The 288,358-nt window shown below is 43.7% G+C and overlaps 2 protein-coding genes, 1 non-coding gene and 1 pseudogene across 7 annotated transcripts; 3 read left to right on the top strand and 1 right to left on the bottom strand.

Annotated features, from left to right (window-relative positions):
* Positions 1-110,016: 110,016 nt before the first annotated feature.
* On the bottom strand, positions 110,017-110,090 carry Trnat-ugu. Its single transcript has one exon. It is a non-coding gene; the product is annotated as a tRNA-Thr (tRNA).
* Positions 110,091-127,927: 17,837 nt separating this feature from the next.
* LOC124782103 (zinc finger MIZ domain-containing protein 1) lies at positions 127,928-277,856 on the top strand. Of its 5 annotated transcripts, XM_047253914.1 has the most exons (18): positions 127,928-128,019; positions 143,885-144,107; positions 145,403-145,621; positions 249,180-249,372; positions 250,374-250,573; positions 250,801-250,947; positions 252,465-252,512; positions 255,582-256,083; positions 257,762-257,842; positions 259,065-259,200; positions 260,824-261,034; positions 263,846-264,040; positions 266,315-266,457; positions 267,904-268,045; positions 268,860-268,995; positions 269,595-269,842; positions 270,652-270,948; positions 275,134-277,856. In XM_047253914.1, the coding sequence occupies exons 5-18, from the start codon at positions 250,466-250,468 to the stop codon at positions 275,296-275,298; spliced, it is 2,559 nt and encodes an 852-aa protein (XP_047109870.1). In that variant the 5' UTR covers positions 127,928-128,019; positions 143,885-144,107; positions 145,403-145,621; positions 249,180-249,372; positions 250,374-250,465; the 3' UTR covers positions 275,299-277,856. The 5 variants fall into 5 exon arrangements, with proteins under 5 accessions (XP_047109870.1, XP_047109871.1, XP_047109873.1 ...); XM_047253915.1 differs by lacking the exon at positions 143,885-144,107; XM_047253917.1 differs by lacking the exon at positions 252,465-252,512.
* Positions 137,982-157,564, top strand: LOC124780203 (uncharacterized protein C11orf96-like). The gene is made up of 4 exons (XM_047253763.1): positions 137,982-138,051; positions 138,110-138,305; positions 145,403-145,621; positions 157,381-157,564. The coding sequence occupies exons 1-4, from the start codon at positions 137,982-137,984 to the stop codon at positions 157,562-157,564; spliced, it is 669 nt and encodes a 222-aa protein (XP_047109719.1).
* LOC124724830 lies at positions 239,731-239,848 on the top strand (annotated as a pseudogene).
* Positions 277,857-288,358: the final 10,502 nt, after the last annotated feature.

Raw genomic sequence — 288,358 nt, 5'->3', positions numbered from 1 at the left:
ACAAAGAAAGAAAATATGTTATGTGGACATGTGTCCGGAAACGCTTACTTTCCATGTTAGAGCTCATTTTATTACTTCTCTTGAAATCACATTAATCATGGATTGGAAACGCACAGCAACAGAACGTACCAGCGTGACTTCAAACACTTTGTTACAGGAAATTTTCAAAATGTCCTCCGTTAGCAAGAATACATGCATCCACCCTCCGTCGCATGGAATCCCTGATGCGCTGATGCAGCCCTGGAGAATGGCGTATTGTATCACAGCCGTCCACAATACGAGCACGAAGAGTCTCTACATTTGGTACCGGGGTTGCGTAGACAAGAGCTTTCAAATGACCCCATAAATGAAAGTCAAGAGAGTTGAGGTCAGGAGAGCGTGGAGGCCATGGAATTGGTCCGCCTCTACCAATCCATCGGTCACCGAATCTGTTGTTGAGAAGCGTACAAACACTTCGACTGAAATGTGCCGGAGCTCCATCGTGCATGAACCACATGTTGTGTCGTACTTGTAAAGGCACATGTTCTAGCAGCACAGGTAGAGTATCCCGTATGAAATCATGATAACGTGCTCCATTGAGGGTAAGTGGAAGAACGTGGGGCCCAATCAAGACATCGCCAACAATGCCTGCTTGATGCTAGTATTGTAGAGCAATGAGTCGCATGTCAACACAAGCACCGAAGTCAACATTACCTTCCTTCAATTGGGCCAACTGGCGGTGAATCGAAGAAGTACAGTACATACTGACGAAACTAAAATGAGCTCTAACATGGAAATTAAGCGTTTCCGGACACATGTCCACATAACATCTTGTCTTTATTTGTGTGTGAGGAATGTTTCCTGAAAGTTTGGCTGTACTTTTTTGTAACACCCTGTATATCTCATGTGATGTGAAATCTGCTGGATTAGTTGCGATGGAGCAGTCTCCCTACTAAGATGGTGTGAAACACTTTTCAATTTCGATTACTAGGTTACAAACAAACGGATTAGAGCGATTTGTATCGTTTCGTACCCAGCCCAGTGCCACGACAATCATTCCCTTTTCGTTTGTGCATCAAATCCAGACGACTGGCAGAAATACCTCAGAAGTTGTGAACTCTGTAAGGTAGTTAATAACTCAAGACACCACGTGCATTTTCTTACTCCGTTCTTATTACTTCTAGAGTGAACGAAATTACATTACAAAGACGTATAGCGATGGACTATTTATTTACAATCTTCCTAATTAGTTACTCAAACCACCCATCTGAGCTTCAGCATTCTCTTGTGGCACAGGATTTCGAAAGTTTATATTCCCTTCTTGTTTGAATTGTTTATCGTCCACGTTTCGCTTCCGTTCAAGATTATATACCAGACAAAAAAAGCAGTAATAGTTAACAACTCTAACAATCTACTGATGACACCCTTTTCACTTAACCCGCTAGTCCATAGTGTACCTTATAGAATTCTATAAAATTAAATCTGCTCCTACATACCCTGCAGTCCCTGTGTAGTCCATTGTGGAGGGTACTTCGTATAAATACTAAAGATTTTCTATCCCGTTCTATTCGCATACTGCGCGAGGGAATATGACTGACTGCCTATACCTCTGTTTGTCCCCTAATTTCTCTTACCTTATTCTCATGGTTCCTGAGTGACAAATATGGCAGTTCCAGCAGAGTGGTCGCATAGAATTTCCCGAATACAGGGTCTCCCAATCCGCCCAACAAGGTTTCGCAGGAACTTCCTAAGTTTGAAAGTTGCTTGTAACATACATTAGTTTCCAGCTTCTGTTTCCCGCGTCTGCCAATTCGCGAACGTTTTGGAGCGTGTTCGATATTCGAAAGGGACACAAAGTTTCGTCTTGTGCTTGAGCTGTGCCTTGAGGGATGTAAGTAGACGGAGAGATTGGATGGCGGTTGCTGCTGGGGTGTGCATCTGAAAACTTGCAATGAGATTTGCCCCCTGCATTGTCTGCTTGCAGGGTACGAGTTAAGAGGTAACACGTTGCATAGCAAAGCTTAGCTGTTATTTCAGTGCAAAGCATTCACGTCCGTACTGGGAGATTACGAGTGACACTGTTCTGCATACTTTTTACTGTTTGTTATCCAGTCTCGATTCACGTGAACCAGAACTGGCTTTCTCTATCCTGCACATCTGAATCAAAGGTGAACCATAAAAATCCCTTCTTCAATCTTCTAATGATTCATTGTATTTTCGTCGGTTTTTTAATATGTTGTGGATAAATTCGCTCTTACGCACTGTTACAGGACGCCACGATGTTCATGTAATAAAGTTAGAATAACGTGTGTGAAATCTTATGGGACTTAACTGCTAAGGTCATCAGTCCCTAACCTTACACACTACTTAACCTAAATTATCCTAAGGACAAACAGACACACCCATGCCCGAGGGAGACTCGAAGCTCCGCCGGAACCAGCCGCACAGTCCATGACTGCAGCGCCCAAGACCGCTCGGCTAATCCCGCGCGGCGGTTCATGTAAAATTAACTATATTCTTCCATGTAATATGAGCTGTGCTTTGAGTCCAACTAATAAGTAAGGCGCACACGATCTCTCTGAGTTTATTTACGCTCTTATCCATAGTTTAAACTGTTGGCATTCATTTAACATTTGTAGTTAATATGGCGTGTGCTCTTGGACGTTATATGTTAAACGGTAGTGGGGATTCAACCATGATCATTTGCCTTTAGTAAATGTATTTATTCACTGAGAGCTGCTTGCACTATTAGCACTCATTTATTGAGCAGTTAAATTACTAGGAGCGTTTCCGTATGTAGCTTCTAGGTTGCAGAAGTTAAGTTTGCAAATCTTCAGGTCACCTAAAGGTATTTTCGAATCCATTTAATGTTTATTCTGCTATTCCTGAAATACAGAAGGATCTGCAACGAATTGACGCATGGTGCAGGGAATGGCAATTGAATCTCAATGTAGACAACTGTAATGTGCTGCGAATACATAGAAAGAAAGATCCCTTATCATTTAGCTACAATATCGCAGGTCAGCAACTGGAAGCAATTAATTCCATAAATTATCTAGGAGAAGTCATTAGGAGTGATTTAAAATGAAATGACCAAATAAAATTAATCGTCGGTAAAGCAGATACCAGACTGAGATTCATTGGAAGAATCCTAAGGAAATGCAATCCGAAAACAAAGGAAGTAGGTTACAGTACGCTTGTTCGCCCACTGCTTGAATACTGCTCAGCAGTGTGGGATCCGTACCAGACAGGGTTGATAGAAGAGATAGAGAATATGCAACGGAGAGCAGCGCGCTTCGTTACAGGATCATTTAGTAATCGCGAAAGCGTTACGGAGATGATAGATAAATTCCAGTGGAAGAGTCTGCAAGAGAGACGCTCAGTAGCTCGATACGGGCTTTTGTTGAAGTTTCGAGAACATACCTTCACTGAGGAGTCAAGCAGTATATTGCTCCCGCCTACGTATAACTCGCGAAGAGACCACGAGAATAAAATCAGAGAGATTAGAGCCCAAACAGAGGCATAGCGACAATCTTTCTTTCCACGAACAATACGAGACTGGAATAGAAGGGAGAACCGATAGAGGTACTCAAAGCACCCTCCGCCACCCACCGTCAGGTAGCTTGCGGAGTATGGATGTAGATGTAGATTTTCACTCTTTGTCTGGGAAAATATTTGCCTCGCATTTCATCCTTAAATACTCATACGATGTGACGTGCTTCTACCGGTTTCTTTCTTTTCGTTATAGGCATTATTTTACATTCAGTCTCTCGTATTCTTCAAGAAATCTTTATTAGTTTTGTTTTATCGTAAAGAAGGTACTAGTTCCCGGACACTACTCGAAAGAAACAGTGTATGTTTCTCATCCCTCTGTATCGAGTGAGTTGGCGGTGATACGACAAAAATGGTTCAAATGGTTCTGAGCACTATGGGACTTAACTTCTGAGGTCATCAGTCCCCTGGAACTCAGACTACTTAAACCTAACGAACCTAAGGACATCACACACATCCATGCCCGAGGCAGGATTTGAACCTGCGACCGTAGCGGTCGCGCGATTCCAGTCTGTAGGGCCTACAACCGCTCGGCCACTTCGGACGGCGGTGATAAGACACTGGAATCGCTTAAGGCAAATAACGAGATGGTTCCTTGGAAAAGGAATCCCAGATTGTGCTCCGCCTGTAATGAGCTCGCTGTCGAGGCTTCTTTAAATGGTGATCTGTCCTGACGCCGAAATTTAAAAACAAATCGGCGAAAAAAATAATCCCGGTCTCTCCATTCAGTTGCTCATATTAACAATGTCGACTAAACGAACTTTGCAATGAACAAAAAAATCAAGTTTCACTTAAAAAATGCGCGCGAGTTTGCTACTACGTAAGTAGCCGGCCGCGGTGGCCGAGCGGTTCTAGGCGCATCAGTCCGGAACCGCGAAACTGCTTCGGTCGCAGGTTCGAATCCTGCCTCGGGCATGGATTTGTGTGATGTCCTTAGGTTAGTTAGGTTTAAGTAGTTCTAAGTTCTAGGGGACTGATGATCTCAGATGTTAAGTCCCATTGTGCTCAGAGCCATTTGAACCTTTTTTTACTACGTAATTTAAGTATTCACGGTCCCTCGCTGCCAGTTGCTGCAAGTCTGTCGCTGCAGTAGAGGCTGAATCTCGCTCGCAAATGCGAACGTCACGGCGCCTCGGACAACTTTTCACATGGCCGAGTCGGCATGACGCAGCGAACGACGCAACCATCAGGCATCTTACATAACAGCACAAAATTATTCGCGAGGTTACGCATAAAGCGAAAATACGTAGAAGTAGGTGCAGGCTGCAGCAAAATTGGTGCGAACGGTTGCCACATTGTCTGAACACAATTTGCGCTTCATATGCTGACTTAGCCGGTACGTTAGACAGAAGTAAGAGGGTACCATTTCTGACGTACGATCTCTGTCTACGGTTCCCGAGCAGGATGAAACGTTTCCTGAAACGGTATACACGGATAGTGGTTGTGTTCACAATGTAAACCGACCGGCGGTTGGAGAGCGTCCGAACAACACCTGCAGCGAACGGCGTCTAGGGGGAGCGGAACCTGTTGCATGGCCACTAAGGCCCCCCAGTGGCCGGATTTCTCTCTCTGAATGAGCGTCGTCCACATCAGCACGGCTGACGCCACAGGGACACGAGTGTCAGCTGTCGCCCCCTTTGAATAAATGCGTCACAAGCTAATACACACTTGTGGGGCGTCATTGCCATGCACTGTGTCATAATCAATGAAATTAGCTCAGCGTCACTCATTTAATACATAAAAACTATCCGAAGCAGGCAAAAACGAATACAAACGTCTCAAAAATGAGATCGACAGGAAGTGCAAAATGGCTAAGCAGGGGTGCCCAGAGGACAAATGTAAGGATGTAGAGGCTTGTCTCACTAGGGGTAAGATAGATACTGCCTACAGGAAAATTAAAGACACCTTTGGAGATAAGAGAACCACTTGTATGAACATCAAGAGCTCAGATGGAAACCCAGTTCTAAGCAATGAAGGGAAGGCAGAAAGGTGGAAGGAGTATATAGAGGGTCTATACAAGGGCGATGTACTTGAGGACAATATTATGCAAATGGAAGAGCATGCAGATCAAGACGAAATGGGAGATACGATACTGCGTGAAGAGTTTGACAGAGCACTGAAAGACCTGAGTCGAAACAAGGCCCCCGGAGTAGACAACATTACATTAGAACTGCTAAGGTCATCAGTCAGCCTTGGGAGAGCCAGTCCTGACAAAACTCTACCATCTGGTGAGCACGATGTATGAGACAGGCGAAATACCCTCAGACTTCAAGAAGAATATAATAATTCCAATCCCAAAGAAAGCAGGTGTTGACAGATGTGAAAATTACCGAACTATCAGTTTAATAAGTCACAGCTGCAAAATACTAACGCGAAATCCTCACAGACGAATGGAAAAACTGGTAGAAGCCGACCTCGGGGAAGATCAGTTTGGATTCCGTAGAAATGTTGGAACACGTGAGGCAATACTGACCTTACGACTTATCTTAGGAGAAAGATTAAGAAAAGGCAAACCTACGTTTTTAGCTTTTATAGACTTAGAGAAAGCTTTTGACAATATTGACTGGAATACTCTCTTTCAAATTCTGAAGGTGGCGGGGGTAAAATACACGGAGAGAAAGGCTATTTACAATTTGTACAGAAACCAGATGGCAGTTATAAGAGTCGAGGGACATGAAAGGGAAGCAGTGGTTGGGAAGGGAGTGAGACAGGGTTGTAGTGTCTCCCCGATGTTATTCAATCTGTATATTGAGCAAGCAGTGAAGGAAACAAAAGAAAAAATCGGAGTAGGTATTAAAATCCATGGAGAAGAAGTAAAAACTTTGAGGTTCGCCGATGACATTGTAATTCTGTCAGAGACAGTAAAGGACTTGGAAGAGCAGTTGAACGGAATGGACAGGGTCTTGAAAGGAGGATGTAAGATGAACATCAACAAAAGCAAAACGAAGATAATGGAATGTTGTCGATTTTAGTCGGGTGACGCTGAGGAAATTAGATTAGGAAATGAGACACTTAAAGTAGTAAAGGAGTTTTGCTATTTGGGGAGCAAAATAACTGATGATGGTCGAAGTAGAGAGGATATCAAATGTAGACTGGCAATGGCAAGGAAAGCGTTTCTGAAGAAGATAAATTTGTTAACATCGAGTATAGATTTAAGTGTCAGGAAGTCGTTTCTGAAACTATTTGTATGGAGCGTAGCTATGTATGGAAGTGAAACGTGGACGATAAATAGTTTAGACAACAAGAGAATAGAAGCTGTCGAAATGTGGTGCTACAGAAGAATGCTGAAGATTAGGTCGGCAGATCACATAACTAATGAGGAGGTATTGAATAGGATTGGGGAGAAGAGAAGTGTGTGGCACAACTTGACCAGAAGAAGGGATCGGTTGGTAGGACATGTTCTGAGGCATCAAGGGATCACAAATTTAGCTTTGGAGGGCAGCGTGGAGGGTAAAAATCGTGGAGGGACACCAAGAGATGAATACACTAAGCAGATTCAGAAGGATGTAGGTTGCAGTAGGTACTGGGAGATGAAGAAGCTTGCACAGGATATAGTAGTATGGAGAGCTGCATCATACCAGTCTCAGTGCTGAAGACCACAACAACAACAACAAACTATCCGCAACTGCACTCTCTCTCTCTCTCTCTTTCTCTCTCACTCACACACAGACACACAACACACACACACACACACACACACACACACACACACACACACACAAACCGCTTGCACACAAGAGAGACAGAGAAATGTTATTTGGAACATGTAGGTCATCGGTCTCATCGGATTAGTGAAGGACGGGTAAGGAAGTCGGCCGTGCCCTTTCAAAGCAACCATCCCGGCATTTGTCTGGAGCGATTTAGAGAAATCACGGGAAACCTAAATCAAGATGGCCGGAAGCGGGATTGAACCGTCGTCCTCCCGAATGCGAGTCCAGTGTGCTAACCACTAGACCACCTCGCTCGGTGCCAAGATGGGCTCAGGTCGGATGTGGAGTAGTTCCGAAATGGATTCAGGTGGCGCAGTGTTAAGGCATCTGTAACACTTTGGTACAGTATCGACTGTACCCATATCATGTAATTTCTTTCTCCTCTTATGCTCAGTGTGACACCTGTGCCACTATATTCTTTGGTTATACGACAATGTAAATGTTTATTCATATTTCCTGTTAATCTGTGCATGTAATTTTCAAATCTATGTTCTATTTAAATGCTCTTATGTTAAACTAGTATTTGTAGGACTGGTTCATGCGTAGGGCACTTAGGTCTGTAATTATGTAAAACCTGGAAGGAAGTCCCTCCGCTACGAAACTCACATGGTGGCAATACAAAAAGTGGGTGTGACAATAGAACCGCAAGGAGTCTTTCTGATAGTCAGTCGGTGGCTAGCGTGCAAACTGGTCACACCATATCTATGTCCGAAAGCATAGGCACCATTTTCAACAAGCAGACATCATGAATTCAGACACAAAGGAATTACAGACATTGGGTGCGAGCGGGCATTAATTGAAATCAATGGGGAAAGTTGCAAATTTGTGCCGGACCGGGATTTGAACCCGAAATGAAATGTGTGTGAAATGTTATGGGACTTAACTGCTGAGGTCATCAGTCCCTTAGCTTACACCCTACTTAACCTAAATTATCGTAAGGACAAACACACACACCCATGGCCGAGGGAGTACTCGAACCTCCGCCGGGACCAGCCGCACATTCCATGACTGGCTGGAACCTGGCTCTCGTACTTGCTAGACAGATGCTCTGACAACTTTTTTTATCTCATTTTGTTCGTGACTGTTTTTTTGTATCTCATTTTGTTTTTGATTGTTGGTTCTATTTGTTCGGGGCAGACTTCCCATGACGCTTGTTCAAGTTCATCGTCGTTCCATTAACCTCTCTCTTTCTCTCTCTCTCTCTTTTTTTTCCAGAGGGCAGCTAACTCTCTGACCGAACACGCTGAGCTACCGCACCGGCTTCCACTGAGCCAACCGGGCACAGCGGTCGTTACAAGTGCACGGACTACCGTGGCACGCCTCTGTCACACCCAAATTCTCATCTTTATTTACAAATTAGTGATGTAGTGCTCCTCGTCCAATATTCTCATGCCTCGCGGCATTTCGCCGATTCCCGTAAGAGTTAGAACCTGGTGTGCATCTGCATTGAAGAGGTCACTGGCCTTGGCTATACAGGGTGAACATTAATAAAACCGAAAAACTGCAGGGACGGATCCCTGACTGGAAATGAACGAAAGAAGGTGCTCTGAACATGTGTCCGGAAATGCATCGCTGCCATGCTGAGGGATGAAAGTTCCTCTTCTGACCACGTACCGCGTGTCCATTGTGTGTCGCAGGCTGTGAGGGTCTAACGCAGCGTACGCCAGATTAGGCGCTTCTTCTTGGGTTCGTCCCAAAATCCTGCACAACCCGGTCCTCCAGATCTGGTGTACGCACATTCCGCCACCGCCCTGTACGTTCGTCTGTCTAAAAGGATCCACGATCACACAAACGCCCAAAAGAGCTTGAAATGTGTCAAGTGGTTAGCGTCGGCGAGGGTACTTGTTTTGGTATAGCTGTGCTGCTTCTCGTATGGTTCCATTTGCTTGGCCGTACACAAACACCATTCTGCAGCTTACCGTACGCTGCCTCAACCACAGAAACTGCAATACACCATAAACACGCGCACACATCGTACGTGTTCATAGCAACTGTCATTAGTCAGCGCCATCTATCGTGGCAACGATACATTTCCAGACACATGTTCGTAGGACCTTTTCTCCTCCATTTCCACTCCAGGTATCCGTCCCTACGGTTTGTCGGTTTTGATAATGTTCGCCCTCTAGTGTGTATGTGTGTGTGTGTGGGGGGGGTCTACTCTTTATGGCATTTCCTTAGCTCTGCCCAAATTTTGCCTGTTTTCTTCGTTTCTTTTACTTCAGATTTCGTTCTCACAATTTTGTTTCTGAATTTGTCTCTTTCATTCATCACTTCAGTACCGATCCGTGCTTGTTTTAGGTCTTCTTCTATTTCTTGCACCCAACTGGATTTTTGATTGAACTGTTTACTACATCAAAAGTTTTCTTTGTGAATCTTCTGTTATTCATTCCATGTTAGTCGGCGTTTTCTGATCATGTCTGTGAGCCTGTCTGCGCTTTCACACGATTCTTTGGTTGGTTAACATCTGTGTATACTGTTCCAAAATTTTTTCTGAGAGTTTTACGTTCTAATTTTTTTGTCTCAGTGATGCCTGATGCTCCGATTGTGGTTGTTTCTGATGCCTAGAGTGCTTCTTGTACTACAACTCTAACGAAGTGCCTGAGTTTGGCCTGTCTTGAAATATTTCTTTCATTATACTGCGTCCAAATTGGTTTGTAGGCTTTCTTAAGTTTTTCTGTTCTTTCTATGTCCTATACCTTATCCGATCTTCCTTTTTGAATGTATGCCCCAAGATATTTCAATTTTTCCGCTGTTGGCTTTTCAGTATTTTGTGCATATGGCTTGGTTGTTGTTCTTTCTTTCCGTGTATTGTCCGCAGTTCGTGGTCGTGCGGTAGCGTTCTCGCTTCCCACGCCCGCGTTCCCGGGTTCGATTCCCGGCGGGGTCAGGTATTTTCTCTGCCTCGTGATGACTGGGTGTTGTGTGATGTCCTTAGGTTAGTTAGGTTTAAGTAGTTCTAAGTTCTAGGGGACTGATGACCATAGATGTTAAGTCCCATAGTGCTCAGAGCCATTTGAACCATTTTTCCGTGTATTGTTTTTTCTCATATATCTCTAGACCTGTTTTGGCAGGGACTTCATGTCAGTATTCCAGTGCTTCTTATCCTTTGTTGCAGAGTATTGCCAGGTCACCTGAAAACGCCAGGCATTTTATGATAGTCTTGTTTGCACACGCTCTTCCTAGTCAAATTCCTTTGACTTTTTCCTCCCATTGAATGGTAATTTTATCCATCTTCTCTGTATGTATCCCAAATGGGTCTGAGATTTCTCCTACAAATTTTATTTTGCATTTCCATGTCTGAAAGTGTTTGATTTTCATTGCATATATATTGTCAATACAATGTGATACGAAAACACTGAAAACTCAACGTTTTCGTACCTCGGTTCTTTAGAAGTATATGCACAATGAAACGCAAACAAGTTGTGAGGGAGTTAAGGCAAACTGCGATCGCAAAGGAATAAAGTCCTCGTTTGCGTTTAAGAGTTCTATCGTAGCTTAGAAACCTGCATTTACAATGCACTTTACAATCATTTGCATCTTTATTGACTACATTCAAAAGGTAGTTTGTTGGTAGCTCTTGGTAAACTTTCTGAGGCTATACATGTGCACAGAGCATTGTAGCGACACGGGTTAAAGCAAGGACCCGATGCCGACACCCACTGGCTCAGCTTTTATCCCACGCCAGCAGCTCCGCAACAACGACCCGGGCGCTGAGCAATAACCGGCGTTTCTACAAGTTTCGGTGGCGATAGGCAGCCTCAGCCGCAACAAGATCTGCCTTGTCTCGTATAAAAGCTGGCCATCGGGCCGTGATAAATCAAATCACTTAATAACAGTAAGTCTTCTGGATCATACTGTATACCAATTAGGTTCCTTTCGGAGTCTGCTGATGCATTAGCTCCATACTTAACAATCACATACAACCGTTCGCTGGACGAAAGATCCGTACGCAAGGACTGGAAAGTTGCACAGGTCACACCAATATTCAAGAAAGGTAGTATGAGTTATCCAATAAATTACAGGCCCATATCGTTAATGTCGATATGTAGCAGAATTTTAGAACATATATTGCGTTCGAACATTATGGATTACCTCGAAGAAAACAGTCTATTGACACACAGTCAGCATGGGTTTAGAAAACATCGTTCCTGCGAAACACAACTAGCTCTTTATTCACATCAAGCGCTGAGTGCTCTTGGCAAGGGATTTCAGATCGATTCCGTATTTCTGGATTTCCGGAAGGCTCTTGACACGGTACCACACAAGCGGCTCGTAGTGTAATTGCGTGCTTGTGGAATATCGTCTCAGTTATGTGACTGGATTTGCGATTTCCTGTCAGAGAGGTCACAGTTCGTAGTAACTGACGGAAAGTCATCGAGTAAAACAGAAGTGATTTCAAGCGTTCCCCAAAGTAGTGTTATAGGCCCTTTGCTGTTCCTTATCTATGTAAACGATTTTGGAGACAATCTGAGCAGCCATCTCCGGGTGTTTGCAGATGACGGTGTCGTTTATCGACTAATAAAGTCATCAGAAGATCAAAACAAACTCAATACGATTTAGAAAATATATGTGAATGGTGGCAGTTGACCCTGAATAACGAAAAGTGTGAGGTCATCCACATGAGTGCTAAAAGGAACCCATTAAACTTCAGTTACATGATAAATCAGTCTAATCTAAAAGCTGTAAATTCAACTAACTACCTGTTGTTGTTGTTGTGGTCTTCAGTCCTGAGACTGGTTTGATGCAGCTCTCCATGCTACTCTATCCTGTGCAAGCTTCTTCATCTCCCAGTACCTACTGCAACCTACATCCTTCTGAATCTGCTTAGTTTGTTCATCTCTTGGTCTCCCTCTACGATTTTTACCCTCCACGGTGCCCTCCAATGCTATATTTGTGATCCCTTGATGCCTCAAAACATGTCCTACCAACCGATCCCTTCTTCTAGTCAAGTTGTGCCACAAACTTCCCTTCTCCCCAATCCTATTCAATACCTCCTCATTAGTAACGTGATCTACCCATCTAATCTTCAGCATTCTTCTGTAGCACCACATTTCGAAACCTTCTATTCTCTTCTTGTCCAAACTAGTTATCGTCCATGTTTCTCTTCCATACATGGCTACACTCCATACAAATACTTTCAGAAATGACTTCCTGACACTTAAATCTATACTCGATGTTAACAAATTTCTCTTCTTCACAAACGCTTTCCTTGCCATTGCCAGTCTACATTTTATATCCTCTCTACTTCGACCATCATCAGTTATTTTACTCCCTAAATAGCAAAGCTCCTTTACTACTTTAAGTGTCTCATTTCCTAATCTAATTCCCTCAGCATCACCCGACTTAATTTGACTACATTCCATTATCCTCGTTTTGCTTTTATTGATGTTCATCTTATATCCTCCTTTCACGACACTGTCCATTCCGTTCAACTGCTCTTCCAAGTCCTTTGCTGTCTCTGACAGAATTACAATGTCATCGGCGAACCTCAAAGTTTTTACTTCTTCTCCATGAATTTTAATACCTACTCCGAATTTTTCTTTTGTTTCCTTTACTGCTTGCTCAATATACAGATTGAGTAACATCGGGGAGAGGCTACAACCCTGTCCCACTCCTTTCCCAACCACTGCTTTCCTTTCATGCCCCTCGACTCTTATAACCGCCATCTGGTTTCTGTACAAATTGGAAATAGCCTTTCGCTCCCTGTATTTTACCCCTGCCACCTTCAGAATTTGAAAGAGAGTATTCCAGTCAACATTGTCAAAAGCTTTCTCTAAGTCTAAAAATGCTAGAAACGTAGGTTTGCCTTTTCTTAATCTTTCTTCTAAGATAAGTCGTAAGGTCAGTATTGCCTCACGTGTTCCAACATTTCTACGGAATCCAAACTGATCTTCCCCGAGGTCGGCTTCTACCAGTTTTTCCATTCGTCTATAAAGAATTCGCGTTAGTATTTTGCAGCTGTGACTTATTAAACTGATAGTTCGGTAATTTTCACATCTGTCAACACCTGCTTTCTTTGGGATTGGAATTATTATATTCTTCTTGAAGTCTGAGGGTATTTCGCCTGTCTCATACATCGTGCTCACCAGATGGTAGAGGTTTGTCAGGACTGGCTCTCCCGAGGCCATCAGTAGTTCTAATGGAATGTTGTCTACTCCCGGGGCCTTGTTTCGACTCAGGTCTTTCAGTGCTCTATCAAACTCTTCACGCAGTATCGTATCTCCCATTTCGTCTTCATCTACATCCTCTTCCATTTCCATAATATTGTCCGCAAGTACATCGCCCTTGTATAAACCCTCTGTATACTCCTTCCACCTTTCTGCCTTCCCTTCTTTGCTTAGAACTGGGTTGCCATCTGAGCTCTTGATATTCATACAAGTGGTTCTCTTCTCTCGAAAGGTCTCTTTAATTTTCCTGTAGGAAGTATCTATCTTACCCCTAGTGAGACAAGCCTCTACATCCTTACATTTGTCCTCTGGCCATCCCTGCTTAGCCATTTTGCACTTCCTGTCGATCTCATTTTTGAGACGTTTGTATTCCTTTTTGCCTGCTTCATTTACTGCATTTTTATATTTTCTCCTTTCATCAATTAAATTCAATATTTCTTCTGTTACCCAAGGATTTCTATTAGCCCTCGTCTTTTTACCTACTTGATCGTCTGCTGCCTTCACTACTTCATCCCTCAGAGCTACCCATTCTTCTTCTACTGTATTTCTTTCCCCCATTCCTGTCAATTGTTCCCTTATGCTATCCCTGAAACTCTCTACAACCTCTGGTTCTTTCAGTTTATCCAGGTCCCATCTCCTTAATTCCCACCTTTTTGCAGTTTCTTCAGTTTCAATCTGCAGTTCATAACCAATAGATTGTGGTCAGAATCCATATCTGCCCCAGGAAATGTCTTACAATTTAAAACCTGGTTCCTAAATCTCTGTCTTACCATTATATAATCTATCTGATACCTTTTAGTATCTCCAGGATTCTTCCAGGTATACAACCTTCTTTTATGATTCTTGAACCAAGTGTTAGCTATGATTAAGTTATGCTCTGTGCAAAATTCTACAAGGCGGCTTCCTCTTTCATTCCTTCCCCCCGATCCATATTCACCTACTATGTTTCCTTCTCTCCCTTTTCCTACTGACGAATGCCAGTCACCCATGACTATTAAATTTTCGTTTCCCTTCACTACCTGAATAATTTCTTTTATTTCATCATACATTTCATCTATTTCTTCATCATCTGCAGAGCTAGTTGGCATATAAACTTGTACTACTGTAGTAGGCGTGGGCTTTGTGTCTATCTTGGCCCACAATAATGCGTTCACTATGCTGTTTATAGTAGCTAACCCGCACTCCTATTTTTTTATTCATTATTAAACCTACTCCTGCATTACCCCTATTTGATTTTATATTTATAACCCTGTAATGACCTGACCAAAAGTCTTGTTCCTCCTGCCACCGAACTTCACTAATTCCCACTATATCTAACTTTAACCTATCCATTTCCCTTTTTAAATTGTCTAACCTACCTGCCCGATTAAGGGATCTGACATTCCACTAATTACCTAGGTATTACAATTATGAACAACTTAAATTGGAAGGAACACATAGAAAATGTTGTGGGGAAGGCTAACGAAAGACTACGTTTTATTGGCAGGACACTTAGATAATGTAACAGAACTACTAAGGAGACTGCCTACACTACGCTTGTCCTTGGTGCAAATGGCTCTGAGCACTATGGGACTTAACATGTGTGATCATCAGTCCCCTAGAACTTAGAATTACTTAAACCTAACTAACGTAAGGACAGCACACACATCCATGCCCGAGGCAGGATTCGAACCTGCGACCGTAGCGGTCGCGCGGTTCCAGACTGAAGCGCCTAGAACCGCTCGGCCACAGCGGCCGGCGCGCTTGTCCTTCCTCTTTTAGAATACTACTGCTCGGTGTGGGATCCTTACCAGGTAGGACTGACGGAGTACATCGAAAAAGTTCACAGAAAGGCAGCACGTTTTGTATTATCGCGAAATATGGAAGAGAGTGTCACAGAAATGATACAGGATTTGGGCTGGAAATCGTTAAAAGAAAGAGGTTTTTCGTTGCGACGGAATCTTCTCACGAAATTCCAATCACCAACTTTCTCCTCCGAATGCGAAAATAGTTTGTTGACACACACTTATATAGGGAGGAACGATAACCAAGATAAAATCATCAGAAATCAGAGATCGTATGGAAAGATATAGGTGTTCATTCTTTCCGCGCGCTATACGAGATTGGAATAATAGAGAATTGTGAAGGTGGTTCGATGAACCCTCTGCCAGGCACTTAAATGTGATTGGCAGAGTATCCATGTAGATGTAGATGTAGATAAGCATGTTTCGACATCTGGGCTTCGAATTGGCGTTCGCTGTGTCCTCGCTGGCGCAGTGTGGTCACCATCGTCCTTCCACCATCCTGACGGGACCGCCACTCAGGGTGACCCGGCTGCAGCTTGTGGACCCGCTCGCGGCAGAGCTGACGTCCTCTCATCTCCGAGGGACCAGAGCTCGATAGCGATAGCCACCAGTCCAGGGTTTGATCCCGGCCTATCACCGTTTCTTTCCGAAGGCAGTTACGTGAGCAGGGACGCTGTCGCCTGGCCCAGGACGGAGGCAGCACGATGCGCTGCTACCAAGATCACTGCCGAACCACGCCGAGGGGAAGCAGACCATCTCCAGGGCATCCCGGGCAGAGGTTCAGCCTGCTGCCACCCGCCTCCTGTGAGCGCACCATCTAGCCTGTCCAGCTCAGAAGTCAATAAATTGTCACCGCTGGGTGCCTTCATCTTCTGCACTTATTCTTCACCTCCACCAGAGAACCACTCACCCACAGCCAATCTACACCCTTTACAAGTGGAACCAGAAGAGCTGTTGTCGAACTCTCTTACGTGTAAAGACAAAGTAGCTACACTGAGCGCGTGTTTATAAAGTGGAGTTATTTTGAGTTTATTAACTGAGTGCTTAATAGCAGTTGTTCATTGAGCACTTATATTAAAGTGCTCAACAAATGGTCCAAATGGCTCTGAGCACTACGGGACTCAACTGCTGTGTTCATCAGTCCCCTAGAACTTAGAACTACTTAAACCTAACTAACCTAAGGACATCACACAACACCCAGTCATCACGAGGCAGAGAAAAAAGTGCTCATCATATGAAGCTATCAGCTTGTAACACTTATATCGATTAGAAGTAGGTTTATATTATGTAACTGTGTAGCTGCAATTATGGAGTGTGTATTCTGTATTAGTTAAGGTCATTGATTTGTGACACGAATTTTAGAGTTTTGTAACGTAAATACGAAAAGAGGAAAATGATTCGTTAAAATAATAAATTTATATAATATTTGTATGTTTATAAGAAAGACCATGTTTATTGAAAGCTCGTTCATGCTTAGGGCACTTGTCTTGTAAACTGTAAAAGATATAGTGAAGTCCCTCCGCAACGGAAGTGGCATGGCGCGATGTAGAAGGTGGTTCTGGCGGTCGAAGTGGGCGGCTCCTTGGTGGGGACGGTGCGCAGTAAGTGGCCAGCTGTAGCACGCTACACTCCGACAGTGCCAAGAGAATCAATTGAAAGCCGCTTTGCAAGGAATTTTGCCTCGGATGTGGATCTGGCTATAATTATTTCGTATTCTCGGCAAAAAGGAATGGCTCTAATATGTTGAAAATCCGACGCCGAGAAGATATTTTATAGAGCATTCGAACCTCAAGAGCCGTGAGTACATGTCGCTTGGCACAAAAACGTCGCCACCGCTTCACTAACTTCATAGATCCAGATATGTATGTTACGATTCTCGTCGTCAGTTGTTATGATGACAGGTGGCCAATGCTAAATAGAAACATATATTGCAGGTTTTGCAGTGAAGTCGGTAAGGAGCTGGCTGCATAGTCTGCATCTGCAACGACTGAAATAATTAGTAGTCGTGGGTAAAAAATAATATTATTGTACTTAAGTTGAGTTACAGTCTTCTTCAACATAGCGAGAGAGGCATTACTTATACCGTACTTGACTAAGCGCCTTGTTAGAGGTTGGGTCCTATCGGCTGACGGCTATGCTACATTCCTAGTTGACGTCCCGAGCAAGAGTGGACGAGAGCTCGCTAGATACTTGTCACAAGCCGCGGAGCGGCGCTAAGGCGCTGGTCGCGACTCGCGGCTCCAGCAATATCTATTATGGACCGCGGTCGATATCTGCAACACCTAACAAGTGTGGTATCGAACGTTGATACGACAACCAATATGGGCATGGACCAGTTAATTTGTGAGAGTGGTGTATAATAATCCAGATGCTATGAATCTGTGTTCGGAACCATATCTTCTATCCTGATCACGAACCTATGCAGGTTAGTCTCCCAAGTGCTACTAAAACCGAGTATCCTGTTTTAAATGAACTATTATTGTTTTCAAGTGTTCTAAAGTGGTATCTTTTTGTTTTTCAAATGTCAAATGAGTAGCAAAAGTTAAAGTTAAAAACGCAAAAGTGAAGTCAAATACAAATGTGTGTGACATCTTATGGGATTTAACTGCTAAGGTCATCAGTCCCTAACCTAAATTATTCTAAGGACAAACACACACACCCATGCCCGAGGGAGGACTCGAACCTCCGCCGGGACCAGCCGCACAGTTTATGACTGCGGTTCAGTAGACCGCTCGGCTAATCCCGCGCGGCAAAGTGAACTCAGATAGGATATTACTAAAGTACCCTCAGTTTACTGCAAAGTATAGTTTTGCAAGAATACAGTGCCAGATTGTGTAAATGTTATTGTCTAAAATACCTGCTTCACAGGTGGTAAAAAGTAGAGAAATAAGTTAAGCTTGTTTTAAAATTAGTGGTGTCTAGATTCCTATCATGAATGATCCCTTTTTTAAAAGTTAATTGAGCTCAGTGTTGAATATTTTGCCTTGCAAAGTAGAATATAAACTATTCTCAGTGAAGTTAAGGAGTAGCTTTGTTTGAGTTAGTCTTTTCTACTGAAATAATCATTATACTAGTTTATGGGTCCCCATCATATTCTTCATATATTAGAAAGACAACTGAACTATAACTGCTGCTAAGGAAATTTGATGTGTATATATAAAGAGGAGTATAAACACTGTAATGATGATAGTAAATATATTTATTTGTGGTTTTACATATCAGTCAAGATAGAAGTCACTCATGTACAAATTTAGTTCGGCACTTCATGCAGCAACATTGCAGAATTGTTTTAAGTAAAGATTTTGAGTGTAGCTGTTATTAGTATGAGTTCAGTGCAAATTTGCTTTCCATAGTTACTGGATTGTGCGTTATTGATAACTGCTGCTACACACAGCTCAGAGTGCCCTAAGTCAGTTTGCATCCTGTGCACTATTCAAAGGAAAACATTAATGAAAGTAACTTTAATAACCATTATACAATTTTCTTAAACATATATTTCCAAATTAATGTGCCTAGTTGGGCTGGCGACCGTTCATTTTTTTCATTCACATATGAATTTTACCACTTTCATTAACTCCCAAGGTTAACGTCTGTTTCGCTTTTCTGTTAATTTCACTATATTCAAAATTATAGTCCGATACCTTTACCCATTAGACACACGCATGGTCAAAATTTCAAAATCCTCTCAGAGGATAACATTAGCTTGTTTTACGGCACCACCACAAGCTCGCACAGTGCCTCGTGGACTGCTCGGTTCCATTGCCTCGTGCGGTATGCGCCACACTCGAACCCTAGCACGAGCTCTTAGCAACTGAAATCGGGACTCCTCTGACCAGGCCACTGTTTTCCAGTCGTCTAGGGTCCAATCAACAGGGCAGGGGCTGCAGGCCATGTCGTGCTGTTAGCAAAGGCACTCGCGTCGATCGTCTGCTACCAAAGCCCATTAATACCAAATTTCGCCGCGCTGTCCTGACGGATACAATCGCCGTACACTCCACGTTGGCCGATCGCAGTGGCCGAGCGGTTCTAGGCGCTTCAGTCCGGAGCCGCGCGACTGCTACGGTCGCAGGTTGGAATCGTGCCTCGGGCATGGATGTGTGTGATGTCCCTAGGTTAGTTAGGTTTAAGTAGTTCTAAGTTCTAGGGGACTGATGACCTCAGACGTTGAGTGCCACATTTGCCCTCCAAATTGAGTTATCTTCCTATTCTCTCCCTTGAAATTCAGAGTTCGACATGAGCAAAATTCTTCTACCACTGTATGCGTTTCATAGTGTTGTCGAAGTTGAGGACAATTAGATTGCGTTTCCCGCCCAGCCGTTCTCCCAGATGTTGCAACGGCAACGTCGCTGCGTGACCTTTCATAAGTTCTGTTCGACCACAGCACGCGCAGCAGATTCTGGATTAGCTAGTTCAGAAACGTTTATCACGACCAAAGGTACTACAGTCACGACATCATGTTAGGTCTGGTCCTCTGTGGGCAGAATATCAAATGTTAGTAGCTTAAAGTGTAACTGACGATAGCACTTAAGTTTCTGAAATGTGTAGCTCAAACATGTTCACACAAACCACAACCACGTTCACAACTTTTACTACCTTCGCAGTTCGAGAGATTTCTCCTAAACGGCGATCAGGTGACATGTTCTTGGCAGTATGTGCGGATGATTCGCCAGATCATGATGAAAATCATAAAGTAAATCTGGAAAGCTTGCCGGTGTAGCGTTCACTCTGAAAGAAGTACCGGAAAGAAATTTAAAACAACGAAAGAAACACAGTTGACGGACTTTTATTCACAACATACATGTGCCCCAAGTTCCTTGTGCTGGCCATTTTAGCAGCTGCTGTAGATACGTGTGTTTTGTGGTTTGTGATGTTATTATTATTTTTAAATGTTTGGAGGTGTGGCCGCCTCTGTAACTAATAAAATATGAAAATTATTAAAATGAACAGCCTCATTAGAAAACTCCTAAGCTACAGTAAAATTTTCAAATGCAGAGAGCCGTTACAACGAACAAGAAGGAATTAAATGACCAATTTAATACAAGTATCAACCCACTGATCATGTTAGCCACAAAAACAATAGCAAACCGTGATGTCTACCATATACTAAATAGTAACATACTCAATCTCCATACTTCTGACTCTTCCATCTATTTTTATATAATCAAAAATAAAAAAGCCTAATATTTGCGAGTCCCTCCTCCCAAGTCCCCCCCCCCCCCCTCCTCTCCTTAGAGAACTCCCCACCGTACACAATAATACACGCAGCTAAGTATCAAACAAATAAATATCTAACTGCGTACAGTTTTCTCAAGGCAAACAAAACACGATTGCAAAACACACAACAGTTGGCAACACTATGAACACACACAACTAACACACGTTAAAAAGAAAATAATAGAAACCAGTGAAAGTGAAGTGTTCAAGCGAAATATGTTCGGAAACGCCGAAAATCGGACATATTGCTATATGCAGCAGAGCGAGTTGCAATTGCAGGGCGACACATATGTGATAGTAAGATATAAAAAAATCGTAAAACAGTAATTCAACATTATAAAATTAGCGTTCCAAAATATTTTTTTCTTACGTTACAGTAAGAGAAAAACTGTAATATAGTAACATATCTGAAATCATTAAATAAAACGTTTTGTATACAGGCAATAAATATCATTAGGAAGGCGAGAAGTACGTGGTACCCCAATAGAATAACTAATTTTCAGGATAAAATTAAAACTATATGGTCAGTCGTGAATGAAGTCAATATGTAGTAAAAATGATTTTGCTACTCATAAGTCGGATATATGTATATTACTGAACAATCATTTTCTTAAAACAGCAGATGAGTGAAAATGGAAATGAAGTCCCATGCTTCTTGACAGAACGTAGGGGAACGATGCGGGAGACCCGCGCCGCCTTACTAGCCAAGGTCCTAGTGGAGGTGGTTTGCCGTCGCCTTCCTCCCACCGTAATGGGGATGAATGATGATGATGAAGACGACACAACAACACCCAGTCATCTCGAGGCAGGTGAAAATCCCAGACTCCGCCGGGAATCGAACCCGGAACCCCGTGTTCGGGGAGCGAGAACGCTACCGCGAGACCACGAGCAGAGGACGCAGGTGAATGAATTAAATAAAAACTTGGTTTCTACGGGGCATGATATACGAGGTGCGACAATAAAGTAATGAGACTGATGTGAAAAAAGATGTTGCTTACCGTTTTAGTCAAGTTTTGTGTTGTCTCCTTCAAAGTAGTACCCTTCTGATTGCACACACGTTTTCCAGTGCTTCTGCCATTGATGGTAACATTTCTGGAACTAATCTTCTGTAATAGCCTCCAAGACCGCTTTTTGGATATCTTGTGTTGTTTGAAAATGGTGTCCCTTGACCGCCGTTTTGACTTTTGGAAATAGAAAAAAGTCGCACAGAGCGATATCTGGTGAATAAGGTGGCTGTGGTAGTACTGAAATTTGCTTTGAAGTTTAAAATTGCCGGCCGGGGTGGCCAAGCGGTTCTAGGCGCTTCAGTCCGGAACCGCGCGACTGCTACGGTCGCAGGTTCGAATCCTGCCTCGGGTATGGATGTGTGTGTTGTCCTTAGGTTCGTTAGGTTTAAGTAGTTCTAAGTTGTAGGGGACTGATGACCTCAGATGTTAAGTCCCATAGTGCTCAGAGCCATTTTTGAAGTTAAAAATTGCTGTACTGACAGAGCAGTATGGGATGGCGCATTATCGTGATTTTTGGACAAATCTTTCTCATACCAAGATCTTCAGTCATTACTAGACGAACCGTTTCTCGATTGATGTTCAGTTCTTCTGCAAGCATTTTCATAGATAATCTTCGATCAGATCATATGAGTTCACGCAACCTGACCAAGTTGACATCCGTCCGTGAGGTTGATGGTCGTCCACTGCGGTCTTCATCTTCAACATTCGTTCTGCCTTCACTAAACATTTTATGCCAACGAAAAACTTGAGCTCTTGACATAACCTCCTCTCCAAAAGCCTTCTGAAGCTTACCTTAAGTTGTCGTCGCATTTTCACCCGCTGTAACGCAAAAAGAAATGGTATACCTATCGTTCTGCAATATTATGCGGTTCCTTTTCCATAACGAGAGACACACACATGTGTTAACGTATTACAGCACAACTAACGACTGAGCAGTTGCATCGACGTGCCACTTGCACTAGAAGCAGCTTATAGACCAAGGTCAAAGATATTGTGCCTACGCAAGCCTGCAAGGTTGCCACATCTTGCAAAGAAAATCAGTCTCATTACCTTACTGTCGCACCTCGTAAATCTCTTTGACTTTCCCTCCGTGACAATGACAAGTGGGAGCCTAAGTCATTGGCTAAAGACTAAGGACTATCTTGAATATGGTGGGGTGTCTAGAAAGATACTAACGCAATGAGCTGCGTATTTAGCCCTGGGCTTAGCCACATCTGTAATCTTCCCTCTAGGAGTGATTAGTTTCTGGAACGATTCAAGTACTCAGTAGTGAAATCACTTTATAAGGTAGAAGAAAGGGCTAATACAGACAACTTCGAACCAATTTCTATACCGTCGATGTTTGAAAAGGCTGCGTATATAAGGGTAATCGATAATTTCACTTCACATAATTCGCTTTAAAACGTACAGTTTGGTTTTAGAAGTGGTATCACAACTGAAAATGTTACGTTTTCTTTTCTCTGTGAGGTACTGGACGGATTAATGAAAAATTGCAGACATTTGTTGTACGATGTAACACATTCGATTGTGCTAATCACAAGGAAGAAGAAAAAGAAGAGGAAGGACCAGTATGTAATGAGACGAGTAGCTAACAACTGGTTCCTTTCATACTTCAAGAACAGCTAGCAAAAGGTTATTCTCCATAGTAATGAGAACGTCTATTTGGTGGCGTGCTGGGACCACTAACCACTACTGAAATATGACAGTTGATTCTGAAGTATTTCTGTTTGCTGGTAACTTTACCTTGGTGGTGAAGGATATTGAGTGCAACATAAGTAATGTATCAAATAGTGGAATTCAAGAGATAGGATGATGGGTTGTAGAAAATAAATTGCTGTTAAATAACAACCAGTTTTTTTTCCAACAACTCACCTAGCACTGACATTCTGACTACGCAGAATGGGAATATGGCTAGTGATTCTGTCGTTGTTGTTGTGGTCTTCAGTCCTTAGACTGGTTTGATGCAGCTCTCCATGCTACCCTATCCTGTGCAAGCTTCTTCATCTCCCATTACCTACTGCAACCTACATCTTTCTGAGTCTGCTTACTGTATTCATCTCTTGGTCCCCCTCTACGATTTTTACCCTCCACGCTGCCCTCCAATACTAAATTGGTGATCCCTTGATGCCTCAGAACATGTCCTACCAACCGATCCCTTCTTCTGGTCAAGTTGTGCCACAAACTTCTCTTCTCCCCAATCCTATTCAATACTTCCTCATTAGTTATGTGATCTTCCCATCTAATCTTCAGCATTCTTCTGTAGCACCACATTTCGAAAGCTTCTATTGTCTTCTTGTCCAAACTATTTATCGTCCATGTTTCACTTCCATACATGGCTACACTCCATACGAATACTTTCAGAAATGACTCCCCGACACTTAAATCAATACTGGATGTTAACAAATTTCTCTTCTTCAGAAACGCTTTCCTTGCTATTGCCAGCCCACATTTTATATCCTCTCTACTTCGACCATCATCAGTTATTTTGCTCCCCAAATAGCAAAACTCCTTTACTACTTTAAGTGCCTCATTTCCTAATCTAATTCCCTCAGCATCACCCGACTTAATTAGACTACATTCCATTATCCTTGTTTTGCTTTTGTTGATGTTCATCTTATATCCTCCTTTCAAGACACTGTCCATTCCATTCAACTGCTCTTCCAAGTCCTTTGCTGTCTCTGACAGAATTACAATGTCATCGGCGAACCTCAAAGTTTTTATTTCTTCTCCATGAATTTTAATACCTACTCCGAATTTTTCTTTTGTTTCCTTTACTGCTTGCTCAATATACAGATTGAACAACATCGGGGAGAGGCTACAACCCTGTCTTACTCCCTTCCCAACCACTGCTTCCCTTTCATGTCCCTCGACTCTTATAACTGCCATCTGGTTTCTGTACAAATTGTAAATAGCTTTTCGCTCCCTGTATTTTACCCCTGCCACCTTTAGAATTTGAAAGAGAGTATTCCAGTCAACATTGTCAAAAGCTTTCTCTAAGTCTACAAATGCTAGAACGTAGGTCTGCCTTTCCTTAATCTTTCTTCTAAGATAAGTCGTAAGGTCAGTATTGCCTCACGTGTTCCAGTGTTTCTACGGAATCCAAACTGATCTTCCCTGAGGTTGGCTTCTACTAGTTTTTCCATTCGTCTGTAAAGAATTCGTGTTAGTATTTTGCAGCTGTGACTTATTAAACTGATAGTTCGGTAATTTTCACATCTGTCAACACCTGCTTTCTTTGGGATTGGAATTATTATATTCTCCTTGAAGTCTGAAGGTATTTCGCCTGTTTCATACATCTTGCTCTAGTGATTCTAACAATCCGAACTGCTAGGCGTTCAGTCAGATGGTAAGCTGTCATGGAGGGTCCATGTTCAGGATCTTGTTCAAATACTGAATGCTGCTATACTTACCACTAGAACAGTATCTGCAAGAACTGATAATCCAACACGAAAATTTGTCTGTTTTGCTTATTTTGATTACCTTGTGGCATACGGCATTATATTCTGGGGTAACTCTCCCCACTCACAACGGGTATTTTTGGTGCAGGAACGGGCAGTCCGAATAATACGTGGTGTAAGTTCACTAAGTCCAGGAACCCCTGTTCAGGAATGTGTGAATTCTGACATTGGCCTCTCAATACATATTTTCTTTAATGTCGTTTGTTGTTAACAATATGACCCCATTCCCAGGAATTGGCAGCTTTCACTCAGATAACACTAGGCGGGAATCCAATCTGCATTTGGATCGCACTTCTTAATTCTTGTGCGAAACCTAGGATATTCTGCTGCATCGATTTTCAATAATCTAACACAAGAATTAAAAAAATATAGGCAGTAATCCTCGCACTCTCGAGACTAAACCGAATTTCTTGACAGGTCATATCCTTCCGTTCTGTCTGGAAGCTCCTGGAAACAAGCTTTTCGTTTGCACAGGATTCGTGTAAGTTTCTAATATAATTTTATGTACCCATTTGTTCCACGACCACCTAGGCACTAGACGTGTAAATAAACACAAAAAAAAAACATGTATTACAGGCTGCTGCTGATGCTTCGTAAACAAAAGAGACCGAAATGGTTCAAATGGCTCTGAGCACTATGTGACTTAACTTCTGAGGTCATCAGTCCCCTAGAACTTATGACTACTTAAACCTAACAACCTAAGGACATCACACACATCCATGCCCGAGGCAGGATTCGAACCTGCGACCGTAGGGGTCAATCGGCTCCTGACTGTAGCGCCTAGAACCGCACGGCAGACCGAAATGCATATAGCATAAAAACAAACAGTATTTTATGTAGCTGCATAGACGGACCGCATCTGCGAGAAGATAATAATTACATTAATGTACAGCAACTAAGGAACGATAGGAAACGTAAAGATGCGTCACACGAGAGTTCTTGTGATACCAAATGAATAATAAAGACATTTCGTGAAGCCAATTTTGACATTTCTCCTGCTTTCCTCACATCTCTAATAGTGCAAAACAAACGAGGCAGACACCGAGCGAGGTGGCGCAGTGGTTAGCCACTGGACTCGCATTCGGGAGGACGACGGTTCAATCCCGTCTCCAGCCATCCTGATTTAGGTTTTCCGTCATTTCCCTAAATCGTTTCAGGCAAATGCCGGGATGGTTCCTTTGAAAGGGCACGGCCGATTTCCTTCCCAATCCTTCCCTAACCCGAGATTGCGCTCCGTCTCAAATGACCTCGTTGTCGACGGGACGTTAAACACTAACCTCCACAAACGAGGCAGCACATGAACGTGCCGTTACTAGAATCGGGAGCGATAGCTGTTGCGTAGTGATGGAAACAACCCAGTGAAATCAATGGATTCAGTCGGTTGATGGAACACAGTCGACTCATTAAGTTGTTGTTTTGCGTATCGTTTGAATTATCCATTTCTCCTTTTCAGCTGAACCAGTCTGTAGGAGCAACTAAATTAAAACAAAGGATTCAGTCGGTTGTAGTTTTACGTATCCGTAGAATTGCTATTAATTCACTTCTTCGAGTGAACGCAGTCTAGCGCATTCTGTTATGCAGGGAAACATTCGATTACTTTTCCACTGTTAAATCATTACTGCTAACTGGACCACGTTATCGCCTGTCGCCACTGTTTTACTGCCGTTCCGAATTTGCGTTTTATTGACTGCCGATAAGCAGCTTTCAGTTCAGTTTTTCGTCCACGTTTATGAAAAGCCATTTTCTTGATAGTGAACTTTATTTCTGGATCAAAATGCGGAATCGTTCAGAGGCGTGAGAATGGGAGCTATCATATGACTGGAAATAAAGTGATCCTCAAGACAAATTTAATGCGAACTACGGTATCTGCAAGAATGCCCCATATTATGAAACTACATCAATTAAAATAATTTACAGAAAATTAACGAACTGCGACAAACATTTCTTGCGAAAAAAAATACTCCCAAAAGTGACAGCATACGCTTAAAGAAACAATTGCTTAAGTCACCAAAAGAATAAAGACATTGTATTTTACATGCTTCCTGTTGACGTCATCTCAGCACTGCCGGAAGGTAAATTTCGGTGACGAGAACAAACCAGCAGGAAGGGATGAATTTAAGTAAAGAAAAATTGTCCATTTATTTTAACACAATTTGTAGGGTTGCACCAGTTATTAACCTTTTAAAATGCCCGAAACTCCATTTTTTTTGCTAGAAGTACGAAAAAGTCGTATTAAAGTAAATAAATACATAAATTTTGAAAGTAGGGAAAACCAGTGCAGGACGGAACCATGAGGCAGAGCGGACGGAGCTAGGCATTTATTTTGGATGCATAGTGGTGCACTCTAGGATCACTTTCAGGAACTGTTATCCAAGCGACAACGTGGTAAGAATGAAGAAGAGTTTCTCTTTGTTGTGCCAGTAACGCGTTTGCGCTTGTTTTTCGCGTTCATGTGCCAGTATTAGTACATCTTTCCTTGTAAAGTATGCGAAAATCCTTTATCTGCGAATTTTTTCATTCTTAAAACCTAAAAGCAAGTGCTGCACTGTTTATTTTAGTATGTTTAGAAGATGTTTGTTTTTCAAAGCGCTTTGTGGGTTCTGAATTGTACCTAATCTCACAGCTCGGGGTGGAACGGATCGAGATCCGTTGTGCCGCAGGTAGCACACCATTCTTACCTAATGTTTACTTTTTAGTTCAAATGGCTCTGAGCACTATGGGGCTTAACTTCTAAGGTCATCAGTACCCTAGAACTTAGAACTACTTAAACCTAACTAACCTAAGGACGTCACACACATCCATGCCCGAGGCAGGATTCGAACCTGCGACAGCAGCGGTCGCGCGGCTCCAGACTGTAGCGCCTAGAACCGCTCGGCCACCCCGACCGGCTACTTTTTAGTACTGATATTTCTTCTAACAGTTCTGCGATACGTTATTATATTTTCAGATTTTTCATATAGTTGCTAATGACAATTCTTCTTTTTTCATAGGTGGTCAGAAGATACGAACGCAAAACCAATCGTCAAAGTTGGCCTGCAGAAAACGTGGAAGAGGCAGAGACAGTTGTCGTGAACAAGGAAATGGGATCTAGGAAAGCCAGTATTCAGTTCGATGTTCCTAAAACAGCTCTTCACGAGCATTTCAGAATAGACTGCAAAATGGGACTTTTCAAACTGACAAGTCAAAGGGAACGTTTCATCTTCTTACCTGCAATGAGCAAGAGTTAGAGCTTTTCGGGTATTTAAAAGACATGGATGACAGATTTTTTGAATTGACAATGAAGGAGTTCAGAGCAATGGCTTTTCATATGGCAGAGAAAAAGAAACTGAAGCACCTGTTTAATAAATAACTGAAAATGGCAGTTGAAGAGTGGATGACGCAGTTTCTTTTGAGACATCTAACATTCTGACACTCATAAACTAACATGCTTATTGTGTTTTTGTGGATTTTATCGAAATATGACTATACTTTAAAGGTAAACAGGTAAAGATTGATTTATTGACAAAATGACATAATTACACCTATCATAGGTTTGATCTGCGGTCTCACAAATTAGAATTTCGACGGTCGTCGGACAATGAAACATCAGACTTCGATATTTAGAAGATAGAAGTTGCTGATCTGAAAGGACACATACTACAATATGAAATGTTTCATAAAATGTTAGTTAAGTGACATAATGCTACATCAATGATCTTGGCTGATTGCTGCGAAATATTAATATACAAGTGCAAGCTCGTCATGACAGAAGCAAATAGAGTCGGGATACTGTCATTTTAAATAAAACTGCGATATTTTTGGTACCTAACTTGATCAACTAAATAGGTGTACAGCTTCTGCTAGATAATGCTAATGCCTTTCTCTCCAGACTGTAAGAGAAGAATAATAATTGGCAAAGTCTTTGTCTTTTGCCTTAGAAACAAAATTATCTGAGACACCATCTCAGTATATTCTCGTAAATTAATTCTTTGCCGCTATTCGGCATATTTATTCCATAAAGATTTTTTAAACGATCTATTATAGTTATAAGAAAATGTAAAATAGTAATAGGTGTTGCACTATATTAGAGTTATGAATGTGGTTCCCTGCTGTCCTAGACCAGGGGAACAACGGACCAATTTTTGGCCTTCTTTAGGTTTTTTATAGTATACCTTTAAATGTGATTTCTTTGTTTCACTGTTTAAAGTGTATATTAAAGTATATATTAAAAACATACAGATATTTAACAGATTTTTCTTTGCCATTTTAATTGAATCGTGCCGCGCGGGTTTAGCCAAGCGGTCTAAGGGGCTGCAGTCATGGACAGTGTGGCTGGTCCCGGCGGAGGTTCGAGTCCTCCCTCGGACATGGGTGTGTGTGTATGTGTCCTTAGGATAATTTAGGTTAAGTTGTGTGTAAGCTTAGGGACTAATAACCTTAGCAGTTAAGTCCCATAAGATGTCACACACATCTGAACATTTTTTTTAATTGAATCGCGGTAATTTTACTGTTAGCGTTACCGTCTTGCCCCGCGTTCCCCTACTTCGTTTTTAAAATATACTTTTTATTCACCTCTCCATCAAACTAAATACCGTAAATCGTCTCTGCAAATATTTGCAAACCTAGTCATAGTTCGCATATAACAGGAAAGACCAAACAGGTACGTACAGGGTGACAATTATTGAACTACATGAAATAAAATTTTCATAACATTTGAACGGTTTGCGTTAGGACGTTCAAACTGCACGGTTAGCTGCAGCTCATGATTGCAATTAGTATGCGCTGTACGGTTCGGTTTAGCGACGAAACCCAATTTCGTTTGGATGGGTTCGTCAATAAGTAAAACTGCCGCATTTGGGTGACTGAGAATCCGCATTTCGCGAACGAGAAGCCTCTTCACCCTCAACGGGTGACTGTGGGGTGTGCAACGTCCAGTCACGGAATAATCGGTGCGACGTTCCTTGATGGCTCGGTGACAACCGAATGGTACGTGAAGGTTTTGAAAGATGATTTCATCCCCATTATCCAGAGTGACCCTGATTTCGACAAGATATGGTTCATGCAAGATGGATCTTCCCGTATCCAAGGAGGAGAGTGTTTGGTGTCCTGCAGGAGCAGTTTGGGGGCGCGTTCTGACTCTAGGGAACCCAGAGGCCACTGGCATGGGCCTCGATTAGCCGCCATATTCTCCGGATCTGAACACATGATACTCCTAATTCTTCATGCTTTCCTGGGGATCTGTTGACATCTTGGATATTCGGGAATCCAGCACTGTTGACATCTTGGATATTCGGGAATCCAGACCTGAAGAAGACAGCGAGGCACGCTGTTGAAATATCGTGCGAGAACGACGCGAACATCCGAGTGGATTCCCGAATATCCAAGATGTCACATGCTACTCCTTTTTGTGGGGCTATGTTAAAGACAATAACGCCAGCAATAACCCCAAAACAATTGCTGAACTGGAAACAACCATTCAGGAGGTCGTCGACAGCGTCGATGTTCCGACACTTCACCGAGTCATGCAGAATCTCGCTATTCGTCTGCGCATCACCATCACCAACGATGGCAGGCATATCGAACATGTCATAAATACATCTGAATGTCTGTAGTGACGTTTACTTGTTGAATAAAGTATGTGCACGCCGTAGTTTGTAACTAATTTACGTTTTTTCATATAGTTCAATAATTGTCACGCTGTAAATGAAATCACTCAAACCGAGACCGAGTGAAAAAAGAAACATAACAGCCGTAACTGATAGAGACTTGTCTCAGTCGGTTGTCTCACATTAAGCGAAGCCCATCAAGACCGCAGAGTGGTTCAAAATGGCTCTGAGCACTATGGGACTTAACATCTATGGTCATCAGTCCCCTAGAACTTAGAACTACTTAAACCTAACTAACCTAAGGACATCACACAACACCCAGCCATCACGAGGCAGAGAAAATCCCTGACCCCGCCGGGAATCGAACCCGGGAACCCGGGCGTGGGAAGCGAGAACGCTACCGCACGACCACGAGCTGCGGGCCCGCAGAGTGGATGAATACATTCACATTGCTGGCATGCCATGACGGAGACTAGTTTCATTCGAGTAAAAAAACCGAATGAACGAGAAAAGCTATCGAGTGGCCAGTCGATTTTCCCATCACTACCGTTAAGTTCACGCTGCAATGGCTGAACGGCCGTGGTATATAGATGGGCGCTCTCAGCCCCATTGCAAACACCCTGCCTGCCTGGGGGGGTGTCAGGAGTCGCAGCTCCGCTGAGAGCCCAAACAGACGCCCCTCACAACACACCTCTACTGTACGGCGGAGGCGGGCTCTGGGGTGGGCTGGTCTAGCTGGCCGCACGGGTTATCGGCGGCAAGATCGCAGAATGGAGCCGGCAATTCCGCGAGCTGTTGGGCTGGTGCTTCCTGTCCAAACACCGAGGGTCGGCCAGCCAGAGCGGATTACCCATGTTTAATCCACGAGCTCTTAACCGTCTAATCTATTTGCAATGGCTCACAGGGCAGACCGGTCAAGGACGGCCCTGCCCAGTACACGTGTTCTCTGCGCGCGGAGTAGTGTCTGCGGTTATGCATTTTTAAGCCACCTTCAGTTTTTTCCTTAAGGCAAATTTAGCTTTCTATAGAAGATCAATCACCTGTGTGTGCCCGCGCGCGCGCGCGCGCGTGTGTGTGTGTGTGTGTGTGTGTGTGTCTGTGCGTGTGTGCGCGTGTGCTTGTGTTTCTCTGGCTACGCTACACTTTTCTTATTTTTACTACCCCCAACGAGGAATTTCGACTGCTTAAGGTAACGTACCTGATGTTGTGTAGGATACGGCATTCTTCGCAGTTGTACCACTGACACGAAAGAGAAAAGAATCAGTTAGCTACAGCAACGACGAAGTTACCTCCAACAGAATAAGGATGGTGTTGTTAAGGGCAATTTATTGAGAAATAAGTCTTGCAATCGAACATACTGAAAGCACAATGTTCATATTTGGCATGGTTACTATTTTGTCCAGAATTCAGTGAATCACAATTCCGTAGTATAGCTACAGTTTGTGGAACAGACTGTCCTTAGTTTTATTGAAAATTGCGAATCCATTAAATTTAATGACCTTTATAAATTACATCTACAATTTGAAGAAACGATTGTCTAATTTTTTTTGATGAACTTAAAAGTTTACGTCATTAAAGGTACATTAAGTAAGTGGTTCGCATTACATTTAACTGTTAGCAAGGTTGTTGTTGTTGTTGTTGTGGTCTTCAGTCCTGAGACTGGTTTGATGCAGCTCTCCACGCCACCCTATCCTGTACAAGCTTCTTCATCTCCCAGTACTTACCGCAACCTACATCCTTCTGAATCTGCTTACTGTATTCATCTCTTGGTCTCCCTCTACGATTTTTATCCTCCACGCTGCCCTCCAATGCTAAATTTGTGATCCCTTGATGCCTCAGAACATGTCCTACCAACCGGTCCCTTCTTCTCGTCAAGTTGTGCCACAAACTCATCTTCTCCCCAATTCTATTCAATACTTCCTCATTAGTTATGTGATCTACCCATCTAATCTTCAGCATTCTTCTGTAGCACCACATTTCGAAAGCTTCTATTCTCCTCCTGTCCAAACTATTTATTGTCTATGTTTCACTTCCATACATGGCTACACTCCATACAAATACTTTCAGAAATGACTTCCTGACACTTAAATCTATACTCGATGTTAACAAATTTCTCTTCTTCAGAAACGATTGCCTTGCCATTCCCATTCTACATTTTATATCTTCTCTACTTCGACCATCATCAGTTATTTTGCTCCCCAAATAGCAAAACTCCTTTACTACTTTAAGTGCCTCATTTCCTAATCTAATTCCTTCAGCATCACCCGACTTAACTCGACTACATTCCATTATCCTCGTTTTGCTTTTGTTGATGTTCATCTTATATCCTCCTTTCAAGACACTGTCCATTCCGTTCAACTGCTCTTCCAAGTCCTTTCCTGTCGCTGACAGAATTACAATGTCATCGGCGAACCCCAAAGTTTTTATTTCTTCTCCATGGATTTTAATACCTACTCCGAATTTTTCTTTTGTTTCCTTTACTGCTTCCTCAATATACAGATTGAATAACATCGGGGAGAGGCTACAACCCTGTCTCACTCCCTTCCCAACCACTGCTTCCCTTTCATGTCCCTCGACTCTTATAACTGCCATCTGGTTTCTGTACAAATTGTAAATAGCCTTTCGCTCCCTGTATTTTACCCCTGCCACCTTTAGAATTTGAAAGAGAGTATTCCGGTCAACATTGTCAAACGCTTTCTCTAAGTCTACAAATGCTAGAACGTAGGTTTGCCTTTCCTTAATCTTTCTTCTAAGATAAGTCGTAAGGTCAGTATTGCCTCACGTGTTCCAATATTTCTACGGAATCCAAACTGATCTTCGCCTAGGTCGGCTTCTAGCAGTTTTTCCATTCGTCTGTAAAGAATTCGTGTTAGTATTTTGCAGCTATGACTTATTAAACTGATGGTTCGGTAATTTTCACATCTGTCAACACCTGCTTTCCTTGGGATTGGAATTACTATATTCCTCTTGAAGTCTGAGGGTATTTCGCCTGTCTCACACATCTTGCTCACCAGATGGTAGAGTTTTGTCAGGACTGGCTCTCCCAAGGCCGTCAGTAGCAAGGTAAGGATCAGTTTACATGACGAATGTTCTTCTTACGACTGGTGTTCCAGAAGGTTCAAAATTCGCACGGCTCCTGTTCTTGTTATATATAAATGAAGTTGCCGTTGCACAGATATAGAAGAAACAGCACCCTTTGTTGGTGGTACAAGTATCATGATCATGTTGAATAAAGGAACATTAAAGGAAATACTCAGAAAACTTACGCACGAGCGCTTAGTTAGTGGTGTACCACATAGGGGAAAAGAAAGACAGTTCAGATCTGTACAAGACAGGAAATATTATCATTAAAAAATGTACATAAGAAAGAAATTGATGAAACTGAAAGATCAAAATGCCTGAGGGTGCATTTTAATGAGAGCTTGAACTACGAGGGCTTGCTCAAAAGCAATGCCTCGGTATTTTTTAAACGTTATTAACATTCTATATCTTTATACTTCATGTCAGCATATTTGCAGCCCAATGCCCTCAGGGCTCCGCGTGCCACATGACACTGTATAACACAACTACGTCGGTGCATGAGAAATAGCGTGCTGTGGTGGTCGAGCTTCGGATTCGAAGGGTTCGTCCACACACGCAGCATGCTCTGCTTCAGCAGGACAATGCCCGATCACAAACTAGTGCTCAACATCTGCAACAGTCCAACGTCTCGGGTTCACTATCATCGAACATCCTCCACAAAGTCCCGACTTGCCTATCCCGTTTTCATCCATTTCCAAACCTCAGTGAACACCTTCCAGGAGTTCACTTTGATAGTGATGGAATTTGGTTCTGGCTCCGTCACAATGTCGGACATTCTATAGAGATGGTGTCAAAAATTGGTCTCTCGTTGGGAGAAATTTGTTCATTGCTAGGGTGACTATGTTGACAAATAAATCCATCGACATGAACAGTAAAAATGTGGAATGCTAATTACGATTGTTTTACTTAAAAAGCTTCAAGAGTTTTCACAACAAAAATTCCGAGGCATTACTTTTCAACACACCCTCGTACAAACAACTATATAGTTCTTCTAAAAACATATGAAAGGAAATACAGCATTTTTGTGCCTATTTCCACATAGCGATTTTTCTTTTCCTGTATCATGAAAGTTTGGTCATACGTTAAAGATCAGGGCCGACCACAGCACTCGAAACCACACGCGAGCTCTTCACGCCGACTATGCGTCCGAGTCGAGATTTCGCCCGTCTCGACTTTGGTTGGTTGGTTGGGGAAGGAGACCAGACAGCGAGGTCATCGGTCTCATCGGATTAGGGAAGGGCGGGGAAGGAAGTCGGCCGTGCCCTTTGAAAGGAACCATCCCGGCATTTGCCTAGAGCGATTTAGGGAAATCACGGAAAACCTAAATCAGGATGGCCGGACGCGGGATTGAACCGTCGTCCTCCCGAATGCGAGTCCAGTGTCTAACCACTGCGCCACCTCGCTCGGTCGTCTCGACTTTGCTCAGTCCTTCTTGCAAGTATAAAATGCAGCACCAGCTGTTTTTCAAAAATGGTTCAAATGGCTCTGAGCACTATGGGACTTAACATCTATGGTCATCAGTCCCCTAGAACTTAGAACTACTTAAACCTAACTAACCTAAGGACATCACACAACACCCAGTCATCACGAGGCAGAGAAAATCAGCTGTTTTTATTTTACACCCAGACATGTATAGGTTTCGGTCTTGGACCATCTGCACGGATGAAGGTTTAAAGTGGTTTAAGCCAACATATTGCATGAATCGTTACTTAAAATGTGTAGTGCTTGCCATGAATGTAAATATATGTACACAGGATTTTAAAAGCAAACATCGAAAAAGTTCAAAGAAAGGCAGCACGTTTTGTATTATCGCGAAATGTGGGAGAGAGTGTCACTGAAATGATACAGGATTTGGGCTAGAAATCCTTAAAACAAAGGCGTTCTTCTCACGAAATTCCAGTCACCAACTTTCTCCTCCGAATGCGAAAATATTTTGCTGACACCGACCTACATAGGGAGAAACTATCACCACTATAAAATAAGCGGAATCAGAGCTCGTACGGAAAGATATAGGTGTTCGTTTTTTCCGCGCGCTCTACGAGATTGGAATAATAGAGAATTGTGAAGGTGGTTCTATGAACCCTCTGCCAGGCACTTAAATGTGATTTGCAGAGTATCCATATAGATGTAGATACGAATACTAAAAAATACAGAGCAGTACTTCTTGGAAGTACTCATTACAGCCAGACATTTCATTTAACACACACACCAAAGAAAGTTTTGCATCACCCCGGTTGTCAGAACTCCTGAAGACGGACGTTAACTGTGGATATTATATCACAGACACAGTCGCTTTGACTGTTCAGAGATGTCACTGAACCTGCCCAAAGTTGTAATCAACCATGTATGAGCAGCGCCTATTAGACGGAAGGGGTCGGACAGCCGATCAGTTAACAATCATTCCACCAGGAAGGAGGTACACGGCTCGTGCTGTCTGCAGTTCAACCATGCCTAGACGTTTAATACCGCGGTTCCATCGCGTCCGCATTGTTACTTTGTGGCAGGAAGGGATATCAACAAGATAAGTGTCAAGACGTCTCGGAGTGAATCAAAGCGATGTTGTTCGGACATGTAGGAGACACGGAGAGACGGGAACTGTCGATGACATCTACATCTACATCTACATCTATACTCCGCGAGCCACCTTACGGTGTGTGGCGGAGGGTACTTATTGTACCACTATCTGATCCCCCCTTCCCTGTTCCATTCACGAATTGTGCGTGGGAAGAACGACTGCTTGTAAGTCTCCGTATTTGCTCTAATTTCTCGGATCTTTTCGTTGTGATCATTACGCGAGATATATGTGGGCGGTAGTAATATGTTGCCCATCTCTTCCCGGAATGTGCTCTCTCGTAATTTCGATAATAAACCTCTCCGTATTGCGTAGCGCCTTTCTTGAAGTGTCCGCCACTGGAGCTTGTTCAGCATCTCCGTAACGCTCTCGCGCTGACTAAATGTCCCCATGACGAATCGCGCTGCTTTTCGCTGGATCATGTCTATCTCTTCTATTAATCCAACCTGGTAAGGGTCCCATACTGATGAGCAATACTCAAGAATCGGACGAACAAGCGTTTTGTAAGCTACTTCTTTCGTCGATGAGTCACATTTTCTTAGAATTCTGCCTATGAATCTCAACCTGGCGCCTGCTTTTCCCACTATTTGTTTTATGTGATCATTCCACTTCAGATCGCTCCGGATAGTAACTCCTAAGTATTTTACGGTCGTTACCGCTTCCAATGATTTACCACCTATGGCATAATCGTACTGGAATGGATTTCTGCCCCTATGTATGCGCATTATATTACATTTATCTATGTTTAGGGAAAGCTGCCAGCTGTCGCACCATGCATTAATCCTCTGCAGGTCTTCCTGGAGTACGTACGAGTCTTCTGATGTTGCTACTTTCTTGTAGACAACCGTGTCATCTGCAAATAGCCTCACGGAGCTACTGATGTTGTCAACTAAGTCATTTATGTATATTGTAAACAATAAAGGTCCCATCACGCTTCCTTGCGACACTCCCGAAATTACCTCTACATCTGCAGATTTTGAACCGTTAAGAATGACATGTTGTGTTCTTTCTTCTAGGAAATCCTGAATCCAATCACAAACCTGGTCCGATATTCCGTAAGCTCGTATTTTTTTCACTAAACGTAAGTGCGGAACCGTATCAAATGCCTTCCTGAAGTCCAGGAATACGGCATCAATCTGCTCGCCAGTGTCTACGGCACTGTGAATTTCTTGGGCAAATAGGGCGAGCTGAGTTTCACATGATCTCTGTTTGCGGAATCCATGTTGGTTATGATGAAGGAGATTTGTATTATCTAAGAACGTCATAATACGAGAACACAAAACATGTTCCATTATTCTACAACAGATTGACGTAAGCGAAATAGGCCTATAATTATTCGCATCTGATTTATGACCCTTCTTGAAAATGGGAACGACCTGCGCTTTCTTCCAGTCGCTAGGTACTTTACGTTCTTCCAGCGATCTACGATAAATTGCTGATAGAAAGGGGGCAAGTTCTTTAGCATAATCACTGTAGAATCTTAAGGGTATCTCGTCTGGTCCGGATGCTTTTCCGCTACTAAGTGATAGCAGTTGTTTTTCAATTCCGATATCGTTTATTTCAATATTTTCCATTTTGGCGTCCGTGCGACGGCTGAAGTCAGGGACCGTGTTACGATTTTCCGCAGTGAAACAGTTTCGGAACACTGAATTCAGTATTTCTGCCTTTCTTCGGTCGTCCTCTGTTTCGGTGCCATCGTGGTCAACGAGTGACTGAATAGGGGATTTAGATCCGCTTACCGATTTTACATATGACCAAAACTTTTTAGGGTTCTTGTTTAGATTGTTTGCCAATGTTTTATGTTCGAATTCGTTGAATGCTTCTCTCATTGCTCTCTTTACGCTCTTTTTCGCTTCGTTCAGCTTTTCCTTATCAGCTATGATTCGACTACTCTTAAACCTATGATGAAGCTTTCTTTGTTTCCGTAGTACCTTTCGTACATGATTGTTATACCACGGTGGATCTTTCCCCTCGCTTTGGACCTTAGTCGGTACGAACTTATCTAAGGCGTACTGGACGATGTTTCTGAATTTTTTCCATTTTTGTTCCACATCCTCTTCCTCAGAAATGAACGTTTGATGGTGGTCACTCAGATATTCTGCGATTTGTGCCCTATCACTCTTGTTAAGCAAATATATTTTCCTTCCTTTCTTGGCATTTCTTATTACACTTGTAGTCATTGATGCAACCACTGACTTATGATCACTGATACCCTCTTCTACATTCACGGAGTCGAAAAGTTCCGGTCTATTTGTTGCTATGAGGTCTAAAACGTTAGCTTCACGAGTTGGTTCTCTAACTATCTGCTCGAAGTAATTCTCGGACAAGGCAGTCAGGATAATGTCACAAGAGTCTCTGTCCCTGGCTCCAGTTCTGATTGTGTGACTATCCCATTCTATACCTGGTAGATTGAAGTCTCCCCCTATTACAATAGTATGATCACGAAACTTCTTCACGACGTTCTGCAGGTTCTCTCTGAGGCGCTCAACTACTACGGTTGCTGATGCAGGTGGTCTATAGAAGCATCCGACTATCATATCTGACCCACCTTTGATACTTAACTTAACCCAGATTATTTCACATTCGCATTCGCTAATAACTTCACTGGATATTATTGAATTCTTTACTGCTATAAATACTCCTCCACCATTGGCGTTTATCCTATCCTTGCGGTATATATTCCATTCTGTGTCTAGGATTTCGTAACTGTTCACTTCCGGTTTTAACCAACTTTCCGTTCCTAATACTATATGCGCACTATTTCCTTCAATAAGAGATACTAATTCAGGAACCTTGCCCTGGATACTCCTGCAGTTTACCAATATTACGTTAACTTTTCCTGTTTTTGGTCTCTGAGGACGGACGTTCTTTATCAACGATGATAATGTCCTCTCTGGTAAGCCGTCAGGTATTTTATCGTTTCGCCCAAGGGGGGGTCCCTCTAACCTAAAAAACCCCCGTGTGCACGCCACACGTACTCTGCTACCCTAGTAGCTGCTTCCGGTGTGTAGTGCACGCCTGACCTGTCTAGGGGGGCCCTACAGTTCTCCAATAACGGAGGTCGATGAATTTGCAACCATTATAGTCGCAGAGTCGTCTGAGCCTCTGGTTTAGACCCTCCACACGGCTCCAAACCAGAGGACCGCACTATGCTGCAGATATTAAGCTCAGCTTGCACTCCGCGTGCGATGCTGGTTGTCTTCACCAAATCAGCCAGCCGCCGGAAGGAACCAAGGATGGCCTCAGAACCCAAGCGGCAGGCGTCATTCGTTCCGACATGTGCTACTATCTGCAGCCGGTCACACCCAGTGCGTTCAATAGCTGCCGGAAGGGCCTCCTCCACATTACGGACGAGACCCCCCGGCAAGCACACCGAGTGCACACTGGCATTCTTCCCCGACCTACCCGCTATTTTCCTGAGGGGCTCCATAACCCGCCTAACGTTGGAGCTCCCTATAACTAATAGGCCCGCCCTCTGTGACTGTCGGGACCTTGCCGGAGAATCGGCCACTGGCCCAACAGGCGAGGCATCCTGTGGTGGCTCGGAAACGATGTCATCACCACTAGGAAGCACCCCGTACCTGTTGGAAAGGGGTAAGGCAGCTGCCACGCGGCCAGATCCCACCTTCGCCTTCCGGCCAGGCACGCGCGAGCCCACCACTGTCCGCCATTCACCCTGGAGTGATGGCTGACCGGTAAGATGCTCACTGCCGGAAGACGCAGCGACATCAGGGGTTCCATGTGATTCCAAGGCCACCGAAGTAGGCATAGGTCTCACCACAGTTGCCCCAACGCCACTACGAGCCGACGCCTGCGCCTCGAGCTCGATGAGCCTAACAGACAAAGCCTCCACCTGCCCCCGAAGAGTGGCCAATTCTCCTTGCGTCCGTTCACAACAACCACAGTCCCTACACATGACTATGTTTACCCTACTCTATACGGTGACAAATTCCCAAGATAATCTTCTGATGAGCTACTCTGATAATCAAGAAACACTCACTGAAATACGAGACGCGAAAACTACGCTAGGTTTTCCCAGAAAAACTATTTAAAAGCTAATGCATCGCTAGGGCCGCCCAAGGGCTACTACTGCAGTGGATGACCGCTACCTATGGCTCGGAGAAACCCTGACAGCAACGCCACCCTGTTGAATAATGCTCTTCATGCAGCCACAGGACGTCGTGTTACAACTCAAACTGTACGCAATAGGCTGCATGATACACGACTTCACTCCCGACATCTACGGCGAGATCCAGCTTTGCAACCACGACACCATGCAGCGCGGAACAGGTGGGCCCAACAGCATGCCAAATGGACCGCTCACGTTCTATTCACCGATGAGTGTCGTATATGCCATCAACCAGACATTCGTCGGAGACGTGTTTCGAGGTAACCCGGTCAGGCTGAAAGCCTTAGACACATCGTCCAGTGAGTGCAGCAAGGTGGAGGTTCCCTGCTGTTTTGGAGCCGTAGCCATAACTTTTCCAGCAGAAGGTGCGGTTTTGAATTTTTTTTTCTTGGGTGAATTTGCATGATGCCACTCCATTGATCGCCTCTTCCTCTCTGGTGAAAAATGATGGAGCCATGTTTCATCACCCGTCACAATTCTTCCAAGAAATTCATCTCCACCATTCTCGTACTTTTCCAAAAGATCGCTGCATACCGTTTTTCTTGTTTCTTTGTGAGCCACTGTCAACGTCCTGGGAACCCATCTGGCACAAACCTTTTTTAACGCCAACACTTTCAGTATTCTGCAAACACTTCCTTCCCCTATCCCAACGTAGCGTGACAATTCGTTCACTGTGATGCGTGTGTCAGCAGTCATCAGTTCGTTAACTCTCTGCACATTGTCTGGAGTGTGTGCAGTACGAGGCCTGCCGCTGCGAGGAGAATCCTCAATATTCCCGTGCCCGCTTTCATCACGTAACCTGCTTGCCCACCGACTAACTGTACAGTGATCGACAGCAGCATCTCCATACACCTTTTTCAACCTCTTGTGGATGTTTCCCACTGTCTCGTTTACACAGCACAGGAATTCTATGACAGCACGTGGCTTCTGACGAACGTCAAGTGTAGCAGCCATCTTAAAGACATGCTGTGACGGCGCCACTCACGGGAACAGGTTGAACTAAGTTTGAAAACAAGCGGGAAGGACGTATCTACACACTGTAAAACTTTCACATACGCAGAATGAAAACTGTATTTTTACAAAAATATAGTGTATTTCTTTTGGAGTGACCCTCATACGTTTTCCTGTTCGTATTGGAAAATTCACCACTATGTTTAGTGACAAGGAAATATGGAATTAAGAGCATTAAAAATCTCAAGTTCTTCGCTTATAATATGCCATTCTTCTGTTACTGCAGTTCCGCCGCTTGGAGTGCTAGCGTCGCTTCAGCTGTCAAAAAGATTGCACACACTGCCTATAGAGCTTCACGACTGTTTATTATAGACTGTGGTTTCACCTCAGGGAAGCAGTTCATAGTAATCCACACCGTCGCTGTTGCACCAGATGCATAACATTATCTTTTGCAGTTGCACAAAGGTCTTTGTACGGGGAGTTACTGCTTTGTTTGGGCTTAACCACTCCTTTCTTTTCCTTATGTCAGCGTAAGGGCATACTTTTCTCGTCACCATTACCGGTACAGGATGGGAATGGTTGGTGTTGTTTACGAGCCAACTGATGATGAGCAATCAGTGATGCAAGTATGGCCACCGACAGATTTTTGTGACGTTGGCTTAGAGCATGCGGTACCTGTACACCTGTACACCTTCCCCACTGCATGCAAATGTCGCACGATGGTGGAATGATCACAGTTCATCACATTTGCCAGTTCTCCAGTACACTCACTTGAATCGCTGTGTATTAATGCGTTTAAACGATCTTACCCCGAGTGTCTTCCTGAACTTGGAGAGTCACTAATGTCATAACGATCCTCCTTAAAACGAGAAGACCTTTTACTTGCCGTACTCTGCCTCCGCTACTGCCACCCTGCTACCAAGCGTAAACAGAAGAATATGTCGGAAATGTTTCGATTTCTCCACTTGGCACTCCGTTTTCTAGCGTACACAGCTCCACTCTCTATCTCCAAATGACAAGCTGACGATATGTAAACTCAAACAGCAACAGTGAACTACAAATGAAAAAATGACAATCGATAAATAAACCCATAGTAACCGAAATACAAAGATACAAAACAAGAATATTACGAACTTACGCACCAACTTAATACTACCTGAAGTCATCTTACATTAATGCATTGTTAAACCCATTGTCTTACACAATGGCACATCGCATAGCTCAGAATGGAGCAAAGTGATATTATGAGATATTAAAAATGACAAAAGTCGGACTATAGGATCTGAATTAAATAATTGATTGTAGAATTTATTAATGACCAAAGCAAAATTCATAACGTAAGTTCTTTGACAGTGATAAATTTTCCACTCTGCTGAGATGTGAGGGAGCAGAAAAGTGTCGTCTAAACATTTCGAAACATCGTCATTTATTTTCTCAAGACATTATATACATATACTCATGTCAAACAATATGTAGCGAAACGGTACAGTAGTTTCCGCTCCATGAGCAGCAGGTTTCGCTGCTCGCTCGCAACGGGCGATACGGAGGCGGCTCCGCCGCCGATGTTACTGCACGACGCGGCCGGCCGCGGGTGCAACAGAACCCATGTGGACGGGTGGAAAGAAATGTGTCAGGCTTCATAATCCTTATTTATATGTGTCATGTACTATGGATTTCTTCTACTGAATGTGAATCTGCACATGAACTTGAATATTTGTACTAATTCCTTTATTTCCAACTTCGGATTGTGTAAGGAAATAAATGTTCTCGTTTAATTTCGGAAATTTGACCCCCTGTGTTAATTTATCTGGTCCCCAGTTTGCCCATTACCCTCTTCACATAGTGGATGTCCCATGTAAAATATTGGCAGACTTTGGTGGTATACATTTGGCCAACGCAGTTCCGTCTTGCCTGTAGAAATGTGCGTGCAGATTAGTATATAATATACCCGAGATATAAGTTGTAAAATTGCAATATCTCTAAACTGGAACAATTGCTGCAATCGCTGTAAAGTCGAGTGATAATGTTTAAAATAAATAGGTAATCAATTGTCATCAATCTTTAACATACCCCAAAAATCACATAGGAATCATTTAAAATAAAAGATGTAGAATGCAGGGACCCACACATCAGCGTGTGAGCCCTCCAGCCCCTTGCCTAGCATCGTACAGAAAGGCCACACTCTCTAGGTAGCGCTCTCAAGCTCCCCTCCCCAGTTATCCGCTGCGCAATTTTCATTCAGGGCTTGACGACATCAACTTTCATCTGGCGCCCCTAGGCAAGGAGGTTTTACGGTAACCTTTCAGTAGAAAGCAATACATAGACCCTTCACATTCTACCCATTATAATTTGTTTTCTAACTTTATTTTTCTCCCTCAGTATGGACAACTTTTTCACTTTAATGAAAATTATTTCATCCATTTCTTATGTACACACAGAGTAGGCTCTTTCACATTCCAGGTATTATAGAACGTAAATTATGTTTCGCTTGCATGTATTCGGCGTATTTTGTGTAAGAGCTGTCATAGGAAAAATGTCGAAGTCCTAGCCTTCACAGTATGTCACTAAAAGAAAACCAGCAATAAGTATAACGAAGATACGAACGTGAGACAGCGTGGCGAGATTGGGTTAGCTTCCCATGTTAACCGACGTCGCTGTCGTCTCCACTAACTTCAGCGTCACAACTTTCTTCCCGAGGTTCCTTGACAGTGACGTTCTCTTGACGGTCTCCGTGATCGCCGCCATTTGAAGTGGATCGTGGAATCTTTTATCGTTCGCGACGTCCGTTGTAAATCGTCCTTAATACACTGCTGGCTATTAAAATTGCTACACTAACAAGGGAACCTCCCTATCGCACCCCCATCAGATTTAGTTATAAGTTGGCACAGTGGAAAGGCCTTGAAAAACTGAACACAGATCAATCGAGAAAACAGGAAGAAGTTGTGTGGAACTATGAAAAAATAATCAAAATATACCAACTGAGTAGTCCATGTGCAAGATATGCAACATCAAGGAAAGTGTGAGCTCAGGAGCGCCGTGGTCCCGTGGTTAGCGTGAGTAGTTGCGGAGCGAGAGGTCCTTGGTTCAAACCTACCGTCGGGTGAAAAGTTTAACTTTTTATTTTCAGTTTATGTAACAAACGCTTATATTTTCATCAATTTTTGGGAGTGATTATCACATCCATAAGAAAATCTAAATCGGGCAAGGTAGAAGAATCTTTTTACCCATTCGCCAAGTGTACAAGTTAGGTGGGTAGACAACATATTCCTGTCATGTGACGCACATGCCGTCACCAGTGTCGTATAGAATATATCAGACGTGTTTTCCTGTGGAGGAATCGGTTGACCTATAACCCTGCGATCAAATGTTTTCGGTTCCCATTGGAGAGGCACGTCCTTTCGTCTACTAATCGCACGGTTTTGCGGTACGGTCGCAAAACACAGACACTAAACTTATTACAGTGAACAGAGACGTCAATGAACGAACGGACAGATCATAACTTTGCGAAAATAAAGATACTAAAATTTTCAGTCAAGGGAAGACTTGAACCTAGGACCTCTCATTTCGCAGCTACTCACTCTAACCACGGGACCACGGCGCTCCTTGAGTCCTATAGTCACTGATGTTGCATATCTTCGCATGGACTACTCAGTTTGTATATTTTACTAATTTTTTTCATAGTTCCACACAACTTCTTCCTGTTTTCTCGATTGATCTGTGTTTAGTTTTTCAAGGCCTATCCACTGTGCCAACTTATAACTAAATCTGAGTGGGGTGCGATGGGGAGGTTCCCTTGTAAGTGGAAATGCAGATGAAAACGAGTATTCATTGGACAAATATATTATACTAGAATTGACATGTGATTACATTTTCACGCAATTTGGGTGCATAGATCCTGAGAAATTAGTACCCACAACAACCACCTCTGGCCGTAATAACGGACTTCATACGCCTGGCCATTGAGTCAAACAGAGCTTGGATGGCGCGTACAGGTACAGCTGCCCATGCAGCTTCAACATGATACCACAGTTCATCAAGAGTAGTGACTGGCGTACTGAGACGAGGCAGTTGCTCGGCCACAATTAACCAGACGTTTTCAATTGGTGAGAGATCTGGAGAATGTGCTGGCCAGGGCAGCAGTCGAACATTCTCTGTATCCAGAAACGCTCGTACAGGACCTGCAACATGCGGTCGTATATTGATCTGCTGAAATGTAGGGTTTCGCAGGGATCGAATGAAGGGTAGAGCCACGGGTCGTAACACATCTGAAATGTAACGTCCACTGTTCAAAGTGCCGTCAACGCGAACAAGAGGTGACCGAGACGTGTAACCACGCCGGGTGATACGCCAGTATGGCGATGACGAATACACGCTTCCAATGTACGTTCACCGCGATTTCGCCAAACACTGATGCGACCATCATGATCGCCGGCGAAGTGGCCGTGCGGTTAAAGGCGCTGCAGTCTGGAACCGCAAGACCGCTACGGTCGCAGGTTCGAATCCTGCCTCGGGCATGGATGTTTGTGATGTCCTTAGGTTAGTTAGGTTTAACTAGTTCTACGTTCTAGGGGACTAATGACCTCAGCAGTTGAGTCCCATAGTGCTCAGAGCCATTTGAACCATCATGATGCTGTAAACAGAACCTGGATTCATCCGAAAAAATGACGTTTTGCCATTGGTGCAACCAGGTTCGTCGTTGAGTACACCATCGCAGGCGCTCCTGTCTGTGATGCAGCGTCAAGGGTAACCGCAGCCATGGTGTCCGAGCTGATAGTCCACGCTGCTGCAAACGTCGTCGAACTGTTCGTGCAGATGGTTTTGGTCCTGCAAACGTCCCCATCTGCTGACTCAGGGATCGAGACGCGGCTGCACGATCCGTTACAGCATGGGGATAAGATGCCTGTCATCTCGACTGCTAGTGATACGAGGCCGTTGGGATCCAGTACGGCGTTCCGCATTACCCTCCTGAACCCACCGATTTCATTTTCTGCTAACAGTCATTGGATCTCGACCAACGCGAGCAGCAATGTCAGGATACGATAAACCGCAATCGCGATAGGCTACAATCCGACCTTTATCAAAGTCGGAAACGTGATGGTACGCACTTCTCCTCCTTACACGAGGCATCACAACAACGTTTCACCAGGCAACGCCGGTATACTGCTGTTTGTGTATGAGAAATCGGTTGGAAACTTTGCACATGTCAGCACGTTGTAGGTGTCGCCACCGGCGCCAATCTTGTGTGAATGCTCTGAAAAGTTAATCATTTGCTTATAACAGCATCTTCTTCCTGTCGGTTAAATTTCGCGTCTGTAGCACGTCATCTTCGTGGTGCAGCAATTTTAATGGCCAATAGTGTAAGTGGTACAGTGGGAAGCACCCTCTGCAACGTGCTTCGCACTATGTCGCACAGTATGGACGTAGATGTGATAACTGATTGGACACGCACGCACTAACATCACAGTGGGGCAGGCCGCAGCTTTCCCGTAATACCGAGGCAGCCTGCCGCATTTTGCAGGAGCCACTGCGGGACGCAGAACGGAGCTTCTGTGCTGACTCCCCAGTGCCTACATTAGGACGCTAGAAGAGGTCTGGCGGAGGGGGCGGGGGTGAGGGGTGGGGGTCAGACACTCGCTTGCCGGGGGGAAGGGGGGGGGGGGGGACCCGCGGTTCGCAGCCTAATGAAACGCGCCGCTCCGTAATTCGCCAATGTTTCGCTAATTTGCAGCTACCGTCAGAGGCGATCCTGGCACGTCGTTCAGTGGAGCACTCTCTTTCCGCGTAACTTCCCCCCCTGCGCGGTGCTGCCGTTCCAGAACTAAAGCCTGCTGTACGGACGAACAACGATTTAACAGGCAGCGTTGCCGGGACAAGACTGACCATCTGCGTCTAAACAAGTGTACAGAAGTTAAACATAGTGTGAGGAAGAAGACAGTGCAAAGAGAAAACGTCACAACCAACAGTAAATGAGCTTGTCGATTCACTCTGCATGCCATCTTATAATGTATGACGGACGCTACATTGTGTTCTGCTGCCACTTTCCCCCACTTCCTGTTCCAGTAGCAAATGGTTAGTGAAAAAGATGATTGTTTGTAGGACTCCGTGTGAGCTAGAATTTTATCTTCTTGGTGTTTTTGCACCGTACAGCGTGGTCCATTGATCGTGACCGGTCCAAATATCTCGCGAAATAAGCGTCAAACGAAAAAACTACAAAGAACGAATCTTGTCTAGCTCGAAGGGGGAAACCATATGGCGCTATGGTTGGCCCACTAGATGGCGCTGTCATAGGTCAAACGGATATCAACTGCGTCTTTTTAAATAGGAACCCCCAATTTTTATTACATATTCGTGTAGTAAGAAAAGAAATATGAATGTTTTTGTTGGACCACTTTTATCGCTTTGTGATAGATTGCGCTGTAATAATCACAAACATATAGCTCACAATTTTAGACGAACAGTTGGTAACAGGTAGGTTTTTTAAATTAAAATACAGAACGTAGGTACGTTTGAACATTTTATTTCGGTTGTTCCAATGTGATACATGTACCTTTGTGAACTTCTCATTTCTGAGAACGCATGCTGTTACAGCGTGATTACCTGTAAATACCACATTAATGCAATAAGTGCTCAAAATGATGTCCGACAACCTCAGTGCATTTGGCAATACGTGTAGCGAAGCCTTCCGTAATGTTCGCACATGCATTGACAATGCCCTGACGCATGTTGCCAGTCGTTGTCGGTGGATCACGATAGCAAATATCCTTCAACTTTCCACAGAGAAAGAAATCCGGGTACATCAGATCCGGTGAACGTGCGGGCCATGGTATGGTGCTTCGACGACCAATCCAACTGTCATGAAATACGCTATTCAATACCGCTTCAACCGCACGCGAGCTATGTGCCGGACATCCATCATATTGGAAGTACATCGCCATTCTGTCATGCAGTGAAACATCTTGTAGTAACATCGGTAGAACATTACGCAAGAAATCAGCACATACTGCGCCATTTAGACTGTCATCGATAAAATGGGGGCCAATTATCCTTCCTCCCATAACGCCGCACCATACATTAACCCGCCAAGGTCGCTGATGTTCCACTTGTCGCAGCCATCGTGGATTTTCCATTGCCCAATAGTGCATATTATGCCGGTTTACGTCACCGCTGTTGGTAAATGACGCTTCGTCCCTAAATAGAACGCGTGCAAAAAAATCTGACATCGTCCCGTAATTTCGCTTGTGCCCAGTGGCAGAACTGTACACGACGTTCAAAGTCGTCGCCATGCAATTCCTGATGCATAGAAATATGGTACGGGTGCAACGACGTTTTTGAGATTCCCAAATCTCGCGCAATTTGTCTGCTACTGATGTCCGGATTAGCCGTAACAGCAGCTAAAACACCTACTTGGGCTTCATCATTTGTTGCAGGTCGTGGTTGACGTTTCACCTGTGGCCGAACACTACCTGTTTCCTTAAATAACGTAACTATCCGGCGAACGGTCCGGACACTTGGATGATGTCGTCCAGGATACCGAGCAGCATACATAGCACTTGCCGGTTGGGCATTTTGATCACAATAGCCATACATCAACACGATATCGACCTTTTCCGCAAATGGTAAACGGTCCATTTTAACACGGATAATGTATCACGAAGCAAATACCGTCCGCACTGGCGGAATGTTACGTGATATCACGTACTTATACGTTTGTGAGTACTACAGCGCCATCTATCAGAAAGCGAATAAAGTGGTCCAACTAAAACATTCATATTTCTTTACGTACTACATGAATATGTTATAAAAATGAGGGTTCCTATTCTAAAAAACGCAGTTGATATCCGTTTGACCTATGGCAGCGCCATCTACCGGGCTAACCATAGCGCCACCTGGTTTCCCCCTTTTAGCTAGACGAGTTTCGTTCTTTGTAGTTTTTTTGTTTGACGCTTATTTCGGGAGATATTTGGCCCGGTCACGATCAATGGACCACCCTGTATACGTAGGAGGAATCAGTGCATTGCTTGACTCTTCTACGAACGCACGATCTCGGAATTCTAACACTAAACCACTCCTTGGTGCAAAATGCCTCTATTGTAACGTCTGTTTCTGGAACCTTCCCGATTGCTAAATGTCATTCATCGACTGGTTTTGTGGTCGTTCTACTTAAAATCGCTCCGTACGCGTACTCCCACATATTTAATGGATTTATCAGCCTCCACCACTGTTTGGCAATCTTGTAATGACACGATAATGGGTCTTTCCGACTGTATAGGCGCGACGCGTTACATTTGTTTATGCTTAGGGTCAAATACTGACCGGTGTATCAAAAGTCGATCCTCTGCATGTCTCCCAGCATTTTCCTGGTGCTGTGACACCACTAAACACAACAGCAACAAATGTTAACAGCCCTATGAGTCTTCCGACGTTATCCACTATGTCATTTATATTATGTCGTCAACAGTAATGATCCTTTAACATTCCCTCGTGGTACAACGGAGCTTAGTTTTACAACTCAAACTTTCTCCCCGTTAAGAATAAATTGCTATTTTAGTTGACGAGTGACGCAACCAGCCACAAATACTTTCTGAATATTTTATTTTACTGCCATAACCGGTTTCGGGCTACCATGCACATCTTCAGATGGCTAACATTTTTCGTCACGTAGATGTTTTGGTTAACGGCATGTCGTTTGCTCCACAATATGTTCCAGTGAATAACGGTTCGTTTTGTTCTCGTCCATGTGGTTTTCTAACTGGATGTATATGTTCTTGAATTCCACCACGACACATATATATTGTAAAAAAGTTGCTGTGACACGCTTCGTAATATTGTTAAAATACGTGTTGAGCATCGCACATGTGTTGCACACTCGACCCAGTTTAGGGGACGTGACGTCACGTAAAAAAAGTATAAATATGTACTTTATGGTAGATGTGAGGTGCCTAAAGTATAGCACTGTTTTGATTTACATTAGTTTTTGGGCGAAATGTTTTTTTTTTCTTTACCACAGTAGCCGTATTAAGGTGGTAACAACAATATTTGAATTGCCTGCTCCTTCCACAAACCGTTCTTCCCTCAAGCGACATAAAACAAAGGAATTTTTCCCGAATTTTAAATTATTTTAAATTAATGTAGAATGATGTGCGAAATGTCTCATCTTTAAGGAAATTTTGTACCGCTTCTAAAACTGATCTTAGATTTTGCGGTTTTGCATTATTTCCAAAGTCATGGAGAATTTAATATTCTGATTAACATTTTCTCATTAATAATCCATCCGATGCGTTACGTTACAGCTGTTTGTGCAAAACACGCCCTTTTGCTGTCTAACATTAGTAGACACTTTTCAAAACGATTGTTTAAATGAATTTTGATATTGCATCACGACTTCTCTCGTTGAGACTTGACACGATTTTGGATTTAGGCAAAGGACTAGATGCCCCATGAAATACATTATTTTAACAGGATCTTTACTCATAATAGATCCTCAATTCATGGTAGCAAAATACGGGGTGCTAAATTTCACTGGTTTCAACATTCAAAATGTGGACTTCTGACATTAAATCTAAAATACAGCTTCAGGATGTTTGTTCGGGATCTATAGAATCAGCAAGCAGTCAGAAAACTTGCATTGCTGTTAAAAACGTGTCTTGTGTATAACAAAAACAGAATTGCAAAGTTGTTAAGGCTTTCGTTGTCTCTTCTTGACAAACTGCCTGTTGCTTTCTGTCTTTGGATCTTCGGTCGACCTTTGTTTGATGGTGTTCCTCACATATCACCAGCACGAGCGGTTGGCATTGTCAAAGCTTCTTCCTCCGGCGCTGGTGGTGGCCTGAAGTCCAGCCCGCGGTCGCAGACTATATGTACATGGCGCGCAAAACGTTCAAGGGCTTTTCCATGATCATTTCCGGTGCGGTTCTCCTCATGCTACCTGCAGCGGTCGTTCGCTGCAGCACTACAATCGAGGATTGGTTCACCTTGAGGCTTCCTTATTTCTTGTTGAACCTATACTCATGTTTTGTATTTCTATAGCTTCTCTAAACAAGCGAACGCTGTTTGAGGTCGACTACATAGTAAAATTCGCGAGACGGAAGTTCTGGCTGTAGAGAAGAGCTATCACACACACTTTTTCAGAGAAGCTGTAGAAATACACAACTACGAGAATAGCTTCAACAAGAAAGAAGGTGAATGGATCCTGGACTCCCGTCACGCAGCGAACGACAATTGCATGTAGCAAGGGGAGAACCGCAGTGGCAATGACTATGTAAAATCCCTCGGACGTTGGAGCGACAGGTACATGTAATCTCCGGCCGCGAGCTCAACTTCCGTCTGTCGCCAGCACCGCAGGGAGACGCTCTGACAATGCCAGCCACTCGTGCTGACGAAACGTTGGAAAAATCATCAAACAAAGGTCGGCCGAAGAACCCGAGACATTAGCAAGAGGCAGTTTGTCAAAAATAGAATTTTCGTAATATCAGTTTAGGTTACCATCAAAGTGTCTGTTGCAAGATGTTGTTATCGACTGTGCTTCAGTAATCTCTTTTTTTTTCATTTCTTTATTGTATTTTAATGCCCCACACGAGGCAGGCTGGCAGCAACATAGGCGCCCCTCTTCAGCCGAGAGACAGACAGTAAGTACAGAACATGGAGACAGTTAAAAAACGACAGAAATGAGGAAATATGGCAAACAGACATATACAAGGGGAAACATAATGGAAGACAATGTAAAAAGAAGGGCTGACTGTAAAATGGTGATAAAAAGCTAAAAACTGTACACAAAAAACCACAAACTGTGACGATTAAAAGAAACACAAGGCGAAGTATGGCTGGCGCATAAAAGTAGCGATGGGCGGTATAGCACATAACAGTCACTGACAGTAACACTACGTACAAGTCCAGCACACTATTAAAATCACAGCTCTTGACGTCACTGTAGAACAGAACCAAACACAATACTGATGTAGCACAGCGATGACAATAAATAAACTGAGAGGATCTGCCAGGGGTTCAAATGGTTCAAATGGCTCTGAGCACTATGGGACTTAACATCTGAGGTCATCAGTCCCCTAGAACTTAGAACTACTTAAACCTAACTAACCTAAGGACATCACACACATCCATGCCCGAGGCAGGATTCGAACCTGCGACCGTAGCGGTCGCGCGGGTCCAGACTGAAGCGCCTAGAACCGCTTGGCCACTCCGGCCGGCTATCTGCCAGGGGGATGGAGACAAGGGAGAAGGGAAGAAAGGGTGGAGAGGGGTGGAGACAGGTGGGGGGCGCCCCAAAGGGGGTCGGGGAGGGAAGGATGTGGGAGGGAAACAGTCGAGGAGGTGATGCAGAGACTCAGGGTGGGGAGAGGGAGGAGGAAAATCTGCTCTGGGAGAAGGATGGGAGAGGAAAAAAGGGTGGCCCTGGGAGTGGGGGGCGGGGGGGGGGGACGACAAAGCCACGCTACAGTTGGTAGGAAGGGTACATGTCATGGCGAAGTTCAACATATGGGAGGTGGAAGTGCTGGAAATTGCCCTGATGAAGAGATGCAGGGTGTGGAGGTGGACAGAGGGAGGGAGACAGCGATAGAGGTGTGGCAATAGGCGGTGGGGGGCGCGAGGGTGCAGAGGGAGGAGGACACCAGGTTGTGGGGGGATCAAGCCTGCAGACAGTGTAAAGGATGTGGATATATGTTGGATGATAAGAAGGAGGAAGGGGAAGGGGATGAGTTCAAAACAGGAGTCGTGTGGGGGAAGGAAGGCGGATACAGAAGGCAAGGTGGAGCGTGTGACGTTCTAGGATTTGGAGGGCCTTATAAAAGTGGGGGGGGGGGGGCGGAGATCCAGGCAATGCTGGCATAACAGAGGATAGGACTGGTGAGGAATTTGTACTGTAGATGTGGAGGATGGTGGAAGGATGCAATCCCCATGTCCGGCCAGACAGGAGTTTCGGGAGGTGGGGGTGGGAATGGGCTTTCTGCTGGATGGTCAGGAGGTGAGGGGTCGAGGGTGAGGCCAAGGTATCTGAGGGGTGGGGGTGAGTTGAATAATCGAGAACGAATTACTTACATTGACTGTCAACTCACATTAGCAGCGGAGGGCAGACTTGCTGAGGAAAACGGTCTGTATGGAAATACAGGGTGACATTTTAAGGACTTTACAACTTTGAAATGATACAGAAATTTATCGACGTAACTTACAGAATCGGCAGAGTGTCATTTTGTAGCAAACAACCTCGAGTTTGGTTGACATGGTGCATCAGTATCCCATTCCGCCACCTAGAGCGTCAGCATAGTTCACAGCTAAAATGGTTGCTTTCACTGATGAAGAGTGTTCTTCCTGTGTGTTTCGGTTTCACGAAACGAACTCTGCCGTCACTGTTCGGCGTAAATTTCGCACCGAAGACGCTAAAGAACCTCCAAGCAAGTCTACAACTTACTCTTCTCACATGAACTTTGTTGAGATGATAAATCACCAGGTCGCCTGCGTGTTGATGATAATGTCGAACAGGTTAGGAACAGCTTTGCCCGCAGTCCACAAAAATCAAAATGACGTGCGTCTCATGAGACGGGCATTCCAAAAAATACTGCTTGGCGAGTACTGCGCAGACGTTTACACTTGAGACGATACAGATTTACAATGGCACAGCACATTAGTGATACAGATAATGTTGCTCGAGAGGAATTCTGTGCGGAAATGTTGCGTAGAATAGAGGACGAGGATATATTCCAGAATTCACAATAATCTTCAGCAGTGAGTCAATATTTCATATCAGTGGCATGGTGAACACCCAAAACTGCAGAATAGGGGACAGTGAAAATCCATATGCTACCCTGGAACACGTTCCTGATGGCCCCAAAGTTAATGTGTTTTGTGCCCTTAGCAAACTGAAAGTTAACGACCCTTTCTTCTTCATGGAGAAAACTGTCGCTGGTGCTGTGTGTCTGGATATGCTTGAAAACTTCTCAATTCCACAGATCGATGAAAACGATCGAGATGGGATGGCTTACTATCAATAAGACAGTCACACCTCAGTGCCTCGCGGAAGTTTGAGATTTCCTCGGTAATCGCTTTCCAGGTTAGTGGATTGGCCGCGAAGGGCCTATCGAATGGCCACCTCGCTCCCCAGACTTGACACTACTGGATTTCTTTCCCTGGGTTTTCATTAAAAACCGTGTGTATGTTGCTCCCCTACCAAACAAACCAGCCGACCTGAAAAGTTGAATCTACGCTGCCGTTGCATAGTTACGCCCGATTTGCAGCAACCAGTGTGTGAAGAAATTGATTACCGGTGGGACGTTTGCCGCGTCACAAACGGTACTCACATCGAACTAAAATGACACTTGCCACTTTTATGTGAAACTTGAGGTTGTTTGCTACACAATGACACATCTGACTATTGTGTATGTTATCTCAATAAATCTGTATATCATTCCAAAGTTGTAAAGTCCTTTTTGATCGACCCTGTACTGGTAGCAACAACTGTGAAATACATAGGAGCAGCCGTCCAGAGGACCTAAGCCAGAATGACCTCACAAATCCAGATATCGGTTACATGGATGTTAGGTTAAAATTCTGAATCTTTAGGGAATACAATTCATCTACGTAAGAAGTGGCTTACGAAACCCTTGCCCGTAGGTTTCGAGTATTTTGCTTAGTGTAGCTTCGCATAGTATGGGATTCGATAAATATTGACGATACGAAACATCATGACCACTGCCCACCCCGAGATCTAATGCCGCCTGGTAGCGTTGCAGACACGTCACGCAGTAGTAAAGAAAGCTGGAATATCGTATTCCGGGCCTCGCCTGTGGGTCCTCCCTTTGCCCTTTGTCCAGCACAGGGCCGCGCTTCGGGGGTAACGAGGTCTGCTTCAGCCTGGAGCTGGTGGGCGGGATTTCCCACTAATTCCCCTAAATGGGTCGGCTGGAGTTTACCTGGAGAGCGTTTTCCCCATGACGGGTGGTATTTCCAACATCCGTTGCAGAAAAGGATCTTGATGTCTTGCCAGGAGGCAACAGGTTCGTTCCAGTAAAGGTATGACAAACGAGTGCAACGGCTTTCAAATTCTCTGCTGCGCATGCGCAGCTTCGCGGTAATTTCAACCGTCAGGAAAATTTGCGTTTACTCGAACGAGTAGTTCGAGTGTTTCATTGTTTGGCCGCTTGTGGCGTTAGTTGGCAACTTTGCTGTTGCTCAAACGTTTATGATTTCAATAATGGAACACTGCATATGTTTTTCATGCTTAGCACTAGGCATTTCGAGAATTTATTCTCATTGTCAAGTGCATATATTAACATAAGTACTGTGTGTGATATTTGTATGCGTGTTGTACCTATCTTGCACTGTACTGTAGAGTCTCTTTGAGGTTATAAGGTACTGTGCCTCCTCCATAGTGCAGAAAACCACACATACAGTGTGAAATTTCACAAACACTATGAGTGGTCGTTTGCGCGTGTGTGGTGGTCTGCATAATGGAGGAGCGACAATACCTAGTAACGTCAAAAAGACTATCACTACAAGAGAGGCAGTACAGCACATAACATAGCCTACTAATGTAACTATTTGAGGATGACAAGTGACAATGAGAAATTGCCGAAACGCGTCGTGCTAAGCACAGAAAATATATAAGTGGCGCAGTTTTTGATTATTTAAACAATGAATGACACAGTTTCGGGCTTTCCAAAAACATCTACTATGATGAGTGAAATTGAATTAAACATTTGCGTTTCCCACCTGTGATTGGCACTTCTTGGAAAAGCAGTGATGCAAAATATTAACCGAACAAGTTCTGAATTATGTCTGATACCGCTTTCCTCATCAACACTGTGTTTCCTTTTACATACTTTGATTGCATGGTTTTGATTACTAATTTGAAAACATTTTCTCATTGATTTTGGTAACACACATTTTGTTGCTGCTTGACAATACATAGCAGATAATTAGACCAATGTTAATAAACTACAATATAATAAATGCCTAAACGTTTCAAATGCTGGAAATTATCTGATTTTTTAAAAAATTGTCATTAATTTAGTTGGTAGGGAGTAGTGTGTCCATTGGTTCTCAATATGGTATACAGTTTAATTTCCATTAATATATATGTTTACATTAATATATTGTAAGTAGGCTGTTTATGTTTTCTCAGGCTGTTTATGTTTTCTCTATGTAAGTAGGCTGTTTATGTTTTCTTATTGGCAACGTTACGTAGCGCTCAATATGAAAATCACTGGCTGTGCTGTGTGCAGTCTGTGGCTAGTTTCCATTGTTGTCTGCCATTGTAGTGTTAGGCAGCTGGCTGTGAACAGCGCGTAGCGTTGCGCAGTTGGAGGTGAGCCGCCAGCAGTGGTGGATGTGGGGAGAGAGATGGCGGAGGTTTGTAATTTGTCATGAACTGATATATATATTATGACTTGTGATGATATTAAGGTAAATACATTGTTTGCTCTCTATTAATATCTTTCATTTGCTAACGACCCCTATCAGTAGTTAGTGCCTTCAGTAGTTTGAATCTTTTATTTAGCTGGCAGTAGTGGCGCTCGCTGTATTGCGGTGGCTTGAGCAGCGAAGATTTTTGTGAGGTAAGTGATTTGTGAAAGGTATAGTTTAATGTTTGTCAGGGCCATTCTTTAGTAGGAAATTTTGAAAGTCAGATTGCGTTGCGCTAAAAATATTGTGTGTCAGGTTAAGGACAGTCGTGTAAGAATTGTTCAAAAGGGGACGTTTCAATATGTGTTTCATTATCATATGTGTATCACCTTGGCAGTACTGACCCTACAGAAGTAATATCCGGCGTTCCCCAAGGAAGTGTTATGGGCCCTCTATTGTTCCTGATCTATATTAACGACACAGGAGACAATCTGAGTAGCCATCTTATATTGTTTGCAGATGATGCTGTCATTTACCGTCTTGTAAAGTCATCAGAGGACCAAAACGACTTGCAAAATGATTTAGATAAAGTGCGACCAGTGGCAATTGACCCTGAATAAAGAAAAGTGTGAAGTTATTCACATGAGTACTAAAGGAAATCAGCTAACATTCGATTACGCGATAACTCTCACAAATCTGAAGGCTGTAAATTCAACTAAATACTTAGACATTACAATTACAAATAACCTAAATTGGAAAGATCACATACATAATGTTGTAGGTAGAGCAAACCAAAGACTGCGATTCATTGGCAGAACACTTAGACGGTGCAACATGTCTACCAAAGAGACTGCTCACACTACGCTGGTCCGCCCTATTCTGGAGTATTGCTGTGCGGTGTGGGATCCGCATCAGGTGGGACCGACGGATGACATCGAAAAAGTACAAAGAAGGGCAACTCGTTTTGTATTATCGCGAAATAGGGGAGATAGTGTCACAGACATGATACGTGAATTGGAGTGGCAATCATTAAAACAAAGGCGTTTTTCGTTGCGGCGGGATCTTCTCATGATATTTCAATCACCAGTTTTCTCCTCCGATTGCGAAAACGTTCTGTTGACACCCACCTACATAGGGAGAAATGATCATCACGATAAAATAAGAGAAATCAGGGCTCGCTTGGAAAAATTTAAGTGCTCGTTTTTCCTGCGTGCCGTTCCAGAGTGGAACGGTAGAGAGACAGCTTGGAGGTGGTTCATTGAACCCTCTGCCAGGCACTTTATTGTGAATAGCAGAGTAATCACGTAGATGTAGATGTAGAAAGAAGTGGCTTACAAGGCTATTATTCGATCGGTTCTTGAGTACTGCGTATCAGTCAGTCTAGGGTCCATATCAGGCAGGACTGACAGAAGAGAGAGAGAAGATCCAACGAAGAGGGACATGTTTCCTCAAGGGACCGTTTAGTCGGTGCAAGAGCATGTTCAACTAACTTCAGTGGCAGACGCTACAGGAGAGGCGTTGTGCAGCATTGAGAGTTTTACTATTGAAATTTCGAGAGAGTACTTTCCGGGAAGAGTCGGTCGGCGTATTACTTCCTCCCACATATCCTACATCTCGCTAAATGACCACGATGACAAAATTCGAGAAATTAGAGCTAATACAGAGGCTTACCGACAATCATTCTTCTCGAGTGGAACATGGAACTGGGGATCAGGTAGTGGTAGCAGAAGTACCGTCAGCCACACTCTGTCAGCTGGCTTTTGTACAGGGTGACATAAATGTCGGAAACATTTGAAAATGTACTAACTCACGGAACGGAATAATGCAGGTAGAAAAGCAAAACTCGACGCACATTCCTGAAATCACGTGAGGTTCTATGGAAACCAAAAAGGAATATAAAAACCGGCCAGCAGATGGCGATGAATAGCAACACATCAGTGATGCTGCATGATGATTGTGTATAAAATGAGTTGCAGTGAGAGGGGTAGCCAGCGGCGCAAGCTATCGCCCGCCTGTTGACTTTACCAGAAAAGGGTACGACTTTTATGCAGGATGGCGTTCCACCCCATATTGCTACACGCGTGAAAGATCTCTTGTGCACATCGTTTGTTGAAGATCGCCACTTCCGTCATGCGTGACCTCTCAAGTCCCTAGATCTCAATCCGTGTGATTGTTGGTTGTGGGCTTACATGTAGTCGCAAGTCTAGCACGATGATTCAGCCTCGTTATGGGTTCTAAAAAACATCATCCGACGTCAACTTTTAGTCGTACGCCCTGATGTGCTGCACGGTGCTGTTCACAACACTGTCCCATTGTTAATGAATGACTGCCAACATGCTGAGCATTTGTTACAAATAAATAACATCGCCTTTGCTAAAAATCAATTATTAAGCTAATTTTTGCTTTCGTATCATATGAAGCACCATTTGTTGACCATTATGTGCACTGTTTTTTTTTTTTTTTGTTTCAACCAAACCCCATGTCATTTCAAGCACGTCTGTCAATTTTTACCTTTCTCTCTACATTATTCCGCAAAGTATTGGGTTTTCAAATCTTTACGGACTTCTGGGTCGCCCTATAGATGTAGATGATGTTACCCTATATTTCGCTGACCAGAAATCCTAGCAAATTGCTCCACTGATTGCCAATAGCTCCGCTGAATAGAGTCTGACTTTGCAGTCATTTTGAAGTCTCCATTAGTCTCCCTGAAGAAGGCGTATGCCACTATCTTGTCTGTATTAAAGCCAATTACACTCACCGAATTATTCTTCGTTTGGTTTTGCAGCTCTTGCTGTTGTAGTGTTTGCGTACAGAACCAGTAATTAGCTTCACTGAATTGTTTTACTTATTGAATGTCGCCCTAAAATTTTTTTAAGACGTTTGGCATAAATGAGAGTGTTGTCCCCCAAGCGATGTACGTCAAAAAGTCAAACTTTCTTTAGGAGCCGGCCGGAGTGGCCGAGAGGTTCTAGGCTTTTCAGTCTGGAACCGCGTGACCGCTACGGTCGCAGGTTCGAATCCTGCCTCGGGCATGGATGTGTGTGATGTCCTTAGCTTAGTTAGGTTTAAGTAGTTCTAGGTTCTAGGGGACTGATGACCTCAAAAGTTAAGTCCCATAGTGCTCAGAGCCATTTGAACCATTCTCTTTAGGACAGCAAATTTGGAGTTTTCAATTCGGTATAAATTCATATTAAATATTTATTGAATTACGGCACGGCAATAACCTGTAGATGTAAACTTTCAGTCACAGTGTATAAATCTATTGTTGAGACGTTTTAACTGAAAATACCCTTTAAGGTGCGTAACATCGCCAATCTAAACGTTTTAGGCAATATGAGTCTATCTGAAGGATCCTTGTATGATTCGCCACTTTTTCGTAACCTTTATGGGACATCACGTTGATGTCCATTACGTTTTCTAATTTTTTTGATCGTGGTACTGCAGCAGTAACATCCATATTTTTACAGCCTTTAACACACAGTCGCGTTATTTTAGTCTTGAATATCAAAAACATAGTAAAATGAATGTTTCGCACACAACATAAGATCGAGCACAGACGTAATCAAAGTTTCGGCGGTTGTAGCAGACCTGACTGCCATGAGCGTTTGGACGTACTCCACTTGACAACATTACATTATATTTATCGTTTTCCATGGATTCCTTGGAGAGGAGTCTCTGGGATGAGGAAAGAGTCAAAGCTTATTTTTTTTTTCGTTCAGTGTAATAACATTCAGGGCCCTCTGTGAGTGAACTATTGAACAATGGCCTTAGACACTTATCAGACGCAAAGGTGTCGCCATCTAGCAATGATAACTGGTCTCAGTGCATTTTTAAGGTTTTGTGACTTACCACACTTGGTAGCCAACCCATACACGTGTCACAGGGGCTTAGTCGATGAAGGTATCATATGGATATGTAATGCATGTTAATATCTTATCCTTCAAGATTAAATTCCGTAATATCTCGTAGCTTTTAACTGTCATACTAGTTCGGATGGAGTTTTCCCCGTACGAACTAGGAATCATTATTGATGTTTCGTAGACTCATGTACAAGCCACACGGAGGGAGATTTCCCAGGATTCCCGCCGTCGGATTTAAGAGCTTCGAACGGATCGAGTGAATGTTTCGCAGCACGCTGTATCCTCAAAATCAGAGACCATCTACAGGTGTATCATCCTTATCATTTGTGTGTCTCAAGCACTTCATCTGAGGTACATATTTAATTTCAGTCACATGTATACTTCGTTCTGTTGCAATTTCAACAAAAGTTACGGTATGTTACAAAAAATACAAATCTAAATGTTGAGAAAATTTGTTCACAATGGGAATCATTTATTGCCTTTGCTACAAGTACTTCCGCCGTCACGTTGATGGTAGCACGTACTGACAAACAAAGAATAATCTTCCGGATTACAGTACACCGGTAGGAAAGCCTAGCACACATGAAAGTATATTCTGGGAGGTTCCGTAATCAGAATTCTATAACGTGTCATTATTGACAAGTTCATTATCGAAAAATAAATGACACTACAAAACGCCACAAAAATAAGAAGGAAAGCGTTGTTTGCTACTGCCATAGAAATACCAATGTTGCATAGGTCTTTAGAATATTTCATCAGGCTGTATTCTCATTATTTCCGCACTATCTATTATTAATAAGTGCGCTAATATTACTGTCACTACTCTATTTCCTTTTCGAAATCACGAGGAACTAACATCGCTGTATCCGTCAAACTCATAAGATAAAGCTGTAATCAACCCGAAGGTTCGTTTCAACCCGTAGTATTCTACTATGCATGGTTGTATTGGACGTGGTATGCCCATGCCTTCCTATGACCACTGAACAGCCTTCAGCAACCAGTTACAGCGGGTCCTAGAGTTAAAGTGTACAACGAACCACTGTGCATCTGTCTATTTTTCAAATTAACATACATTGCCACAGGTGAAAGACGTGCTATGTGCGACATAAAAATCCTAAGACTGACTGGGGATGGAATCCGAGACATCTGAATTTGTAATCTTCCGCAAAAATTATAACTACTTCAATATCGAGGCCTACAATAAACCGGATTCACATAAAGTGGCCTAAGCCTGCAATTTCTTGTGTCAGTCTTGTAGGACAATACGACATTTCATTTTCACATGCAACCGCTGGCACAGAGACCTTATTAGATACAGAGGTTACATAAAAATATGGAAAAACTGCGAGAAATGCACACTTGAACATAAATGCAGATTCTAGCGCAGCTATCGTGAACAGCAGATGTGCAATGTCCTCAAGAAGTTGCAGGTGTCCATCTCCCACCCCCAAATGGAGATTGATGGAAAAAGGACTCAGTCTGCCCTGGAGAGGAAGGATCTCACTATAGGAAATTCAAATCATTGCCAATTACATAGGAAAATGTACACTGTTTATTTAAAAAATTCATTTCGCAGAGGTTGGATCTCTCTTTTATTTGGTGGGAAACGCTGCAGTTTTGGAAGACGCAGGTTCAAATGGTTCAAATGGCTCTGAGCACTATGGGACTTAACATCTGTGGTCATCAGTCCCCTAGAACTTAGAACTACTTAAACCTAACTAACCTAAGGACACCACACACATCCATGCCCGAGGCAGCATTCGAACCTGCGACTGTAACGGTCGCTCGGTTCCAGACTGAAGCGCCTAGAACCGCACGGCCACACCGGCCGGCAAGACGCAGGTCTTGTAAAATACATCGAAAAGAAGTAATTAAAGAGGCCGCTTTTTTTTCTAATCACGCAAGGAATACCATCACGAAATCGACGTCCACATAACTCGCGGCACGATCTCCCGATCGTATCTTCGCACCGACTGCAGGGCAGACGTGACAGCCGCATCGTGTATTCCTGCATGTGCAGATCGGGAGAGAGGCCAGCACACGGGGCCGGCTAATGCGAGACGCAGGCCGCAAGTCGCGCTAATCCGCGAACAGTCAGGTGACGGCAGACCATTGCACGGTCAACGCAATTAAAGGATGATCAAGCTTGCGGGAAGTTGGAATGACAACTGAAATACTAACTAGAAATCACAGGAGCGATTAAACTGTTACTTTTAGTACAAAATAATGCAAGTAGGTGGAGTAGCAGCAATTTGAAGCAAAAGTGGTGGTAAGTGGTACTCAGAACCCTTACTGGTAAAACGTTACCCTGATTGACTCTAACTGAAACCGGTAGAGAATAAACAACTGATGCCAAAATATGCTTTTTTCGAGAAAAAAAGAGGATGATAGCAGCAAAAGCCACTGCGAACCCTGTCAGCACCAAAACAACGCGGAGCTCCAGAATCAAGGGAACCGCAGGGCGAGCCCGAATTCCAAAATCACTTAACAGTGATGCAAATGCCCGTAACAGAAAAACGTGTGCCGAAGCCATAATGCCTGGATTATGAAACAGTGGAAGAAATTCATTTGGTTGGAGCAGTGTTGTTTCACGTCATTTCCAACTTCTGGCCGAGTTTACATCGCAAGAGTGAAACATGGTAGGGGTTCGGTCACAATTTGGGCGGAAATACCGTGGTATTCCATGTGCCGCGTAGTTATTCCGCAAGGTCGTTTTACTGCCAAAGATTGCGTGACCATTTTGGCTGATCCGGTCAATCGCATTTTATAATGTTTATTTCCAGATGGTGACGCCGTGTTCCAAGAAGACAAGGCTGCAGTTCACACGACACACATCGTCCAGGACTGTTTTTGTGAGCACGAACATGAACCTCCGCGTCTCCTCTGGCCACCAAAGTCTTCAGCTCTCAGTATTAATGAGTCTTTTCGATCTACTTTGGAGAGAAAGGTGCATGATCGCTATCCACCTCCACCTGAACTTGGCACTATTTCGCAGGAAGAGGGTTTAAGATACCCTTGAAAATCATACGGTATCTGTATTTATGTACCCCAAGACGACTGGAAGCTGCTTTGAATACCAATGGGTTTCCTACACCGTATTAGGCATGGTAATGGGTTGTGTTTTTGGTGTTCCTGTATTTTTTTCACCCCCTGTATGTCCTACTACTGTAGTGTGAAAGAAACGGGAGCGCTAAGGAACTATTTTGTGCTGGTGTATTTGTGCGTACTGAACAGGGTGGCGCGGTGGTAAGATACTTAGTACTCAACACGTGTTCTGGAGGACGGCGATTCAGATCCGCTCAATGCACACAGATTTAGGTTTTTCGCGATTTCCCTGAAGAGCTTAAGACAAACGGCGTTTGGTTCCTCTCAAACACACGGCCGTTTTCCTTCCCCGCCCTTTGCCGATTCGATCTCGTTCTCGGTGGGAGCTTAACTCCTGACATTCCTTCCTTTCTTCCTTCTACATCTACATATCTACATATATACTCCGCTAGCCACCAAGCTGTGTGTGGTGGAGGGCACAGTTCGCGCCAAAGTCATAATTCCCCCCCTCTGTTCCACTCGCGGATCGCGGGAGGGAAAAACGACTGTCTGAACGCCTCAGTACGAGCTCTTATTTCCCTTATCTTTGAATGATGATCATTACGCGATTTGAAAGTTGGTGGTAATAATATATGCTCTACATCCTCGGCGAAGATTGGGTTTCGGTATTTAGTGAGCAGCCCCTTCTGTTTAGCGCGTCGTCTATCTGCAAGTGTGTCCCACTTCAAACTTTCTATGAGATTTGTAACGCTCTCGCGGTGGCTAAATGTACCAGTCACGAATCTTGCTGCTCTTCTTTGGACCTTCTCAATCTCTTGAATCAGATCCAACTGGTAAGGGTCCCATAGAGACGAACAATACTCTAAGACTGGACGAACTAACGTGTTGTAAGCTATTTCCTTTGTTGAAGGACTGCATCGCTTCAGGATTCTACCAATAAACCGCAATGGAGAGTTCGCCTTACCCGTTACTTGTCTAATCTGATCATTCCATTTGAGATCATTTCGAATAGTCACACCCAGATACTTGACGGATGTTACCGCTTCCAAAGACTGATCATTTATTTTGTACTCGTACATTAATGGGGATTTTCGCCTGGTTATACGCAATAGGTTACACTTACTAATATTGAGAGATAACTGCCAGTCATTACACCACGCGTTTATTTTCTGCAAATCCTCATTGATTTGTTCACAACTTCCGTGTGATACTACTTTACCATAGACTACGGCATCATCGGCAAACAGTGTAAGGCCGCTGTCAATACCATCAAACATACCGTTTATGTAAATCGTAAAAAGCAGAGGACCTATTACGCTGCCCTGGGGCACACCTGAAGTTACTCTTGTTTCTGTTGAAGTTACCCCGTTCAGGACGACATACTGCTCCCCGTCTGTTAGAAAACTTTCTATCCAATCGCATATGTCATTGGATAGACCGTAAGCGCGTACTTTTTGTAGCAAGCGACAGTGCGGAACTGAGTCGAGCGCCTTTCGAAAGGAGAAATATGGGATCAACCTGGGAGCCGGTATCTAGAGCCTGTTGTATATCATGCAGAAAGAGGGCCAGCTGTGTCTCTCATGACCGCTGTTTCCTAAAACCGTGCTGGTTTCTGCAGATGAGCTTCTCTTGGTGTGCCACAGTACAACAGCCTTGAACTGTATACGTATGCTGAGACGAGTTTTGTCAAAATCAATCAACTTGATGGCACCTGATAAGGAGTTTTCACGTGATGCTCCGCCCGAAAATCTATACAAATCTGACACAAAAGGAACTAGTCACCTGTATTATTTGGTACAGGTGCCGTTTGAGCTGGGACACCTTTTCGCCGGTGAAGATATTTCTGAGTTGGCGTTAAGCTGCTCAGGAGCTCTGGGGTAGACACAATTGTCTCAGAAAATTGGGATTCGTGGGAGAGCCCGTCAAGGTAAAGTTACTCCACTAAGTGTGCGAGATACAGAAGACGAGCGAAATACCCTCACACTTCAGGAAAAATATAATAATTCTAATAGCAAGGAGGGCAAATTGTGACAGGTGTGATAGTACCTAACCATCAGTTAATAATTCATGGTTCCAAAATATTGACAGTATTACTTGCAGAAGAATGGAAAAACTGGTGTAGGCCGACCTTGGGGAAACCTAGTTTGTGTTCCAGAGAAACGCTGGAACGCGCGAGGCAATATTAACCCTACTACTTACCTTGGAAGATAGCTTGAAAAAAAGCGAACCAACTTTATAGCATTTGTAGATTTAGAGAAAGCTTTTGACAATGTGGACTGGGCTAGATTCTTTGAAATTTTGGAGGTAGCGCGGATACAATACAAGGATGGAAAGGTTATTTACAACTTGTACAGAAACCAGGCTGCAGTTACAGGAGTTGAAGCACGTGAAAGGGAAGCAGTAGAGTGATACAGCGTTGTAACTTATCTCAGATGTTATTCAGTCAGCACACTGAGCAAGGTGTGAAGGAAACCAAGGAGGAATCGGGTAACAGAACTAACGTTTATGGGGAATAAATACAAACTGTGGGGTTTGCCTATGACACTGTAATTCAGTCAGAGCCGGCTATGGACTTGGAAGAAGAGTTGAACGGAATCGATAATGTCTTTAAAAAGAAGTTAAAAGATGAACATCAATAAAAGCACAACAACGGTAATGGCATGTAGTCGAATTTAGTTAGACGGGGCGGGGCAATTAGATTAGCAAACGAGAAACTGAAAGTAGTACATGAGGTTTGCTACTTGGGCAGGAAAAGAACTGATGATGCTCAAAGTAGAGAAGACCTAAAGGCAGACTGTCAATAGCAAGAAAAGCACCCCTAAAAAGAGGCCTACGTTAACATCTCATATAAATTTAAGTGTTATGAACACTCTCTGAAGGTATCCGTCTGGGGTAACTCCGCCTGGGGTCAGCTGCCTTGTTACTGTCGGCTCCATGGCTAGATAGCGGAAGAGGGCTCGGCACTGAGTCAACAACACAATCCTATGAAAAGCTCTTTGTTACCTGTACGAAACACAAATTTTCTTCGGAGACGGGAGGATATAATGAAAGAAATTTAATTTCGGGTCTTGGAGTGCTGAAAGCCTGTAAAGACCAAGAATCATCCAGACCATGGTCTCAGAAAGAATCAAGCCAGCGCTGGATCGACCACCTGGTGAACGACCTGACAGCCCTGGGGATTGAGGGCACTCGGAGGAACCGAACGCAAGACAGAAAGGAATGGAGGCAGTTTGTGGCAGCACCGCGTGGTGAGCAGGACTTGTGGTCGCAGAATACGTATGCATGTATATATTTATGTATGTATTTGTCTGGAGAGTACTATTATATGGAAGTGGAATGTGGGCGATACGCACTGCAAACAGGAAGAGAATGTGAAATTTGGTGCTACAGAAGAACGCTGAAGATTGTACGGGCACAACATGGCAAAAAGAAGGGATCAGTTGATGGGACACATCCTGAGGCATCAAGGACCTGTCAGTTTGGTAGGAGAAAAAAGTGTGTGTGTGTGAGTGTCTGTGTGTAAAGGGGGGGGGGGGGTGGATTGTAGAGGGAGATCAAGGACTGAATAAAGCGTGCAGACTTAAAGCGATGTAGGTTGCAATAGTTTGAAACGCTCCTCCTCGTTCGTCGCCTCGGAGCTTCTGTAGGTTCTGGTGAAGTCCCCTCGCACCCGCGGCGAGAGTCCACAAACTCTCAGCGCTGTGCAGTGCGCGAGACAGTCCCGCGACACGTCGCTCCGCAGACTTCCTCCCAAACTTTTGTTGTCGGACCTGGATAATTTCTAGGTCCTGCCACACTTAAGTTACAAAGCCAAATAAGGGTCGTCGGCCTCGCTTCGACCAGCGAGACAGGGTTATAGCAGCCACTTCCGCTACACCACTATTCAGTGTCCTAAAGACGTCCGACCACTGGAGTGGACAACAAACACCGCATCAGTCACCACACTGACATCAGCCATTTCTTCCATCTCTTCTGTAAACAACACAGGAGCACAGTCTAAATTCAAAGAAGGTAAGGACATAACAAGAATTCCACATTTCATTCCTATTGGAGGAAAACTCAGTCTATTCTACTTCTCACCGCCGTCACAGAGTCCGTTTAGTTCGATGAACGACTCCAGCAAGCCATTTGCTTGACACTCTGTGAAGCGGCCTCCTACTGTGTACGTGAAATCTGGTTTCGCAGGACAGAGCGGATCAGGTTGTAGAAAGGGGCCAAAGGCAATTACTGTTAGTTATACAAGAACACACACAACTTTATTCCTCAAACCAATTCACAGTTTTCTCTTTAAAATAACAAAGATCAATTCACGGCTGAGGGCCCAAGTGACTTCCCAAAATTAAGTTTAAATAATTCATTTTAAAACACCAGGATTTAGAGTAACGGCTGAACGCATCACTTAAGTAAAATTACAATATCTTCTCGGCTAAAGGCCGAAATATATTTCAGATCAGCTAAGGAAATTCTTTAAAAGCCAAGCATTTACAAATTCCGGCTAAAGGCCATATTAAGGAAAATTCAAGTTAATTCTTCGGCTGAAGGCCCAATAAAAACATTTCTTTACATAATAAAAGAGGGGCTTTGAAGATAAGCTTTTACACAGTACAACAGAAAAACACCTTAAGAAAACTTGAAGTATCTTGTCGGCTGAAGGCCGAAACAATTACTCAAGAATAATTAAAGACTACCTTAATATAAACATGTACAGAACACGGCTGAAGGCCGTTTCAATAATCCAAGATAATCAAAGAGAAACCTTACAGACAAGGATTTACATATTAAAGCCACAGATGCTGAAACAAATGCTGCTTTACGCCTAAATGCAGAGAAAGAAGAATTTTAAATGAAACACGGCTGAAGGCCTATTTTTAAGGTTGTTATGAAGTTATGCTAAACATAAAACAGACAATATTAATACACAGTTGAAGGCCTGGCGACCAAATAAAACGACAATCACAAACAACAAACGGTGGTGCTCAGGAGTGTTCCAAGGGTCGGCCTCGGAAGGAAACTCAAACAACAGTTTAGGTGAGACAGGCAGCCAAGCCTAACACTAATTAATGAGGTGGCAACACGACGTAGGGACGGCTGAAGAACCAACCAACAACCTAATCAATTCCCTCTGTCGCAACCTACCAACTGCCTACTCCAGTACGCATACAGCATTCATCTGCTCAGTGGAAATCACAGAAGCTACACACAGTTCCGTGTAAACTCACTTGCACAAGAACTCGGACAATCGTAAGAGCACTGTGGAACAACAAGGACGAATTAATTGGACACACAGAGCGTTTCCACAAGCGGTCGGCGACCAAATACACACCGTCCGATGAGACGACGGACCGAACGACCAACCCACGTCGTCCCCACTCAAGTCACGTGTGTCTGCAACGGTGGGGCGAGTCTTGGCGGTCCGAAGCTGACTGCAGCTCCAACCCGACTCAACTCCACGTCCGTTCGGAACTCGGGGACACAACGACCCGGGCACACTGGCTCTCGGACCCAACCATGCAGAGGTAACTCTTGCCCATTGGCCACCCGACATCTCTGCACAAGGAAGGAACCGACCCACGTCCGGCAATATGACCAACTGACGAGGCCCAGAAACGGTCAAAAGACCAAATACGAGTCGCCCGATGAGACGACCAACCGAACGACCAACCAACGGTCGTCCCGCTCGAATCTCCTTCCGTCGCACAGATCATGTGTGTCGCCAGCGGTCGGCGAGCACTGGCTGTCCGCACCTCACTGGCGCTCCGTCCCCAACAGAACTCCCGACACAAGACGAGCCGGAAATACTAGCGGTCGCTTCAAAGAGAATACGACAGTGCTCTATCGATACGCGCTGCTGCTGCCACCCACGGGCAAGCAAACCAGAAACTTAGTGACGCCAGTAAATCGAATGAAGGAGAAAACAAGGCGACAGAACCATAAAAACAAGATGACGAGTAATAAACAGCATGAACGCTAGCCGCGCACGGCCCAGTACGCTCGCTAACTCCCCCCCCCCCCCCCTCCAAAACCAGCAGTAGATTAAGATGTTCCCCAAGCGCACGAAAGGGATTTCGAACACTTTCTAAATCTTCTATACAACCTTACTGACCCTTGACCACAAACTTCCAAAATACACCTCCTCCTCAGAGGGCTCAAACTCGCCTCCTGCCGCATATCAGGAGCACCGACCAACGCCTCGATTTTGCGAGCTCCCCACAGCACCACGACAATATTTCCACATGCCAACATTTCGTCCAACCAGCCTCCAGAACAGAACGTAGTCACTGCGATTGGCTATTTCCTTCTAAAGCTCAGAGTACTACTGTAAATAATTGCTGCCTCCTCACAGTTTCAGAAGTTTGTTTCCCAAAGGCTAGCAGGAAACGTCAGCCATTTTGTGTGAAAAACACTCGCCTTTGAAGACTACACGGTCGGGCCAGGCAACGTTCCCTTAGCCAAATTAGTGGAACCTAGGCCGTTTCCTCCAGGTTGGCGAATATCCTACGGATACTGGCAAAACGGCACTGTCACTCGTAACAGTGGTCAACACTTGCCGGTGGAAGCGGCCCGTAAATGATCCGTTACAAGATGAAGAGGCATGCAGAGGATAGACCAGCAAGGAGAGATTCATCAAGCGAGTCCTCGAACTGAAGGCCACAACAACAACACGCAGGAGCTCCGCAGCAGGAGCACGTAAATACCACTGAGTTGGCCAATTGTGAACTTTTCACAACGTAAGAATACAGTTGCCATCGCAGAACACTCACCCCCTAACACACTCCCTCAGTAATACACCACAAAACGAGTTCCTTAGTAATTAGAGCAGTCTACTTTTCTTTATGTCGAGGTGGCAGATCACAACTCATTGTACAGATCTAAGTTTTGACAAAGTAGCTAACGCGATTGTAATTAACCAAACGATATTACTCATCACTGTGAGAGAATGATATCTTCACGTAACGCCAAGAGCTGCTTCTAAACAAATTTTTACTTGCTAATAGCTTCTATCCAATTCAGCATCATTAGGAAAAGTACAATGGCATCACTGTTACTGTGCCATCAGTGGTGAAAAGTATTAAAAATGATTCTGCTTACTGACTTCTTTTTCTCTTCAGTTTTCTAACTGGTTTGACACAACTACGACTTCCTCTCTCTGCAATCCTCTTTACCTCATACTAGCAGTTACACTCAACGACAGATTCTCTCTCTCTTTCCAGGCATTAGTCCCAACTTTGTGGGGTCTGCTGTGATTTGACAAGTTAATTTTAAGGGGTGGCCAGATGCCCTTCGTGTCGCCATCCTATACCCCTCCAGGACAGAATCAGTTTACCACAACAGTCTGCATCTAGTGTAAATCGTGAAAGAGTGCGAACGTGTTACAAATGTCTGCAAGCCATGTAACTGAGGCGGAAGTGGGGACCAGCCCAGTATTCACCTGGTGTGATGTGGAAAACCGCCTAAAAGCCACATCCAGGCTGGCCGCCACACCAGCCCTCGTCGTTAGTCCGCCGGGCGGATTCGATCAGGGGGCCGGCGAGCCTACCCGAGTCCAGGAAGCAGCGCGTTAGCGATCTCGGCTACCCTGGCGGGTACGCAGCGTCTTAGATTATTCTTTGAATATATTGCAAGCTCGGTCTTCCTCCACAGTTTATATGGCTTCTACTAATAATGTGGATGTTATTCCTTGATGTACTAACAAATGTGCTATCATTCTGTTCATTCCTCTAACGAGTGTTTTCCGTACATTCATTTCCAGGCCGATTTCACAAGGGACCCGCTCATTTATTATCAGTTAATTTTCAGCAACTTTCTGAAACACTAACATCCGAAACACCACTCTTCTACTCTCTTTTTTTTCAGTCGTTCAGCATCCCCTGATATTCCTATTTAATATGGGTCCATACGCTTTAGCTGTTTTATAGGACGGGTCACAGGAGTGTTTTTTTAAACAGTCATGTTTCTAGAGTGACTGAATTTTATCAGTACCCTACCAGTGAACCGAAGTATGCAACTTGATTTACTCGCGATTGAGCCTGCAGTATGTCCGTACTCTGTTTCATGTCCCCACAAACTGTTGTACTCAGGTGTTTGTATGAATTGACTACTTCCAATATTGTGATTCACCGGTGTTGTAGTCATAGGATAATACGTTTCTGTGTTCTGTTAAGTGCAAAAAGTTACCAGTCTTTGCACCAATCTGAAATCTTATCACGAGCTACCTGAATAATTGTACAGCCATTTTCTATAACTGCGTCATCTGCAAAAATCGGAGGTTATTACATACAGTCTGCCAGGACATCAATATACAACATGAACAGCAGCCGTCCCAACACACTTCTCTGGAACACAGCTCAAGGTACGTCTACATTTGTCGATTACTATTCATCCAACGCTGCGTCCTCGCTACCAGGAACTCTTCAATGCAGCCACGAATTTCGTATGATATCCCATAGGATCCCACTTTCGTTAGCGTTGGTGTGGTACTGAGTCAAGTGATTATATTTGCCTTCTGCAGTTTAAGGAAACCACGCAAGGCCAAAATGGATGACTGGACGGGGATTTGAACCCCGCTCTTTTCGATTGAAGCAACCCTCTCGCCGTGTTGCAAGTAGACACTAGTTTGCGACCTCCAGGCTTGGTATTATGTTTATTTTTTAAATTTTTCTCACGCACGGAACCCGCCTGCAATTATCGCCATCTTTTCCGCCTTTGATACCGCTTTCTTGTTACTTTGTAAGCAGGTTTAGCAGATAGATTAGGTGGTTTTCTTGGAATATTGGATAGTTATAATTTTTCAGCGTTTCTATGAAATTCTGCTGATATAAAATATAATCAACGGAGGAGATACCAGATTATTTTATAAAATTGATTGCGGTATCGCCTACTGAAAAGTCGTCGGAGGTGAAACGCATACAGAGAAACGAACCTTTTTCTATTGGACAATAGGTAAATTGAAACTAATACTACAAGAAACTTTGTTCAGCTTGGATTATTAACAAATCTCGATCAAAAATAAACCGTAGTGGCAGTTTAAACTGTGTTCCAATCTTTAAGTCGAATCTGGGATCACGCTTTTTTTGACAACGCTTTTCTAATGAAGTCTGCCAATTTAATGCATCACTAAAGTTTTTATCATAATCCACAGCTCTAACAAGTCAAATATTTCATACCGAAATTAAACTCAGATTGCCTTCGTAACTTTATACGCCCTAGCACGTATCTGGGCCAGTAAACCGTCCATCGTTTGCAGCGCGGAGCGAATCTGATTCTGTCAATAACATTAAATCCAATACCCGAACTGTAAGACGACAACAAGGATTCGGTTTGGTATCTTGGGCTTAATTTGTCACTGGAAGGGACATCTTTCTTTCTCCGCTTTTTGAAAAGTCGTTACCCGTGTTTATTCGAGTGCCTCTATAGCTCGCGATGTTCCGTAATTTCTGCAATACTCGCCGGATAGCGAAGCAAGACTACTAACATCTGCGTCGTCTTTTTTTGTATGCGTCCATGATTTGATGTTCACTGCGAGTTCCGACACGATGAGTATCCCATTGTAAGTCCTACAAGCGTCGATTTTGCACTACTTGCAGAAAAACTACAATTTCCAAGCAACATGTGAAGAAACTGAGACGTGCCACGTACTTTAAATATGAATTGACCTATGTGATCGGTTCATTTCCTGCATACGCATTTTGTACCTGAAAGACTGCAGTTGTGAACCTTTCACCATTAAGTCAAAGACCACGACTTGTTTACATTTTCATCTGCTCCCATCTACATTTTTCGTTATATCTATAACCAGACGGACAAGCAAGACTAGACGAAGACGAAACCGCCTTCTGCAGTGATTACGCTATAGGAGCAAAGTCACCCGTTAGTAGGCTTTGTTGTTCGTGAAATGATAAACGAGCTGAAGTGGCTTGCGTTATCAAAGATGATAACGGTCACGACGTGCCAACAGGACTGTGCAGTCACTCTGCTGACGTATTCATACGACTTGCTTAACACAGAACCAGCTGTGCAGGCACCGGAAAGATCTTTGCTTGTACTGATCAAATGTCTGACCAGTCCCTGGATAACGTTAACAGTATGCTTAGTTCTTTAATATATGCAACTCACGGGATTTCACCTTAGTTACTACTGTATGACTGCACAGAATTAAATGTATGGCTAAAATTTCGCAATGGAAACCCCATACACAAGGCTCTTACTCAATGTCGTGAACAGCCCAACGTTCCTACGTCATGTGTGATTGCAGTGAAATTGCTCAATTTCGAAGATCGTGTCTTCTAAAGGTGACGCGTTGAAAGCTTTTTGGTATGATTTGCGCAGTAGGGGACGACAATTGGCATTGTTAACAAAATGACTCACAATGATATTTCGAAGAAACTAGAGTGAATCAATTTAGTTCACAGAAAGGAATTTCAATGACAGTGACTCGTAACTGATCAAAGAACGCGTATGATGATAAGCACACGACTATTAGCGGCGTAAGGAGGAGAATAAAATTAAGGTTTATAATTTACATAAAAAACAGCTACCAGCCACATGTATGGTTTAAAAGGTTTATTCTCTTCAGACCATGACCGGTTTCGGATTTTTCTTTACAAATCCATCTTCAGATGGCAGATTACAAGCATTCTTGGTTGGACCTAGTTTTGTTTGTGTTATTCGTTTGCTGCACTAGGAAAGAAAAGAAATATTTTTGTTGTCATATCGGTAATGGTATTACTACGAAAGATTTACTTCTTTTACAAAATCTAATTGCTCATGCGATGGTTTTTATAAACATTAGTAAACTTGCAGGATTAGTGTACTTACGAGCTGTGTAGTTCTGTCTGACGAAATATTCGTGCGTTTATGTTTTCGATCGCCAGCTTAATACACTTTTCAATATGCACTATGTAAGTGCTATTCCAGTCAATGGACGTCACTTTAAACCTCATCATCTTAATTACACAAGCAGCACACACGAATAACATTTACAAAACGTGGCCCAGCTTCACATTACAAACGAAAACAATATTTGCAAAGAGCTTACAGTCATAACGATGTTAACTTACAGATGCTGTATAGTCGATATGGGTACAGTAAAATATCTCTTTGCTATTATATGAATAGGAGAATAAAATATTTTAAAGGTAACAAAACTGACACTGCAGATCTGCTTCGGAGAGTTCTTCCTCGTCCGCTACCATGGACAGGAAACCGGAATGGATGGTAAAATCGTCACTGCACACGGTAACATCCAAAGGCTGAAAAAATCACATCGTGCATTAAAAGATTAACACGCAGGAACGAATAATATTATTCTTTAAAATGAAAATGTCCAACCCCGTACTGCACTTTATACACAGCATACACAGGAATAATAGGCTTATATGGTTCAGAAATTACGTTCTTTTTTCCCTCCTGTCCATACTTCGATCTTTCTAGACACTATTTGACTTTATCAAGAGCTGGAAGAGAGCGAGGGTCATTGTAGGAATCAGACGAGGTACTTAAGGATCAAAATTGTTAAGGCTTTCGTGGCCACTTGTTGGCAAACTGCCTGTGGACTTCTGTCTCGCGTTCTTAGGCCGACGTTTGTTTGACAGTTTTTCTCACATTTTGCCAGTACGCGTGGCTAGCATCGTTAAACATTCACTCTCCATTGCATGTGGTGGACTGGAGTCGGCCTCGCGGCCGTATACTATGTACATGTACCTGGCGCGCCGATGCCCAAGGGCTTCTCTGTGGTCGTTTCCGGTGCGGTTCTCCTCTTGCTATCTACAACGGTCGTTCGCTGCAGCACGAGAATCCAGGATCCGTTCATCTTCAGGCTTTCTTCTTTCTTGTCCTCATATTTGTGCATTTCTATAGCTTCTCTGAAAAAGCAGGGTGTTGGTAAATTTGGGGCAAATGGATAAGTCGGCAGCCGGCCGAAGTGGCCGTGCGGTTAAAGGCGCTGCAGTCTGGAACCGCGTGACCGCTACGGTCGCAGGTTCGAATCCTGCCTCGGGCATTAAGTCCCATAGTGCTCAGAGCCATTTGAACCATTTGTTAATGATAAAGTATAAAGTAAATATATCTATATCTATAAATATATATATATATATATATACACATGTAATAAATAAATAACCCACCACCACTCACACACATAAAATGAAGCAACACCACAAAAACTAAATGAAAGTACACACAACAGTCGCCTCAAAGCATAAACCGCAAACTATTGTACTGTATTTTAAGCATTTTACGCATTGTACGTTATTGTACTGTATTATTATCGTATGCTACAAACTTTATTGTATTCTAATGTATTCAAATAGGATTTATGGAGTAATCATGATGAAAAAATATTCTATAATCTATAACGCTTATACTGTATTTCAATATGACTTAAAATTTTATTTTCCTTTATATTGTTTTATACTCTATACTGTAAATATGATCAAATGCAGTTTTGCAAAAAAATTGAAATAATAAATAAATGAAATGAACTTGTACAACAAAAAGGTGAAAAGGGTAATGCAAGCCCTCAGACAGCCCGCCCATCCCCTTCAGGGATGGGAATGAAAACTGAAAGAAAAAAAAAGGGGGGGGGGGGGTCTCGACCTAGTCCACCACCAGCAATGGAGGCTGAACATTTAACTTCGCCAGCCACTAGTGTTGGTGAAACGTCACAAAAATCATCAGACAAACGTCGGCCTAACAATCCGAGACAGAATTCAGCAGGCAGTTTACTCAAGGATCATCCGACACTCTGTGCGGCATCAATTGAGTTCGCACAGGCAAGGTATTTTTCGAGCCCTCAGAACCGTGGATCAATTGCATTATACAGGTTGGAAATGTTCTCCAGATGTAACAATGGTAAACGCCGTTACATATATCCACGTCATGGCATTTCCGCTTATAAATATCGATCGCAACCTTTGGAAGGAGCTTCTTACAATGGTAGTAGCTATACTTATTTGTATAGTCAACATTTTCGATGTCACAGCAATTACTGAGCAGATGAAATTCTTCTGTTAATACAAACAGTTTGTACGTGAGACAGGCAACATACTGCTGTCCTTTAATATTTCAACACTAGAATGGACAGCAGATAACGTTCGTATTTAAGGTTAGTACATAAATCTGTCACCTCTGGGGCAGTGACAGTGCCTCTATCTCTCCTGGAGTCAAACTGAGCTTGGATGACAACGTGTACCTCATTCCATACTGCTTCAATTCTGTGCCAAAATTCATCAATAGTAGTCGCTGGCGAGTAGTGACGTCCCAGCCTCTCGGCGGACCGTGATCAGATGTTTTAATAGGTGAGAGACGTAGAGAACATGATGGCGTAGGCAACAGTGGAGAAACCCCCGTATCGGGGTAGGTCGGGACAGCGCAGGCAGCACGCATTAAGATAACGTCACGGAGACCTCGGAGATAGGGCGGAGTCGCTGAAGTTAACATGTCAGAAACACGAGGCCTGCTGTTCAAAGTATCGGCTATGCGGACCAGAGCAGAAGGCGTCAGATACCCAACAGCCCTCGGTAGGCCACGGTCGTGGCTCCGTGGAATACCGACAAGTGCCAGCAGACATTTCTCGTTCTTATACGAGACATAACACGATCTTATGATGAGAAACCAACAGTCAAATGCGATTTCTGAATAAGAAACCCATATTCCTTGTACACATGCACTTTGTGCAGTTGCACAGAAAAGCTAATCATTGGCGTAATCAAGTATGTAGTACATTTCATGCCAACCTGAGTCTGTCGCATGTTGTTTTCATGTTGTTGCAATTCTGATGTCCATCGGTGCATTTTAAATTTAGAGGTGGCCAGAAACTATAGAGTTAACCAGTTATGTTGATTTCTTGTTCTTGTACACTCCCTGACAAACAAAAGCGAAGCACCAAAGATGGGAGGAGGCAACGAAATGAAACTTCAAGGGGTGAAAGGGTACGTAATGTCTATCTGGTGATTACGAAACAGACGCGAATTTCCAAAGAACTTGGCAGTTTGAGCCCCCTTATCAGTATCACGCTGCAGTCCCTCTGACCCAGATGCACGCACGTATTCAGTAGGGACGGATTTCATAAAGCCATAGTATCCTGTCCAGAGACTGACCCCCCCTCAACTGTTTAACTTGTCCTCGATATACTGGATACAGGCACTGGGCTGACTGACGTCCAAAGGTGTTCCACACATTGTAGGCTGTTTAGGTTTTTATATTGGTAACGCCACGTAGCGCTCTGTATGAAAATCACTGGCTGTGCTGTGTGCAGTCTGTGGCTGGATTGCATTGTTGTTGGCTTTTGTAGTGTTGGGCAGTTTGGCTGTTAACAGCGCGTAGCGTTGCGCAGTTGGAGGTGAGCCGCCAGCAGTGGTGGATGTGGGGAAGTGAGATGGCGGATTTTTGAGAACGGATGATCTGGACGTGTGTCCATCAGAAACAGTACATTTGTAAGAATGGATGTCATGAACTGATATATATATTATGACTTTTGAACACTATTAAGGTAAATACGTTGTTTGCTCTCTATCAAAATCTTTCATTTGCTAACTATGCCTATCAGTAGTTAGCGCCTTCAGTAGTTTGAATCTTTTATTTAGCTGGCAGTAGTGGCGCTCGCTGTATTGCAGTAGTTCGAGTAGTAACGAAGATTTTTGTGTGGTAAGTGATTTGTGAAAGGTATAGGTTAATGTTAGTCAGGGCCATTCTTTTGTAGGGATTATTGAAAGTCAGATTGTGTTGCTCTAAAAAATATTGTGTGTCAGTTTAGTGTTGATCAGAATAGGTAAAGAGCGAAATGTCTGAGTACGTTCAGTTTTGCTAAGCTGTTTGAAAATCAAATAATGTAAGAGATTTATCAGCACAGTAATTCAATAATTTTCCTAAGGGGACGTTTCAACATGTTCCATTGGGGACAGTTCTATGGGTCTTTCCGGCCACGGGACTATGTCAACATCACGTGGACAGTTCATAGAGACTCGTGCCATGTGTGGACGAGCATTAACTTGTTGAAAAACGGTACCATCACGATTCTGTCGCATCAGAGGTAACACATGAGGACCCAGGATGTCTGCGCCGTCAGGGTTCCCCCAATCATTTCCATCCGTGACCTGAATTCACACCCGATGGCTCACCACATAATAATGCCACGAGTAACATCGCAGTACCTCTCCAAAATATTGGAAGAATGAGATCTGCCCTCAGGTCGCATCCATATTCGCCGTCGATGGCCATCCAGGGTAGTGCAGAGCCGCGATTCATTCCTCAATACAGTGCTACGCCATTCGTCAGTAGTCCACGCTTCCAGGTCACGCCGTAGTTTGCGTTGTGGTGTTAACGGCTGCCTACACCTGGGACGGTAATGCCCTAGCTCGGCTACTACCAGTCTCCGACCAATGGCGAACGTCGGCACAGAACGTTGCAGGGCGTCCATTGCTTGTTCTCTGATGGCAGGCGCTGATGTGAAGGGCCGACGGTACGCTTGGTGCAGGATGTGGCGGTACTTGCTTGTGATGGTCACACATGGTCGAGCAGAATCTTGACGACAACTATGCCCGACATCACTTCCCCACGCAGTCCAGAATCGGACCCACTGTCGTATCCGAATGCCCCACAAATCCGAATACTGAACGACACGGCCAGCCGGCCAAATGGAGACTCACAATGGGGTCCCTTTCAAACTCTGTCAGGTGCTGATAACACTGCCTCGTACGAGTGTATGTCATCTCCATCTCCTCTACAGTGTGCACCAAAGACCTTGTAAAAAATAACTAGACTCACTGATGGCGCTGCAGTCGCGGGGTAATTTGAACCTTCGGCTGGACGCCATTATAGTGGTTGTAGTCTGACGTGTTGTGTAGTATTGTTGCTTATGAAGACCCTGATTCAACGTTGTATATTTGTTGGGGCGTACATACAGTATTTGTTACTCGTAATTCTACTGTCTGTACGTTCCAATCAAAAGAAGTACAATGGTGAAGAGTTGTGCAGCGATTAATTGTACAAATAAATTCGAGAAAGGAACGAATATTACATTTCACAGGTATGTGAATATTTTAAGTTGTTTTGTATGTCAGTGCGCTTGCTTAATAAATGTTTTTGTAACACGGTATTAGCATAATGTCTGTGCATCTATTTGCAGGTTTCCTTTCTCAAAACCACACCTGTTACAAAAATGGTTACACGCTGTCAGGAAGCAAGATTTCCGACCGACAAAATACCATTTTACATGTTATGATCATTTTGAAGAAAGTTGGCTTATCGGTAGTGTTTTCATGGTCTAGGTTAGGTTGAAACTTGATAATTTGGTCGTGAGTTGCCAAAGCACTATGCCATATATAACGCACTTCTCGTCACAAAATCTAAAGCAAGGTAGAGTCAGAAAATATCTATTAATATAGTGGGCAAATCTTCGAGTATTTTGATGCATTTTGCGTACATCTATCGTAAACGAACTACGAAAAATGCTGGGGGTCCAGTACATAACTTTTAGCTACGGCAGATTCCATGTAGTACGTAAGATAAATTCATAAACAGTGACTAGTTGCTGTTTGTTCATAAATTAAAAAGTATATTGTAGTAACGTATTTAAATGAGGCATTATGCTTGCGACCTAACTCAAGGGAAGGCATTTTATAACCAAAAGCGATGTATAAACATTCGAACTCGGCGCGTCAGTTTACCACTCTAATGGCCGCCGGCCAGCTATTCAGTTTGTCCGCTCTTCACAGTAGACCACTCGTGCGGTTGTGGGGGCCTGGTGCGCACTCAGCATTTGATGCAGTTACGCCCATTACATACCTTACCACCTCTTGGAACAATATTAAAAATAAATAACTCTGAATGTACTTTGGAGGCCGTTCTACCTGCACAGAGCATTGCAACTCTGATCATTTACACACACGCTGCTTACAGATATACAGCTGTACTGCAGACGTTAGGCAGCTACATGGAGAACAATGTGTACGGTTAAGAAAATGAAATTAACCCACTACGGTTCTGAAACTTCACTGAACCTTGTATGGGTCAAAAAGTGTGTTTGCTCAAGGCAAATTCCTTTTCATACACTATTTATTTGAAAGCGAATACGGAGAAAAAGTGAGCTTCAATTATTTGTATTGAAAAGATGTCTGAGCATCCAGAGATAGCAGTGCAGTGTGGCAAGGTATTACTCTGCAACTGTTAGTTGATGATCTTTGGTCGCATTTCCAGTTTCCTGTTTATACCAGTAGTGTCCTGGGGTCTCGGCGTTGCCTTTTAATATGTTGTTACAGTACGGACTGTTTTATTCTTTGTTTTATTACGTGATTTCGTTAATTCATATTTTGTGTTTTTTTGTTCTTTAGATATTTTTTGCACTGTTACTCTTTATTAAGAAGAAAAACAAAGAAACTCTCTCTACATACGGGCCACTCTTATCACTGCTGGCAGCAATCTGCATCTATTTAAAGCTTAGCATTGACCTTTACTTTTACTGTTTGACACACCTAGCTGGGAAACCACCGTGGCGACTGCGTGCCAGGCGTAAGGCATTTTAAGGACGCACTTCATACCAAATGTTTGCTATTAGAGAGAAAATCCCATGCAAATGTCTCTCACACTATTACTTTAACTATGTGCTGCGATTTTTTTTATCTTAGGACGATCTGAGGTAAAATAAAAATAAATTGCGAGTATAGACTAAAACAAACACTTTTTTCTGTATGTGTTGGTCTATGTTCCAACCGGCATTTATTCGGGAATATGTGGCATAAAGTTAGTTGAAATTTAATCAAAAGCTCCCTCAAAATTTATTAACCCCAAGATAAGTGGTAATTCATCCTGCTTGCTCAGATTCATAATTTAGTTCACGACTTCCAAATTATTCAGTTTACTACATCTACTTCTAGAAGACAACTTTTTCCACTGTTTTCCAAGCACTGGATTGTAATTTTATCGAACAAATTTTTATCCGTTAAGTAATCGCTTGGAACAGGTCATTCCTCCCTGTTGCTGTAATTTTGCTTCATGTTATTTTGTTCATTCGATGGCAACATAACAGCGTGGGCATCAGTCCTCGGTATAGTATTTTGTTCGGAATCCCCTTAAGGTTCCTTGTGCTGTACTAATTTCTTTATTATGAATCGCCTTTCCAGACAGACCCACAGCAGGAAGTAGGAATAACGGGAAGCCTTCCCCTGGCAGAATTAGTTAATCCCGCTTATATCATGAAAAATATTATATCAGATGATGGAGTAGTTCTCAATAACGCAACAGATTTCAGAATGGACAAGAAAACAGGTTGGGAGTGAAAGCGTTTACATCTCACTAATGTCGTGCAGTGCGGCTGCACTATGTAGAAGGTCAAGTATTACTTGGTACCACTCTATCTGAAACGATAGTAGTAACTCGAAATTAATTTTCGAAACTCTGTTTGTCGTCATTTCTCGACATATCTTCTTTGTTTTTCAAAAATGAGAAAAGGAGGAGGTATACTCGGAAAAAGACTGGAGACACGGGAAGATAGCAGCTGGATCACATCATGGTCCTACAGAGATTCCGACATTGTAGCCAGGAGCTGAGATAGACTCAGAACACAATTCAGTAATAATGAGAAGTACACTGAAGTGTAAGATAATTGTAGGGCAGACTGGAACGTAGAAAGATTTGTAGAAGTACTAAGGAACGGAGACGTATGTTAGAAGTTATCTAAGGCAGAATGTACTATAATAATGAGTACCACAGTAGGCAGTTCAGTTGAAGAGGAATGGAGATCACTAAAAAGGGCAATCACAGAAATTGGACAGACAAATATTGGTGCAAGGAAGATGACTGAGACAAAACCTTGGGTATCAGTAGAAATACTTTTATTGAGAGATGAAAGAAGAAACTAAAAACGTATGAGAGAGGGTATGAATACAGCAATGTAAATTTTTAGGAATGATGTGAACAGGACATCCAGGGAAGCTAAGCTGCAATGCCTGCAGGAAAAAATGTGGAGCAACAGAAAGACAAATTTTCATCGAAACGACAGATTCAGCATACAGAAAAGTCAAAACAACCTTCAGCGAAATTAAAAGCGAAGTAGTCAACATTAAGACTGCAAGTGAAAATCCAGAAGAGACAACTGATACGTTAAGAGTACACTGAAAACCTCTACGACGGGGAGGAACTGACGTGGTAAAAGTACAAATCGTGGCAGATTCAGTATTACAGTCAAAGTTTACCTGAGTTTTAAAAGACTTGCAATCAAATAAGGCGGAAGGCATAGAGAACATGCCTTCGGAATTCCTGAAATCATTGAGGGAAGTCGCAAACAATGGACTATACAGACTGGTGTTCAGAATATATTAGACTGGAGACATAACATCAGGCTTTCTGATAAAAATAATTCACACAGTTCCGAAGATAGCGAGCGTGGACAAGTGCGAAAATATTCATACAACCTGCTTGGAAGCATGGACAAGAAAAATAATGGTCTTCTAGATGACGATTAGTTTGAAGTTAGAAAAGATACGGTCACCAGAGAAGCAGTTCTGACTTTCCGCGTGATAACGGAAGCAAGGTTTCAGAAAAATCACTTTCAAAGGATTTGTCGACCTAGAAAAATGGTGCAAGATTTTCGAAACTCTCAGAAATATAAGTACAAATTGTAGGAAAATATGGGTAATATACATTATGTATAAGAACCAAGAACGAACAATAAGAATGGAAGACCTAGAAACAAATGCCATAATTGAGAAGGGTGTAAGACAGAGATGCACCCTTTCTTCCCTGCTGTTGTTCAGTGTGTGCAGCCACGAAGCACAGATGGAAATAAAAGGTAGCTTCAGGAGTGGGATTAAAATTCAAGGTGAAAGAATATCGACGATAAGAGCCTCAGTGAAAGCGAGAAAGAATTACAGGACACACCTAATGCAATGAACAGTACACTGAGTACTGAATAAGAGTTAAGAATAAACCGAACAAAGACCAAGGCAATAAAGAGCAGCAAAAATGAGACATCTACATCTACATCTACATGATTACTCTGCAGTTCACATTTAAGTGCTTGGCAGAGGGTTCATCGAACCACAATCATACTATCTCCCTACCATTCCACTCCCGAACAGCGCGCGGGAAAAACGAACACCTAAACCTTTCTGTTCGAGCTCTGATTTCTCTTATTTTATTTTGATGAACATTCCTACCTAAGTAGGTTGGGCTCAACAAAATATTTTCGCATTCGGAAGAGAAAGTTGGTGACTGAAATTTCGTAAATAGATCTCGCCGCGACGAAAAACGTCTTTGCTTTAATGACTTCCATCCCAACTCGCGTATCATATCTGCCACACTCTCTCCCCTATTACGTGATAATACAAAACGAGCTGCCCTTTTTTGCACCCTTTCGATGTCCTCCGTCAATCCCACCTGGTAAGGATCCCACACCGCGCAGCAATATTCTAACAGAGGACGAACGAGTGTAGTGTAAGCTGTCTCTTTAGTGGACTTGTTGCATCTTCGAAGTGCCCTGCCAATGAAACGCAACCTTTGGCTCGCCTTCCCCACAATATTATTTATGTGGTCTTTCCAACTGAAGTTGTTCGTAACTTTTACACCCAGGTACTTAGTTGAATTGAAAGCCTTGAGAATTGTACTATTTATCGAGTAATCGAATTCCAACGGATTTCTTTTGGAACTCATGTGGATCACCTCACACTTTTCGTTATTTAGCGTCAGCTGCCACCTGCCACACCATACAGCAATCTTTTCTAAATCGCTTTGCAACTGATACTGGTCGTCGGATGACCTTACTAGACGGTAAATTACAGCATCATCTGCGAACAACCTAAGAGAACTGCTCAAATTGTCACCCAGGTCATTTATATAGATCAGGAACAGCAGAGGTCCCAGGACGCTTCCCTGGGGAACACCTAATATCACTTCAGTTTTACTCGGTGATTTGCCGTCTATTGCTACGAACTGCGACCTTCCTGACAGGAAATCACGAATCCAGTCGCACAACTGAGACGATACCCCATAGGCCCGCAGCTTGATTAGAAGTCGCTTGTGAGGGTGTCAAAAGCTTTCCGGAAATCTAGAAATACGGAATCAACTTGAGAACCCCTGTCGATAGCGGCCATTACTTCGTGCGAATAAAGAGCTAGCTGCGTTGCACAAGAACGATGTTTTCTGAAACCATGCTGATTACGTATCAATAGATCATACAGTATATGCACCAAAACTCTACTGCAAACCGACGTCAATGATATAGGTCTGCAGTTCGATGGATTACTCCTACTACCCTTCTTAAACACTGGTGCGACCTGCGCAATTTTCCAATCTGTAGGTACAGATATATCGGTGAGCGAGCGGTTGTATATGATTGCTAAGTAGGGAGCTATTGTATCAGCGTAATCTGAAAGGAACCTAATCGGTATACAATCTGGACCTGAAGACTTGCCCGTATCAAGCGATTTGAGTTGCTTCGCAACCCCTAAGGTATCTACTTCTAAGAAACTCATGCTAGCAGCTGTTCGTGTTTCAAATTCTGGTATATTCCATTCATCTTCCCTGGTGAAGGAATTTCGGAAAACTGCGTTCAATAACTCCGCTTTAGCGGCACAGTCGTCGGTAACAGTACCATCGGCACTGCGCAGCGAAGGTATTGACTGCGTCTTGCCGCTTGTGTACTTTACATACGACCAGAATTTCTTCGGATTTTCTACCAAATTTCGAGACAATGTTTCTTTGTGGACCTATTAAAGGCATCTCGCATTGAAGTCCGTGCCAAATTTCGCGCGTCTGTAAATTTTAGCCAATCTTCGGGATTTCGCGTTCTTCTGAACTTCGCATGCTTTTTCCGTTGCCTCTGAACAGCGTTCGAGACTAGTGATAGATAATTTAACATCAAAACTGGAGATCATCAAGTAGACGAAGTGAAGGAATTCAGTTACCCTAGGAGCAAAATAACGTATGACAGAGCAAGGAAGACGAAAAAAAAGCAGACTACCGCAGGCAAAGAGGGAATTCCACGGTAAAAGAAATCTGCTAGTATTTAACTTTGGTCTTAATTTGAGGAAGAAAGTTTTGAGAATATACGTCTGGAGACTGCATTGTGTGGAAGTGGGTTATGCACTGTGGAGAAACCGGAAAAGAACAGGCTCGAATCGTTTGAGACGTGATGCTATACAAGGATGTTGAAAATTAGGCGGACTGATAAGACAGAAGACTGGTCGCATCAAATCTGTCAAATGAACACAAAAAACAAGGAAACCACATCTGTTTGTGGCGTATTTCCAATTGAAAGGCAAATTTTCTAGAGTCTATCCTCTTTAAGAGGAGGAGAGCTGATTATGGACTTATCAGCTGCTTTGTCTAGATATCTCTGGAATATTTAATCTTATCTTCGGCAACTGTGTACATCATCATCAGTAAGTTTCTCTGTTGGTTACCTCCAAAACTGAATCGAGCGTAATCCCTCGCCGCGCAATGGTTTTATCAACCACAGTTGGATCTTCCTTGCCAGTGATGTCATAAGCCTTTCCTTATATATGCAGTACCTCTCTGAAAACTGCCATTAACCCTTTTTATATGCAATCAGATCATCCCCCACCGTGCAGTGTTGTCCCACTGTTGCACACGCCAGCAGCTGTTGTGCGTTTTACCGGTTTTCACGGAAGTGCAAAGCATTTCTTCCTCAAGAGGACTATATAGGATAATTCGACATTTACCAGTACCGTACTTTGAATTTTCATACTTGTGCCAAGTTGTTTCCGAGCTTGTCATCAACGAAACGCATTTGGTCTTTCGGCGAGTGTTACTCCTTTCTTTCAACATTCTTATTATTTATGTATTTATTTATTTATTTATTTAACCTGATCAGATTGGGTCTCCATATCTTTGTTTCCTCCCAAAGGCATTGTCATAGCTAATACGGAGGGGCTTAATTCATGCCGGGCGATCTGGGTAGCCATATCATTCGCTCGAATTGTCCAGAATGTTCTTCAAAGCAATCGCGAACAACTGTGGTCCACTGACATGGAGCATCGTTGTTTGGGGACGTGGAGTCCATGACCATTTCTGTATGTCTATCATCTAAGCCTAGAGTCATCTTCTGTAAGCTTATTCAATGGCGATGTATTTTTCACATTGTACTTGCCTTATAACTGTTTTCACTATATACGCAGTAGATTGGTACAATTACCATACAATGCTTTCTTTTACATTGCTGTAAGAATTGTAACTCCAACTTTTTTTCAGTTTAAAAGCAAAGGAATTTTGTTATTGCAATACATTCTGGTTTGGATTGAGTGATTTATATAATTACATTCAAAATTGTCTACATTACATTGTTTTATGTTCTCCTTGTATGTAACTTCTTCCATACGATTTATAAGTTGCGATTGTATTTCTGTATGTTTTCTACTCCAGTGCCACCTGATGGTATTTCATAACATCTTTGCTTTTGACTTGTGATTCTCTGTCATCTTTCAGCTTTAATGTTAATATGATCTTGTGCTGTCGGTGCAACATGCATGATATTTTATGTAAATCTTGTTGCATTATTGACATGCCGATGTATCGTTTTCTTCAAGTTTCTGGACTTACGTGTTTTGACTTGTCAATATATATCGCACATATGATGGAGATATACTGAGGTGTATTTACATAAGGTATATTACACATGACCTCAGCTCGTGGTCTCGCGGTAGCGTTCTCGGTTCCCGAGCACGTGGTCCCGGATTCGCTTCCAGGCGGGGTCAGGGATTTTCACCTGCCCTGAGATGACTGGGTGTTGTATCGTCTTCATCATCATCATTCACCCCCATTACGGTCGGAGGAAGGCAACGGCAAACCACCTCTATTCGGACCTTGCCCAGTAGGGCGGGCCGGGTCTCCCGCATCGTTCCACTAGCTCTGTCAAAAAGCATGGGACGTCATTTCCATTTCCATCTGATATATATCCATGTTTTGTAAATATGTACCCCACGCTCTTATATCTGGCCTGAAATTTCGATACGGCTCTGATGATGGCAACTTCGATATGCCGAAATAGATCATCATAAATAAAATCATACTTTACGAGTTTAGACGTTGAAGTTCTTACTTCTGTATTTCATATTACTCTAGACCGCCCCCAAACATGAGTGATGTCAAGCATATATAAATTTAATATCAGTGTTTACATGACAATGTTAAGAACCCAGGCCGGCCGGGGTGGCCGAGCGGTTCTATGCGCTACAGTCTGGAACAGCGGGACCGCTACGGTCGCAGGTTCGAATCCTGCCTCGGGCATGGATGTGTGTGATGTCCTTAGGTTAGTTAGGTTTAAGTAGTTCTAAGTTCTAGGGGACTGATGACCTCAGAAGTTAAGTCCCATAGTGCTCAGAGCCATTTGAACCATTTTTTTTTAAGAACCCAGGTGTTCACCTACATCTACATGTATACTCCGCAAGCCACCCAACGATGTGTGGCGGAGGGCACTTTACGTGCCACTGTCATTACCTCCCTTTCCTGTTACAGTCGCGTATGGTTCGCGGGAAGAACGACTGTCTGAAAGCCTCCGTGCGCGCTCTAATCTCTCTAATTTTACATTCGTGATCTCCTCGGGAGGTATAAGTAGGGGGAAGCAATATATTCGATGCCTCATCCAGAAACGCACCCTCTCGAAACCTGGCGAGCAAGCTACACCGCGATGCAGAGCGCCTCTCTTGCAGAGTCTGCCACTTGAGTTTGTTAAACATCTCCGTAACGCTATCACGGTTACCAAATAACCCTGTGACGAAACGCGCCGCTCTTCTTTGGATCTTCTCTATCTCCTCCGTCAACCCGATCAGGTACGGATCCCACACTGATGAGCAATACTCAAGTATAGGTCGAACGAGTGTTTTGTAAGCCACCTCCTTTGTTGGTGGACTACATTTTCTAAGGACTCTCCCAATGAATCTCAACCTGGTACCCGCCTTACCAACAATTAATTTTATATGATCATTCCACTTCAAATCGTTCCGCACGCATACTCCCAGATATTTTACAGAAGTAACTGCTACCAGTGTTTGTTCGGCTATCATATAATCATACAATAAAGGATCCTTCTTTCTATGTATTCGCAATACATTACATTTGTCTATGTTAAGGGTCAGTTGCCACTCCCTGCACCAAGTGCCTATCCGCTGCAGATCTTCCTGCAATTCGCTACAATTTTCTAATGCTGCAACTTCTCTGTATACTACAGCATCATCCGCGAAAAGCTGCATGGGACTTCCGACACTATCTACTAGGTCATTTATATATATTGTGAAAAGCAATGGTCCCATAACACTCCCCTGTGGCACGCCAGAGGTTACTTTAACGCCTGTAGACGTCTCTCCATTGATAACAACATGCTGTGCTCTGTTTGCTAAAAACTCTTCAATCCAGCCACACAGCTGGTCTGATATTCCGTAGGCTCTTACTTTGTTTATCAGGCGACAGTGCGGAACTGTATCGAACGCCTTCCGGAAGTCAAGGAAAATAACATCTACCTGGGAGCCTGTATCTAAAATTTTCTGGGTCTCATGAACAAATAAAGCGAGTTGGGTCTCACACGATCGCTGTTTCCGGAATCCATGTTGATTCCTACATAGTAGATTCTGGGTTTCCAAAAACGACATGATACTCGAGCAAAAAACATGTTCTAAAATTCTACAACAGATCGACGTCAGAGATATAGGTCTATAGTTTTGCGCATCTGCTCAACGACCCTTCTTGAAGACTGGGACTACCTGTGCTCTTTTCCAATCATCTGGAACCTTCCGTTCCTCTAGAGACTTGCGGTACACGGCTGTTAGAAGGGGGGCAAGTTCTTTCGCGTACTCTGTGTAGAATCGAATTGGTATCCCGTCAGGTCCAGTGGACTTTCCTCTGTTGAGTGATTCCAGTTGCTTTTCTATTCCTTGGACACTTATTTCGATGTCAGCCATTTTTTCGTTTGTGCGAGGATTTAGAGAAGGAACTGCAGTGCCGTCTTCCTCTGTGAAACAGCTTTGGAAAAAGGTGTTTAGATTTCAGCTTTACGCGTGTCATCCTCTGTTTCAATGCCATCATCATCCCGGAGTGTCTGGATATGCTGTTTCGAGCCACTTACTGATTTAACGTAAGACCAGAACTTCCTAGGAGTTTCTGTCAAGTCGGTACATAGAATTTTACTTTCGAATTCACTGAACGCTTCACGCATAGCCCTCCTTACGCTAACTTTGACATCGTTTAGGTTCTGTTTGTCTGAGAGGTTTTGGCTGCGTTTAAACTTGGAGTGAAGCTCTCTTTGCTTTCGCAGTAGCTTCCTAACTTTGTTGTTGTACCACGGTGGGTTTTTCCCGTCCCTCACAGTTTTACTCGGCACGTACCTGTCTGAAACGCTACTGTGGGAGTCAGCACCGACACAAACAGGGAAGGAGAGAAGTTGCGATGGCCGATGGCAGGAGTCCAAAATGGTCCGTACATAACAGTTTTAAATTAAGATAACACTTTATTTCTAAAAAGGAAAGAAACATAACTTCTTACGTAGTGGCTTCCTGTGCTTCCTATAAGCAAGTACTTGTTTTACACACTGTTACTACTCACAGGATGCGGATTAAGTATGGTCTTCCTGTTACTCAGTACTGATGCTCCCGAAATCTGTGAAAGATGGTCGGCTGGCTGAGTCAGCGTTGACAGGGGTCGCTGAACTCTGACTTCCTGGAGGTGTGGCGGTGCCCGCTCTTTCCTTTGGCGCGCCGGTCAGTGCCTTCTTGATGGCGTTTGGCGGTGCTGCGCTGGTCGATGTGCAGTCAGTGCTTTAGGACTGTACACCAAGACCTGAAGAGAATATTTGTAAAATGACCTATAAAAATGAGACATTAATTTCAAGATACATATATTTACTTTCATTGCTTTTACTGGCTGCTCTTTCGAAAGGATGTAATTAAAATTGTGCGTACAAGGAATAGTCATAACGACTGAATCATCACTTCGAAAGAATCCAGCTGAGTGTATGAAAGGCGGTGATTGAGCTGCTGTTTCTCTACGTACTCTTTCTTCGTGTGACACAACTCTCCAATGATGGATGACTTTGCGGAAACGTTGACTGTAGAAGTCAGCGTTCAGACCTCGAAAATCACATCGTAGCCATTCTGGAAATGCCTACGAAGCAATGGTTTTTCCGTCCGAAGAAAGAGGTGCGGCAAAATTTAGTAGCCCCGCTAATCAGCATGAGTCACTGTGTCGCAGAAGGAGCTGGAGCGTTGATAGGGAGCAGAAACACCCACAAGTCGGCTTCCAGTTATATAAAAATCGGCAATTTTAGAACTTTTCCCCCTCCTGGAAAAATTTCTGCAGACGCCTGTGTGCGGGGGGTAGTCGCCTAAGTGCGAGGAGTATTTGTAAATTTGTGTTTGAAAACATGTTGTGTCCCAATAACTAAATCACGTACACTTAATTTTTATTACTTCGAACGACTGATGGTTATCCACTAACAAGGGGAGGCCGCCAGTTGTGAAATTCAGATTCGATTCATACCGCGCATAATAAAAGCTCATGGCCAGAGGTGTAATGTGGCAAAGCACCAAGATGCACTTCTCAGCCGTTGTCGAGAAAATCGACAGTTAAAAGAAACCGTTGCGGTGAAATACTCTCTACGATTAATAATTTTCTCTAGCGTCGTGGCGCAGCGGTAAGCGCTCGGGTTCGTAATACAAAGGTCGCCGGATCGAATCTCGCGCCATGCAATTTTTTTTTATAATTAGTTTTTGTAATTCAAATATATATATATATATATATATATATATATATATATATATATATATATACTATTAATAAATTGCTTATGCATGTTGGTGAAGGCGGATCGCTCTCCAATTGTACCGCCTCCATTTTTCCGTTTGTTTAACAGGGTGTACCAAAGCTCTCCCGTCCACACTGATTTTCGACGATGTCATAAGTTGCGCTAGGGACCACATCTACCTTGTTTCGAAGTTATCAGGCAACTACGCTAGTTATGCGGCGGCTCGTTTCGGCCCATTCAGCGTCTGTTCTTCAAGTGTAACGAGCGAGTAACGGAGTTTATATTTCATACCTGCCACAGCAAATTTGTGTTCGTGGGGTCTCTATTCTAATTCGAACGTTTGACTTACGCTATACGTATTCGTTTCGGAATATCGTTTCTACGTCTTCCGTTAACTATACGTGGTTAACATTATGAAGACAATTAACAACATTTGTGAAATACAACTTTGTTTACGGAAAACATAATGATGTTCGAAGTCGCCGGTTTTTCCATCACAAACGACTTTCAACAACTTATTATATGCATAATTGTTGCAACTGATTGCCGGGAATTTACAAAAAACAAACCGAGCGAGGTGGCGCAGTGGTTAGCACACCGGACTCGCATTCGGGAGGACGACGGTTCAATCCCGTCTCCAGCCATCCTGATTTAGGTTTTCCATGATTTCCCTAAATCGTTTCAGGCAAATGCCGGGATGGTTCCTTTGAAAGAACTGCGAGCTCGCATCAACAATGCTTTCGAACTCATTGATGGGGACATGCTGCGCCGAGTGTGGGTGGAACTTGATTATCGGCTTGATGTCTGCCGAATCACTAAAGGAGCACATATCGAACATTTGTGAATGCCTAAAAAAACTTTTTGAGTTTTTGTATGTGTGTGCAAAGCATTGTGAAAATATCTCAAATAATAAAGTTATTGTAGAGCTGTGAAATCGCTTCAATCATTTGTAATAACCCTGTACATCTTCTTATGTTACTAGTATGAGTACAGATCCCATCTTGGTCCACAGATCTAAAATTACAGTGTCATACGATAACATCTCAAGTATCCAACGAGTTATGGACTAAAGCTACAAACTATTCGCAACAGCTTTATTAAAATTCTCACAGAAAATTATAAAATCTGCTGACGTTGGAGCAGTAAGTCGTTGACATTCCAGTTCATGCTATTGATTCCTTTATTCAGCTACTTCATTGAAGAAACTGAAGGCTATATTACAAATGATCGTTGAACGACGGTGTCTGTTGTTTGTTGGAGTTGCCCAGCAGTGACTTGAATGGTGGCAATGATTTTTGGTAAGTTGAATTTAGAAGAGATGATGCCAAAGATGAGTTGGATATCTGGCATGATGTTTGTAGGAGTGTTGACAAAAGTCGGAGTATGAAGCTGGGTATTCACTGGAAGCGCTTGGCGGCTCCACTCATTTGTATGAGAAGCAGTGGCTGGTTGCTGGTTTGCCTGCGTTGTTCACCACTGTACTTTTGGGTCCCGAGGCTGGAAACTGCTTCGGTGGCGCTTGCTTTTCTAATCTGTCTTGAGCCGGTGTTTTTCTCGTCTTGGCTTTCCACCCGTTATAGTCACGGAGTATTTCAACTGAAAAGGACATTTCCTGTAGTAAGCAGTGTGGTTGCCTTGGCAATGTGAGTAGGTTGGCGCCATATTTGGAGCTTTGCTGCATTCCGCTGTTTTGTGGGATTGCCCATACTTTAAACATTTTGCTGGTAAGTTGCAGTTTTTGGCGTCATGAAAGAATTGTTGGCAGTTGTGAAATTGAGTGGGTCCTCGTGGTCGTCCGTATGTTTCCACTGAGACTAAGGTAGAGGAGAGTGTGGATATTGTAAATTAGTAAGCCTTTTTTTTGGGGTTCATTCGTCACACGCCGGCCGCGGTGGTCTCGCGGTTCTAGGCGCGCAGTCCGGAACCGTGCGACTGCTACGGTCGCAGGTTCGAATCCTGCCTCGGGCATGGATGTGTGTGATGTCCTTAGGTTAGTTAGGTTTAAGTAGTTCTAAGTTCTAGGGGACTTATGACCACAGCAGTTGAGTCCCATAGTGCTCAGAGCCATTTTTGAGCCATTCGTCACACGGAAATTAGGTTGCAAATTTTTCCTGATCCATTTTCCCCCGGTTTGGACTTTTTCATAACGCTGTGCACTGGAATATTAAGGGCCAGAAGACATTCTTTAATCAATTCTCGTTCCATGTCAACCAGTAGTTTTTTGATCACGACCTTGAGCTGTTTTTCATGATTTAATTCGTGAGCGTAAAACGGAATATATTTTCATTTTGAAGAAGGGTATGGAGAAGGTGAAAGTCCTATTCCTACCTGAATTGAAAAGAAATGTTTCCCTTGCCGGTTTTTGTTATGAAGGAGCCAACCACTTTTTCTTTGATGGTACTGAGGATCTGCAAGTAAATTTTGGTAATGGAGACAGCAATTGGAGGTATGTATGTGTTTCAGAACTCTGTGTTGATGGAAGTGTGGTGTGATATCGGATATATATATATATATATATATATATATATATATATATATGTGTGTGTGTGTGGGGGGGGGGGGGGGTGGAGACAGCAATTGGAGGTATGTATGTGTTTCAGAACTCTGTGTTGATGGAAGTGTGGTGTGATATCGGATATATATATATATATATATATATATATATATATATATATATGTGGGGGGGGGGGGGGAATTAAGAGGATGCAGAAAGTGAGGCAGGAAAGCATGGTCTTCGAGGATCTGAAGGGAGTTATAGAAGTTGAGTGGGATGGATATCCATGCAACATTCGAATGGCAAAGGATAGGGTGCATCAGGGATTTGAATGTGTGAAGGACTGTGGAACGGTGTAGTCACCATGTTAGACCGGTTAGTAATTTTAGTTGTTCTAGTCTATCGAAAGATTTCTTTTGGATGGTTAGTATGTGAGGTTTCTACGTTAGTTGTGAGTCAAAGGTCAGTCCAAGATATTTTAGTTTATTAGTTAGCTGCATAGGATCTTCGGAAATGGTGAGGCAGAAGTCATGGAGACGGAAGGTGCAGGAGGTGCTTCCTGTAATAACTGCCTGTGTTTTGGAGTTGTTAACATTAAAGAGTCATTGGCTGCACCAGGAAATACATTGACTGAGGTGGATTTGCAGGGATCGTTGGGATTTCTGAAGCGCAGGGTAGAGGGCAAGGAAAGCGACGTCATCAGCATACTGAAGGAGGTGGACGGGAGGGGGTGGTTTGGGCACATCGACTGCGGAGCTGCTGCGCCGCTGGCTTTAAAAGACCGCCGTGGGCGCTGGCTGGCCGGTCCTCGCGGCGGTACTTGCAATGGCGGATCTCGGAGCGCCGTCTAGCGGCCGTCACCGAGTTCCATACTTTCCGATGGGCCTTCAGACTCGCCAGGACAGAATACCATACCCTCTGCAGAGGTTTTTTCGAAACTGTGAAACTTCTTAACAGGTAAAACTGCATGCTGGACTAGGCCCCAAACATACACTACTGGCCATTAAAATTGCTACACCACGAAGTTTATGTGCTACAGACGCGAAATTTAACCGATAGGAAGAAGATGCTGTGATATGCAAATGATTAGCTTTTCAGAGCATTCACACAACGTGCTCGTATGAGAAAAGTTTCCAACCGATTTCTCATACACTAACGGCAGTAGACCGGCGTTGCCTGGTGAAAAGTTGTTGTGATGCATCGTGTAAGGAGGAAAAATACGTACCATCTCGTTTCCGACTTCGATAAAAGTCGGACTGTAGCCTATCGCGATTGCGGTTTATCGTATCGCGACGTTGCTGCTCGCGTTGGTCGAGACCCAATGACTGTTAGCAGAATACGGAATCGGTGGGTTCAGGAGGGTAATACGGAACGCCGAGCTGGATCCCAACGGCCTCGTATCACTAGCAGTCGAGATGACAGGCATCTTATCCACATGGCTGTAACGGATCGTGCAGCCACGTCTCGATCCTTGAGTCAACAGATGGGGACGTTTGCAAGACAACAACCATCTGCACGAACACTTCGACGACGTTTGCAGCAGCATGGACTATCAGCTCGGAGACCGAGGCTGCGGTTACCCTTGACGCTGCATCACAGACAGGAGCGCCTACGATGGTGTACTCAACGACGAACCTGGGTGCACGAATGGCAAACGTCATTTTTTCGGATGAATCTACCTTCTGTTTACAGCATCATAATGGTCGCATCCGTGTTTGGCGACATCGCGATGAACGCACGTTGGAAGCGTGTATTCGTCATCGCCATGATGGCGTATCACCCGGCGTGATGGTATGTGGTGCCATTGGTTACACGTCTTGGTCACCTCTTGTTCGCATTGACGGCACTTTGAACGGTGGACGTTACATATCAGATGTGTTACGACCCGTGGCTCCACCCTTCATTCGATCCCTGCGAAACCCTACATTTCAGCAGGATAATGCACGACCGCATGTTGCATGTCCTGTATGGACCTTTCTGGATACAGAAAATGTTCGACTGCTGCCCTGGCCAGCACGTTATGCAGGTCTTTCACCAACTGAAAACGTCTGGTCAATGGTGGCCGAGCAACTGGCTCGTCACAATACGCCAGTCACTACTCTTGATGAACTGTGGTATCGCGTTGAAGCTGCCTGGGCAGCTGTACCTGTACACGCCATCCTAGCTCTGTTTGACTCAATGCCCAGGCGTATCAAGGCCGTCATTACGGCCAGAGGTGGTTGTTCTGGGTACTGATTTCTCAGGATCTACGCACCCAAATTGCGTGAAAATGTAATCACATGTCAGTTCTAGTATAATATATTTGTCCAATGAATACCCGTTTATCATCTGCATTTCTTCTTGGTGTAGCAATTTTAATGACCAGTAGTGTAGATCTTGCATTTCGTATACCCTCAAAGCTATCCAGATGCGTCGCACCGGTCTTTTATAGATTTTGTCAGAGCTCACTCCTTGTTTCAAATCTCCACAGAGTCTCTCCTAAAGTCTGTGTTGAAACAGGAAAGGAGAAGAGAGGTCTGACCGACACTCAAAAACAGGAGTAGTGCGTCGCGGCTGCGTAGTTCAGACAGTAAGCGCGCGAGCAACACGGAATGTTCTACAAAATCGGAGTACGATTTGATGCGTGCACAAGGATCCCTACCCTTACACATGTTACTCGAGACAGGAACAAAAATGTTCGTTTTTGAGCTGACGAGTTTCATCTCACTGCCAGTACATTATGTTATGGATTCCTGTATCGAGACATCACGATGATCCGAATTAACGAAACGTCATTCCATCAACTACAGTTGATTTCAGCAAAACTACATCTTGTTCGGTAACTGCCATAAAATTCTGATGGAGCCGCTGCCTCTTTGTAACACCATTAGAATGCAGTAGCAGTTGCAGTTTACACTGATTTCTGCAAGGTCCAAAGGAAACCTTCACGCAGTTGAAAGACTGTAGCTCCGTTGTATATCTCCCAGTGCGTTCTTTTCATTGGTGACAAATGTTTTTTCAGCACTAAGTACATAGGAATATACGAAGGTTGGAACTTAAATAGTGGCAACTATTTATTCACAACCGACACAAAAGAGTTACACGTTTGCACCTGTTACTGTCCTTCAAAGTAGTCACCACGGTTGTGTAGAAGCCGTTGCCAGCGATGTGGAAGGCGAAGTATACCGTTATCAGAGCCTGTTCTGTTGATGGTGCGAATGGAGCGGTCTACTGCCTGACGAATCTCTGGAACAGTTCTGAAACGAATGCCACGAAGTGGTTCCTTCATCTTCGGAAGCAAATCAAAGTCACAAGGATTTAACCCCGGGGAGTATGGTGGGTGGTACAGTAGTTCCCAGTCCCATCGACCGAACAGAGTAGCCACAGGTTGCGCTGTATGCGCCCTCACATTGTCGTACAAAATGATTGGTGGGCTGCGCAGAAAGTGTCGCCGCTTCTTTCGCAAAGCTGGTCGCAGACGGTGCTCCAAAAACGGACAGTAATACTGTGCACTGACGGTCCGTGCCCGATGCATGTCTGCCACAGTTTGCCGACCTTCGTTGAAGGCCTTTACCCAACGTGCCACTGTTCTGTACGGCAGTGTCGATCCCCGCCTCTTAAAGACCTTGATGACACCGTCGTGCTATACGACCTCTGGCACATTCAATCTTGATCCAACTCCGTTGTTCCTGTTTCGAAAACATAGTGACACCGTTACGGTAGACCGCTCGCTCACAAGTGATTGTGTTTCCTCAATTGTGCGCACGCCGGTGACGTGGGACGGGCGAGTCCATTTGCACGGAGGTAAGGTAGGTATGTCAACAACGTGTGCTATCAGCGACAATAGTAGATTCCATTGCATAGCGTCTCCACAGCACTGTTGCCACTATTTATGATCCAACCTACGTATATCTGGAATAATTTTCATTTGAACTATCACAAAAGGTTACCTGTGGAGAAGAGAAAAGTCAGAATGTGTTGCATTAGAAGAATCCAAAGAAAATACTATTCATCTACAATCGAAGTATCTGTAAAAGCTTTGCCTCGACCCGTTATTGAGTTTCGATAGTCAATCTGGGATTCTTAACACGTAGGATTAATAGAGGTCAAAAAAAAAAAAAAAAACTCGGAGAAGAGATGCGTATTTCGTCACTAGTTTCACGGATATACCGACGAAATTCGGTGGCAGACGCTATGCATGAGGAAGAGGTTTACCGTAAAAATTTCGAGAACGTTCGTTCCGAGGAGTGTCAGGCAACGTATTGCATCCTGCCACATACATCTCTTGGAATGGTCATCAAGGTGAAGTCACAGGAACATGAGATCATACGGAGACTGAACATTTATAATTTAAAAGTCTTTCTTCTTGCACAATTTTCTGGAATGGAATAATAGCGTGTAACTTTTTTTATTGTCTTTCATTTCCCTGTCGAGTGGAGGGCGGCAACAGCTAAGGACTTGCTCTTCTTCATAATAAACTGGAAAATAAAATCAAAGAACGGAAACTGCAAATTTTATCAATTGAAACTGACGATATTGATTTGATGATGAAAGATTGAGATTGTTATGGAGTTGGTGACATCGTGCTGCAAAAGACTATGGCGTTGGTTATGTGAAGGCAAAACGTTAGTGAGAAACTATACTTCACAAGTAAAAATCTCTTAGCTGGATTTTTGCCGTGACGTTGCTATTCAGAAGCTATTCAGAATCTGCATATCCTTCCTCGTTCCTTTTACAGCCGTGTTACGTTAATTATTACATGTGGCATATCTCGTCTTGTGTTATGTCCGTCCAGTGCCACGTTATGAATGTTCCTCCGTACAAATTTCATCGATAATCACAAAGTGCTCACGGCTGCACCCGAAGCAGTGCCATTACCACGACGAACGGACTGCCCCTAACTCCTACTCTCAGAGTTGTTACGATAGCGAAAGTCGCTGCTTAAATAGTGCAGCTCTAGTAAAATGACAATAAACGTTTTATGTAGTTTGTTTCTTCTTAACACATTCTATTTTTCAGTACAGTTTAACTTTGGAAATAATTGATTACACTAACAACATTATTCGCAAATATTAAAGTGCTACTGGCAGATGGCATTAATGGTTACAGTTTCAGAACAATGGCGCATACTTTGATATATTCTAGATCGTATTATGAATTGAAATTAATAAACTCACAAATAAAAATTATGCTGCGCTTCTATGCTTCGCAAGTGAGTGACTTCAAGTGTATGTGACTTTCTCGACAGAACTGTGTCGTTTCAGGCTGTGCTTGTGGTGGGATTGGTAGCTGTTGGACTGGAAATGGTGCGCAAGGCAGAGTGGGAATGTGGCATTTGTTGGAGGACATGAGGTCGGTGACGGGAGTGCATATTTTGGAGAGCTGTGGCTGCAAAATGGATTACATCTTCGGTGGTGGGGGCAGGCATAAGGAAATACTGGATTGAAGGGGTGAATCGATAGGGCTCGTGGGGCGATTAATTTGTTTGGTGGGAGGAGGGCTGACCGTACATTTATAAGTGTAGTCTGGATGGAACTGGTTAAAGTCCAGGGTAAGGTCGATTTGGGATGGGAGAGGGGGGAGGGGCAGAGATAGTGGTAAACATCCACCACAAACCTTAAGGTGATGTCGATCTAAGTACTGTAACATTTCGGTTAATTTCGAGAGAGAAGCCAATTTGTCCGTCGAAGTTCAGTATAACTGATTCCTTGCAAATCTTTCTGCTTCGATCGGTTGTTAAAGCCGCTTGTCCTCCAACAAGACTATACACGTTTACCGCTAGATGGCAAATATAGTCAAGTTGTGAAACCTAAATCTTTCCTCTTTTCGATGATGAGGAAACACATGATTTACTTCCAGTATACGAAGAAATAAATCTCACGAATCGTCCAATAATCTGCAGTAACGTGACACTTTAATTATTAGAATTTGCAATTGTTTCTGTTATATATATCTCGTCTCGTTATTCAGTGACTGCAACTTGGCACTGTAATAACGTAAAACTCATTTCATTTTGGCTAACTCATTTACGTGCCGCGTGCAGTGTGATAGCAGATACTGCTTTGTTCTTTGTAAACAGAAGAAGCGGTGAGTGACGCCACGCTAGGCGCTATCTGTGCATTCCAGATACGCCGGCGTCACACGATGCTTGATAAGATATCAAACGGGATTTGATTGCAATTAACCTTCACGTCTTTCCGTTCGTTGTATACACATCGGCTTTAGGAGGCGCTGTCACGTATACATTCAGTACTGACAAATTACAATCGGCGTCTCTGAAACATTTATGTTTTCTGTAGTATGATAACAGGGAGTTAATCATTGGATCATACGACGCTTAAGGAATGATATGTAGTCTCCAGTTTAAAATATGTGTCACATTATTCGTGTCAGCGTATATCGCACTGCCTCATACGAGTACCTTGTAGGAAAGGACCATCTTCTGCTAATCAAAACTGGCACCATTTGGTATTTTATGCTCTTCAACGGTGGGAAGCAAGAAGGTGCTTAAAACATCAATGTAGACCTGTGCTGTGATAGTGCCACGCAAAACAACGAGGGGTATAAGCGCTTCCATGTAAAATACGACCACACCATAACACCGCCGCCATACTGTTGGTACTACACGCGCTGGCAGATGGCGTTCACCGGGCTTTCGCCACATCCACCCCCTGCCATCTGCTCGCCACACTGTGTACCGTGATCCGCCGCTCCACACAACGTTGTTCCACTGTTCAATAGTCCAATGTTTACGTTCCTTACGCCAAGCGAGGCGTCGTTTGGCATTTACCGGCGTGATGTGTGGCCTATGAGCAGCCGCTCGACCATGAAATCCAAGTTTTCTCACCTCCTGTCTAACTGTCATAGTACTTGCAGTGGATGCTGAGGCAGTTTGGAATTGTGGGGCCTGACGGTCTGGATAGATGTCTGCCTATTACACATTACGACCCCCTTCAACTGTAGGCGGTCTCTGTCAGTCAACAGACGAGGTCGGCCTGTACTCTTTTGCGCTGTACGTGTCCCTTCACGTTTCCACTTCACTAACACATCGGAAACAGTGGACCTAGAGATGTTTAGGAATGTGGAAACCTCGTGTACAGACATATGACACAAGTGACACCCAATCACTTGACCACATTCGAAGTCTGTGAGTTCGGCGGAGCGCACCATTCTACTCTCTCACGATGTCTAATGACTACTGAGGTCGCTGATATGGAGTATCTGGCATTAGGTGGCGGCACAATGCACCTAATATGAAAAACATATGCTTTTTGGGGGTGTCCGGATACTTTTGAGCACATAGTGTACATCCAACCAGTGCTCATCATCAAACTGCAGCCCGCAGGCCGCATGCGGCTCGAATCAAGTACAAGTGCGGCCCGTGATTCTCAGCCGCATGCTCGGGATACATGTTACAATTAACAGACGTAAAACTCCATGGCAGATTAAAACTGTGTGCCGTACCGAGACTCGAACTCCGGACCTTTGCCTTTCGCAGGCAAGTGCTCTGCCATCTGAGCTACCCAAGCACGACTCACGCCCCGTCCGCACAGCTTTACTTCTGCCAGTATCTCATTCTGGAAACTAACAGACGAATCTGAAACGTCAACTAACGTCAAGAGCTTCTTAAGTGTGTGGTTTCCCTGATCAGTAACTATCAAAAATACTTACAGACACAGTAATATTGTAAATGTACTTAATTTTAATTGACGCTGGCGAATTCAGCCGCGAGCTATGTAAATGGACCGCTCAGCACCTCGGGCAGTGGGGTAGGTAGCGCGGCGACTGTGGGATTAGATGATGTGAGAGTGGGCTTCGGTACACGTGTTCCAAATCGTCGTGCATAAAAAAGGATTCTTCCGCGGCTCATACTTCGTGTTTTTTTGATGATGGAAAGATAGCGCCAAGTGTTGTGGATGGCCCTTGGGCTACGGACCACTTGTGCACCCCACAGATGGATCATCTTAGTGTTCAAATGGTTCAAATGGCTCTGAGCACTATGGGACTTAACATCTGTGGTCATCAGTCCCCTAGAACTTAGAACTACTTAAACCTAACTAACCTAAGGACATCACACACATCCATGCCCGAGGCAGGATTCGAACCTGCGACCGTAGCAGTCCCGTGGTTCCGGACTGCGCGCCTAGAACCACTAGACCACCGCGGCCGGCGATCATCTTAGTGTCACTATCCTGCAGTACAGGGCCAAAGTGTGAATGTTACACACTTCCTCCTGCTCAGGTAGTAACGTTACGAGTATGTGGGTGTGTTATTCGTCCATCTAGGGCTGGTATTGAGGAGAGCTGAATTTGCTTGCTTGGCTGAGTGCGAGTCGGTGTATGGAGGACGTCACATGGCCACCCGAGGCGAGTCAGGTCCAAAGACACGGACCGCGTCGCCGGAAAAGGGTAAATTCCGAATCTTGAAATTTGGACGGTTGTCGCTTGCATGGCCTTTGTGCAAAAAATGCACCAAAAATGGCGGAGTGTCAGACAAGCTGGTCCTTTTGAAACGTTTTGGACTCTCATTTTATGCAGACGACGTAAGTGCCCCTCTACAGTTTGCACCTCAGCATGATTTAGCTTTGAGATACCATATAGACATATCTATATTGTCTTTTTCATAGCTTTGCCTAAATTAACACTCAGAATTTATTGATGCTGTCCTTTTACAAGGGCTCTTTGCACACAGATGTGTATATGTTGTTCACCCTGAAACATTACCTCGGGTTTTGTATATTCTGCTATTGTATGACGGGTTGCGCGGCCCCTCCCAGCGGAGGTTCGGGTCCTCCCTCGGGCATGAGTGTTTGTGTTGTACTTAGCGTAAGTTAGTTTAAGCAGTGTATAAGGCTAAGGACCGATGACCTCAGCAGTTTGGTGCCTTATGAATTCACACCAATTTGAACATTTTTTTGACGTGTTCTTGGACATTTATTTTACGCATATGACATAAATACGCCCATATAACGCTTTTACCTCTTCATTTTATAGCTTTGAAGAGACTTATGCAAATATTTATACTGTCATTGTGGTAACTTTACATGTAGTGATACTTGGCTGTTGTTGATGTTGTCCTTTTGCAAAGACTATTTCTAGATCTACGCATATTTCTTTGGTCTATGTAGTTCTGATGTTGCAGTTTCTTTCATATACTTACCATTTTCTACAGATATTTTTGTGGACTGGAAGGTTACTTCAGGATTTTGCAGTTTAGTATATCACGCTTAGGTTCTTATCATGGAATACTTAATTAATGACTTTCTTAATAAATAACAAATGTATACAACGTATAGAGTGGAAATTCGTTATGGGTTACTATATGTAATCCTGTTTTCAGTGTGTGACAATGTATGTATCTGTTGGTGCTTATCAAATGATTACTGTAAATTCTCTTATAGAGTATTGTCCTTGGTCCCTATTTTGATTTTTATCTGTCTTTGTATCTGCATGCTTTGTAAGGTGATGATGCTGTCACTACTATTTATGCATACAGGTCTGAAGATGGTATACTGAGTCACCGAAACTCGTTGCCATATAATAAAATAATATCAAAACAACCACTACAGGTATTTGATTTTATTACGCAAGTGGACAGCTGACGTCCCATGGAGCATCAATCATAAGAATGGACATACACAATAAAAATGTGAAAGATGGCTTCTCACAGCTCTTTGAGAATCTATAAAAATGCACAGCCTACTATTAAAGTAAATCTGAATACGTCTGCTATCTCTGAAAAATGAAGCGCACACAGTGAAACAACAGTATTTTCAATATCTTTAAAACTACAGACATTAATATTTCACAGTGAATAAACATTTGCACAATGAACCTCTAAATCAACAACTTTTAATTACCTGATGTGATTTCAGTAAACGATGTTTCAGATGACAGCACTGATCATTGCTATCACCCTGAAAGCTACATATCTGTATCTGTTGTATTGATTGATTTGTGACTTTTTTTATATCTTTTCATTACGCAAATGTTTGTCAGAACTCTCTTTCCTCCACAATTACACAGCAAATGAATACACCGTAAATACTTCACATACTGCCGTACTTGTTTAGTTCTTTAATGAACAGTTTACTAATTTACCAGTAACTTTATTTAAATGTTGATTCTAAGTGCTATTAAAAAAACTGTGCTAATTTAGAAGTGGTCAGTCGCATGTGTTAGCAGACACCACAATGCAAAGGAGAACCAAAAGACGCTTGTATCAAGAAGGCATAAATAATTGTTTAAACAATATTTAACGACAATATGTTATCATTTATTGTGTGAACACTTGCGGGAGCGTGCTGGCTTATTTATGAACCAACTATTACTTATATTAATTATAAATGATCTGAATGTAACCCAATACTTATGACTTTTCTTCATTTGAATATTTTTGTAATATATTAGTTCAGTCTGGGAAGTGGTCAGGTTGAGTCAGATCATGCCTGCAGAGCTTAAAAACGATGTATTTTTGGTGGAGATGGCCTTCAGACAATGGAAAAGCAGACAGTAGCGGAACACTATGGGAGTCAACGAGAGACAGACTTTGCGTGTGAAGTGCACAGGAGAGAGATTCCGGACTCTTTTACGCAAGTTCTGGAAGAAGACAGACCTGTCTGCAGTAACGTGCGTGATTCGGTCATCCAGGTGGTCGATTCTGGGTGGTGAAAGGCAGCCATCATATTTTTAACTTCTAAAGAGACTTTACATTTCGAAAGATTTGAATGTGCTCCAGAGTAGGACTCAGAAGTTTTCTGCTTGTATTACGGAACTGAGGATAGACAGAGTATGAGTTACCATTCATTGCATCATGTGTATTAGTTTATGAATCGTCGTGTTGAACTCTGAACTATTTTGAGTTCGTGGAAATTTCGTGCATTGCGATTACGAAATGGACTTAGTTATTGCTTATCTTTGATTACAATTTAGTCTGTGGTTTTTGTTACTATTCTCGTAACGCTCTCAACGTTACTTTACTGCATTTAGTAAGAGTATTTTCTGTTTGTATTTTAACTGAATATTGTAGGACCACTTCCTGTTTATTTGGGTTCAAAATGGTTCAAATGGCTCTGAGCACTATGGGACTTAATTTCTGAGGTCATCAGTCCCCTAGAACTTAGAATTACTTAAGCCTAACTAAGCTAAGGACATCACACACATCCATGCCTGGCCTAGAATCGCTCGGCCACAGCGGCCAGCAGGAACATTTTTCCTCTGATGTTTTACTATTTGTCTTCTGATGCTGACAAGTCAAGAAAGTGTAACACTCGTACCGATCAATTGCTGTAGTATAAATGTGTAACGGAAATAACTCAGATGAATGAATGCGCGTTTCAAACACTGTCACCTTCAAATGCGGTACATATTTGTTATGAAGATTCTGAAAATAATTAAAGCTGCTGTGATAGAACGCAATGAGTAGAAGAAAAAAGGCAATCAAAATATATCGTAAACATTTCTGATCATGGCTCATATTTACTAATGGATTTAAATAGAAATACAATTTTTATTGTTAATCAATCAATCATCCGCCCACACCGACAACACAACAACACATCTTCAGGCAATTACAGTGCCACAACTTCGGAACCGCTGAGGGTGGTTCAAAATGGTTCAAATGGCTCTGAGCACTATGGGACTTAACTTCTAAGGTCGCCAGTCCCCTAGAACTTAGAACTACTTAAACCTAACTAACCTAAAGACATCAGACACATCCATGCCCGAGTCAGGATTCGAACCTGCGACCGTAGCGGTCGCGCGGTTCCAGACTGTAGCGCCTAGAAGCGCTCGGTCACAACGGCCGGCTCGCTGAGGGTGGCAGCAGTTTGAACAGGCAACAGTCGAACACGAAATAATTCGAATGGCACCAACTTGTAACAACCAGTACTTGGGAGTCGGCCGCACACTTATCGCGCCCTCACTATAGCTGATCTATTGGGGGCTCTTAAGGCACTAATTTATTTAGGTTACCAGTTAATAATAAGATCGGTACAGATGCGCCCCGACGTGCTACCCCCGATGTCAATATGGGCTCTCGAGTAAAAAAAGTTTGACAGCTACTGCATTACACTGTCAAATCACGAATGCGAATAGCAGATGAGGGGCGTTCAATAAGCAATACAACACACTTTTCTGGGCAAAGTTCTGGGGAACTTGTTGTGGAACTAGTGGAATATTCGTGCTTCAGCCCATATAGTTTCATGAATTTCCGATAGGTGGCGGCACTATAGGTAGCCTTCAAAATTGCATCTGTAACAGAGATGTGTTACAAGAAGAGAGGTGTCATTGAGTTTGTTTTGGCAGAAAACCAGAGCATCGCATATATTCAGAGGCGCTTGCAGAATGCTTACGGAGGCCTGGCAGTGAACAAAAGCACTGGGCGAGACGTCTGTCATCATCGCTACAAGGTTGCGCAAACCTGTCCGATCTCCAGCGACTCCTGCAATGCTGGAACGTGCGGACACTCTCATTCGAGGTGATTGACGAATCACCTCGCTACTCAACTGGACGTCTCGGTTGGTATTGCTGACACACTCGTCCATACTCTAAGCGATGTGCCCACTGGCTTCCTCACCGCTTAATGGAAAACCATAAAGAGCAGCCAAGGACCATCTGTGCGGAACTGTTTCCGCATTGTGAGACTGATCTCGACAATTTTTTGACGAACATGGTCACAGGCGATTAAAGGTTGGATCATCAATTCGAACCGGAAACAAAACGGCAGTCCAATGGAGTGGCGCCACACCACTTCTCCTCTGAAGAAAAAGTTCAAAGCCGGACCCTCAGTCGTAAAGTCATGGCGACGGTATTCTAGGACTCTAAAGGTATTATTCTGTCTGATGTTCTCCCTCACGGTACAACGATCAATTCTGAAGTGTATTGTGCTCCCTCAGGAAACAGGAAAACTTCAGCTTGTTCATCGCCATAAATATACAAACGAACTTCTCCATGAAAACGCAAGGCCTCAGACAAGTCTGCACACCCGAGAGGAGCTCACGACACTTCACTGGACTGTTCTTCCTCACTCAACCTACAGCCTGGATCTCGTACCTTCCGACTTACATTTGTTTGGTCCTTAAAGGATGTACTCCGCGGGAAACAGCACGTGGACTGTAGCAAGAGGTTGCCTCCGACGTAGAGTGGTACCATGCATGCATACAGGCCGTCCCAGTAAGCTGGCGAAAAGCCGTCTCATTGTACGGAGATTACGTTGAAATAGGGCTTGTAGCCAAAAGACAGAGGAATAAAATGACGCACTGGAATCCCGAATAAAACCAAACTGCTCATCATCATCACCATCATTTAAGACTGATTATGCCTTTCAGCTTTCAGTCTGGATCATAGTCCTCCTTATAAAATTCTTCCATGATCCCCTATTCAGTGCTAACATTGCTGCCTCTTCTGATGCCAAGCCTATTACTTCAAAATAATTCTTAACCTAATCCAGGTACCTTCTCCTTGGTCTACCCCGACTCCTCCTACCCTCTACTGCTGAACCCATGAGTCTCTTGGGTAACCTTGCTTCTCCCATGCGCGTGACTTGACCCCACCATCTAAGTCTGTTCGCCCTGACTGATACATCTGTAGAATTCATTCCCAGTTTTTCTTTGATTTCCTCATTGTGGACACCCTCCTGCCATTGTTCTCATCTACTGGTACCTGCAATCATCCTAGCCACTTTCATATCCTTAACCTCAACCTTATTGATAAGGAAACCTGAATCCACCCAGCTTTCGCTCCCATACAATAAAGTTGGTCGAAAGATTGAACGGTGCACAGATAACTTCCTTCTTGCAGAAGAGAGTAGATCGTAGCTGAGCGCTCACTGCATTAGCTATGCTACACCTCGCTTCCAGTTCTTTCACTATGTTGCCATCCTGTGAGAATATGCATGCTAAGTACTTGAAACAGTCCACCTGTTCTAACTTTGTTCCTCCTATTTGGCACTCAATCCGTTTATATCTCTTTCCCACTGACATTACTTTCGTTTTGGAGACGCTAATCTTCATACCATAGTCCTTACATTTGTGATCTAGCCCTGAAATATTACGTTGCAAACTTTCAATCGAATCTGCCATCACAACTAAGTCATCCGCATATGCGAGACTGCTTATTTTGTGTTCACATATCTTAATCTCAACCAGCCAGTCTATTGTTTTCAACATATGATCTATAAATAATATGAACAACAGTGGAGACAGGTTGCAGCCTTGTCTTACCCCTGAAACTACTCTGAACCATAAACTCAATTTACCGTCAACTCTAACTGCTGCCCGACTATCTATGTAAAGACCTTTAATTGCTTGCAAAAGTTTGTCTCCTATTCCATAATCTTGTGGAACAGACAATAACTTCCTCCTAGGAACCCGGTCATATGCCTTTTCTAGATCTATAAAGCGTAGATACAATTCCCTGTTCCACTCGTAACACTTCTCCATTATTTGCCGTAAGCTAAAGATCTGGTCCTGACAACCTCTAAGAAAAAAAAAGTGTTGCATTACCTATTGAACTTCCCTCGTAGATTATGCCTAACATCGAATTTTCAAAAGTCTCTTTAGTTACATAAATGTCTGTAAGCTATCACTTCTATTGCACTTAGTACATTATAAAATGATCTTGTGATTGTATATGCGTGCAGTAAAGCTTTTATAGTCAACAGCTTCGCGTCATCAGCAAAGAACGGTTGATGGTCTCATTTATTTTGAACCTGACAAGTGACTCATAATGAACACTGTTTTTTCTTCATCCATTTTACCAAATTTATGTCCTCTGATTATTCCATCTCCCATTACTTTCATCTCTTTCACTACCTTCCACTACACCTGTGACTAGTTGGCTAAGGCAGGGATACTATTGTCGATGTGCTTATTTTTTATATTGCAGTATATAAATACCTATTTGAATCAAATTTTATTTTTTTCACGAATGCTTAATTATTGAAATCTTTTTTTTCTTTCTTTTCTACCTCATCCCACACCATATGTCCACAAACTGATTTGAGAAATTGCACTTCTTCTGCCTCAGTACGAGTTCGCTTTTTTCCGCTACCAGTTACTAGCTTCAGTTCAGTTTCTACTTCTGTTTTTTCAAGTGTGCCTATTTTCGTACACTTACCTTCGTACTCTTGTCCCGGTAACAAAAAGGATTCCGGCGCGAACAAGTGAACGAGAAATCAATTACATTCCTCCAACGTCAACATTTTTTTAAAAGTAGGCCCTGCTTACGATTCAGGGCTTTTACTCGTGCGAGGGAGGAAATATCTTCCGGATTTGGTCTCCTATTCGCAATTTCGGCTTTCTGCCTGTTTGTCATTTTGATTGTGGCACGAGGCGTTGGTCTGGCTTGCCTTGGTTTCGTGCTATCTGGAGAGAACTTGGAGAAAGTTTTATATTAGCCCCGAAGACATTTGTGCTGCGTAACACTACTAAGGGAAGGAATTAGGGTACCCCAACTGTCTGCGACTATTGTAATCCATGGAATGGTGCGAAAGTGTTCAGATGTCTGCGAGCCGTGTAACTGGGGCGGGGCGTGGGGACCAGCCCGGTATTCACCTAGGGGGACGTAGAAAACCGCCTAAAAACCACATGCAGGCCCGCGTCGTTAATTCGCCAGACGGATTCGATCCGGGGCCAGCGCGCCTACCCGAGTCCAGGAAGCAGCGCGTTAGCGCGCTCGGCTAACCTGGCGGGTTTGTTTATGTACAGATTGTCTAAGAATAAATCAGAGCTTAAACATACAGCTCTAAAACCGGGAGCATATTTAGAATGTGCAGACGATAATTTTTTTTAGGTCGGTACGTCGATATTTTTCCGTCGAAATATCTATATGCCGACATTTTTTCCGATATATCGAGAGCCAATAATGATATTTTTTAAATATCGATATATTCGATCCCCGATATTTTTAAGAATATCAATAGTCCTAATTTCGGATCCGCGATCAGTAGGTTTATTCTCATTAAACAGTTCAAGCGCAATACCTTCTTTTTGCAGTACTGCAATATTTTAACAGCAAGTCCACGGTTCTTTAATAAATGTATCTAACGGTTCTATCTCCGATAACACTTGCTATCGGACTTCGTTGAACTATAAAACAACACACCACTGTAATGCAGAAAATAAATATTGTGATATTGCATTAAGAACGAAAATGTCACATGCACAAAATTTAGCAAACCTATCACAAACGTATAGCAGACGAAGAAATATTCGAAAAATGACGACAAATGCTCTAAATATTTGCTGACGTGACAGCTATAACCAAAGCATTTCTTATAAACCTCTTGGGTATTTATTTTCTAAGATGCTATCTGTTCTTTCCGACATGTCCGTCAACGGGGACAGATGAAATTGTGTGCCTCGACCGGGACTCGAACCCGGGATCTCCTGCTTACATGGCAGACGCTCTATCCATCTGAGCCACCGAGGACACGGAAAATAGCGCGACCGCAGGGATTTATCTCTGACACGCCTCCCGCGAAACCCACATTCTCATCATTTCATTATAATTTCATTCTAACGAGCTGCTTGGTCACCGATGGTATCTGTTCTTTCGGAACAGATACCATCTTAGTAAATATATAGTTAAGGCTCACCGGCCACTTGACCATCTTCTTCTTCTGTGCGAATGCACAAATGTGCCCGAACTCTTACGGGAATCGGCATCGCGCCGCGAGTAGTGAGTGTAATGGGCAGGGGCACTACGAATGTAGTGCGGGACAGTACGTCGAGAATGTGGGTTTCGCGGGAGGCGTGTCAGAGATAAATCCCTGCAGTCGCGCTATCCTCTGTGTCCTCGGTGGCTCAGATGGCTAGAGCGTCTGCCACGTAAGCAGGAGATCGCGGGTTCGAGTCCCGGTCGGGGCACACATTTTCATCTGCCCTCGTTGACGTATGTCAACGCCTGTAAGCAGCCAATGGTGTTCATTTCATTGTAATTTCACTCTTTGGTATTTGCCATCTCCTGTGAACATATTCTGACAGTCCGTCAAATGTAGTGTTGTAATGTCCCAAGATTTTCAGACGATGCTCATACCAGGCGATGTGTCACTGCATGATTACTCATAGCATAGCACATGCTGCTTCCAGTTAATGAAACGATAATAACGGCTTTCTTTGATGTGTTGATACGACTGCGAAGCACAGCAATGCAAATCTCCACGTTCTGGTCCAGACAGGCCAATCGAGACCGACCGACCACCGTGCCACCCTCTGCCAATGTAGTTATTTTGATGCGCTATGGATGGGCATGGGGTCAGCAGACCACACTCCCATCACTGTCAGCTCTCTTAATTTCGGAGCAGCTGCTTCTCAATCATGTAGCGCCTCAAGATTGAGTGCACCCCCTTCGAGCCATTAGGCAGGCAAGGAAACATTTGTCCCAACAACGGATGCCGCCCCCTATACCGTCATCGACGATGTCATCGATGATACATGGGTTTTCCCCACCCACATCCCCTCTCCCCTCTGACAGAGGCCAATTATCCTATATGTAAATGGCAGGAGATTCAAATTTTGGCGGGAAAATCAAATTTTGATGGGAAGTGCAGAAAAGAGCCCCACTGTGCTAGTGTTTCCTATGAAAGCAGGGCTGTTGTAGTAAATCGGTGAGAAATGCAAGACGGCGCATTGTCATGTTGGCTGTTTGGAATTACGGCCCTGGCTCTGTAACGTCAAGATCCGAGACTTGGAGTACAAGCACCTGCCTAACTATGACAACAGAATCCAAACGGCTGAATTGGAATACAAGATGGTGATCGAACATGGCGACCAGGTCACACTGGTGCAGCTCTGTCATGTCACAATTCAGTGCAGACCTGTCGACTTATTTACTACAGTGTCGAATTCTGCTGTACTGGCCTGTACATGAGATACTGGGACAGGTTGTATGACATCAACAACCAACTTCTGGAAAACTAGCACTGCAGTGTCCAACACCAAAAAGGTATGAGCACGTCCAGACCTGTCTGCTGACCTTGACATGCTTTCCGCACCTACTGTTCACTCTAGAGGTGTACGGTCACTGCTTCTGCTAACTCTAAGTTTGGATCTCTCCACTTGCAAACAGCACCGCACCGCCATCCTGCGCGAACACTTGCCGGACGCCTGCTGGATACTGGAACCGCTTCGCGTCGCCCAGACCGCAGCCGAGCACTAGCACCCCGACTCGGCGAGGGCCTCCCGTTTTGGCGAATAACCCGGGCGTCACTGCATTGTAACCACCACCACCAGGACGCCCGGCAAGAGATCCACATTCTACCTACATGCGCCAACCTCACGACTATTGCCCTCTAAGGCAGTGTACCCACTTTATGGTGTGAAAATCCACTGAAACCAAATTTAAAATGATGGGAACTCTGTTGGCTGTCAAACTTTGAAACTGAACAGCCCCATACTGTTGTACGCAGCTCACATCAACTATGCCCCACCTCGCTGCATGTGCACCATCAGAGGCCGGCAACAGCACTGTCCGGAACTTAGAGGCTACTTCCACCCGCGATAGGTATGTGTGTGGCTGGGCTGCTGTCATACTGGAAGACAAGAGTGCCTACAGCATACTCATCACTGGTGTCCCAAAACTCGGGACCGGCCTAAATATCGCGAAAATAGTAAGAGATAAGTGTGATCGGGAATTAGCAGGATCAGGGAAATGATATGGGAGGTCTAGGCCCCTTTAACTAACATTTATCCTTTTGACAATAAACATTTATTTTTCAAAGTAACGACAGGATCCCTTTAATAAGAACAGGTAGGAAAATTCCAAGTGAATTTGCCATGTTAAATTTTCACACTTGGAAAGCATTCAAAGTGGAGAACAACAAAGTTACCATTTTCATGGCATTAGACAAGATGCAAGAAGAAAAAGCTTTAACAATACTGGCCTTTTAAAAAGTTGTAAATTTAAAAAAAATTAAATAAACCGGCAAACAATTAAAACTGAGCTCTAGATAAATTTCTGCAAGCGAGCTCAAAACCAAGACATTAGGCAGACCCTCAAAAGATCAATATTAATTAGTTAACATGACACAACAGTTCGCATTTACGGCTTACCAAAAGGTTTTTTTTTTAAATTCTTTATTCAATCATTATTATGATACAATTTAACCTACGACCTAAATACATTAGTACGTCCTATTTTTAACTATTACAATGTTCAATCTGCAGCTATTGTTATTTTTAACACTACAGGTTTCTACTGTGATCCTTCACCACTATGGGGATTAATCTACTATAATGCACTATGCTATTGTTTTGGTGTTGCTATGATTTTAGCTACTGTTAGATTAGGATACTACTTGTAACTAGTTACTATGACTACTCTACCTGCAGCGTTACAAGTGTGCCAGAATAAGATACAAACCTAATTGTTGGCCTTTCCCACTGAGCTAATCCCAGTGGGAGTGCCCCTGGCACTGGGCTGGCCGGTGACGTGGTCGCTGCAGTTCTGTACTGTTTCTATTATCCTAATTTGAACCTATAACTAGCCTTATATCTAGTGTCGTAATTGGTGCGTTGTCAAGTCCGGTGGTGATGTACTGCTCCCCCAACCTAATCCGAAAACCTGGCGGGTTCCAGCCGTGAGGCGGCTGGCCAAGTCCAAGTCCCGGCGGAACAGGGAGGGTGTACGTGTCAAGTCTGGTGTTTATTTATTGATTGTTTCTGGGGTACTCTTTGAGGACTTTGCCTGAGATTGCGTCTACTAGGTGATTCAGGACGTTAAAAGTGTTTTCATGCCTGAGCAAGTGGTGCGTATCCTTATTCGGCAGTTGTTCCCTAAATTGTTGTGCAACGTCGTCGAAGAGGGGACACCCGTACACCACATGGTCTGGAGTGCCCAGCGCTGCTCCACAGTCACAGGCTGGTGTAGCCCGCTTCCCGAACCGACGCAGATATGTCGGGTAGGGTCAGTGCCCAGTAAGAAAGTGCAGCAAGCCTCTAGTGGGTTTGATGTATGTGAGTTTTAAGCGTTCCTGTATGTTTGGAAGTAGCTCGTGTCTTCTTCGGCCTGTCTCATCATTATTCCAAAGTTCCTGCCATAATTCAATTCCCCTTCTTTTAATACTTTGTTTATCCCCTACATATACCCCCATGATTTCTTCAATTTTTTCTCTTCTATTCCTCTTTATCCAATACCAGGGGGCCTGTTCCCTAATTTTTATGTCTAATGGACATAACCCCATCAGTACTAAAAGTGCCCCTCCCGGAGTTGTTCTATATGCGCCTACTGAACGTAGGAGCATATTTCGCTGCACTCTTCTTACGGCCACGGCAGGCATGACCCTCGTGAGCCTGTGTGCCCAGACCACTGACCCGTAGCCTACTATGGATGTAAGGATGCTGCTATGATACAATTTGATTAGATCAGGTGGGAGATGGAATCTTTTGTGCCCTATTCCGATTAAATTGTTTAATACTGTTAGTGATCTCTGTGTTACCGTGTCAATGTGTGATGCATAGTTCCACCTCTCGTCGACGATGACACCAAGATACCGGGCTTCTCGACGCCTGAGGACCGGTAGGCCGTTTATTATAACTGTGGGATGTCTTAGTAGTTGACCTTTGAGCAATAGATAGGTTGACTTGTTGGGTGCGATGGTCATTTTTGTTTTGTGACACCACGTGGTCAATATTGCTATGGCTCTTTCTACTTTTGGTTATAACTCTTCGCGGCTATGGCCGCCGACCAGCAGGAGGAGGTCGTCTGCGTAGGCTATGACCTCTAGCACATCTTCACTGCTCTTTAGTTCTTCTAAGAGTGGCTCCATATTTATGTCCCAAAAGAGTGGCCCCAGGACGGATCCCTGAGGACACCCCTCGGTAATTTTCTTGCTGACTTTGCCACTAGGGGCCGATAGCCAGACCTCCCTTTCTTCACAATAGCTCCTGAGACAACCATACAGTGGCCCTGGGCATTCCTTCTCCCGCAAGCAGGAGAAGAGCGAAGGCCACCACAGGTTATCAAAGGCGCCACTGATGTCCACCATGATGCCGACAATGTACTTGTGCGGGGCAGAGCCACTGACATCCGCAGCCAGGGCGATTGCGTCAGACGCCGATCGTCCTGTCCGAAAACCGAATTGTCTATCACTCATCCCGCACAGGACTCGGTGTGCAGCCAGTCTGTTTGCTAGCAACCTCTCAAAAACCTTGCTCAACAAGTCCAGTAGACATATAGGTCTGTGCGACTTGGCTTCTTTGGGGTCTTTGTCTGGGCCTTTTTTGATTATAACTACATTCGCCTTCTTCCATATTGAGGGGAATGTCTCAAGCCGTAAACACTCATTGTACAGCTGGGGGGCGAGATATTGTATCACTTCCGCAGTGATGCCGTCTGGGCCAGGAGCTTTGCCTTTTTTAAGAGCTTTGATTTGGGAGCCTACCTCTTCTTAGGAGAAGGGGTAAACCACTCGGTTGTTTTCGTAGACCCGTTGGTTCTCTCTCCTTATTCTTTGTTGTTCGTCAGAGTCATCAGGTCTCCGTCATCCGGTCCCCGTCCCTGACGGTAGATAACACCATGGGTGATTAGATTTTTTCTCGTATTTTTTTATACGGAATTCCCCAGGGGTCTGTAGCCAGTTGGCTTTGTACGTACTTCTCCCAGCTCCTCATCCTGACAGCCTTAAGCTCCTGTTGGAACTGTTCTCTGGCTTCTCTGTATAACTGCAGCTAGCGCTGCCTTTCGTGCCAGACGGCGCACCGCTGGTAATACTTCCTCGCCCTCCTTACTGCCTGGCGCATCTGCCCCAGTGTTCGGCTGCCCATTGTGGGGGGGGGGGGGGGGGAGGCAGCGACGGCCCTCCCCCTGGTTGGCACAGCTGCCTTCACCGCCCTAGTTATCGCACTTGTTAGATCTTTGGCATATTCTTCTACGTTGACATCACCCTCCAGTAATGCAGGAATGTCACACTCCCTCGCCAAGCGGTCCCAGTCGGTTTTATTGTAATTGAGCTGCTTTTCCCACCCCATGTCCCAGTGGCACTCGCTGTCTCCAATGGTGAGTGTTATTACATTATGGTCACTAGTGGTAATTTGGTCCCATACTGTCCAGTGTGATATTTTTGCTGCAAGGTTTGGCGTTACAAGAGTAACGTCGATGTTTGTGCCCTGTCCTCCACCACCGGTGTAGGTGGGAGGGTTTCCCTGTTTGTTTGCGACCATTAGTTGTAGTGCCACGATTGTGTCGACAGCTTTTTCTCCTCGGTCATCCTGAGTACGACTGAACCACAGGGGGGGATTTTGCGTTGATGTCTGCTGTCACAAGAATCCTGCGTCCCCGCAACGCCGTGGCTATTTGAGCGAGCTTGTCCAGGAATTCATCTATTTGTCTTCCGTACTGGAAGTACATGTTAACCACATAGAGTACTCCCGTTGGTGAATGAAGCTCCACGACGTTGCAGTGGTCATCTGAAAATTGTGCTAGTACTGTGGCTCCCAGTGCTTTGTTTATGATTATGACCGCGGCTCTTGGTTCCGCTCCGCTATAGATCTGTTGCCAGTTGACTGCAGTGAACGGGATCCGTCCAGCCAGGGAGTACGGCTCCTGCAAACAGAGTACGTGTAGATTCTTCTCCTCCACCATTCTCCGGAGTTCCTGCAGAACCAGTTTGCTATCGTGTGTGTTTATCTGTCCCACTTTTAACTGGCTCACGTGGGAAGTATGTGTGAATGTGAGATTCCGGCCAATTTTTGCGCCAGTCGTGTTCTATTTTGCCGTTAGTGATGACAGATTGATTGTACAATTCATTGAGGTCGAACTTTTCATTTCGCCTTTCGAATACCTTCTTAACTAGGTCCCGCAGGGCTCCGAAGTCTGTGGGGAGAAAAAATGGCTCTGAGCACTATGGGACTTAACAGCTGTGGTCATCAGTCCCCTATAACTTAGAACTACGTAAACCTAACTAACCTAAGGACATCATCCACATCCATGCCCGAGGCAGGATTCGAACCTGCGGCCGTAGCAGTCGCGCGGTTCCGGACTGCGCGCCTAGAACCGCGAGACCACCGCGGTCGGCCTGTGGGGAGAGTCATTGTCTTAAGCTGTATTCTATCTACAGCCTCCATCACTGGGAAGGTGATGTCTCTGCCATATTCGTGGCCGACACGCACCACATGCCTTAAGGCTGTTGTGAGGATGGCCGGCTCTTCCAGTCTAGACAGCTGTAAAGCATGCTCCAGGTTGGGATAAATCCTAACAGGATGTATTCCCAGCCCTCGTTCGGTTGGTGAGCTTGTTGGTGTACTTGTGTTTGTTAGTACACCCAACAGGGTTTACACCAAATAATTTAAAATAAAATTGAGAACAAGGTTACAATATGTATTAAATAGAACAACAACAGTAAAGAGAAAACTCCTGGCGCGAAGCCGATTCATCAGATAAAGGCCTATTGACCGACAACCAAAGTTCATTTACAGTGCAAGTCAGATAACACAAGGCACTCAGCTTGAGCACGGACAGTCAGGACACGCTATTGCAAACAAGTAGGAAGCCGTGCTAGGAAATGCTCGAGAGCCGTCCACATGGCCACAAGCGGCAAGAAGCCGTCGACACGGAACACCCTCCCAGTAACATAGTTGGCACTGTTAACAAACACCGAACATATATGTCTCACGAAATTACACTGTAACTGAAAGTTATTGTTTAACAACGATTGCACTTATAGAACCTTTCCAATAAGGTCATACGCCCTAGGAAATAAGCTTCGCTAAAAATGTAAGGTGTAAAAGAGAACTACTCAAAGAGAACTGTAAATTCTTCCAGCAAGAAATATAAATAACAACTCGCTAAGATCTTACCAATAGCTGGAAATCATAGCACACAAAACTTAAAGGTCTGGATAATAAAAGTACCAGAGAGCACAGCTGCTTCTAAAACACAGTGAAAACGAATATTAAAATTCGGAAACAGCTTGTTCTCTCATTTGAGGCAGTTTAAAAACAAACGTGAAATTTGTAAAAAACTGGATAATTCATAGGCCCCTGTTAAAATTATGCGTGTAAGCTGGGCGCCTTACATAGTAACACAAACAGCCATAACAACATTAACCACGGCAAAATTTTAAGGAGATCCCTGCCCAGCAGATCAACACAAGTCACTTCAAAAAGCACAAAGAGAAGACAGGATAAAATATCTGTCCTAGAATGGCATAAAATAAATTAACAAAGGCGTGCATGACGACTCGATGCATACGAGCACGAACATCTGTTCAAAGATTTTGCGGAGCGGGAAATCGGTGCACAGAGGTGAACGACCAGATACGCAGGGCATAGGCGAACCGAACGTTTCGTCTTGTACCCAATCCTGGAGGAGAATAGTGAACGACGACCCGGAAAAGACGTGCTGATCCGCACCGCGTGTCCGTTGTTCCAAGCACCGCCGCTGGCCCCAGCTCCTCCACACTGCGCGAAGACTACACGTATCCGAAGGCCTCTCTCGGCGCCGCTCTAGTGGGCAGCCGGGGCAGCGACAGCCACACAAGGCAGCAGAAAGCGCTACCCTGTGAGACGTCAGCTGGGAGCTGTCGATACTGGGAAGGTTTAACGAGCCGCCACGGCTCAGCAGGGACGGGTTGGATATGGAATAACTAAAAGGTGAGGGGAGAAAACTTTTTTTGTGACCAGCGAGGGCAGTCTACAATCTTGATATCCGCCATATTGGACACAGCTCGTATTCTTTCAATGGGTGGGTGAGGGGGGTCATCTGATACATGTTTTAAGGGTAGAATTTGACGAGAAACACAAAGGTGAAGTCCGCTTCGCGATATCTTTGATAGGTAATAAGCTATGCATCGTTTGTTATAATATGTGTAATTCGTCATGCAGCGTGCTCAAACCTGACCACGTTTTGTTCCTGTCGTTATATGTGTGCCGCTGATGTGAAGGTCATGTCACTGACCAAAGAATAGACGACTGAAATCACCCAGCTATATGATGGCCCGAGTTTGAAGGCAAATACCAGGGACTACAATCAGCGACACCCTGGTAGGGAACCCGTCACGGAAAGTGCCGCCACGAAATTGATACGAAAGTTTCAAGAAACGGGATCGGTGGCAGATAAGCCCCATACCGGCCGTCCCCACACAGCTAGTGATGAAAGCTACGACCGCGGCCATGTAAGCAGGAGAGGCTATGAGTCCCGTCCAAGGTATCAGGAGAGTCTCTCAACGGCATGGCGTGCCTCGGAGCAGTATCGAACAAATCCTTCAGCAGCGACAGAAACAGCATCCATTCGAAACGCAACAAGACGACTCTGATCGGAGGATGCAGTTTCGTGAGTGAATGTTACCACATCACGCCACCGATTACAATATTGCTTATAACATACTCTTTAGTGACGAGCCGAATTTTTACGTCAATGCGAAGATCAACAAGCACAACATGCGATACTGATCACTGGACAACCCAAGGTGGACGTCTCCCTACAGAGCTCAAGGAAGTGGCAAAGACATGGTACGGTGTGGCATCTGAGGAATGCGTACCATTGGCCCTATCTCTCTCAGGGAAATCCTCAATGCTCCAATCTGTCTGCAGTGCTGGATGAGGTGGTCATTCCTATGGTTCTCAACATTCGCATCTTCAGCAGGTTGAGGCTCGACCCCATTATGGTGCCTGTCTATGGGAATGCCTTGACACACAGTTCCACGTTTGTTAGATTGGGCGTCGTGGTCCCGTGGAGTGGCCGCCACATTCGCCTGATCCGACCACACTAGAGCTCTATCTGGGGGGATAACTGAAGTCCGTCGTATTTTCCGTGAGTATTCGTCATGTGCAGCACCTGAAACTGCGGATTACCGAGGCCTGTGATACTATCGCACTTGCTGTGCTGCGTCGAGTCCAAACAAACTTTCCCCGACCGATATCTTGTGGTACGTGGACAGCATGTGAAATACATACTGTCAAGCACACACTGTTCTGCCATGTGTTGCGTACCATCGAGATTCATGATGAATTACACATTTTACAATAAATGAATCATAACTTTTTACCTGTCAGAGATACTGCAAAACGGACTTCACCATTGTGTTTCTCGTCAAACTCTACTCTTAAAACATGTATAGCATGACACCCCTCTCATTGAAGAAATGTGAGCTGAATCGAATTTGGCGGATACCAAGATGGCGAACAGCTCTCGTAGAAGAAAAGTGAACACTTGGTTTCCGAGTTGTTGTAATAAATACCCCGGCTCATGTACACATTCAACTCAATTAATGGGTCCAAGTCATGGTACGAGCGACGCCCCCCCCCCCCCCAAACATCAGAGAACCACTCCTGGCCTGGACTAAACCTTCCACGCGATGCAGGTTAAGCCCCACACTGGGTCGTCAATTCACACTATGCCTTGCATCCTTTTACTGTCATGACTTGGGGCAGCGGTGGAGGGTCACATGGCCGTCTGTTTCCAGAGCTTCAAGGCGTCCAGCGTGTTCTTTTAACAGCGCCACCAACATGTTGTCTGGTGAGCTTATGTACTGGTATTGTTATTGCAAGTATCTTCTAAGGAACGTTCATATCAGGCTAGGTAGGACACTAGTTATTATTATTACCATATATGTCACAAGTGATATTTCTTATATCACTGTTAGGATCCTCCACCACCTGTATAATTTTGAGCCTAAAGGTTTGCGACACACTGTATTCTGCAGTGAATGCCAAATGGCTGATACCGATGAAAAGTTTCATAAAAAGCAACAAGTGTCCTTCGTCATAAAATGAAGTGGTTACATATTCGATCGCAAGAACTCCCTGTCCAACAACTGCATGGAGTACTTAAAGTACATGCTACAAAAGTTTTCAAAGAAGTACTCTTTTACAAAGTGGTTGGTTGTCTACATAGCTCCACAGTTAGGTTGTTCTGTCTAAAATCCAATTTCACACACATCTTGTCCTGTACAGTTCAAATGGACTTCGTTTAATTGTTGTATATCTTCCTCAATTGCTGGTCTTCTTGATTACAGCCTTTTCTATGGCAGGGTCTGAAAGTCTTTCCAAATGGAGAAGCCTTTATTCTTCCTGTATTTCCCTGGTTGTTCAGAAGCTAACTGTTCTTGCAGAGATCTGCTGGGAAAACATCTGATAACGCTAGGAGCCAACAGTGAATAGTTGACTGTTTCTATACCTGCATTTTCGTGCACATCAATCGGGCCAATATCAGCACACCTTAGTCATATCTGTGAACAATTATAACACAGCAACTGGATTTACGTAGCTTATACAATCAAATACCAAGTTTGGCTTATTACGTACTATGCCCCAACAGAACGAAGTAGTCCTGTCACGGAAAAGCCACGTATAACACTCCTGTCCGCTACTGATATACCATAACCTTAAAGTTGGAGGCAGGTTGTGAAATAAAACTATCTTGTTAAAGCAGTTATGGTATAACGCAACAGAGCAGTGTTACCCTCTGAGAGGTGGCTCATCGGAAGTGAAAGTCAGCATTACGTAAATATTCAAACAGTAACAAACAATAATTTACTTATCCACACTGTTCAAAGAATAAAAAAACGGTCGCCAGCCTAATTAGGCATGAGAATGATTAACATTCTAGTTTAACAAAGTACGTATGAGTAACTTTAACGGAAAACACAACCTATATTTTGCCACACGCTAGTGCAATGAACTCTGACACCTGCATATGTTAACGTTAAGTTTGGAGTTGACAGCTAGAGCAAAACAAACTATTTGCATAAATATAACAGATAACGATACACACTACTATCTTCAGGGCTTAGTCAAACTGAGTGGTAACAATAATATTACTATTACTGTGCACCTTAGAATAAAAAATTGGACATAGGTTCAATATTACTTTTCAAACATATTCCTATCTGACATGAAATATAGATATGCTGTACAGCAAAATTAGTTATTATGCATAGGTTAAATCTCTCACTACTAAACACCTTTTCTATTTAGAATTAAAGTTAAATGGAATTCACTAACAGGTTACTTCTCACTGTCTTTTGAATAAAGAAATTATTGTTTTCATAAATAGTGGTCTTTCTATTAATCGTTATCTAACATGACCACAACAGACAAACTGTTGGTCCTGTTACGCCATTAATATGCGCTTTTAATACACAAGAGGAGCACAATATTGTACCGAATTTGACTTGAACAGCAAGAGTAATTAAAACTTTCTATAATTAAGTAACTTTGTGCATTTGAACTACTTTCAATGGAGGGGGCCCCTTAATCTTGACCACTGTAGCAGAGCAAACTAAATACACTTTCAATACACTAGAGAAACAAGTACTTAGCAAGCATGAACATATAACTCTCAACAGTTGCAGTTCAGAAATTTTACTGCAGTGAAACACAAATTTGAGATATTTGTAAGATCGTTTCAACAAACAACATTAATTTTAGCTACACTCTAATGCCATATTAATTTTAATATGCCTTCAGTAAAGGACACTCGGCAAATACTTTAGCGTGGGAGGGACCCTAAGTGGGTATGTGGGTTCACTAAAACATCCTATGAGCAGATCCTTCACTGTACATTACTATAGTGTTCCATTACAGTGAATGCGCAATGTGGTGGCGATTGCATGTTGGTAGGTGGATTTGCAGGTAGAATTGCAGGACTCTGTCAATTCTTGGTGGCGATACCAATTCCAGAATAGTTCCAGCCCTTTATCCATCCATCCGAGGCATTGGAAAGCGTCAGGAAAAGCCTCTCTCGGAACCATCACAATACACAACTTTTACATGAGCAGTTGATAGTTTGGTAGCTCGTCCCCGACTGACTCTCAATTCCACCTTTTCTATCTAGCCCAACCACAATTTGCGCGCGCTACACAGTTCCGTTCCCGAGGGGAACCACAACACCTTTTACATACAAAATAACTAAGAACCCTAAGTGAAGGTCAGCAGTTCACATAACATCAAACAAAAATTTTAAATAAAACATAACATTTGCATATATTGGTAGTTCTACACAAAATTATTTAAATAAAATTATTTAATTTTAAAGATAACCAAAGAGATTATATGAGGATGACAAAAGATCATTACAGAGATTATACTTCATTACAGTATCGAATTAATCGTACACTAATTACAGAAGTTCAACGATGGGATGTTGAACTAAATAGAAAGCTAAATGAATCAACAAAAGGTATGTAGTGTCTAAGCTATGGTGTTACACAATACCCTGCATTCGGAAAAGAAGGGCACGAAAACGTCTGGGATGAAAGAGTTTCAAATCGTTTTATAACGTTTCTTGCATAAGTGGCCGACTAACCTTTTTATTGTTGCGTAGAGTGTGGTGATGTAACTACTTTCGTTCGCGTCACTGCCAACTATTTTAATCGTTATTTTCCACTTGCGTTGCCCTTTGCATCATGTATTACAGACTATTTCTTCGTCACTCTTGTCACTTCTTGATTAAACCGCAACCTATCGCACACTACCTGACCCGCTGCGGGTCGTGTGTTAAAACTTGACTACCAACTACTATTTGTTTTTTAGTGTTTATCATTTCTGGAATATTCTCAAAATATAACTTTTGTAATGTTTGTGTATTCTGAAATATTCCAAGTTTGTATAAATAACAACACCCTCCATCCAGGAGTTAAGTTCCATTCTGGCTGTACATTGGTGTTTGTAATAAAGTGCTTTCAGTACTAAGTGTTGTATTTCATTGACGGCCCTGCTTTCGGACTTGTTACACTTTTATCGGGACATTTCAAGCGTCAATTTTTCGCTTCCTGATACCAAGTCTGGTGCAGCGTGAGTATGTGAACCCACCGAACACAAGCATTATGTATCAGAAAAAATTCTTCCGTATGTTTTATAGTCGTTGAGCAATTTTAAGATCGCGTTCGGTGCTCAATTTCCGGGCCACATTTACTCGTATTTTCTCTACCCAGCAGATCGCCTCCTGCCGCTGAAAGAAACAACACTCCCTTCCAGCTAAGTGCGCTGACATTTAATTATTAGCATAAGTTACAAAATTATACAGAAACGTTACATGGACCATTTAAAGCTTGCTAGCAAAGGATAGACATGCCAATCTTCGTGACACAGCCTTTCGGACCTTAATGCGTTTTGTGGATTCATCTTGATACACACTTTAAAAAAAGTCTTGCATCACCCCGGTTCCCAGAACTCCTGAAGACAGACGTTGACTGCGGATATTGTATCACAGACAGAGTCCCTTCGCCGGCTGCTGTGGCCGAGAGGATCTAGGCGCTTCAGTCTGGAACCGTGCGACCGCTGCGGTCGTAGGTTCGAATCCTGCCTCGGGCATGGATGTGTGTGATGTCCTAGGTTAGTTAGGTTTAAGTAGTTCTAAGTTCTAGGGGACTGATGAACTCAGGTGTTGAGTCCCATAGTGCTCAGAGCCATTTGAACCATTTTGAACAGAATCCCTTTAACTGTTCAGAAATGTAACTAAACCTGCCCAAAGATGCAAAAAACCATGCATGAGCATCGCCTATTAGACGGACGGGATCCGACAGCCGACCAGTTCCAGTCATTCCGCCATGAAGGAGGTACACGGCTCGTGTTGTCTATAGTTCAACCATGCTAGACGGTCAATACCGCGGTTCGAACGCGTCCGCATTGTTACTTTGTACCAGGAAGGCCTCCCAACAAGAGAAGTGTCCAGGCGTCTCGGAGAGAACGAAAGCGATGTTGTTCGGACATGGAGGAGGTACAGAGAGACAGGAACTGTCGATGGCACGGCTCGCTCAGGCCGCCCAAGAGCTACTACTGCAGAGGATGACCGCTACCTACGGATTATGGCTCGGAGGAACCCTGACAGCAACGCCACCCTGTTGAATAATGCTTTTGGTGCAGCCACAGGACGTCGTGTTAGGACTCAAACTGTGCGCAATAGGCTGCATGATGCGCAACTTCAATCCCGACGTCCATGGCGAGGTCCATCTTTGCAACCACGACACCATGCGGCGTGGTACAGACGGACCCAACAACATGCAGAATGGACCGCTCAGGATTGGCATCACGTTCTCTTCACCGATGAGTGTCGGATATGCCTTTAACCAGACGATCGTTGGAGACGTGTTTGGAGGCAACCTGGTCAGGCTGAACGCCTTAGACACACCGTCCAGCGAATGCAACAAGGTGGAGGTTCCCTGCTGTTTTGGGGTGGCATTATGTGGGGCTGACGTACGCCGCTGGTAGTCATGGAAGGCGCCGTAACGGCTGTACGATACACGAATGCCATCCTCCGACCGATATTGCAACCATATCGGCAAAATATTGGCGAGGCATTCGTCTTTCATGGACAACAAATCGCGCCCCCATCGTGCACATCTTGTGAATGACTTCCTTCGGGATAACGACATCACTCGAATAGAGTGGCCAGCATGTTCTCCAGACATGAACCCTATCGAACAAGCCTGGGATAGATTGAAAAGGACTGTTTATGGACGACGTGACCCGCCAACCACTCTGAGGGATCTACGCCGAATCGCCGTTGAGGAGTGGGACAATGTCGACCAACAGTGCCTTAATGAAGTTGTGGATTGTATGCCACGACGAATACAGGCAGGCGTCAATGCAAGAGGACGTGCTACGGGGTATTAGAGGTACCGGCGTGTACAGCAGTCTGGACCACCACCTGTGAAAGTCTCAAAGTACGGTGGTGCAACATGCAATGTGTGGTTTTCATGAGCAGAAAAAAGGGCGGTAATGATGTTTATGTTGATCTCTATTCCAATTTTCTGTACGGGTTCCGGAACTCTCGGAACCGAGGTGATGCAAAACTTTTTTTTTACGTGTGTATAAGCACTTTGTTACCCAAAAACCGATTTCGGCGGTAATTTCGCCATCATTAATGCCTTTTGTTTTAAGAAATACATGAAATATAAATTGATACATAGAAAATTTAAATTAATTTCCAATGTTGTTGTAACAAGGTGCATGCCGATGAGCTTCAATACGGTGTCTTTTTTCTTTTTATTATCCACATGTCACAATATTTTTAAACTGTGGTATTCCTTCTTACAGCAAGTCATCTACACTGTGAGGCCTATTGTTACTAAAATTTGCTTTTGACATAAAATATATTTTATATTACGAAACTGCCAATTTAGGACACTGATGTGATGTTCTTGCGAACCTTATATTAGTAAAATGTGTGTTATTGGCGTTATAATACCGATTTATTAGGAGACTAGTTTAGAAGTTGTTTCAGCATTTATAAGCAACGCAGTTTGCCACCCCCTGTAGTTACGTTGGCCTGGCACCACCTACTTGCTAGTTACGAGGGTTGGAACTTTAATAGTGGCAACTATTTATTTACAGCTCGTACAAAATAAATACGTGTTTCAAAGTTTTACTGACCTTGAAAGTAGTCACTAGCATTGTGTATAACCCGTTTCCAGCGATGTGGAAGTCGTAGGATACTCTTAAGCATTGCCAGTTGTGTTGACAGTTCGAGTGGCGTGGTCTATTGCCCGACGGATTTGTAGCAGTTCTGAAGCGAATGCCGTGAAGTACTTCCTTCAGTTTAGAAATCGAGTTGAACTCACGAGGGCTTAAGTCAGGGGAGTGCAGTAGGTGGTGTAGCACTTAGCAGCCCCATTAGTCAAACGACTCAGTAACAGCATGCACTGGACGTGCTTGAGCATTGTCCTGCAAAATAATTGTCAGGTCCTGCAGAAAGTGTGATCTCTTCTGTCTCTAAGCTGGTCGTAGGTTGTGTTCCAAAAATTACTTTTTAGTAACACTGCATGTGTTGCGCTAGAGTTTCGTATTTGGCTCATGTACTCACGTCTGGTGGTCTAGTTTCATTCGGTTCCGGTGAAAGTCACTGATATGTACCATTTCACCGACGGGTACTTTAGTTGGCGACTGTTCACTGGTTGCTATTTGTTCACGATATGTTAACCTCAGAATGTGAATACCGAAGCGGTTTCTGGAGACTTCTGTTCTTTGGAGAAAGACTGGTGCGGAGGGAGGAGGATACTATGTGCCTGACTCTGAACCCTATTTTCCGTTTCTTATTAGTGCTTTTATAGTGCTGAAAAGAGTGTTGTGACTTTTTGCCAACAAATGGTTCAAATGGCTCTGAGCACTATGGAACTTAACATCTGTGGTCATCAGTCCCCTAGAACTTATAACTACTTAAACCTAACTAACCTAAGGACATCACACACATCCATGCCCGAGGCAGCATCCGAACCTGCGACCGTAGCAGCAGCGCGGTTCCGGACTGAAGCGCCTAGAACCGCTCGGCCACAGCGGCCGGCGTCAGAGGAACTCAGTTGGACTAGAACTGTCAAGGGGTCGTTTCTAGGACGAGTCGTGGGGAGTGCGCGCTCTGTTGGAACGTTCTTGTAGATATGCCGGATCAGGAATCAAACACGGAGCTTCGCCTTTTGTTGGTAGTGCTAGTACCAACTGAGCTCTAGCATGATTCGATAGACACATTACTACAACGGCAAGGTTCCGATTTCGAGACCCGGTCCGACAACAGTTTCAATCGATGGCTCGGGGATAATAAATAAATTGGAGCAAAAACCGAACCCACAAATCCCATATCGCTTTTTTTCCCCCAGAGACAGACCAATCAGGAGAGCGTACAGTAAAATCAATGTCGATTGTGGCAAACGTATTTTGCAGTGATAGGTTGACATGCGGAAATTATGGGAAGCAACGTTGGTTGTAAGGTTTGGGAGGACACGAAAGGGCCTTGGTGGGGTTAAACGAGGGCGGTGCGGAGGTTTCAGAGGAGATGGAACACAATGTGCGGGCGGCATGACTGCAGCGAGTCAGTCTGGAACCGCGTGACCGCTACGGTCGCAGGTTCGAATCCTGCCTCGGGCATGGATGTGCGTGATGTCCTTAGGTCAGTTAGGTTTAAGTAGTTCTAAGTTCTAGGGGGCTGATGACCTCAGATGTTAAGTCCCATAGTACTCAGAGCCATTTTTGAACTGCAGCGAGGGCCGGTGGGGACGGAGACGCCGCACCTGTGGCGGCCGCACAGCGTAATTGGCGGAGCCGGCGTGGGCTCCCGAGCGCCTGGCCCCGGTCGCGGTTGCCGAGTAAGGAGCAGCCGCCGCGGCCGCCGCTTGTTTTGACAGGCAGGCGTGGAGCGGAGCGGCGCGGGCGCCGCGGCGCGGCGGATGAGCCATTTAAAGCCAGCCGTGTCCGTCTCGCCGGCTCCGCCCACCTTGCACACATACACAGAGGCGCAGGCAGCGGCGGTGTGGCAACGCCGCGGGCCGGCGCTCTCGCCCTGCGCGCGCACCGCGGCAACGCCGCGCCTCGCCGGCCGCGCCACTCCGCCGAGCGGCCGCGGCCAGTCAGTTGCCTTGCGGCCGTGATCGCGAGCGGGTCAGCCGTACGAGAAGCGGGGCAAGCTACATGCTCGGCTACACAGCTTACAGGTAGCTAGCACCTCCAGCAGCCACCACTCAGCGCAGCGCCGCCAATGAGTGCTCTAGTGCTTCAGTGACGAAGAGAAATTATTAGCGGTGTGACACAGTGAAGTGGTTCCGTCTGGCATGTAAGCCAAGCCTCCAACTCGCACTTTTTCTCTCGCTCGCTGTGTTTGTGTTGTGATTGCTGTGTGTATGTGTGGTCGCCGCGGTAACGTCCGGCGCCGCCCGCTCCTTCCCGCGGGGGCGTACTCCCCGGCGACACGACGCGACACGCCGCGTGCGCCGTGCGTACGAGCGCCTTTTACGCACACGCGGGCGGCCGCCTCTCGGGGACGAACGCAGGACGCGCACTGCTCGCGCCGTACACCGACACCTCTCGTTCCAGCTGGCATTAACGTCGACGTGCCGGTTTGACAGATCCCTAGTACAGCCGCCGCGCCTTGACCTTCCCTCCAGTGATACGAGCCCACGATGCATCTGTCTTTACCTGCTGCGGTTCGATTCTGCAGCTGTTGAATTTCGAGAAAGTGTATTTTGCGGTACAGAGGTGATAGACGTGTGTTCGACGAATCTGTGCGACCTGTCGAACGAACACCGGGACGTGTTGTTTGTCTTACTTCGCATTTAGTTCTGGGAGATTAGAATCGGAATAACCGAGTCAATGACCTTGCAGATGACAATTTCTACTAGTGTTTCTTGTATCGAATAACAAGTTTCGTGCGCTTTTCGTAGTAGTTCCGATGGTACCTGATACCTGTCAGTTTAACGTGAATGTCGGCGAAGGTGAAACTGTGCCACGAAGGCGACTGAAGAATTATTTTGAAAATTTTTCACCTTCCGTATCTGTTGAAAATAGATTTGTTTCGTGTATATTTCTGTAATGCGGTAGGAAAGTGACGACAACCCACTGAAATTCTGTCCCACTAAGCTGCTTTATGTAGATTTCGCGGCAGAGTGTACAAAGTTACGCCGTTTGCTGTCCGTCGGCTGTGAGCATTGTTGGGTTGTGTACCAGTGTGTGGGCCACAGTGCAGACGACGGCGAGGGCCCCGTCCTGGGGACGAAGGCCGTGTGCCTGCCCAGAGCCTGTGCGTTTTGGGCGGCGTGGCGCGCCGGGCGGCTAATCTGAAGGCCGCAGCGACGCCGCGAACAGCTGACCGCTCGCGGGGTGGCGGCGCGACCCACGCGCTAAGCGGTCCGCGCCTCTGCACTCCCTGGCCGCAACTCTGTACGTCGGCTTTTGCCGGAAAGTCACCGACAGCAAGAAAATCGCGTGGGAACTGTCGGCGTGTAAACGGCGAACTGATTTCATTTATAGTACGTATTTGCGAAAAGAGCTGAATAAAATACCAATGACTTGATGGACTGCGTCACCGTAGCATTTTTCTTGCTTCCCTTGTCTTGTCGCCTCTTTTCTTTGCACAGAAGCGTGAGGAAAATCGACGCCGATGGAGATATATTTCGCGATTCGCCTGCTGTTAATTGGTTTGGAGTCTTTCAACTTGCAAACGTGAAATATAACAAGAGACTAAACGTTGTCTTTCGAACCTGCCGCTCTAAGAGATGGTAAACGGACGAAAGCCGAAGCAGTCGACACTGCTGGCGTTACGTGATCCAGTTGTCGTTCAGACGCATCGTAATAATTAAATCGACAAGAAAAGATTAAAAAATTCTTGCCGTCGGAAAGACCTTTTTTTCCTTTCCAAATTGCTACAGACAGTTGTGAATGACAACCATTGTTCTCGATTGATCCGTCAGTGGAGTCCTACAAAAGGTATACTTTGTGGCCTGTCTTCGTAATATATACAGTGAATTGTGCGACGCTAGTGAAGTGCTCTCTGTTTTGATTGATCCTCCGCGCTGTGCAAGTTGAAGACGTCCAAGTAAGTGGTACTTATTTAGCGCTGAGCTATTAGCCTCAAGTGATTTGTGATGGTGACTCGTTAGGGTCAAATCAATTTTTATTGTTGCCCCGAAACATGCAAACAACGAGGGTAACCGAACATGAACTGGGAAACGTAATTCTTCCTTTTGTAAGTTTATAGTTCTACTGCACGTGTGGTCAGAATTGTGTAGTCGTGTTGTTATATCACATCCCAAATGTAGGTGTTGTGAAACACGGCGAGATCAGTGAAACTTGGTGTATGGCAATGAATAAAGTATTAGTTCTTTTTGTTGGTAGCTAGTGCTGAGTCAGATTCTGAAACTGTCTTACTACATAATTTTTTAAAAAATTACGCACTTTTTCTGATTTATTTACGTTTTCTCCCGGAAATAGTTCGCCACAACCCGTGTCATTAGTGCCGTTCAGTGTTTAAATGCCCATAAATAGTTGATACATTTCATATTGCGGCGTACACATTTCCTCGGCGCGACGCTTAGTCCGGTACACAAGACAGAACATTTGGGAGTAGTGTGTAATGCCTAGCATAACGTATTACTATCACAGGGATAGCTATATACTGTCAAACTATTTTTAGGAACAGAATAGACTGGAGCGGGAAACGTGTGTGGTTGTCAAAGACTCGTGCGAAAGTTGTAATCCTTAACCGATTGTTGTTTTGTGGGTGAATATTAACTGTTCGTCGTGAGAGAGGGACAGGTTCGTTACGGCCCCCGTTACATTATAAAATATCTTTGTCAGCTATTTTTGACTTGGAGCTCTTATAACAGATTTGTTACTCAGCTTTAACAGAGTAGTACAGACGTTTAAGTTTCCGCGCTAAGCCCGGTTGCCCGTGCTGTACCGTGAAGCCAGCGGCGACCTTGCCGTCTGACCGGACCGGAGTGGACTGGACTTGCGACGCGGCGGTGAGGGGTCCCCGTCCGCGGCAGAGCCAAGCTCCGCAGCAAGGCCGCGGCGCGCGCCCGCCGCCGTGGCGAGGCGTGCGGTGCGCCGCGAGCCTACGTAACCTTTACCTACTTGCTGGGCAGCTGGTGCAACGCTTTCGTCAAGGTGGCGCAGCTGCGTGGAGATATCGCTGCGACTTATCGAGCGCCGTCTGCGGACGACACGCACATAAATACGCGCGGCCTCCTCCGCTTACCCCCTTGGCAGATACGTTATCAGTGCAAAATTCGGCCGCTGTCTCGCAGGTTTTCACGTACTAGCGACAGAGACCGTCGTAGCGAGATAAGCTCTGTGTCGCGTCATTTCACTTCTACGCCAGGGCGAGTGTAGGGAGATTTTGCTCGAAGCCCTTTCATTCATTCGTTACTGAGTGGCATCAGGCTGGACTGGCGTCCTGAAATGACCAGCGTCTCATCTGCATTATAACTATCTACAGCATTTGAAACTAACAAAAAGAATTCTGTGACAATTCCCATACAATCGATCTTAAAAGTAAGAATGTGTGATTCTCGAGTTGCAACGTATTAAGAATAAGCACAAAACCTGCACTAACATCTGCCCTCCCAGAACATAGTTCCACCCTGCTCTAATGCACCGACCTACAAAACGCTAAATTAGTAAATATCTGTCAGCTGTATCTGAGTCAAAATCACACGCAACACGTTACAGTTTTCATATAGTATAGCACGGTCTGGTTGAATGCGATGTGCTTCAAACAGCTAGTGTTATCTGCTGCGTCAAGCCTGTTGTCAGTACGTCACTATCTGATCAATCTCTGGTCTCGTGTAATAGATCTCTGTTATCCTGTGTACTTTGGAAGCATCTTATATGCACTCCCGTACAGTCCTTTAACTAGTTGAGAACAGAAGTGTGATGTTCTCACGTTTAAATGCTGGACCTCATCACTGTCACTTGTGCCTAATACGATGACAAAGATCGCCGCTGTTGTGGTAAGTCAACGAACTGAAGTCACATAGTGAACGTACTGTGCAAGAATTGCTCCGAATTTTTCACTCTGTGTCATTTGTTAGAACACTAATACTGATAGTTTCGATTGCTAGTCGTAGACTGAATACATTTCAACTTGTGTGTTCTCCATACGCGAGAGAACGACTGTTGGCTGTTTTCGTACGCTCTGCGTGGTTCTGATCTAGCACTAGGAATGATACGGGTGCAACATTGACTTGAGCATGCTATCTACTGCAAATGTTTCTTTATAAAGAATCCACAGTTGTTCAGACTGTTCGATTATCATGTCGAAAAGAGTCTTTTTATGTCGTCTACATAATGACTGAAACTAAAGCAGTTCCCGTTAATAAGTAATTGCAATATCAGAGCACATTTCTTAGCAGTCTGCAACATTGTGCGCATACTGATCTACAGTGGGCAAACATTCTCGGTAACCTCTTGGCTAGGTAGAATCGTGGTGGCCGCTGATGAAGCTGGCGCAGCAGATCACAGACGTCGCCTGGCGAGCTGGCTATCCCGCAACGCACCGATGTCTGGTGGGGAGTCGGCAGCAAGCAGATGGAGCCGAGGTGATCCCTTTGTCGCGCTTCGCCAACCCTCCGCAAGCACGGCCATTGTGTCCCGTCCGTTGTGGGGGGCAGTGCGTGTTATTTCTCTCTGGATGCGCACTTACGGCCGCTCACAACTAAACCTAAATGGTGACAGTGCTAATACACACGAATACTCGGCCAGTGATAATTTTTTAATAACCTATGGATGCCTTAAGAGATTATGGTTATAATTGCACGTAGTTTTCCTGGAGTTTAAGAAATATAAAACACCTATATCGATGATTCTATACTTTATAATTTCGATCAAAAATATGTTTGTTATGTTAAATACTCAAATGTATGCATCGGTTTATGCAAACATTTCCTTAATTGTTATTATTATTATTATTTTGCGCACTTAGCTGGCTCCTCAACGGATTAGTGGCAGCCAACGTCCTTTTTCTCGCGTCTCACCGTAGTTAAGTACAATGCTTCTGTTAGTTTCTGCCAAAACTGGTTATCTTATAATTCATGATGACAACTTTAGATACATTACATAATGTCACAGTGATGCTGATTTTCAAATTTTCGCTGGCAGCTTGCAGAGTACGAATGTGTTGCATATCGCATGGCAAGCTGGAAAGGGAGCAGCTTAGATCTAATAGTTGGCTTCCGTTTGTTAAGTTCGCTTACCCTTACGGCTGAGTTCTTACGTTATTATTAGCTCGATAATTGTTGCCTTCAAGACGGCACCTTAAAATGGGATTTTAAGTACTCCTAAATGCATTTTCACAAAGAACACGGTTGTCTGTACAAGTTAATTGAATAAGCAAAAAGCAGCAATGTATTTGCGAAACCTGGCAGAAACTAAAGATGAGATTTCTTATGGTATGGTTCACAGTTGCGTTTCGAGTGCGGTTGTCATACAAACGGCAGTGGCGAAGAGTGACCTATAGACGTTGCCGCAACCTTCTACAACGCAAAGGTCCTAGATAGATGGATACGACTGCTTGTAACTTTTGCAATGAGTTATCTTTGTTTGAAGTGTTTGTGTGTGTGTGTGTGTGTGTGTGTGTGTGTGTGTGTGTGTGCGTGCGTGCGTGCGTGCGTGCGTGTATGCGTATGTTTATTGTGAGCCGAACAGCCGTACCGGCCACATTCGTGAAACTGTGATTTAATTGTGAAAGCTATGCGAATGGGCACTGAGAACGAAGGCTTAATAATCTTTGTGACTTTAGGGGTATAGTCGCCCTTTACGTGGAGCGGAAGTTGCAAGTTTGAAGTCTGTTTTGGGCAACCGTGGTTGGTTTACATTTTCGTTTAATGTAGATGTCCTCCAAATACTTTTGAATACAGCGCACAGAATACACTCGATTCGAATTTCATGCTCTCTACCCAACAAATAACTTGGAAAGTATTTGATCATTTACATTTTGCTCGAACTTCAGTCATTAAAGGTTGGCTGCGTACGCGACCCGTGGAAAGTAAAAGTCACATTTTAACGGCCAGTGACTGAACACTTCAGCAACGGCAGGGATGGAATGAGCTGCCAACTTATCGAACCAAACATCCGTGTATTCATCTGCCAAACCGTTCCGATTACGAGACCAATGTCTTAACCGTGGCGCTATCTCACTCGGTAATGTATACGGAGTGTTAATAAGCGTGGGAACCTTCGTGTTTACACACCGCATTCCCGTACAGATCTTCCGACACCTTAAAAAAAATGTACATTTGAATCGCGATGTACACCTTGTTCAAGCGAAATATATGTATATATTCACTCTTGGGAAACATCTTCGGTCGTTTCTGAAAACCAGCTTCAGATCCAAAAAGCATTCCGCCACTGTCAGAATTCTGTGTTATTGAAGCTTCCTGTTCTGGATCCAAATTCCACTCCTATCTATGGCGCTTGTAAATCCACTTGATCGTATTACCTACAGTTTTTGTTTTATGTACAATAGCTTCCAATAATATTTATGGCGGACGCGTTCGGTACACGACGTGCCAGCCTCTAGCGCCTTGCGTCTGACCTCGCATGCGGCGCATTTGTAAATCTTCCGCCAATTCATTCGTGGAATGTTAGCCTTTCCGTTGTCGGAAAGCTTCATCAGATAGGAACCAAATCGCTTTGCCTGTGCTGTCCTGAAGGTCTTTGTGCCTTGTGCCTTCTGCCGTTGCGGGCGCAGATGTGGTACGGTTCCGCGCGGCAGGTATCCGGGCCGGCAACGGCAGGGATTCCAAGTGAAACGCCACGCTGGGTCCCGCAGGTCATCGCGCGTCCGTCTTTCACTGCGCATGCGCGCCAGTTTCTCTGCGCTTTTGTTGCCCGCCGCGTTTTCTCACGCACGGCTCTGTTTCACCCGGCCCTCTATTGCCACGCGGTGATGCTCCTCGTCGCGTACTAGTTTTCAGCGTTGGCGATCTCGTATTCCGTCCTTGTAGGGAGGGGGGTGGGAGGGACGTAATCCATTATCACTACCCGCTACACTACAGCACTTTAAAGCGTGTATGTATAACAAAGTATTCGGATACCTGAGAGAATTAATTTACAGTAAAACATGATTCTTTTTTCACGGAATAGGGTTTTGGGTCGACACGAAGGGTGATTATGTTAAGTCTCATTTGTAAATCCATGAAATTATTTTCGTTTTGCTTGAGCCTTTCTGATGATGCTAATTACTATAAATTTAAAGAGAGTAAACATCTACAGTCTCAGTCGCTTCCCCAGGACGGAATCTGTGTACGCCGTCTAGAGTATATCTCATGTGAAAGTGTGCGGACGTTTCCTAAATGTTTGCGATGCGTGTGTCTGTCGTGGGGCGTGGGTACCAGCCCGGTATTTACCTAGCGATATGTGGAAACCACCTAAAACCCGCACAAGGCTAGACGGCTGACGGGCTCACCAACTCAAATCGATTTGATCCGCGTCAGGCTCTCCTCCCTGTGTCACGGAACGGCTGTCCTAGTACTTTCAAGCGTTTCTATTTGACATAACTTCGACAGCTTGCGTATCGATATCACTGCTTTTAGTTCGGCCTCAAATCGCTGGGTGTACCCAATTCCAGATATTTCCATGGCAAACAAATAAATCCGAGATGGTCACCGAGAATTTAACTCAGTTAATGGAAATCGAACAAATGGGTTAGGTGTTACAAACCAGCGACAGCAGTCACTAGCACACGGACACGACGAAAATTACTAGCCCACGGACACGGGAGTCTCTCTTGGTAAAATGTATACCTGTGTGACTGTTGTTGGGGTTTAAAATTCCAATGTCCGACGTACGTGAGAACGGCGTACTGTGGGGGGGGGGGGGGGGGGGAGTTCTGCTTTCTTTTTACTTTCAGAGAAGTATGACGAACTTCCGCAGCCCAAGTACAGCTGAGGCTCATTCAGCTAGCCTTTTCATAAAATTATTTGTTATTAGCATGTTGGCCTTACTGCAGCTTGAAGGAATATTATCTTTTGTAGGTGGCGAAAACTGCGTTTGCGCTTTTTGGGCTTTTTGCTCGTGTGCGTACTGTGTACCTGGGGCGGAATGGTAACTGCATTTGCCTACAACGTCTACCGTTTCTCTCCTCGGTGCATTCTGTAAAGACTCTGTTGACATGCTAGCTGGTATCTAACACCTTGTACTAAGCAAAAAAAAAGTAAAACTTTAAGGAAAAATACTGCGTACCCAAGACACAGAATAAACGAGGTGACAAGACCGCAATCTGTGGAGCTGCAGTTTGCAAAGCTTTAAGAATCACTGCTGTGGCGTTTCCTTGAGGGTGGGAACCATGGGTGTCTTTTCTCTATTCAGACATTGTAAATTAGTTTCACAGATTTATCTTGTCATTAACGTTAACGTGTAAGAATTACGCCGTCATTTGCTGCTACAGGAAATGTTACTGGCCAGAACTATTTTGTGTTCGGGAAGTCTAGGCTCGTGCCTTTCGGAAACATGCATCCTTTTAGTTGTCGCTGTTTGATTCCGCTGCATGCTGTAGGCAGCTTGCGAGAAGAGAACGCCGCTAATGCACCTATATCCGCTGGAATGTTCACGCCATAATGCTGAAGGTCTCCTTTTATCTGTAAGAGGTTATAAATGTGCCAGTAATGAAGTTGCTCCAACAAGCGGCATACTGTAGCGAGTGACAGCAAAATTAACCCCTTAAAGGCTAGTAAAACGTTATAACTGCTCTTTATACGCTGTGGCATTGCCGCCTTGTAGCTGTAATGTTAAAAGGATGAATTGGTCTACTACTGACTAGGTTGAGCGACCTCGGAACTCGCGGACGAATTTTTTTCTTTCGCATAAATCCATGTACTACCGAGCGTTCAGTATTTTTTTCTGTCTGCCCCAACAATGTTTTGAGGCCCACAACACTTGCCTGCTTTTGGGTGCAGTTAGCGTCTGTAGCACTGTGACATTTTAAGAATAATTGACCATTCATTGGTAAAGTGCGTACGATAACAGTCTGAGGTAGATACGTGTAAACAATTGTCGCGAACATTATCACGGAAAGGCAAAAACAAATTGGCACTGATGCCGGACCGATATCATCATCATTTGTGATAAATTACAGTACTGTCGCACCATGATTAGAACCTGGAACATGCTTTTCGTGGATACTGGCCAAATAAACTGATACAGTGCTGCCCGTGTAAGGCAGCTATATGTGTCAGTGTAGCTTGTTACAGTTGTTTTTTTGTTATTACTTTTCTTATACTACTCTTCTGCAAGAAGGAAGTCAGTACCAAGACTAAGTTATCTGTGCACCGTTCAATCTTTCGACCAACTTTGCTGTGTGGGAGGATTCAGGTTACCTTATTAACAAGGTTGAGGTTACGGATATGAAAGTAGCTAGGATGATTGCAGATACTAGTAGATGGGAACAATGGCAGGAGGGTGTCCACAATGAGGAAATCAAAGAAAAACTGGGAATGAACTCTATAGATGTAGCAGTCACGGCGAACAGGCTTAGATGGTGGGGTCATGTTACACGCATGGGAGCAGCAAGGTTACCCAAGAGACTCATGGGTTCAGCAGTAGAGGGTAGGAGGAGTCGGGGTAGACCAAGGAGAAGATATCTGGATTCGGTTAAGAATGATTTTGAAGTAATGGGCTTAACATCAGAAGAGGCACCAATGTTAGCACTGAGTAGGGGATCATGGAGGAATTTTATAAGGGGGCTATGCTCCAGACTGAACGCTGAAAGGCATAATCAGTCTTAAATGATGATGATGATGATTTCTTATACTAATAACTCTCGATTTTTCCATCTGGTCTACAATGCTCCCTTTTTCCGTGTTAATCACAGGTAATGTTTTTCTCCATCTTATTTGTTTACTTTTATTTTTTTCCTATGTTCTACAGAATGTCAGCAACTGCCTCCCAACACTGGTTGATTGGCCTCCTGCAATTGATATTGTCTATGCTGTTGATTAATATTTTAGTACAAAAATTGCAGCAAGAAGAAGGAACTCATCAATGTACCTAGTTAATGTTGACGACTGAGGATAACTACCAACAGTTACCGGAAAGCCCCCCTAAATTCCCTTGAAGGAGAAGGGCTGGTCGTACAGTGCCTCGCGAAGTGTGCCCTCCGTTTCCCTCACGTTTACGAAAGATGTGTGAGCGCGCGCCCTGTGTCGCCCTCGCCCCCGTGGCTAGTCACCTGCGCGGAGCAGCCGATGCTCGCAGCCCGCGAGCATCCCCGGTTGGCTGAGATCAGTTAGTGAACTGCGCCGGGGACAGAGCGCGCGTGGCCCGGCGCGACGGTGGCGCGCCCGGCGGCGGCGATCAAAGCTCGCGCCTCATTGTGTGTGAGCGGAGCGCGTGTGCGCCGCGGCCGGAGGCCCGGAACCAGTTTCGGGGAACGCCGCCGCCGCCGCGGCCACCCACCTTCCAGAGGCGGCCGCGGCGCGGGCGGAGGGGATCCCCGAGCGCGCCGGCGCGTTACCTGCCCGGAACCCCCCCCCCCCCCCCCACCAGCTCCGCGGCTGCTCCTCCTCCGCCGGCACTATCGCAGTCGCCCCTTTTACACGGAAAGCTGGTCGCATCCGCGCTGCGAGAGGCAGCTGGGCGCGTAGTTTTGAATCTCTTTTTCAGCTCTGACTAGAAGACTGCAAACTGGCAGAGCTGGTTACTTTGCGGCAAGGTCACAGTCCCGAATGAGCTGCGAATCTGTCGTGGGTGAAGGCGCTTCGATCCACATAGCATTCTGAGAGACAGAGCTAAGAATTTCAGTCGGTTCGTGAGGCTTATTCGCTGTGGTCACTATGAAGAACACTGAAGGGCGGAAGGTCAGGCTTTTACGTCTAAATTAGAGGATGGTTGGACCAGGAACTCGGCAGCCGTTTTCGAAGTTGCCGTCCCTGCGTTTGCCTTAGAGAAAACACGCAAAACCTAAATCGGTCCGCGTGCTACGTGTTTGAAGTCGACTCCCGCGAATTCTTACACCGTACTTTTTCAAAGATTGAACGAATAAGCTGTTTCTTTAGTCTTCCAGAATTTTTTCGTGCTTCCCTTCGCGAGCAGGTAATGTTTGAGGTCAAGCCCGGCCCACAGTTTTACAACAGACAGCAAAAAAGTCACTTTACGAACGAAGATTTCTGTGTTCCAACTCTTACGTCACATTCATATTTCTGGTCATCCACGCTACGAATCATTGAGCTCCCTGGAATGTAAAATTACAGATTCATAAATGGTGCCTTTCAGAAAACTTACATATCTGAATTGCTGGAAATAAACTGAATACTCATATTTTCTAGCATGTGGAAGCCGAGTAACAAATAGTTCGCTGTTCAGGGGCGAGCCCCACGTTTATTTAATGAAAACCAAAGGTCATGCAAATAAATGGTTCAAATGGCTCTGAACACTATGCGACTTAACTTCTGAGGTCATCAGTCGCCTAGAACTTAGAACTAATTAAACCTAACTAACCTAAGGACATCACACACGTCCATGCCCGAGGCAGGATTCGAACCTGCGACCGTAGCGGTCGCTCGACTCCAGACTGTAGCGCCTAGAACCGCACGGCCACTCCGGCCGGCGGTAATGCAAATTTTTCCCAGTATATCACCCATACCCACCTAAGTCACTTAAAAACTAGTTGCTTTAGAATTTCAGCGGTTCACTGTTGCTGGTAATGTGTTTACGTCTGCAAGATTGTTATGAACAAACTGGAAAAGTGTGATGAATTTCGACGCGCCTACGTTTCTTCTGTGTCACTCACAGAATTTGGATCCGTTTTTAGATGTTTAGCATTTAAATGAAAATCATTCCGAAGCATCAAAATCACCGAGATCAGTTGCACAAAGACGGGGAACAAGAATCCACTCTCACTCTCTGTAGAGTGGATTAAGGAACAGGCAAAAAACCTGTACCAGAACGACTGGTTCGGAAGCAGAATCTGGTTCCGCACCAATATGAGCTCAATGGCCTTGCTCCGTCAAACGTCATTTTTATAGGTCCCAGCTCTTCAGAACATTGTACGTGGGGCTCTTGGCGTCCGAGGCTATTGTTGTCCCTACAGACCTCTCAAGATCTATATTTCTCCCGTTTTGCATAATCTTGAATTCAATTCTCCGCAGCTAAAGCGACTACATTTCTGTGATACGGTTACGTATGATTTCGAATTTTTCCAAGTTCAAATCCTATCAGAAACACGAATTTTGAGCTTCCGAATCTGGGAGGCAGTGTAGTGCAACTAAATATGCACGATTCTCGATTAACGCATTATGCATTAGGTACATTAAGTTCCAGATTTTCCTGTGTGACTCAAGGAGAAGTCAAGACGCTATGTTCTTATTGATTCCATGTGCCAGAAGCGTGCGCAAACATCGGTGTGCCTGTTAAAGGAACCTTGGTTTTAATGTCCCGTCAGTGACTATGTCATTAGAGACTGCCACAAGCTCCGGACTGGGGAGGATATCGGCCGTGTTCTTTTCAAAGAAACCGTCCCAGAATTTGCCTTGATCTACTTAGGGAAATTTTTGACGATTTATTTGTTTGAGATTCTTGGATGCTCTACCAGTTAAACGATATTTCGATATGATGAAATATTGAAATGTGTGTGGAAGCTTATGGGACTTAACTCCTAAGCTCCTCAGTCCCTATGCTTACACACTACTTAACCAAACACACACACCCATGCCCGAGGGAGGACTCGAACATCCGCCGGGACGAGCCGCACAGTCCATGACTGCAGCGCCCTAGACCGCTCGGCTAATCCCGCGCGGCGATATGATCAAATTATTGCGTATATTTCAGGCTCTGCCCGAATGATATGGTATAGTTTTGTGGAATGGGCTTTTATTTGGAAGGAAAGAAGGTTTAAATGAGCGCGTATTAATTTAATTCTAATGAGATGTTACCAAAGTCACCAAAATTTAAGTGAATTTGTACGATATTTTCCTTTAATAAGATTAGAAGCCATTCTTTCCCTCTCTGCCCAATGCGAGCTTGTACTTCCCTCCTCCTACACATACAGTATAAGTTATACCCTCAGCACACAGACATAACCGTGACTTGGTACGTCTGAGAGCACATACAGAGTGGCAGCTTCGGTCCACTCAAAAACAAATCCAAATGTGCAAGTGTGTAAACACACAATAATTTTTAACCCAATACAGATAAAGTTTTTTGTCCATAAAAAAAATCAGACGAATGCAGGGGCTCTAATCTAAAAATGACGTAGCCGATTTCTTTCCGTATAATTGCCCCACTCGCCCTCAGATCCATAATACGCCTTTTCCGTTGGTTACCTATAATATCGTAAAAAACAGTCAAAACGGAAATGGTCTCCCCTTCCTTTCCTCAAAACTCACTCGGCCAGATTTTAGAGACTCATTATATGTATCCTGGTATCGGCACCAGGCTGCGACTCGGCGTTTTGCACGTACGTTACGAGTTAACTAAGGCGAAGCCAAGTGACAAGGGGAAAAAAAGAAAAAATGTATTAGGGCGCCCAAACGCTGAACCCCGAATCGTAGCAGTAATTTGTGAAGTAAGGCTTCGCCAGTGCAGCATACCTCGTATCTCCAATCAAGCACTGGTCTCCCGCCACTAGGATCACACATCCCCCCCCCCCCCCTCCCACACATATATACACGCCCCTCTACCAAATTAACTGTTCCTCGATGCCTCATCATACTTTTATTCAGGTTGTGCCTCGATACGATTCAGTACTCCAGTTACCTGATCTAATCTGTATCAAGTATTTGTACCTCTACGTATCAGTCCCCCGAGCTAATCTGTAGAAAGTATTTGTTGTTGATACAAACTCGTCCCATTTATAGAACAGTATACGAGGCGTGTGTGTGTATTTGGTGGTGAGCGTTGGCCCTGGTGCAGGAAGCGAGTAGTCCACACACACACACACACACACACACACACACAGAGTGACGCCACGCGGCGGATGGCGGCTGCAGCTGTTACGGCTGAGGGCGGCGCAAGCAGCCACGAGCTGCTGCTCCTGCTCCTGCTTCTGCTCTCGCCTGCCCTCCCCTCCCCTCCAACGCCACCCCCTCCCCCTGACCGCCCCTCCCCCCGGCGCGTAACCTGGCGGGTGGCCAGCCGCGGCCCTGCACCGCTCCTCTCCGCTCAGAATGAGCAAAATAGACCGCTACCAAATACAAGTTGCGCTATATATAAAACCCCACGCAGGAATATTTCAAACTGTCGCCCTGCCAATATTACGCCCGCCCATTATATTCTGAGCCCGTGCGGCTTGTGTGGCCGAGATGGAAACTGCAGATAGTCTAAATAACTTTTAAAAATTTTGATTTCAATCTAGTAATATTACATGCAATTTTTGCTCGCAAATTATTCTAGGCCTTGAAAGTTATACAGATATCTGAACGCTTTCAGATTAAGGATTTTGTTTAAATCATTTCCTTCTTCCTACTATTGCGTTCTGGTCGTAGCAATGTCGCCGTAGTCTTGAGGATTTCTGCCGAAAGTAACTGCTTTAAGTCTCTAGAAGAAGATCCCAGCATTCGACTGAATAATTCGAACGATGAGAACATCACCTGTAATGTTCTTAACTACATTTGAAACCATAAACTAATTATTGCAAAAACAACAGTTGAAGAGAGAGAGAGAGAGAATGAGGGTGGTTGAGGGGGGGGGGGGGGGGAGTCACGACATATAAGTGAAACAAAAAAGCCACCAAATAAAAACTTAGACACACCTTTCAATACATCAAACTGTAATACTGCTTACATCAAAATAATCTGATCTTCGGGCAAATAATGTTAACACAGTAGTCTCAATTGTCAGGCAACAAACCTTTACAGATTTACAGTTAAACACTACAACCAAAGATCACACAATTACTTTGTTTCTGTGGACAATAATATAAAAAACCATCAAGCAGCATTTTGCTGTATAGTATATGCTTCGAGAACTTTGCGGTTTTTTTTTCAAACGTGACAGTGATATGTGTACTGCAATGCAGACACCACAGTAACATTGAAAACTGAGATTAGCACTATATATTTTCAGTGTGAGGACTGGGATTAAGCTTCAAAGTTTTAGTTACTCTAATGGTGTACTGGGTTATCTCTGTTTGGCAGTGTCGTCTCAGTATACGTATTTGTTGTCAACATTGGAAAAGTAGGTTCTCGCGACACAATTTAGTGTGCAGATCACAGCATATTTTTTGGCAACACAGCACTTTTTAGAGATTTGTTATAATATTCACGTGCCATATATAGTACAATGTGTATGACATATTCCTATGTGCATGGTACAAAGCAATATTTTGAAGTAGTTCTGAGAATAAATTTGTACATCTAATAGTGAATGATGTGTCGTCATTTACAAAAAATCATTTATTTAGTGTGATTTGTAGCATTCTTATTTTGTTTGTGTGACCTTTCATTCCGCACTCATTTCATTGCACATACCTAAAACAATATCATTTATAAAAAGGACATTCCTTGAATCATGTTACTGTACAGAGGCATAATACTCAAACAATATATATCATGTTTGATTTCTGGGCACATAATACCTTACATCAAATTAGTTAACGAAAGCGTTTACATGTCTTTTTATTTTCTCACAGTTGTATCTATTCTTTGCACTTCTGTTTCAATGAAACTTTAGAATTTTCTAATTTTTGCTAAGGAAAATGGCAGTGTCCTTCAGTTTTCTCTCTTTTCTGGAGAATGGATATATTTTTCTGTAAACAATTGGACACATACTCATTTATTTTGCTATGACTTGTTTGTTGATGAGAAGCCTTAATATTTCTCAGAACTGATATAATGCACACTATCTGCAAAATATTAGACCCTTTTCATTATAGCAGCTGCTGGCTGTGCTTTCATAGTTGAGACATTAGTCACTGAGAAACTGATATATAACTTTATGCGATAATGGTGCAATTACACGAAATTTCATTTGCTTTGATATGTGATGCATGCCTTAGTTAGTGCATTTTCTGGACAGAGTTTTTTTATACATTATAAAATTCCCATTTGTTAATTATGACCAAGCAAATTAAAACCAGTTGATTTTCAGGAATGCAATATTGCTGATGCCCTGAATGTTCAACAAGCAGCTCAGCAGGTGCTGTTGCAGTAAAGCAGTGTTTCTTGCCACATGAATGGCACTGAACACACTCCCTGCTTGTGTGAAATAGTCCCCAACACAAAATTGCATCACGACCATGAGAGAATATACAAAATTGACGTATTGGATTCTGCAGGATTCAAGGCAGCTCGTGACCACTCATTTGACATAGGTACGGGTTTTGCTATTACCACAAAGAGTATTTCCGTATTTCACAGAATTTGTGTTAGTTTCAGAAAGTCAATGTGAGTTTAAGTTTTAAGTTTTCACTGACTTATAATGCAACTGCATGCTTTCAGAATGTTTCATTTATGATATAAAACAGTATTAAATTACATTCTACCTAAAAGATTCCCATACAACACAACCGTTCACCTAACACCTACCACCTCTTCATTCATAGTTAATCCTAAATCTTCTTTCCCATTGACGAGATACACTGAATTGTTCGCTATTATGGTTATACTACCAGTTTATAAAGTAAATACTGGGTAAACAACAGTTTGGAGCCTGTGAAAACATTTCTAAATGTTTATTTTTGGTGACGTCTGAGCTCACCTGCTGATATTCACATTATTATTGTAACCACAACATTAGTGTAATGAGAAATTATGATGTGGCATTGAACACTTAAATGTTCTCACAAAAGAATTCTTATTTGCCACTTAATTTGAGGATTGTAAAAAGAAATAAACCATTTTTTAAATATTTTCAATAACACTTTATGGTATAAATCGTACGGTTTCTTTTAGTATCCTTCCATACTGTGCTTTTTAACAGAATATCTATTTGTGTGTCAAATTTGAACTCGACATGTATGCTAACTTTAGATGAAATAATGGTCTTTTAAAACAGTGAAACATTAAATAAAAATCAACTGTAACAGTGAAGAGTTTGCGTTGTTTCTCACAGACTTTGAGATTTTGTAAGCACAAGACGAAAAGGTTGATGTACAGCATCAGAATTACAAGCAAATTATTAAATAGCTGAAACAGTCTTTATCACTGAAATAATATACTAATTTGCAGATACAAATTAGTAGATTTCTGCCAACAAGACTGTGAATGTCTCACCAGTAATCATCCTGTTCCAGAACAGTAAATTTGATACAGGGGAGGTTGTAGGAAAAATGGACAACTGAACTTACAACTTCATGAGGTTTATTTTCTAAAACTTAATCTGCTCAAACAATTTGTCGGAGGAGCACTGTGTTTTAGACATTATTTTCTAAAGATTATAATTTGGAGGCATGAATTTATAGATGTGACAGATCCTGTATTATTGCTTCCAAATGCTCAGCATTATCATCACCCGGGGAGGGGGGGTTACAAGTGAAGAAACGACTACTGTATATCAGGCTTTCGAGTTACGGGAAGGAACAGTGGTAGAAGCGTATACTCTCAGTCGGTAACTCCCGTACCTGAAGCATCGGGCAGGTTCCAGATGTCGCCCCTCGTCACGTTGCAGGGAGTGGTCACCTGGAGGCGGAGGCGGCACAGCTGGTGCCGCAGGTCAGCACCAGCAGCAGCTATCTGTGGTCACGACGGTGTGGGGCGTGACGACGTCGACGCAGTCGGGCCCTGCGCAGCAGCAGGGCGGCGTGGGGGTCGGCGTGATGGGCGGCTACGGCCAGGGGAAGCCGCCGCCCGCCTTCGCTGCCTCCGGCTACCCACGCCAGCAACCACCGTGAGTACCACGTTTTACCTATGTACGTGTGTGCGTGTCGAACTGGCTGTTCTCTCTATTACTCGTTTCCCGAGATTTGATTAATGTAGTCTACAATCGAGAGAGTAACTGCGAAGTGTAAGCTTAGAGACAAATGAGTTTTAGAATTGCTGACCGCAGTTGTTTACTATTAAGAGATTATAAGATGAACGTCGATAAAAGTAAAATAATAGTAATGGATTGTAGTTGAATTAAATCAGGTGCGTGCTGAGCAAATTAGATTAGGAAATGAAATACAAAAAGTCGTCGATTAGTTTTGCTATTTGGACAGAAAAATAGGTGACACTACAGTAAGCAGGCTCAAATCTTTGTAAGGTGTAGTAGTTATGCACAGGTGAAGAGAGTAACATAGGACAGATTAGCACGGAGAGGTGTATCAGATTAATCTTTGTACTAAACACCCCAGCAACAATGTCTTTAACGTTTATAAAATCTGTACTTTAAATGTAACTGTGGAGTATGGAGATACACATTCTGGTTTCATCAAAGGACTAGACATCTTGGGTAACAGCAGCACCTGTGCCACAATATTTGTATTGAAGCTTACAGAGATATTGTTGGATAAATCAGTGTTTGTTAGTTGTTATAATAATGAATTTAATGAAAGGTCTTAAACCCTCCCCAAAAAGATACTATCATTACCATGAATACACTCCAATGAAACCTATAACAGAGACATAATACAAAAATTCAGAATATCAAGTTCCAAAAGCTTTAGTTTCTGATATTACATATTATCTATATTTGAGACTGTATCACTTTGGTGTAAGCATGTAAGAATTTTAATTCAGTGTACTCTTCACCATTCAGTCAACATTACACTCACTTTAGTAAGAAATAGACAAGATAGATAGGATTACATCCTTATGAATGTATTGTAAATGCTGTATCGTCCACAATTCATCATCTATTTTAAAAAATAGACTACCACTGAGAAATCAAAGTGAATTAAGTAACGAAAACAGACTGAGCCTGAACAATAGTGCATAGTTTGAACTTATAATATGATAATATGAAATTGCCTGAAATTAGATGTAGTAGCTAGGAAAGGCTATAGTGTTTCAAAATCTAAATTGTCTTTCTGGGTGCTACAATGGAAACAGCTTTAATAACAATAACAAGTGAAACATTAATATTAAGATCACTAATGTCTGATAGATAATTTGATATCATCATACGTGTGGTGTGCAGCACAGTTGCAGCAGGAGAAGTAAGTAATATTCATAATATTGTCCAAATACTTTAGTCTCTAAATAAGACACGAGCGTCGGCATGCCACAAATATTACAGTTCTAACACCTTTCAATGGAATATCTGAATAACTTTCAGATGCTATCATATGCACAAAATGCCATCCGCTGTGCTTAATTTTTTGTTGGTTCAGTTCCTACTATATTTTTTATTATTTATTTTAAAAGAGAACTAAGCTTATAGCTACAATGTTCCTCCAGCTGATCACTGACGTCTGCATGTGATGAGGATTTTTTAAGCTGTCTTTGACAGCAGAAAATGACAGATTTTGGTGTATTACTGACATTCATTAACATTCTTTCAATATTTCCTCTTCTCATCAAACCCATGAAAAGAGTATATAGAAAGGAAATGCTACATACGAGGAAATTTAATACTAGTATTATATAACTGTAAATTTGAGGTGTTGTGCATCAGTGATTTATGGTGCTTTTGCATGGAGTTCATGGAACCGTATTCAGAGAGGTGACAGTTGTGGAACTATTTCCAGGGTTTCAGTAAAATTCCTCCGGAAGTGTGAGTGCATCCTGTGTGTCAAAACCACCAACTTTCTGGCTGCCTGCGATAGTTGCTGAAATGCTAATAGTTTTATCACATATAATGAGGTCAAACACCCAGAAAGATTTTGCTGAAGTGGACTCTGGGCATAAACGCAGGTGCTCCTACATTTGTGGGAATACTGCTTCTGCTATTTTTCCTTTGTCATGAGATTCCATTAGGTACATTTACCGTAAACACTCTTACAATGTTGTACAGATTCAGCAAATGTCTTGGTTTTTCATATTGAGACCTTGATCTGGTCTGTTGATGTAGAAAGGGAGGAATATTCTATACAGCAACAGAAGAGACAGTGGGGGGGGGGGGGGGGGGAGGTTGCTAGAAGTAGCAATGGTGTTAGTAAGTGACAAAATGTATCCACCTATCTCCTTTAGACTTCAGAGGTAATGTAGACTCTTAGAAAAATTTTACTGATATAAAAGGTGTTACATGCATTCCTGTCTCTCAAAATCTGTAACAAATATTAGGCCTAATAATGAAAGTTATATTATACTATGCATATATTTAGATGGTTAAATATTGCTGCCTTCTGAGCTGGAGTGAGTATCGCACAGTGATACAAATATCATGAAAAGAGGTTAAAACTGCAGGATTATTAGCAATGTAACTGAGAATATTGAAATATTGTAGCTAACCATCTGTGTACACTCAGCAAATCACTGTCACGTACGACAGAGGGTTTTTAGGATTGTGCGACACATTAAGGTTTCTTCCATTCCAATTTTGTATGGAGCTCAATGCCTCTCTGCACGCTGTAATGGGTCAAATCATGTCTTTGTGGTCCATGTGGGATTCAGGAGTGAAATCTATTACTAGTCTCTTCACTGCCTAGAAAATTTTTAGCGATGTTTGACGCCACTGGATTTCTCCTTGGTATGATTTTAATGACGGGCTGACAAGTGACCTGTAACTCGATAATTCTCGTGTAATATAAATCATTATAGTCGAGCTCGAGAGACTACGAGGATGGGCGTCACTTCAGTCGCCGTGGGTCGCGATCGAGTACATCGTATGCGGAGGACTTTTATTCAGACTGGGAGAAGCTTGCCGGATGGCTGACCATCACTAGAAAGTAACAACGGTCCCGGCGAATCGGAAATAGAATGCGAGTTTCCAGAAGCGAGGCTGCCTATTTTATAAGGCAGGTCTTAGTGGAGAGAAAAGAAAAAAGATGGGGCCCGTTTTTTCTTCATTCTCGCTCTTGAAGGGAGATGGTGGGTTGATGAGAAAGCTTAGCTCGTTTTAGCCATAGGGAGAAAGATCATGGGGCGTGTGAGCGCGAACACACACACACACACACACACACACACACACACACACACACACAGGTAGAAAGTGAGAGACAGGCTAGGTGCCAATAGTTTAGTCACTTTGGGAAAGGTTAATCAGCAAACAGCTAAACGATTACGGATACGACCGCGACAGCAATCGCGCCCCCGCCTCGGGACGGTAAGCTTTGTGAGGGCTTTGACATCGCAGCGGGGGGATGACTGTATAGAGCCAAAGAGGGAGGGAGCAGGGCGCGGCTCGAGTGGCGGAGGATGGGGAGAGTTTGACGAGAAAATCGCTGGGGGCCAACAGGCAGGAGCCGGCCATTGTGTGTGTGTGTGTGTGTGTGTGTGTGTGTGTGTGTGTGTTTTGCTGGCCTGGTTTCCACGCCGAGCCGAACCGCACAGTTGCCGTCGCCGGCGCCCGCCCTGACGCCATTCAATCGATCGGCCGCCCCGTGCCGTGCCGTATAGACAGGCATCGAGGGACACGGAAAGGAGGACGTCTGGCAACGGAGGGCAGCGAGCAACGAACGGCCAGAGAGGAAGCGGGACGTGGCGATGACAAAACTGGTTGCCGGCTGCTCGCCACGCCACGCAGTCATTGCCACGGCTCTAGAATTATGGCACTGCGTCGCGAGCGGTCACCGGCTGTTGTACGTGGTAGCTAAAGCTAGGGAAAAAAGGGAAGTGGATCGAGCGCTACGACGAAATGGCTAGCGCTTCCGCTCCTTGGAAGCTTCCCGCAGTTTTGCGATATATATGTGAATCAGATTTAATCTGGGAGAATGGACAAAATTGATTGATACCGTATTATAGCTCGCAGTAGAATCAAAAGAACTCCGCTCTCTAATGATGCCTTTTTCACCTCATTTAGAGAATGAAAAGTGGAACAAAATCAGTTTGTGAGGAATAAAGGGTGTAGTATAAGGTGAATCAAAAATGACTTACAATTTTGGAATGATGTAGAAATTTATTGAGAACTTAGCACAATCGGTAGCAAACAACCTCAGATTTCTTATAAAACGGTCAAGTGTCATTTTGGTTCGATGTGACTCATTTGCGATGCGGCAGACATCCCAAAAATCCAGTGGTGTCAAGTGCGATTGGCCCTTCACGGCCTGTCCACCGACTGCCGAGAAAATGTCGAACTTCCGCGGGGAAATCGGGTGGTCCACCGAATTGAATCAAATTTGAGGTTATTTGCTACAAAATGACACCTCTACTGATTCTGAAAGTTATCTCGATAAATTTCTGTAGTATTACAAATTTGTAAATTCCTTTTTGGTTCACCCTGTATATTTTCCAGCTTCCGTGGTGGTGGAAGAGTTGGGGACGTGAGCGACTAACATTTGTGGAGTGGAAAATAAATACATTCTCAATCCAAACTGCTGTATTTATTGCTTACCACTTTAACTGCAATTTATTTCCAAGCCGCATGGCTCCATCTTCAGGTATGTAATGTGGTAAACGACGTAGAATACATGTGAACAAGAGACAGTTCATCCAGGTATGAGATGGATGGATGAACTGCTTTATGCTGAGGTGATAACCCTACTGGTAGGATACAGATATAAAAAGGAAATAAATAGTCTTCATTTCCGCCAGAAAAATGAGGTACATAGCTTTTTTTCGGATCGCATTTTCAGAAATGAGACGTTCAATTTGGAACCGTACAAGCTGCTCGTTTGTTGCCTAATGTGGTAATTCACAGTGCAAGGAGACAGACGTCAGCGTTATCCTTTATTTTCTGCTTACCATTTCATTTTGAATCGCTTTAATTCCAAGTTTTCAGTCACGCTAGTAGTTCAGTGCTTGTACCTAACGAGATTAAACACGCAAGAAGAGATGCGCTACATTTACAAGCAACACTACTTCCGGAAAGTGTAAACTATATACCGGAAACCTGTTTCCGCTGACGAGCTCTTTAAGCTGAAATCGATATCTGGTTCCGATCTTCAGTTATTTTATACGAATGGATTCTCGAAATCAGCCGTTTCTCTTTCAGGCCTAGTCAACACGATGGCCATTTAAAGTAAACACAGCAAGTTGATAAGTTATTTGCTGTCCGATCTTTCTTCTTGTTCTTCGCTGCATAAAAAGTGACTCCTTATCAGTCGACATTTCCAAGAACAAGTGGAAGAGAAAATCGTGCAGCTAGGACCGCATTTCTGTAATGGATATTGGAGCCTTTACATATAGCGGTATTGGGAAATTGATTTAGGAAGTGTATTTGAACCTCCCCCGTTCACGCCCCTGTAAAGATACGATCGGACAGGGATTTGAAACGCCGTCTTCCGGCAAGCGTGTCCAGTGTGTTAACCACTACGTCGCCTCACTCGGTAGGTCTAATGGACACTAACGTGCTTACACTGGGCGAACTGACTACCCGGTAGCACTTGGTAGACACGTGGCGACGGCTTAGCTCCTAACCCCTTTGCTGGCAGGTCGCTGCAGCATTTATCTAATGGACAGCCAGTGAATCCCCAGATGGGCCCGCGGAGCTGCTGGCAGTGGCGGCGGTTGTCGCGAAGCGTTGGGCGGAAGCGGCGTGCCGCTATCAGGGCGGATGCTCCGGCCGACTTCCTGCCACCGCTCGCTACCTGCCTTCTGCTGCTGCTGGGTGCCCTCACCCTTCACCAGTTCGCAAGCCATCGCCGGCCTGCCACAATTCCTGCAACTTTACTGGCTCAGACAGAGAGAGAGAGAGAGAGAGAGAGAGAGAGAGAGAGTGAGAGTCAAACTCGTCTTCCGCCATGAACAACAACTTTTTGAGGATAGGTCTGCTCGGATAGGTCAACATGGAAGAGTATTAAAAGCGAAACGCGACCGACTAAGTTTAGTGCCCTGGTTCAATACCCCTGTTCAAACCAGCGTGTACTTCAACAAAATCTAAAAGAAAACTATTATCCTTCTCTAGATCCTCTGAAAACGCGTAGGGCTCGGACTACACTCTCAGGGAAATAGCTGATAAGGCTAGTCTGCGATTGGAATAACTTCTCTCATTGAAATAAATAAATGTCCGCCCCCGTTAGCTGAGTGGTCAGCGCGACAGACTGTCAATCCTAAGGGCCCGGGTTCGACTCCCGGCTGTGTGGGAGACTTTCTCCGCTCAGGGACTGGGTGTTTTGCTGTCCTAATCATCATCATTTCATCTCCATCGACGTCATCATCAATTCATCCCCATCGACGCGCAAGTCGCCGAAGTGGCGTCAAAACGAAAGACTTGCACCAGGCACTGGAGGCCCTCGTCACACGCCATTATTATTATTATTATTGAAATAAATGGTTCAAATGGCTCTGGCACTATGGGACTTAACATCTGAGGTCATAAGTCCCCTAGAACTTAGAACTACTTAAACCTAACTAACCTAAGGACATCACACACATCCATGCCCGAGGCAGGATTCGAACCCGCGACCACACCGGTCGCGCGGTTCCAGACTGAAGCGCCTAGAACCGCTCGGTCACACAGGGCCCGCCTCATTGAAATAACTTCTCTCCAGGTTAAAGAGGCTGGTTAGAATTTCCGGCTCCAGAATTTAGCTCAAAGTGTCACTCCTCATGAGGAAGATAAAAAATAAAAAATATATAAAAAATTCCAAGGCGTTACAGTCCATCACTATAGATGTTCATCATCTGAACTTAACTGTTGTGCTGTAATTGTTCACAGTTGCTGGGAAGTGTGCTCTTCATGCGAAAATCCAACCTCCGCTTAAAAAAGAAAATTATACACTGACGGAGAAGAAATTGCTGCACCAAGAGGGAGTTACGCAGCATAAACCAAAGTTGGTAGGCGTGTTTCTACATCTGAAAGAAAATGTCTATTCAAATTTCGCGTCAGTCGCATCAGAGAGGCGCTAGTCGCGCTACTATTAGGATGCAAATCAGGTTTGCTTCAAATACACACTATAATGGTCGTCAGCGGTAGTTACCTTTGAGGTTGGATGTGATGAGTTGATGCTAGTCAAGAATGCGTTTAAGGCGACAAAGACGCCTTTATCAGAACCTCACTGAGTTCGAAAGAGGTCGTGTAATAAGGCTACGAGAAGCTGGATGTTCCTCCTGCGACATTGCAGAAAGACTTGGCCTGAATGTAGTCACTGTACATGAACCGGGCTCCAGACAGCCGCAGGACACTACCGATAGGGAAGACTATCGAGTTCGGCGTATGGCTCTGGCGCATCGTACTACACCTGCGGCGGCAATTTGAGCAGCAGTTGGGAGCACACTGATACAACCAACTGTTACAAGTAGGATACTTCGAGGACAGTCTCCAGCCTGGCGCCATGTAGCGTGCAATCCACTGACCTCAAACCACCACCATTTGGGACTTGAGTCGCGTCAAGCAGGAGCTCACCGGAGGGCAGCGTGGAGGTCTGTCGTGTTTCCTGATGAAAGCTGGTTCTGCCTCGGTGCCAGTGATGGCCGCGTGTTGGTTAGGAGGAGGTCAGCTGGGGGCCTGCAACCAAGCTGTGTGCGTGCTGGACACACTGCACCTACACTTGGGAGTTCTGACCTGCAGTGGGATTTCGTATGATAGCAGAAGCAATCTCGTGGTTATCCCACACATCATGAACGCAAATTTGTACAGCAATCTGATGATTCGCCCTGTTGTGCTGCCATTCAAAAAGAGCATTACCGGGAACATTTTCTAACAGGATAACACTCACCCACATACCGTTGTTGCAACTCAGCCTGCTGCACAGAGTGTCGACATGTTGCCTTGGCCTACTCGATCACCAGATCTGTCTCCAAACGAACAGCATCATCGGACGATAACACCAGTGTCATCCGTCCGCAGCCAGCATTATCCGTCCATTTATTGACCGACCAAGTGCAATAGGCATGGAACTCCATTCCACAAACTGACATCCGGCACCTCTGCAACACAATGCATGCACATTTGCATGCGTGCATTCAACTTTCTGGCGATTACATCTGTTACGAATATACCAGCAGTTTACTTTTGTAGCAGATTATCTCGCGCTTACACTGACCTGTGATCTTGCAATGTTAATCACTTAAATATGTTACCTAGACAAATGTATTCTCGAAATGGTTCAAATGGCTCTGAGCACTATGGGACTGAACTTCTGAGGTCATCAGTCCCCTAGATTTAGGTCTACTTAAACCTAACTAACCTAAGACATCACACACATCCATGGCCGAGGCAGGATTCGAATCTGCGACCGTAACGGTCGTGCGGTTCTAGACTGTAGCGCTTAGAACCGCTCGGCCACCCCGGCCAGGAGATGTATTCTCGACTTTTCATTACTATCCATTAACGATTTTTTTGTATTCGTTTTCTTTTCCGTCAGTGTAAATATGCAGAATATTAAGTGATAATTAAGTCATATGGCTCTATTAACGTTTAAAAGTATAGTGCAGAACCGGTGTAACATGCTGCTGGGTTCAGATTAACAGAATTGGAAAGAACGCCGTGGGTCAAATTGTGAACATCCGGACGTTAATATTCCATCAAGCGTAAATTCAAAGCCACCTATGCACCAAGTACAGCTAAAAGGATGCATAAATATCAAGGTTTTTCTCCGGAACCTTTAGCGTTGAAACATGAAGAAAACTGGAGATAAATCACCAAGGGAGCTTTGATCACGAAAATGAATAAAAATTTGCGTTAATCTGATGTCAAAATACTACAGTGTTGGCAGTGCTGTAGCAGTATTCGAGCGGCAGCCATTTCTTTTTTGGGAGAATCGTAGCCCGCCCCAAATGGTGGCCAGGAAGATTTCCGCGCTCTGGCCCTGGCCACTTCCTCCCTGCCACACCCTACGCCAGTCCGCGAGCCATTGCCCTCCCCTCCGGCGTCTCGCAGTCGTCGCTTCCGCTGGCGCCTCGCCAGGCTGCGGGGACGAAAAAGCGCTGCCGGCGATTTTTGATATATTATTACCAAGAAGGGCCAACGCCCTCCGCCCGCGTCGCGAATAGCACATCATCCTGCAGCACTCTGCAGTTAGGCTCGGAAGTCCATTTTTACCGTCCCCATACACCAGTATCTTCGTACCGTTAACACATTCAGTTTATAATTCAATATTTACTTGACTCCAGAATGAATGTTTCACTCTGCAGCGGAGTAAGCGCTGGTCTCAACGTACTTTTTGCGCGCAGGAGAGCTTCTGTGAAATTTGGAAAGCAGCAGAGAGGCACTGGCAGAAACGAATCTGTTAGGGTGTATCATTCCCGAATGGCTCAGTCGGTAAGATTGGCCGCAGAAGGGAAGGTTCCGGGATCTAGTCCCGGTTTTGCTTTGTCTGTGAAAGGGTGAGAATTACATTACCCGAAGGTTTGTATCACCAGCACAAGCCAGCACAAGTCATGGCCGTGTCAGATGTAATTGTTTGCCGTAGATCTGAGAATAAACTCGCCCAATCATTTTGAAATCGGAAATTTGTGGTAATGTCTTATGCGACCAAACTGCTGAGGTCATCGGTCCTTAAGCTTACACACGACTTAATCTAACTTTCGCTAAGGACAAACACACACACCCATGCCCGAGGGAGGAGTCGAACCTCCGAAGGGGGGAAGCCGCGCGGACCGTGACAAGGCGCCTAGACCGCTCGGCCACCCCGCCCGGCAATCATTTTGAGATAGATTTCTAACGTCATTGTAAATTGCTACTTTCCGCTCACGCCAACTGTTGCCCAGGAAAGTCATCTAAATAACAAAATAATCGAAGAGCCAACTAGACGTAGAACCTACAATTTATGATACACAACTTCTTGCAAACTGCCAAGCCGTAGGCGGGTTTAGACTGCGCTCCGTCCATCTTGAAATAAGTTTTTCCTTCTTTGCCGTACAGTAAATTACCGTAAGGCACTCCTGCTCCTCCCCCCCCCCCCTCTCTCCCACCACCCAAAGTATATTACGGTTTATGGAGTGGACATTCTGTAGGTAGCACGTAACGAATAAGTATCCCAAGCCACCGCCACAGGACAGAGCGCGATTGCATAGTAATGAGACACGTGAATGGTATTCGAGATGGCTCCGGTTCAGATCCGTGTCTGGCCATCCAGATTCGGATTTTCGGTGGTTTCCCTAAATCGCTTAAAGCGAATGCCAGGCTGATTGCTTTGAAAGGGCATGGGTGATTTCCTCCCCCAAATTCTCCATTCCATATTTGCGCTCCGCCTCTAATGACCTCGTCGTCGACGGGACGTTAAATCCTGAAGTGCCATTCTCCAACTTATTCGTGCGACTCAATATAAGAAGGTAATTAAAATGAAAAATTATTTTCGTTTGAGGGGTATATCGTCGCCAAGTTCTACGTTCAACATACTAAACAATTTGGAACACGAATTCCTATTATCGTCAGTATACTCGAATAATAAATTAAGGAAAATTACAAAATCAGCTTGAACTATTGAATAGATTGTACCTCGCACGTAATTTCAACGGACATCTACTGTACCGTATGTTCTGTACACTCCACCACAGCCTTTTTTAATCATCAGATGTACCGTTAATGTATGGTGTTGGCTGCATGGTACATCTAACGTCATTTTAAAAATGATAGTTACTGAATAGGTACAGTGTCACAGATCGGTTGTTATTTGATTTATTTGTCTAGTTTCATTTTTCAGGCGCGAGCATTCTCAGATATTCATTGCCCTGATGGCAACACGATAGAGATTTAAAACATTGTCAGCACACTTGCCGAGCAAAACCAGTCAAATAACTCAGATGATATACGACCTTTGCCTGTTCACCTCAGCATTAATTACAACTACCGCTGTATCCCCTGTAGGCGCAAGGCCTGCATTTGCTTAACTATTTGACTGTCAGTTTCATTTAAAAAATGTATAGTTTCAAATAAGTGTCTCAGTCAAAGTAACAGCATGAAAAGAATATTTCTCGCGATTTGGTTTTCCAAGAAGATTGCGGGCGTGAGAGTTGGACATACAAGATTATTCGTAAGTACCCCCAAGGATTTTGGAAGACGACTGCGCAAAACATGCAAGACATATTGAGAACAGACACACATCAGTGAACAGAGTTTGTAACTCAAACTACAGGTGCTAATTATTGTCTTCGTTTGTGATGCGGCAAGCATCAGTTCGTGGGTGCAAGTCGTTGACGCGATGTGTCCGTGAATGCATGAAGGTAGCCCGCTTTGCGATTCTGGTAATTGGGTTGCCTACCTGCAGGTGCGAACTAATTAAACTTGAAGATAGCATGACCTACAGGAGCAAGCTGTAACTATGAGAATTCTGCTAACCATTAGTAGTCTTCCCTTTACCAATGGAAAATTAATACATAGCAATAACTGGCAACAAATTCCAATTGGTTGTCTAATAACATATCGTGGGACACACACGTTCCGTCGGTAATCGAAAGGTTATAACTGTTGCAATCTTCATCAGTTCAGGACCACTGAGACTCGGTCCCACACAGTCGCTTTGAGAGCTGGAATAAACTCTAATGAACAAGCTTCTCAGTCTTGCCATCGTTTGACTTGTCATGAAGGGTTCACATGGTAGTGGGGATGACTGTGGTTAACGTTACTGCAGTGGAGCGCAACATTTATTTACTCGAGTCACTTCCTTCATACGTATGGACCTGTCCCTCAGATTCTTCCTCAAGTCCCGCACTAACGGGTAGAGTATGGCATAAAGCGTTAACCAGAGCACAGCAGCGACCAGCGGCCGCCCCCGCGTCCCACCCGCACCACGTGCTGTGGGTCCCCAGCCCCAGCCCGCCGCATCTGGCGGCAACCGTGCTATCGGACGGGGCGTCCCGGCCACCCCCGCTGCCACTGTTGCGTGGCCGAAAACGACCTGCTCTGCGCCTGGGCCGCCAGCTGCCGTAGTTCCGTCCAAAACGTGCCTACCCATTTGTCCACGTCCAGTGCTGTTTACTGCTACCGCGACCAAAACAAAATTGCTGCTAATGTCGACGACTTACTTCTCTTTGCTTATCAGAGCGACACTGTACGTCGACCTAGAACTGCGTATCGTTACGTTGCGACAAGTTTCGCCAAAATATATTAATTCTGCCGGAAAATGTGTTCTCGCCAAATGTGTTCAAGTACTGGTGGTCCCCTTCAAGATGAGGTCCCATACGTATAATTTGCTCGTTCCACTGCTCAAACTATTTGTGCGTGTCGTTTTCCGTGAGGATGTTTTTGACTCCATGCCCTTTCGGATAACACAGAAATACATGGGTTGAAAGTTAAATAGTGGCAACTATATATTCACAACCGATACAAAAGAGTTACATGTTTGCACCTGTTACTGTCCTTCAAAGCAGTCACCAGCGTTGTGCAGAACCCGTTGCCAGCGATGTGGAAGGCGTAGTATACCGTCAGCAGAGCCTGTTCTGTTGATGGTGCAAATGGAGCGGTCTACTGCCTGTCGAATCTCTGGAACAGTTCTGAAGCGACTGCAACGAAGTGGTTCCTTCATCTTCGGAATCAAATCAAAATCGCAAGGCTTTAAGTTTGGGGAGTACTTCCCAGTCCCTTCGACTGAACAGAGCAGCCAGAGGTTGCGCTGTATGCGTCCACGCGTTGTCGTGCAAAATGATGGGTGGGTTGCACAAAAAGTGTCGCCGCTTCTTTCGCAAAGCTGGTCGTTCTTGGAGCATCACCTGCGACCAGCTTTGCGAAAGAAGCGGCGACACTTTTTGCGCAACCCACCCATCATTTTGCACGACAACGCGTGGACGCATACAGCGCAACCTATGGCTGCTCTGTTCGGTCCATGGGTCTGGAAAGTACTGTACCATCCACCATACTCCCCGGACTTAAGTCCTTGTGACTGATTTTATTCCGAAGATGAAGGAATCACTTCGTGGAATTCGTTTCAGAACTGTTCCAGAGATTCGACAGGCAGTAGACCACTCCATTCGCACCATCAACATAACAGGCTCTGGTAACGGTATGCTGCGCCTTCCACATCGCTAGCAACGGGTTCTGCACAACGCTGGTGCCTACTTTGAAGGACAGTAACAGGTGCAAACATGTAACTCTTTTGTATCGGTTGTGAATGTATAGTTGCCACTATTTATGTTCCAACCCTCGTATATTAATATGGAAACCTTTATCGGTGCTCTCGTATCCCGGCAGCAGACTAACTATTCTTAACAAGATGAAGGAAAAGTTGTGAAGTACAGTTTGGATATTTTCCGCACTCGCACCACCACTAATTCAGCGTAATTAAAGTCCACACTGCCGGCCGTGGTGGCCGAGCGGTTCTAGGCGCTTCAGTCTGGAACCGCGCGACCGTTGTAGTCGCAGGTTCGAATCCTGCCTCGGGCATGGATGTGTGTGATGTCCTTAGGTTGGTTAGGTTTAAGTAGTTTTAAGTTGTAGTGGACTGATGACCTCAGAAGTTAAAAGTCCCATAGTGCTAAGAGCCATTTGAACCATTTTTTAAGTCCACACTGACGTTTATCGACAGTCGTTTTTCTCTCAAGCTATTCGTTAATGGAGCAGGGAAAAGGAGGGTGGGGTGGAGGTGGAGATTAGTGGTACCAGAAGTACCCGCGGCCTCACACGGTGAGGCGGCTACCTGTGTAATATGTAGATACAAAATGAGAAATTCTTCATGTTTTTCCGTATCTGGAGTTAATAACAGGTTGCCAGATCCCCCAGATATATATAATCGGAGGCAACTGAGCTCCACTGGTCTTTTTGGAGCATTTTTATGTTAGTGTACATTTCTTTGGTGACTGTCACATGATCACACAGAGGCTTCTGCTATAACAGGTAGTCGCAGGACGTAACTGGAAATATGAAGAGTGCCTGTGTGACGTTGTCGACACCGACTTAATGTATAGTGGAGAAACTGCTGTGGGAGGTAAATAATAGTGGTTTATAGAGTTCTGTTGCAGCGACAACTGCCAAAGAAAATCCAGATTTGCCAGCCGACGCTACAGTAGGGATTAGCGCTTGATGTCTTCACTGTGTGACAGCGGGCGGTTCCTGTGCCCAGCCCGAAAGCGATGACTCACAGAGCGATGAGTTAAGGCGGCTATTTGGAAAAGGCGAGTCGGGGTTGCCCTTTCGAAAGTACGTCACGGGTCGGCCCAGGTGATGCACACTGACAGACACGCAGGACGTCACCGGGGAGTTCCTACGTAAATGGACGAGACACGCCGTGTGGGTATTTTTAGAGCGTGTCGAGCAGATCAGAATCGCTACATAGAGTACTAAACGCGCGAGCAGAGCCACGGTTTTTCCAAAACGGCAGCAGAAGCACGCCTTCCAGCGGTTCAGAGAACTGCCATCGACTCAAACTAGTCATCTGTACCTCATCCTTCATCGGCGAGGCGAAAGTCGAACCTCGTTAACGTTCATAGTGCGAAGCATCGGCAATTTCCCGACATTGGCGTTGTTATATTGTCGATTACAGAATTGCTCAGGCCCTACAAAGTCGTGCATGCGGAGTCCTGGTGGTAGGTGCGTCCTGCGCCGTGGCTGTGACTGTGCCGTGGCGGGCAGGGCAGGCGGGGCCTTTAGTGAGGCGAGTCAGCGCGCCGGCATCCAGTGACGCGACATCCGCCAGACGCCAGACGGCGCGGCCCCAGCCGCCACCGCCGCCGCCGCTTCTTGCCTCTGCAGGCGGCCGCGCTGTGGTGTCTTTTTGCCCCACCCGTGTTCAGATCTCTATGGAGACAGACACTCCGTTGACTATTGCACATCTGACCCGCCAAGTTTTCTTCATCTCATCCCCGATAATAGCGGTTTGTGAAACTAAAAAAGAAACTCGGGTAGTTCCTTGTACGAAATGAATTAAATGTACCGAAATAAAATTGATGTTTTGAAAGCTGCTAGGGCATTGGAGGTGGAATAACATGAAACGATATCATTGTAAACCGTTCAAATATTCTGAACCTGCGGTGTGAGGAACATTCGTGCCAAATTGGGACTCGAACACAGATTTCCATCTTCTTGCCTTAATCGTGAGACCATATGAACACGACACCGGGTGACTCAAGCTCTCATTGTCATTAATGTTTCCATCTAAGATTTACGAATAGTCTGCACGACTGCTTTCCTTGTAATTTTTTCTGAGCTATCCCTTCACTTCGTTAGCTTAGGTTATTTTAACACTCACATAGAAATGTTTGCTCTACATTTTATTCAGTTCCCTAAGTGGAGTGGACTATTAGAGTACAGTCAGGGACAAACTGCCTATTAGCTTCTGTCTCGGGGCCGGCCGGGGTGGCCGAGCGATTCTAGGCGCTACAGTCTGGAACCGCGCGACCACTACGGTCGTAGATTCGAATCCTGCCTCGGCCATGGATGTGTGTGACGTCCTTAGGTTAGTTAAGTTTAAGTAGTTCTAAGTTCTAGGGGACTGATGACCTCAGCAGTTAAGTCCCATAGTGCTCACAGTCATTTGAACCATTTTTTTCTGTCTCGGGTTCTTCGGCCGACGTTCCTCAGATGATTTTACTGACGTTTCGCCAGCACGAGTGGTTGGCATAGCCAAAGCTTCACTCTACATTGCAGCTGACCACCAGCAATGGAGGGTGAAGCTTTGACTATGCCAATCATTCGTGCTGACGAAACGTCAGTAAAATCATCTGAGGAACGTCGGTCGAAGAACACGAGACAAAAGCCAATAGGCAGTTTGTCAGCAAGTGGCCACGAAAGCCTTAACAATTTTGTACAGTCAGGGACTTTTCCCCCAATTCCTGGCGAACTGGTTTTTGGACAGAAGGCATCCCAATTGGCAATATTTGGGAGGAGATTCTAAGTTCCCGGCATTACAACCAAGGAAAATCTGCAAAAAGTCTAGAATGAGAATAATTTACAGTTTAATCCTGGGACAATACATCCCAGACAAGAAATATCGAAACTTAAGCGTATGTGAAAATATACAGGAAGTAAAATCGACGACTTCAGATCTGCATTGTACCGCGCTGTCTGTGTGCCTGTGCTAGGAGCAGAGGTTTTATTGCAGGAAAGGAGAGATGAGCTGAGCGCGAGAGACGCAGGGTTAAGAGCTTAATGTCATCGTGAGGGCAGGGATTAGCGCTGGCGCCAGTATGCAGCCGCATATTGGAAGCGGTCCGTCAATTGGCGCTGTAATTGGCGAGGCGGGGGATGAATCAGCGGGCGGCGGCAGCGCCGCGCGGCGGCGGGCGCGCGCAGCTCTTCCGCGGGGTGCGGCGTGAGCCGCGAGGGGCGCGGGTTCCCACGCGGGCCCGGCCCGGGCGCCCCTCGCCCGGCCGGGCTTCCGTTGCTCGCCTCCCCACGGCGTCCCACGCCTTTGTCTGCTCACTGGCCCAGCAACAGACCGTTCCATTCGGCGTGCACACTCGTCAACCATATTCTCTTCAGACGGCGACCGATCGATGTGTGTCAGCCAGCTGTCTCTCACGCCGCGCCTCACCGTCCGCCTCTTTTTAAGGTCGAGTTTCGGTCGACCTTCTGCGCTCCACGCGGGCCGTACGGCGACACGATCAAGTCTGGGCTGTGCGGAATTCTGACGCTTTCTGCCGTTTAACTGACCCATCACTTTATAACAGTTCGTGCTGATCGGAAAAATTAACAAGAAGCAACCCACTGAGGACGCTGATGACGACTTTAAACCAACTGCGTTCCTTCCATACGCCGGGAGTGTGTCGTCGAAAATAGGTCGATTACTAAAGAAAAGTAAAATCAAGGTTATCTTCCGCCAACCAGCAAAGAACCGGGCCCTGGTTGGATCCGTTAAAGACGATTTACAACTGAAGAAAGCAGGCGTCTACAAAATTCCCTGTGAATGTGGCTCTGCATATATTGGACAGACGACAAGAACTGTCCCTGAACGATGTACAGAACATGAAAGATACACTCGTCTGCGGCAGCCGTCAAAATCGGCAGTAGCAGAGCACTGTGTTTCATTGGTACATTCAGTGGAATACAATGGAACAACAATTTTAGCTCCGGTTTCCGGATTTTGGGATTCCGTAATCAAAGAATCAGTGAAAATAGGTCTTGCCGATAATCTTATAAATCGTGACAACGGCTTTCAGCTGGATAAAAATTGGAATCCTGTTATTAAAATTATACAATCACAGCGGAATCGACAGCGTCATTCGATACTCAATGACTATATGATCCTTTATTTTCACCGCCGAGGGCAGCACGACAACTCGGCTATGCCGCGCATGTCAACACCTGACACATGCGCTGTAGGATGCCAGTACATTCCGCATGCGCGAGACTCGGCATAAATACCGCGACTGCACCTGGGCTCTTCAGTAGTTGTGTACTCACCTGATGATGGCCGGACGTCTCTGGGCCGAAATATAGTGACAGAATGTCGACGGGATCCGGCTGCATACCCGGAAATTATTAGAAGAAGAAATACGCCGGGAAAATTTCAGAAGTCTCAAAATTAACAGTATCTAATCGAGACAATGGTCTCATTCATCTGTACCGAGGACCCGCGTCTAAAATATTTTATTATGTGGTAAACCAGCATTAGACGTTTCGACACTAGATGCCATCATTAGTTTCCACCAGCCTTTAAGAAAATTTGATAAAGACAGTTTCTATTATTTCTTAACTACTTCAGTCGTATTGTGACGCCTTAAACGTCTACCGCTCAATACAATTAAAGTTACTGGAGTTGTATACTGTCAAAACTAGACGTATTCGACCTCATGGAGTTACCACGATCGTTTGTAACACCAGAGTAACCCGAAAGTTCCGCATTCGACAGGTTACTTTTAACTGTAACAAATGATCTGAAGATGAGCAGCTTGGTCGCTTTCTGAACTGTGTATTGGTCTTATTTCTATTGGGGGGGAGGGGTACATGAGATGAGACGCACACCAGTTAATCACTTCATACTAAAATTTTAACACCTTGCTACAAAGGCACTGGAATACTCTTACAGCGTTCAACACTCCAAAGGCAATCAGAGATTTCCGTAAATTCGCTTCAGGTGAACGTTTCGTGCCCCTCAGGAAACTGATGTCGACATTTCCATAAACTTTAAACACCACGAGAAACGATAACAATGAGCGACTGGTGCATAACTAGTAAGCGCCAAATTCAATAATTTGATAATAGCTCAGGAAACCTAATTTATAGAAGAAAATTACATAGAACAAAATGTACGTTGTTTGTCGTGGGCAGTATTTCCTTGTAATTAAACTGTGCTGCTTAAGAGATAGTTCCGATTCGTTACCTCTGCTCTTTGGGTAAGAAAATGGGCAAGTACAATGGAACGCGCGAATTACGTGGAAATAGTGCAAGATACACGGTGCGCACTTAACTGTGTTATCTTCAGCTGAATTATATCGTTCCAGCACAACGGATTTCGACTTATTTGATGTACATTCTTTTTGTAACAGCATTTCTACAATTTCGGAATGGATAAACCTAAAAACCCCTTGCTGCCGATGTTGTAGGCATCCTAAACGCTTTGGCGCAGAACAAGCGGAAAATGAACAGCGAACTGTCCAACCCTAGATGCGAACTCAGCTCCTCTCCAATGCTGTTCACGTGAAAAAGCGTTAAACTACCATTGCAATACTTTTATCTGCTGCAGATAATAATGTTCGACATACAGAAAATATACAACCAGTATAAAGTCTTACTTGACGTAAATGATGATTACTTCGACGAGATGTTCCGGCCAGTGCTGCCTCCAAGTTTCGGCCAAAACTATTCCTTATTACTGGTGTTGGCTCGTGTCAGGCAGTCCGGTTGCCACACCGCCGCAGGGCAGCTGCACAGTGTATTGGCGTAAGTACGTACGCGTGACTCAGATGATAATCCAGACCAAAGTCTCCGCTGTGCTTACACTGCTGTGTTCGTGCGGCGTGCCCTTTTGGGTCCTCCTTGTGTCGGGTGCCGACAGAAAACGTGATGGATTGAGCTTGTTCGGGTCAAAGATCACAGCTGTCAGTCAGATGATACATTTCTCGCACAGATGCGGCATTCTTCCCGCCCCACAAACTTCTCCTTCACACTTGTCGTACGTCCTGCTAGTAATCGTTTCCTCGTAGTGAAGAATGTTAATATTAAACAAAATGTGACGATTATTTAGGCGGTTATATCAACAAGAGTAATACAGGTGAAATAATCTTTGGCTCCTGCAACGGAATTCAACTGAAGATGATGTCAGATGGAACTGTCACATTCTTTCCACGTCACCAAATACAAAACCTGTGGCCCGCAGGTTCGAATCCTGCCTCGGCATTGGATGTGTGTGTGATGTCCTTAGGTTAGTTAGGTTTAATTAGTTCTAAGTTCTAGGCGACTAATGACCTCAGAAGTTAAGTCGCATAGTGCTCAGAGCCATTTGAACCATTTTGTTAACTTTTCCTCGTGAACTTCAACACTGCGTTGTTTTTCATATCTCCATAATATGTAAATACTGTCTACAGAACAACTGTTACAGATTTTGTTTTTAAATGCATTTCAGTGACAATCGCGCAGTTTCAGCCATGGAGCTTTGACAGATAAACACATAAAGTATCTTTTTCTTTCAAGTACTGCGCCTCCACCGAGTCCTACTGAAGTACTGGTTATACATACAGACAATGGTAGAACTGTCTCGCGACTTGATAGTAAAGTAAAATTTGCTATGCGTGAAGATAAGCAACCTAAATAGTAGCGGACTCACAGAAACATGAAAAAAATTGTTTCCGTGTTCGGAACTAAGTGGTTTTTCCACCTTTCTGTGCTGCTTTAGGAGGCAAATATATAAACGTGTTCAACACATGGAAAATATATAACCGTAACTAAATCAGCTAACACTGCCTCCTCCTGTAACAACTACCAAAAATTATTTATCAGTTGCACTTTTGGCAGTTGTCGAAGTTGACGTAGGCTCAATGGGTTGACTTCATGATTAAATTGTATTGGGAAATAGTTTGTTAGAGGCAAAAACTAGTAACGAAACAGCTGAATATCCTGTTCCAAATCAAATGGCTCTGAGCACTATGGGACTTAACATCTATGGTCATCAGTCCCCTAGAACTTAGAACTACTTAAACCTAACTAACCTAAGGACATCACACAGCACCCAGTCATCACAAGGCAGAGAAAATCCCTGACCCCGCCGGGAGTCGAACCCGGGAACCCGGGCGTGGGAAGCGAGAACGCTACCGCACGACCACGAGCTGCGGACCCAAATGAAATACACCGTCAACGGGTAGTAATGTCGTATGTTATAGTGGGGGATGAGGCATTTACATTTTTTGAGAATACTTTAAATTCTTCCGTAGCGCTTTCTAATTAGTATGGCAACAATCTCGAATTGTAGACTATTTATTTATTACTGTGTCAGAAGCATAAACTATAGAATCCACACAAGGAAATCGATCGTTGTTATCATTTTATACATTGGTTGTGCGGAAGTTGACCACGCAGAGTACATTCCGTTTTGCCCTCATCAGGTCGCGATGAAGAACACTGTAGTAGATGGAATTACAGAATTTAGTCCAGGTTTTATGATTTCTGTGCCAACAATGGTTGACGGTGTTTTTGGACTGTTGGCAAGTCGCTTTAGAGTAGTGGGGAAAGCTTTCAAAATCAAAGAAGCACTTGGGTGACTTGTCGGACAGCACCAGTTCTATCAGTTTTCGTGATATCGAAGCAGCTAGCTGTAGAGATAATCGACCGCGACGCAGGAAGGAGCCCCCCCTCCACAAGCCCCGCGCAGCCAGACACAGGTAGCCATCCGGGGCAGGAGGTAAGCTTGCGCTTCAGTGTACGCTGCGCCACAGGAAACTACAAGCTGCCCTGCCCTGAGCCGCAGTACACGCCTGGCCTAACCCTTCGAGCGTTATACAGGGAATTTTGAAGGTTAGCATTCAGCCTTGGGATTCGGAAGCTTCGGCCGGAGGGAGGAGCGTCCGCGTTTTTTGTACGCGGAGAATAAGAAAAAGTGAGTTTTCTAGATTTATGGTGGCGCGGTACAGGTGGCCTGGCGCGCGGGTCAAAGGTGCCGCCGCCGTGGCGGCGCTGCCACGTCTCGCGTCGTCTCTTCTGCTCTCCTGTACTCTCCTCTCCTCTCCTCTCCTCTCCACTCCTCTGCTAACCTCCCCCCCTCCCCCTCCCCCCCATTCTCTTTTGCCGGCCGTCTTGCCTGGCTTGCCTTCGCCAAGGCCTGCCGCACGCCGGCGCAGGCGCACGGATAATTATTTCATGCACTCGCTTCACTTCTCGCCGCTACGCGTCGTTTCCGCCACTGCACCTACAGCTTAGCTTAGCTCGTCTTGTCGACTCGCCACCGAGCCTTCCCCTCACCCCGCCTGTTTCACAAGCCACTACAACCAGCTGCCTCTGCATTCCTCGCCGCGTCACAGCCAACACTCACTCGCGTCGCCCGTAGTTTCCACGGGTCATGAGGAGAAACCAATGTTTCTGCAAAGTTACACGAGTACCTCTAGGAAAGCATCGAAAGTGTATTAGATTACCAACAGAATTAATTATCTTACATGAAGTTAGTACAGAGTGCAGATATCTGGGAGTAGCGAACATCAGCCCAGCGCTGTTAAAACATGCAGTTTGTGATGAGGTTTGGGACAGCAATCGGTCGTGATTTCGCTTACGAATTCTTTCACAGGCTTCTAGAAATCCCGGGATTAATAATGCGCCATCAGGCTGCTGCACCTTGTCGCCCGCTCTAGAAAGTAGTAGTAAAACTCCGTCTGCTACGTAATAATGTCACCTATAAGAGGTGACATCATTTTGAAGACGCAATAATGCAGGCACTTTGTATCTCAAGTACCGCAAATCATCATACAGTTTACTACAAGCGAGGAATTTGTAGGTTAGACCTACTGATCAGGCGTAAATGCTGTATAAAATGCGCCTCGTAATAAAAATGCACATATTTGCATAAATTGCTAAAAGGTTCGCATGTTTGCTGCCTGCTCTCTCTCCCGTCTCCCACCTCCCCAGTAAAGTCGTTGTATAACGACGAATAGTAAATAGAAAAAACTGTTGTTCCACGAGCATATCGATTTAACATAAACTTTATACGTTTAGTAGACTCCTGTACAGAGCGTGTGCATAATTTTAAAAATAGATAACAATTTGCAGAAGGAAAACTAGTGGGAAAATCTGCGTTATATTACTCTTTGAAGAATTATACGCCATTGCTACAGTATTGCTACTAACGTACGCGAGAAAAGATTTCACTCACTTGGTTATATATCAGATCAGTATTTTCCGTTTCAGCCAAAAAGAAAAGCACAGAAAGAAAACTTTCTTACTTCTGGAACATAATGTCCTTTAGACCGTAGTATCTACTACGATCACAAGTAATCTAATTAGAAAGCTGCGAACATAGGACACAATTACGGTGTAACAGACAACGAAGTTGATTGTAACTGAGAATAATCATCCCTTCTTTGCCGTGTAGCGTTTAAGTGTGAAAGAGCGCCGCGCGGGGTAGGTGCTAGTCCTAGCGCTCTGTGCTACGGTTCTCGCGGCTGCCCCCGTCGAAGGTTCGAGTCCTCCCTCGGGGATGGGGGTGTGTGTCTTGTCCTTACCGTAAGTTAGTTTAAGTTAGATTGAGTAGTGTGTAAGCCTAGGGACCTATGACCTCAGCAGTTTGGTCCCATAGGAACTTATCACACATTTCCTATACGTGCGAATGAGCAGATTTCTGCAGATGCATGTCTCTATATCCTATCTTGGCTGAAGGAAAGTTTCAGTGTCAGCTGAGAAAATTTATGATTGTGGTTCCTTACCAGCACACGGTAAGTTTTATCTTGTTTCTGCAGTCTGTCTGTGGGTGTGCCGCGCACTTCAGAGAGAAAGAGGGCGAGAGAGACAGACAGACAGAGACAGCGTTCTCAAACTGACTGGTTTCGTTGCCCTGTGCTATCGACAGAACACTTCCGAAACTCGGACACCATATTATTTTATGAGCATTGATCCTTAGCCTGTTAAATGACTTCCGTGTTTGAACAGCTGACTGTCGGTTCACGGAAAGTTTGGTAATTTATCTACGCAGCTGGAATGAAGTTGCGCCGCCCACCATGACAGATCGTCAACGCCTCATGACCCCCATTCTCTGCAACAATCCATCCACAGAAAAAGTACAAGGAGAATCATTATGTTCATGTGAGATACCTCAGAACTGCAATGGCCGGTAGTTATTTGTTTTAGTTAGGTGTCCAGGTAAAAGCATACTTTTTGAAATCTGTTTAACGTGAGTGCCAGAATTATCGCTTTCGCATTACAGCGGACGAGTAATTCACTGGACGAATAACCATTAAACAACTGTTTCAAAGAATGCCATAGGTCATCACGTTCAACTATACCCTGTCTTTCAAATTAACTGGAATGAAGTCTTTTTGTCACAATTGTACCGGTATCAAAGGAATCAAATACGAATATGAATATGTAATATCTAGAGTCAACAGACATCGACCTGAAGAATGAGATTGTTGTTGCCGGCCGCTGGTGGCCGAGCGGTTCTGGCGCTACAGTCTGGAACCGCGCGACCGCTACGGTCGCAGGTTCGAATCCTGCCTCGGGCATGGATGTGTGTGTTGTCCTTAGGTTAGTTAGGTTTAAGTAGTTGTAAGTTCTAGGGGACTTATGAACTCAGCAGTTGAGTCCCATAGTGCTCAGAGCCATTTGAACCATTTTTTGAGATTGTTGTTGTTCGTAGTGCAGTAGTAATGAAATAAAAAATACTGATCACACTGGCTCGTGCGGTAAGATATGGCAGGTGGGGAAACATTCAGGAGGCGATAGGGGAGGAGGAGACGATTAGTGTTCAACGTCCCGTCTGTAACTACGCCATTAGAGACGGAGCACAAGCTCGGATTAGGGAAGGCCGGTGAAGGAAACCGGCCATGCCCTTTCAAAGGATCAATCCCGGCATTCGCCTGGAGCGATTAGGGAAGTCACGGAAAACCTAAATCTGGACGGCCGGAAGCGGGTTTGAACCGTCGTCCTCCCGAATGGGAGTCCAGGGTGCTAAGCACTGCGCTATGTCGCTCGGTGGCGGTAGAGGAAGTCGCGATCTGTCGAACAAGCCGACAGTAACCGTTACGGCGCCATTAATTAGGCCCGCAGGTGGGGAGTCTTGCAGGAGGGGGTGTGACGCGCCAGTCGGATGGGGTCGCTGGGCTGCGAGGGGGGACTTATTGTCGACGCTAAACGCGGTTAGGGGGCGCAGCGGCTCGCCTTATGAAAGGTACTTACGCACAAAAGTGAAATTCTGATAATTTCTTACACATTAAGCGACGGGCTGAAAAGCGGCGTCAGGGGCGCAACCCTATCCCTCCCCTTTTGTGTGCTGCAGCGGCGCTTTGAGCGATCGGCTGTGACCCGCGTTTGTGAGGCTTTTCGGAAGCCTGTTAACTTCCGCGCCTCGCCGTGGACTTCGACCGGCCGGCGCTTAGCGCTGCCGCGCGCGGCCACGTCCACAACGTTACCCTCCGCTCCGTTTCAGCGCAAATTGTCGGTGCCGTATTTCGCAGATAAACGCTGCGTGAGCAAGTGCCACTGAATACAGTTACTCCCTGTTGCTTCGTTATCTAGGCCCCTGTCACTGCCCAATATACGATACCACAACCCCTACAACCAACTATTTATTGGCTACGTTATAGCAGTTGTAACGCCATTTACTATTGTCTGATAATTAATTTCGCCCTATTGCCGATTAAGCCTAGCACTTAACTATGTTTGATGTCGACAAACGTGCAGAGAAATTTAAGCAGAGTTGCCACAATTATTAACAAAACTAATGACATTACAACAGTAATGCCGTCCGATGGCTGGTATTCTAGTAGGCACAGTCGTAGTGGTATAATCCTAATCTTCTACCGATTGTGAACCAGCCACATTAGGTAATACAGGTTGTGAGGTGATGGGATATTTTTCATCGACACAACTCCGGACCAGAGGCGAAACTACACCAGGCGCAGATTCAAAGGGGCAAATACGATGTAAACAAATGATTGTGGTTTTATTAAAAAATTTTGTATTTTTATTATTATTAAAATCCTAGGCATCTGTAGCACGTTGAATATGGAGGTGACAGCAAATGGTGTTTCGGAGAGAGAGGGAGATAGTGAAAGTCTATGACTTCACCCCTGGAAATGATTATATTACGTTTCTGAAAGCATACTATTACTGTCAGACAAATGTTCTCGTGTATAAGTTCGGGAGCTCCACGAGCTGTAGGCAAACATGGGGTTGTCTATAGGAAGATAGCAGCACCATATAATTGTAGCGAAATGATCCTGAAAGTAAATAAATGTAACGCATCATTCATAAATAGGCGAGAGGTTCATTACTGTCCGATTACATTATTGCGACAAATCAAAAATGAATTAACCACAAAATAAAATTGTTAAGCTATGCAGATACCAATTTCATTGGCAGAATCCTAAGGATATGCTGTCCATCAACGAAAGAAAGGGCTTAGAAAACAAAGAGAGAATATTCAACGAAGAGCGGGGCGTTCCGTCACGTGACCGTTTAGTCGGCTCTAGAGCATTAAGGCACAGCAAACTACAGTTGCGGGAGCTGCAACAGGCGTTGTTCATCGGGAAGAGAATTACTGTTAAAATTTCAAAAACGTGTTTTCCAGGAAGAGGCGGGCACTGAATTAGTTCCTCCCACATATGTTTCGCGAAGTGACCACGATGATAAAATCAGGGAGCTTAGAGCTCATAAGGAGATTTATCAACAATCTTTCTACCTACGTACCATTCGCGAATGGAACAATGAAGGCGGGGAAGGATAGTACCCTTCGCCACGCATCGTAAGATGGTTTGCTTAGTACTGGCGTGGATGTAGATGTACTCGTCTCGTACTTAAGTGCAGATCTTGCATTATTATCCTGGCACGCAGTCAACAGCGCACCAAACGTGTGTGCTCTCGAAGCAGTTCGCTCTCGAACCCAGGAGCGACCTTAGTTTCTTCAGTACAGAGAGAATACTGGACATACGGTGTATAATAAGACCTACTACACGCGATCGCCGTGTCGAGTGGCCGACAAATGTAGACGCTGGGAACAGATGAGAGCGGAGAGGGTTCGTAGTCGGCAGTGGTCCGTTTGGCACGCATAATTGCGGCTACTTATTACCTGCTTCCGGTAGTCAGCTCGCTTCCGGGAATCCAAGTCAGCGCCCACGCACAGGGCTGTCGTCCGTAGTGATGCGGCTAATACACCATATACGCTGTCTCCACAGCGTGTTGATTCGGAAAGACATATCTCTACCCGCGGCTACCGTAAGATCGTAACAGAGCAGTGTCGAACGGTGGTCACGAGCAAACAGATGTATGCATTATATATTGCCTGTAAAAGTTATGGAGATCGACGTGTCATATCTGAACTGCAATATAATACGCAGTCAGTGCAGTGTTAATTTGAAGGATTATTTTAATCAGTACGTTGTTGCTAATAATGTGCCAGGAAACTATATTTATTCTGATATTTCAGCAAGTACTAATAAGGTTTAAAATCGGATCGTACCTGCAGCCCATACCATTTCAGTGCCAACGAACACTAGCTCACTCCAGACTCAGCAATAGACTTCTCACCAAGTTATTGCACAAAATTATGTGTAAATTCCTTGAAACAGGAAAATATTGTTCCTAAATCTCTGTTGTAATCTTAGATACACACCGCCGCAGATTTCTCTCGATGCTAACTGAACCGACGTATAAATTGTAGTTGCTGCACGCAAGCAGGCGGTGCGCATTCACGTCCGCATTCTGCGCTAATAACGCTTGTCCACTGAGTTTTAGGAAGCCTGAATTTGGCTAAAGAAGAGTACAGCCCTCTTGTCTTTAGTTTTTCTTAATATCTTGTGAAGTCTTAAAATGCTGTTTATCATTTTCCAACGCGTTAATAGCCACTCACAGTGAGGACGACGATATGGTTTGGAACAGTGTTTCCTCATCATCATTTCTTTGATTCCTTTAGAATCTTAACAATACAACCACAACACTAAATACCCACCATAATCACTAAGCACCTACTTATTGTAGAAAGTTATTGATAAATCGTCCAGCTACAAATTCGGAGCTAAATAATTGGGTTACCACAGTCGATCCCATTCTCACTAAAGACGTGTGTGAACAATAAGAAAGTCTCGCATTCTTTTCTGCTTCAACGTGGTGGTGGTGGTGGTTACGGCGGCGGCAGCCGTCAGTTGGCTTCGTCGACGTAAGAAACTTGTCCAAAATCTGTAACTGGATCTCTATAACATTATTAATATATATGTAACGTAAAGCAGGGTCTTTGTTACATATGCGCTTACAATACGGTGTATGCTGGCGGGTGAAAAGTGTACTTGTATCTAAAGAAAGCAATATAACACCAAGAACAGCTAATAATAATTATGAGCTACTAGTTTCGATCGAAACAGATAACATTCCAAATAATAGAGTTGTTTAACAGTAGCGCTTGGTAAATATTACTTTCTTCAAGTATTTACGAGCCGCAGTGGCACCATCTACACCAAATGTATTCTACCTGTATCATTTCCCACCTTCGTGTTCCATCTACGGATGGTGTACCGAAAAAGCGCCTTTTTGTAAGTATCAAATTCTCTTACTTTCTCGTCTTGAGTGTGCCTTAATGGTAATGAGTTTCTCGTAGCGCCTTCCACCGGCGCTGTTCGGTGTTTCATGGGTGCTTTCCCACTGATGTAACAAATCGCGTAGATTTTCTTCAAATTTACCTGTAACTTGCGTTAACCCACCTTGGCAAGCATTCCAGACAGGACTGCAGAACTAAAACACTGGCTGTGTGCGACCTCTATGGCCAGTGACCTTCCTTAGGAATCGTCCAGTGATTGTGGCATGTCCTATTAGATTCATTTTGGAACATCCACTTCGGACTGACATCAGGGTGACGTAATGGAACAATCACGGGGCGATTATAAGATCTTCAGAGCAGCAACACAGACAGGCAGTTTTTCTTCACGAGTCCATGGGAGTTACCATCGAATGGTCGAATTTTTAATCTAATTTGACGTGAGAAGAACGTCATGAATAGTTTATACCACGTTTAATTTTCGTACTTTAATCTGCACTGAGAGCATCATCTGGATATCTTATAGTGATCCCAGTAACTGTCATCAAAGAATGTTGCTTTTTTCTCGCCTGTCTACGTCCATTACAATAAATAATTTCGCTATTTGATGATCAGTTGCCACTCAACGTACTGGGCGCTAACAATCTCCAAATCTTCCTGCATTTCGCACAATTTTGCAATAACGTCATCTTTGTATCGTCTCCGAATAGCCTCAAAACTGCAGTCTCTAAGAGGTCGTTTATATACATTTTGTTAATGTAGTCGTTCCCGTTACACTTCTTTTTAGGCACACCCAGCGCTACTTTCGCTTGTGAAAACATCTACCCGTTGAATAAGGAAAGTACGAAGATTTTGGCTATGCCAATTTCCGTCACCACCAGTATTTCAACCTTCCACGTCTGGCTTTAGTGACATTTAATTACTGGGTAGGAGTACATTTTGCTACGAAGGCCGGTCTCTCACTGACCCCGTATTAGTTATTGCTATCGCTGTCAGAACTTCTTAAGTCCTTATCTGTGGATATTTTGTAATTCAAGTCTTGCTGCTGTGAAAAACAGTATCTAACCGTCGAAAATTAGTCGGTGTGAATGATACTCTTTTGATCACCAGCTTATCTGTTTCAGGCGATATTCGATTTTTGCCCATCAGCGATCCTGTTGCTCGTGTAACACTGACATCCGAAATGTTTTCCGTGTGAATGCGTCCTTTCAATCGCTGCTGACCTGTTGACGATCCTTCAATATTGCCTGCAGGTCACCTTTAGCGGTAATAAGTACAAATATAAACTCAAACACAGGAAGAAGAAACAATAGAACCTAGTAAATATTTTATGGGAGCATTCTTTAAAAAATTAGTTCCTCGCTGGTAGAGCCGTCCTTACACTGTGCTGTGTAAAAAAAGAACGAAATAAAGGAAACGAAATGAAAATAACAACCTGTAATGCTAGCGCTTTGAGGTTACGCGCAGCCGCCAACGTCGCCACGGGTAATCGACCACTTGCTGAACGTTAATGAGAGCCGAGCCAGTATCGCAGTATCGACGTTCAGCAGGTTGCTGCGTGACCCCCGATACGTTCATGACTTACAGAGATGCGACGCTTGTGCGTGAAATTACTATTTTTCATTTTGTGTGTCATTCTGACATACTCGATGTCCCGATTACAGGTTTCACGCCACGTTAGAGACCGATTTCATTTTTCGTTTTAATCTCTATAAGAACGAGATCCCTTTCGAGTACAGTGCGAAAACCATTTTTGCTCTGGCGTACAGTGTGGAGCTTTCGATGAAATCTGAATACGATCCGAAGTAGCAAAAGTTTCTTACGTTTTTACAGTGTTCCTGTGGCACCGAAGGGTGCGACATAGACATCTGTGAATTAAACTCCAAGGTGCCTCTAACATTCCCAGTTCGACAAACACTCGCTGGCACATGCTCACGTTTACTGAGTATTTTAAAAATGGGTCTTTACAAAGAAAACCCGCGAAACAGTCCTAGGGCACAATTAGGGAGTTTCGAAAAAGTGACCCTTTAATTCTGTTGCGGAGTGCGTAATTAGTTTCGAAAACCGCATAAATTCACTTAGAGATAGGCAGAGGCGTCTCTTGTCATTTCCTTAAGTCATCTAAACTCTGTCCCCCCCCCCCTCCCCCCATGCGGTAGCTCCGTAATGTACTAGATTGTTAAGGGAAGAACTCTGACGCGATTCTACCAGACTTACAGTTCTGAAGAGCACTCGTGCGTATGAAAAAAAAAAAATTCCAAGTCGCAACATCGTTGTAATCCCTTAAAAATTTCATGACATTCAACTTGTAGGTAGTCCATTTCGATTCTGGTTGTCGAAAAATTTCATAACCTTCACTGGCAAGGGAAGGTCAGGTGGTACCGGATCACCAGTCTTTGCAGATATGTACTATATTAAAATGTCTCCAGTGTCTAAAGGAGCAATGGCACAGCCGACCCTTGTGGCCGAGCGGTCCTAGGCGATTCATTCCGGAACCGCGCTGCTGCTACGGTCGCGGGTTCGAATCCTGCCTCGGGCATGGATGTGTGTGACGTCCTTAGGTTAGTTAGGTTTAAGTAGTTCTAAGTTCTAGGGGAATGATGACCTCAGATGTTAAGCCCCGTAGTGCTTAGAGCCATTTGAACCATTGGAAGCAATGGCACGTGACCAGTTGCTGGCGATTCGCCCGTCAAATGGGGATGTTAAACTCTGTGCGCCCCTTGGTGCTTATGCAAGTGGACTTGGGAGGGTGACACCCCAGTACTGGTTTTTTCTCACGCTGAAAGAAAATAAGTCTTTACAAGCTCTACTGCACCAAGCAGAGAGCTACTTGGAAAGCGTAGAAACACTAGCAAATGGAGCTGATCCTCATTTCAGAACAGAAGCCACTACAGTTGTGGTAAACCAGCTTTCAAGTTGCTCTTCATTTATTCCCTTCCCCTTTCAGCTGCCGCCACTGTTTTCGCGTGCACAAACAGCGCTGAGTATTCCACTTACTGTCCTATGTTTCACTGTCATGGTATCGATGTCAGGTTGGGTTCTTCTCGCCACATTAACAACTTCCCGTCCACACAATAGGGTACACTGGCTTGCTTCGCTTAAACAAAACCAACGGCAAAAGGAAGCGTCCGGAAAATTTGACGGAACATTTCATGTAAGTCAAATTTACAGATTTGGTGGTTCCCGATCCGAAGGTAAAACTAGGGGTCGTTATCACAAGCTCTCTTCTTACGAATTTGATGGGCTTTAAAAAAAAATTCCGGGAAACTGTAGTGAGCAGCAGAAATTTTACTCCTCTGTTTCTTCTGGAAACGAGCATTTTGTTGTGGAAAAATTCACATGAAATGGGCTTGGTGGGGAAAAGACAGAGAATGGGGGTTCCTCGGAAGCGTAATGCCCGCGCTGTCAAGAGCAGGCGGCGTAATTTTTATGTAACGCCTGAGTATTACACAAGAGGCGGCGGCCAGCGAGCACATAGGGACGAGCCGGCGAGAGTTGCGTGCGCGCCGGAATCGATTGTAGCGCCCATGATGGGAAATCCTACATCGACGAGGGTGCCGCGGTCGATTTTAAGGTTTCGGACTGGATAGCGTGACCTGCGAGCGGCAGTGCTTCGACTTCTACAGCGTCCTCCAAATTCATGGAACTCTTTCCGTCCTGTAAATATCGACTCTGTGACATCGAAGAGTTTCTGAAGTATTTTCATTTCTTTTAGATTGCCGAGGCACTTTCCTGATACACACAACGTACATCAGTTAGTTTTGCAGGCTGTGAGGTAGTAGGGAATAAAGACAGTAATGCAGGACGTAGGAGAATTTCTTTCTTTAATCCCAGTTAATGATCGCGTACAAACCGTCGTAAAAATATCGATTTCGGTCCATATCGACCATCTTCTGATCTGAAAAAGCATCTTCTGAGAGAACAGGCGCTCTAGAACATGATTCTCACCGTGGTATTTCAGGCCTTACTGACCACCCACATTTCCGATTAAAACATTTCTCTCGGAAAATGCGTTCTCGAGTATAAGCACCTCCATGGTGCACAATGCCTCTCCTCAAGCGTCTGGCACTAGAGTCGAGGAGCGCTTCCGTAACGCGCTCGCATTTAGTAAATGACGACCACACGTGCTTCGAGATCAATCACTTGACGACGGTATTCAGAAGCAACGGGTATTATGCCCGTTCAAACAAGCCAAGGGGACCAACACACGGCGCGGCTTCATTCTGCGTTGCAACAACTAGCAAGATAGGCAGAGTCCTGAACTGGCACGGAATCAGACCAGTCTTCCGCCCAGAAAAATTAAAGAAATGTTACGACTAGTCAAGACTAATCTAGGCCTGAGAGTGCCGGGAATTTATAACATTCTTTACGGCCGGGGAAAAGTTATGTGGGCCAGTCTGTACGGACCGCTGTGTCGCGCCCACACATGTGAGAGACAGAGTGGAGATATTTATACAGAATATAAAGGTGAAAAATAAAATGGAAGGTTTCAGATGTATGACTCATGACCTCTTGCAATGGTAGTTTAAAACAGTAATAATAAAAGGTAAAATGAAACACAATTAGTGCACGTTTTAAAATCATGTTGCCGAAACACTGATAATTAAAAGAAGCACTTTCCTGTCTCAACAAACTTGAAGGACTTGCCATGTGACGGGCAGTCAGTTGGTGAAGAAGAAATGGTTGGCTGGTTGGGTGGGTAGGAATGTTGTGGAATACAGATGGAGGGCTGGTGCAGCTGTGTCGAGCATCAGCGTCACCGTAAATACGGGTATTTGGATAAATCGGCGGTAGCACAGCACAGCCTGTTAAATAAGAATAAGATTTTATTTGAACTAAGGAGGATACTAGTTCACGCATCTACCTATTGGCACTCTGTGATCAGGGAAACAGTTGAAATTAAACTTTACGAAAACAGAAATTAAACTTTACGAAAACAGCTTCAATACAGACACTGCCTATGCATTTACGAATGCACGGAAGCAAGCACTTGATAAACAAAAGTCACAGATGAAGACTTGTCGTGGTTTACCGCCTGATGGCGAGGGACGCCGCTGGAAGCAACGCTGGATAGAACACAAACGAAATCTGTGACATAGTGGATGCCACCTCAGGACGCACCATTAACGTTTTGTCATGACGTAATGCAGCCAATCAGACGCCGAGGCGATCATCGAAAGTTTGGAATTTTATCCGAATTTGATGTGGCGAATAAACCGACAGCTTCTTATGCATGGAATCTACCTTTCCTACAACAACTTTCACGTATACTGTACTTACAGTAGCTCCCGACATTAGACTGTTTCCAGGGATTAATCTGTAGTCTAACAGCACAGGAAATACCTTAATTACGGTGCCACCTCGAATGCTTTGTGAATGGAATCGCGCTTGTGTTCGTCATGCGCAAGGTACCAAAAGGCTTCTGAGATCTACTAGGTGTGATCGGTGGCCGCCAGCATCCATAAACGTTGATGTGTTCATTCTTTTACCCGTGACTCTACTGCATCCTACAACGCCACTAGACGTTCTCATTACGTTGTCTCCAACCGCAAAAGCCGGTGAGATGAGTCCAAATACAGTGTAGGAAAATTTAATCTGCAACCAGGCTGGACATTCGCTATTTGATCCTATTGGTATTTGCCTTGAAACACGGAGGAGAGCTTACGACGTGTCTGAGGCGAGCCACAGTTCTCCAGTCTCTCGTCACCTCCCCGTGGCTTCCTCTTGCGCTATTGCCGGCCATTTCCTCCCCTCGCAGCTGACCGGCGTCTTTGTGCTGGCAGCTTTTGTTGCCGCTCGCGGGAGTGATCAATGGCGTGGCTGGGCGGATGTTGCGCCGCAGAAACAAAAGCCCGCCCCCTACTGCCGCAACCAGTCTTAAATGAAGCGGCGGTGGCGGTGCGTCACGCGTTGCGTGAGGGCTCTTCTCTTCTCTTCTCTTCTTGCCTCTACCAACAGGCTTGATCTCTCTCTCTCTCTCTCTCTCTCTCTCTCTCTCTCTCTCTGACACTTTCTTCTATGCCAAACCCGTCCCCTAATCTCGGAATGGTACAAAGATATAAACTGAAAAGACCTCTAGACCTCGGAGACATGTTGAACACAGTGCTATTGCACTAGCCCTCCAATCAATCTAATTATTATCTCGAATTTTCCTTTAGAAATAAAGGTCGACCAAAAAGTTTCCTTTTGAGGGTCATGCTGCAGCACATATGCAACGCAGCGCGACTCCAATGCGGGTATATAAGCACCGACAAATAGGGAAGGGATTAGTGTGGCATTTGTATCTGCGTGCGGTATGGGCGTAAACGTAACCTAGGAGTTTAATTATTACCAAAAGCATCCAAACACGACCAACGTGTTGTTAGTCTTTCCTCGGCTGCCGATGGTCGAACTCCGGAAGACATCCATCGGAGAACAACAACTCGTATGTGGCACCATGTCTGTTGAAAACCACGGTTGAGGAATGGTGCGCCAAGATCTGCGCTGGTCGCTACTTGATACAAGACGCCGGTCAATGTTGTAACGCAGAAGTTGCGCCAACTCAAGTGGAAAACAACCTAGCGCCCATTGTGTAATCCTGATCTCTTCCCTCGATTATCACGGCTTCAGTTCCTTAAAAAAAGTCTTGAAGTGTAGACGATTCCTGTCGAACGAGGATGTGCGTCAGGCAGTTGCGGATTCTTCACGCAGGAGGACACGGTGTTTTATCGAACGGGTAACATCAACCTGGTGCTTCAGTGGGCTGATTGCTTCAGCGTTGAAGACAGTGCCCGATTAGCATACCGATGCTGAACTATACGGCCTTCAAACGGAAACTTTTTGATCGCCCCTTATATTACCTCACGATTCACTGTGGCCCACGTGCAAAATAACTTGGCCACCTCGGCAGAGGTTGTTCGTTTTCCTGAGCTGCTGACAACGGATCTATCCTGTACGTGCTCACCTTGTATGGCCAATGGGGAACGTAGCGGGAGCTGGCTGTCAGCAAAAAACGTCGGCCGGAGCCGCAAGTTCTCTCTTACGCCAGCACCCAGCTAGCTAGGATGTGTTTCCTCCTTGAATCGTTCGCGGCCATACGTAGTAAATGGGTAAATTTACGTTTCTAAGGATCACCTCTTGGCTCCATCAACATTCACCGCCTACTTTGCAAACCATCCTTGGTGCGACCAACTATAACTCATACAAGAAATAACGACAATATGGTCCATGAGAAACTTAATCTTCTGTTTGAACGCTCCCCTGCTGCATCTGGGTACTGTCACAAGCTAATATTTAGGTATAACAGCGGTTTTCACCTGTATACAACAGATAGACGAACTGAAGGAATTTGATAGCGATAGGTCTCCACGACCATTGTGAGTCGAACTGTCTGCAATGTCACTTACATATGTTGAAAATCAGGAAGTGAGATTAGGTTTCCAACGACGAGTTCATTAGAGGCGGAGCAAAAATTCAGATCGCCGAATGGGCCATCCCACCATTCGCAGTGGCCGATTTAGAGAAATTACAGAAACCGGAATCACCCAGGTGGCCGGACGGGGACTGAATCACGTTCTTGCCGAATGCACGCCCAGCGAGCTGAACACTGCACCGCCTCCCCCGGTTCGCACCCTGTTCGAGATTTCTTGGTTAACACAGAAACTTGGATTATTATTTCTTTGGTGACAGTTACCCAACCATTGAACCAGGCTGTCTATCTGACATGCCACGTTAAATGATTTGTATAAATCCCTCTTTCCTCCAAATTTTGTGACTACGTTCACTGTCCTATTTCAAAAACTTGTACGAAATTTCTCTCGCACTCTTAATTACTTCACGTTGATGGACTACGTTACTCTTGCAGATACATCTTTAAAAACTGAATGCAGGTGGTACTGTTACAAGCTGTATACGCTGGTAATCGGAAGCTGGGATCTCGGCCTTTCGAATAGCGGTGCTTCGAAAAATTTCGTGCGTGGGAATCGCCGTCGCTTCCTTTTGTGAAGCAGTGCCATTACAAAGTCTCATTAACATAGCAGTAACGGTTTCGAAAGCTGGAGGAGGGCCGGCACGTCGGGAAACAATGACATAAGGCTGCCTTTCGTCCGGAAAAGTGGGTTAGCGAGAAGGATGCAGTCCGCGCGGCGTAACCGGGTGATTTCTCCCGCTGGCTGTCTGCACACGCCCACCGCTCTCCGAAGCACGCGCGCACGTCGCAAGTCGTCTGCGTGCCTGCGCAGAGTTCCCTGACCTGCCAGTTATATCTGAGGCATTGCTGTCCTACACCTGCGTTCACGCAAGCCATATACGTGATAACATTTGTAAATGTTACGGAAGGCAGTTAAATGTCCACCAGTTAGTGGCCACGCAGTTCTGTGTCAGGCGTTATGACCGGTTCTAAGGAGAACTGTGGCGTTGTCCCATGGGTATTTATTCACTTACCGCAACTGGATTCGCGATAACATTTCATTGATTCGTACCTTCACTATACCACACAGGCAGTCACTTTCGTAAAGGATCATTTACATTACAGTCTATTGGGCGTCAACATGGGCTACCATCTCACGCACCATCATTGTGTTTCGCTAATTAAGTGTAGTGTTTTTCTCCAATCCAGATAAACCTTAAAAAAATTACAAGCTTGATAGAGGAAAATAGAAAGCAAGGCTGAAACTGATCGACAGTTAGGTAAAAAGGTTTGACGAGCACAGGGAAAATAAAATTACTCAAATTAACAATGAAGTCACAGAACGAGTTTTTGCTTTTGGAGGAGTCGAAGACGAAAAGTTGATGGACAGGAAAAGAAAAAAAAGAGAAGAGAATGGCCAAGAGAACTCTTGTTACCGAGGCCTTGACAGGAAAGAGTATGATATCTGCAAGGAAAATTAAATGCAGACTGAGCAACATGTAGCGGTCGAATGGAAATCTGGGAAATACATTGTTGGATGCGACGGGATAGGAAAAGACCATAAGACGACCTAAATGAAAGTTGGCATACGACGTTTGAAAGTACGCCGAAGCAGCGTTCATGCATGTAGCTGAAAAGCTTTAGTAGTCTAGTGGAGTCCTTTACCATCAGTTCACGTCAAATGGCTGCTGATAATTGCAATTTCAAAGATCTTAACGTTTCTTATCGCTTCTTGTACTATATAGTGGGCTGTTGCTTTTGGTGGCGATAGTAGTGTAGTGTTCTTAGGAAACGACTGCCACTTAGATGCAGTTTGGAAGTGGTTTTCTCCTGTGACGTACCACACTGGCACCGGAACGTTAGGGAATACCAAAATCCACGCCTGTGACATCTGCGAATTGATCGTTCATAGGTAAGAGACAGTATGGGATGGACACTTGGACGCCTTATTAAAAGACCCAATAATCCGTCGTAATGGGTGGATTTTATACCTAGTTTGACCCTAGAGATACTTCGATTGTTGATACTAATGCAGATATTTCCTTCACATAGAGCAGTGCTATCAGGTACGATTATTTTCAGCCTTTCCATAGTATCACAAATATTTATCGTTACTAAGGTAAGACACCAGAAGGCTCCAGATACCGACTTTTTGGCTGCTGTAATGAGGTGGACGGTTAACGGAGCGTATACGGTGCAATTTTACATGTTTACAGGCGTGTCGATCGAGAATGTTATCCGTTTGTGACGAACTCGCTGTTGTTAGTACGTCAGATGTCGCACGAATCTTAAAAATACAGTTACTGATAGGTGACCATGCTCATGGTAATCAAAATGTGTGGATCCCTTATCTGTCAAAGTAACACAAGTTATCTTCCGTCATTCGTTTATACATTCGCTAGCAGAGTATGTATGTAGAAACTCTTATCGTTTCCATTAGCAAAGACACCTGGTAAATGAAAGTATTGGACAAATCAGCTAGCTTTTGCTGTCTGTGGCCTTTTTACACAAGACGGTAAGAATTTCGAAAGCCTTCAAGTACGTTCACCGTGCCTTGTTTTGCTGCGCCGGTAGAGCTTTTAGCTACGACTTGCCCCTAAAAGGGGAAAAGACAGCGAGTCGGCTTCCCAGAAGCCTTGCATGTAATTAGCACTGCCCTATATCCCTGAAGCGTCACGTTCATCTCCAGTGTCCGAACGACTCGGCGCGCTGGTCGAACCTTCCGCCAAGCGAGGAAAAAACTGCCCCTCTCCAGTTACTGGAGCGCCTCGTCGGGTGACAGTTTCCTTTCTAATTTAGGCAGAAAGCATGTCGTCTCCGTTCACCTTCTAGCGAGAGAAACTGATGGGGACGGCCGATTAATGGTTACATTGCTAACCAAGATCACATCGTGTGAAGGCCAGGTCACTTCATACAGCAAGTCTACGAATGATTCCTTTCCTCATATCATATTGAGTTAGTACTTTGTGAACGAAATATCGCTGAGAATTCAAAGTAAAGCTGTCTTGAAGCCGAAGGTTGGTTAGAACACCTCTCTCCTTTACAAGGAGACAGCTAGCTCGGAAAAGAGTCGATAAGAAGCGTTGGCAAGATATTGTTAAAGGCAGAACTAGCGTGACAGAGATTAGAATCTTACAGAAGCACTAAGCTTGTAAAATCAAATGTGCCCGTAAAGTCACCAAGCTACGTAATCAAAAGCAAAATCTCTTCTAAACCAGCCAATCCTTTTTTTATAAAAGAAAAAAAAAACGGTTTTGTCCTTTTGGTACATATACACACGGAAACAGTTTAAAAACACAGACGTTTATTTGTCTAGTTCATGTATGAAAAAGTCTATGCCAAACTCTACCCCGTATGATAGTTAAGTGGTAACAATAACGTAGTGTGATATACCTCTTAACGGTGTAATCACTACGACGATGCCATCCTGTAAAGTTCATAACAAGAATGTGACAAACGGAAATGTTCAGAACGAATCGAGCCCATTTACTGATGAGGCGCATTTTGCACAGGCGATTGGAATGAGTATTACATAGAAGAGGATATTCTTCAGCGGAACGTTGCTGAAGTCGCGGTTCATTGGCCATCAATCTTTAAATAGGAAACAAATGAATCAGAGAACCAGTTCAAAGACGTCTACAAACTGGAACACATCAAATGAGAAAACGTAGTAAGGAGCGTTGTCGGTAATCCTTCAAGAGCGCCCGCCCAGCATGCGCACAGCTGCCGAAATCTAAACTGGCGCTACTTTTGCGCCTGTTTATTACGATAAAACCACCTCGCACGGTCGGCCGAGGAGCAACTGGTTTGTGGAATTCGCGGGCCTATTCTTAGACAAGCGTTCACGGGCCGTCACATCCTCTGCCCTGGGCAGAGCATATCCTCAGAAATAGCCGAACCTAAATCTGTTTCAGTAGCATTTCGCTGTTTCCTCGCGAGCGGCGTGGCGCTCAGGGAAGACAGGCGCGCTTCGTCGTAATGGCCCGCGCTCAAGTAAGCAAGTTGGCCGCGTGAAATGTAGCAGCCCGCGCTTCACAATTCAACCGCTCCGCAGCGCTCCGGTCGCGCAAAGACAAACATTCGCCTCTCGCGCACTGCCCCCTCGCCTTTATTTCCATTCTCTCGATTCGCCATAACCGCACTCACGGACATTTGACGATATCATATTAGCTACATGCAGCATCATCGTACCTAGAATCTTGACGCGCTGAATCTGCTGTTAATCTTGCTGGATGTTTGTAAGCCTTTTTAGTTTTAAATGCTGTACTTCATTTGACAACGAACCTCTGCTTGATTCAGGCTGATGCTCGACCACTAAGTAACTAGTTTGCTTCCCTGTGATGACATGTTTACCACTGAAACTGGGTGGTGTAAAAAGGGCATATTTCAGCGAAAGTGGCTGTAACAAACCACTCGTCAGTACTGAGATTAATTCTTTTTTTCTTAGGCGCAAACGCACGATAGTGAAATGCTGCACCATGGTGTCCGGAATTTTTAGCAGTTGTCTTATGTCATCACTACGTAAAACAAATCGGAAAGGTGTAATATTTATCGAAAGGTAATGGTGATCAGGGAAACGATAATATTATGAAACCCTTTATTTTTTTCTGGTTAATCAAATCTTATCAATATATTTTTGTCAGCTCCAGGACTCAGCCAATCAGTGCGGAATAGCGCCACCGCACCTTAGACACGCCACCCACCACGGTATGTCCTACACATTGTACATAAAGTCGTTGCCTACTCATTAACATATATCGCCGTAGTAGAGGCTTCGAGTTTATTTAAACGAGTAAGACCTTCCCCTTCTAACGAATTAACCCGAAAATTAGTATGCACTGTTGTGTGTGGAACACCTTTCACAAATCACTAAATTGCTGTACCTCGAATACGTTACATACAATGCTCTTAAATGTGTGAAGTTCTTACGTGTTACTCGACAAATACTGTCCACCCAGAGAAGTTTGTCAGTATGCTCAATGCATTTCATACGTTATAAATGACGCAATATACGTGATGGCTGTTCCGTGATCTCTGTTTTCAGGGGCAAGCTAATTGGGAGCTGGTTATATAGTTGCATGGCAGTGGCCTTCAGGCTAACAGCCTAACCTTCACGGGCTGTGACAAAGGAAATTATGTAACTTTTGGGAATTACTGCAAAAATGAATCGGCAGACCACAGATCGATACAAGTAGCTACTCTCATTTGATTTGGAAATAAAATGCAGCACACTGCAATTCTTCAGAGAGTTCATTCCAACAGGTGTAATGTTTTGCCAACAGATTATCACAGGTATCTTTACGATTACAATTATTAGACTGAGGAGAACTGTATGTTTCGGTGTTTTATTCTGAAACAGCATCCGAATGCAAATCATAAGAATTTGCACTAAAGCACTCAATTCGTACGTCGAGCTCATCTCATTTCAATAGGTTACTGATGGATAAGGTTGCTTAATATCCTTCGTAACGCGCATATAGGCAGAATAGTGGCGATGTTCATACGAAAAACCAAATGTCGAATACATTTTCCACAGACAGATCTTTAAATATATGAATGGTTCACTGCTAAATTTCTAATTTTATATTTCAGATGGCGGATTATGGTACCAACCAGCTCGCTAGAGCTGAAACCACTGAATTGCGAATCTCAGTGAAGAACGATCTGCTGATTCAAAATTTCGAATTTTTTGTATTGGCCCTGGTGACGACAGGATCTGTCGTATTCTGTCACATGATCCATGGCTATTTACAGTGCACACTGAAATACAAAAAATTAGGAGTTCAGCAAATTAATGATTCTGAATGAAGTTTAAAACGGTAAACGGTCAACCAGTTTGTCAAATTTCAATAGTTTTGTCAAATACTTGACACTGCGCGGCACAAAATTGTAGAGCTGCGTCTTTCCGAGTCATGCATTACGCAGGAAGACGTAAGAAGCCATCAACATTCTAAGTTCAACATACAAGCGGGAGTGCAGTAAAGGAAGGAAGGTCTCTGGTTCTGCCATGAATTACTGTATGTTCCACACATTTGGGTTCTAATAACATTAATTATTGTAAGGTATGGAATATAAACCCAATTATGTCTGCAGATTCGTACACTATTCCAGCATACCACAGAAGAATGCATTAATACAACGCAACCTCCAAATATATCCACTATAGACATTAAACAACGATGTAGATGAGAATAATGTATTCGCCCAACTGTATGTTGCGCAGAAATACAAAGCAATGCAGAACACGAAACGCAACAAATTACTACAGATAGAAAATTGCTTGAACAATCGTTTGTTCACGTGGAACATAGGGGCCTACTTGGAAGCAGTGAAGCTTCTCCGCGAATGACTCGAAGTGCATTTTACAGTCAGAAATTATTTACAACACAGAGCGTTGGACTGCGCGTTCCGGGGTGTGTATACGTAAAATACCATCAAATAATTCCCATCCCATAGGAAGCAAACACGGAACGGGCAAATTATTGTGGCCGTGCGCCTGTTGCAAGTTGCTAGCGTCGCCGATAGATGGCAGCACGTTGCCGACTGTAGTCAGCACACGTTCGAAAGGTTACGACTGATTTCTCGCTAATTGTTAAACATTAACAGCGTAGCGAGACGCTAGAACTGTTAAGGCTTTAAACCCTTTTTTTGTACGTGCATTGCTGAAATATTTCTTTAAACAACAAAAAACTCGTGCTAAGTAAGATGCACCTCGAACTTTATTTCTTACCGATTGTGATTAGGGGCTGTAGGACGAAATGAAACATAATTTCGTTGTAAACCGCAATAGTTCAATACGCCATTTTGTCAACGTTCGCAGGCCACTGAACCGGAAGGTCGACGTTTGAAAGTGCGCTTGCAAATACCACTTAAAATATTGTTATTACGACAATGAATGAATGATTTTTGCAAGAGAGCGAACTGTTTTAATTAACGTACTGAACAAATACGTGTACTTACAATAGAGTTAGTAGACACGACGGATCGCACGCATAAGGAACTTCAATTTGGAACAGTTGTTATACACAACATGTCAAAGATTGTGTGCAGGAATTGCACACCAAAGAATGTTGAACATAGCTAACAGTATCTCTGAAGGTTTCTCAAATTGGTGCACTCAATGCGGGTATTGTCACCAGTCATTTCTTGTTAATTAGAGATTCTAAGCAAAATAGTCAGTTTTGTAAGTGTATGCGTATGTTTATCTGTGTTAAAAAATTGTGCGCTGTTAATTAAGAGCTTCAATATTTTCAACAGACCAATTATTCGGTGTAGTAACATTCTATAACGTTAAATTATTTTACCATAAAAGTGTATCTTGGAAGAATGGGAGGTACATTGGTTGAGTGGAAGCATAAACTTCTTTCACTATAAATAACGTCTTTTCCCACACTTTTACTAAACAATTATTACCTTTGCGACTAATTGAGTAGGCTGAAGATATCGTATTGCAATTTCGTTTTGTTGACATGTTAACAGACCCACTCACTTTTCGAGTATATCATCCTCGGAAGAACTGGACACCTGATATTTTTCCCCAGCGGAACCGAAATGTTAGCAAAAATATCTAGTGTAACACTGGTTAGTGTGAGAGTTGAACTGCAGTGATTTCCTGGCAGAGTTGCGTGCTATGTGTAGACGCGATTTAGCTGCAAGCTGAAGTTCTGGACTCTGTGTTTCATGTTCTGTAAAAGGATTTTTGGTAGATGCAGCTTGTAATGCCTAGGTACTTGTCTGTTTCCGGCATGATTCATCCTTAATAGCGTCGTGTTATTTGTAATTGAGATACAGGGAGATTGACAGTTTGTGACTACATACTGCACGAAACCATATTAAAAAGCATTTTGGTAATGTTGATCTCTCGCAACGGATTGAACATTTATCATCATGATAATATTATTGCTTTGGATTTTATCTGAACACTTCTTTGCTATGTTAATGCCAAATTCGTAGCTTGTGTGCGGTGTTTAGGAGTTCCATTCAGTAGAAGAGTGGGTTAACATTATGACAGATTGATGTACGATCTTACTGCCACTTTCTCAGTTCTTCTGATGGGTCATGCTTTTGGGCTTTACTCCACAGGAGGCTTTCGTCCGCAGTGATGGTGTGTTCGCATCGCCTACGTAATCGGCCAGTTCGATGGTTCCAGGTTTAATTCACATCCCGTCAGCCAACTGTACTGATATAGTGATACTAGTAGGTATTAGGAAGTGTTGTATAGTACGTTAAAGGCTGCTGTGATGATAACAAGGGCGCCCCGCTATAAACTTAAAATAAAATAAATTTGTCAAATCATGACCTTAAGCAAAATATTAAACAACAATGCAAGTATTGATAAGAACGAGCCACAAAGTGACAGTGCAAGTTTTTTGTATCGGAAGTTCTGTATTGTATACAGAAAGAAAAGTGTTGAGTGAGCTTATCAACGGAAGCTCTGGTTTCGTGTGACTTGCACGCAAGACGTGAAAGTTAAAAACTCGACCCAAGTCACTGCTTCTGCTGCAATGTAACGTGCAGCCATCTACCGCCAGTTTCCATTAACATAAAGGCTTACGTTACTTACTTTTGAAGTACGCAGTTTTCACTCAAACAAATTGACGTGTCTAGCCGTGCTCCTGCAGCGGTCTGGGATGTGTTAATTCGTGGTGAGTGACAGGGTGTCTTTTGCAACGGAGTCTCGGTACGGGCAGATTGGAGTGAAATGGCTGCGTGCTAGCCGCGTCGCGTCGTGATTTCACCTCACCAGCTGCCGCTCTGCTTTCCAATCCGCCAGAATGTCAGCTCAGTCGCACTTGGCTGCGCTGCGCCTGCATCCTTGGCTGCATTCGGGGCCTGCACAGTGCACACCCGCACTTTCCATAGGTGTGCATCGCGAGCGGGGAGACTCTGTACCGGAGCAATCATATTGGTAAGAGAAGCAATGTCTGCAAGCCTAAGCGTATTCCACTCGATTCTTATCGCGTTCTGACAACCTCAAGATAACATTTGTTGAAACAGACGACTTCACTGAACCCTATACTTTTCGGATTACGCCAATAATGAACTCTGTGCTGACGGGCTGTCGAACACGCCTTTGCCCAAAAAATTTGTCGATAGCGTCCAGTCACACTGAAAGTTTAACAAACTTTGCTTCTGACTTTAAAAGAAAAAGAAAAGTCGGCGCAAGGCATATATAGCATGCAGCCACCGTATTTCACAAAAGTGGTACATATGGTTCGAACAGAGCACATAGCAGCTGATAACGAACGTATTAATACGTTATACTAATGGGCACAACAATACTGTAACACTATTTGGGGGGGGGAAGGGTAAATACTATCAAAAGTATGCTATTTGTTCTGGGGCGATATTGCCACACAAGATCTCGTTATACGATGGATTTTGTGATGTACAGATTAAGCAATTAAAGTTAAAACACCAGTTTACCACTAACAACACCACTATTATTTCATTAAATAAATAATGATGAATTGAGGCGCGCCGGCCGGTGTGGCCGAGCGGTTCTAGGGGCTTCAGTCTAGAACCGCGCGACCGTTACGGTCGCAGGTTCGAATCCTGCCTCGGGCATGGATGTGTGTGATGTCCTTAGATTAGTTAGGTTTAAGTAGTTCTAAAGTTCTAGGGGACTGATGACATCAGATGTTAAGTCCCATAGTGCTGAGAGCCACATCAACCATTTTTGAATTGAGGCGCTCAGAACCATTATTGCCTACCGCAAAGCGTCATCTATTTTGAGATTTTAGCATGTGCATTCTACTGACATCCGTTGATGTTATGGTGAACCCGCTATATCTCTTATCTGTAGGGCCACACTGTGTATGTGAACATCCTTGAAAAGCTGTATCATCTATTTCTCGGATAAAATTTTTATGGTAAGTTCTATGGGAGAAAACTGCTGAAGTCATCGGTCCCTAAGCTTACACACTACATAATCTAACTTGCACTAAGGACAAGACACACACCCATGCCTGAGGGAGGACTCGAACCTCCGACAGGAGGAGCCGCGCGAACCGTGACAAGGTGCCTTAGATCGCTCGGTTATTTCTCAAATATTCATTTGCACATGGGCCTAGAGCAGGAGACACCTTGTCTCTCTACGCTGCTCAATTGTTATCTACGGTTGGGGACAAATTTAACGTCTACATCACGTGCGTAATAGTAGTATTTCGTAATCGGGGATATGTCGACAGTTTTTGGAAATTCGAGATTTGTGGTAAGGTACTATGGGACCAAACTCTTGAGATCATTAGGCTTACACACTACTTAATGTAACTTAAACTAAATTACACTAAGGACAACACGCACACGCATGCCGGAGGGAGGACTCGAACCTCCGACGGGGGCAGCCGTGCGAACCGTGACAAGGCGCCCAAGACAGCGCAGCTCGACAGTTTTATGTGAACCTCAAGCCACAGATCGTGCTTAATGAGAATTGTAGTAAGGAGGAACACTAAGTGTTTGAATAGGTTATAACTGTGTCTGGTGCAATTAGTTTCGGATCCGGTTCCAGTTTCACCATAATTACAAACTTTACATGTGTCAAAAGACACTATCTCACTAGCATATATATGGAAATTTTGTGAATGAACATTAATAGTATTTTTCTCGAAATTTTGTGTCTCTGCTTCGGGCCCAACGATTGTCAGTGCGATTCCTCTAGAGAAATCACAAGAGTAGTATGTCCGACCAGTTTCTTGTCATTTTCACTTCGTGAGAAGAGAAGAGAGGAATTCATTAGTGCAGTTCGCCGAGGAAGTCTGCATTCGATGAAAGCAGCTGACAGAACCGTCAGATTTTTTAATAGATACTAATGTGTGCGTATAACTGAGTGCAAGCGAACGAGTTGGGCGCAATGGTTAGTACATTGGACTCGCTTTCGAGTTCGTGGCGGTGCCATTCTCCGTCTTACCATCCAGATTCATGGTTTCCATGGTTTTCCTAAATCGTTTAGGCAAGTTCTAAAATGGTTTCTTCGAAAAGAACACGCCCGATTTCCTTCCACCAATTCGAATTTCTACTCTGCCTCCAGTGTCCCCTTTCAAGACGGGGTGTAACTAATTGTTGGATCTCGGAATCCGTTCTGAATTACACTGTAACCATTTGAAAGTTCAAATGGTTCTAAGCACTATGGGACTTAACATCTGAGGTCTTCAGTCCCCTAGACTTAGAAACTACTTAAACCTAACTGTAACCTAAGTGCATCACACACATCCATGCCCGAGGCAGGTTGGTTCAAATGGCTCTGAGCACTATGGGACTTAACATCTACGGTCATCAGTCCCCTAGAACTTAGGACTACCTAAACCTAACTTAAGGACAGCACACAGCACCCAGTCATCACGCCCGAGGCAGGATTCGAACCTGCGACCACAGCAGCAGCGCGTTTCCGGACTGAAGCGCCTAGAACCGCTCGGCCACAACGGCCGGCCATTTGAAAGTATCGGTGCACATGTCATCATAGGAACTGGTGACCGAACACACAATATTCAGATCACCAGTGATACTTCACCATCTGAGTTACCGAACCTCACAAAGAGGTCACCTAGCGGTAAAATATAAGTACTGATTGGACGTCTTAGAGTGGTAAGCGAAAGGAGGTGAGATTTTCATCCAGACGAAACAGTACGATGATGGACCATAGTTAATATATGGGGCTCTATATTAGTTTGTGAAGTACTGAATAAACACACCAAATCCTGTTTCCTAGTGCAGTACTCAATTTTAACCTTGTTCTCTCGTGCTTCCTGCGAAAACGTTTGCACACGATTCGCGAAAGAGTGAACGATTGTAGAGGATACTCGAGGAAGTGGATCTTTTTTCTTTTATTTTGACTTTGTAGACGTCAGGTAAAGGGAAGGAAGTCGTGTACGTCTTCTGTCTGTGAACCGTGTAAACTTTGTTGTGAGAGTTATATTTTAAGAGCCGAAAATTGTGGACGAGCTAAGTATTTTCCTGAGCGAGCGAGCGAATAATCACACACTGGCTGGCTGGTGGGCCGATCGGGTTCTATTAGAGCCCGGCGTACCTCTCTAATAGCAGTCTGCGCTACATGAACAGGTCAGAGAACATCTGGGTAGCATTTCAGGGTCAAAACAGGCCAACACGCGCTCCTGTCGGGCAGCTTACGCGCCAGATCTGCTGCCGGTAGCTGGCGTCTCTAGTGGCCCGTGAGTTGAGCGATGTCGCGTCGCTCACCCTGACGGACTCGCTGCTGGACAGGAGAGCTAGCGAGCGGCTGTAGGCACCTCTAGCCACAAGAAACGGCCAGTACCACTGACGCTTTCACTTTCACAGCCGACGTTAGCAGAGCGGTACAGTTATTAGACGGATTCCGCCGTTTCGGGAAACCGGCACGCCGAGCTGTGCGGCTTTCGTAACGCCCCGGCACAACAGTTTATTGGGAAACATCCTTGAGCCAGTAAAACGGCGAGCGGAATATTACAGTCGTGCTGTCCGTGCCAGCTGTCGTTTCCCATTAAACGGCGAAAGTTTGTCCTGGCATTTCTGTACGTCTCTTCAGGCCGCATGCGCCGAATAAGCCTTCTCCGTCCCCTTCTGTTTCCTTATCACTTGACCCTACAACACCGCTTTGTGGAAACTCATTTGTTGAAACATTGTGCTCTAGTTTAAATTAGGAATGACACGACCATATGCGAACGTAGGCTTTCGCTGTTATACAGTGTCCCGGGCCGGCCGGTGTGGCCGAGCAGTTGTAGGCGCTTCAGTCTGGAACCGCGCGACCGCAACGGTCGCAGGTTCGAATCCTGCCTCGGGCTTGGATGTGTGTGATGTCCTTAGCTTGGTTAGGTTTAAGTAATTCGAAGTTCTAGGGGACTGATGACCTCAGATGTCAAGTCTCACAGTGCTCAGAGCCATTTGAACCATTTTTGAACAGTGTCCCGGGAGGAATGGTCAACATTCAGAGACATGACAGTAACGATTATTCGAAGCAAGAAAGTCCAGTAAGCAAGGGCTCTAAAATACGTACCTTAAGAGCTACCGTGAAACACATCTCCACTACATAACCATTGCTCATAGTTCTTAAGGTATACATTTTTAAACCCACGATTCTTAGAACACTATTTTTTTCTTCTTTAGGCTCATACTTCCTTCTCCCAAAATAGGAAATCAAAGAGCTCGCATTAGAAGAGATTCGTTTCATAGTACCGAAAATGAAGCGCCCAAAGCTGTTAAGATATGCATGTTAGAGCACGTGTTTACTAAATTTCTTTGCTTCGAATGTTTTGTCCCCGTCATATCCCTGAATACTAGCCACTCCTCGTGGTATACCATGTATGGCGTGTCTCAAGCTTATAGGATCAAAATTATAAAAATGACAGAGCTTCCTTAACGGTTATTTTGAGATCAGGAACCAGTGGTCTGAAATGAACATTTCTAGTGGATCTCTTGAATGAACAATGCATATGAGCAACGTATTTCTAAACTGATTTCAACTCTTACAGTTGTCACGTCTGGAGTAACGAAAATTCATACAACACGCTCGTGTCGGGTTGCCAGCAGCGATATGCCTCCTCCGTGGTCTATTGTTCAGCTTCGCTGACTACTAACACGAGGGTCCCGGGTTTGATTCTCGGTTACCACCTCGGCTTCTTCAGTGGTGAAAAGGTTTGTACTGGGATGGGTCTAATCATTCTCATGAGGCCAAATGAGAAGCCATTTGATGAAATAAGCAGCGAAATTGAAACGCTAGACACCGAAGTGGCGTCTAATAGACTTGCAATATGCTGGAACTCACTCGATATTTATTTAACATTAACTATTCTGTATTAATTTTTGGGCTGGTTGTAAAACATCCAAGTAATAGTTCGTTGTTCGGCGGCATCTCATTCGATCGGTGCATGTTATCTGGTGTTCATTAGACATGAGCTGCCACAGTCGTTGGAGATCGTACATCTCGTTGTTAATGAGACGTTTCTTTCTATACTGCAGAAGACTTACACGTGGGGGTTATCAAACCACGGGGAATAGCAGTACTGCCCTCTGGGGACGGAGGCCGGGGAGTGTTAAGCCAGCTAGGGTGACACTGAGAATTTGGGTCTGTCCACGAAATTCAGGCTCGCATCCCAGCCTGTATACTCCCGTAAAAGATTTTAAATATTTAATGCCGTACCTGTTATAACTGTGAATAAAGAAATCCAAGGTAACACAACTGCTATTGTTTTAACTATAATAAAATGCTGAGACCGTGGTTCATATTGGGGAGTCTACTTGATATTACACCACTGGACATTAAAATTGCTACACCACGAAGGTGACATGCTACAGACGCGAAATTTAACTGATAGGAAGATGCTGTGATATTCAAATGATTAGCTTTTCAGAGCATTCACACAAGGTTGGCGCCGGTGGCGACATCTACAACGTGCTGACACGAGGAAAGCTTCCAACCGATTTCTCATACACAAACAGCAGTTGACCGGCGTTGCCTGGTGAAACGTTGTTGTGATGCCTCCTGTAAGGAGGAGAAATGCGTACCATCACGTTTCCGACTTTGATAAAGGTCGGATTGTAGCCTATCGCAATTGCGGTTTATCGTATCGCGGTATTGGTGCTTTCGTTGGTCTAGATCCAATGACTGTTAGCAGAATAGGGAGTGGGTGGATTCAGGAGGGTAATACGGAACGCCGTGCTGGATCCCAATGGCCTCGTATCACTAGCAGTCGAGATGACAGGCATCTTATTCGCACGGCTGTAACGTCTCGATCCCTGAGTCAACACATGGGAACGCTTGCAAGACAACAACCATCTGCACGAACAGTTCGACGATGTTTGCAGCAGCATGGACTATCAGATCGGAGACCATGGCTGCGGTTATCCTTGACGCTGCATCACTGCCAGGAGCGCCTGCGATGGTGTACTCAACGACGAACCTGGGTGCACGAATGACACGTCATTTTTTCGGATGAATCCAGGTTCTATTTACAGCATCATGATGGTCGCATCCGTGTTTGGCGACATCGCGGTGAACGCAAATTGGGAGAGTGTATTCGTCATCGCCATACTTGCGTATCACTCGGCGTGATGGTATGGGGTGCCATTGGTTACACGTCTCGGTCACCTCTTGTTCGCATGGACGTTACATTTAAGATGTGTTACGCCCCGTGGCTCTACCCTTCATTCGATCCCTTCGAAACCCTACATTTCAGCAGGATAATGCACGACTGCATGTTGCAGGTCCTGTACGGGCCTTTCTGGATACAGAAAATGTTCGGCTGCTGCCCTTGCCAGCACATTCTCGAGATCTCTCACCAATTGAAAACGTCTGGTGAATGGTGGCCGAGCAACTGGCTCGTCACAATGCGCCAGTCACTACGCTTGATGAACTGTGGTATCGTGTTGAAGCTTCATGGGTAGCTGTACCTGCACACGCCATCCAAGCTCTGTTTGACTCAATGCCCAGGCGTATAAAGGCCGTTATTACGGGCAGAGGTTGTTGTTCTGGGTACTGATTTCTCAGGATCTATGCACCAAAATTGCGTGAAAATGTAATAAGATGTGAGTTCTAGTATAATATATTTGTCCAATGAATACCCGTTTATCATCTGCATTTCTTCTTGGTGTAGCAATTTTAATGGCCAGTAGTGTACTGCATTCCCATCGCTCCGCACAGTGCGCCTCTGTGGTGTGCACGCTTTTGGGAGCGCCATTCTGTTGTTTCCCTCTGTCCTGGTGTGAATACGCAGGAATCCTTGAAATGTGGCGAATGTTGACATTTCGCGTCCGCAGATTTCCAGTAAAACGTTGCACGTCGGGAAAGAAGCCGCCCGCGAGGCGACGTTTAGGGAATGCACCAATCAGCGCCCGCGATGACGTTGCCATGGCGCCTCGCGCTTCCTTCTTCCTAGTTCCGACTACTGCGAAGTCAGCGCTTCTGCGTAATGACCACGCGTCGCGACAGCAACAGTGCCACATACAGTCTTAAGGAATAGGTGACGTCATGAACTGGGTTATTCACAGCCTTAATGAACAGCTGATCTTACTGGCGCTCATCGCATGTTACCAACCGTCGTGCACTAATCGCTAAAAATTGCTACTTTATGCTCCAGATAATTCAGCATACAGTTGTGTTACAAGTAAACCTAACCGCGAAACGCCACATTAAAGATTGTTTTCCTTCTTATTCCATCTATAACAATTAATAAACTACAAGAAAGTAACTTTATCTTCACATTCAGCCTGAGTTCCTAAATTTCTGTTCATAATCTTAGCAGGGGACAGGCGCTTGTAGTTCTGGGAGGCATTTCTCGCAGCGAGGGTAGAACATCAGTTATACCACCCTGCGCTGAATACCGTGAAAAGTCTCCGTTATAAGTCTCACTCGAGCTAAGGAATTCAGTCATTAGCTGCGCACTATTTTCCATATTTTCAGATTCTGTCAATCCCACAATTAATACTTAAGGATTGCAACGATCAGGCTAGAAGCAGAGATACCACTCTCTCCACACAACACAATAATTACTTTAAAAATGGTTGTCATTTTTTGTGGTTATATAAAGTCTGTAGATTAGACTAAATAAACAGATTAACTGGAAATAATTCCAACCTACGAACAGACCGTCTCCGTATTTCTGGCTACTGACAACGGGGTCCTGGGTTCGATTCGCGGAGACCGCTCTTTGATCTTCCTGGGACTATTCAGCTATTGAGTTACACAAACAGTGACACTTGACTCACAGCTCCGCCAAGCTGCGTCAGATGAAAAGGTTTCCACCAGTATGGGAGAATAAGACAAATATTTGCCGTACCTCTGCCGAGATGTAAATTCTAACAGATTTCGACGAGCATCTACCTGAAACCTCTGTGTGGTGGACGAGGGCAGCGGCGGGATGGTCGGGGGGGGGGGGGGATACTTCCCTTCGCCTCTCTCAGAGTGGCGTGAAGTGATGCAGTGGTTCGAGTACTGGCTTCGTAATCGGGACGGTCAAGTTCGAATCTCGTCCGCCCATTCAAATTTAATTTTATCATAGTTGCCACAAGTGAAAGGTAGTCTATTACATCGAAAAATTGATTTCGTACTGGGGTACAGCTTGGCCCTAAAGAATATTCTGAATTGTCGAGCCACACTGTCGTATCCTCTTTCCCCTGTTGAGATGGCTGTGTGGGCACGTCGCGAAAGCTAATTATGCCATATTAAATTTCCTACAAAAAAGGTCCTGTTCATTTTTTTCTCTAGAACTAATGGTCTGTGCGAAGAGAGCGCGAGAATGAAAAACTCACTCGACGCGCATGCGCTGTAGCTTACGTAGTTTTTGTAGGACAATTTGAGGTAGCATGTTGAGGTAGCAAGTTGAGATGAGCAGTTTGATCCTGGATACTTGTGGTCTGTCAAGTCGGAAAACGACCTCAAATTGGCCTACAAAAACTATGTAAGCTACAGTTTATGCGTGTCGAGCTAGTTTTTCAACATTCTCTCGCACACAAATTTAATGTAGTTTAATATTGTACTGCGAGAAGTTTTCGCTGGGGGGTGCGGATTTCGAGTTATTCAAGAAAAACGCACAAAAGTGATATTAAATGTGGGAGAACTGCCGGATGTCGTCCTGCCACGATATTTCGGCGCAGAATCTTCTGTCCATCTTCAGGTGGGTACCACTGTAGTAGTAGTAGTACTACTACCACTGTAGTACTAAGTACTACTACAGTTCTACTCACGTGAAGATGGACAGAAGATTCTGCGCCGAAATATCGTGGCAGGACGTTACTCACATCCGGCAGTTCTCCCGTGTTTTTATGGAACACTCAGTACGCCGGGAAAGCTTTAAACATCACATATTAAATGTGTTGTATCTCGGAAACCATTCGCAATAGAGCATACGTCCCTATGAAGTTTTTTGTTCAGAATCACTAATACTACCACCCCTCAAAGCATGTGCCTTTCCTCCTGACTCATCCTGTATAAACGCTTCTGCTAAAGTGACTTTTTTGGGGGGTACGGTGTGCTATACGCCCACCTCCCTCTCTCTGCATCCGCATCTGCCCATAAAGATCTCGCCACCGACGGAAGCTGAAGACCGGGGCTTCGCTATTGGTTGTGGCCAAAGCGGAAGCAGCGTGTTCGGGGCGCGACCCGGCTGTGGGACCGAAGCGACCTCCGGCACGGGCAGCGACGGAGGCCCGCACACAATGGGGACTGCGGCCGCCGCCTGCGCCTTGCCTTCCCGCTCCCCTCTTTGTCTACGGCTCGGGTCGTCCTTCCTTCCCCGGCCTCCTGACAGCCGCGTGAGAAAATGTCGATGTGGGGCAAATCGTCGCTACAGCCAGCCCTCCGTCATTCTTTTGTTCTTCACGTAGAGCTGAATTGAACAGACGCACTGTGGCTTGCGATCCAAAGAAGAGCAGTGCGTTTCGTTATAGGTTCGCCTAGAAACCACATGCGCGTCACGGAGATGAGCAAATGACTCCAGTGGCAGACTCTGCTCTGAGCACTATGGGACTCAACTGCTGCGGTCATCAGTCCCCTAGAACTTAGAACTATTAAACCTATCTAACCTAAGGACATCACACACATCCATGCCCGAGGCAGAATTCGAACCTGCGACCGTAGCGGTCGCGCGATTCCAGGCTGTAGCGCCTAGAACCGCTCGGCCACTCCGGAGGGCGCAGACGCTGCAAGACAGGCGTTTCGCATCACGGTGTGATTTTACTACTGGAGTTCCGAGCGTACGTTCCTTTAAGAATCGACAAATACACTACTGGCCATTAAAATTGCTACACCAAGAAGAAATGCAGATGATAAACGGGTATTCATTGCACAAATATATTATACTAGAACTAACACGTGATTACATTTTCATGCAATTTGGGTGTATAGATCCTGAGAAATCACTACCCAGAACAACCACCTCTGCCCGTAATAATGGTCTCGATACGTCTGGGGATTGAGTCAAACAGAGCTTGGATGGCGTGTACAGGAACAGCTGCCCGTGCAACTTCAACACGATACCACAGTTCATTAAGAGTAGTGACTGGCGTATTGTGACGAGCCAGTTGCTCGGCCTCCATTGACTAGACTTTTCAATTGGTGAGAGGTCCGGAGAATGTGCTGGCCAGGGCAGCTGTCGAACATTTCCTGTATCCAGAAAGTCCCGTACAGGACCTGCAACATGCGGTCGTGAACTATCCTGCTGCAATGTAGGATTTCGCAGGGATCGAATGGAGGGTAGAGCCACGGGTCGTAACACATCTGAAATGTTACGTCCACTGTTCAAAGTGCCGTCAATGCGAACAGGAGGTGACCGAGACGTGTAACCAATGGCACCCAATACCATCACGCCGGGTGATACGCCAGTATGGCGATGACGAATACACGCTTCCAATGTGCGTTCACCGCGATGTCGCCAAAGACGGATGCGGCTATCATGATGCTGTAAACAGAGGGATTCATTAGAAAAAAAGACGTTTCGCCATTCGTGCACCCAGGTTCGTCGTTGAGTACACCATCGCAGACGCTCCTATCTGTGATGCAGCGTCAAGGGTAACCGCAGCCTCGGTCTCCGTGCTGATAGTCCATGTTGCTGCAAACGTCGAACGTTCGTGCACATGGTTGTTGTCTTGCAAACCTCTCCATCTGTTGACTCAGGGATCGAGACGTAGCTGCACGATCCGTTACAGCCGAGCGGATAAGACGCCTGTCATCTCGACTGCTAGTGACACGAGGCCGTTGGGATCCAGCACGGCGTCCCGTATTACCCTCCTGAACCCACCGATTCCATATTCTGCTAACTGTCATTGGATCTCGACCAACGCGAGCAGCAATGTCGCGATACGATAAACCGCAATCGCGATAGGCTACAATCCGACCTCTATCAAAGTCGGAAACGTGATGGTACGCATGCCTCCTCCTTACACGAAGCATCACAACAACGTTTCACCAGACAACGCCGGTCAACTGCTGTTTGTGTATGAGAAATCGGTTGGAAACTTTCCTCATGTCAGCACGTTGTAGGTTTCGCCACCGGCGCCAACTTTGTGTGAATGCTCTGAAAAGCTAATCATTTGCATATCACAGCATCTTCTTCCTGTCACTTGAATTTCGCGTCTGTAGCACGTCATCTTCGTGCTGTAGCAATTTTAATGGCCAGTAATGTATATTGATTCTTCCTACGTGAATTTCGCGCAAAGGCCACGAAGATAATATTAGGCCGGTATTAGACTATCAAATTTCTTTGTCAAAGATTTGATCAAAGATGTGATCAAATATTCGTCAAATGTATTGGGCAAAGATCTTTGACGTGGCGCTAAAAAGAGGTATTACACTGTGATCATATTTTTCGTCAAAGTTCAAGATGGCTGACAACAACAACTTGTTATTAACCACAGCAGTTGCATGTGACACAATTGCACTGTGTGCATGTGCGGAAGAGATGCGGGGGAAAAAAAGGAAACGTATCTGGGTGAAGCCGTGGGTTTTACGATGACACGATAAAAGCATTCAACAAAACTTGTTACATGAGCTTATATTGGAGGACGTCAAGTAGTACATCAATTACTTAAGAATGGATTAGCTTACATTTCTGTATGTGCTCAGTGAAGTGTATCCTCGTATCACAAAGGACAGTACTCACTTAAGAACTGCTACATCTGCAGAAGGCAGGCTCACTGTAACAATCAGATTCCTTGCTACAGGAGAGGGTTAGGTTAGGTTAGGTCAGGTCTGCTCTGGTCTCCAATCTTCTGAATTTATTTTTGTATTCAGGGTGCCTCACGTTGTAAAGCGCCTCATCAGCTTCATGCATCTCTATTAATTTTGTAGTTGTCGGTACACACCAAATGTATTTACAGGCAATGTTTGCAAAAACACTTCTAATGACAGAACGCTGCAGCGATGCTGGCGCTCCACGTGGTAACATGTCACATTGCAGTGAACAGAAGACAAGCGACTTCTTTGATCAAATCTACAGCGAGGCCCTAGATTTGATCAAATATTTGACGACATTTGACAAAGTTCCCGATTACACCATCAAATTTCTTTGACAAAGATATTTGATAGTATAATACCGGCCTTAGAGAGATTCGAGCCTACGCGGAGGTTTACCGGTCGTTATTCCCGCGAGCTATTCGCGACAAGAGCAAGAAAGCGGGGAAATTACAGAATACATAAAGTGCTCTCCGCCACACACTGCGAAGTGACTAGCGGATTATAGATGTAGATGTGGTTACAGCCGTATGCTAATGGAAACTACATATACAATCTTTCTAACCACTGCACTCGAATGAACGAACGTGTATTCGTGTGTTTTACAGGTTATACAGGGTCCGCATTCCTGGATATATTACTTTACCAAACAGTTTCAGTATCTCTTGCAGTACCTCTCCGTCTTGTCCCATGCAGTGAAGGCGTGTGGCACCACTGATGATGATGATGATGATTTTGATGATGATCCATCTGTCGAATTCGGACGTTAAACGCGGAGGCTTCGTGTTGCTCGAGAGGAGCGGTTTACGTGTCGGTACTGGGTTTCGTCCTCTTCCCATCTTAATGCACAACACAGAGATGACGCACAACTCGACAGGAGCTCATTATTGACAGGCGCTTAAGACAGAACACACACTCCAAGAAGAAAAAGGGTATCATTGTGCGTGAGGAAGAAAAATCTTCCTAATAATGCGGATGAACCCCCCCCCCCCCCCCACCCTCATCGGTCTCACAACCAACAACGCTAAACGAAAGGAGGAAAGGAAGGAGGGGAAGTTTAGATTGGAACGACCCGTCGATTACGAATTCATGAGACGGAGCACAAGCTCGAAACGGAGAAGGCAGTCGGCCTTGTTCTTTCAGAGGAATCATCCCGGCATTTATATTAAACAGTTTACGGAAATCACTGACACCTTAAAATCTAAATCGCCGGATGGGGATTCGAGCCTTCCTCCCGAAAACGTGTTCGTTGTTTTAGCGCAGTGCCATCTCTCATGTGAATGCCAAACGAGGCAATTTCAACCTCGATTACATGGGGTACGTGAGAAATGATCAGCGTGTGAGTCTAAACGCGAATTTCACTTCTCTCGTGGCCGAGATGAATTTTCTTATTTTATTAGCTGACGGGTCCCTTAAACGCCTACGAAACTTATTTGAGCGGGCCTTCACGAAAATACGAAACCCATCATGGCACCTTCTCTATAAGGACTAGATTAGAGCAAAGGCTGTTCTGATTCCCATTTCTTTTTCTATCTTCTAGAAGTAATGGATACTGTTGCTTATGTATATCCCAGACACCTATGCTGCCATAGGTGTCTGGTTCCCCAATTTTTTTGCTAATATAAAAACTTATCTTCATGCATAACAAAATGCCTCTTAAAAAAATAAATTTCTGCCGCCCTAGGTCGGGTTTCCTGTGTCCCTATATCTAGTCTAACCTCGCTTCTACACGTAAGAACTGGGACGACATCTGCTGTGAAAAAAATATCTGTCGCGTCCCATGTCCCATTTTCCCAATTTCTGTTAATTCTTCCGCATATACCATAATAAATTTGTTCAGCTTTTCATCCCAAAATACTTCACTTTCTTCATGACTTAGTCTTAATATTGGTTCTAGTTAATGGTATCCTTTATTGCCATTGTCTTATTTACCTGAAATTGTAAAATCATATGCTGTTCCAATCTTTATTTTGTGTAAGTTATGAGGGTGGCCTAAAAATTATTTTAATATTACATTTATGTATTGGGTGGTGACTAATTTGCATATTCCTTATTTCATGCCAGGAAATTATGTTGCTGCTGGTACTATCACAGGAAACATTGGGGTTAAACTGCTCATCGACAGCAATGTCATTGTAGACAAACAGGCGCGCATAGGACAAGTGGAGGAGGCATTTTGGCGGTGGTCTTCTGAATGAAACCAATCTGCCATTCACCTTCATTTACGTAGGGAAACCAGGGGGAACCTTTATGTGTGTAGCCAGAACGTGGTTCTTTCGTATGCAACACCACTACGGGGCTGTATGAGAATTGGTTGGTAAGTTTCGTTGAGGATGGTATTACAGAGCAGTATTTATTATAAAAATTTCTCTTTGGTCTGTCACTTTCTAATGTTTCGGAATTGGCAGGCGAAAGTTTTGTTTGTCCTCTCCCGCCACAGCCGACGTGCTGGATGCGCTCTGCGCCAGAACACTAAATTGGCCGCACGGTCGGTGTGGGCAAGACTGCGCCATTTGCAGCGGCGCGCGCACGGTGGCATCCGGTCAGCGATCGCTCGTCCACAAATCCGGTTCTCCGCAGCTGAAAGCCGCCCGCAAAACGCGGGCCGAGGTGGCGGCGCGCCTCTGCGGTGTGAGGAGAGGAGAGGTGGTTTACGTGTTGGAGAGTGGCGTCGTGCCGTGTCCGGCTGCGCGGCCGCGCGCCAAGGCCGGCCGGCGAGCGCCGACGCGCGCCGAGCGCAGCCGAGGGCCGCGCGCATGCGCCCAGCCGGCCGCCGCCCGGCGTTGCCACGTCCGCTCCGCCGCGTCGTTCCAATGACCGATACGCGCCCGTCTGCCCGCGGCTACAGCCACGGGGCGATCCGGGAGCAGGGAGGGGGTTAGAAATAGACCGCGCCGCAGCCGCAGCCGCAGCGAGGGTGTCGCACCGCCGCCGAATGAATGGGGCGCGCGGCCCGAGCTGCGTCGCAGTCCACAGGCCCGCCCCCAGCCCTTCCTCCGAGAGGGAGCGAGCCGTGCTCGTGCACAATGGACTCATTTCAACAGTCTTACCAGATTGCTCGTATGACTAGTACAGGAAGAAGAAAGGGCAGCAACAGTCCCATATTACTTTCCTTAAACCATTTGTTTAACGCTCTCAGACTTTCAGGCTACAATTGTGTGCATTAAATTTCAATGTGTCTTAGCTGCAACAGATGTACAAATGATTGAAGCGATTTCATAAATTCACTGTAGCTCCATTCATTGACATATGGTCACGACACACTACAGATACGTAGAAAAACTCATAAAGTTTTGTTCGGCTAAAGCCGCACTTCAGGTTTCTGCCGCCAGAGCGCTCGAGAGCGCAGTGAGACAAAATGGATACAGGAGCCGAGAAAGCGTATGTCGTGCTTGAAATGCACTCACATCAGTCAGTCATAACAGTGCAACGACACTTCAGGACCAAGTTCAAGAAAGATCCACCAACTGCTAACTCCATTCGGCGATGGTATGCGCAGTTTAAACCTTCTGGATGCCTCTGTAAGGGGAAATCAACGGGTCGGCCTGCAGTGAGCGAAGAAACGGTGGAACGCGTGCGGGCAAGTTTCACGCGTAGCCCGCGGAAGTCGACGAATAAAGCAAGCAGGGAACTAAACGTACCACAGCCGACGGTTTGGAAAATCTTACGGAAAAGGCTAAAGCAGAAGCCTTACCGTTTACAATTGCTACAAGCCCTGACACCCGATGACAAAGTCAAACGCTTTGAATTTTCGGCGCGGTTGCAACAGCTCATGGAAGAGGATGCGTTCAGTGCGAAACTTGTTTTCAGTGATGAAGCAACATTTTTTCTTAATGGTGATGTGAACAGACACAATGTGCGAATCTGGGCGGTAGAGAATCCTCACGCATTCGTGCAGCAAATTCGCAATCCACCAAAGGTTAACGTGTTTTGTGCAATCCCACGGTTTCAAGTTTACGGCCCCTTTTTCTTCTGCGAAAACAACGTTACAGGACAAGTGTATCTGGACATGCTGGAAAATTGGCTCATGCCACAACTGGAGACCGACAGCGCCGACTTCATCTATCAACAGGATGGTGCTCCACCGCACTTCCATCATGGTGTTCGGCATTTCTTAAACAGGAGATTGGAAAACCGATGGATCGGTCTTGGTGGAGACCATGATCAGCAATTGATGTCATGGCCTCCACGCTCTCCCGACTTAACCCCATGCGATTTCTTTCTGTGGGGTTATGTGAAAGATTCAGTGCTTAAACCTCCTCTACCAAGAAACGTGCCAGAACTGCGAGCTCGCATCAACGATGCTTTCGAACTCATTGATGGGGACATGCTGCGCCGAGTGTGGGAGGAACTTGATTATCGGCTTGATGTCTGCCGAATCACTAAAGGGGCACATATCGAACATTTGTGAATGCCTAAAAAAAACTTTTTGAGTTTTTGTATGTGTGTGCAAAGCATTGTGAAAATATTTCAAATAATAAAGTTATTGTAGAGCTGTGAAATCGCTTCAATCATTTGTAATAACCCCGTATTTCTTCTTAATGGAAACCTGAGGTATGCCGGCACGGTAGGTCAGCGTGCTCGGTCAGAGGGTTAGCTACCCTCTGTAATAAAAAAAAAACTGAGTGAACGGATCAGCAAAGAACCTAAACGGCTGTCATCGGACGCCCGCCCTGAACAACTGAAGAAGTTCAAAGGAACAATATAGAACAAAATGAGATCTAAAGAAAAAGTGGTCAGCGCGACAGACTGTCAAGCCCAAGGGCCCGGGTTCGATTGCCGGCTGGGTCGGAGATTTTTCTCCGTTCAGGGACTGGCTGTTGTGTTGTCCTAATCATCATCATTTCATCCCCATCGACGCGCAAGTCGCCGAAGTGGCGTCCAATCGAAAGCCTTGCACCAGGCGAGCGGTCTACCCGACGGGGAGGCCCTAGCCACACGACATTTATTTATTTGTGAATGTTCAACTTTATCATCATAGCAAGTGCTGCCAACTGTTGGGCATCACTACAAAAATATCAGCAAGTCTGTATAATTGAATAACGTTGTTGTTATTTCGTACGATAATTATTCGTAATTAGTAATTTCAGTCCATAAACTGAAACCAAGTGCACGAAGTAAGTTTTGAAAATGGGAACATATTTTTGTATAAATATTGCATCTAAAATCATGAAAAAAATCACATGAGAACATTACCACGTCAATAAAAGCGTTCCTTCCTTTAAAAAAAAAAGTCAGGCCTAAAGGTTTAAGTGGCCGATAACACCATACCAGTTACTCATCATCACATACGATGCACACAATGCCGACACATTCCGACGTTTGTAAATTGACAGACTTCTGTACCTCCTGGCTACTTCTACCTATTTTATGCAACGAGTAAAATTATCCTGTTTCTTTTAAGGCTGTCTTCAAAGCAGAGGTTGGTTAGAGCACCGCATCAGTATACTAGCCACGGCCATGTTGGTGATCGTAGTCCCTGCTTTTGGTCTAGCGGTATCCAGTGCTTGTAAACCGAAAAGTTGCGGAATCGAATCATGGTCGGCCGATGGAATATTTTACTTTGCCTTTAACCTATTCTTCACCAATTAGAGGTGTAAAGCTCCTCGGGAACGACACATTAAACTGTAGGTCCACTTTTCCCCGGCAGGATCGTCGGGTTACGTTAGGGAGGTACATGTGGCCGAAGCAAAGTCCAATTGCAACACTGCACCAGGTCGTTTTAGAGTGACACGGAATCATCAACTTCGAGCTGATTTACCCAACCAAAGGCAGAGTTGAAGGGTACGATAAGTGGGAAAAATAAATCTTGGGACTTTTGCACCTCGAGCCTCTGGATTTTTAGTCCAACACTTGAGCGACGGAGACAGATTTTAACGAAGTAATTCCTAAAAATTTACACCATTAACGAACATGTGCTACGGTAATGACCATTCTTTCTTCAAATAGGGAGAGCTTGTTGATGAGGCATGAGGCACCGTGAAATAGCACTTATGAATGAACCTGAACAGACTCATTGGCGTTCAGCGATCAGGAAAGAACAGAAAGAAAATTTGATGATAACTTAACGTCTTGCCGATTCGGCTGTCGTTAAAAATGGCACTGTCCGCAGCTCGTGGTCGTGCGGTAGCGTTCTCGCTTCCCACGCCCGGGTTCCCGGGTTCGATTCCCGGCGGGGTCAGGGATTTTCTCTGCCTCGTGATGACTGGGTGTTGTGTGCTGTCCTTAGGTTAGTTAGGTTTAAGTAGTTCTAAGTTCTAGGGGACTGATGACCATAGATATTAAGTCCCATAGTGCTCAGAGCCATTTGAACCATTTTTAAAAATGGCACTGTGCGACAAGAGTGAACAAGGAAGTGCTTTATCAAGCAACATGTTCCCCACTAACCTGAATTTGACTTAATTCCGTGTCACACCGCAAAACGAGAGATGAACTCTTGACCAGGTTTTATTGTTGATATGTTGCGACTTAGTGCAAGCTTATAGAAGTAACGGAAATCGGGAACAACGTAAATTAGATGGCTGGCCGGATATTTCAACACCATTCCTCCCAAGTACGTCGCATGAGTGTCTTGAACACGGAGACGCCTTGCAGGGTAGTTCTGTAAAGTGGAAAACCATCCAGCGCTTTTGTTTCTTGGAATGTGCCAGCAATAGTCGCGCGTGGCCGAAGAGTGGCGGAATAAGACGGCGAAAGCCGCGCGAATGTGGAAGGACGGTGGAGAGCAACCAGGCCACGAAGGCCGGGGAGTCCGTATGTAGCGGCTGCGCACGTGTTGTGTTGGTTGGAGGAGGGGGAGGGGTGGGGGAACGTGCGTGCCAAGTTGCTGCTGCGCGGGAAAAAAGATTTGCGAGCTGCTCCGTGCCGTGGTCGGAATTTCCAAAATCCAAGGTTGTGACCAACAGGCGAGGACAACTGCTGTCTGAGCAGACGGTTCACCAGAGTCGTAACAGCGCGGAAGCTCAGCTTCATGGTAGCTCGAGTGAAATACTCTTGGCAGTATTCGTATCTAATTCGAATCTAATAAAGTGACGAGGAAGTGAATTAGAGCAATATTTATTTAACACGACATGATTAGGGCCGTCAGTCCCTGTCTTACATCGGCCATCTTCAAGAGACAACGTCTGTGTGACGTGGCCGAGTTGGAATAGGTCCACGTGGACATGAAGTAAGATTTTGTTTTGGCGCTCAGAGGGACAGCCATGCACACGATTGGTGATGTACCAGCACCTCGATCGTAGCCACACCATCGGCAGACAGATCATCCCCTCTCTGTCTGGGCTTCCGCTGTGGCAAGGGTCAATCTTGGGACGAGCGAGCGAGGCGGCGGGCGCACCGGTTAGTACACTGGACTCGAATTCTGCAGGACGACGGTTCAGATCCCCGTTCGGCTATCCACAGTAAGGGTTTGCGTGATTTTCCATAAATCGCTCCAGGCAAATGCCGGGATGGTTCCTCTGATGTAAACCGAGCTTGTGCCGCGGCTTTCATGATCTCGCAGTCGACGAGACGTTAAACTCCAATCTTTTTTCTTCCTTCCATCCTGAAAGACTAATGTCTTGTAAAATACACTGGTGTCGCCAGGACCAAGTTTCGTACTTCTGGAAATCCACTAACTCATGTTTTTACCAACGAAAAGAACGTATCACTGTGCAGCAAGTCGCCTCCAGTTCGTCACAGCACTTCATTTTACTTATTTATTGCAGTTCATTTGACACCTAAGTGGCACTATAATCCAATCCATTATCTTTCATATTACAATCATAAGGTTATTTGTAGCAAAACAAAATGTTTCACATGTTGAATGAGTACAATACAATGAAACTGGTGTGGAACGATCATCAACTAAAAATTAAACCCATCAATGCACGGCTATTTTGTTTCTGTTTTACACACTGTAAAGACTTCATGACTGACTCGGAGAGACTTCGAGTTTTACAAATCCCTTGTCGTGCATCCTAACATATCTTTTTGGCATCCGGCCGGCTGTTGTATCTCCTGGCTTTTGTTGATATCTTGCAGGTTACCACTGTCCTAATTCCAATACTGAATTCCACGTTCTGCTTCTATAAAGCTGTTCAAAACTATCAAATGCGTACTGGCAATTGTTTAAATAGGAAGTAACCTAACGTTACTGACGTGAGTGCCTTGAACACAGAGCCGCCTTGCAGGGTAGTTCTGTAAAGTGGAGAACCATACAGCGCTTTTGGGCGTTTCTTGGAATGTGCCAGCAATAGTTGCACGTGGGCGAAGAGGGGTGGAATAAGATGGCGAAAACCCCGCGAATATACAGGACTATTACGAATGATTGAAGCGATTTCATAAATTCACTGTAGCTCCATTCATTGACATATGGTCACGACACACTACAGATACCTAGAAAAACTCATAAAGTTTTGTTCGGCTGAAGCCGCACTTCAGGTTTCTGCCGCCAGAGCGCTCGAGAGCGCAGTGAGACAAAATGGCGACAGGAGCCGAGAAAGCGTATGTCGTGCTTGAAATGCACTCACATCAGTCAGTCATAACAGTGCAACGACACTTCAGGACCAAGGTCAACAAAGATCCACCAACTGCTAACTCCATTCGGCGATGGTATGCGCAGTTTAAAGCTTCTGGATGCCTCTGTAAGGGGAAATCAACGGGTCGGCCTGCAGTGAGCGAAGAAACGGTTGAACGCGTGCGGGCAAGTTTCACGCGTAGCCCGCGGAAGTCGACGAATAAAGCAAGCAGGGAGCTAAACGTACCACAGCCGACGCCTTAGAAAATCTTAAGGAAAAGGCTAAAGCAGAAGCATTTCTTAAACAAGAGATTGGAAAACCGATGGATCGGTCGTGGTGGAGATCATGATCAACAATTCAGTGTCATGGCCTCCACGCTCTCCAGACGTAACCCCATGCGATTTCTTTCTGTGGGGTTATGTGAAAGATTCAGTGTTTAAACCTCCTCTACCAAGAAACGTGCCAGAACTGCGAGCTAGCATCAACGATGCTTTCGAACTCATTGATGGGGACATGCTGCGCCGAGTGTGGGAGGAACTTGATTATCGGCTTGATGTCTGCCGAATCACTAAAGGGGCACATATCGAACATTTGTGAATGCCCAAAAAAACTTTTTGAGTTTTTGTATGTGTGTGCAAAGCATTGTGAAAATATCTCAAATAATAAAGTTATTGTAGAGCTGTGAAATCGCTTCAATCATTTGTAATAACCCTGTAAGTTACGGAGCTGTATCTTTGAACTGTGTGCAGTTGTCCTCTGACGGACATGTTCTGGATCTCTTAAAAGGCTGTACAAATCTTCGGAAGAAACGTAAGCCCTAACATATTCCATGAGCGGTGAACGGGCAAACCTAGAGCAGGTGGTCGGCAGTGTGGACGTGTCCACCATTACACTTTTGTGAATGCCGTTTCTGAGTATCGCCAGTGATATGTGCCACGGCCTGACCAGGGATAAAGCGTTTCACTTTTAGCCCGTCCTCGATATACCGCGAACTCTTCTAGGCTTTGGATCATAAAAGCGCCGGTAACATTTAAAATTATATTTTCGTCGTTGGACATAGTAGTACCTAACAAGGCAGTTACCGCTGTAATTGCTGTTAATTTGGAAATGAGATTAGCAAAGACAGGGATGCGGAGGAAGATTTCGGTCCGACGTCCATCTACGAGCAACACCAGCTTGTCAAGAATGGATTAAATGTGCCGCGTCCCTTCGGAAGGACGGTTCAAATGGCTCTGAGCACTACGGGACTTAACATCTGTGGTCCCCTAGAACTTAGAACTGTTTAAACCTAACTAACCTAAAGACATCAGACACATCCATGCCCGAGGCAGGATTCGAACCTGCGACCGTAGCGGTCACGCGGTTCCAGACTGAAGCGCCTAGAACCGCTCTGTCACAGCGGCCGGCAAACCGCGGATCGCTGGACTGTAGTTTGACCCCAGTTCTCTCGAATGTAACCCCACCGCCTTTGCCACTGGCACTGCTGGGGCCTGCTGGCAGGTGGGTCTACTTACCGTGTGCGGGCGTGCGTTGAGAGCGGACGCGGAAGCGACGGCCCGTGCGCGCATCTGGAGCCTTCCGCAGCCAAGAAAGCAGCTCGGCGCCGCCCCCTCCTGCGCGGCCGACTCTCTTGTCTCAGTTGCCTGCTCGTCACAAGTGAAGTCCAAGCCGCCCCCTGGCGTTTCATTCCCCCGCCGAGCTCGCCTGTCACTACACTATGGCGCCAAAACTGCGTGTGGTGTGAGAGCTGTCTACTGTACCGTTGCTACATCTACACTGTGAGATCAAAAGTATTCGGACACCTGGCTGAAAATGACTTAAACGTTCGTAGGGCCCTCCATCGGTAATGCTGGAATTCTGTATGGTGTTGGCCCACCCTTAGGCTTGATAACAGCTTCCAATCTCGCAGGCATACGTTCACTCAGGTGCTGGAAGGTTTCTCGGGGAATGGCAGCCCATTCTTCATTGAGTGCTGCACTGAGGAGAGGTATCGATGTCGGTCGGTGAGGCCTGGCAGCAAGTCGGCATTTCGAAACATCCCAAAGTGTTCTATAGGATTCACGGCGGGGCTCTATGCAGGCCAGTCCATTACAGGGATTGTCGTGTAACCACTCCGCCACAGGCCGTGCATTATGAACAGGTGCTCGATCGTGTTGAAAGACGCAATCGCCATCCACGAATTGCTCTTCAACAGTGGGAAGCAAAAATGTGCTTAAAACATCAATCTAAGCCTGTGCTGTGATGGTGCCACACAAAACAACAAGGGGTGCAAACCCTCTCCATGAAAAACGCGACCATACCGTAGCACCACCGCCTCCAAATTTTACTGTTGGCACTACACACGCTGGCAGAGGACGTTCACCGGGCATTCGCCATACCCACACCCTGCCATCGGATCGCCACAGTGTGTACTGTGATTCGTCGCTCCACACAACGTTTTTCCACTGTTCAATCGTCCAATGTTTACGCTCCTTACACCAAGCGAGGCGTCGTTTGGCATTTACCGGCGTGATATGTGGTTTATGAGCAGCCGCTCGACCATGAAATCCAAGTTTTCTCATCTCTCGTCTAACTGTCGCAGTACTTGCAGTGGTTCCAGACGCAGTTTGGAATTCCTGTGTGATGGTCTGGATAGATATCTGCCTATTACACATTACGACCCCCTTCAACTGTCGGCGGTCTCTGTCTGTCAACAGACGAGGTCGGCCTGCACTCTTTTGTGCTGTACGTGTCCCTTCACGTTTCCACTTCACTATCACATCGGCAACAGTGGACCTAGGGATGTTTAGGAGTGTGGAAATCTCGCGTACAGACGTATGACACCAGTGACACCCAATCACCTGACCACTTTCGAAGTCCGTGAGTTCCGCGGAGCGCCCCATTCTGCTCTCTCACGATGCCTGATGACTACTGAGGTCGCTGATATCGAGTACCTGCCAGTAGGTGGGAGCACAATCCACCTAATATGGAAAACATATGTTTTTGGGGGTGTCCGGATACTTTTGATCACGTAGTGTACATCAATACTCCGCAAGCCACCTGATGGCGGAGGGTACTTCGGGTACTGATCCCTCCTTCCGTGTTCCCTTCGGAAATGGCGCTTGGGAAGAATGACTGTCAGTAGGTCTCTGTATTAGCTCTTAGTTTCTTAGATTTTCTCGTTGTGGTCATTTTGTCAGATTTCGCTGAAGCGCATACCGCAAGACGTCGAGCCGACCTTTGCAAAACAGCGAATTCCAAATGACTGTTGATGATGTTGGAAGTAAGACTGTATTTGCTTTAACGAATCTCTGTCACAGCGTCTACCCTGTCGTACGGAGGCCGCTGTTTCTCCTGATTTGGCAGATTCGTGTTAACTTTGTGACCGGATGTCTTTGCCGTCACCACTGAATAGTGTAAACTTTGTTTGTGGGTGACTGTATTTTAACTGATTGGGTATTTTCTGAGGCGAAAACTGGGGATCACACCAGCACTTGCCAGACGGGCGTGCCGGCCGGTGTGGCAGTGCGGTTCTAGGCGCTACAGTCTGGACCGCTACGGTCACTGGTTCGAATCCTGCCTCGGGCATGGATGTGTGTGATGTTCTTAGGTCAGTTATGTTTAAGTAGTTGTAAGTTGTAGGGGGACTGATGACCACAGATGTTAAGTCCCATTGTGCTGAGAGCCATTTGAGCCAGACGGGCGTGGAAAACCTTGTAAAATCCACATTCGCGTTGGGAGTGAACCGGAGCAAAGATTCGATCCGTCTGTCTCGTTTCCATGTCTCGGAAGCTTGCGCGCTGAACACTAAGCTGTACGAACAGTCTAGTTGCTCTGAACTAATGTTATGTAGTGACACGCCGTATGTTAATACGTGGCAGTGGTGTGCAGATCTGGCACCGAAATACTATGTCGAGTTTTCTAAAAAACTACGACATGTTGAACCAAAATCTGAAACAGATGTCGATATTATTTTCAACGACGACCATCTGTATGAAATTTCATCCTATTCCACGACCCATAGGCAGAAACTCTAGACCTGTTGTGTAAAGTGGCCAAAGAGCGTACACCCGCAACAAGGCAGAGCCGCGCGTGGACTCGTTCCCGGGTCGTGCACAAAGGCGTCGAGGCACACACTTGTTTGCGCCGGAGGTGCGGGACGATCCAGCTGACGTGCGCACAGCAACTCGTGCGCTTCTGCGTCAGCACAGCACAGCACGGGCCGCCTCGCAGGCTGCTGAAGGTTCCCTGCCTACCGTTTCGCAACCCAGTCGCAGTAGTTCCGTTTAGAGGCGACTGGGTTTCTCGTAGCCGCTGCAGAAAGACTGCTCGCCTGCAACTGTTGCATCTCGCAGCTTACGCATCGTAGATCAACGAAACGTTGACCCTTTTTGTAGTTTTCTACCTGAAACATCTACATACTACTTGCTACTGCTGCTGTAGCTCAGTTCTAACTGTGAAAGAATGGCAAGTGTGGTGTCACCGCCAGACACCACACTTGCTAGGTGGTAGCTTTAAATCGGCCGCGGTCCATTAGTACATGTCGGACCCGCGTGTCGCCACTGTCAGGGATCGCAGACCGAGCGCCACCACAAGGCAGGTCTCGAGATACGGACTAGCACTCGCCCCAGTTGTACGGATGACGTAGCTAGCGACTACACTGACGAAGCCTCGCTCCTTTGCCGAGCAGATAGTTAGAATAGCCTTCAGCTAAGTCAATGGCTACGACCTAGCAAGGCGCCATTAGTAACATTGCATGTATCTAAAGAGTCTCACTTGTATCGCCACAATCTCCAGATGTACCAAAAGGATGGATTAAAGTTAAGTATTCCAGAAGCTACGTACTTTTCTTTATAGCATTCATTACGTATCCTGTTTCAGACCTCACGCCATCCTGCTTTGGCTTAGCGCGTGCCTTTCGGCTTCCTCTCATTGTGTCTAGGCTGTCTTGTCTAGACACAACAGCAAGTACGTGCCGCTTTAAAACGCTGATGTAGGACTACACGTAGGAGAAAAAACATGGTGTTCGAGACGTCAGTGGCAAACTTCTTGTCATACTTCTTGTTGCTGTTAAAGAAACATATCCGTCGTTTCAGCGTTGCTCGTAAATGCCGTGATTGGTCTTGGTGAACGCATCGAACCATAGCCAGCTGGTAGTTCTGCACCTAAACCTAAGTTGTTTACTTTTAACGCTCTCCATTCAGCGCGACTGTGGTAAACATAGGATAGGTTGAGCAGGACATAATTTAACCCCCCCCCCTTCAGTTTAGTGTGTACTTTGTTACATTCGAGAATGCTGAGCATTGCTCGAATTACCTGCAGAACCGAGCTGATAACCCAAACCTCTTTAAGGCGAATCCCGGGATGGTTCCTTTGCATGACATTACTGGTTCCTTTCCCCTCCTTGTCCAGTCAGAGCTTGTGCTTGTATTTAAAAACTTCGTCGTTATAACCTGATCTTCCGTCCTTCCGATCGTATTTTAGGAGGTATTATGTTCTAAGCCTTTATAATAAGCCGGCCGAAGTGGCCGCGCGGTTCTGGCGCTGCAGTCTGGAACCGCGAGACCGCTACGGTCGCAGGTTCGAATCCTGCCTCGGGCATGGATGTGTGTGATGTCCTTAGGTTAGTTAGGTTTAACTAGTTCTAAGTTCTAGGGGACTAATGACCTCAGCAGTTGAGTCCCATAGTGCTCAGAGCCATTTGAACCATTTGAACCTTTATAATAATAAGCGTTTTCCTCTCTCTCAAGCAAAAGTTGCTGTTATAACCGCTCGAGAGAAACTTGACAGTATCTGTAAAAATACGAAGGCTATTCGGAAAGTAACTACCGATCGATATTGAAATGGAAACGACAGTGAAATTCCGGTAAGGATTTGCGTAAATGTTGGACAGTGTCTAGTACGCCCATTCATCGCGTCACGTCGTTCATTCCAATTCTGAGCGCACAGTGAGCACGTAAAACGCCTAGAAAATAGTGTCTCCCGCCAGGTGTGACTACCTGTGAGAGATTCGCCCCTGATTCCATGCAGCCCACTCAACGGAATTGTCAAGCATTTCCTTCTTCGTGACAATTCTCGGCCGCACACTGCAGGAGCAATGAGCGTTTGCGATGGGAAATGTTTGATCACCCACCATACAGCCTGGACGTGTCTCCCTCTGATTTTCATCTCTCCTCGCATGAACTACTGGCTATGAAGAATGAAGACAACTATTTGGCACCGACAACAAGTTGCAGATCAGCGTAGAGAACTGGCAGAAAGCACAGGCACCTGCCTTCTATGACGAGGGCATTTGAAAGTTCTGCCGGAGTGGCCGTGCGGTTCTGGGCGCTACAGTCTGGAACCGAGCAGCCGCTACGGTCGCGGGTTCGAATCCTGCCTCGGGCATGGATGTGTGTGATGTCCTTAGGTTAGTTAGGTTTAAGTAGTTCTAAGTTCTAGGCGACTGATGACCTCCGAAGTTAAGTCCCATAGTGCTCAGAGCCATTTGAACCTGGTTTAGGTGTGGGGCGGCGGCGACGTGGGTGGACTGCTGTGGCCTGTTGTGGGGTTGTGAATCACTGAGGGCTACGGCGTGACGAAGCCTCTTCGTCGTTTCTAGGTCATCGGTTTAATACACAACACACACACACAATACAACTAACCTTGAACACAATGCTTGTCATTATCACTTAACGTACCGGTAATTCTTTTTACCTTAACCATTTGCTCTGGAAGTCTTTTTATGTATCAGGGTGGTCGTTTCTAATCTTCGAAATTACCAGATATCTTGTTTCGCCGTTGTAGACTCTATTCATTGTTATGCGGTGGAGAGATACATTTTCATTCCTCTCGCAATCATCTGTTTTTCTCTCTGACTATTTTCTAAAGTAAGTAAAAGACCTGCAAGTTGTCTTCCTCCCCTATAATAGTCTTTCCATACTAGCTCCCAATTGGTTTTTTTTATGTATATATTTCCTACCGAGCGAGGTGGCGCAGTGGTTAGCACACTGGACTCGCATTCGGGAGGACGACGGTTCAATCCCGTCTGCAGCCATCCTGATTTAGGTTTTCCGTGATTTCCCTAAATCGTTTCAGGCAAATGCCGGGATGGTTCCTTTGAAAGGGCACGGCCGATATCCTTCCCCATCCTTCCCTAACCCGAGCTTGCGCTCCGTCTCTAATGACCTCGTTGTCGACGGGACGTTAAACACCACTAACCTAACCTGTTTTTCTCTAAGAAGCTTCGTGAAATGCTCAAACTATTGTGCATTAAACAACTGTGAGGCGAGTTAGATTGCCCATAGAAGACTAGATTTCAATGAAGCCGTATCTTTTTTTTCCTCTTTCTCCGTTCCTCTGACTTACACTGCGACACACAATGAACTGTCGGCTAACAACATGTACCGAATAGTAGTCTTCGAACAGCTTGTGCTTGCGTGTGTACACTGTAACTTGGGGAGCAACCGTGTGCATCAGTTTGCACGGAATAGTCGGCCAGGAAAACACCCGTGCTGGCCGGTGCGCAGGGACTAGGGTGGCAACGGGGTTTTGGCGTGATTTCCCACGCCAGATGGCCATGCGTCACCCCGAAGCTATTCTGACGCGTCGCCTGCGCTATATATAGCCCGGCGGGCAGGGATGCACGTGCAGAATTGGACTCCGCCGTAGCTTGCACCGCGAGTGGTGACGTAGCGCCTTAGCCCGCTCACGTCCACGGCCGCTGTGATACAATAGTACGTACTCTGTACGACGGCGTGAAAGGCGAAGGGACCATGTGTGCGTACGCCCGATTGTAATAGCGATGCGAGTACGCTAGGTGTGTAATGTGGCTGGGAAATTAGACACTTCCAAACTGCACTGTAGATCTGCTGGATAAATGACAGCCAAGTGAGACGCAGGTTCGGAGGTTCGACTGACAAGGGAACCTCCCCATCGCACCTCCTCAGATTTAGTTATAAGTTGGCGCAGTGGATAGGCCTTGATAAACTGAACACAGATCAACTGAGAAAACAGGAAGAAGTTGTGTGGAACTGTGAAAAAATAAGCAAAATATACAAACTGGGTAGTCCATGGGCCACATAAGCAATATCATGGACAATGTGAGCACAGGAGCGCCGTGGTCCGGTGGTAGCGTGAGCAGCTGCAGAACGAGAGGTCCTTGGTTCAAGTCTCCCCTCGACTGAAACTTTTACTTTCTTTATTTTTGCATAGTTATTATCTGTCCGTTCGTTCATTGACATCTCTGTTCATTATAATAAGTTAATAAGTTTAGTGTCAGTGTTTTGCGACCGCACCGCAAAACCGTGCGATTAGTAGACGAAAGGACGTGCCTCTCCAATGGGAACAGAAAACATTTGATCGTAAGGTCATAGGTCAACCGATTCCTCCACAGGAAAACACATCTGATATATTCTATACGACACTGGTGACGGCATGTGCGTCACATGACAGGAATATGTCGTCGACTCACCTAACTTTTACACTTGGCGAATGGGTAAAAGCCGGCCGGTGTGGCCGTGCGGTTCTAAGCGCGTCAGTTTGGAACCGCGTGACCGCTACGGTCGCAGGTTCGAATCCTGCCTCGGGCATGGATGTGTGTGATGTCCTTAGGTTAGTTAGGTTTAAGTGGTTCTAAGTTCTAGAGGACTGATGACCTCAGTAGTTAAAGTCCCATAGTGCTCAGAGCCATTTGAACCATTTTTTGAATGGGTAAAAAGAATCTTCTACCTTGCCCGATTTAGGTTTTCTTGTGGATGTGATAATCACTCTCAAGAAAGTGATGAAAACATAAGAGTTTGTCACATAAACTGAAAATAAAAAATTAAACTTTTCACTCGATGGAAGATTTGAACCAAGGACCTTCAGTTCCGCATCTGCCCACGTTACCACAAGACCACGGCGCTCCTCCGTTCCCAGCGTCCTTAATGTTGCCTTACTTCCCTTGAACTACTCAGTTTGTATATTTTGCTTATTTTTTCACAGTTCCACACAACTTCTTCCTGTTTTCTCAATTGATCTGTGTTCAGTTTTTCAAGCCCTATCCACTGTGCCAACTTATAACTAAATCTGAGGGGGGTGCGATGGGGAGGTTCCCTTGTGAGTAGATATTTTGACAGTTACAGCGAATTCCTCCTCTCGCGGTATGGTCTGCTGTAAAAACATATTCGTCGCACGGTGATTTGCACGTCCCTTTCGAATGTAGACTGTCGACTCGCGACAAATTGAGGCTAACCAGCGTGGTCGTAATGTAACGTCGCTCGTAAAGCAAAAGCTTCAAGCTACTGGATAATCTCAGTGGCACCGAACAAACAGTTCAATACGGATGTGTTCTTGCGCCCCAGCTATAGAGGGAGCATCTGCGTAGCTTCACGAAAAAAAAACACAGGAATGTTTTAAGCATTACCACGAATGAATCTAGAGGCAAATGAAATCAAATTGATCCTATTTTGAAGATGACCATCTCGAATATCACCCCGGGCTCGAGTGTGGGTAGTAAGTATCCAGTTACTGTGATTGCACCTCTCTACTGAAGCAACGACAGAAATAAGAGATCTGCCACTTCGTGAAACACTGTAGTCTGGTTGCATGCATCCACAGTCAAAAGGAATTTTGATAGAGAGAGAGAGAGAGAGAGCGAGAGAGAGAGAGAGAGAGAGAGAGAGAGATGGCGGGGGGGGGGGGGGGAGAGGACGGTGGATTGTTGGGGGGAGAGGAGGAGGGGAGACGACACTGGGAGTTGTGTCCGATGAACGCAACAAGGCGATTCCGTGTGAAGCGTAGTAGCGTTCGGAACAACACCAAACGAGTTTGTTGGAGGTGTCAATTACTCTCAGATCGTTACATTCATTGCTTGCAAAATAACGCTGCTACGTCGACACAAAAACGACTGCTTGCGTTTCGAGTTAACTATTACTCGTGGCGTTTTAGTACGCAAATGGTTGTCGATCCGGACCTGTGTCCTTGTGCAGCGACTAGTTTCGTTTCACTAAACCGGCCGGTGTGGCCGAGCGGTTCTAGGCGCTTCAGTCTGGAACTGCGCGGCCGCTACGGTCGCAGGTTCGAATCCTGCCTCGGGCATGGATGTGTGTGCTGTCCTTAGGTTATTTAGGTTTAAGTAGTTCTAGGGGACTGATGACCTCAGATAAGTCCCATAGTGCTCAGAGCCATTTGAACCATTTCACTAAATCATCTGAATTGCAGTTTAGCTTAATGCACAATGGACATATTGTTACGCTTCGTCGAAAATGTAATTCTTCGAGGTCAGATAAAAAAGGATGCTCTTGTTGCAAGTTTATGTACTTACGAAAGCCTTTATGTTAGTGTGGTCACTTCAGTACAAACAATTTCCGTCTATTCATTCTATTGTTGACGATATTTCTGGATGTCATCTTCCGTTAGGCTTCGCCTGTCGCCAGACGGAGCCTAAGAACACGTCTCGAGTAAACTGCTTGTCCAGTGCCACTGAGTTCATAAGCAGGGGGGCGACAGTTATGTAGCGTCGGTAGTGACCATGCGTCGACTATAGATAGCATTCATATTCTTCGTAAAAGGAAAGTAAATTAGGTTCAACGTCCTATCGGCGATTACAGCATTAGAGACGTAACACAATCGTTGATTGAAAGTCGTCACGGTATAAGGATAATTCAAGTTCGAAAAGCAGTTTTGCACTAGTACCGCAGAGTAACTAGTCCCTTAGATGCTGGAATAGTCCCGCTTCTTTTATGTCGATGTAGTGGTAGCAAGTGCGTACGTTTCAGGAGTCGCAGAGCTGTCATTGTCGGCACTATGGATGGGCGTTTGTTGTTGTTGTCTTTGTTTGCTGTCCAAAGACTGGTTTGATGCAGCTCTCCAAACCGATTGCTTAATTTGAGACTTGGTCTCCTACAGTTTCTTTTCCCCGCTGCACCACACAGAGTTATTCCCTCTATTACCAAAACTACGATACTTTGATGCCACAGTAAGTGTTCTATCAACCGATCCCTTCTTTTAGTCGGGTTGTGCCGTAAATTTCTTTTTTCCCCAATTCTGTTGAGCAAAAACAGTTCAAATGGCCCTGAGCAATAAGGGACTTAACATCTGAGGTCATCAGTCCCCTAGAACTTAGAACTACTTAAACCTAACTAACCTAAGGACATCACACACATCCATGCCCGAGGCAGGATTCGAACCTGCGACCGTAGCACCACGTCATTATTCGATCTATCCATCTATCTTCAGCGTTCTACTGTAGCACCGCATTTGAGAAGCTTCTATTTTCTTCATTTCTGAACTGCTTATTGTGCACGATTCACTTCCGTACAAGGGTACTTCTGGACAACTACGTTCAGAAAGGTCTGCTAACAAATGGTTCAAATGGCTCTGAGCACTATGCGACTTAACTTCTGAGGTCATCAGTCCCCTACAACCTAAGGACATCACAAACATCCATGCCCGAGGCAGGATTCGAACCTGCGATCGTAGTGGTCGCGCGGTTCCAGACTGTGGCGCCTAGAACCGCTCGGCCACCCTGGCTGGGGGTCTGCTAACACTTAAAGCTTATAGTAGAGGTTAACAAACTCCTATTTTTCATAAACGCATTTCTTGCTACAGCCAGTCTGCATTTTATATCCTCCATACTTTTGCGTCAGTAGTTATTTTGCTGCCCAAAACAGTAAAACTCATCTATTACTTCTAGTTTCTCGTTTCCTAATCTAATTCCCTCAGAATCGCCTTATTTAATCCGACTAAATTCCGTTATCCTTGTTTTACTTCCGTTTATGTTCTTCTTAGAATCTGTTTTCAGGGTACTATCTGTTTCGTTCAACTGTTCTTCCAAATCCTTTGCCGTCAGTAACAGAACTACAATGTCATCATCAAACCTCAACGTTTTAATTTCTTGTCCAAATTTTCCTTGGTTCCCTTTACTGTACATATTCTGTTAAGCACAGTAGTCTTCCTGCCATTATCGTGATCTCCCCCCCCCCCCCCCCCCCCCCAAAAAAAAAAAGTTCAAATGTGTGTGAAATCTTATGGGACTTCACTGCTAAGGTCATCAGTCCTTAAGCTTACACACTACTTAAATTATCCTAAGGACAAACACACCCACCCATGCCCGAGGGAGGACTCGAAGCCCCGCCGGGACCAGCTGCATCTTTCCCAAACCGGGGCCAACTACTACTATTACTGCCTGCGCCACCAAACCTCCATCTCGCGCCAGGAATCACCAGTGAATCACGCCGGCCGGTGTGGCCGTGCGGTTCTAAGCGCTTCAGTTTGGAACCGCGTGACCGCTACGGTCGCAGGTTCGAATCCTGCTTCGGGCATGGGTGTGTGTGATGTCCCTAGGTTAGTTAGGTTTAAGCAGTTCTAAGTTCTATGGGACCGATGACCACAGATGTTAAGTCCCATAGTGCTCAGAGCCATTTGAACCATTTTGAACCAGTGAATCAATCCACTGCACGGTGAATCGGACCCGCATTCTCCGCGTAGCAGTCCCACGAAGTTGACCGTTCAGCTCCGGAGATAGTTTTATCAAGTACTTCCCGCCATTTCCAGGGATATCGCGACACTCTTGTAAGGTGGTTTCCGGTATTAGAAGACTCGCCGCGTCGTGGGATATGGAGAGGCGAGATGCAGCCCAGTGTGTGTGTGTGTGTGTGTGTGGTTTGGCGGGTGCGGCGGCGCGGAGTCCCCATTTAGCGGCGTGACGGGGGACGGCCGGGTTCTCTGACCTTGGCGGTGGCGGCGGCGGCGGTACAGTTAGTAAGGCGAGATGCGCCGCTGGTCGTCAACCCGGCGGCGCTCTCCTTTGTCTCTGCCCGCGCCCGCCACACCGTGTCCCTGCCACCTGGCCCTGCGCGAGGACCTCCTGAATGAAGCGGCCCGTGGGCGGCCTCTGCCGGCCGCAGCGTACTTAACAACGCGCCATGCGAGCCTAGCCTTTGCAGCTGCAGCTCGTTGTTGTTCTTCAGGATCGCAGATTATATGTTCGCATTGATGACAAGAATTCAACAGCACGGCCTGTCCTTGAAGGACTTCCACAAGGATCGGTCATCTCTCCACTGCTGTTTAATTTATATATTAACGTCCTCCCGACGGTGCCACATGTTACTGCCAGTTTCTATGCCGACGACACAGCGCTCCTGACTGCAGGCACCGGAATGGACCACCTCGTCACACGGATGCAGCGCCAACTAGATTTAGTGGACCACTGGACCCACACGAACAAAATAACGGTCAATGCGGAAAAAACCAAAGTTATTGTCTTCACACGTCGGGGACCCATCGTCAATGACCGCCTGCGGATATCAGACCAGCCACTCCCCTGGGCAACAACTGTAGAATACCTGGGAGTGCATCTAGACGCCAAACTGTTGTATAGTCATCAAATTATGGAGAAGAAGACGTCTGGCCTCAAAATGCTGGGAGCTCTCCTCCCCTTTCTGAAGAGCTCATACCTCAGCCAACGCACGAAACTCCAGTTGTACCATGCCACAGTCGAACCATCTGTTTTGTATGGATCGACCTCTTGGGGTACTACGTGTGCCACTAACTACAAGAAGTTACAGGTTGTACAAAGCAGATGCCTACGATGGATCACTGGAGCCAAATGGTGGATCCGAAATCATGACATTCATCGAGCCTTAAGCGAATCTTACCTCTCAGACAAGGTCAAGGAGAAGGCACGAACCTTATTTCGGAAGTTGGACATGATACGTGACAGTGCACCACAACTCACCACAGTAGGTGCGGTAGAACCCTTACGCAACCACAAATATAAAGTACCGAAGGCGATAGTATTTGAGCCTCCGTAAATGATATCCCTACGGCATTCTCCATAATTTAAGGACATATCGTCCTTTAGCACTTCTCCACACATGTTTTCAAACACACACCAAAAGCAGCGAGTTAAAGGACCCTTCTGTGTGCCCAAACTAAAGCTGAATGAAGCATAAATAAATAAAGAGAAAATTTTTACCCCTTCCATTCCCTACAGAAGTAAAAATCAACGAAGTTGATCAGACTTCAGCACCACCACCAAAGGAAAAAGGAAAAAAAAGCACGTTGTTGACACGGAAATGGCGAGACTCGCAGCCCGGATATTAATTCCTTATTCTTCGAGGTTTCTTGAAACACTTCAGGAAACTAAAATTCGGTACGGATCAGGGCCACCACTGCGGAAGACGGCACGCGAAGATTAGCATCGAGATTCTCGCTGAGTGTCGCGACTTCGAGAGACAAAAAGGCGAACATTTTAAATATGCCGTCTCTTCTACCGTTCCACTCTCCAACGGCACGCGGTTAAAACGAGCACTTAAAATTTTCCGTGGGAGCCCTGATCTCTCTTATTTTAACGTGATGATCATTTCTCCCTATGTAGGTGGGTGCCAACAGAATGTTTTCGCAATCGGAGGAGAAAACTGGTAATTGGAATTTCATGAGAAGATCCCGTCGCAACGAAAAATGCCTTTGTTTTAATGATTGCCACTCCAGTTCACTTATCATGTCTGTGACACTATCTCCCCTATTTCGCGATAATACAAAACGAGCTGCCCTTCTTTGTACTTTTTCCATGTCATTCGTCAGTCCCACCTGATGCGGATCCCACACCGCACAGCAGTGTCGTATCTTAAGATGGCCCGCAGGAATCACACCTACGCGATTACCGATTTGTGCCGGAGTCAGATCTGGGACGCACTGTCACATTCACCTGCCAAGTCAAAACGCGGAACAGACAGTGCTACTTCATATTGCCGAACAGTTGAATGCGAGAGCATTGCGGAGACGACAATATCCAAGCGTCGGTCGTACATGGCGTTTTGAAAGGGACGAAGATAAGGATGTAAGTTTTCTTCAAAAACATCCCAATTCCTCCATACAGCTGTTCCACACAGTTTATTTCGATGTACAAAAAATTCAAGTCCACATAGTCGCATGGTCTTCATATCCATTTTACAGCGACTGACCAGCAATTCCGGCCGTCCCATTCGTCTTGAACATACCAAGTAACTTTTTTTCCAGAAGCAAACTATAAAATGTATCACGCAAACGTTGTTTAGCTACCAGTGGGACATTAATCAGCATGTTTGCCTTTCTCGTAACTTTGTTCGTTACGAAGTTATGAAAAGCATTACGTCCTTTTTAGATAGTACGCTATATCTTTTATTGGTTAATCCATTTCCACTCCTCAAGATCTTTTCAAAAACGTGTCACAGCGTAACATTCAAGTAAACATACCGTTATTAAAAAAATCAAGACAAATTGGCTTCGACTTTGCCGTAATGGGACGTACAGGGATAACGTAACACATACTGGAGTTGACAGTAAATACATGAAAACGCAAGGGAAAAAGCACTCTCTACATTCAGTTAGTCGGCTTCAGTTACATGTTTGTGTTCAGAACAAAGCACAACAACAAACAGAAGGTAGAAATGCTTCTCTTCTATGGAGAATGTACCAGAATACTGCACTACATTTTCCCATATTGCAAATAAGAGTACATTATTTCAGTTATTGTTCTGCTAAATTACCTTCTCCTTAGACGAGCAGCATTTCTACATTTTCTTGCTTGGCGAACGCTGTCCTCACGGGAACCCTAACCTGAAGGACATTGACTGAATGACCGTTGTGAATCCTCCTCGTGTTTCCATTTGGTTGCTGTCAGCTAAATCACATTGTCGAATATTGTGCACTGTTTGCTCCTACGGGAGAGTCAATCAGTTTGGCGTTTTATTTTTAGTAATATTTCGTTTACGCGAATAGTACACTGTGATAAGTTTTTGATTAAGTCTTGAGTAGAGGCAAGTTAATTACGGAATAGGATACTGTTTTAATATGCCGCACTGCACTTCGTATCTTCACCTGGTGATGGAAAAAATTTACACTGCCGCTATTTGGCCTGCGAGGGGAAGAGAAGTAGTGGCATAAAGTTCCTGAACACCAGACTTCGCGCCAATGTCCTGGTTTAAACACCAAACCTCACGCACATGTAGTATTACAAATATTGTAATGGAACATGTTGAGCATTACCACGAATGAATCTAGAGGCAAATGAAATCAAATTGATCCTATTTTGAAGATGACCATCTCGAATATCACCCCGGGCTCGAGTGTGGGTAGTAAGTACGCAGTTACTGTGATTGCACCTCTCTACTGAAGCAACGACAAAAATAAGAGATCTGCCACTTCGTGAAACACTGTAGTCTGATTGCATTCATCCACAGTCAAAAGGAATTTTGATAGAGAGAGAGAGAGAGAGAGAGAGAGATTGGGGGGGGGGGAGGGGGAGAGGACGGTGGATTGTTGGGGGGAGGGGAGGAGGGCAGACGACACTGGGAGTTGTGCCCGATGAACGCAACAAGGCGATTCCGTGTGAAGCGTAGTAGCGTTCGGAACAACACCAAACGAGTTTGTTGGAGGTGTCAATTACTCTCAGAACGTTACATTCACTACTTGCAAAATAACGCTGCTACGTCGACACAAAAATGACTGCTTGCGTTTGAGTTAACTATTACTCGTGGCGTTTTAGAACGCAAATGGTTGTCGATCCGGACCTGTGTCCTTGTGCAGCGACTAGTTTCGTTTCACTAAGCCGGCCGGTGTGGCCGAGCGGTTCTAGGCGCGTCAGTCTGGAACCGCGCGACCGCTACGGTCGCAGGTTCGAATCCTGCTTCAGGCATGGATGTGTGTGATGTCCTTAGGTTAGTTAGGTTTAAGTAATTCTAAGTCTAGGGGACTGATGACCTCAGAAGTTAAGTCCCATAGTGATCGGAGCCATTTGAACCATTTGAACATGTTGAAAATAAATAAAAAGAAAATAAAATTCTTGTCTCCGTAAAGAAGAAAGTTGCAAGAAAGGCGATCATGCTGTTTAACTTCCCCCTGGTAGCTAAACAATAATGGCTAGATACGTACATTTTTTTATTTCGCTTCTGGACAAACAGTTATAAGAGGTGGTCTAGCTAAATGGAACACCCTGTATGGAAACGAGATCTTCAATACGAGTTTACAATGACTGACTATCAATATAAATTGTGTGTCACAACTGGAGGAACAAATTAACAACGTTCCTGGAATAAATTAAACATTTGGAAAACGCCAACGCGGACGTCTGGACTAGAAAGGACTCCATTCAGATAATTGGGAGTTAACGTCCCTTCAACGACGAGGTAATTACAGTAGTAACACAAGATCAAACGGGACAGGGATGGGCTAGGAAATCGATCGTGTACTTTTCAGAGCAAACATCCCAGTATTCACCATAAGCGATCTGGGGAATCCAACGTTAAGCGATGTGGGGAATCAACGGAAAGCCTAATATGGGTGGCCGGACGGGAATGCTCCTGATGTGCTATCCAACTGCGTCGCATCGCCCAGTGATGTTGTTCTCGTGCAGCGGCGAGGCGGCTGCGGAGAAGCATAGCGGCCGGCGGTGCTGGCCTGTTATCTGTTCCACTTCTGTCCGCCCCGGCGCTCAAACGGGACCACCAGCGCGATGCGCCGCTTCCCCGAACGCTGAAATGCGTTCCCAGTCGCCGATGGGAAACACCTCCAGCCGCGCCGTCGCAGTAGGAAGGAAGCCGGCAGTGCGTGCGAGCGGGGTCAGACGAGCAGCCATCTCCGTGACGTTTCAGCCACCTTCCGCGATCGATTCGAGTGGCCGCGAGCAGGTGTCAGTCAAAGAGGGGCCTCGTCTATAATGTTGCCCTTCAGACTACGAAAAAAATTGGACTGCATTTAGCGGAAAATTTTAATGTAACCGATTCTCTTGTCGTCGCTTCTATCGCCATCCCGGTTTTTGTAAGGAACCTACCGGTCTTAACTGTTCGGGGACTCATTCAAGCGGTGGTGTCACAATATCATTATTGACAAAACGTTCGCCGGCCGGAGTGGGCGAGCGGTTCTAGGCGCTACAGTCTGGAACCGCGTGACCGCTACGGTCGCAGGTTCGAATCCTGCCTCGGGCATGGATGTGTGTGATGTCCTTACGTTAGTTAGGTTTAAATAGTTCTAAGTTCAGGGGACTGATGACCACAGCAGTTAAGTCCCATAGTGCTCAGAGCCATTTGAACCATTTTTGACAAAACGTTCGCCATCTACCCTCGTACTCGATCGAGCATCGAACGTCAAATTTTCTTTTTTCGCTTCAAAAGTCTGTGACTTCTGTTACGATCAACACTCGAGCGAGTAACAGCCTCGTGTGCCCGCAGCGCCAAAAATCGTTTCAGTTCATATGGCGATAATCGCGGAGCCGTACTAGGTTGGAAGGCGATCAGTAGTATCTATGTAGGCAAGAACAAATCAGGCAGTGTGGCTCATGTATGACAAAGCAGTGGTTACACTGAACCTGCAGAAATAACAGAATATGTTTCAAAAATATCCCGAGTTCGAGTCTCGTTCAGGCACACAGTTTTAATCTGCCTGGAAGTTTCGTATCACCGCACGCTCCACTGCAGAGTGAAAATTTCACTCTGGCAACATCCCCCAGGCTGTTGCTAAGCCATGTCTCCGCAATGTCCTTTCCTCTAGGAGTGCTAAGTCTTGCAAGTTTCGCAGGAGAGCTTCTGTGCAGTTTGGAAGGTAGGAGAAGTAAAGCTGCCTGGACGGGTCGCCAGTTGTGCTTGGGTAGCTTAGTCGGTAGAGCACTTGCCAGCAAAAGGCAAAGGTCCGCAGTTCGAGTCGCGGTTTTAATCTGCCAGGAAGTTTCATAACAGCGCACCTCCCCGCTGCAGAGTGAAAATTTCATTCTGAGAATATGTTTTAATTTGTTGTTATTCTCTGGAGATTCGGACATTCGTAAGAAAGAGCTCTCGCTAGTGAATAAGGTATTAAAGCGTAACCTATTTATTGGTATGTAAAGCAAAAACGCCCGACTACAATACAAAAACATAATATTTTAATTTACATTTGTGTGTATCATTTTTCTCCTGATATGGCTTAGCAGCAAGACCCTCACAAAACAATTTACAGCCTTCAAACCATGCGGCTATCTTTTTAATATTATCATGGTCCTTCCTGCGAGATTAGTCCCCTATTTCAGCGCATTTCTTCACATCTTCAATACAAAATGCCACGCGCAGACCGGCTGCATCCGTGGCAGACTGACGGCAATTGTTGGTGGCGTTCAAAACGCGTCTGCACTTCCCGGTTGTCCCACGACTGCTGCTTCCCGGCGGACGGCCAGCTTCACTGCCGTACTGTGCGTTGTGCCATCGTTGTTCTCGATAAACATTACGAACCGAATTAGAGTTCTAGGACAGAATACCTGCCACAAACGTATCCTTTCATTGGGAACCCTTGTCGCATTACTCTGGTACTTGGAATCCATTGCACTAAATCAGCTGCTCGTCGTCACGTTAGCTTAATCGCTGTTCGGTGTAATTAAGACTACAGATAAATCAGAAATAGAGCCGCCTCCTAATCCGGTGAACAGTTACAGGGTTATTACAAATGATTGAAGCGATTTCACAGCTCTACAATAACTTTATTATTTGAGATATTTTCACAATGCTTTGCACACACATACAAAAACTCAAAAAGTTTTTTTAGGCATTCACAAATGTTCGATATGTGCCCCTTTAGTGATTCGGCAGACATCAAGCCGATAATCAAGTTCCTCCCACACTCGGCGCAGCATGTCCCCATCAATGAGTTCGAAAGCATCGTTGATGCGAGCTCACAGTTCTGGCACGTTTCTTGGTAGAGGAGGTTTAAACACTGAATCTTTCACATAACCTCACAAAAAGAAATCGCATGGGGTTAAGTCGGGAGAGCGTGGAGGCCATGACATGAATTGCTGATCATGATCTCCACCGCGCCGAAAATTCAAAGCGTTTGACTTTGTCATCGGGTGTCAGGGCTTGTAGCAATTGTAAACGGTAAGGCTTCTGCTTTAGCCTTTTCCGCGAGATTTTCCAAACCGTCGGCTGTGGTACGTTTAGCTCCCTGCTTGCTTTATTTGTCGACTTCCGCGGGCTACGCGTGAAACTTGCCCGCACGCGTTCAACCGTTTCTCCTCTCACTGCAGGGCGACCCGTTGATTTCCCCTTACAGAGGCATCCAGAAGCTTTAGACTGCGCATACCATCGCCGAATGGAGTTAGCAGTTGGTGGATCTTTGTTGAACTTGGTCCTGAAGTGTTGTTGCACTGTTATGACTGACTGATGTGAGTGCATTTCAAGCACGACATACGCTTTCTCGGCTCCTGTCTCCATTTTGTCTCGCTGCGCTCTCGAGCGCTCTGGCGACAGAAACCTGAAGTGCGGCTTCAGCCGAACAAAACTTTATGAGTTTTTCTTACGTATCTGTTGTGTGTCGTGACCATATGTCAATGAATGGAGCTACAGTGAATTTATGAAATCGCTTCAATCATTTGTAATAGCCCTGTACCTGTCATAGTGTTTCTGATGTTCGTTCAGACTACGCAACATGGTTGTGCTGATGTTCGTTCACACCACGTAACATGAACGCGTATCAATAAACATACTGTACGTAAGAGCGAGCTGTGTGATGCGTCCAAGTGTTGGAGCCACGTGTTAAGAGAGCGGAGACAGGCGTTGTGTGTGTGTGTGTGTGTGTGTGGGTGTGTGTGGGCGCGGCGCGGCGCACACAGAGGTCAAATTCCGAAGGGAAGAGAAGCGCTAGCCGGCGCTGGAATGGGATGGGGAGCGATATGACGAAGAGCGCCAGCTACATGCCCGCCGCACCAACCTTCTCCATTGGCGGCGGCTGGAAGAGAGGAGACGGCTGTTACCTGCAGGCAGGTATACCTTCCAGGCGCTGCCGCAGAGCCGCGGTTACTTCTTCATTAGTATCTGATTTGAATTAGCTGGCATCTGACTTCAAGGTCGAATGTTGCAGTGTTGTCGCGACCAATGTCTCTGCGGGCACCTACCATAGCAGTCTCTCCTTGGTTTCAGAAAATCTCTTGTAAAATCTACAGTAATTACGTTAAAAAAAATCTGGAATTCGCGTATATAAGGTACATTCAAATAGTTGTGAGCCAGCGGCTGTAAAATGAAAACCGCTGAAGGTATCGTAATTCCATTGACTACGGAAGAAGGGGTGGTCCCTGTAAGAGCGCTGAGTTTCCAAACTCGCCACTAGACGAACACGGGCGCACACTCACTTCACGACAGGGTGAACACGTGCACACTTCGACCGTTACTGCACTCACTCGTGGCGAAAACAGAAACGGAGGCTTCAAACGAAGAGCACAGGAGTGCACTATGTTTCCATGCAACGGGAGGAGTGCGGTAAAGGAAACTCATCAGAGAGTGCATGAAGACTGTGCAGTGCGAGAGCCGAGGCTTGGCAAAAGCGAATGAAGGAGTGACAGATGCCGTTGGCCGACGAAACGCCATCTGGAGCGACATACCGCATTACCGATACCGTTCACCAGCAGGTGGATGCCCCCTCCTTATTGGAGACAGGCGAGTTAACGGTGGCAACCATTACCCCAGGGGTCGGACTGAGCGTCGGAATTGCAACGAACATGCGGTGCCGGTTGTAGACACATGGTTGACGTCACGTGGAGGGCTGGGTCTGGCCGTGAAGCGTGCTCGGATAGCCTGAGTGTAAGGTGCGGGAAATACGGATTCGAGTCCCAATCAGGCACAAATTTTCATTGTCGTCGTTCCATTACACAGCTGATGGTTGCCCATACTCGCAACTGCAAATACATTTCACGTATTTTATGAAGGCTTAGTCAGTGCTGTCCGTCCTTTGTCAGGATTTCTAGCGGTGATATAGCGAACACACAAGTAAAGCCCGATCCAAGCTAAACACGCAAGCGCTAGGAGGGGACTAAACCATAACGACATGCAGATATGCCAACCAGTACTATTCTTATGTCTTCGTCCGTTTTTTGTTTTTGTCGTAGGCTAAGTGAGTGTCAATGTTACAAGCAAAGAGAGCGTTACCAGTCACAATGTTACAGGCACACTACGCCCAGAGCTTGCGAGGCAAAATAGTACGTGCCATCAGACGGTGCCAACACGTGGTCCCCCCTCCCAGTCTTGCGCGTTGCTACTACTCGTGTCGAGACACGTGTGTGCTAACGAGAGTCGTGTCTGCACCGCTCCTTCGCTAGCAAAGCGTGTCGCACACGCTGTTGAAATTGCCGGAATATTACTTTGCAGTTCCTGCCCATAAAGCCAACGTTGAAAGCATGGTCTCCGTCATAAACGCCCAGTGGACAATGAAATCAATAAATTGCAAACCGACACGATAGCTAAGATGCTGGTGGTGGTGGGAGTGATTATCATGATGATGATTATGTGTAATTTAAAGTTTTCCTGTCTAAAGCCCACGACATGATTTCAAGAGCGTTTTTGATAAGGATGGATCAAATGAGAAATGTTGATACATAACGGGAGATTATTGTTGTTTCTCAATAACTCTAATAGAAATAACCCAAGTTTTCAATATCTTTTCGTGTTCCTCCCAGAAAGCCAAATAACTCTTTATTTTGTTCAAATGGTTGAAATGGCTCTGAGCACTATGGGACTTAACTTCTGAGGTCATCAGTCCCCTAGAACTTAAAACTACTTAAACCTAACTAACCGAAGGACATCAGACACATCCATGCCAGAGGCAGGGTTCGAACCTGCGACCGTAGCGATTTATTATGTTTAGTGAAGAACTTTTAGTGTATTTTGTGACAGCGATATCTTAAGAAGAAGACCGAGCAATTAAGAAGACTGAGCTCTCAGTTGCTATCATAAATGACAAATTTTAAGGCTGTTTACTGATTTTTTTTTTAAGTATAAGATTTATTTCGCAAAAAGCTGACTGATTAATAAACGATTGAAAATATCCAACCGACTCGATTTCTATTTAAAATAGTAGCTCTACTTGTAAGCCAAAAGAACCGGCTTTCTATTTTTGGACCTGGCAATCCTCTCCCCGAACATTGTTGGCGTCTATCACACTAAAGAAAATACCGACGATGTATGACATTGCAACGTAAACGCATTTACCTGTGCCAATATGCCTCCAGTAGCAGCGCCTCCGTCGAACTTACTGATAAGTGATCGTCAAAAGAAGGCTAGGTTTGCAGTTCACTTTAATTGGACTTTGATGTTGAGTAACCTACTGTTCACAGCCAGATCGTGTCTGATCTATCATAATTTATGCACGAATGAATTGTTTGGCACATACTACACTCGCTTAGTGTCCTGTAATATGATTGTTGGAGTGCAGTAACCTAACATAGACGTAACTGTTCACAAAAGTTCACTTGCGGCAAACATGTATAATTAACACAGTCACTCTGTCAAATTTTTTAAACACTTTCGTTGAAATCTATCAGTCATATCAAATGCGAAAACGATGTGCACAGTAACTACAGGAAGTAACACAGTTCATATTCCGTTCCTGTTATCACAGTGAGCATTATTGTAGTTTGCCTCTTTCCACGACACTAATCACACATTCACTGTCGAATCTATCTCAAAAGAGTCAAAAGATTGCGGAACGATTTCCCAGATGTGAAATTTAGATTAAACTCGGCATATTTTACGATTCGTGATTTGTGCTAACTCTTTTGCGGTATATTTTTGGACACAGAACTTACTTGCTTCATAACTTTCTGCAGACTGCCAACCAGTGGCTTCCGAGGAGCAATACGTTGAACTACACTCAGCTATTGTTGCTTACTGTTTCTTTTTCTAATTACAGTACAAAGCTATAACAATCATTTCTATTGAATTGCGCGTGCTAGTTGCCTAAATATGTCAGTGTTTTAACCCAGAACGCTAATTACTCCAGAATTAAATAAGTGGAAGATTTGCTGACGTATTTTAACACTATCTGTAGAGATACGTCACGCATTAATATATGTTTTTGATCTACTTTATCAGGTAGTTAGTTATTGAGTATATGATTATATATGAACAATGTTAATAGAATGAAATTTTCACTCTGCAGCGCAGTGAGTGCTGATATGAAACTTCTTGGCAGAATTAAAACTGTGTGCCGGACAGAGACTCGAACTCACTTGTCAGAGCTTTTGCCTTTCGCAGACAATTGTACTACCGACTGAGCTATCCAAGCACGACTCACGACCCCACCTCATAGCTGTATTTCGGGCAGCATCTCGTCCCCTACCTTCCAACTTTGCAGTTTTCCTGAGAACCTTGCAAGAGGAGCACTCCTGTAAGAAAGAATATTGCGTACACATGTAGCAGTTGCCCGCAAAAGGCAAAGGTCCCGAGTTCAAGTCTGTCTGTCATACAGTTTTAATCTAACAGGAAGTTCCAATGATAACGAAATTCTGAAATTACTGGTGACTGCAATTTTTAGGTGAACTAGTCACACCAGTGGTTTCTAATTAACTACATGAATGCAAGGGGTAATAAAGTTAAATTGATCAAGGCCAGAGTTAATATCCAAGGTTTTTGATTCTGTTGCACATGCCATATAAGTAATCATGTCGATGATATTTGTAACAACAGAGAATAAAACTTCCAAGGAGAAATGAATCATCCTGTTTTGTTACAGTGTACAGCCCTTCATTCAGTTTACACGCAACCATGTGTGTGAAGGCTGTGCCAGTCACTGGATGTTAGAGCAAGAAAACCACTCTAGAACCAAAATTTATTCAGTCATGACCTGTGTTGGAGACTCGTGGGGTTAAATCTGCGCCGAATCCGATAGCTGGTATATGTTGCGAGAACTGAGTCAGAAAAGCCGGGCGCTGGGTTGGCTCGTCTCGGTAGCAGTCCTGGCGCGCTCGCTTTATTTCCCTGTCTGTTAGGGGCACACCGGGCGACTTCTACCTGCCGCTGCAGCGCGCGGCAACTCGTTAGCGACGGCGCATAGCGGTCAGCCGCGGACAAACGGCGGCGGCAGACGCGCTCGGTTTAGCAAGCTTGGCATGAACAAAAGGCGAGTGTTCCCACGGCGCCCACTAGCCGCATCCCCTCCCCTCCCTCCCCGCCGTGCCTCGCCCCCCCCCCCTCTACAGTCAGATGGAATGAGAGGAGGGGTGGGGGCAGACCTGTTGGCGCAAGAAAACTTGACTCTCGCAACGCCGCACTTTCCACGGATAATCTGACCCCGCTGCCCGCTCGAGATCCCGTTCCCCGTACTAAATGCTCGCACTCGAGAGCACGGCGAATCCATTATTGTCAGTATCATTGTATTTTGCCCTTCTTTGAGTACTCTCCGCTTAAGTGTAACCATTTACTATCTTGTGAAACTACGTAGATGAGAAGCATCCGTAGGCGTGTTTAAAAGATTTTATTAGTTGAGAGATTAGCCATTTACGGGACCGTCTGCGTCGTGTGAGGCTTAGCGTTACTGGCTACTTATGTCGAAGTCCCAGGTTCGAATCCAAGTATTCATCTCGTTTTTTTTCTGGTACTAGAAGCTCTGTAACTCCATTCATTTCAACTAATGAGGCCGAATGAGGAATTACTTGAGCAAATAATCAGCAAAATTACGCACTAAGCCACCAAATTGCCCGTCATCTCGAGAAGTTGAAATGCGTACATGATGATGATGATGATGTGTTGGTTTGTACACGCGTCTGCAGGCTCTTTAGAGGCTCCACAAATATCATTTATGAGAAGTAAATGTCTGGTGATATTTTATGATATTTCGTGCTTTCCGATCGGACATTTTGCCCCGAGTGTATTCCTCTAAACAACAAACTTTATGTATGTGCGAGCGTATTTTTCCTAAGCCGTTGTCATCCTCAATACGTGCCCACGCCATGATGTTGACGTATAAGCAACTTTGTGGCTACTGTTTCACTTGGTCGAAACGTGTTTCGATACAACAACGCAACAACACGGTCGCAAAATTGGACAAATTTGGTTGAATACTGTGCCCGTCTCTTCAATAGAGCAAACTCATCAGTTGTGCATTAACGCATTGTATTCACGTAAAGGTGAAAGGGGCAGAGGCCTAACGTATGAGATAGAGCACAACGTGGAAAAATACGGCGTGAATACTGTCAAAATACCTATTGTCGCATATTGATCCTGTTTTTCGATTGGATATTCTTTAGCTTTAAACTCGGCATTGTGTTGTTTTCATATTAGAATGATTGTTCGAGTGCAGTAGCCTAACGTAGACGTAACTGTTTACAAAAATTCATGTGTGGCAAACATTTATAATTAACATAGTCACTGCATGACATATTTAAAATACTGTCCTTGAAGTCTATCAGTCATATCGAAAATGATGAAACGATGTGCACAGGAACCAACTATAAGAGATAACACTGTTCATATACTGTTCCTATTGTCACAGTGAGCATTACTGTAGTTTGACACAGTCCACGATACTAACAAGGGAAACTCCCCATCGCACCCCCCTCAGATTTAGTTATAAGTTGGCACAGTGGATAGGCCTTGAAAAACTGAACACAGATCAATCGAGAAAACAGGAAGAAGTTGTGTGGAACTATGAAAAAATAAGCAAAATATACAAACTCAGTACTCCATGTGCAACATGAGCTCAGGAACGCCGTGGTCCCGTGGTTAGCGTGAGCAGCTGCGGAACTAGAGGTCCTTGGTTCAAGTCTTCCTTCGAGCAAAAAGTTTAATTTTTTATTTTCAGACAATTATCAAAGTTCAGGCACCCACACATAATCAACTTCGCTCTCCAAAATTCCAGGACATGTTCAGATTTGCTTGGACATATGCAGGGTTTGACGGTCGACACACGGAAAAATTTGAAAACGTAAAAAACATATGTTTTGACAGAGCACAGGGAAAAGTGTGCGAGTGTGAGACTTTTGGATTCATTTGTTGCAGTTTATGTGACAAACTTATGTTTTCATCACTTTTTTGGGAGTGATTATCACATCCACAAGAAAACCTAAATCGGGCAAGGTAGAAGAATCTTTTTACCCATTCGCCAAGTGTACAAGTTAGGTGAGTCGACAACATATTCCTGTCATGTGACGCACATGCCGTCACCAGTGTCGTATAGAATATATCAGACGTGTTTTCCTGTGGAGGAATCGGTTGACCTATGACCTTGCGATCAAAAGTTTTCGGTTCCCATTGGAGAGGCACGTCCTTTCGTCTACTAATCGCACGGTTTTGCGGTGCGGTCGCAAAACACAGACACTAAACTTATTACAGTGAATAGAGACGTCAATGAACGAATGGATAGATCATAACTTCGCTAAAATAAAGAAAAACTTTTCGCTTGAGGGGAGACTTGAACTTAGGACCTCTTATTCCGCAACTGCACACGCTAACCACGGGACCACGGCGCTCCACATCTAGGAATGTCCATGATGTTGCCTATCTTCGCGTGGACTACTCAGTTTGTATATTTTGCTTATTTTTTTCATAGTTCCACACAACTTCTTCCTGTTTTCTCGATTGATCTGTGTTCGGTTTTTCAAGGCCTATCCACTGTGCCAACTTATAACTAAATCTGAGGGGGGTACGATGGGGAGGTTCCCTTGTTCCCTTGTAAGTACACATTCAAAATCCTTATTATGACTATTTCGAGAATTGCACAAACTACAGGGGCATGTTTAGGCACCTCGCACGGCTCATGTTTCGCACTGTTCGTGGCGCTAGGAAGACATTTCTACATTATTATGAAGTGTTTAGCTCTAAAATCAATCTGTCACATCTTGAAACATGAGCTTACAGAAGCATCTCTGTTGGCAATTCCGTGTTCGAGAAAACGGAATAGTTATCTCACACTTAGCGATCGACTTTTTTCTGCGACTAGCCCCAGTGGGAAGTTACTCATCAATCAGTGAAGTGCTGAGTATACTGAATAAAATGCTGATCTGATAAACATATGGGTGCGCTGTTACATGCGCTCCACAACTACTGTTAATTTCAGCAAATTTTCTGGAGCAGATGCCTCTATAGTTTTGCACACATTTACCAAACACCGACACATTGCTACAAGGATGAGGGTTCTGTAAAGCTCATCTACGGTGCGCCGTTGTAAGAAATAGGTACAACATATTGTTGGAAAATTTTATTTAGTTGCTCCTGGTTTGTTCTATGCAGACTGTCATGACTAGTAAATTAGTTGTTCTTGCTGTGTCTGATTTAGTACCGTCAAATTTCTGTTACCATCTTAACCACTACACTGCCTTAAACAGTGATTTCTGATGAATAGAGGTCTTTAATAAGCATGTGTTTCACGTGACAGCCATTTGTTTAGAGGCGTTTATCACCAGTGCTGTCTTAAAATGCGTGTAATTGTTTCCTCTCGCGTGAGCGCGATTGTGTTGCACAATTCGACACTTAAAACTAGCTGCAGTTTACTCCACGCAGTGGAACTTACGTCTGATTCGTGCTAAAATTTCCTTATTAAAGTCAAATGGCATTTTTGGCTGGGAAACACCGCGTAATTCGAATGGTTTTCTTCCTTCGGGCACATACCCATTTTTCCTTGAAGAGCACGAGTGCTTTTTCTTAATTATACATGGAGAATGTCTGTTCGCTGTTGGTTACGTTTATTGTTTAATGTTACATTTCTGTTACCGATAACGATGAAAGAGGTTTTATCAGGACGGCACATTCCACTTGATTACTGCATCTCTAGCGAACATTGCGGACGTGCTGACGACACTGAATGAAAGATCTTCTGTATGTGCTAGAGAATGTTCCGAAATCTTGGGTGCCACATTTATTTATTCGTCATTGCACATGGTTTCCAAATTACCCGGATGAAAAGAGAGAGCTATGTTTTTTGCACCGAGGTGACAGACAGAAGTCCTGGGATATCTCCTAATGTCGCGTCGGACCTCCTTTTGTAACTCGATGTGGCACGGAATCAACAAGTCGTTGCAAGTCCGCCGTACACATACTGAGCCTTGGCCACTTTATAGCCGTCCAAAACGGCGAAAGTGTTGCCAGCGCAGGATGTTCTGCACGAACTGACCTGTCGATTATACCCAATGAATGTTCAGCGAGATTCATGCCGGGTGATCTGGGTGGCCACATCGTTCGCTCGGATTGTGCAGAATGTTCTTCAAACCAATCGCGAACAGTTGTGGTCCAGTGACAGGTCACATCGTCGTAGGAGTATGTAATCCATGAATGGCTGCAAATGGTCTCAAAGTAGCCGAACACAACCATTTCCAGTCAATGATCGGTCCAGTTGGACCAGAGGGGCCGGTCGATTCCATCTCGACACAGCCCACAGCATTATGGGAGCCACCACCAGCTTGCACAGTGCCTTGTCGACAACCTGGCGCTGCAGTCATGGACTGTGCGGCTGGTCCTGGCGGAGGTTCGAGTCCTCCCTCGGGCATGGGTGTGTGCGTTTGTCCTTAGGATACTTTAGGTTAAGTAGTGTGTAAGCTTAGGGACTGATGACCTTAGCAGTTAAGTCCCATAAGATTTCACACACATTTTTTTTTGACAACTTGGCTCAATGGCTTCGTGGGGTGTACGCCACAATCGAATCCTGACATCAGTTCGTACCAGTTCGGGACTCAGCTGACAAGGCCACGGTTTTCCAGTCGTCTAGGGTCCAACCTACATGGTCACTAGTCCAGGAGAGGCGCTGCAGGCGATGTCGTGCTGTCAGCAGAGGCACTCGCATAGGTCGTCTGCTGCCACAACCCATTAACGCCAAAATCGTCGCACTGTCCAAACGGATCCGTTCGTAGCTCGTCGCACATTGAATTGTGCGGTTTCGCTTGTCTGTCAGGACTGGCAACTCGAGAAAATCGCTGCCCTCGGTCGCTGAATGAAGGCCGTTGGCCACTGCCTTGTCCGTGGTGAGAGGTAATGCCTGAAACTTGATATTCTCGGCACACTGTGGATCGCAGAATATTGAATTCACTAACGATTTCCGAAATGGAAAGTCCCAAGCGTCTGCCTCCAACTGCCATTCTGAGTTCAGAGTCCATCGTTCGATCATCATTACGTCGGAAATATTTTCACATGAATCACGTAAGAACAAATGACAGGTTCGCCCTTATATGCCTTGCGTACGTGATACTACCGCCATCTGTATATGTGCCTATCGCTATCCCCTGACTTTTGTCACCTTTGTATTTATTTAGCTGAATAAGGAAAGATGGGCAACGGCCTTGCCGCAGTGGATACACCGGTTCCCGTGAGATCACCGAAGTTAAGCGCTGTCGGGCGTGGTCGGTACTTGGATGGGTGACCATCCAGGCCGCCATGCGCTGTTGCCGTTTTTCGGGGTGCACTCAGCCTCGTGATGTCAATTGAGGAGCTACCCTACCGAATAGTAGCGGCTTCGGTCAAGAACGGCCGGGAGAGCGGTGTGCTGACCCCATGCCCCTCCTATCCGCATCCTCCCCGGAGGTTGACACGGCGGTCGGATGGTCCCGATGGGCCACTTGTGGCCTGTACAGTCTGTTAACTGTAAGACGGCAGAGTTGTGAGGGGAGTGCGGGGAGAGGAGGAAGCAAGCATTGGCTGGCGTGCGGAGAGGAGATGACCCTTTTGGAGGGGGGGGGGGGGGCAAGGCACACCTACCAGTTGCAGTGCTGGCACTACAATTTGCGCGTCATGCTTACACGAAAGCAGACGAAAGGCTTCTTCTAACCGTAGGCCTACCGGTAGGGGTTGTTGGCGACTCCCGAGATGGGCCAGCAACTGCCTCTTCACTCATTTTGATAATGTTTAGCAGAACTGCACAATAAAAACATGCAGAACAGTACAGCGCGAAACAATAACGAAGCAGACGACAATGGCTACCTTGTACAACACAGTCAGCTACGTAATGTTGGTAGCAGTCTAAACTGCGTGCCTACCGAAGCCTCCCGACGTTTACCGACTTCTACCGATTCAGGACTAGGGAGAGATCTGCCATCTAAAAGTTTACACTCTGTAGACGGAGTGATAGTTTCCTTAAATGTGCACGAAGTCCTCAGACTCAGATCTGTAATATGTGCATAGTTTCTTTTGTCTCTTCTACAGGCAGGTGTTCCTGCGTATTACACTGTATAAGAAATATTTCGAAGTATCCCACGAAAACTCCTAACATTGTGTCACAATGTTTCATTTAGAAGCCTTTTGTATGTCCTCCACTTTGGACCGAGCTTCTCATGGCAGAACTTCAGTAACGGCATCTAAAAATTATTGAAGTTTCTGTAAATCACTTGGTTAATACTTCGCGAGAACGTGGGTGGTGTCTTTCTCCATTCTAGAGCTCCGTGTCGAGTTACATCGACGTCGACGAGACGCTGAATTCTAACCTAGTTTCCGTTTCGCCAGCCAGCCTTGCGTTGAGCCGGCAGGACTGTCCCTTGGTGCGTGCCTACCGCAATGATACCGCCAGCAGGCCACGGTATTGTGCAGCTGTGGATTAATACTGCAAGGAGAGCGCCCGCCAACCTTGGCCTACCCTCAGCGACTAGTTTCCATAACGCGCGCTCCGTACTCCCTCTGTTCTGCTGCTGCGCTACCTCGAGGCACACTACACGGGGACCACTGCTGTTCAAACTGCGTGTTAATTACCAATTGAGCAGCGGGTAACAGCCATCCGGTCTTTGCGTCGACAACAAGATACGCGCCTACTTGTTGCATTAATATTATCGTGCGACTGTTTCTCGGCTCTGGGATGCGTCTTTTCGCTGTAGCAAGTTTAATTAAGAATCTACCAACTCAGTGACAGTGGACACGTAGGTTCAAATGGCTCTGAGCACTATGGGACTTAACTTCTGAGGTCATCAGTCCCCTAGAACTTAGCACTACTTAAACCTAACTAACCGAAGGACATCATACACATCCATGCCCGAGGCAGGATTCGAACCTGCGACCGTAGCGGTCGCGCGGTTCCAGACTGTAGCGCCTAGAAACGCTCGGCTACTCTGGCAGGCCGGACACGTAGGTCTTTTTTTTTTTTTTTTAGGTCATTGCAGACGTGTTTTAAAGCTCAGTCTGAGAATATCATAATGTACGAGGGCGCACACAAAAGGAAGGAGACTCGTGCGGGTTTGTTTACCAGCCCCATGTACGCTCAGTTACTACAGGGTGACCCGAAAGTCCGTTAACATTTGGGAATGCACTAATTCACGGATATTATAGACAGGGGTGAAACTTGACACATATGCCTGAAATGACGCGGGGTTTTATTGAAACCAAAAACAAGTACAAAAACCGGCCAACGGATGGCGTTTGATAGCAACACGTCAATGACGGCGCATGAGAATCATGCATAAAATGGGCTGTAGTGAGAGAGGGATACAGATGCTTCGATAATCGCGGCATTTCACATGAAAAGACACTGTTAGTGAAGCTTTCACAAAGGACAACCCGCTTTTCCAGCTTTATGAGCCTACCTCTAGAAGAAGGCTATTCGAATGCGTGAAGGTCCTGCGACAAGCGTTGCTGTGAAGAAAACGATCACGGATGTCCAATCCAGGAGTTGTTTTTCATGCAACTACAGTGCTTTCGTGTACAGTACATCACCATTAGAGAAAAATCTAATTGTTCTGCTGACCCTGTCTGATAAAAAGTTTATGTATATTGGGAACGTTAGAGATTATCTTACGGTTGCTTCGGGCACACCCGATGTTTCTCTAATTTCTATACAACATTCGCCGTCCAGTATAACGTACTGGGCTCTATTTGTCAAATATCAGTTGAACTAATCACACGAGAAGATACTCTACTCTGTGTGGTATTCAGCGTAGAATGTGTTTAATGATGTCGCCTAAACGAAAGCAGTAATAAGAGAAATGTCACCGGCCGGAGTGGCCGTGCGGTTCTAGGCGCTACAGCCTGGAGCCGAGCAACCGCTACGGTCGCAGGTTCGAATCCTGCCTCGGGCATGGATATGTGTGATGTCGTTAGGTTAGTTAGGTTTAATTAGTTCTAAGTTCTAGGCGACTGATGACCTCAGAAGTTAAGTCGCATAGTGCTCAGAGCCATTTGAACCATTTTTTTTAGAAATGTCATTATGTAAATGAGGTGCGGAGGGTTTTGTAAGTGCTCCGCAGTTACAGTTTGACGGCGTCTGGCTGCATGTAGAGCCACAACTTGCAGCTGCCTGCACCTGGGGTGTCCTGTAAGAGGTTTATAGTCATGCCATGACAGCCATGACAGTAGCCGACGCTTTTCATGCGTAACTTAAGGTGATTTGCTTGTGGACCCAAGTTTTTTCATTGAGGTGTGTTCAGGCTGTAGGTGTGTGTGTGTGTGGGGGGGGGGGGGGGTGTTAAATTCTTGCTTAAAGACGGAGATGTAAGCCAGGACAAGGTGGTATCAAGACTCCAGTTTTGCCATAACTGGTCAGTTTCAACTACTAGATTGGTTGTGATTTTTCAGTGGTTTTTCTCGCTGCTTTACACGTAGACTGGAGTACATCGTTACTTCCACTTGGACTCATACCTTATCCATTGCACCATTGTGTTCTGTAACCGTCCTGTGAGGTTACGGTACGTTTGCCTTGCTTGGAATCTTAGGTGGTTAAGTTGAAGGCTATTAACGGGAGCGTTCTGACCGGTATCTTCTGCTGTTTCAGTTCGTACATTTTTTGGCACTTATAACATGAAAAATGAGTGATTGCTGGGGCTGAGCCCGACGCGGAAGTGGATGCTCCGGTACCTGTGCGAGGCCGGCGAACTTGACCGTGCGGCGACCGTGTGAGCGGCACAGCCGCGTCCTTGCGTTCCGGAAGTCCTGCCTTCGGCTCCTTGAGACGGCGCCGCTAGCAGTAGCACGCGGGGCGGGAGGCCTGCCACACAGGGAAGCTTCACTAATCTGCTCTTTATAAAGGACCCTTCTATGCTTCCGAAAGCCAGCCATATCTAGGGTGACCACTTGCTATTGTTCAGAAAGGAGGACCAACAGCTTCAAAAAAGAGGACAAAATAAGAAAAAAGAGGACACATCAAACGGGTCAGCTGCAGATGTGGATACCACCAGTCAGTTTGGACAAGTCACATGACTGCGAGGAATTACCAGTAAAACGAGTAGTTAATTGTTGCTGATGGTCAGGGTGATGGTTAACTGAGCAATATATATATATATATATATATATATATATATATATATATATATATATATATTGATTGTGGTGACAGTGTGGCCTCAATTGTTTTGTTATGTCAACAACACAGAATTGTTTACAAAGCGAAAAACGTAAGACCATTCACCTCCCTTCATTCGACGCAGCGCTACCAACGTCTACAATTCAAGCAGCAGCTGACGACATGTAAACTGCACTTTAACCTTCCGAATACAAATAAATTGAATGACTGTGGAACAATGAAATAAAACCATGACAGTTAATCTGTCGAGTTATTTCTTACCTTTATTGGCCACTGAGACGTACGTTCCAGCTCCACATGTCTTACATTTCGCTTAAAATTCATTTCTTCCTTTCTTAAAGCCGGATATTTGCAGGAAAGGACATTATAAAATGTACACTTTCGTTTAGGCATAGCCAAATAGCGAAATATTTTACGTAACTCACTCGGTTAAAAATTACACTCAGAAATCACAAGTGCACTACAGGAAGCCAAGCCAATACATAGCGAGGATACGAAACGAAAATTTTAAGTAATCGATATTTGCATTCGCCTATAAGCAGATCAAAGATAACAGCGACGATCCTGGTGCCACGTACTAACACCGCCTACGTGCGTGTTTATCACGAAGGGTGTGCCAATAGTTAAAGTGTTTAAGAAAAGAGCAGTAGAACAGGACGAATTGTAAATTTAACTTTGTAAATCAACTTTGCGATAAAGCCGGACACTGTAAAAATCTGCCCAGACCCCGGACAAAGAGCTAAAAAGGAGGACATGTCTGTATTAATCCGAACGTCTGGTCACCCTAGCCATATCCCAGGTTTGATGCTTTAGTAAGCTGAAAAGGGAATATGGCGTCGCTGATCCTCGCATTTCATTTAGAAGATTATTGCCAATCTATACACCAACTGTCAACCACTCAGTAGCTGATTTCTTCGTTGCCAAGTCCTCCGGAGCATGCACTTATGTGCTTGTGTGGTTTTGTGTGTGTGTGTGTGTGTGTGTGTGTGTGTGTGTGTGTGTGTGTGTGTGTGTGCACGCTTGCAGACGAACGAACGAAGACTAAGTGAGCTTGCCGCAAGGCTTAATGTGGTTTCAGTGTAGTTCGCAGTTTTTCTATCAGCCACTCACCTCTCTTCCACCCCCATCCCCACCACCTCTCTCTCTTTCTCTCTCTGTCTCTGCAGATATACATTGCTAGTGAGCGGTGGGCAATATAAGGGGCACAACAGAAACGCTTCGTACAGTTATATGGTCCCCCTTTGCTGTATCATTTGGGAATGAATGACTCTCTAAGGAAACCTAATCAGTTATGCTGACCTACACTTTAAGACGTTGTTCTCGTAAAACCATATTCTTGGGAAATGGGCGGAGGTTTTAAACACAGCATTACTTTGTGTGTTGTGTTCTGCATAAATATGGGAAGATGAAATGATTCAGAATGTCAGTCATGGAGATGTTTACATTCAGGAAGCTGATAGGTATAGGAGCTGACGAACAAGTCTCCTGAACCCAATAGTATTCTTCTATTTGGTTCATATTGTCTTTCAGCAATATGTACCAACCAGTCATGTAATTATGTTACAGTCTATTTCGAATACTCATCCTTAAAAACTGCACAGTAGTGTTTCGCACAAACAGCGCTGTCTTTCTTCTGCAGCTCTATGTGTAAATTCCATGAGCCTCTCTTTAGGACACTTGCACCGATTGAAGAAACATCTTATGGATCTTGCTCTGTTAATCTCAAACACTTGTGCATTATTCCGGACAAGAAAAGGTTGCACTATAATGTTGTAAGCTGTTCCCCTTAATTCTAGATCTGCACCTGAAATTCACACTTAATTGTTTATCAGGGGGTGCATCGAACCACTTGCAGACTATTTCTTGACTATTCCACTCTTGAGTAGCATGTAGGGAAAACTGAACAACCATACTGTACTTTCTCAGCACTCTCCCACTAAATCTGTGTTACCTTCCCCCCCCCCACCCCCCCCCCTCTCTCTCTCTCTCTCTCTCTCTCTCTCTCTCTCTCTCTCTCTCTAGCCAATTTCATGCTGGACTTACTCCAGCATGCCTAGATATAGAGTCCAGTGCAGAGGCATATACAGGGCAACTGAAAGTGTTTTGGAGAAACAGAGTTCCAGGGCACAAAGAAACACAGCAGAGGACAGGAAATACAGTACTAACCAGACTGTAGCAGATGGTGAAAGTGACCAACATTCACCTCTTTGCGCTTTTGGGCCCTGGTCAGCAAGCTAGTGAAGCTGCACTGCTCGAATTGCTGCTGTCTCATATGAAATGTTCTGCTCTAGTTTTTGAAGACTATTAGGGTTGTTGCAATACGCATTAGGCTTAAGGCTTCCCACACAAAGGAATCGTACACTGACAGATCACGTGACTTGGGTTTGTCAGCTGGGGCCATGACCAGACTGTGACGTCTGCTAACAACTCTATCAGGAGTGAAGATTGTGTAAATGTGCTCCAAAGTTTGGCTGGATGTTTGGGCAGTTGCTCCTTCCTGTTTGAAGTAACTGCAGGTCTTTCACAAATGCTTTCAAAATGTCCAGGCCACTTTTATTTGCCCCACCCTATATCACTGATTATATATATGAGAATGGAGGGAGAGAGAGAGAGAGAGAGAGAGAGAGAGAGAGAGAGAGAGAGAGAGAGAGAGTTGGAAATGAAGAGGCTCTGACATGGCAACGTCTTTCAATACGAAATTCCGTATTTCTATTGCGTAAATACTAACTTCATTGATAAATAGTTGCAAACACTTGTTATTATTGAGGTATTTACAGACTGAAGCACTCGCTCTGTTGGAGAAGGATAGGCCAGCGAGTTGGCTGTATTCTTATTGGTAGAACCAGCCATGCACTCACCTGGAAATTTTAGAGACCACGATTCCAAATGATGTAACTCACTCTTCTTGTGAACGAGTCAAAATGTCTGTATCAAGGCAGCAAATTGTATGCCAAGTTGATTATTCACATCCACAATTACAGCTGTGAACATTAGGATGCCCCAAGCTGCTTCTATAACTTGTAGCTCTTAGTGTCTGGCTATGTTCAAGCATTCAGTCCTTTGAAGGCCAAGTGTGAATATTAGCAGAGCACAGCCTTGGACTGAGACTGTCCACATGTCTGCTGTCCAACCATTTTTCACCCACTTTTTTTCTTTTTATCCCCCTCGCTTTTTCCTTCTCTCCAGTTCTCTGTGTGAGCAACCATATTTAGGTCACGTCTGGAGTAATAACTTCCTCCAATAATTCAGCAGGCAAAGAGCAGCTTGCCCATTACAGACTGGGTCTGGCCAGCCTCAGGCAACAGTCTGGGCTGTCACCAGCAGTTTTAAGAGCTGGCCACAGATTGCGTGGTGCATCACTGCATTCAGCGGCATCACATAAGAATGTGCTGGAATATGCTTTAACAATTTCTCTTAGACAATGGGAGTATTAGAGACAGAACACAAGCACAGATCGGAGAAAGGCGGCGTTGTGGCATTTGCTGTAGCTGTAACCTAATTCTGGGTGAGTGGTCAGGGTTTCGAACATCAGCCCTACCAAATGCAAACTAAGCAATTTTACAGATGTGACCACTTCACTCTGTCCCATGTATTGGTTGAACTAGTGTAATGTGATTTTTAACAGGACCACATGGCATCTGATCCTCCATCGGAAGAAGTTCGAGGACTTTGTTGGTAGTCATGCTGCTAATTCCCCGCCCCCCCCTCCCTCACCCCCCCCCCCCCCCCCACACACACACACACACACACACACAAACCCATCTCCCATCGGTGCAGCAGTATAAACTATTATTCAATATAAGAATATATAATCCAATTTTAGTTTTGATTAAACCTCACATTTTGATTTTTACATCTCTTCTTGGCACTTTTACTTTTGTAGTGTTGCTCTGTGTCAAACATGAACTTTAAGTAATATTTATCTTGCTATTCAACTACATGAGGAAGGTGAAGTTAACCCTCTGCACGTCATTCCCCTGGGTGGGCAGAGCGTCCCCTGCCCTCTACATTTGGTCGAGAAAAAGTGCTCGCGCTGCACTTTAGATGACAACACTAGTGTCACAAATCATTCTTAGTTGGGTGTATTCATTATAGAACAAGTGAAGCAGGTGCTTACCAGCCTAAAAATGGAAATTAACAAATTACATTGATCTAGTGATGATTCAATGATGACACCCATCCAAGACAGGTAATTAATTTTCTAAGATGCAATCCCCAACATTTTTCATAACACAGAACATTCAGCTACTGGAATGGATGTGCAATTTTACATCTACTGGATGAGATCAGTGAATGCAAAACATCAAAACATCTCCACAGAATCCGCAACTGCTTGTTGTACATTCTTTTGTTGCTTCCGTTATCATATATTTTAGGCTGCTAGGCAAAACCATCCACGATGTATACAAACCTTTCAAATGGAAAATAGTAAACATAAACTTTTTTGGAAAATAATCCAGCAAGATTAACTCCATTTTACTTGCCTTTTCACTTATTGTCACCAATTCCATACAGAAAATGACAAATTTTTGACCTGGTCCTTGCAATAGTTTTTACCTAGGCTTCAGTGTGTTGAAAATACCAGGCGACTACTCAGTGATTTAATGCTAGAGTAAATTTCTAGTCAGGACTGAGAAACTTTCTGGGTGTTGCCATACATGGTGCTGTTCCATGAGCATGACGAATACACAAAAGGACAACTCAGAATTATCAAAAGCAAAACAGTGCTTCAAAAAATGGAGGACATTCTTTTTAAAATCTTGGCAGTTGTTTTCGAGTCAATAAATTGTTTGTATAGTATTCAGTTGGTTAATAACGTGCTCTAATCTCATTATAAACAGAAAAAATATATAATTAATTTGCTATATTATTAAACAATGGTTTTTACTTATTAGATATACAATGCAATTACCTTGAAGTAATTTTTAGTCTTTTCCAGTAGTGTTTTCTTTGAAGGAGTATTTTGTCTGAGAACTTGCTCTGCCTTTTTCTGTTCTCACTACTATTCTCATGAGTTGACAACACACTACTAATTAGTAGAACGCAAGTGTATAAAGTGACAGTACTTCACTAAAATTTTTAATGAACCAGCACCTCTAAACACAGTAACATACAAAAACTCATACTTCACATGATTAACTAACGTATTGTTTCAGAGATATTGTATATATCAACTATAAATAAAACATTTCTTCAAACAATTAAACCATTGGTAGCGATACTTTGAAGAATATATAGCCAGGTGTGTGCAGTTCATATTAATTCCAGTTCTACTGCAGTGATATCTGTTGGATGATGAAATGCAACTTCATTACCAAATAGCCAGACATTTTCTAAAAAAATGACGTTGAAAAGCCAGACATGTCTGGAAAAAGCCGGACATTGGTAACCATTTTTGGGACTCGGCATATTATTCCAGTTGTTGCCAATGCATTTGATGCTGTGGTTTCTGTTGTTTGTGTGAGACGTGGAACAGGAAGGCTGAGTCCACCATTTGTCCTCAGGACTGCTTACGGGACAGCGGGGGGGGCCCGTCCAGGAGGCCGGTCACGCGCAGTTCCACGGCGGAGGCGGTGCGAGTGCGCTGAGTGCAGCTGCGATGGTGGCTGCTGCCACAGCCACAGCAACCGCCACCGCCAGTGTCGTCGCTCTGCACGAACAGGCTGCTGCTGCTGCCCAGGGCAGTTTCCACCGCAGGTACACACAGTTTTCTCACCCTAAGGTGCCTGCTTCTAGTGACAGCATCATCATAATCATTTGTACATGATTGTTGTGGCTAACAGTAGCTCTCCATTGAGTACATTGAACATAGATATCAAACTCTTTCCCCACATTCTACTCTCCTATTCTGCCTCCCTTCATCATCATCATCGTCACATCATCATGTTCTCTACATAATTTGAATTATACAATATACAAGGGTGTCCTGAAAAGTAATGCCTCAAATTTTTATTCTGTTCTCAATATGGACTGTGTCATGCATTCTGCCCCACTTTGCTGACACAAGTTTCAACCCTCTGCTGTTGGAAGGCTCTGAATTTTATTGTGTAATATGACAGTCTGTAACACAACTATGTCAGTGCGTGAGAAACAGTGTGCTGTAATTGAGCTTCAAATATGGAGAGTTCCTCTACAAATGGAGCACCTTCTCCTTCAGCAGGACATGCCAGACCATACACAAGCACTGCAACATGTGCAACAATCTGCCACCTTAGGTTCACCGTCATCAATCATTCTCCATACAGTCTTAACTTGGCCCCATCCGATTTTCATCTGTTACCAATAATCAATGAATACCTTCAAGAACTTCGGTTTGTTAGTGATGAAGCAGTGCAAGCAGAGGTGAGGTTGTGGCTCTGCCAACATCAGACACTCTACAGTCACGATATCGATGAGAGAAATGTGTTCATCGCTAGGGTGACTGTGTTAAGAAATAAAGATGTAGAATGTTAATAAAGTTAGTTTTATTTAAAAAGCTTTAATGTTTACACATAAAAAATTATAGGCATTGTGTTTCAGCATGCCCTCATTGTTCTAGTAAATGAAGAAATATGTAACACCGAATTTTAATGTAATGTAAACCGTCACTGCAGTGCTTAATATAATTAGATGTTAATGAAGTTTCACCAGACAATAATTTTATTGTTTTGAATCGTCCTGCGACTGGTTCATATACCAAATTTTGCGTCCTCTTTCAGATGCAGGGAATGCCTCAGCAGTATGGATATGCAAGTCAGGGAGGGCAGAGGGGGCATGCACCTATGACAATGGGGGAGCACCACCAGCCAGCATGGGTATGGGTCCGGGAGTTGGTCCCATGGGAGGTATGGGAGTCATGGGTCAGCATGCGACCCAAATGATGGGAGGTGTACCAGTTGGAAAGATGGCAACGGTGCAGGTATGTCACATATTGCTATCAAAATTTTGCATTTTACCAATTTCAGATAAAGTTAAAAAGGCAAAGAGAAATATAAAAATAATAGTGATAATAAATATGTATTGACTGTGCCTTATATAGACCCATATTGTGAAATTTCAAAAACAGTTTTTAGCTAATTTCTTTAGCCTTAAAACTATATTAAGAACAATGAAACTATGTAGAGAGTGAGAGCAATGTGTTTGCAGGGACAAGGTCAGATGTACCCACGGCGGGTGGCTCCTTACCCGAGCCCTACAATGCACGCTGCTCACAAACGGCAGCCACATTTCACACAGCAGCAAGCGCAGCCCGTTTCACCTGCATTTTCTCCTGCTAGCACTACTGCACCACAGGTCAGTTAACAATTACTGTGCATAAGTGAAAACGTTAAATGCCATCTGACATCAAGTAATCAAACAAATGGTAGGGAAACAGAGAATGTGGCCAGAGCAGAGCATACAATAAAATAAGTATGCTCAAATTCATTTGTGCCAGTCTGAAAGAATCTCTACTTTATACAAATCAGAAATGAGTAATGACAGAGTAACAGCATTGGTTATGTGCTTTTTAACAAAAGGAGAAAAAGTATATTTCAGTTGAAAAGAAGATCTTTCTTTCTAAGTGGAGTGTGTGCTGTTGTGAAACCTACACACAAGTTAAAGCTGTGTACCAGACTAGGACACAAACCCAGATCTCTGCCTTGCCTGCAAGGTCCACATTTCAATCCATGCCCTACACTTAGTTTTAATATGTCCATAAATTTTATATTAACTTTGTCAAGAAAACTATGGGCTCAGTATCTAAAATTACATTGTTATGCTCTGCTCCTTTACAGTTTGTTGCCTTAACTCGCAAGATCATTAGCATGAAATACATTTAGAACATTACCCACAAATATTGTACCTTAATGAATTACATTTCATTTGTATCATACTCTAATGTATGGTCTGGACAAAAACTGGAAACATTGGAGAAAAAGATACATAAAGGCACTGGATCATCTTTCAAGCCTATTATGATTGCCTTCAATACAAAATTTGTTACAAAATGCATTTGCACAATATTTGAATTAGCTTAGGCAGGTCTTTTCAAGCTTGTACATGAAGTGTCATCTATTTGTTTTTCAGATGAAAGGAGAACATCTGTTTCTTCTGTAGTTTCTGCAGTTTATCAGATATCCTATAACATTCATTACTGCGTGGCCTGTGTAGATAATGAATTCAACATTTTCCTCATTACATACTAAATAGTTTGTGTGTTTTGTCACATCACCCTTCTTATATGGTGTAATATATGACAAAGCATGCTCTTTACTCCCTGAAACAACTTTGCAACTAAATTTTTGTTTAATTGTACTACAAAAGCTAAGAAAAAAGGCACTTCATCATGACAGAAATCTTTGCATTGGAAATTAGATATTCAAACAAAAAATCTGCAGTTTTCACTCTGCGTATACAAATTTGAGCTATTGTTAATAGGAAAGGTGACTTGCAAAATCATCTTTTGCTCTCCCATATGTCCTTCTTTTGCTCTTGAAGGTTTCATCATCTTCTCATTAGTATTAAGGAATAGCCTTTGAGGTTTTCGTTGCTGATTTCTTCTGTCATTTCTTTTGTTAACTGTTCAGGCTTTCGAGAAGTTTGTCTGAAGTGAAGCAACTATTTCTCATTCTTCAACTCTCTGTCTGCCCAATCTCTCTCTCTCTCTCTCTCTCTCTCTCTCTCTCTCTCTCTCTCTTTTCTCTCTGAGCTGCTATCAAATCATTACACCTCATAACAGATGATGTCTTTCCATGATATTTGTGTTTCATCATAACCTTAGAACCAGGTTACCCTCTTTACATCTATTAAAGTGGCAGTCTTTGTTCCAGATGGTCCAACTAAACGTGCACCAACAATCTGCCCTCTTTGAAAACCTGGTAAGTCTCCCCTCTTGCAGCACTTGTTTATGAACTGTTGCACAAGAGTAATATGCTACTATATAGGTTAAATAAAATTATGAATAACTGTGATCATGATCACAGAAAGTTGGTTCAGACATGGCAGCTCGATGTTTATAGAATCCAACACCCCAATTATGCCCACTGTATAATAATTAGACATGTGTTCTGATGACTTCAACTGACCCCAATGCCCACATACATATCTGTTTGTCTAGTGTTTCCAGATTTTTTTCCAGCTTCAGAACAAAGAGTACTTACTGCTTATTCTAGTTCCCTGTGGACCCTTCCCTCCCCCCTCCTCCCATCGCACACACTGTAGTGTTACTGCGGAAGGAAATATCAAATTGGAAGCGAAGGAAACACATTTTAAGAAACTGACAAAAACAAATGAAAATAATAAGAAACTAACAAATATACTCAAAATTGAACATCAAGGAGGAAGATCGTGATTAGTGACTAGAAATTGTATTATTTATGTAATTGTTAAAAAGAGTCATTATTATAATCCAATTACTAGAGCTCTGATCAGGTGTACTAGTGGGTGTCTGCTAGCATGCTGATGCCACACTTGTGCCCTGGTCTCCCACAGCGATATCTCTCTCTCTCTCTCTCTCTCTCTCTCTCTCTCTCTCTCTCTCTCTCTCTCTCTCTCTCTCTCTCTCCCCCCCCCCCCCTAACATTTCGAAAATGAGAAATTGACAATGCTTGGCATTCTTAGCCACATAGATCAAGTGTCAGTAGAGAATAGTGTGTAGATTTCCACACAGTTCTTGTTTTCCATTCCTTATTTAGTTATTAGTTTCAGCAATTTGAGTTGCAGTAGAAAAGTGTATTTTGTGGTATTTTTTGTGCAATTTATTTAATGAGTGAATGTGTTGTTTGTAAGATGAAAATGGGAAAGCAGGAAGGAAGTGAAATTTCCCCTTTGCCATGTAGATTGGGTATACATAAAACTCCAACAAGACAACACAGCAAGAAGAATGTGGCTGAAAAAGACAGTAGAGTTTTGGCACTGAAGCAAATGCATAATCCACAATGTATAGAAATACATCTTGTAGAGGATTATGGTGAAGTAGTAGCATCTGTATGGGGTTAAGAAAAATTTCCAGAAGGTAGACGTAATCAATAGCTATTGTATCAAGGAATGCAGTAATATGTGACTGAAAAAAAAAACAACCATTGTAAGAAAAAACCTCGCTGGTCTACAGGCTATTTGTGCTGCAGCTTATGGCAGTGGTTTGAGAACTATCCAGCATGTGTACCGCGAGGGAAGGTTCACAACATTTGAATCTGCCAGGAGAAATAGTAGAAAGCACAGCTGTTTAACCAAACTAAACAACTTTGATAAAAAAGTTGTCTGAATGTTATGATAGTGGTGAAAAATAAATTTTACCCCATCTGCTAGATCTGTGAGATGCATATTAAACAGTGTAGGATCTAAATACAAGCATTAGAATGATGGTAGAATGATGGTAGACAATTTTTACTTGGATGCAGTGATATAGTGTAAATTTTTGTGGACAATGACTGTGCTCAGTACTTCAGGTGGCATGTGACATATATTCTCTCTGGATGAAACTTTGGTTACTCAGAACCATTCAGTAAAGTAGATGTGACAGAATTTGAACCAATAGGAGCCCTTGTGGAACCTGTTGGGAAGGGGGCCTTAACACCCCTGTTGAGAAAGGAGCGGGCTGATTGTTGTTTGTATTGGGCCAGTGAAGACTAGCTTTCTTAAAGGAAGTAAATTAGTTTACAGATGTTGCAGAACAAACAAATCAGAAGATTATCATTCATAAATGAACACAACTAAGTTCAAAAATTAGTTAGAAACCACTTTTTTTAATTTATTTGAAGAAGGTTCCATCATTGTCATGGACAACACCTAGTATCATTGGAGATCATGATAAAAAAATAGGTTTTTGTAGCCCCATCATTGTCATGGACAACACCTAATATCATTGGATATCATATTGAAAAATAGGGTTTTGTAGCCAAAAGGGTGGGGAATAATGTGGTATATAGGAATCCTGAATAAAACCAACCTGCTTCCATAAAAAAATGTGTTAAATTACTTATTGAATGCCCCTCATAATTTAAGAATCTTTTTTACTGCATATAGGCTTGTTATGTTTTAGTTATATTCAATATTTTTTAATTAACGAAACATCAAGAAAATTACATCCTAGGAAAAAAATTTGAAGTGTATCAGTAGCAGAACCAAATCCAATGCCATTCATTTAAAGATGCAATGAAGGAAACAAATTGTGTTACAGGTGCTGCCTGAAATGTGTGTGTGTGTGTGTAACATTCCAAATTGATAGAAACAATGGCCACACTCAATTTCTTTTTAGAACTGATTACATTTTCTTTCCCATTGTACTGGAATGTTCCTCTTACCCTGCAGTTCTGAGTAACTTTCATGTTTGTTTTAAATAATAGTATTTAATAATCATTGCACACTGTGCTAAGTTTCATCAGGATTGCAAAAAAAGAAATGCATGTATATATAGACAGATGCCAGCTGGAAGAACAGTCACTCAAAATCCTGGAGAGGGGAGAGACAGTCACTCAAAATCCTGGAGAGGGAAGAGACAGTCACTCAAAATCCTGGAGAGGGAAGAGACAGTGCATAGAAATGAATAGATCACATTGGACTAAGATTCAAGGCTCCATATTTTCCATAGTACTTGTGTTTTGTGATCTGTTCATCAAATTTTTGTGATCAAAGATTTTCAGTCACCTATCTTTCATTTCAGAATCTCTACACGTATCCTTTCATTTTTGTTAGTTTTTATAAATTGATTTGCAAAATTCTATTTTTAAAATTGAACACCTGTCAGTCAAAATTCAGTTGTTCCTGTTTCAGTGTGTTCTAAGTGGATGCTGGCTGTAAATACTGTTCATTCTTTATTTTCATTTTGAATAGATATCATTTTATTTTATAAAGGATGAGTTCACAGTTGGGGAAGCTCACAAACATGCTCCCATTCAAGCACATTGTATGGTGAATACGTAAGTGACGCCATAATCTGTTCCATGCAGTACGGGAGTGGCGGAGCTTACGGAGGTCGGGCTGGACCCGGCCCCGGTCCTGGCCCCATGCCAGGATTCCAGCAGTATGGCCCCCCACAAACCCAGCAGCAGCAGCAACAGCAGCACCAACAACAGCAGCAGCAGCAACAGCAACAACAACAGCAGCAGCACCAACACCAGCAGCAGCAACAGCAACAAGTCGGTGTCGGAGCCAGCCAATTCGGTACCGTGCGGGGTGCCGCACGCCAGCCCACTCCGCCGTATGCCTCTCCGATGCCTGGGGCCGGAGGGGCTGCCGGTCCGGGAGGCGGGCCATTCTTCTGTGGAGTTGGCGCACCCTTCTCGCCGAGTTACGGGGCTGGTACAGGTGCTTACCAGCACAGCCCTGTACCTGGCAACCCCACACCACCTCTCACACCAGCAGCCAGTGCTCCACCTTATGCTTCGCCTGGTTCCGGAGCTGACGTGAAGCCCAGCTTCCCAGACGTCAGACCGCCGATGCCGATGCAGAGTGAGTGAAGTAACACAGTGGCTGGCTGTCAGTGGTGCAGCATGAGTGATATCCCAAAAGTCTCATTGCAGATGTGGCACTTGATGGCTATATTTGTATAACAGAGTTCATATTCACTATAAAACATAAACTTTGAAACCTTGTTGGCCTTCATTTGAGAAATTTTCAGGAATGACTGGGAAGGAGTAGTATAGCAGACTATTTTAGGAGCACGTGGTGTTTAAAGACAGAAAAGAATAAGTTTTTTTATGTCTGCAGTTTGGAAGAACACTGATGCTGCACTTCTGACAGACTTAACCTTTCTACTTTTCATTACCATAATTGTATTCTGTAGTAATAGGTGGTGTAAGTATATTTAAGAAATTCAGTACCAATAGGTAACTTCATGTAAAATGGAACTGAATTGAATAGTGTGTGATCCATTAATACTTGATGTAATAAACACAAGAAACCAGTGAATGGCCACTGTGTATAAATATTTAATGGTTTTTATCTGAACTATATAGTTTTGTCATAACATTGATAGTGAATATGTGAAATGTCTTCAGTTGATGAGTATTTTTTTTAGTGACAAAAGTTGAGGGGTCAGGTGTCATGATAAGTTATATTGTAGAGATTCATTTTGTTGGCTCGTGTGGGTTGAAATTTGGTTTGCCATTACTAATGTTTCTTGACTGGTTAAATTAATTAATTAAAATATTTGAACTAATTCACATAGTGCTCAACAGAAAAGCAATACATATTATAGTTTTATTTTACGTAGACAAATTATTCTCTTTACATAATGAGCTTTATTTTGCATTATTCTTTACTATAAAGTCAAATATTTTACTGTTAGTTTATGGTGCTTTTCTAAACAAAATCTTCTCTTCTGTCTACTATTTTCTGTTTCAGTTGTAGTATTCAGCCTATTTTCTGTTTCAGTAATAGTATTCAGTTGGTATTGAAACTTAGTTGTTGCTATGGTATATCTGAATCACAGAGTGATATTTTATTTGTGAACAGTCAGGTTAAAGAGTGAGGGATCTATATTTTATTATTGTTCAACTAGTTATTCTTTTCATTTGGTATAAAACAATATGGACCAAAATATGCTTTGTCTATATTTTTATAAAAAAGTATAGTATCTCATATTGAAAGATGTAGCACCCAGCCCAGAATTATCTATAAAATGATCTGCAGCTTATTACACCAACTGTCCAGGGAAGTATGCTGTAAAATTGAGAATGATGACGTAAGACTTTCATTTTGAATCTCTTAAGAAGTAGATTTGAAAGCAGACTTGCAGAATTTACTACCTACTTTTTTACATCTTTAAAGATCCAGTTGCAGTTTTTATCTCATTTCATACATATGTGAAAGAAGCTGCTTGGTTGCTCAAACTGAAATACACACTTACATGTGTATACTGTTCAACACTGCTCAGTCATTCATGGAAATGAGAAATACCCATAAGCACGGCTAATCAAAATAATTATTTTCTCAGGCCATAGTACGTACTGAAAATAACAAAGACAATTTTGGCAGCAACTGTTTCTTGGCAAAAATAAATAAATACAGTGTGTGCTGCCTGCATAACAGGAACATTGTTTCATTTTATGATTTTTTTGTAATTTGAAGAAATCGGTTAATTTTTGTGTTAGTAAAGGTTATGTTTTCTTTTTAATGTCCCTTTCAGCTGCCTACATGACAAACCAGCCGTGCTGGTGTGAGCAACCAGTGTTTCATCACTCATGTGACAAGGTGTCCAAATTTTTGCGTAAGTGACACATTTTAATTGTGACACGTTTTGTATCTGCGTTCACTTTTTAAGTATGGTGTGTACAACAGCTTCTGTGTGTATTTGTGGTCTGTACACTGCATGTGCAATTCTAAATGTTGTACTCAGTTGTCAGGACAGATTCAAATCTCCACCATCAAATTAGTGAAAATAAATAGAAAGGAAAAAGAACAAAGATTCAATGAATAAATCTTAAATTCCAAAAAATTAATTACAGAACACAGCAGAAATGAAGGTTAAAGTGAAGATAGTATTTTGTCCTGGAGGCAAAAAGACATAAGTTTTGTATCTCCATTTTTTCTTCTTCTGAAAGCAGTTTTAATGTCTGATTCATGACCTTAAAATACTATTTTTTGGCATAACTTCTTGGTTCATGTTGCTCAAACTGATAGCTGATAAAAGACACACACAAATTTAGGATTACATTTGTTTTCTTCAAAATTTTACCTGTTTCTTTTGGGATTAATAAGTCATTTCTTCTTGTGCTGAAATTCTGTCTGTCTATGTGCAGTGGATTTGTAATGCTGAAAAACACTGTGTAAGCATCTGAAAAAAGTAGATAAAATACTGAGGAAGTAAAGAAAAAAGCTTTTAACAGACTGTAGTTTTCATGAAATGTATTCTGTAAAGCAGAAATAGAGGAACATTATTATCAGTAAGCATATTTCAATAAATAACAACCATGATAATATGTTCTTCACATGACAAAAAAAGTTGAGTATAGATATTTCAATTTGGTGTTAGTTTTCATTTCTGCCTGAAGCTATATGTTTTGCATTCCAACTCTTTGTTTTAAATAACCCAAAATAATCTACAGAAGTGCTGGAGGGTTTGTGCTTTTATCATTGCTTTCTTTTACAAAATGTCTGCCTGTTTTCTGATGAAAGAAACTGGAAGGGGAACCTGTCATGTACAAAGTCAAATTTCCAAGCATTTCCAACAGCTCATTTTATTTGTGCTACTATATAAATGAAATAATTTGAATTGAAATGAGTCATTTGGATGTAATTAGGCTAATGGCTTAAAGAAAATGTTAATTTTGCATGAAATGGACCAACTTCTCTTCTTTTGCGTCTAAAATCAATGCCAAAAGAAAGCACAAGTTGTGCAATGAGCTTTTGAGTGAGACTGTTTCACTGCTTTCAAATGTTTATGCTAATAAACAAAAATCTTATGTAGTTTTAATTTTTGTTCTTTGCAGAGGATGATGAATTAAGGCTGACATTTCCTGTTAGAGATGGCATCATCTTGCCTCCATTCCGGCTTGAGCACAACCTGGCTGTCAGCAACCATGTCTTCCAACTCAAACCAACTGTCCATCAGACACTCATGTGGCGGTAAGAAATAGAAACATTATGTTTAGTTTAATAATCTGCAATGAGAATTGCTACAAAATGGCACAGGTTGAAAAAATTTTACTTACTAAGCTACAACGGAGACAGCCTTGAGCAGGAAGTCGCAAAGCTGGTAGCTTTTGAAAGCAGAAAAAAAGGTTGGAAGAACCAAGATTAATTAAGAAAGACATAAAGTAACGCATGTCTGAGAGAGACAGTGGGCTACTATGAGAGGTGAATAAACAAACTGTATAGGTCATGCTAAGTCTGCAACACTCTTTTTCTTTATCAGACAAAGGGCTTTCCAACTCTCAAATCCAGCATGTTTATTGTTTTATTCTTGTGCTTGTCTCCATTGCTGTTTGATAAGTAAAGTTTTTTTCTATTTGCTTTTGGTTGTACCTGGAATAAAACAATGTGAAATTGTCAACACAACAATATTTTTTAAAATTAAAAATAGAAGTAAAAAGCAATTCTTATACTAAGACAGAAGAGAAGTGTCCAATTGCTTGTTAAATTGGTGTATGTGCAGTTTTGAAGTTAATATATTTTGTTATGATCTACAAATTGCTTTGGCCAGTATTTTCAGGCATGCAGAAATGATTATTATTATTCTTCTTAATTATGTTTAAAAGGATAAAAAAATAGCATGCAAATTCTGTGAAAGTATTCCTGGTGAAATAATCTTGAGATAAGGCCTGACTATTAGAGGGGAAAAAATTCTTCAGGGTACTGCACTTGAGCGGTTAGAAGTCTGAGGAGTTGGAACACCCAACTTTTAACTGGAGTAGTCTCCATGCAGCTTCCACCTATTCCCATACTTACAGAAATTTGCATTGGAAAGTGTTTAGAGACCAGTGAAGATGTTTTGGTAACCATAGATGGGCATTTTTCAGACCATCCAGAATCACGTTTGTGGTACATAACCTGTCCACAGGACTACACCAAAAAAGTAGGTCTTTGAACTAAAACAATTTTAAAAATTTTACCATTCCACGGTGGCAGGCTGTTATAGCAACCGGTTTAAAAGTGTTTCAGAACAAGAGCAGTCTCAGTAATGTTTGTGTGCACACCAATACAGACATTGTACCATGTGCGAATTGTACCATGGTTTTGTAAGCGTGGCCTTGTCTTGTTCTGTCGTAGTGGAACCGGCTGGTGTGCTCAAGGTCCACTGCAGGGTTTAGATGTTTCATGGTGGATGGATTATATATCCAGTTACCTTGGTGTCTATTTTACGTTATTTGTAGTTTCTTGACTGATGGGCCATGTATCCTTCTACTTCTACACAATCTGATGATGTCCCAAAAGGGTGACACTAAATAATCTTGCAACCAAGACTGTTTTTGTTCTGTAAAACAGTTTTTCACTGCCAGGCAAAGAAATTTTAGCCTCACTCTCTAACATACAAAAAGCAAGGACATGGAAAATATTTGCAGGTTTTATAAAATGTTTTGTACATTCAAGTTTGCTGGTAATATTATGGTACCATTGCAAGAGATGATACCATTTCTTACCAAATTTATTCATTCAAAATTCTGACTCAGTGGCTAAATTTCTGCATAATATTTACAGCAAGCTAAAATCAGTTTACAGTGTTCTTACATTCATTTTTTTATTGTACAGGTCAGATTTGGAGTTGCAGCTCAAGTGCTTCCACCATGAAGATAGACAAATGAATACCAATTGGCCTGCAAGTGTGCAGGTTTCAGTGAATGCAACCCCACTAAGCATCGACCGTGGGGAAAATAAAACCTCGCACAAGCCACTTTACCTAAAAGAAGTTTGCCAGCCAGGAAGGAACACAATACAAATCACTGTCTCTGCCTGTTGCTGTGTAAGTATTTTTCTGGATCAAAAGTTAATTACCATGTTTATTTGGAATGGAGCAGTGTTAATGTAATTTTTAAGTTAGTTAAAGGATGAACTGAAGAACATTTCTAAGTAGGGACAAACTGGTTTTCTGTTTACCATTCTTTTTTTTCATCGTCAATTTAACCTGATTGTAAAAACTTATGAAAATAACTCATTTTCAGTTTTGTGTTGCTGGTTTTTCCAATGATAAACAAGGATGTCAATCAAACACTGAAAAATTCTAAGACTCCCATGGACTTTTACACTATACATTTCAAGACATGTAGAATCAAAATTTCAAGCAAAACAGTTAGACTAAAGAAAACTTAGTCTGATCGCTGCTTTTCGGGAAAAATAATGAGGGGATGAAGACAGCAAAAAATTGCCAGTATTCTCCTACTGGGTCTAATTTTTTGAAACTCTGCTCAAAATTCGTGCTGTAATTGAGGATCATATAACTATTTGGGCTTTGCAATTATTCAGTGGTAAAGAGTGAAAATTGTGGTTGGGGGCTCTATCTTTCATGTTATGTTGTCCATTTTTGAGGGCTACAAGCATATAAAGGAACATTATGTGGATGCAGACAGTAGATCAACTACTTCCAATTTTTATTATTAACTGTGAATGAATTGTTAAATTTTTATTTATTACTGTTGCCATAATTTCCTTTCTCTTTAATCATATTGTAGAAAAGATAGAGAAACGATAAGCTTTCATGTAAAATTTGTAGCCTTGCTTATTCTTTTATTATTACTAAACCTGTTTTGTGGTCATATTTATTTACTTTTGAACAGGAATTTGAATAGGCCTATGGAAGTCTTTTGCTGACGAAAATAAAAATATGCTTTCAAAAAATTCTAAGTAACAATTTAGAAACTTGGCAGAATATAACATTTACAAGGAACAATTATGAGACAATAGCTAAAATTTCAATACTGGATTAATTTATTGGCCAATATTTATTCATAAATACTCAATGTATTAGTTAATCGGTGAGTCCTTTTGTCAAAAACAATATCAAGGGTGATATTAAGCTTTTGTAAGCCACAGGACTTCATACCAAAGATAAATATTTTTTAGGCTACAAATGATAAGCCTTCTACTCGGCTCCCAAAAAATGAGAGTAACACTGCTTCTGGGGTGTAAAGAGCACTGAAAGTAAAGCTGTATTTCACTAGGAAACAAACTTTCAGGCTCCACTAGTCCACTTTTGGCTACTTCCTGGTCATGTGATGGCCAAAGAGGGTTTGCAGTTGTTCTGACCTTCTCTCAAGGCGAATGTTTACTGATTTTGTCCAAGTACTTATTTACCTCTTGGGTCAAATAGCTGATGGCTTTGCTGGATTTGAACGTGTTCGTGTACATTTTTTTAAGCTGTGGATCAGAGAGTGTAGAACTGCACAGCAAAGTGTCTGTAATGCTTTTGCATTTCTGTCTTTAAGGCTGCTTAGAAGCATTTGAGGTAGGACTTTCGGTCCGCTATGCATAGAATAGATTTTTTAAATGCGTTTTCGAGAATGGTTACTTGGGGAATAACAAGGCTTACTGCAATTAATGTGCTTCCAGAAAACTCCTTTGTGTACGTGTCAAAAAGCATTAAAATATCAAATATTTATGACAACGATTAAATGCGATTTAATACCTCCCTCCTAGGGATGGTGCCATTCTGCAATGCAGTTGATGTTTGGCAACTACAGTGAGGAATGACTGTATAGACCAGGTAGGGAGGGAAGTGTGTTAGGGTAGTCTCTACAGTTGTACAAAGCCAATGTACCAGGGTGGTATAATGGTTAGTGCATCTGCCTGCTAGTAGAAGACCTAGGTTTGAATCCTGGCCTTCGCACAAATTTTCATTCATCACTTCAGACTGCATATATACACCATAAATGTTTGACACTTGATAAGCTCTGTCAAACCATATAGTTTCATTACATTTGAGTTTCTCACTCCGTTACTGAATAATTAAGCATCGTCTTAGGCATAAAGTACTGCTAGTTGTTAACATACGTACAGTCCCCTATGAAATGAATAATAACTTATGATATATTGTTGAAATATTAATTTTATAAACCTATTTCTGGAAAGGGTAGGTATAGTCTGCCCGAATTACTTAATTTCGCATGTTGCAATATTCAGCCAGTCTGGTGCATGAAATACAATCCTCTCATGCTGTGGAAAAATATCTACATATAACACAACACAGAAGGAAAATATCTTGTTAGGAAAAGCAATTTCAGAGAAGTTTTTCATGTGGGCAGAACTCGTCACTTTATAAGAATAATGTGTTACTGTGTACTATTTTGCCATCCAAGAAGGTTGCCACAACAGAGATGAGGCAGGTGGAAACCGTGATCACTACACTACAGCTGTTGTCAGTAGTCTATAACTATGGGGATTTATGTTATGTGATTAAAAATGGAAACCCACACAAACCCAAGTCACAAGAGCTGGTTCAGCTTTTTTGTTGAGAAGACATTGCTGGACCATTCTTACCAAAGGCTTTACCCTCTCAGTATGTTAATTATTATTGTTCCATTTTAGGAAATTGTCCAGAACTCTTTAAAATTAGTTTCTTCATTAAATCTAATTAAATGCTAGAGTGGTGGCCTGAAATTGGAACAACTGTTACTGCAAAGTGTAATTTTATCATTTGAGAAATAGCTCTACATTTTTATAATTTCTAAAATAACTGTGCAATTTTATAATTTCAGCAAAGTATTGATGTGAACTAAGTTTCCTACAGTATCATGGCTCCATGCATGAGTTACATTTCTTGTATGTTTCTTTATTCCAGTCTCACTTGTTTGTGTTGCAATTGGTGCATCGTCCCAGTGTGCGCAGTGTGCTCCAGGGTCTCTTGAGAAAACGATTGCTGACTGCTGAACATTGCATATCCAAAATTAAGCGCAATTTCAGCAGTACTGCTTCAGCAGGTGGAGGTTTAGGAGGAGACCGTGATCGTGATGGTGTTGAGCAGACAGCACTGAAGGTATTTACAGTTCATAAAGCTGCTTTTAGAATGTGAGCATATAAAACTGTATCTCTGAGAATACATTATTATTATTATTATTATTATTATTATTATTATTATTATACATTTTTGCCCTTAAGACAGTGACTGAACTTGCATATTACATGATTATTCAATTTTCTCCTTTTTATGTTTTCTTCTTTTTCTCTTCCCAAAATCTCTTCTTTCTTTGACTGTGTTCATATTTCCTTTGTTCTGTTTATATTTTTCCTGGTCTCTTTTTTTCTTTTACTTCAAATTTCATGTTCATAATTTTATTTCTGAATTTGTCTTGTCTTGTTTTTTTTTTCTCTTTCTGAGTCTGGTGTTGTTCATTCTGTGTATGTGCCCAAAGAATGTTAACCAATGTTTTCTCATTATGTCTGTGAGTCTGTCTGTGTGTTCACACAGTTCTTTGGTTGGCCTCTTCATCCATACACCGTCTCTCCAAATTTTTTTTGAAGGATTTATGTTCTATCTTTTCTGTCTTTGTGATTTCTGATGTGGTTGTTTCTGATGCATAGAGGGCTTCTGGTAGTACAACTGTATTGTAGTGCCTGAGTTTCGCTTGTCTTGAGATGCTTCTTTTATTGTAGTGAATCCATGTAAGTTTGTACGCTTTCTGAAGTTTTTCTGTTCGTTCTGTATTGGATGCCTTGTTTGATCCTCCCATTTGTATGTATCCTCCAAGATACTTGAATTTTTCCACTCTGTTGACCAATCCATATTTTGTGTTCATGAATTGTGTATTGTTGTTCTTTCTTTCTATATATTGTGTTTTCTTGTATGCTATCTGTAACCCCTTTTAGCAGAGACTTCATGTAAATATTCCAGGGCTTCTTGCACTTCTTCTCTGTTGTTGCTGAGTATTGCCAAGTTGAATACATTGATTTAAAACATCTGTATCATGTAAATCTTTCTAAAATCATGTGGGAATGGCATAGAAACACAATAGCGTCTTGAGTGCTGGGGGATTCCATCCTGTCGTTCCACTTCAGTCAACTGTAGCCTGTCGATATTCAAGCTTTCTTGTCACTATCTCTTTACTAGATAGTCTGATACCACAGTCTTCGTGCATCATAGGTGCAGGTGCAGGGAAAGTTATTCCCTATTTGGGTCCTACAATGCCATTAAATTATTATCAGGTGGGGCAAATGAGGAAGCAAAAATCTCATTCAGAACTATATTTCAGAAAGTTACAGGAATAGATAGTTATTCCAGTCACTGAATAAACAGAATAAAGGTGGGAGGATTTGTCAGTATTGTAGTAAGCAACACTGTCTTTTAGGCTTTATATGTTAACCATTTTTGTTTTATGGAATTTCCTTCTAGAAGTACACTTTGGTCTTGTTTTGCTTTGATTGATTATTTGTTTGTCCAGTTTTCTTCAGGACTGTAGTAGTAGGTATTGACTTCAAATGTCTATATTTGTCGAATTTTTTATTGTACTGACATAACCTTGAAATCTAGTGATTTATAGACTCACTAGATTAGTTTACAAGTTATATCTTGCATAAATTTGTGTGCAGGCTGCAGCTGCCGAACTGCACCAGCCTACAGTGCTCTTTCACAATGAAACCCCCAACAAATCATTGCCCCCCCCCCCCCCCCCCCACACACACACACACAACACTGTCTCTGCCACTTTGGGCCAAGTTATTTTGTGCGCACTCTTCAAGTGATTTAATTTTGGAGTCAAACTGGTGGAGAGCACAAGACCTCAACAGAACTGAATGAACTGAAAAATATGGACATCATAGGACAAGCTGTCACAGTAACAGAGAATGAAGTAATAGCTTGTGAGAATTAAAATAGGAGGAAAAAAATTGAAATAAATAAGAAAGGCATATAACATTGGTTTTCAGATGTAATGTACTAAGTATGTGTAGCTTCACTTGTCACTTTTGCTGAGATATTTTTTGCTATCTAATGACTTGTTGTACTATGCACACAATCCATAAAAATAATAATTTAGCCAATCCTACTCCCAAGAAAAATTCAAAGTGCCCTCATGCTTTTAATGAGATGTAAAGTCTACATTCATGCATTTTAAATTTACTACTGAATACATCTAGTGGGAGGATGTCATCTCAAATGTGTATTGTATGAAATAATGTAAAATATATATTTAACAGTTTCTTTAGATAGCTCTTTTGCCTGTAGAGCTATTGTGGAACTCCATATCTATACTAATAACAGAGTGAATAAGACTGTATATCATTTCAGTTCTAATACAGTTCACTTTTATTTCAGGTCTCCTTGAAATGCCCTATAACCTTTAAACGTATCACCTTACCCGCCCGCGGTCACGACTGCAAGCATATCCAGTGCTTTGATCTGGAATCTTACCTACAGTTGAACTGTGAGCGGGGTTCTTGGCGATGCCCTGTCTGCAAGTGAGTAATTATTTACTACGAAAGGATCCATTTCGTCTTTTGGTGTGTAAATGCAAAGCATCTTAATTTGTAATACGTGTTAGCTTCTTGGTGATTTTATTATTTTTTAATTGATCAGTGTAAAAATTGTAATGTGATATATTACAATACAGTACACTGTAGTAAACTGTCATAATAATTTCTCCATCTTCTAAATTATAGTATATTAAGCAGGAATTTTATTTTTTAAATTCACAGAATGTTAAATACAATAGTAAAAATTGTACTGAAATACCGGTGTCTATTTTTAAAAATAAATTGTGGCCATGATTGGTAAAATGACACATGGAAGCAAATAAAATAGAGTGTATGTGGCTGATTCTATGGAGAGCAAGAAAAGGAAACACATGCGAAGTTTTACTATTCAGAGTTTTCAATAGTTTATAACAATCTTGTGTGAATCAAGCAATACTTAAGACCATCAATGGTTTTCTTCTTTGTTGAAGCTTGTTATCTCTTGTGCGACCAACTCCATTACTGCAGTTACCTGATGCATACCTTCAGTTACAAATATATTACAAGGATGCCCGATATAGAACAGGTGTTGAGTTACATACAGACACAATCGTGCCAGTCTGTGACTTGACATCTCCTCTATGTGATGAGTTACAATTTATCCTTTTCATATTGTTGTTAGTCCATCTGGTGTTTGATATCTGAAGTTATATATACATCTGTCTGTGAAACTCTGTCTGGGATAATATATACTGCATTGTCAACCCAGTCACTAATTCTGTCTGAATGCATTTTATTTATCAGACAGTAGTACCAATTAAAAGAACTTTGGAAATTCAAGATCTGCAAAACTTCCAGGATTGCCTTGATTTATAGTTGGGTGTTAATGCGTTAGCAGTGTTACCTAAAACAAAAAACACAGTTAATTCATAGCTTTTAAGGCATTATGTGTCAGTAGAGTAAGCATTAGTTTAACATGATCAATTTTTATGGATCCATGCTGATTGCCATGAGAGTACAGTTATACTGAAGAAAGCAAATTGTATCTAAGTTTGTATAAATTCTGCAACAGGAAGCTCTTGCAGTATAGGGTGGCAGTTTTGCATTACATTTTGTTGGACGTCTGACAGATAGTTACAAACTTGAGTTCTTTTTGTAACTCAGCACAAACATCTGCTTCCAGTAAATAATCATCAATAAGAGAAATAATTCAGCTACAAATTCCTTGTAGAGCTTTACAGACACTAGCAAGAACCTTTTCCTTCCTAACACTCTCATCTGATCCAGCTGCTATTTAAATGTTTGTATCTAATAATTCTTCAAGAAGCCAAAAGTCTGCATTATATAAATAGTAATGATTAATTAATTTGTGGTATGTATAATGTAATGAGATGTAGAGAGGCAGGAACATTTTATTGTGCCACACTAAAAGAGTCATGTATTGTGTTACAGCAAACCTGCACAGCTTGAAGGACTTGAGGTGGATCAGTACATGTGGGGAATTCTGAACACAATCAGTAATAGTGACATGGAGGAAGTCACCATTGATTCTGCTGCTAACTGGAAACCAGCCAAAAGTGTACCAGGAATAAAGGTCAGTGGGGTACAAGTTAATTAAAAACCAGGCATAAATGAACTAGCAGGTCTTACACATTGTGTTTAAAAGGACAGCAGTGACAAATGTAAACTGCTGAAATTAAACAGGTTGGATTGTTCAAAAAATGTGATTTTAGCATAACCGAAACCAAAACTGGAATGTAAGTAGTAGTTGAGTGGACAGATCAGAATTAACCTTATGCCATCCAGCACTTCGTATTAAAGCTGAGTAGCTGTTGTGGGATTGAAAAAAAGATTTGTATTCAGTTTCCTTTTCAAATTTTGAGGCTTCTTTGGCAGGTAAAGAAAAGAAACATATGTATATGAATGTTGTTGAACCAGTCACACTTGGAATGAAAATGTGTGTCTCATGTGCATTTATATTTTTATGTGACAGAATTGTAAATGAAGTAAGTAATGTTGAAAAGAAATTGTACTGTTTTTAAATGAATAATGAGAAACTGTTAAAAGATACACAATTTTGTTTAGACTCTGGCGGTAATCTAAGATTAGTGGACATGGTTGGGGACTGTGAATAGGTGGCACTAGGTTGGCGTGGGAGTTTGCCAAGAGTCCGTGCATTTGCGATAAACACTGTGTCCTGGTGATAAGCAGGCAATCTCGGGTTTGAGTCCAAGTCTGGCCCACATTTTCACTTGTCGCTGCTGATTCTGCATAGTCTTAATGCAGCTGATATCATCAGTTCCATCCCTTCCCTTTCCTGTCTCCCCTCTCCATCCGCAATTTATGTAAGATACCTGTTTGATTAGAAATTTACGTTCGAGAAATTTTTATTTTTCCTTTTCTTTCAGACGGAGGAGGAGAATGAAACATGTGGTGCTAAACGCCTTGGGAAAGCAATGTCTCCAGGTAGCATGACACTACCAACTATGAATAGTTGGGATGTCAACCATGCGATGTCTCCTTACATTCCTCCAGATATGAACAGTAAGTCAAAACTTGTACTTAACGTGAGCTTAGTACATTATATTCATACTAAAAATGAGAGTTGAAGAGCTATTCTGACACTTCAGCTTGCATTCTGCAAGAAAAGATTGTACTTTAATTGCAATTGACAACATAGTTTTAAGTATTGAGTAGATTTGGAAAAACAGTTTTGTTTTGATTGTGCTGTTCTGCACTGCATAATCAGTTCTTTCAGTACTCTGAATGTGAAGAATGAGAGAGAATGGGGATACAGAGTAAGAGGTAAAAAATTTTGAAATGTTTATTTTTATTCTGTGGAGATGCAGTGAATTACATACGTGTGTACAGTTTATGAATTCGGGGGGGGGGGGGGGGGGGGGTTGTATGTATTATTCCCTTTTGTGTCTCAGCTTTGTTCTCATAATTTTGTCTGTGTACGTTGAATGTTAAGTTTACTTTTTTCCGTTGTGTTAAGATACACATAGACAATGATTGTGAAAATGTGTTGACCACAGAAACAAAAACTGATAGCAATAAATTAAGAGAGCGCAGTTTCTAGAGTAAAATTACTAAGTTTTTGTGGTGTTAAGGAGACTTTAAGATGTTTGGACTTCCTTTAGGTATTGCAAGTGGCTCGATGATGGGTGGTGGTCCTCCTCCGTACGGAGGCACAACACCAGGAACAGGAGGAGCGCGGCCTAGCCCGTTTGACTTTGGAAGCAATGGGCCTGTTGGCACGCAAGTGCCAGGAGCAGGAGTGGGGGCAACGGGTGATTATGCTGCCGGGACAGGACCTCTGACTCACCTCAGTGATTCTGTCAACTCCTTAGACCCACTTAACTCTGTGGAGAAGACGTTAAGTGAACAGGTATGTTGATAGGCAACTACTTTCTACGTGACAATGGAAATCCTTTTGAGACATCGTTTAAATCTAATTTTCTTAGCTCTAGGGACAGTTTCAAGTGGTAAAAATTACGTACAGTTTGTATGAGTGTCCTGATAAATAAGGTAAATTGTTACTGAAGAGATGATAATGTTAGTGTGGCTACTACAAGTTAAATGTATAGCAGTAATGTGATCAGAACTGTTACAGCTAATTAATGTATTTGACATTATAGAGGCATAACAGATCATAATTCAGTATATCGAACAAAGTACCACTCGCAGCTCTGGTTTTACACATGTGGGTAAATTGTGTTTCATATCCATAAAGTTAAGAAATTTTTGTTAAAAGAAGTAAAAAAAAATGGTCGTTTGAAAGCACCACAAACTTCCACTGGTTTCATTGCTTCCCCACCAGTGGTAGATAATACATTTCCGCGTTTAGAAAGTATGTCACTCTCTGAACCTCGTACCCAGTTAAATTATTAGTCACACTCTGGAACTCATACCCAGTGAGATACCAGTCACACTTTTAGAAGACTAATAAATGGAGAGATGTCCTAATTGTTTCTCTTCTTAGCTTATGGCAATAATAGAGACAGAACTAGAACAACAGAACAATAGGACCGGGCAGGAAGACAAAATCATCTAAATGACCTTTTTATAAACAGAACAGACAAGAGTATTAAAAAACAAACAAAATGAAAGTGAAATAGTAGTGTATCATTTTCTTCAAGGATATTTAATATTACTAAAGTGAGAGCCATTAAGCATTATTAAGTAATCCCGTTACAGATGCCGCATACTCCACATACTCCTCACACGCCACATACCCCAGGAGGTGCAGGTGGTGGAAACTCGGGACCACCCAGTGTACCACCAGCTGACACTTCGGGAGCAACCTCAGGGGCGGGAACTGCGACATCAGTGACGTCGGCAACTGTGAGTGCGAGTGCGGGTGCTGTACCGGGAACAGCTGACACGACATCGGCGTCTTCGGCTGCACCGTCTGCAGCAGACATACCATCTGACCTCAACTTTGATCCAGCTGCTGTCATAGATGGTGAAGGACAAGGCCAAGAGGCTTTGAATGTAAGTGAAACTAAGTGTTCTTGAATCATCTTTAGTTGAGGTGAAATGTGGCATATTGTGTTGAGGTAAAATAAGTTGGATATTCATTTGAGAAAAAGGACTTCTGAGAAATACCTTAGACAAAGCATAGAGAAATAAGAAGAAATTAAAAGTCTGGGTGTGGCGGTGAAATAACGGCTATGTAGTGCTGGAATGGGAACAGGGAGGGGGCTGGATGGGTGAGGACAGTGACTAATGAAGGTTGAGGCCAGGAGGGTTATGGGAATGTATGTTACATATACAGCAGAACTAATATTTGCTATAAAATTAGTGAACCTCTCAACTTTTGAATTAAATTCATGTACAGTTACACAGTGCAGCACATAGTAAATTGAGAAATGTAGCAAAACATGATTTAATATTATGGGGAATTAATGTAATTTGATAAATGAATTACATCACAAACAGCATACAATATGTGGTGACAACTGATGTCTTAATTTGACTTCTCAGTGTTGCAGAAATGTTCCACAGAAAAATTAACATTTATTTACTTTTCTTTATGCTTGTAGTCATCACATGATGACTTTGGTAAAAATCATATTGTTTACAAAATTGTAGTACATATCATATTTGTGTACAAACGTTTAATACGTAACAAAGTCCAGATAGGTTTTTCAACAATATTATAAAAAGGATAGATTGCTACATACTGTAAAGACGACATGTTGAGTTGCAGACAGGCATAACCAAAAGATGGTTAGACATATAGCTTTTGGCCAGAGCCTTCTTCAGAAAAGAAATCACACACACACACACACACACACACACACACACACACACACACACACACACACATATATACATATTTCCACGCACATTCGCAAAAGACACCACACCGCACACATATGTGGCCACTGTCTCCAACCACTCTGGCCAAAATAATATGAAATACATAAAAATATGCACAGAAGGAAAATATTTATCTACAGTGTTTCATATATAATATATAAAACTTAGAAGTATTTCAATGAGTACAAATGGATCCTCAGTATGTGCTGCTATGGATTCTGGCAATTTGTTGTACCACACTGAGCCACTGATATATGAACTGTTATCTTTTACCTTTAATTTGGTTCTTTGTCTGTAATAGTTGTACTTCTTGGGTAGTAGTGCATATACAGTGAGGTATTTATTCTTAACTTGCCGAGTACCTGGCATTGCATTGATCTGTACTTATTTCAATTCTATTAGTCCATCTCCTCCTTCCCCCCAACTCCCCCCTATCTGTCCACTTCTTTGCACCCCTTCTCTCTGTCCACCGCTTCCACCTCCCACTTTGAGGTCATCTCCTCCTGCCCCTCTCTCTGTCCATCTGCTGCTGCCCCCTTTCTCTTCTCATTTCCTCCTCTTTCCTTTCTCTGTCCACTACTTTTAGTCACTGGAGATCAGTTTCTGTTGTATTCTTATTTCATGGACCATTCTGTTTTTCTATTCAAATGCCCGTCACAAAGTTCGTTATCCTTCCCACAGTCACCACAATCATCACTACTTGTCGACAGGATGCTGTACCTGTTTTTTTATATTTAATTTCATTTTCTAAGGTTGACACTTGTTTGGCATTTCCTTTCACTTCTCATAACTCTCTAGCTTCCCATTTTGCGACTTTCTTGTTTTATCATTTGGAAAATGTTGCAATTTCTGCAGTTCAGAATTTTCATTTCTTAAATGCAAAATATAACACCTCAGAAAGTCCATAATTTTTTGTTGATAATTGGTTGGAGTAATTTTGTCAGGAAATCGTAGCTTATGGAACATATCAAGAATGTGACAGGCTGTGTTGAATTAAAATGTGGCTATGATCAGACTCTACATCTTTAGTCAACGGAATGTAACTTATGGGGTTCCATTTCAGCACACGCAAATTCAGGCCATGGGCAAGCCTACTGACAGAGCTACAGTGTGCCAGATGCATAAAAGTGATTTCCAAAATTTCAGTACCTGCCCATGCTATAGAAAACTTATAGATGTGGACAGCATTTCTCTTTTCCATATGTACCTCTAATTATACATTAATGAGGCAGGAAATTATGACCATCTGGTTAACATGTGTTGACTGCCTCAAGTGTAATGATGCTTCACTGCCAGGCCAGGCACATGGCGTCACGCGTACGACTACTGTGGCCAGTGGTGGCCACACAGCACTCAACATCTTAATAGCGTCTTGGTCTACTTTGGAATGCAATACAATAATTATTGTGTATGGCTTGGATTTGACAAGACCTTGGTTAGATTTCCAGAAGCATGTGGCACATGCACAAATTTCCCATAAGTTTCAGGTTGGTGATTTATGAGTGTGGAGCTGATGTCTAATGGTGTCCTAGATGTGTTCTGTCAGGTTCGGGTCAGGCAAGCCAAGACAGCAATGTGAGTTCACTCTTCAAACCATTGTAAGACGGTTCTGTCCCTGTGAAACTGACAGTTATGATGCTGGAAGAAGCCATTGACGTAAGGGAAGATGTTGTTCATGAAGGGGTGTAGGTGTCTGCAGTAATGTTTATGCAGTTGACAGCCATCATGGTGCCTAGATTACTACTATAGATTGCAAAAAAGCCCAGGTGAATGCCCCCATAGCACAATATTGTCTCCACTGTCCTGTATCTTTGATGTAGTGTATATTTTGAGCATCCGTTGCCTGAATGACTGTGTATCCAGACATAACCATTGACCTAGTGTAATAACAAACATGATTCATCCAACCAGGTGACCTTCATCCAACCAGGTGACCTGTTTCCAATGGTTCACAGTCGAATCTTGATGATCCTGTGCTCATTGCTATTGTAACTGAAGATGTCCTTGGGTCAGCATAGAAACATAGAGATTGTTTGCCCCATGTTCAACAATGTGTGCTGAACAGCATGCTCTGAATCCTTGTTCCTGCACCAGCACTGCACCCTGTCATCATATCTGCTACAGATTGCACCCTATGCTGCTTTACAGAGTGGGAAAGCCTCGAACCACCTCATTCTGTGATGAGGTGTGGATGTCCGATACCTTGTCACCTACTCATGGTTTCACCGTCGACCATTTTCAGGTGCTGGGCAGCAACAATCTGCCCTTTGTCAAACTGCTTATGTCAGTGGATTTCCCCATTTGTGCCCTGTATTGAGACTAGAATAATTTTTGGCTCATCAGTGTTTGTATTCTAGACACAAAATTTTCATGAACAGTATTTTTCTGTAATTGTTATTAGAAAAAAGCAGAAGGTCTAAATTATTGGATTAATGAACAATGGAAATTTCAAGTTGGACATACAAAGATAGAATGCTATTCACTTTAAAGATGACACATTGAGTTGCAGGCACACATAATGAAAAGGCTTTTACACACTTATCTTTTGGCCAAAGCCTTCTTCAGAAAAGAAAGTTCACACACATTCACCAAGCAAGCACACTTCATGCACACATAATCACTATCTCTGGCTGCCAGCAGCCAAAGATAGCTTTCATGTGTGTGTGAGGTATGCTTACTTGTATGAATGTGTGTGTTTTTTTTCTTTTCTGAAGAAGTCATTGGACGAAAGCTCAATAGGTAATAGCCTTTTCTTTGTGCCTGTCTGCAACTCAGTGTGTCATCTTTATGGTAAGTAGCAATCTATCCTTTTCATAATATTGTAAATATTGGAGTATTATATTTTTTCATGTATGAAATATATGTATCTACCAAACAATGGAAAATCCACGATGGAATGTAACAGTGGTGTGAAAAGGAAAGTTGCTACTCATCGCATAGCGGAGACGCTGAGTAGCAGATAGGCACAACAAAAAGACTGTCACAAATATAGCTTTCAGCCAGTAAGGTCTTCGTCAAAATTAGATGACAAACACACACATACGTACTCATGCAAAAGCAACTCACACACACGACTGCAGTCTTAGGCAACTGAGGCCTCAGTTGCCTAAGACTGCAGTCATATGTGTGTGTGGGTTGTGTTTGCGTGAGTGTGGACATGTGTGTTTGTCATCTAATTTTGATGAAGGCCTTACTGGCTGAAAGCTATATTTGTAACAGTCTTTTTGTTGTGCCTATCTGCGACTCAGCATCTCCACTATACGGTGAGTACCAACTTTCCTTTCCACCATATTGATATATGTATCTATGTTGGTTTATAAATATATTTCAGTATTTTGGTTGTTCTTCCCTCAGTTGCTTCCTGACAACGGTGTGGATCCTATAGAGCTGTTGTCGTACCTGGAACCACCGGACCTGGCAACTCCGCCATCGAGTGGTGCGAGCAGCAATGGTGGAGCTGGCGGTGGAACTCCTGGTGGTGCCACCACAAGTGACGATATTCTTGCTTTGTTTGAATGAACATGCAACAAAGTGTGCTGTGTTTGCTGTACGTGTGCAAATGTGTGATATTGTGTAATTTATTGTACATAATCGAATGTACTGAAGGTGAATTTGAAGTAGATTGAATGTTGGCCAGTCTAGCAGATAGTGTTTCTGTAACAGTTCAGTGAACCTTGATAATTAAAATTTCTGGGCTGGCCTGCCACAGCACTGGACCTAAAATAGTGATGGAAGTGTATTAAAATACTTCAAGAAAGCAAATAATATTCTAACAAGAACTCTTAAACCCGAGAAAAATTGTGGGTTTACTGTAAATAAGAGAAATTTTGTAAGAAATGATGTAATATGTCTCTCTCTATCTCTGTCTTTTCCTTTTTTAAAATTTAGTTTCAGCTCTTTTGGAAATAAGATTATTTGTGTTTAGTGGTTGCATTAGTTTTATGCTTTCCTGACATCCCCTGGTTATGTGCAGGGATGTTACAAACATATTTCTGCATAATATGACCTTTTAATTGTTCTGATTGTTCATACGTAAATATGATTTTCAATTACTGTGTTTCCTCGTTTACTGTATTTTGCTACAGCAGTTTAGTTCAGGCAGCCATGGACCATTGTGGCCATGCTGTGGCAGGTGACTCGTAATGCCCCTTTAATTTGTGAGTTAATTATTTGTGTGTGATGGTTTTAAAATATGAACACACAAGGAGAGAGTGAAATATTTTACCCAAAACAAGAACCAAGTGTGTGAGGATGTGTACGTGAAACATTTTCGTGTGTAAATGTATCCTGTGACAAATCTCGAATGACTGCATATTGCATTCTTAGTGTACAGCTTCCCTTAAAGTATTAATTGTGAGAAGCACAAAAATTGTAATTGTAGATGAGCAGTATAACAAGTACAGAAAACTTTTAAAACAAGATATTAAAGACAATGTCAAAGTAAATATTTAATAGCTATGGTTAAAATGGAAACTTTTTGACAAAGCAGTTGTGGCAGCAAAATAAAAACAAGCTGATGTGAGTTGACACTATGTAATGAAGATTGTTTTAGGAACTATTTTGTGTAATTGTGTGGGAAATGATGTGCTGCTGTGTGATGCACAAGTTTCAGAAGCAGTTCCTATTTGAGCAGCTCCAGTTTGTGGACTGAGAGAATTCTTGCTTTTCCTGTCTTCTTTTTAAAATGTTGTTATTGAGAATGCCAAATTATTTTGTACTTAAAATGTGAATGTAATATGATTAAAGCTTTCTTCTGAAACTTGTGTAAAGAGAAAATATAAGCAAGAGTGGCCAAAGGAAAGTATGTTGCTATGGAAAAAATGTTTTCTGTCATCTAAGGACCTTAACATTTTTGAATAAACTAAAAGGAGTTAAATAAGAAACCTGCTAGAAGACCATACTGCCAATATATAAATTTCTCATGCAATTCAAAAAACTTGCTTTGTAGGGATTAGATGATCGTTTATAAGGATGATGAAACACAATTATCGATTTTCCCCTCCCATTTTTTCTTTTTGTCTTCATTTTAAGCTGAGAAGTATCTAAGAAGAAAAGTATACAAATACCAACAAGCATATATGTTCCTTTGAAGCTGTCATTTTATGTACTTCATAACTGACGATGGCAATAAATTGGTAATCTTTTTAGAAAAATTGTGACAGTTATAAAATATCAGAGGAATGAAGGCTTATGTTTAATAACAAACTACTAAGATACTGACCTCTGATAGTCTCCTTAAAATTTTTAAGTTCACTATTTAAGTGCCACACCATTGTTTCCTTCTTCCTTTCTTCTTTTCACAAAATTATTTGCATTCATGTTGAGGCAGACTCATCTCTGACTTTCATGGGAATGCAAAAGTCAGATCATTCATAAACCAGATTGTCTGAGTCTGGCTGTCACATTTGCAAAAATCAAGTCCTTAGAAGATAGAATTCCCCTAAGTAGCGCACAGCTTTTTTAAAACATTGTTAAAACAATCAATAATGGGGATAGGTATTCACAAATGAAAAATTTTTTTCCTGTTCAGATTTTCTTCTTTCCAAAGCAACATTTTTATTTATTACTTGTATTAATTAATGCACATATCAAATGTTGAATTTCAGATGGACCACTAGAATTTGGCAAAATTAAAAACATATGAAATATTCTTGTTTCTCAAATACTTTAAAATGTGTATCGTGAGAAAGATACTTGAAATTTTGGTAAAAGAAAGTAAAGAACAGAAACTTTTTCCCAGCACGTGGTACATAAAAAATTCCCCTCCAGAATAGTTTTTTCTCACTCCTGCACTCAATCTCTTGCACCTGTGGAACTCATATTTTTTAACTGCTTCACATGAAGAATTGTATTTGGACCAAGCAGTTGTGTTGTTGCCAGCTTTGGGCTTGAGAGTATAGGTGTAGCATTTCACTGTACTGCCGTTTAGCGGCTCGAAACAACGCCAGCTAGTTGTAGGTAGGTCTTCCTTTGTACGCTGTGCCATATGCACAGTGAAGTCATGTTTAACTTCAGTATTGTACATAGTTTCCAGTGTAGATGTATCTCTGCAAAAAATGTATTATTACACAGATGAACTGTTGTCTTATTTAAATTTCCTTTCTCCTTTAAGACCGTATAATTCTGTCTACTGTGCCCCACATACACTGCGTGGTCAAAAGTCTAGGGATACTCCATTGAACATGCTGTTTGTGATGGCCAGCATGCCTTCAAAGTTACCCAAGCGCAGACACTGAGTATCAAAAGTATAAACATATTCACTGTTAGAGTAAATCAATGAGAGTCTAAAGAGAGCATCATAATTGGGGGGGGGGGTGAGGGGGAACAAGACAGTTATGGCAAAGAAAAGGAAATACTAAACAAAAAATTGTAACTGATAGAGGTCAATGAAATCTACCTGCACTGCTGAACTGTAGCAGTACTATGGGAAACAACTGTACAACATCTTTACAGTCTGTTGCAGAGGACCTTCCCTACATGTGATGTTAAAGAGGTCAGAGGAAAAGACAAGAAGACCCTTTTTGTAGATCACTAATGACTAGAAACCACTAGTCACAAGAATGAAATAACCACCACCTCATTGGTTGAAATAATACTGCCCCTGATCCATGGATGAATATGAGAAGGTTTCCAGGATCTTTAAGTCATTGTGTATCATGTGACACTGATTAACAAGTGTGAACCAGGCAGATGACTGGCGACTAGCATTTGACTGAGATTTTTGTTACGACAATTCGGTAGTGGTGGTGCAGTGATCTGGGGCTGTTTTCTCTTGTCAAACGTGTGTGAGATGCTATTGTTAACAAAACAAGTCTCACTGCATTGGCATACAGAGAAAGTTGGATGAATTTACTGGATTGGCTATTTAAAGCCTCAACCTGAACCTCACCAAAACTTTTTTTTGTGAGTTTAATTGTTGATTGTGTACCAGATAAAGTCTCCCATGAACCTTACGACCTTTATTCACTATGTTTCAGAAAGAATAAAAATAAGTTCTGCCTTTGGTGTGCCAAACTGTATTCCCTGATGATAGTATTAGCACAGAATGCCCACCATGTTAATCCCTTCCCCCCCCCCCCCCTTTTTTTAAAACAGCAATGGATATCCATAAACTTTTGGCCACGGTGTAGTTTCTCTTCCTCTTGTAGTTGATAAATGCATTTCAGTCATTAACTTAAACATAATTATGTAATTTTTTGAAAAGTGCTCTATATTGCACCTTAATGTGTAATGTTTATTCCACTAGCAACAATACTGTGATATTTGTTGTCGATATTGGAAGATAATAAGAATTGCTGATTGCAGTGAAATTGCACTACAAGCACTAATAACTGAATTGCATTCTGATGTATGCTATTATTAATGTATACACGATATATAAACTAGCAGATGCCACTTTGCTGACACCAATAGTGGAAGTGTTTTGTGCAGTCATAAATTACAATCAGTGTTATGGTACTTGAAACATGATAGACTGTTACAGTTCAATCAGTGGTAACACATACAAATTAAGAGTGAGAAAGCTCTAATGGATGTGAAGTAGCTCAAAATCTTCATTATTAGTTGGGAAACCAGAAGGTACTTATGTTCAACTAAGTCACATTTTGGAAGATAAATACTTGTCATGCAGGAAGTTGGAGGGATTGGAGAAATGCAGGAAGTTGGAGGAAATGGAGAATTCATTTGACACACTGTGTCTGTAGTTATAACACGAGCTTAGAGGTGGGAAGGTAGTACAAATTTTGAACTTGAGAGTTTGCCCCAAAATTTCAGTTATTAAAATTAATTATGGATACTAGATGAAATGTTACACAACATTATTATGTCTTCTGTGTCACATCACATATGACATATTGAATGAGAACATTATCAATGGAAACTCTTAGTATGGTATCCATGTCTGTTCAAGAGGTTACTATTAGTAAATTATGATAATGAAATTCCACAGTGGGAAAGAAAGCACATATTCATAGGCACATCTCTGAGATGACAATGTCATAAAGATGTGCAGGGCAAGGAGTGGCTAGATGTATTTGGAGATAGAGGACAGATGTCGATTCTCAAAAGATGTTGCAAAATGTGGATTAATGTAGGTAACATTGCCATCCAGGAGGTGTCCAGGAAGGTAATTCATTGACCTGAGGACTGGTTAAAACTGATATGGAATTAGATGTTGGGCTTTTGGAGGAATGGTCACATAGGCTCAGTCATGGGTAAAGCAGCTGGTAGGCTGCAGTTTATTGGTAGAATACTGGGGAAGTGCAATCAGTCTACAAAGGAGGTTTCTTACAAATCACTTGTGCAACCTATCCTAGAATAATGCTGAAGTTCTGGGAGCTGTACCAAATAGGGCTAACAGGAGATACTGAAAGTATGCAGAGAAGGGCAGCATGAATGGTCACAGGTTTGTTTAATGCATGGGAGAGAGTTACAGAAACACTGAATGAACTGAACTGGCAGACCCTTGAAGACAGACATAAACTGTCTCAAGAAAGTCTATTAACAAAGCTTCAAGAACTAGCTTTAAATGATAACTCTATGAATATACTACAATCCCCTACATATCACTCACATAGGTATCTAGAGGTATTCACACAGAGGCATTAGATCAGTCATTCTTCTAGCACTCCATATGTGAATGGAATGGGAAGAACCCTAATAATGTAGTACAATGGGATGTACCCTCTGCCATGTAAATCACAGTGGTTTGCAGAGTATAGATGTAGATGTAGAACAGAGGTTCTCTTGCTGTCGGTTAAACTCTAAAAATATTATCAATAACCTGAACTAGACAAAGGATTTAGAGTGATAAGTGTCTGAGTAGAGGTAAGGAGGCTCAACCAATTATTTAGGGATGCTGGTTGACCGAGTCAGAGGAACTTCCGATGGAGGAAGCATTATAAGGAGACACAATAGGGCAACTAATTGGGATATGAATGGAGTTGGATTCTTAGGGCTTTGGGAGCAAGTAAAAGGTGGGTGTACAGAGATCTCTTGTTGTGAGGAGGGAGGTGAATTCAGCTGAGATCGACCTAAAGTTTTAAATAGTTATAGGAGATGGATTCATTGTGGTAAAGACTGTAAGAAGATGTGTCAGAAAGCTGGTAGAAATACTAAACTGCATAGTCACTGCAGAACATGAACAAAATGGTAATGTTGGAGCCCTTGTCTGTGAGAAGCAGGATAGGATAAGATTAGAATAATTACTGCATGTACAGAGACATTCAAACAATCGTTCTTCTCACACTCCATGCGAGAATGGAACATGAAGAAACCCTAATAACTGCTACAATGGGATGTGCCCTCTGCCATGCAGCTATCAGTAGTTTACAGAGTACAGATGTAGTTACACTTATACTACAAGAAAATGACATTCTGTAGACAGAAATACTGCTAAACAAACAAACTTTATTTGCTGTTCATCCATTGACATCAGCACTTGTCACAAAACATGTAACCCACCAGGAGTCATCTTCATGAACTCTGGCCAACAAAAATCAGATTGAAAATTAATTCATAGTATACTGAAACAGTTGTCAAAACTACCGTAATTGTTATTAAAATTGTTATATTATTTTCTATAAGTGATACTACAGTAGGGCCATCTAAATTTATGAATTGCCACCATTATAAACATGTAAGTGCTGGACAACTTGTTGAAACTGTAACAGTGATCCCCTGTTCCAAAAACATTGTATTCTTCTTATCAGCCACTCCATCTGGAGCTGAGATCATCCTATATATATATGGAAGTGCTAGAGACAAAATCAGAGTCCTAAAGAATATACCACAAAATGAGCAACATCATCTCTCTCTTTCAAGCGGAAAAAAGGAAAGTTAAGCTAGTACAAAATGCTAGTGAATCCACACAAAGGAAAGTACTTCGAAAACTATTATCTGCAACTACATATGTGTATTGGCAAATAATGAGTTGGGCAACATGAACCCCAATGTGTGATTCTATTGACTTCAATTGAGGGAAACAGTGCAGTGTATTATTATTCTCTATCTGCTAGTAATAATTTTTATTCAAGATCATATATCTTTTGGAATAATTAGTTTACTGTTCACTCCTTTTTTTGATAAATGGTCCACAGATATATTATATCTAACAATTCTTTCATCTTATAATGCAGTTGATAAATATTTCACACAACTTGTGAATATCATCCAATCAGAGTGAACCAACATGCCACTCAATAATTCCTCCAATTAATACATGTTACTTGTGTTAGCAGAGAGATAATAGAAATATCAAGAAAGAAATCCTCACAGCTAAGATTAGATTAGATTAGATTAGATTAATACTAGTTCCATGGATCATGAATACGATATTTCGTAATGATGTCGAACGAGTCGAATTTTCCAATACATGACATAATTAGGTTAATTTAACAACATACTTAAGTTAATATAACAACTTTATTTTTTGTGTTTTTTTTATTTTTTTATTTATTTTTTTATTTTTTAATATTTTTTTTCTTAATTTATATCTAAAAATTCCTCTATGGAGTAGAAGGAGTTGTCATTCAGAAATTCTTTCAATTTCTTCTTAAATACTTGTTGGTTATCTGTCAGACTTTTGATACTATTTGGTAAGTGACCAAAGACTTTAGTGCCAGTATAATTCACCCCTGTCTGTGCCAAAGTTAGATTTAATCTTGAATAGTGAAGATCGTCCTTTCTCCTAGTATTGTAGTTATGCACACTGCTATTACTTTTGAATTGGGTTCGGTTGTTAATAACAAATTTCATAAGAGAGTATATATACTGAGAAGCTACTGTGAATATCCCTAGATCCTTAAATAAATGTCTGCAAGATGAGTCATCAGGTCTGCGTGGAATACCAGTTCAGTTTTTCAAAATGTACTCTGCAGCATTGGCCCCTTACTTAGCTTGCATTTATTGTGAGTCTCTAGCCCAGTGTAAAGTCCCAAATGATGGGAAAAAAGAGCAGGTGACTTCTGTTTACAAAAAGGGCAAAAGAATGGACCTGCAAAAGTACAAACCAATATCCCTAACATCAGTTAGCTGCAAAATCCTTAACATATTCTGAGTTCGCATACGATAAATTTTCTTGAGAGCGGGAATCTTATGCCCATAAATCAGCACAACTTTAGAAAGCATCTCTCAGGTGAAACTCAGCTTGCCCTTTTCTCACATGATACACTGCAAACTACAGATGAAGGGCTACAGGTAGATTCTGTATTACTAGATTTCTGGAAAGTGTTTGACACGGTGCCACACTGTTAACTGGCTGTTAACGATGGTGTGAATTTAGGGAAGACTTCTTAAGTTACAGAACCCAGTATGTTGTCCTCAATGGTGACTGTTCATCAGAGACAAGGGTTCATCAAGAGAAGCCCAGGGAAGTATGATAGAACCACTATTATTTTCTGTATACATAAATGATTAGGCAGACAGGGTGGGGAACAGTCTGTGGTTGTTCACTGATGATGGTGTGGTGTAAGGTAAGATGTCCAAGTTGAGTTACTGTATGAGAATACAAGATGATTTAGATAAAATTTCTAGTTGGTGTGATGAATGGCAACTAGCTCTAAATGTAGAAAAATATAAGTTAATTTGGATGAGTAAGAAATGCAAACGTGCAACATTCGGATACAGCATTCAGAGTGACACAGTCACATCATTTAAATATCTGACATAACATTGCAAAGCGATATGAAATGGAACGAGCATGTGAGGTTTGTGGTATGAAAGGTGAATGGTTGCCTTCAGATTATTGGGAGAATTCTAGGAAAGTGTGGTTCATCTGTAAAGGAGATCACATATAGGATGTTAGTGCAACCTATTCATGAGTGTTTAGGATCTGCACATCTACATCTACATACATATTCCGTAATCCACCATACGGTGCGTGGCGGAGGGTACCTCATACCACAACTAGCATCTTCTCTCCCTGTTCTATTCCCAAACAGAACGAGGGAAAAATGACTGCCTATATGCCTCTGTACGAGCCCTAATCTCTCTTATCTTATCTTTGTGGTCTTTCCATGAAATATAAGTTGGCGGCAGTAAAATTGTACTGCAGTCAGCCTCAAATGCTGGTTCTCATTTCCTCAGTAGCGATTCACGAAAAGAACGCCTCCCTTCCTCCAGACTCCCACCCGAGTTCCTGAAGCATTTCCGTAACCCTCGCGTGATGATCAAACCTACCAGTAACAAATCTAGCAGCCCGCCTCTGAATTGCTTCTATGTCCTCCCTCAATCCGACCTGATAGGGATCCCAAACACTCGAGCAGTACTCAAGAATAGGTCGTATTAGTGTTTTATAAGCGGTCTCCTTTACAGATGAACCACATCTTCCCGAAATTCTACCAATGAACCGAAGACGACTATCCACCTTCCCCACAACTGCCATTACATGCTTGTCCCACTTCATATCGCTGTGCAATGTTACACCCAAATATTTAATCGACGTGACTGTGTCAAGCACTACACTACTGAAGGAGTATTCAAACATTACGGGATTCTTTTTCCTATTCATCTGCATTAATTTACATTTATCTATATTTAGAGTTAGCTGCCATTCTTTACACCAATCACAAATCCTGTTCAAGTCATCTTGTATCCTCCTACAGTCACTCAAAGACAACACCTTCCCGTACACCACAGCATCATCAGCAAACAGCCGCACATTGCTATCCACCCTATCCAAAAGATCATTTATGTAGATAGAAAACAACAGTGGACCTACCACACTTCCCTGGGGCACTCCAGATGATACCCTCAGGTCAGATTAAAGGAAGGCATTGCAGATATTCAGAGGCGGGCTGCTAGATTTGTTACTGGTAGGTTTGAACAACACAGTAGTGTTACAGAGACGCTTTGGGAGCTCAAATGGGAATCCCTGGAGGGAAAGTGACATTCTTTTCAAGGAAAACTACTGAGAAAATTTAGAGCACCAGCATTTGAAGCAGACTGCAGAATGGTTCTGTTGCCTCCAACATACATTGTGTGGAAGGAACATGAAGATAATATATGAGAAATTAGGGCTCATATGGAGGCATGTAGATATTCGTTTTTGCCTCGTTCTATTTTTAAGAGGAACCAGAAAGGAATTGACTAGTAGTGGCACGGGATACCCTCCGCCACAGGCCGTAGGTGGAGTGCAGAGAATCAACATTGATGTAGATGTAGAGGTGTATGACTCACATCGGTTGGTTATAATCAAAGTGCAGCAACTAACACAGGTCCAGTGTGGGCTATAATTATCGTGGCAGCAAAACATGTAAATATTCTTAATGCATTAATGCAGAACCAATATACATTGGAAGACAAATTAGTTCCAATTTTGGCCACCAGGTGCAAATCTAGCACTGTGAATGCAGGAAAGAAGTCCAGAAATGTCTCCAAATGTAATGGATTAGGAACAGGATGTGTGTAGAAAAGGTCAAACAACTGAGAAAGATATATGTTGCTGTTGACCACCCTTTCCACAATTTCTTCAATATGAGCAACAGAGATGTCGATAAGATGCTCTGCGGTGCCAGATTTGTACATGGTGACCAAAATTGGAACTATTTTTTTCTAGTGTAAATCAGTTCCACATTAACACATTAGCATATGTACCAAGTTTTATTGCCATGCAATAATTACAACCAACACTGGACCTCTGTGAGTAGCCAAGGAGTAGGATAAAATTGTGGTTGTACATTAGCAAGGACAACTAAACAATTTTATTGGTTTTGCCAGTGTTGTTGTTGTGGTCTTCAGTCCAGAGACTGGTTTGATGCAGCTCTCCATGCTATCCTGTGCAAGCTTCTTCCGACAGTTTCCCAATTGGCACAACCAATAGATTTGCCTTGTACCACAGTTAAGTAAGGAAGAGGCTCCAGTAGAAGTAGATGTAGTTAAGATGCAACAGAATTTCACTAGGAAACCAACTGTTTCAAAAAAACTAGAAAGTAAGAGGAAAGTTCTGTTGCTAAGTAGCAGCCATGGAAGAGGTGTGGGCCAGATTTTGCAGGAAAAATTAGGTGACAGGTACCAGCTCACAAACTTTATCAAGCCAAGTGCAAGTCTTAGCCAGGTGGTAGAGGATATAGGTTCCTTGTGCAAGGGATTCACAAAGCAGGATCATGTGATGGTAGTGGGTGGGGTGGGAAACAGTATTGATAGGGATCAGGGCTACAGCATTAAGTGTGACCTGGTGAAAATAGCCTCTGCAACGACCCATACTAATGTTGGGCTGGTGCCTGCTTTCAGGCGGCATGATGAGCCCCAGTTGAACCGCTCTGTCCGGAGGGTAAATATGGAGTCGGATCAGTTGCGTAGGGCGGCCACTCCGTCAGACATTGGATTGGTTCCTGTCGAGGCTATTGATAGGGGGGATTTCACAAGGCATGGCCTACATCTCAATAGGAAAGGGAAGGGTAAACTGGCAGGGTTGATAGCGAAATCTATAAGGGACGACACTAGTACTCATGGATGTACCTCTTTTTTAGGCTAATATCAGTGTCCAATGAGAAGTTCAGGCAGGCAGGTGCTAATGAGGTCCAAAACTCACAAAATTCTCACAACAGGAAAGTAAATAATAATTTTACCATATTTAACCAAAATATTGGTGGATTAAAGAGAAAAGTAGATTCTCAGAAAAGTAAAGTAGAAAAATAATGTTACCATTTTTCACCAAAATATTCCGGGATTGAAGAATAAAGTAGATGAGCTCCTGGTTTGTTTGGATGACACTGAATCTAGTAATGTAATAGATACACTATGCCTGTCTGAGCATCACATTCTGTCTGATATGGAAAAGGTTAATATCAGTGGTTATAAACTAGCTGCACATATGAGTAGAGAGAATAAGGTGGGAGGAGGAGTTGCCACATATGTCAAAAGTTATCACTGTGTAGAAAGCTTAGATAGAAAAAAAAGTTTTGTCTAGAGCAACATATAGAAGCATGTGCCTGTCAACTTAAACTGAAGGAGGGCTCTTTTATAACTGTAACAGTATATAGGCCCCCTTCAGGAAACTTTCATTTATTCCTGGAAAACTTGGATGCCTTGTTGGGCTATCTGTCAGACAGGGGAAAGCAAATTATTATTTGTGGGGACTTCAATGTTGATTCATTGAAAGAGTGTAATAGGAAGAATGACCTGGAAGTCTTGCTCGGTTCTTTCAATGACATCTGTCATTAATTTTCCTACTCGGGTAGTAAAGGACAGCAGCACATTGATAGATAACACTAGATAACACTTTTATAGACCAAGATAGGTTTAAAAACATAAATTCTTGTCCTGTTGAGAATGGGCTTACTGATCATGATGCTCAGCTAGTTACAGTATATAACATAGCTCCACTCAGTAATTCAAAACTACCCTCCAAAGTTGTGCGTTCAATTAATGACTCAACAATTAGAAATTTCAGAGAAAATCTTCAGCAGTTAGACTGGGATGAGGTGTACAAGGAACCCACTGCTAATTTAAAATATAACTTATTTCATGATACACTTGTAAGAGAATTTGAAAACTGTTTCCCCAGGAAAGTAGTTAAATCTAATTATAAGAAACTATGCAAAAAACCTTGGCTTACTAAAGGAATAAAAATATCTTGTAACCACAAAAGGGAACTGTATCCAACAACAAGAAAGAGTAATGACCCAGAAACAGCCAAATATTATGAAAACTACAGTGCTACATTAAGAAGGGTTATTAAAAAGTCCAGAAGCATGTGCATCATGTCTGAGATTAATACCTCTGATAACAAAATCAAAACAATTTGGAATATTATTACAAGGGAGACAGGACAACCAAGAGTACAGGATGATGGCATCACCATCAAAGCGAATGGAAACTTGATAAACAACAAGCCGGAAGTCGAAAACATTTTGAATAATCATTTTTTAAATGTTGTAGAGAAAATAGGATCTAAATGTTCATTAGAAGAAGCAAGGCAGTTAATTGAAGAGGCCTTACCCACACCATTTGATACAATTGAAATTCCACCCACCTCTCCATCTGAAATTAGGAAGATAATAAACTCTCTCAAGAATAAAAGCCCACATGGGATTGATGGCATTTCCAGCAGGGTAATAAAAGCTTGTTCCCAAGAAATAAATGGGATTCTTAGCCACATATGTAATAGCTCTCTGAAGCAGGGTATTTTCCCAGATAGACTGAAGTATGCCATTGTTATACCGCTGCATAAAAAAGGGGATACGTCTGATGTCAACAACTACCGCCCAATCTCTCTTCTGAGTGCCTTATCCAAAATTCTTGAAAAAGTAATGTATTGTAGAGTAGCTTCACCCTTTGTAAAAATAAAGTTTTAACAAAATGTCAGTTTGGTTTCCAGAAGGGTTTTTCAACGGAAAATGCTATATATACTTTCACTAATGAAATATTAAATGCTCTGAGTAACCGGAAGTCACCCGTTGGGATTTTTTGTGATCTATCAAAGGCTTTTGATTGTGTAAATCATGGAATACTTCTAGATAAGCTCAACTACTGTGGTATGAATGGGACAGTGCTCAAATGGTTTAAATCATACCTAACTGGAAGAGTGCAGGAAGTTGAAATAAACAGTTCACATAATATACAAAAAACTGGTGATTTC

Source organism: Schistocerca piceifrons, chromosome 1 (assembly GCF_021461385.2).
Source record: "Schistocerca piceifrons isolate TAMUIC-IGC-003096 chromosome 1, iqSchPice1.1, whole genome shotgun sequence".
NCBI lineage: Eukaryota > Metazoa > Arthropoda > Insecta > Orthoptera > Acrididae > Schistocerca > Schistocerca piceifrons.
This window is presented reverse-complemented; position numbering and strand designations above follow the sequence as displayed.

What these genes read in the sequence shown, in the direction of transcription:
- LOC124780203 (XM_047253763.1), top strand. Translation starts at nt 137,982, where the DNA reads ATGTGTGAGCGCGCGCCCTGTGTCGCCCTCGCCCCCGTGGCTAGTCAC. An exon ending in GGGGATCCCCGAGCGCGCCG is followed by an intron (nt 138,306 to 145,402) that starts GCGCGTTACCTG and finishes GTCACGTTGCAG; the next exon opens with GGAGTGGTCACCTGGAGGCG. An exon ending in TACCCACGCCAGCAACCACC is followed by an intron (nt 145,622 to 157,380) that starts GTGAGTACCACG and finishes AGCGTTAACCAG; the next exon opens with AGCACAGCAGCGACCAGCGG.
- LOC124782103 (XM_047253915.1), top strand. Translation starts at nt 250,466, where the DNA reads ATGGGTATGGGTCCGGGAGTTGGTCCCATGGGAGGTATGGGAGTCATG. An exon ending in GAAAGATGGCAACGGTGCAG is followed by an intron (nt 250,574 to 250,800) that starts GTATGTCACATA and finishes ATGTGTTTGCAG; the next exon opens with GGACAAGGTCAGATGTACCC. An exon ending in CTGCCCTCTTTGAAAACCTG is followed by an intron (nt 252,513 to 255,581) that starts GTAAGTCTCCCC and finishes TGTTCCATGCAG; the next exon opens with TACGGGAGTGGCGGAGCTTA.